Source organism: Pecten maximus, chromosome 18 (genome assembly GCF_902652985.1).
Source record: "Pecten maximus chromosome 18, xPecMax1.1, whole genome shotgun sequence".
Lineage (NCBI taxonomy): Eukaryota > Metazoa > Mollusca > Bivalvia > Pectinida > Pectinidae > Pecten > Pecten maximus.
In genome coordinates this window covers 9,649,813-9,893,605 of record NC_047032.1, presented here as the reverse complement: position 1 = coordinate 9,893,605, position 243,793 = coordinate 9,649,813, and the positions used below count along the sequence as shown (strand labels likewise).

The window sequence follows — 243,793 nt, the reverse complement described above, 5'->3', positions numbered from 1 at the left end:
ATCGAGATAGACCAGTACTCCAGTAGTGTCAATCCACATCCTCATACACATCGATATAGACCTATACTCCCGTACTGTCAATCCACGTCCTCATATACATCGAGATAGACCAGTACTCCCGTACTGTCAATCCACGTCCTCATACACATCGAGATAGACCAGTACTCCCGTACTGTCAATCCACATCCTCATACACATCGAGATAGACCAACACTCCCGTACTGTTAATCCACATCCTCATACACATCGAGATAGACCAGCACTCCCGTACTGTCAATCCACGTCCTCATACACATCGAGATAGACCAGCACTCCCGTACTGTCAATCCACGTCCTCATACACATCGAGATAGACCAACACTCCCGTACTGTCAATCCACGTCCTCATACACATCGAGATAGACCAACACTCCCGTACTGTCAATTCACGTCCTCATACACATCGAGATAGACCAGCACTCCGTACTGTCAATCCACATCCTCATACACATCGAGATAGACCAGCACTCCGTACTGTCAATCCGAGTCCTCATTCGCCTGAGTGTATTTGCGGAAACACACGACTGCAATTGTGTTTTAGTTATATATGTAGGGTGTTTTAGTTCCCAGACTAACACACGGCTAGATAAACTAAAGTAAATAGCAGGGACATAGTGGATTTAACCTGTTCCTTTTTTATATAGAGTGAAAAAAGTGGAGGTACAAATGTACATAAAAAAATGGCAATACTATGAAGGAAAAATGGAGAAAAAATATATAAAAATATAAAAATACATTTTGTTAGTCGTCACTAATTACAGTGAGTGGGGATATAGACTAAGGTTTTGTAAGTCGTCAATAATTACAGTGAGTGAAGATATAGACTAACGTTTTGTTAGTTGTCACTAGTTACAGTGAGTGAGGATATAGACTAACGTTTTATTAGTCGTCACTAGTTACAGTGAGTGAAGATACAGACTAACGTTTTGTAAGTCGTCACTAGTTACAGTGAGTGAAGATATATACTAACATTTTGTTTTTCGTCACTAGTTACAGTGAGTGGGGATATAGACTAACGTTTTATTAGTCGTCACTAGTTACAGTGAGTGAAGATATATACTAACGTTTTGTTAGTCGTCACTAGTTACAGTGAGTGGGGATATAGACTAACGTTTTGTAAGTCGTCACTAGTTACAGTGAGTGAAGATATATACTAACATTTTGTTAGTCGTCACTAGTTACAGTGAGTGGGGATGTAGACCTAACGTTTTGTAAGTCGTCACTAGTTACAGTGAGTGGGGATATAGACTAACATTTTGTATGTCGTCACTAGTTACAGTGAGTGAAGATATAGACTAACGTTTTGTAAGTCGTCACTAGTTACAGTGAGTGAAGATATAGACTAACGTTTTATTAGTCGTCACTAGTTACAGTGAGTGGGGATATAGACTAACGTTTTGTAAGTCGTCACTAGTTACAGTGAGTGAAGATATAGACTAACGTTTTATTAGTCGTCACTAGTTACAGTGAGTGAAGATACAGACTAACGTTTTGTAAGTCGTCACTAGTTACAGTGAGTGAAGATATATACTAACATTTTGTTAGTCGTCACTAGTTACAGTGAGTGGGGATGTAGACCTAACGTTTTGTAAGTCGTCACTAGTTACAGTGAGTGGGGTTTTAGACTAACATTTTGTATGTCGTCACTAGTTACAGTGATGGAAGATATAGACTAACGTTTTGTAAGTCGTCACTAGTTACAGTGAGTGAAGATATAGACTAACGTTTTGTTAGTCGTCACCAGTTACAGTGAGTGGGGATATAGACTAACGTTTTGTAAGTTGTCACTAATTACAGTGAGTGGGGATATAGACTAACGTTTTGTTAGTCGTCACTAGTTACAGTGAGTGAAGATATAGACTAACGTTTGTTAGTCGTCACTAGTTACAGTGAGTGAAGATATATACTAACATTTTGTTTTTCGTCACTAGTTACAGTGAGTGGGGATATAGACTAACGTTTTATTAGTCGTCGCTAGTTACAGTGAGTGAAGATATATACTAACGTTTTGTTAGTCGTCACTAGTTACAGTGAGTGAAGATATATACTAACATTTTGTTTTTCGTCACTAGTTACAGTGAGTGGGGATATAGACTAACGTTTTATTAGTCGTCACTAGTTACAGTGAGTGAAGATATAGACTAACGTTTTATTAGTCGTCACTAGTTACAGTGAGTGGGGATATATACTAACGTTTTATTAGTCGTCACTAGTTACAGTGAGTGAAGATATAGACTAACGTTTTGTTAGTCGTCACTAGTTACAGTGAGTGGGGATATATACTAACGTTTTATTAGTCGTCACTAGTTACAGTGAGTGGGGATGTAGACCTAACGTTTCATTAGTCGTCACTAGTTACAGTGAGTGGGGATGTAGACCTAACGTTTTGTAAGTTGTCGCTAGTTACAGTGAGTGAAGATATAGACTAACGTTTTGTTAGTCGTCACTAGTTACGGTGAGTGAAAATATAGACGAACGTTTTGCATGTCGTCACTAGTTACAGTGAGTGAAGATATATAATAACATTTTGTAAGTTGTCACTACTTACAGAGAGTGGGGATATAGACTAACGTTTTATAAGTTGTCGCTAGTTAAAGTGAGTGAAGATATAGACTAACATTTTGTATGTCGTCACTAGTTACAGTGATTGAAGATATAGACTAACATTTTGTTAGTCGTCACTAGTTACAGTGAGTGAAGATATAGACTAACGTTTTGTAAGTTGTCGCTAATTACAGTGAGTGGGGATATAGACTAACGTTTTATTAGTCGTCACTAGTTACGGTGAGTGGGGATGTTGACCTAACGTTTTGTAAGTCGTCACTAGTTACAGTGAGTGGGGATATAGACTAACGTTTTGTAAGTCGTCACTAGTTACAGTGAGTGTGGATATAGACTAACGTTTTATTAGTCGTCACTAGTTACTGTGAGTGAAGATACAGACTAACGTTTTATTAGTCGTCACTAGTTACAGTGAGTGAAGATATAGACTAACGTTTTGTAAGTTGTCACTACTTACAGTGAGTGGGGATATAGACTAACGTTTTATTAGTCGTCACTAGTTACAGTGAGTGGGGATATAGACTAACGTTTTGTTAGTCGTCACTAGTTACAGTGAGTTGGAGTATAGACTAACGTTTTGTAAGTTGTCACTAGTTACAGTGAGTGAAGATATAGACTAACGTTTTGTAAGTTGTCACTACTTACAGTGAGTGGGGATATAGACTAACGTTTTATTAGTCGTCACTAGTTACAGTGAGTGTGGATATAGACTAACGTTTTGTTAGTCGTCACTAGTTACAGTGAGTTGGAGTATAGACTAACGTTTTGTAAGTCGTCACTAGTTACAGTGAGTGGGGATATAGACTAACGTTTGTTAGTCGTCACTAGTTACAGTGAGTGGGGATATAGACTAACGTTTTGTAAGTTGTCACTACTTACAGTGAGTGAAGATACAGACTAACATTTTGTAAGTTGTCACTACTTACAGTGAGTGAAGATATAGACTAACGTTTTGTAAGTTGTCACTACTTACAGTGAGTGGGGATATAGACTAACGTTTTGTAAGTTGTCACTACTTACAGTGAGTGGGGATATAGACTAACGTTACGTCAACTAGTTACAGTGAGTGGGGATATAGACTAACGTTACGTCAACTAGTTACAGTGAGTGAAGATACAGACTAACATTTTGTAAGTTGTCACTACTTACAGTGAGTGAAGATATAGACTAACGTTTTGTTAGTCGTCACTAGTTACAGTGAGTGGGGATATAGACTAACGTTTTGTAAGTTGTCACTACTTACAGTGAGTGGGGATATAGACTAACGTTTTATAAGTTGTCACTACTTACAGTGAGTGGGGATATAGACTAACGTTTTGTATGTCGTCACTAGTTACAGTGAGTGGGGATATAGACTAACGTTTTGTTAGTCGTCACTAGTTACAGTGAGTGAAGATATAGACTAACGTTTTGTAAGTTGTCGCTAATTACAGTGAGTGGGGATATAGACTAACGTTTTGTATGTCGTCACTAGTTACAGTGAGTGGGGATATAGACTAACGTTACGTCAACTAGTTACATGAACACAATTGATTGAATGTACATACAATGTTTACACTAATAAATCATCTTTCAGTCTAGCTGTACGGCATTAAGAAGATACCCCTTGCTACCATGGTGTTGACCTTCATCATTAACAGCTGGAACGCCAATGTCATTTTGATACACATTAACGTGACGTCATTTTGATAATAGATATGTAGCACAGGGGCATGTTGGCGTTTCTGTGTCATATATTTTCACGCAAACATTCCCGCCCTATAGCCTTCATCATCCTCGTTAATATTCCTGCTCATTTCCTATCCCCACTTCTCTAGAAACTATCGGTAGCCAACCCACTCTTAATCAAATTATGTTTAAACCTTTTGCCATATGTGAGATGCGTGATACTAAAAATAAATTTGATGACGTCAGCAGCGTGCGCTCTGTCATCGCTGAACTCCCGCCAACTTTTAGTCAGCTGGCCGCTCGTCTGTCGGCTATGTTAATAGACAAATCACTGCCAATCATAATGAGCGATAGGGGGTTAAAGGTCAAAGGAGGGTGATGGGAGGGGGCAACGGACAGGGAGGGAGAGTTAGAACACTAGTAGAGCGATCAATGATAAGTCAGGGGAGGGGCGAATCGCAATCAATTCTAAAGATAAAGATTCAGTTTTTAGAGGATAAAAAGTTTGTGGAGAGTGAACAAGGAAGCAGAAGTTATCAATATCAAAGAGGCTATTCCACACTGAAGATAAAAAAATGCTCCTTAAATCAAGGAAAGCAAATTTGGATATTTGTATTTTGATTAGATACGGCTTGTTGTGTACAGTGTAGTAAGTAAAATGTATCATAGATAAGGAGGCCTGCTGAAAGTGTCAGGGATACCTTTCACAATGACGTCATCAATTTGACAGGTTTGACCTATTGTTCTACAGCTGAACTCAATATACTTAAGTAGTTGTAATGCTGAACTTGATATATAACACTAACCCACACATGACCTTGAACTTTCTGTACATAAACAAGACAGTCCAGCTTTCAAGAAATGTAATACATCACGAGTATACTATGTAAGGTAACATATAGCCTTAACTGTAACACATAAAATTGTATATTATGATGTTTTAGGTAGCATGCCTTAACTCTGACACATACGTTGTATATCAGGATTGATGTAAAGTTAGCATATAGCCTTAACTCTAAGATATACATTGCATGTCAGGTATTATGTGTAAGTCAGCACATAGCCTTAACTCTAAGATATACATTGCATGTCAGGTATTATGTGTAAGGTAGCATATAGCCTTAACTCTAAGATATACATTGCATGTCAGGTATTATGTGTAAGGCAGCATATAGCCTTAACTCTAAGATATACATTGCATGTCAGGTATTATGTTTAAGGTAGCATATAGCCTTAACTCTAAGATATATATTGCATGTCAGGAATTATGTGTAAGGTAGCATATAGCCTTAACTATTGCATGTCAGGTATTATGTGTAAGGTAGCATATAGCCTTAACTCTAAAAAAATACATTGTATATCAGAAATTATGTGTAAGGTAGCATATAGCCTTAACTATTGCATATCAGGTATGATGTGTAAGGTAGCATAATGACTTAACTCTAGCGCCGATTTTCAATGAAAATGTTTGAATGAACTGTTTGGTTTTTAAAATGTCGAATTCTAAAATTTGCCTTCAGAAAATATCATGGACTAGGATTTAAATCAACTGTATTCAGACTTCTTGAGCATAAAATAAGTCTGAAACTTCGGGAGTGTACAATAATTCGGAAGCTAACTTTGGGAGTACACAATGATTCAGAATCTAACTTCCCGGGCATAATGATAATTCGCAATCTAACCTTAATTTGGTGAATCTTACTTTGGGAGTATATAAACTTAACATAACGCTTACTTCTGGAGTATTCTTAAGCTGACTTCCGGAGTATTATTTCATTTTGAAACTGACTTCCGGAGTATAACATTACTCTGGAGCTGAATTCTGGAGTATGATTTAATTTTTAATCCAACTCAGGGAGTAGAAAATAATTCAGAAGTTAACTTCCATCTTTGGCAGTATAATTCTCAATCTTACTTCCGGATTATAAAATAATTCCCAAAATAACCTACAAAGTGTCAAATAATTCTGAATCTATCTTAATGAGTTTAAATAATTTTGAATCTAACATTGGGAGTATGAAATAATTCTGATGTTAACTTCCTGAGTATGAAGTAGCTCTGAAGCTAGCTTCCGAAGTATAAAAAATCTCTGAATCTCACTTCCGGAGTATAGAATAGCTCTGAAGCTTACTCCCAGACTAGAAATAATTCTAAAGCTAACTTCCGGGGTATAGAATTGTACATTGTAACTTCCAGAATATAAATAATTCTGAAGCTAACTTATGGAGTTAAGATAATAATGAAGGTAACTTCCGTAGTTTATACTAATAGTTTACATTGTTATACAAGAAAAATGACGCGAGTATATATATACTTCAGTATATATATATACATTATATATATATATATGATATATGTATGTGATGCAGGAAACTACTTTGGTATCTTGAGACATAGACCTTATAAATTTGAGACGTCCGAATGACCGAAGTACTCGAGGGCTATCAAGCCATTAACTTTTGCTTTATCATTATTATATTGTAAAAGCTGACAACCATTCCAAAGGTATACTGCAGTGGGTTTCTTATAACGAGTACTCGTTTGATATAGAACTTATTTCTCGTCTGTGCCCTGCCCACATCATGCGCCCTACACCCCAGTTACAGTGTATGTGTTACTTGTTCCAATTTATCACTGTTTACTGCTTTTCTTCTATTCAATATAGTTCTGTGTTCTCCTGTGACGTCCATCCGTATATTTGGTCTGTCCGTCAGTAAATGGATTCCGCCGTCGGGATTAGCGTTCTTATCCGCCGTAGATCAGTTCCGATAACATTCTCCATGATTCTGTGTTCAGATAACAAGACTGATAGTTTTGTCCGTCCATCCATCATCGTACGTCCGTCACGTACATTACACATGGCCAGGGTTCCACCCGAACCAGTGTGTGCAGCGAGGATGAATCAATTGCTCTCGAACGCGTGTGCTCAAATGTATGTTGAATTGCAGTATATAAACAATAGACTGGTGTCTAAAAACTGTATATGGTGTTAGATAGTACACAAACAAAATCACACACCTTCCACACGCACACTAACACTTCCTCTACCGATCACACGCACACGTTCGGCCCAGCTACAGGCAACGCACATCGAACATATCGATCGCCCTACCGCTTCAACCATCCTCTATCCCGCCGCTGCCACCAAACTCCTTGTCGATGGACCCGTCCGTACCTCTGCCGATCACCCCTATCTCAGCGTCAACGGTAGACCAGCCGAGCTCGGATCGATATGGTGAGACTAGCGTTGTGGGATCGGAGCTCCATATCTTCAGGGTAATGTCGAAAGTAGGCTTTAATGTACAGATGTGTGGAACACAAGTACTCTCTTCACCATGGATTTAATACCAGACACGTCGTCTTGTTCCAAATGCAGGTAAGCTCCATATCTTTTTACATATATTCTTATTTTACCGTTTTTTTCTCGTCTTTGGAAGATCGAATATCTTCAGAGCACCAACCACCTTTCGCTCACTCAAATGTGGATACATGCAAATAGAATGCTTCAAAGACCTACTGGATACCGATGTCGCCTGCGTTTCGTCGATCATTGACCAGTAGCCTTAGTCCCTAGTATTTGGTGCCATGCTATGGCCAGATGTTTTCTCGGGTGTGTCCAAGAGGATGGTTCCGAGAGCCGGGTATGTACCGTAAAGCGGGGAGGCGGTATCTTCTTGTCACCAAACCTCGCTGCATTATCATACCGCCCTATCGATCGCGCCGCCACAGTCCAACGCCACTCACACCAAAGAAATGGCAGGGACGTGTCGACACAAACATATCTTTCCCAATCCCCCACCGATGTTGTCCCCTGTCCCCGGGCTCACAAGCATGTGCTACCCCACCCCGTCCCACACACACCCGCTAAAACCCGTTCATATGCCGCTTTATTATAATGTACATGTCTTTACAGCTAATATTATATGTCGCTAATTCAAAATGGTGTCCTCGAATGTTCATCTCCGGGAGGACATATTTAGGAGTGCGATCTATACGTATCAATTTGGTTTGCAAACCAATGTCGAGGGACAGTTGTTACGTGTCTGTGGTGGTATTCTCTCATATTAACATATTTTATATATTCCCAGAATTGTGTCGCCCCAGTGGAAACGGCACTGTCCCCATATATTATGCTGGAATCACGTTCATATATATAAATGTAGGCTTGATGACAAGGACGGTTCCATTAAATCGGTTAACCGCACGACCTTCGGAACTCGGTATCTATATGTACTTCAAATAGAAAACATACCGGAAGTTATCTATATTTGGTGACGTGTGACGGTATAACAGTGTGTTGTTGTATCGGTAGGTTTGGTGACGTGTGACGGTATAACAGTGTGTTGTATAGGTAGGTTTGGTGACGTGTGACGGTAAACCAGTGTGTTGTATCGGTAGGTTTGGTGACGTGTGACGGTATAACAGTGTGTTGTATCGGTAGGTTTGGTGACGTGTGACGGTATAACAGTGTGTTGTATCGGTAGGTTTGGTGACGTGTGACGGTATAACAGTGTGTTGTATCGGTAGGTTTGGTGACGTGTGACGGTATAACAGTATTGTTGTATCGGTAGGTTTGGTGACGTGTGACGGTATAACAGTGTATTGTTGTATAGGTAGGTTTGGTGACGTGTGACGGTATAACAGTGTGTTGTGTCGGTAGGTTTGGTGACGTGTGACGGTATAACCATGTGTTGTTGTATCGGTAGGTTTGGTGACGTGTGACGGTATAACAGTGTGTTGTATCGGTAGGTTTGGTGACGTGTGACGGTATAACAGTGTATTGTTGTATCGGTAGGTTTGGTGACGTGTGACGGTATAACAGTATTGTTGTATCGGTAGGTTTGGTGACGTGTGACGGTATAACAGTGTGTTGTGTCGGTAGGTTTGGTGACGTGTGACGGTATACCAGTGTGTTGTATCGGTAGGTTTGGTGACGTGTGACGGTAAACCAGTGTGTTGTATCGGTAGGTTTGGTGACGTGTGATGGTATAGCAGTGTATTGTTGTATCGGTAGGTTTGGTGACGTGTGATGGTATAGCAGTTCATGTTGTATCGGTAGGTTTGGTGACGTGTGACGGTATAACAGTGTATTGTGTATCAGTAGGTTTGGTGAAGTGTGACGGTATAACAGTATTGTTGTATTGGTAGGTTTGGTGACGTGTGACGGTATAACAGTGTATTGTGTATCAGTAGGTTTGGTGAAGTGTGACGGTATAACAGTGTTGTTGTATCGGTAGGTGTGTTGACGTGTGACGGTATAACAGTGTGTTGTTGTATCGGTAGGTTTGGTGACATGTTACGGTATAACAGTGTGTTGTATCGGTAGGTCTGGTGACGTGTGACGGTATAACAGTGTGTTGTATCGGTAGGTTTGGTGACGTGTGACGGTATAACAGTGTGTTGTATCGGTAGGTTTGGTGATGTGTGACGGTATAACAGTGTGTTGTATCGGTAGGTTTGTTGACGTGTGACGGTATAACAGTGTATTGTTGTATCGGTAGGTTTGGTGACGTGTGACGGTATAACAGTGTATTGTTGTATCGGTAGGTTTGGTGACGTGTGACGGTATAACAGTGTGTTGTGTCGGTAGGTTTGGTGACGTGTGACGGTATAACAGTGTGTTGTATCGGTAGGTTTGGTGACGTGTGATGGTATCGCAGTTAATGTTGTATCGGTAGGTTTGTTGACGTTTGACGGTATAACAGTGTGTTGTTGTATCGGTTGGTTTGGTGACATGTGACGGTATAACAGTGTGTTGTTGTATCGGTAGGTTTGGTGACGTGTGACGGTATAACAGTATTGTTGTATCGGTAGGTTTGGTGACGTGTGACGGTATAACAGTGTGTTGTTGTATCGGTAGGTTTGGTGATGTGTGACGGTATAACAGTGTGTTGTATCGGTAGGTTTGGTGACGTGTGACGGTATAACAGTGTGTTGTTGTATCGGAAGGTTTGGTGATGTGTGACGGTATAACAGTGTGTTGTTGTATCGGTAGGTTTGGTGACGTGTGACGATATAACAGTGTGTTGTTGTATCGGTAGGTTTGGTGATGTGTGACGGTAAACCAGTGTGTTGTGTCGGTAGGTTTGGTGACGTGTGACGGTATACCAGTGTGTTGTTGTATCGGTAGGTTTGGTGACGTGTGACGGTATAACAGTGTGTTGTTGTATCGGTAGGTTTGGTGATGTGTGACGGTATAACAGTGTGTTGTTGTATCGGTAGGTTTGGTGACGTGTGACGGTATAACAGTGTGTTGTTGTATCGGTAGGTTTGGTGACGTGTGACGGTATAACAGTGTGTTGTTGTATAGGTAGGTATGATAAGGTATAAAACTGTTTCAGATGTACCTGATACGTTTGGTGTTTTTAAAGTTATATTTCTAAGCCGTTAATTATACGTTTAAATGAATGTAACACTATTACTGCAGATAATTTTAGGAAGTCCTGGCTATAAATTGACTTATTAACATACAGCATCTGTCTTTTTCTGAGACATTGACCCCTAAACACACAGATGCAATATTGAACACAAAATGGCGGCGGTTACATGTTACGTAGTGAATGAAGGGTTATCGACACTTCAATACGGGACCATCGCTTGTTATGGCCCATCAACTGAGTGGTGTAAGCAATATAAAAGCATAGCACAGCTATAACTAAGGTTTTTATTATCGATTCCATAACTTGTCAAATGTTGATCAAGCCTAATGGTCTTATAGTAACTTAACACTAGTTCTAATCGGAAGCTATACGCTGGCTTTCTCATAGCCTCGTTTTCGGAATGATCAAGGGAATCAGGCATACATTGATGGTAGTAATAGCAATACTTGTGCTAAAAACAAAACGAAACTGTCTTTCTGCAGCTCGAACATTTACGAAACTGCGGCTATTTTCACTTTCAAAATAGCGTAGTCCCGCACTAACTGATCTCGTGTGCCGGAAATATATTCTTTTAAATGGACAAACAACAGAATGCGTTGTTTAGTCAAATGGGACTGTGGAGATACTCCCTACGATAACATCCACAGATGTTTAAAACGTATCAATGGGATACTATTAGGCATAGTTCGTTTTCATGGGAACTATTTCCACGAAGAGATTTTTGGAGATATTACACTCAACTGGGTTCACTTTTTATCTGATATAGACGTCGGTAAGAACGCCATGTTTGTTTGTCTAATGAAAGCTTAACTTCCGGTATTTATTTTTCTTATAAATTCACTTTCATGATCTTCTCGAGTAGTGTACATGTATCCCGATTTTAAGGCTATGGTTATGACTACAAAGAGTCAGCGGAAGTGAAGCATGCTGCCTTCTTTCGTTCATATTGACCATACAGTACATAGAAACGATGTTTCAAAAATCATTTCAGATGAAACAAATGAATCAAAATTATATCAAGGCGCTCATAGATTTCGCGATTCCATCTACTGTGCAATGTATCTCTTTCGACAAAAATAAAAAAAAAATAGCCAACTAAACAGGAATGAAAACGAGGCAGAACAGATGGCTGTTTCTATCCATTGATTGCATTCGTTTTATTAGTCGTCATCAACAACCGAGGAAAGTATCAAGAATTTCGGTTAAGTTATAACTGTTTGGCTCATGGTGGATTTGAACTTAAAAAGTAAAAGTTAAAATATTGCGTTGGGTGGAGACACTTACACGGATGTACATGTAGGTATTATCATGTTCGTTCGTCAGGTGAACTTCAGAATAAAATGAATTACATTATATTTTTCCAGAGACATATATACAGAATATATATGTCTCTGATTTTTCTCTTGTTTTCAACAGAATATAAAAATAACAAGAAATATCTTTAAAAAAGATAAACGGCATAGTTTTGATGCTGGTGGTTTTAATGCAAAACTGCTGTCGAAATAAAACAACGACCTAATGCGTTTCAGCACGGATAACAAAATTATATCAGTTTGAATTTTTGGTGATAATAAGACTGCGTTTGAATCAGGAATATAATTTTATTAATGTGTCATTTGAAAGGATACTTCCACTTATTCAACTTGCATTCAATCTTAACTTAGTTTCGTTTTAACTGCATATCTGCATTTTGCATTTACCGCTACATTTACCAATCACATTCTTCATCTTGACCAGTAACGCCACCTGTCGCGTCATATCCGGGGCCGAAAGAATATTATACGGCTATGCCGAAAAATGGTAAATAAACATCGAACGTGTCCTGGATGCCTCACTTCGTTAACATGATCACTGACCATACCGTCAGAAACACGTCTTTACCGGCAACGTTTTCGGATTGTCTGTCTGCGTTACCATAGAAACGCCTCGTTCGATGATAAGTGGTGTCCCCAGATTGTAGCGACCAGGGAGCTTGCTTCCGGTCATAGTTTGGCCGTCATTGCTAGCCAAACACCGGATCATTCCCTGGCGAGGTTCGTGCTCATCAATGGCTGGTAAATGTTTTTACAGACTCCAGTTTCAAGGATCATGGTCGCTGAAATGTTTTACAGATCGGTCAAGTCTACTTAACGATGTTCGTGTCGGTCAGGGTCTGTTTAATGTTTGACAGGCTAGTCAGGTTATATTTCAGACGCCAGGGGTATTGTATATCATAGTAGATAAATAACCAGTAGATGTATCCTTCAAGGGACACGGCTATAAAGCTCTTCACTAATATTCCTCTTCCCCTATAGCTGTTCAATCGTTCAAACTTTTCTTCATACATAGCTGTTTAATTGTTCAAACTTTTCTTCATACATAGCTGTTCAATCGTTCAAACTTTTCTTCATACATAGCTGTTCAATCGTTCAAACTTGTCTTCATACATAGCTGTTTAATTGTTCAAACTTTTCTTCATACATAGCTGTTCAATCGTTCAAACCTTTCTTCATACATAGCTGTTCAATCGTTCAAACCTTTCTTCATACATAGCTTTTCAATCGTTCAAACCTTTCTTCATACATAGCTGTTCAATCGTTCAAACTTGTCTTCATACATAGCTGTTCAATCGTTCAAACTTGTCTTCATACATAGCTGTTCAATCGTTCAAACCTTTCTTCATACATAGCTTTTCAATCGTTCAAACCTTTCTTCATACATAGCTTTTCAATCGTTCAAACTTTTCTTCATACATAGCTGTTCAATCGTTCAAACTTTTCTTCATACATAGCTGTTCAATCGTTCAAACTTTTCTTCATACATAGCTGTTCAATCGTTCAAACTTTTCTTCATACATAGCTGTTCAATCGTTCAAACTTTTCTTCATACATACATATAAAATGTAGCTGTTCAATCGTTCAAACCTTTCTTCCTACATAGCTTTTCAGTCGTTCGAACTTTCCTTGCCATATATCGGGTCAGTCGGCAACCTTTTCTTCATACATATCAAGGGACACGGCTATAAAACTCTTCACTAATGATCAAACTTTTCTTCTCTTATAACTGTTCAATCGTTCAAACTTTTCTTCATACATAGCAGTTCAGTCGTTCGAACTTTCCTTTTTGATGAAAATAAGTTTCCTGTCTGTTTAAAGCTAGCCTGGTCCGAATGACCGTGGTGAGCTTATGTGCCATACCGTGGCGTCCGGCGTCCGGCAAACATCCGCCCGTCCGTCAACACTTGACTTCTTCATAACGGCTCATTGGAATTAAACAAAATTTGACTGAAAGCATCTCCGGGTGGTTGACATTTAAAATTATACAAATGGTAGGGTTACTCCACAAGGGCCTAAGAGGCGGGGCCAAAAGGGGTCAATTTGGCTATATTGATATAAACAACTTCTCTGAAGCAAAACAAAGGATATAGCTCATGTTTTCCTGGTAGTATCGCAATGGGGCTGGGATTCAAAATTGTACATTTGGTGGGGTTGGCACCAAGGGGTCTGAGAGGCCGGACCAAACGGGGTTGATTTGCCTAAATCGATGTACAAGACTTCTTCATTGAAACAAAGAAATGGATATTACTCATATTTGACTGGTAGCATCCCTATGGGGTCGGGATTCAAAATTGTACAAATTGTGGGCGGGCCAAAATTGATTGTTCAATTGTTGGATGTGCCCGATATTTGACTTTATGTGTCATTCTTGTTTCATATTCCATGAAACCATGTGAGCGATACAGGCCCTATGGGCCACTTGTTTTGATAGAGTTTGGTTTCCTGTCTACGTATATCCTATATTGATAAAGACTGGTTTCCTGTTTACCCCAATGACAAAGAATCCTTTCTTGTGCCTTGTGTTGATCGCATTTGTTCGCTTTGCCATTCTGTTGATCAGGAATTTTTTCTCTCGGTTATTCTGTCTTTGTGCCTGTTTACTCTCAACGCCACTAGTGTTGATTAATTTGAAGATCTGGATCATGGATGGTGTAGGCAGTATCGACCTTACTAATTTCATCAATATGGCGTTCGTCGCTGGCTTCTGTGTAACAACAGAAAGCTACGGTGGCCCAAAGGGCAAATCACGTTACTGACATCAATCCATGGGGACTAGTTTGTGAGAAACAGACGTAATGCTATTGAATTGGATTAGGATTATGTATAAAAAAAAAATACATTTTACCACTGTATCTTGTCTTTAAAATTTTAGCATTTATTAACGTTTTAAATTACAAAACTCTACATGAAAAGGGTCTATCGGTTATCAGTGAAATATCCAGGAGGCGCTGTTAGGACCACTTCAACAATTCTTTGAAAGGTTTTATTTCATTTTATGATATCAGATCGGATAAACGAGTCATCCCGGATTTTCTGACACTAGTTTACCAGAGTGTCATTATGTGTAAATAATGCATGCACGTGTAGAAGAACGGGGAAAACACATCCCTAGCGAGAGTCCGACAGACTTTTTTTTATTCCATAAAAGTTACGTCCCTTTGTTTCACTCTATCAGTGACAAGCTTAAACAGCCAATGGCGACCAAGAATACCCGACAGGAATCGAATCCGGGTCTCCGGGCGTAATTCCCGGATCTACCAGCCGAGCCAAATGTTCCATCAGCTGAGCGACAGAGATCTGTGCATGCCACATCGGCCCCTTCCTTTTTACGTACATTATGTACGAGTATCTGTGGTAATGTGATGAAGACTAGCGATCGTGTGGAAGCGAACCCGGTGGTTTTTCCTACAATCCTTTTATCAAAGTTACGCCAAAAAAGCCACAACTTAAGGGGGTTGTTTGGTGAGGAAGCAGAACAGTTTATATTATGTCAGGAGTTTAAGGGGGAGATTTTTTTTTACATTAGTTTCGTATCATGCTGTGATTGTAGTAAAGCTAGACTTACTTTCGTATCTTGTTGAGGAGTGTTTGTTAGATATGGCAGGCTAATACAGGTTGCATACTATTATATGATATTAAAACGGTTACAAGATAAATTGTTATTAATACCGTACCACAACGGTTATAGGTTCAGTAGGAAGTGATTTCTAATCTTCAACCCGGGGGCGGGCTTTTGATCCGGATGGTCGCCGCGGTTGGTGTTAAGTAAAGCACGTCTGATGGGTCAAAACGAGGCTGATGAGATGTATGCGACTTAGAGTACATGCGATATTTTCTTGACTGTGCTAATAGGTTAGATATTGTAGGTCAGCAGTGACTATCGATGTTTTCGGAATGCGCACTCCGCAGACTTTACCAATAGGGGGTATCCTATCCGATCTGATTATCTTTTGTGGACAGACATGCTATTTATAGCAGCAAATAAATTTGCGAGGGTATTACCCTGCAAACTCCATTTTCTGTTGCAATGCATGCTGGGACATTGATTTTATGATAATATTTTTTACACAGTTCTGAAACATGTCGGTTTGTCGCGGTTCCTGTCCAGGCTAAACTAACTATGGGTCGGACTGAACATTTCAAATACCATTCCGGACGTTAAATATTAACCTTGGTTCAATTTCAATTGTGTATGGGTTATTTAACAAGTCGGACGAATGTACTTTTCGTGGCTCTGATCAGTTGTTTATTGTCAATATTCCCATTAGTAATGATCCAGTGGTTCTATCACATACTGTTCCTTTAGGATTGACCATAAAATCAAAACGGTCGATAAGTGAAAAGGAAACCAGCAATGGGTACACGAAACTTTTTAAAAACTTATCAGCGCAATACATGCCCGATAGGCCTCTTGTTCACAAAGCGCGATGACTAACTTTGTAATTGAGTGTCATCAAGTCAACGAGAGGTTAGCAGTTGAGCGTAAATTTGCCATATTTTTGAGTATTGTTTTACCTGTAAATCGGTAATTATCAGTTTGTGAGGGTCACCGACATTAAAGGTCATAAACAGAAATATTTAAAGAAACCCTGTTAAAGATGATGTACAAAGCATGTATTTTAAATTTGATGATGGGTTGCCTCCCCTTATGTGTACTATAAACTTGATGATGGGTTGTGTCCCCTTAGTGGTACTATAAATTTGATGATGGGTTGCCTCCCCTTAGGTGTACTATAAACTTGATGATGGGTTGTGTCCCCTTAGTGGTACTATAAATTTGATGATGGGTTGCCTCCCCTTAGGTGTACTATAAACTTGATGATGGGTTGTGTCCCCTTAGGTGTACTATAAATTTGATGATGGGTCCCCTTAGGTGTACTATAAATTTGATGATGGGTTGTGTCCCCTTAGGTGTACTATAAATTTGATGATGGGTTGCCTCCCCTTAGGTGTACAATAAATGTGATGATGGGTTGTGTCCCCTTACATTTGTAGGTGTACTGAATTTTTAAGACGGGTTGTCTCCCCCTAGATGTACTGTAAGTTTGATGACGAATTGTATCCTCTCAATAAAATAGATACAATTTTTCAACTGATGTCACTAGCTTCAACGTATTCAATAATTTTGGTAAACAAATTTTCAGGCGATTCCAGACACCTTATAAATTTTGCTGATAGATAAAGTTGGTACTCAAAATTTGAGCGAGTCCCACAGGCAAAGAACGAATCTATCATTCAAATACCCTTCTCGAAAATCACCGCTGGTTTACAATTCGTTTTCTCGAACACAAAAAACTCGAAGACTCTGCTTACCTCTCAGTTAAGATATAATTCCGACAGTAAAAAATATACATTTATGTTAAATAAACCCGGTACCTCGAATACTAGGAATGCCTCAAAGTTGTTCATGGTCCTATTAATTTCGAGATAACGAGATTCGACTGTACAGAGGTTATTAACAAAGTGGATATCATTGGTGTAGTCAAGGTTATGCGAACTCTTTATATTGTTGACAGAGTTATGTGTTCTACGTCACCCGTATTAGCTGTCATGACATGTTATTGTACCACATAATTTTATCGCCAGATCTAGTTAAAGGTACATAAATCGGCAATATCATGATTATTTATCCTGTTAAACTTTCATAAAATTCCATAAGTTTTCAACGGAAAATTTTATGAATGGTGTGAAAAATGCAATCAAAGTCTGCATACCTGTCGCCACCTGGTACCATAAAATCTGGTCACGTGGATAATATTCGAAACCTGTTGAGGAAATAAAAAAGGGAAACCAGATCAATTTTTATGTCCTATAGCGCGTGGCATATGTAGTAATAGGTCGACTAATGCTTACTGTATAAATTTGTTCGTTTTAAGGGTGTATGCTACCTACTAGGAATTGTATCTTCTTTCTAAAGAGTTCCCACAGAATAGATTTTTGGTACATAAACTAGCATTTCAGTTTATTAGTGTTGAGTGCACAAGATGTTGAAATGCTGAACGTCATGTTTTAGGAAACACGTTGTATGTTTACTTGGTTTCCGATTTGCGAAACTCCGGCCATTAAAAGTGGACAGCCGACTTCGAAAAAGCTGTATGATAAATTTATTTAATCGTCTGTCAGTCTTGAGTTCCCAAAGCACTGGTTCAAATAAAACAATAAATTTGTACTTTTTAGTGTATATTGAACTCATAATAAGCTTAAGTCGTCATTTTATGAAAGGGTCTCTTAATGCTTCTTTGATATTACACAGGTATTTAGTCGATAAGCAAGTTTGTATTGTTTTACACTGCAGAACAATAGAATTTGTCCCCATGTTTACTGGAGGTGGACGCGAGTATCATTATTCATTTTTATGCTAAAATATACATGTAAGTCAAATTCGTAAAAAGTATAAACCTAGTTATTATAAATGTAACCGAGCCATTCATAAAATGAAAGGATTATTATCAATATTAGATATTACAGTATTATCTAATCTATCAATGTTCATCCGATTACTAGAAAGACATTTGAATAATAAAATGTGAATTTCAAATATAAATTTGTAAAACTGTGCAACTGTATATCGTAAAACTACTGAAATAATAATACATACATGTTTGAAGAGCTATACAATATACTAAGCCTGTAGTATGTTCTATTATAAGTACTATTGCATGGTTAAATACATCATCATGTATTTAACAAACTTTTGTGTATATACGGTATATCTAAATGTATGAGAAATACGTTTTTCACTATTCTGTACAACCTTATACCTATTGTTTTATTTTGTTGTAATTTTTGCTGAACTCTTGTTGCACACAATAGTTTGTCTGAAATCTGGAAATCTTGAAATCTTAAAAACGGGACAAATTTTCTCCCGTTGTTTAATGTTAAGACGAGTCTGAACGTTTGAATTTTACGCAATTCAAACACTATATTTTACTCTGCAGTAAATCACCCTATTACAACGGAGGAAGTTCGTTGTGGGGTAACGTAGCGAGGAAAAGTAGAGGAAATTATCGGTAGAGTAAAGTTTGTTATCTTAATTGCTTTTAATGCATTATCATCTTTGAATATCTAACTGCCTCAACACCCATCCAAACCCCCAAAACATCCACTGTTGCAAAATGTATTTAACAAAATACTGAGTTTGGATAATAGTAAATGTCAGATTAGGGAAAAAAATGGTGAAAAACTGAACAGACCTGAAATCCGACATCAAGTGTTTCTGTGTGGTCGTGTAGGACGCAATGTTCGGAATCTCATTCCTGGTAATCTTACACGGCCACACACGAACGTATTCTCCTCAGGTAAAGCTTTACATATCATCTTACACATATCAAATATTTATTTAAAAAAACCCACTCAAAAAAAAAAAAAAAAAAAAATACATGGCTCACGAGTAACATATCATTTGATATTAGGAACTCAAGTTGAAAACTGTTCAAAATCCTACAAGTGTTATTAGCATCAATGATCAGTTGGCTTAGTCCAAATGAAATATGTTGAAGATTGTAAAAAAAAAAAAAAGGAACAAAAGAAAAACAATCAAACAACCAAACACCCCTTCCCCCCTCCCCCCCCCCCCCCCCCCCCCCCCTATTTTTTTTTTTTTTTTTTTTTTAAATATACCAACAACAACAACATTGGTTTTATCATATATTCGTTGAGCGATATATCTACCCTGCCCGAGAAATGTTGCCATTTAACGATGAGGCAACTAAAATGGGCTACCCCCTGAAGACTCGCGTTTTGTGTTTGCTGCTGCCAGTGAACTGTTTAAGTTTTTTTTATGTTTTCTTGCTCTTTGGTGATGGACATTTCCGTCTATGTACTCATCCCTGTGCATAGTATTTACTTCAGATACTGCTAGGAAATCATTCTCCAAAGAAACCAGAAAAAACAACTGATTCATTATTGCCGTTATGATTGTATGAACGCAATCGGATGCAGTCATTCTATACTTAGCGTGCTAGCTTTATAGTGGATTAACCGGGTTCCACTGAGTAGAAAGAGTGACGCGGAAACCATTTTCAGAGTATCGGCATGACTCTTATTTATTTGATCAAACAATCCTAAAATTAAAACTCATCTACAGTGCAATTATCAACATACTTTCTTTATTGGACCGCCTATGATGGCTTAACAAAACGATTGACCGAAATATGATGTAATTAGTAAAATGAAGTGATGATTAATTGTTGGATAATCACAGGTAGAGAAAATAACCGATAATTACTCAAGAAGTTATGTCGGTAGTCGGTCATGGCGACAAAGAGGAGGTAGTACCGTTAGGTAACTATCGACTACATTGTACTTGCAATGCTCCCTACATTTATGGATTAGCTTTGCTTTCCACCTAGTGTGACCCCCGAGCTAATTTCCAATCATGTTATGTCCACTCACATAGAGCAGTTATTGATTACTTGGCGCTCATGCGCGTGAACATATATCCATAGCCCCAGGAATAACTACTCGATAACGCAAATCCAATAATAATCGAAGTTATATCGTCGAGTGTGTATCGGTTAGCTGTCAATGAATGGTGAAGCTGATGGCCGCGAGGCTGCGTGTGTAGTATGAACAGATATAGCAGGCTCTGAAGGCGTGCGACAGACACGTATTTCAAAATAGGCACATACTGCAGCTGAAAACGCCCACCTATCTCCCCCGTAAACCAAAAATCATGGACCTATTTAGAATCGAACTATGCATATAATTATTGTCAGGTATAATCTTGTTTTATGAATGATGTTGTATACACCATGTAACTTCTGAAAGTCTTTCCGCATAATGGTTTTATAGATTATAAACAATAAACCGAAAATTAGAAAAAAAAAAAAAAAAAAACTCCTTCAGATTTGGCCCTCGACCTGGAGCGATACACTCCCCTTTCCGACCCGCCATGTTTTGGTATAATATCTACCTGTTCCTTAACTCTGCAGTATACATTGCGAGAATTCAATATATTCTTCAAAATACAATGATAAGGGTACAGTTTAATGCCGGAAATGCACTCCTAACTCCGGAGCTATACTCCTTTCACCGAAATTATACTCCTTACACCGAAACTATACTCCTTACACCGAAACTATACTCCTTACACCGAATGTATACTCCTTACATCGAATATATACTCCTTACACCGAATATATACTCCTTACACCGAATATATACTCCTTACACCGACTATATACTCCTTACATCGAATATATACTCCTTACACCGGATATATTCTCCCTCAATCGGAAATGTACTTCTAACACCGGAGTTATATGCCTGACACCGGAGCTTTATTCCAAACACCGGAAGTATTCTCATTACACCGAAAATGTTCTCCTAACACCGGAACGATATTTCTTACACCGGACCTACATTCTTTACATCGGAGCTATACTCCCTCGATCGGAAATGTACTCCTAACACCAGACGATACTCTTTACACCGGAATTGTACCCATAACACCGGAGCTATACTCCTAACACCGCAGCTATACTCCTTATACCGGAACGATACTCTTTACACCGAAAATGTTCACGTAACACCGGAGCTATATTCCCTCCATCGGAAATGTACTCCTTACACCGGAAATATACTCCTTACACCGGAAATGTACTCCTTACACCGGAAATGTACTCCTTACACCGGAAATATACTTCTTACACCAGAAACCCACTCAAAACGTCAGACGATACTCCGTACACAGAACTATACTTCTGGAACTACTCCTTACACCAAAAATGTACTACTTACACCTGAACTTTGCTCTCTACACCGGGAATGTATTCAAAATACCGGATCTATACTCCTTACACCGGAAATGTACTCAAAACATTGGGGTTTACTCCTTACACCGGAAATGGGAAATGTACTCAAAACACAGGGACTGTACTCCTTACACCGGAAATGTACTCAAAACACCGGACTATACTCATTACACCGGAAATGTACTCAAAACACCGGACTATACTCCTTACACCGGAAATATACTTAAAACACCGGACTATACTCCTTACACCGGAAATATACTTAAAACATCGGACTATACTCCTTACACCGGAAATATACTCCAAACACAGGGACTGTACTCCTTACACCGGAAATGTACTCAAAACACCGGACTATACTCCTTACACCGGAAATGTACTCAAAACACCGGACTATACTCCTTACACCGGAAATATACTTAAAACATCGGACTATACTCCTTACACCGGAAATATACTCCAAACACAGGGACTATACTCCTTACACCGGAACTACATTGATACTCCGTGATTAACAAGGTTCAAGGTCCTATAGACAGAGACTGGACAATGCTGGGAATGATGTGGATATTTTATATTTATTAAAAACTGTTAAATCGCCATATACATTTCTTGTCTAAACAAACATTTGATATATAACATAGTGTCGTCGATAAATATATTCCGGAATCGGTTGCCTTGGGGGAGAGGACGTTCACTGAAAAGACACTACAAACAATTCAGGCGTTATCTGGACAAGGAATTAACATGAGTACTTATCGGTTATATAATTATGAAGAGCTCGTTATAACGCTTTGATTTAATACCATGGGATCGATTTGACGATGCATTAGTTAATAATAACCCCTAGGGTGTGAACTAATATCGGGTGTATTACTTCAATGTATTGATCAGTGTTAGGTACACAAATATTGATTACGTTGATTGTAAGGGAAAATACTGGAAGTATTGCGTCACATATGGAGACAGTGAGTGTGTGTACGTGTTTACTGGAACTGATTACGTCGCGTGTACGCGTACAGCGATATCGATTTCGTCAGTTGTAGAAGTACACTATAAGTTATTACGTCACGTGGAGATACACAAACTGTGTAAACACTGGAATGGATTTTATGACGTATATAAGTACGCTGGATTAGATTACATCACATGTACATGTAGATTTACACCGGAATTAATTTCGGTACATATATTAATATATTGGATTTGATTTTGTCACATGTTTAAGTACACAGAACGTGCAATATTGCATGATCGGGTAATACGCCAGATATAGTGTACTTGTTCTTGTACACTTGTGTTAAGTACGGGTCATGATCATGTACACTAGCTTTGCTGACGTCATGCATGCGTAGATACTGGATCGCCTGTCCTAGTTTTCTACTCATTTGACCTCGTTTTCAAACTGCAAAGGTCGGCTTTTGATTTGCAATGCTTACATTCCTTTCCAAGATAGCGTGTGGGAGGTTTCCTTGGGGGGAAAATCAAATTTCTGTTTCTTAAGAATTGCCTCTAATTTATACGACATGAATTAGTCAATGCTCGACAAATTACATTTGTGTTCATTAAAAATAATTTTTATGTCCCGTTGGTTGAATATTGACTGTTCAGGGAAAAAATCGTTCAAGTAGACGATACGTTAAATGTGAATATGTATTGAATTTAGAAATAAAACGTTTTCAATTCATTTTCAATACCACGTTGAATACTAGCGAATTATCCCTCACACGTACACTGTAACAGTACATCGCCCATCAAGGACTGACCAATCAGAGCTCGCTTGGTCAAGGTCCTGACAAAGTTGCCGAGTGCACCCTAGCGGAGAGTTCGGGAACTAAGTCAGACAATCCACTTGTATGTACAAATGTACATTATACAAAGGGTTGATATATAGATTTAGCTAAATTAAATTTACTGGTATCGATTGTGTTACTTAGTAATGATTTTAAGCACATATCGGTCCAGCCACAACACCGATTATGAATCCTTTATATGTATGATATGGATACAGGGCCGGTAGCATAATCTAGAAGATACTTCAAGATTACATTTATTGCTAGACACAGTGCAATTGCTCCTAAATTGAACGAACCCGTTAATTTTGATGGTGATGTGTATAAAGGGTATTGGGTACGCAATGTCCTGTATGATGGATGTTAATGAACTTTGAAGCTGCCCTAAGACAACTTTATGGAACATACTGTTGCAATATTCTCATGATTCACCAGAAGATACCAGAATATTCTCCCTGTAACAGTATGCAAGCTAATGCTATAAATCTTGAACACGGTGCGATGTCGTTGTAACACGTAAACCGATGCTCGACGCAGCATTAAATTAGGTTTCAATGTCCATCATGTGCAGCCAGAATCTCACATAGGCGTTTGGCATACTAGTAGATGAGCTGGTTGTAAGGGAGCTCGAGAAGACAAATGGTTTTAAGAAAGATCGAAATCAGATGAGATGAGCGATGATAAAAGAGATGAACACGATTATGTGTTTATCTGACGGCCGATCAGACCACACACAGGTGCGAGACGATATGATACCACACAGGGTATGTGTGGTATGTGTGTTATGTGTATTCACAAATATCGATCCGAAACATTTTATACAGCAGCTGAAACATGTACTTGGTTGTAGCGTTCCTTCTCATACATCCGAAATATTTCTTTAAAAAAACTATAAACATTGTATATATTATAGTCTATAATATATAAACCTTGTATATACAATAGTATATAATATATAAACCTTGTATATACAATATTATAAAATATATAAACCTTGTATATAAAATAGTCTATAATATATAAACCTTCTATATACAATAGTCTATAATATATAAACCTTGTATATACAATAGTCTATAATATATAAACCGTGTATATACAATAGTCTGTAATATATAAACCTTGTTTATACAATAGTCTGTAATATATAAACCTTGTATATACAATAGTCTATAATATATAAACCTTGTATATACAATAGTATATAATATATAAACATTGTATATACAATAGTCTGTAATATATAAACCTTGTATATACAATAGTCTGTAATATATAAACCTTGTATATACAATAGTCTATAATATATAAACCTTGTATATACAATAGTCTGTAATATATAAACCTTGTATATACAATAGTATATAATATATAAACCTTGTATATACAATAGTCTATAATCTATAAACCTTGTATATACAATAGTCTGTAATATATAAACCTTGTATATACAATAGTCTGTAATATATAAACCTTGTATATACAATAGTCTATAATATATAAACCTTGTATATACAATAGTCTATAATATATAAACCTTGTATATACAATAGTCTATAATATATAAACCTTGTATATACAATAGTCTATAATATATAAACCTTGTATATACAATAGTATATAATATATAAACCTTGTATATACAATAGTATATAATATATAAACCGTGTATATACAATAGTATATAATATATAAACCTTGTATATACAATATTATAAAATATATAAACCTTGTATATAAAATAGTCTATAATATATAAACCTTGTATATAAAATAGTCTATAATATATAAACCGTGTATATACAATAGTAATATAAACTTTGTATATACAATAGTATATAATATATAAACCTTGTATATACAATAGTATATAATATATAAACCTTGTATATAAAATAGTCTATAATGTATAAACCTTGTATATACAATAGTATATAATATATAAACTTTGTATATACAATAGTATATAATATATAAACCTTGTATATACAATAGTATATAATATATAAACTTTGTATATACAATAGTATATCATATATAAACCGTATATATACAATAGTCTATAATATATAAACCTTGTATATACAATAGTCTGTAATATATAAACCTTGTATATAAAATAGTCTATAATCTATAAACCTTGTATATACAATAGTCTGTAATATATAAACCTTGTATATACTATAGTCTGTAATATATAAACCGTGTATATACAATAGTCTATAATATATAAACCTTGTATATACAATAGTATATAATATATAAACTTTGTATATACAATAGTCTATAATATATAAACCGTGTATATACAATCGTCTATAATTTATAAACCTTGTGTATACAATAGTCTATAATATATAAACCTTGTATATACAATAGTATATAATATATAAACCTTGTATATACAATATACAATAGTATATAATCTATAAACCTTGTATATACAATAGTCTATATTCTATAAACCTTGTATCAGAGATCTAGAGTTACCGATTGAAACTGACCCTCTACCCCTCCTTACCGATTGAAACTGACCCTCTACCCCTTCTTACCGATTGAAACTGACCCTCTACCCCCTCCTTACCGATTGCAGCGGACCCTCTACCCCTCCTTACCGATTGTAGCGGACCCTCAACCCCTTCCTTACCGATTGAAACTGACCCTCTACCCCCTCCTTACCGATTGTAGCGGACCCTCAACCCCTTCCTTACCGATTGTAGCGGACCCTCAACCCCTTCCTTACCGATTTTAGCGGACCCTCAACCCCTTCCTTTATACCGATTGTAGCGGACCCTCTACCCCCTCCTTGCCGATTGAAGCAGACCCTCTACCCCCTCCTTACCGATTGAAGCAGACCCCCTACCTCCTCCTTACCAATTGAAGCAGACCCCCTACCTCCTCCTTACCAATTGTAGCGGACCCTCTACCTCTCCTTACCAATTGTAGCGGACCCTCTACCTCTCCTTACCAATTGTAGCGGACCCTCTACCTCTCCTTACCAATTGTATCGGACCCCCTACCTCTCCTTACCAATTGTATCGGACCCTCTACCTCTCCTTACCAATTGTAGCGGACCCTCTACCTCTCCTTACCAATTGTAGCGGACCCTCTACCTCTCCTTACCAATTGTAGCGGACCCTCTACCTCTCCTTACCAATTGTAGCGGACCCTCTACCTCTCCTTACCAATTGTATCGGACCCCCTACCTCTCCTTACCAATTGTATCGGACCCTCTACCTCTCCTTACCAATTGTAGCGGACCCTCTACCTCTCCTTACCAATTGTAGCGGACCCTCTACCTCTCCTTACCAATTGTATCGGACCCCCCTACCTCTCCTTACCAATTGTATCGGACCCTCTACCTCTCCTTACCAATTGTAGCGGACCCTCTACCTCTCCTTACCAATTGTAGCGGACCCTCTACCTCTCCTTACCAATTGTAGCGGACCCTCTACCTCTCCTTACCAATTGTAGCGGACCCCCTACCTCCTCCTTACCAATTGTATCGGACCCTCTACCTCTCCTTACCAATTGTAGCGGACCCTCTACCTCTCCTTACCAATTGTAGCGGACCCCCTACCTCCTCCTTACCAATTGTATCGGACCCTCTACCCCTCCTTACCAATTGTAGCGGATCTCCTTCTCCTTAACGATTGTAGCGGACCTCTACGGCCTTCTTACCGATTGCAACGGACCGACCCCGTACCCCTCCTTTCCAATTGTAGAAGACCCCTTCTTAAACGATTGTAGCGAAACCATACCTCCTTCCATTCGAATGTAGCGGCATTCTTCAACCCAAGACTCCCCCCCCCCCCCCCCCCCCCCCCCCCCAAAAAAAAATATTGGCGCGCCTTTCACCCTCTTTACCGACTGGAGCGCTCTCTTTCCACCCGATTGGCGCGCCCCCTCCTATCCAAGATTTCTGCATCAGCAGCTGGGTTATAAACATCACGTCATGAAAATAGATATAAACTTAAGTGGTCATTGTTGTAGAGGCAGCGTGAACGATGACATGTCAATCAATACCTGTCAACACGGGGTCTCCAGGGAACAGGTAAACACGTGGTCCTAATTGAGGTACAGGTAAACACATGGCTTTAATTGATTTATCCAACTATATCGATCCGTTTGCTGACACTGTCGGGTTCGGCTACTGGACTCTCGACTATGTGGGACTCTGGAGGTTCCTCTCGAGGCCTGTCCATTCTTAGTATCATTATGTACGCTGTTGTTATTTCCTGTAATTAGCTAGAGGACTAATTGTAAATTAACATCTATAGATGGATCACTTCAGATCCTATCGCTTTCAAATTGCAATTTTGATTTTTAAAATCTTTTTAAAATGTCCTTGGGAAATCATATGAAACTGACAAGGCTTTAGGTGGCGACCATATGTACTACTCGACAGGTTAGATATGGACGAAAGAGTCTATAATAAATTCTTTATGGAAGTCGGTTTTCTGGGTAACTTGTTGACAGGATTTTAAAATGCCTATTCTGCTATATTTATACTATTTTTGACAATATTTAAAAAAAAAATTTTGTTTACCTGAATTCACTGTATATAAAGGTATGAAACTGACATCGGTCCTAACTGACTCAAATTGTCGATAGGCCGTTAAATAATACAACACAATACCAATACTCCATAAAGCCGACATGTTGACATTCCCCCATCTCAATCGAATTTCTTGTGAAAATAACCAGCTACATCCCTGGCTTGTTTACCAACCTCCGTAATCCTCGTGCCTCACAATAAAATGTCCATTTCATCGGACGGGAGAGAAAGTAATTATTAATAATATGACAGATATGTAAATGTACATACAATGTATGTATTACACGGGATAATTACTATATGATTCTGGTTTTCGGTCAGACATTGGAGTAATTATGGGATGTATATGCATAATGTTATGTGTTTGAGCTTATATTTTTGTCAAAGCTTTGGGAAGTTCAAACAATGGAGGTTTTCTGCGTTGTCAGCGTTTCAATTCGCCGAAAAGCAACAAACAGCAGAAATAAACATCATGTAAATGCGTCTGAAATCAACATCGTCCCTGGGTACATGTTGTTGTATGCAGACGTTTCTGACAACTAAAACCATGGAACATTAGCGTGCACTTGTAAGAGTCCTTTCAAAATAGAATTATTGAACAGATTTCTATAAGGCATGGCCTTTTACCGAACCTTTTCCACGCAGTATGAGAATAAAAACAAGTTTAATATTGTATTTAAGAACATTTTGTTGCAACATTCCACTTGAAACATCTTAAAATATATTAAACATCATATCTGTTTTATTGTTTGAACACATGCTTATCTAGATTATGAGCGTTTCCAGCCCACTGGCGGAAGTTTTTAATTTATCGCTGGTTGTAACTCTAACACTCACCGAAACATTTGAATTCTAACACAACCTAACACATTCCAGAAAATTAAGACACTCCTTAATTGCAAACATATCACTTGGAGCAATGCGAACGCCTAAACAGGAACAGATGCAGGGTAATTTTAATCACAAAATTTGAAAAGAGTTTGTTCTAAATTTAGAATTTATGTACATTGATCGGAGCAGTCTACAATAACAAAGACTTGATCATCACATGGTAACCAACTGTTATCAGAATAACTAACCAAGGTCAAAGTTCATCAATGTTAACGAATAGGGGTTAAAGTTTACTAACTAGAATGAAAGTTTAACTACGGAGTTAAAGGTAAAATAACTTAAGTCAAAGTTAGACTAGCTGAGTCAAACTTCAACTAACCAGAGTCAAAGTTTACTACCCAGAGTCAATTTATATAACTAACCAGAGTAAAACTTCAATTAACCAGAGTCAATGTATATAACTAACCAGAGTCAAAGTTAACTAACCAGAGTCAAAGTTTTTCAATCTATAAGTCAAAGTTTACTTACCAGAGTCAATGTTTACTAACCAGAGTCAAAGTTTACTAACCAGAGTCAAAGTTTACTAACCAGAGTCAATGTTTACTAACCAGAGTCAAAGTTTACTAACCAGAGTCAATGTATATAACTAACCAGAGTCAAAGTTTACTAACCAGAGTCAATGTTTACTAACCAGAGTCAAAGTTTACTACCCAGAGTCAATGTATATAACTAACCAGAGTCAATGTTTACTAACCAGAGTCAAAGTTTACTAACCAGAGTCAAAGTTTACTAACCAGAGTCAAAGTTTACTAACCAGAGTCAATGTTTACTAACCAGAGTCAAAGTTTACTAACCAGAGTCAATGTTTACTAACCAGAGTCAATGTTTACTAACCAGAGTCAAAGTTTACTAACCAGAGTCAAAGTTTACTAACCAGAGTCAAAGTTTACTAACCAGAGTCAAAGTTTACTAACCAGAGTCAATGTTTACTAACCAGAGTCAAAGTTTACTACCCAGAGTCAATGTTTACTAACCAGAGTCAAAGTTTACTAACCAGAGTCAAAGTTTACTACCCAGAGTCAAAGTTTACTACCCAGAGTCAATGTTTACTAACCAGAGTCAAAGTTTACTAACCAGAGTCAAAGTTTACTAACCAGAGTCAAAGTTTACTAACCAGAGTCAAAGTTTACTACCCAGAGTCAAAGTTTACTAACCAGAGTCAAAGTTTACTAACCAGAGTCAATGTTTACTAACCAGAGTCAAAGTTTACTACCCAGAGTCAATGTTTACTAACCAGAGTCAATGTTTACTAACCAGAGTCAAAGTTTACTAACCAGAGTCAAAGTTTACTAACCAGAGTCAATGTTTACTAACCAGAGTCAATGTTTACTAACCAGAGTCAATGTTTACTAACCAGAGTCAAAGTTTACTAACCAGAGTCAAAGTTTACTAACCAGAGTCAAAGTTTACTAACCAGAGTCAAAGTTTACTAACCAGAGTCAAGTTTACTACCCAGAGTCAATGTTTACTAACCAGAGTCAAAGTTTACTAACCAGAGTCAAAGTTTACTAACCAGAGTCAAAGTTTACTAACCAGAGTCAAAGTTTACTAACCAGAGTCAATGTTTACTAACCAGAGTCAAAGTTTACTAACCAGAGTCAATGTTTACTAACCAGAGTCAATGTTTACTAACCAGAGTCAAAGTTTACTAACCAGAGTCAAAGTTTACTAACCAGAGTCAATGTTTACTAACCAGAGTCAAAGTTTACTACCCAGAGTCAATGTATATAACTAACCAGAGTCAAAGTTTACTAACCAGAGTCAATGTTTACTAACCAGAGTCAATGTTTACTAACCAGAGTCAATGTTTACTAACCAGAGTCAAAGTTTACTTACCAGAGTCAAAGTTTACTTACCAGAGTCAAAGTTTGATTAACTAGAGCCAAAGGTTGACAAGTCAAACTAGAAGTTTAACTAACCAGATTCAAAACACAGCTGTATGATACAAGCGGTGTTGGTGTGAAGTTAATTAAGGAACGTGGTCCTTTAACGCGACTTAAATATAACTGGTGCTTGTCTGTATGGAAGCCTCTTCATTCATGACTGCCTGTTACAGCCTTCCACACCTTGGCTATTTATAGCATTACAAATTATTTTCCGCTATCGTCGATACCAAGATACGGTAACTTGTGGCGGGGTTAGAAATAACGTTGGAGCGACGCTGCTTTGGTAAAAACCATCTTTACTTGAGTGAAATACAACATGATAGCCATTCATCTCTGTTAAATACGAGCTTAAACCGCTCACACAGTCGTGTACTGAAAGTAAGAGTAGGGACGCTGTCTGTCTAAGTTCAGGGAAGATTTTATCAGGATTTTCATTGGAAGTGGTTGTAGGAAATTTGTCTAAAACTCGTAAAGATAGTAAGGTTATACGGTTGTCAACACTACATGGAATAGGAGAGTAGGATACTCCCTTAATAGGGAATCATTCGATTTTATATTGTAACCATGTACAATGTTCTCGTTATTTGGGAGACTATTCTTTTGTTTGTCCATTTCGGAGTTTTTATTTTGTCCGGGTGGCATGTGTACTTTGTCGTTGTAAGATGAGGCCGAGATACATGGATATTTTGTCCTTGTGAGATGAGGCAGAGATACATGGATATTTTGTCCTTGTGAGATGAGGCAGAGATACATGGATATTTTGTCCTTGTGAGATGAGGCAGAGATACATGGATATTTTGTCCTTGTGAGATGAGGCAGAGATACATGGATATTTTGTCCTTGTGAGATGAGGCAGAAATATATGGATATTTTGTCCTTGTGAGATGAGGCAGAGATACATGGATATTTTGTCCTTGTGAGATGAGGCAGAGATACATGGATATTTTGTCTTTGTGAGATGAGGCAGAGATACATGGGTATTTTGTCCTTATAAGATGCAAATGAGCTACATTTATATCTTGTCTTGTGAGATGAAGCCGAGATACATGTATATTTTGTCCTTGTGAGATGAAGCCGAGATACATGTATATTTTGTCCTTGTGTGATGAAACCGAGATACATGTATATTTTGTCCTGATGAGACGGGGCCCAGATACAGTATATGTTGTCCTAGTGACACGAGGCCGAGATACAGTATATTTTGTCCTTTTGAGATGAATCTTGGGTATGCAATACATTGTCCCTGCTTCTGTACTAGTGCATTCGTGTGTTAATCGTTTGTCTTTGATATGTATGATTGTCAGTAGCTATATACAAAATGTATGTTCCACGAGTTGAGAAACGATATTTCATTATTGATATATCCCCAAAGCAATAAGATACCCGCTAGTCAAGTAGTTTCGGCAAACAGAATGGTAGAGGTTGAAATGTAGATCGATCTGGAATAAGGCCTACTATTTTATTTGGTGGAAGATTGAATGAAAAACTAGTAGGGTAAGAATTTCACGGCTTTCTAAAGTAGGTCCTATATAGACATGAATCGTTCATTCGGTTCCGAAACTGGAGTGAGTACAGCTATAAGTAAAACAGAAGGCGGACAGGGGTATCTGATGATCAGTTGTATGGATGTTACCTTTCTGTTTTAATGAGTTTACCGGATCTCAATATCTGTTTCGTACCTCCACCATTAGAGAGTTGATTGGGCGATCTTAAAATATAGAGTTACCTCCCTTCACGGGCGACGCCGCTAAATAAAACAGGACGCATGCGGAAGTCATTTGGAGTGACATGCTATACTGTAAGCATGCCATTCTAACGATGGCTCCCTGTCTGTTACAATAATTACCAACACGTGTTTGTTTTGATTTCTATAATTGAAATATTTTCGTCAGAGTGATATAATGTACAAATAATCTTGTTCTTCAAAATGTTTGCTTTCACACGTGTCAGTTGCGTCTAAAAGACACAGATTCGCTTGTTCTTCTTATGGAAACGGCTATCATAACAACTGTATGTTGTATTTTACGAATATTGATGAATGTTCATTTGATACAACATTATTTTCTGCGTATCCGTCGAAGCTATGTACAACACCTATACGACGAAATGTGTTTGAAGACTAACAAATTTTAATGACGTCATTGAAACAAGTTTTAAGCTAAAGTTGAATCCACATTGTACACTGATGTTGTATTAATGGTGAATTCCGTTATCAGAGATCCTTTGTAACGAAACCATCAATGCTATCCTTTTTTGGCACCGGTTTCAAGCCTTTGTCTGCGTCAGAATATAGAAATTGAAATCGGCAACAGCAAGCTTAAGATCACCGAGCTGAAATATTATGTAGGTAAATATTGCACAATGAATAGATAACACAATTTTAAAGACAAACAATGTTAAAATTTTAAGGCATATTTCTAACTATGTATGTCAATATTTTACGGAAGTGATACACCCACTTCCGGTTCTGGCACACCAAAAATATTTAGTAATATTTTGGCATATTATTTTGAGTAATGATGGTCAAAATTCCAGAAAAATCGAGAATAGTTTTCGGCGTGTAAATGTCAAAATGCGGTAAGGTATATTTTTAGAAAAAGAATTAATAATTACAATACCATCTTCGTTGTTAATAATAAAACACAAAAACCAAAGTAATTTATTTTAAAATAAGTTCGTTTAGTCATCATTTAAGGTTGACTGTATAGCTAATTGTTAAATTATGGAGTTATGCAATCTCAGTATTTTTATGCACACTTATAATTTTTTCATGTCATCAAAAATGTGTTTCATATTCATTGTGCGATATTAACCTACATATCTGAGCTCATATATATAATTTGCAGCAAATCATATCCTTAAGAATTCAAGATCATTTGGCAGCATACGGCATTGTTTTGATAGTTTATGGAGAAAAAGTGAACCTTGTCGTACACCACAGAACAGGTGAATGGGACCTTTTGAAATTTTAAACATAGCCTGTAGGTTGTCTCTGAGATTGCTAAATAACACTTGGTTTTGGTGAAATTGGTTCTCGGGTAAAATTCCACTGTTCCTGTAAGGGACCTTTGAGATCCCCCCCAATATTAAAGGATTAATTCGACCATATGTGAACAAATATTCATCGACCTTTTGTTCTCTGAAATATTTCCATTTTTGCCTGTATCCAGGGTTGTTTTGTAACACATCACGTGGTTGTTACCGCACATACGGGGTTATTTGCGTCATTTTCCCATCAATACAGCTTTATCCACATACGATGTACCCTTAATTACTCTTGCGGCCATGTAATTATATTGGAATTGATTTTCCACATTATTTAATTATACTGTATACCAAAAACAAGATCACTGTGTTGTCAATTAAAACAGATGACGTATTTGTGTGAGATTCTCGTTATGATAATTTGTCACTTCCTACTTCCGGTTATGCAACTTGTCTCCCAGAATGCATTGCTGTCGTGTAACATCAGTATAATTGACCTTGTGGGTGATTGTCATTGTATGTTAGCTCTGAAATTCGGAGTAAAATCATTGCAATCCTTTTTATAAATTATATACATGTACAGCTCTGCTGAAAGGGATCATAAACTTAGGATATTTGAACAAACAATCCACTTCAGCAAGCATTTGCTTCATCACCGATCCGTAAAGTTGTTTTTCACGAACTATCCAAATTCTAGCCATGACTGCCATGAGAAGAATCAACCATTTGCATATAACTATACGAAATTCATTGAAACCACCGATATACGGACGGAGTTTATACTAACGATCACCAATGTCTGCAATATGTAATCTGTACACGTCAGAAAACATGACCCATATCTGTGCTAATGCTTTTATTACTATGATATTAACCGCCTTGAAGCTTACGCCTGATCTTACAACAGAGGAAAAACTCGTACAGAAATAATAACGTGGATCCGTGTTACCTGAATGGACTGATCTGGTATAAAGATAAGGCTATGACTAGCCTAGTTTCCTCAGCTAGTTTATACCAATTCTAGCTCTGTACGCGGTAAATATGATCGTTTTATGACCCCCCCCCCCCCCCCCCCCCCCCCCACCCCCACCATGTACGTCATTAGGTGATAAAACTTTTGTAGTCGCTTTAAATCGAATTTATATATATATATATATTCCAATATATCAACATAAACGTATAACAACAAACGTGGCATAAATCCGGCCGAGGTATCGAACGTACAGCCTAGCCAGGTAAAGCTGACAGAGATGTTCCGAATGTACAGATGCGCGAATTCTCAGGCGGATTTGTTGCATTTAGAATTTGGTTTTCAGTTTAAGAATACTTTTTAACTAGGTTCATGTTAAGAATCATTTGGAAAGCTGTTTTTTTGTTTTGAAATTTTCCATCAGCATTAGAAAATCCCTCATATTCAGAATAACGTTGTATATCGAGCACATTCTTTCATTTTACAGCTTGGAAAATACAGCATGGTATTTATGAACGCAGTCTAGCGAAGGAGCGAAGTTCCATCGTTCCTTCGCTATCGTATTTTTGCTCCTTCGCGTCTGCACTTCTTCGCTCCTTCGCCATCGTATTTTCGCTCCTTCGCTCCTTCGCGTTTAGGTCGAAGGAGCGAAGGAGCGATATTGGAAATTTGGCCCTAACGGAACACCATACAAAAATATTCATTAGTGTAGCCTAGCGGAAAGACATTGTACTAAGACGGATATCCCAGTCTTTATGATAGGTTAGAACCGCCATCTTTGTCGGGATCCTTACATTGTATCAAGCTAGGTCTAATTGGTGATGAATCTTTGGTTTGATGTCAGACTCGGAATACTTTTTAACTAGGTTCATGTTAAGAATCATTTGGAAAGCTGTTTTTTTGTTTTGAAATTTTCCATCAGCATTAGAAAATCCCTCATATTCAGAATAACGTTGTATATCGAGCACATTCTTTCATTTTACAGAGATGAAAATTTTTGAAAATGTTGGATAAGGACACGTTTGTTGCTCATATAAGATTGGTTTAACAAACCAGTTTGAGTTTACCAGCAACAAATAAATAAAATATAAAAAAAAAAACCCAGCAAACACAGAAAAACAAAACGAAGTCAACAACAACAACGAAATAACCTTGTTTGAAACCGGTTTATGAAATAATATAATTATATGCAAAAACAAAAAACAAAAAAAAACACCGAAATATTCTAGACTCTAAGTTCACTACTCTCCGCCGGGTAGCGCTCCGCTTGTGTGGCGTACACCAGGGAAGTAACTGAGAATGGTACTAGTCTTTCAGACTGGATTATCTGCCGTAGTTTTCCTATTCTCCGCTTGGAAAATACAGCATGGTATTTATGAACGCAGTCTAGCGAAGGAGCGAAGTTCCATCGTTCCTTCGCTATCGTATTTTTGCTCCTTCGCGTCTGCACTTCTTCGCTCCTTCGCCATCGTATTTTCGCTCCTTCGCTCCTTCGCGTTTAGGTCGAAGGAGCGAAGGAGCGATATTGGAAATTTGGCCCTAACGGAACACCATACAAAAATATTCATTAGTGTAGCCTAGCGGAAAGACATTGTACTAAGACGGATATCCCAGTCTTTATGATAGGTTAGAACCGCCATCTTTGTCGGGATCCTTACATTGTATCAAGCTAGGTCTAATTGGTGATGAATCGTTGGTTTGATGTCAGACTCGGAATTTCCTCTTGTGTAGCTTCCGCCTTAATTGTTTAGAATACAGTGTGGTATTGAAAATAACTCGAAACGAATTCAACGACTACTTGCAAGTCGTGGTTGAATAGAAGGTCTCGGTATTCTACTTGGCCGTGATGTTAAAAGTAACGGAAAACTGTCGTATGTTTATTTGATTTGAACGATCGATACACAACCGATGGTATGCAGAATTATTGGTTTCCTTAGACACACAAGTAATGTTTCGATTATTGGCCAGTTCACGCTAGAGTACAGAGCCGCGATTGCTAGAAATAGAATTTGTATTTTCTAGCGCGAAAGTTCCCAGACTTCTTTTTGAAAATGAATATCCCAATATGAAGTTTTAGCCAATCAACATGTCAGGATACATGACATGGTGTTTCGAGTGTACACAGACAGCTAAACAGCCGAGGGGTATTGAGTGTGCGCACACACAGGGTAAAAGCAGGGGATTTTCGAGTACACAGGCTGTAAGCGAACCTGACCTTATATCCGTGTACGACACGAGATTATCCTGACCATTTTATTGGTTAATCTTTCAGTCAATACTTTCCCACAGTCCTCCGTATTCCTGACCAAATGTTTACGTTTAGATTTAATTAACACTAATGCCGTCTGTCCCTAATGCGACATTACCCGTATAGTTGCCATGGCATTCGGTCACTGTATATTCTTTCCGCGCGTGCTCTCGTGCCCAGTGATTCGATTTGAAATCTCCCGGGTCTTCCAATCGTAATATTTATGACTCGTTTTATGGCGAGTTTGTTTTGGGGGTATATAAACCTTGTGTAGAAGAAAACTGTATTTGATTTGTATCACTTATTCTGGTCTCTCTCTCACTGGCCACAGTGTACAACTCACACTTTGATCAAATTCTCCAATCTCGTCTTGGATAGCAATATATGCATACACGGATGTATTCTTCAGTAAAGAACCAGGCATATCGTTTCGTGAACAGCTGAATCAAAACGTGACATGCTTGCAATTTTTTTACGCCCCCCTCCCCTTGTCATTATATGACATCATTACGTGATTTGCTTTTATCATTATATTATATGACGTCATCATTATATGATTTGGCTGATTTATAAGGGTCTATTTATGACGATAACAGTGTTTAAGTCATTCAAATCTCGAAATTTCGATTTGTTAGTAAGCTGGGACCACCCGCTTATCCATTCTCAGAATCTGTATTTACGTCAAATGGATCGCATATTTTGATGACGTCATGATCACGTTTCAATGGTATTTTACAAGGACACATTGTGGGATTCCAACCTGTCCATTATCAATATAAACATGTACAATACAGCATGTGAGACAGAAGTTTCATTGATAAACGGCAAATTTTTCTCCCTGTTCCCACTTCCCTGATTCTATCTTGAAATGTCGAAATCTTATCTGGTCAAAGCGTAGCCGCTTGCTTGTAAAACGAATTGAGGTTATCGGTTATACTGGCCTTGTTCTTAGGAGTTTATCAGAAAGGAGATCGTTCCTACAAGAAGAGCGTGTATTGCCGGGAGAGTCATGCTGAGCAGGTCTGTGTAGTGTCTGATGAGTAAACATGATCTTCATCAGACATGGAGGCAGGTTACCAACGCACGGTCTTCTTACCCACCTAAAAGCTATAAACTTAATTAGCTAACAATTTAATTGGCAACAATTTAATCATATTGCACCAATGAAAAATACTAGAATTTTTTGTCGGAGAATAGCACGTCATACAACTTGTTTTGGGAAATGCATTATCCCAAATCTAAAGTATAAAAATCAGCTGACCTATCGTAAAATGATACACTCAAACCAGCCGTGTTTTTTCAGCTCAACTGGTAAATTGATGCTATAATTAGACGCCGTTTTACTCCGCGGGTGATAACTGTTCGTTTGAAGCTGGCCTTGGTTGTAAACACGGGTTCGTTTCTACTTGTCAACGATCCACATCTGGGTTCTTATAAGTATAGCGATCATCGAAAGGGGTTTACACTCTGTTATAACCTCATGTCAACGGTAATTATCACACGGACTGGTTTGTACTGGTATGTAGCTTTTCTCTAATTGGTTCAAAATGTAAGGTAATGGAATATATGAAGATTATTGGCTAAGGGAATTATTTGGATGAACGCTGATTGGCTGAAAAAATAAGGAGTGAAGTGAAGGACGCTGATTGACTTGGAATGAAATAGACGGACGCTGATTGGCTGGAAATGTATGAAAATGAAATAGATAGACACTGATTGGATGAATAGGTCGGTAAAGAATGACAGAAAATAGTAAGAATGAAGTCAAAGGAAATGAAAAAAGTTGAAAATAATCATTTTCTTGCATAGCATACTATTTTAAAAGAGACTCGTACATCATATCTGGACCATGGCTACCATGCTACGGCGATTCTTCATATGGCTTGGTAGCTTTTGATACATTGTGCAGTAAATTGGGATTTAAGAAAAACTAGTATTGTATTTGTATTCGCCCCTCAACGACGGGTCGTATTATGGTACACCCTGCGCTGTCCGTACGTCCGTCCGTTAACGTTTCCTTGTTAGCGTTCTCTAGCCTTTATTTATCAACGGATTTTTATGGAACTTGCTACAAACATTTTATGGTATAATAGCTTTAAGCGAGTTTGCGTTACAGAATTTCGCGATTATTTTTAGCAGAGTTATGCCCTTTCTATTGCCAAATATTGGTATTAGGTAGAAAATGCAAAACAGTTTTCTAGTTTAGATTTTGTTCATTACAACTAGAAGCAATAATGTTCAACATATATTAGGTTTTTTATATGCCCGTCAACGACGCTTCATTTTCCTGTGGTAGTTTTCCAGTGACGGGCGTACCATGCTCCCGCTTGCGGAGCTCTTGTTTTCATTGAAACTGAATTTTTATTTGTTTTAATTATTCATTACAATATAAACAAAAACATCTCAAGTAAAAGCTGTCTAATAAAATAATTTTATAAAATATAATTCTATTGAAAAGAAATAAGAAAAAATATTGATTTCAAATTTTAATACAAACATCTATTTAATGATTTTAATACACTTATATGTTTGGTAATTGTAATATACAACAAGAGAAAGGCTAGCGTTAGATGATTTTTTTTAACTCAAATTACCTCGTCATCAGCATCTATTTTACAGTTTTGAACTCAGTTAACTTGAAAGCTTATTACTTTTCTTTCGGAGGTACAAGGAAAAACAGATATGTCGGGTGTATCTATGTGCACGTGCTTTTCTTCTTCTTCCTCCTCCTCTGACCTCTCGTTGACATATTTTCCTTGCGGACTGATATTATCTTCGATTAATTATGATCGTTTGTATAGAAGTGATGTAAAATCGGACAAACAGATAAGATTGAGTTATGGGGTGCATTCTTTTGTCTGAGAACTTGTGGGGTGCAACGCATAAGTTTTAATGAGCTATGGCCATTCCGTCGCTAAAGTAGCACATGCGCAGTGAGATTTAATGATGAATTATGGGGAAAACACAAAATTACATTAAATTTCATCTCCTATAGGCGATGGAGACATTTACACGGAATGAATCGTTAATTTACCCCACAAGTATATCGTAGTGAGTACGGTTAGTAGCATGATGTACTTCCTGTACGGATAGCATACTCTGTCATTGTGTGGCCGATTCTATTCTCAGAGGCGTACTGTTCACGACTGTAAACACAACCGCGTGGTAATAAATATCCCTTATAGAGGAAATTTTAAACCGGCTTTTCTCAACACAAGGACATATTTGCTCATTTTTGTTCTCTTTAGTTGTAAGCTTTAAGATATATAGACGATAGTTATTCTATCTCTCAAGGACAAATGGAGAAAGGAGAGTCCGATTGCCATCCTATGTTCTATTCATTTTCATACTGTGTATTAATTAAGGTTTGGTTGCCAAACCGTCGACATGAATGAAAGCCTGGTACTTAATTAATTAAAGTTTATTTGTCCTGTATACCTGTATACGTAAAAGGCACGTGATCAAATAAGCTAGACAGTTATTATGGAATAGTTTCTTTTTGAAGAATGAGAGTTTGTATATGTTTATGGCAAAGGATACAATGATAAGCGATACCTCGGCTTTAGTTCATTATATTTTTATAGAAGCATATCAAGTCAAACTTTTTACTACAATTATAAAACAAGTTCTAACTTCATCTATAAAGAAGCTCGACTATGGTTGGAGGTCGAACATGGACTGTATACTTCAGTAACGATATTTCATTGTGATAACACTATACCATCTGTCTTTTTATTTTCGCACTTACAGATACAACGTACGATATCCTGATTTTGTATTATTTTCATGACGTCATAATGTGTATGACGTCAAACCACAGTTATCAAATGATATATCTTCTTTTTAACCAATCAAAGGGTACCCCCTAAAAATAAACCATCCTAATTGTTCTCTCTAAACCCGTTTTGTCCCCTTTCCAGTGTATCTTATACGATCTCTGATCTGATAATGGTTTGTCGATTTTAAGACTGCACATTATCGTAAACTCAACAAAATCTAAACATGAGCTTTTGACATAAAAATGGGCATTGTTTGATGGGATCAATCGGCGATGAAGAAAGGAAATGTGGATTTCTTTTACAGGCATAAGAATGTTCAAAGGCCTTTGCGCATTTCCGATCAGGAATGTTCTTTTCGATGTTGCAGTATACTTTGGAGCCGACATGTTTGTCGGGAGTATATGTCCTGACGCACACGCCTTGGCATGGAACTCCTAAAATCTTTACAACACAATACTTGTAGTAGAATTCGCTAAATCCTCAGCTGTTCATAATAGAATTATTTATAGCTTTAACCCAGCGCCTCTGTAGTAGCATTATATGTATTCCAATGTGCTGGTCGTCCCAGTAAATGTTTAATTGGTCCTTAATTTATCAAAAATTAAGTTTAATAATCAAAGAGCTGCTGTTAACATTCTTTTTCCTGTTCCATGTGCAAGTACTTGTATAGACGTAGACTTTATCTCGAGCAATATTTTTTTTTTATTTATTTAAACGTTTCGGTACCTGTTATATAAATAAGCAATAAGACTTATACTGCAGAGCGCTCTTTATTTCGTCCAAAGCTGGACCTGTAGATACAGACGAAACGTACACGGCAACTACGCAAGTATTTTAATCAAGAAGGTTTGTCTTGCATAAATGCTTTGAAAGACTTAATTGTTTTGTTTTTCATTATTACCTTGTTTTCTTTTTATTTTGTACGACTATCTTCTGTTTAATCGAAATAGCACACGTGAAGAGATGTATACAGCAGCAGCGTTGTATTTCTCCATTTTAACAAGAGGAAGTCTGTCATTTCCTGAAACAGATAAGTAAAACAATCAGAGTGATAGAACAGCTCTTGAACAGGAAGACCTGTTTGGTTTGCTGGATGTAATGCCCCGTGAACAGGTAGTGTAATTTTGAAGCGTTTGGTCCTTGTAGTAGTTGGTGAATACCTCACTGAACAACATACGGAAGGCCAGTCGCATGTCATCCAGAACAATTAGAGTAAAGTGTCTTGCTCAAGGACACAACCATGACAGCATCGACGAGTCCTTTTTTCCAGTTCCCCAGGAAATACAAACCGACATGCAAGGGGAGAGTCGAGCCTCTCACCTCGGATCGACTGAGCTATCGCGGTCCCGGAGCAGTTTAGAGTGGGCTTAGGTTTTTGCTGTAATTACGGAAGATAGGTTTATAACGAATGTAGCTGGGTCATTCGATATCTTGGTAAGAGAACTGAGAGGATATAAAGGCAGAGAAGCCTCGCGAGGAGGAGAGGAGGAGGAGAAGGTGGAGGAGAAAGAGGGGAGGAGGGAGAGGAGAAGGGGAGGAGGGGGAGGAGGAGGAGAGGAGGTGGAGAGGAGGAGGGGAGGAAAGGAGGAGGAGAAGGTGGAGGAGAAGGAGGGGAGGAGGGGAGGGGAGAGGAGGGGAGGAGGAGGGGGAGGAGGAGGGGAGGAGAGGAGGAGGGGAGGAGAAGAGGGGGAGGAGGGAGAGGAGGAGAAGGGGAGGAGGAGAGGAGGGGGAGAGGAGGAGGGGAGGAGAGGAGGAGGAGGGGGGAGGAGAGAAGGAGGAGGTGGAGGAGAAAGAGGGGGAGGAGGGAGAGGAGGAGAAGGGGAGGAGGAGAGAAGGAGGAGGAGGAGGAGCAGTTCTATCACTCTGATCGTTTTCCTTATTACACTGTCTCACACAGATAACGCAGATTATATGATGAGGCGACTAGTATTCTGATCGATTGCTGCCATTTCGGTGCTAACAGCTTACACCCTACATTTCTTACACCGCCCTACCACATACTCATTCACAGCTGAGTCGACTGGAACACAACGGAATTAAGTCTCCTGTTCAAGGATAAAACCCATACCGTGACTCGAACTGGTGACCCTTAGGTCACGTAGCCGGATCCCTACCACTAGACCACCGCGACTCCATATCTATATCCATAAAAATGCTAACTTGGAATAGTTTTGTTTAAGTCTTATCATATCAGTTCCCCTAAAGCACAGGGACATGATAATCAAGCCATCACTATTTGTGTTGTTCAGTGGTATTTGTTTGGTTGCATCAAGCTGTACTCGGTTCGCAGGCCCCTGTTTGGTTTTATCAACAATAGGTACACAGGTTCGCAGGCCCCTGTTCTCAGAAGAACATGTTTGAGATAATTTCCTGGTCTATAGTTCCCACTACTTTACATGTATTGTAGCACGCGACATACATGTAGATTTGTTTGCCCAAACATCTTAATACACAAACATATGGTGCTGTCTATTTTCATCTGTTGTTGAAACAAATACCATATTTATATTAACGCGCGCGCGAGTGTTGACATTTGATGGGAAAACATGACGGCCCGTCTACCAACATATGTTTATCAAGCAGTAAACAAGTTTATTGTATAGTTCTTGGGGATAACAGGGGGTCATTTTTAACTCAATAACGATTTTTTTACACTCTTTATACACTATACACTGTTTGTAATCAAACTGAATTATCATGGCAATGGCTCATCGCCGGCAGTAAGCACTTAAACTTCTAAGAAGCATTCATTAAAATCATGAAGTAAAACAAAATATTGAGAATGTGCATCAAGCGTACAAAAATCCCAAGATGGTTTTAATTCATAAGCTGTAGAGAATTGGATTTTTTTTCTTTTTTTAGTGGAAAAGAATCGTAACCCGATAGAAAGCCTTGTATGTCACGTGACTGAAAATCGCGTGTAATTGATGTATAATGATATACCGCTATGCTTGTTTTAGACCATGAAAAACACATGTATGTGACTTTATTACGATTTAACTACCGAGGTATTGTAGAACAGACGGTGTGTGTGTAAGTGATAAGGTTTATTCCACAGAGATCGTAGCTATCTATGCTGGTGGTTTTGAACATCTCAACAGGTGCTTGCTGTTCTGGTAGTTCCAACCGCAAGATTGATGTATATGTATGAACGTGCATGTTTATGCATAGATGGCGTACGCAAGTTGACGCGTACATGTGCCGACAAAAAGAGCCGTCTGTATTCAAGGAACCAACAGAAATCATTGTCTATCTGCACTTATGTTGGAAATGTTGGCTTTGTTATAGACACTCGCGTGTGGTGTTCGCGAAATGACAGTGTACTAATGAAACCAAGGATTCAATGCACTTTGCGGAATGGGGATTACGGAAGTGGAATTGCCAATTTTTTGGGGGGGGGGGGTGGGGGTGGCTTCCTGGGTTCAATGCTGTCTCTAGTCAGGGAAATAAAATCTAAATCGTTTCCGTAGTCAAGGTGAAATCGCTTACCACAAAATTCGTAGATTTAAATGTAATCTTACCAATTCACTCCTTCATCAGTTTTCGGACAATAACCACTGCGATACTACCAGTATCTTGTCAATGATTTGAATGTGTGACAATATTTAATTGTTCGAAATAAGTTCCTCTTTACTTTACTATCCGCTCCACCAGGAATTTGAATTTTATTGGATGACATCGTCGGAAACCCACGTGACTCCGTCAAACAAAATGATTGGTCAATTTGGTATACTAAAAATATCAAGGAAACTCCAAACACAGACCCCCCTCCCCCGTCCCTTTTAAAAGGGGTTTTGAGTATTGCTACAAATACTGTAACTTTTTTTGTTCGTTGTGAATCGCGATTTCAAATTACTTACCTAACAATGCTTACAATTCTGCGTACAAAAGATGCGCCTAACTGACTTAGATAGTTATATGTAGTGTACATGATTGTTGCTCGCTCCCTAACTGTCGGGAGACCCTGACAGAAGAATGTTGCTCGCTCCCTAACTGTCGGAGACCCTGACAGAAGGAAGTGCAGCTAAGGGTGGTAACGAGGTTGTTCGAACGTTTTAGTCAACCGTACAAAACTGGACTTACTAATAAATATTTGAGGGTCAAAAATAATGGTTGCCGTCTTATATACAATACAAAATCACCCGCCGTTTATTGCCTACTATTTGTACGGTGAATACATGTACCTGCTTACCCCTGCAATTCCAAGACGTTAAAGATGTATTATTGTCAGCATGTACATGTATATGCCTATTGTATTATCACTAAAATCCTGTAGTACTGTTGCCTTCTTCATCCTCTTTATCATTCTCCTACCAATGAAACAGCCAGAGCAGTGTTCTGAACTGAATTGATTATAGAATTTCAATGACTCCACGTGCTACCCTACATGTATATGTTAAACCGTAGCGCATGTACATTTGTAAATAGAACGCCCTGAACCTGACGGACGAGGTTTTCCTCTTTAATGTTTCAGCTGCTGTGAATGTAGTTTGTGACGTCACCTTGAGGATTAAGTATGGTTTCATTTAACAGTGATATGTGTGAGGCCTACCTACGTTTTTTGAGGAGTTTTACCTGTTTCTAAGATGTGGATGTTGTATTTCAGGAGTTTACTGTAGTTCTGTTCGTGTACAGGGGAGGTGAGTCTGTGCGCTTTGTTTATGCTAACATTGGGGACTCCGAATTCATCTGTCCCATTACATATAATACATTGTACATATGAATGAAATATCATACCTTTCCGATACGAGAAAAATGGGTGTCAGGGAACGTGTTTTCCGCTTGTAGTTATTCGTTTATGTATTTTTTTCAGTTCTGAAATATCTTTTACTCCTCCTTGTATATTTAGTATATGGTGGTACATTTTTTGTAGAAAACGATTGCAGTTATTATGCTATATAAAGAAAACCGATATTTCGCCAATCAAATAATATGAAATTGTCTGCGAATATGGTTACTATAAATGCAATTGTTTGTCTACATCTGTAAGTTATACACTGCTATTGTGTATAATTATTCCTTGAATTCTAGAGAAAGGCATTTCAATAATACACTTCTTGTTTTCAACCAAGTTGGTTTTGACAGTACGATATGTAAATAGGGGGGGGGGGGGGGGGGGGGGGGGGGGGGGATGTAGATAATATAAGTGTACTGAAATGACGAAGTCTGCCATTATATATATGCGCCATGTTGGAACATCGCTAACTATAGAAAATACACATCTGTTTTAAATTTCCACGCTTTGTACAGATGTCAGCACTGCACCTAAGTATGTAAATAACGTTAACTTCAAATTTTCAATTCGCTGTTATCTATTTATGTAAGACGTGTTCCTTTTATCTCACTATGTGTTCCATATTCCGCACGAACATTTGTACATCGCTATTAACGATCATTACGGAAGTTGAACATCTAACTGTACTGAAAATGTATCGGCATCCCGAGACACTCTTATTGATTCTCGTCACTAATGAGTGTTACATGTAGTTTATATACGTGTGTCTACAGGTGTCTACACCATAAATGGCGAATTGTATGGTGTCGCACGCGTGTTGATGTACATGTGTAAATACAGGAAGTGACATACGGTGCATTGTTACACACGTGTATACACCGGTAGTGGGGTACTGACTGTTGGTATGCACATGTTTATAAAACGGAAGTGACGTACTGTGTGTTGATACACACGTGTTTATACCGGTGGGAAACTGACTGTTCTTACACACGTGTATACAACGTAAGTAACGTACTGTGTATTGATACACACGTGCTTATACCGGCAGTGACGTAATGTGTGTTGTTTCACATGCGTTTATATTGGTGGTGACGTACTGTGTGTTGTTACACACGTATCTATACCGGTAGTGACGTACTGTATGTTGTTAAACATGTGTATATACCGGTAGTGACGTACTGTGTGTTGTTACACATGTGTATATACCGGTAGTGACGTACTGTTTGTTGATGCACATGTGTATATACCGGTAGTGACGTACTGTGTGTTGTTACACACGTATCTATACCGGTAGTGACGTACTGTGTGTTGATGCACATGTGTATATACCGGTAGTGACGTACTGTGTGTTGTTACACATGTGTATAATACCGGTAGTGACGTACTGTCTGTTGATGCACATGTGTATATACCGGTAGTGACGTACTGTGTGTTGTTACACATGTGTATAATACCGGTAGTGACGTACTGTGTGTTGTTACACATGTGTATATACCGGTAGTGACGTATTGTGTGTTGATGCACATGTGTATATACCGGTAGTGACGTACTGTGTGTTGTTACACATGTGTATATACCGGTAGTGACGTACTGTGTGTTGTTACACACGCATTTATACCGGTAGTGACGTACTGTGTGTTGTTACACACGTATTTATACCGGTAGTGACGTACTGTGTGTTGTTACACATGTGTATATACCGGTACAGTTTTGTACTGTGTGTTGTTACACACGCATTTATACCGGTAGTGACGTACCGTGTGTTGTTACACACGTTATGTCGGTAGTGACGTACTGTGTTGTTGCACACATGTATATACCGGTAGTGACGTAATGTGTGTTGTTACACGCGTGTATACCCGGTAAGCGGCGTACTTTTTTTAGAACTATTATCAGGCAGAAAAAACATGAAATAGTATAATAATGTGTTATATAATCAATATTTCTGCAGAATAACACTTATATTTTATATATCTATCAACATACCCATGCCGATTATTATATTGATAGTTTCTGGAAATCAAGTGTTATACGCACGTGCGTTTGCTTCTGGATTATCTATAACTTGATAAATTTATACGAAGCTAATTCATAAATACTTTGTAAACCACAGTGACAATTCTGATGTAGGCAAAATGTTGCTATACATACCACTGAGTTATACATAAAGTATGCATGTGTAGTCACATCTCTGGGCTGAGCATTCGGAGTGAAACTCATTTACAGTGCGTAAACAAACAATGGTTGGCATTCTAAAAACAGAGTCGATACGAGTCCGGAAATATTTGCACGCAGTGTTCGGGTTAGCTGTTACTGATGCGCGAGCTAGTGACTGCTCCAAGGCCTTGACTAAATAGAAACGTCTGATTGATGGTGACCGGGAATGTGTGCTTTTGTTTCTAAGTTTAGGTTTCAAAGAGATGAAGGAGTCAAAGTTCTCTTTTAATCGTCATCGTCGTCAAATAGGTGTATTCTTTTTAAACATTGGTTGCCGAATGTTAGATAAACACCATTTAATCATCCGTAGCATTAGGTCATTGTGTGTATTGCACACAACAAACGTTTCCAAATACACTGGATTGATGAAACTTGTAATAAAAAAAAAGTGAGGATATATGATTCAACTTAACATGGGAATTCAATACAACACATACCTGAATGTTCTAAACTGCGTAAACAGTTCTTTTTTTCTTTTTCTTTTCTCTCTTTCTTTCTCTCTTTTTTAAAAATCATTTTTTCGTTTAACTTTGCCTTTGGCTCTTGAACTTTGATTCAGACTTTGTAATATTTTACATTGCCTTTGACTTTCTCAGTTTCCGTGGACTCTCTTTTCTCTCTTTGACCTTACTTTAACCTTCCTTTGCCCTTTGACCTTTATATTCATCCTTGACCTAACTTCTCATTCATCATCAGGTAGAACTCGTGTACATGCGCATATATACACGATATACAAGGTCTTTTACTAACATACATGTACATGTAACTATTGAAAAATATATTTTTATTTACAACATTCTATAAACAATTACTCGGTGTGCGTAAAATGCTTGTAATGCTATGGTTTATTTAAAGCTTGGTAAATATCCATTGACATTGTTAAGGAAATCAAGAATTTTTAACTATTGGATAAATAATAAACACTGATAATTGTATTTTAAGATAATGTTATAAAGACATATAAGAGAATAACGATAAATGGGTTTTAAATATCAAGAATGAATTATACAATATAGAATAGACCTAGGCTTTGTATAGCAACGAGAAAATATTGGAACATCGTCAAAGGGATTTCTCTTTATATATGCCGTGACAATGAATTTATTATGCAGGTTTATTTGAGAAAACCATTAGGGAAAGGGTACTTAAAAGACAATACTAAAATTCGGCTGTCATCGCAGGATTTAAATACAGAAGAAGGTTGTTATCAAAATATTCGGCAATGCTTTAGAATTTGTACTATATGTGATCCAAATGATGTTGAAGATGTATTACAGAATATTCTTAAATGTCCATGCTATTCGTATATACGTTAGGCATTTTAGAAAAAAGTTACTGTTTTTAAATAGCCAAGCATGTTAAAATTGATACAGTATTTCAACGGACAAAATACAAAAGAATTAGGAACATTGGCCAAATGCTTTAAAACAGCTAATGCCAAAATGCTTTCTCAAACTTCGTTATGCTCTCAGAGTACATTGTCTCTTACACGTATTTATTATTTTTGATGTTTTTGATATTATGTTAATGTGTATGTGTATGATACTGATGAGGAAGACTCAAGGTTGATGAACTTGAAAACGACATGTCTTTATGTCGGGAGAAATAAAACCTATGTACGATGAATACATATCACAAATATCCGTTACTATGGCAGCTATCGGTAAACCGGTTATTGAATTTCGCTAATTGGATTAAACGTGAAGTCACGTGGTATGCACTGTATAGGAACCATGGCCGTCGCCTCTTTTCGCTCAGAGATCGGTAAATTTTGTTTAGTAAACAGATGTACTGGTCTGATTCAGCCGTGAGACTGATCATACACTTAGTGGGGTCTGAGCTAGATCTGTCAAACACTTGTCCGGAACCCAGGCATGAATCGCTGATAGGGTATGAATTTGTATTGATATTCTACATCAGCCCAAATTAAGCCGCACTTTCGTACGCGCCTCTACACGGGAGGTAATTGGAAGAGCATGTTTTATCCATTTTCGTGTCCTGTGAAATGATCCTGGTGTTGGGGAATTGTCAGTATAGGTGTTAGATCAACTGTATACGACTGCACGTGCTCATACATGCAAAAGGCCGTTCTGGACTATTCACATACATTGGGTAGATAAAATATCATTAATTTGTGGGAGATTTATTTTGATTTACATCACACGGCATTATGGCGGATAAGCCTAAGGGAGAAGGGTTTGCACATGTTTAATGAAGTGACAATATTGAACTTTAACAGACAAATTGACGGCATTAAACGTAGGTTTTAAATGCATGTGAATTGCTGTATAGGTCAGTTTCTGAAATCTTTTCACATTTGCCATTTTGGAAAATGGCAGCTGTTTTTCTAATGACTTTGGCGAATGAAACACTGCGGAATTGTCTGAAGCGATTACAGTAATGCTGACCAAAGCAGAAAACGAGATGTTTATTTTTCATTTTCCAAATACATCAAATGGATTTGACCTGAAAGGAAAGTCTAATATTAGTCTTAAAAATCATAAGAATGAATGTAAACAATAAACAAAAGAAAGCCTTTGGATTGGAACAAGTGTACTTCAGACTGGGGAATGGTACCAGGGTACTTAAGACTGGGGAATGGTACAGGTGTACTTAAGACTGGGGAATGGTACAATGGTACTTAAGACTGGGGAATGGTACAATGGTACTTAAGACTGGGGAATGGTACAATGGTACTTAAGACTGGGGAATAGTACCAGGGTACTTAAGACTGGGGAATGGTACAAGTGTACTTAAGACTGGGGAATGGTACCAGGGTACTTAAGACTGGGGAATGGTACAATGGTACTTAAGACTGGGGAATGGTACAATGGTACTTAAGACTGGGGAATGGTACCAGGGTACTTAAGACTGGGGAATGGTACAATGGTACTTAAGACTGGGGAATGGTACAATTGTACTTAAGACTGGGGAATGGTACCAGGGTACTTAAGACTGGGGAATGGTACAATGGTACTTAAGACTGGGGAATGGTACAATGGTACTTAAGACTGGGGAATGGTACCAGGGTACTTAAGACTGGGGAATGGTACCAGGGTACTTAAGACTGGGGAATGGTACCAGGGTACTTAAGACTGGGGAATGGTACCAGGGTACTTAAGACTGGGGAATGGTACCAGGGTACTTAAGACTGGGAAATGGTACCAGGGTACTTAAGACTGGGGAATGGTACCAGGGTACTTAAGACTGGGGAATGGTACCAGGGTACTTAAGACTGGGGAATGGTACAATGGTACTTAAGACTGGGGAATGGTACCAGGGTACTTAAGACTGGGGAATGGTACCAGGGTACTTAAGACTGGGGAATGGTACAAGCGACTTAAGACTGGGGAATGGTACAAGTGTACTTAAGACTGGGGAATGGTACAATGGTACTTAAGACTGGGGAATGGTACAAGGATGCAAAAGACTAGTTGGTGGTTTCTTTTTTAGCTATAACACCAGTCATGTAACTGTAAGTCAAACTGCAAGTTATGTTACGTTCTCAAAGTGCGGACCGGTGTAATAATAAGGATAATGTCCGGTATAATAACGAGTGTCTTCCTCCATATTTCAACAGGAAGTAAAGTTCAACCAAAAAGTCTCGGAATGTTGTAATGTGTCATGAAAAATCAGAACTCTTTAAAATTGAAAATCAGCTTAGGTGTCCATTCCCTGATATGGTTGTTTAAAACCGTTATAATTGTTTTGCATATGCTATTAAATTAACCGACTAATCAGAGACGGCGCCTACATACACATTGGAGTGGGTACAGCGCCCTCTATATACACGTAGGTGTCTGTTAAACACGACATTACATGACGGAAAGCCTGATATTGAACACGGATATTGTCGGTAAAACGGCTTAACAATATAATTCACTTTAAGTACCAATTATCTGCCGGACTTAAAGTTATGTCTGGTTAAAGTCGAGGTAACATATACAATGTGGAAATATTAGACACCAGTTTGCGATAAATAGGCTAATGCCTGTCATATTTTACCACTTTATAACACACTTCTCAAGGATTCGCCTCTCATCCTACATATGTCTTCTTTGCTTATTTACACCTGGAAATAAGGCTGTCAATTTTTAGGCTAATTGACTCCTCTTGGAAAAGAATCATTAAATATTATAGGCATGTATACAGCAATGCGCAATGTTAATTTTAGTGTCACGTGCAATGCTGTTTTCCCCCCAACATACGTTGCACGTGTGAACAAGAAAAGTGTAAGTGATACACGTCTTTCATTTTTAATAAAAACTACAACGTGAAATAGAAAATAACAACTCTTTTTCTTTTTGAGCATTGAACGTTTATGTTACATGTAAAAACGCACAATTCACGGATGCAAATTTTGTGATAAATAGGAAACATCAAAATCTTCAATCGTACTAAGAAATCTTGTAAATCTGAGGGAAATACATAAAAATCTTAAATCTTGGTTGGAAACATTCAAATCGGTTAAATCTTAGTAGGAAACGTTGAAATCTTAAATCTGAGTGGGAAACGTTGAAATATTAAATCTTAGTGGGAAACGTTGACATCTTAAATCTTAATGGGAAACGTTGAATCTTGAATATTAGTGGGAAACATTGAAATCTTAACTCTTAGTGGGAAACGTTGAAATCTCAGTTCTTAGTGGAAACATTGAAATCGGTTAAATATTAGTGGGAAAAAATATAATATCTTAAATCTTAGTGGGAAACACAAAAATCTTAAACCTGGATTGAAAATGGCTATGATTGATACTCTGAAGCTGTTATGGAATCTGCTATACAATGGGTGCTAAACACGGGTAAATGGAGTTGGAAGAGGAAATGTGCAACTAAAACTTGTTTCAAGTTTCATAAATGTTCCTTAACTTAAAGAAATTCTTTAACATTAAAAATCCTTGATATAAAAATGCAGATTCCCTGAATTTAAGATGATTTCCTTGAATGCAAAAACATTTTCATATGAAAAAAATAAGGTAAGGCAATTCATTTCAAGAAGCATTGATTAAACATGGACCAGGTCTCCTATCACCGAGAGGGCTGGTAATTCTACACGTCTTTAAGTCATTCAATAATAGGCCATCAAATATTGATAAAATTCATCCGTGGCAGTTTTTATTATGACGGACCATATGATGACGTCTGAACTGAGTTGGCTGCTCTCTCGCGGGCCACGTGATTTCTCTTAAGTAGCAAATAAAACAATAGTAAGTGTTCGGCTGTTACCACGGAAACAGGTTAAGTAGACGGCACGTGCGACGATAAACCAGACCATAAACAGACCAGGGAAGATCGCGTGCGAGCACGTGGTGGTAAATTGGTCACTTCTGATCCCTACAAAATTGTTTAATTAGCTGTAAACTGGGAGTTTACACATGCTTTACACAGCTCTGTTATTGCGTGTGTCCATATGGGATACTCTAATAGGAATAAAAAGTAGACACATGCTCTTAACCTTGTTTGATTTGCCGGTAACGAAGCAGGCTTAAGATTTGTTTTATTATAAATATTTTCAGTAACAAACATGCAAGATCGCCATAAGTAGTAACGGACACGACTTGTACAAGTTTGCCATTAACATTAACAAATACGACTTACACATGCTCACCATTAAGCCGTAAGATTTCTGATACAAGTCTCTTATTGATCAGAACAAGGAGATCGTAAATGGTCCCTCTATTGCACAACATCCATTTTGATATTTAAAGTTAAAACACTACACACGAGAAATTATATAACTGTATCTATCCTCAAATAAGCCCCCACTAGTGTAACCGTACTACATGGTTGACTGGCCTGACCTCGTGTCATGATCGCTCAGGTAAGGCCGGTTTTCAGAAGTAATTTTTGGTATATTTTAACAGGAACCGGACACAAAATCGGTCCGGTGTTCGGAATTCAGAGGGATCGGTATTTGGAAGTTTTTAATACTATAATAAAGAAGGACCAATTCCGTACAATGACAATTCGTTCGGTATTCAGAGGTGTTCGGTTTTTAGAAGGTTCGGTTTTCGGAAGTTGCACTGTATATTTATCCTCAAATAAGCCCCCTTCCCTAGTGGAACAGTACCGTATATCTTCTCAAATACCCCCCCCCCCCCCCCCCCCCCCTCCCTAAGTGTGAAAATTTAGCACTCTTTTTATCCTCAAATAAGTCCCTTCTCCCAGTGTAAAACGTAATACCATAATCATCCCCAAATAAGCCCCCTCCCCTTGTATAAAATTGACTACCATATTCATCCCCATAGTTTGGAAATAACTTATTGAAGAAGGGATCCTCTTTAATGGACAGGCCTTATTTACTACCGTAAAGAGAAGTTATTGTGAACGTTTCATACGTCTTGTACTAAAAACCCGATCTTCAAAGTCCGTATGTATATATTGAACAATGCCGACCTTTTTGGCCATCACTCATGCTAAGAATAGGTTTCTTCATACGTTTACGTTTTTCGTGTATGAGTCATAGTGTTAAATACTGAACGTTCTAGTGAAGGTGTAATTGGCTATAGGTACCAACAGTCCAGTCGTACAAGTCAGAATTCTGCTGAAAAGTATACAGTGGGGGCTTTACTGTATAGACTGCCCCCCCCCCCCCCCCCCCCCCCCCCCCCGATTCTAGTTTCAAACTAGGGGGAAAAGCTACATGTGTAGTAGTATATATGCATAAGCTTGGCAATTCTCAAAAAAAAAAAAAAAAAAAAACGAGGAAAAAATAAAACAAAAACAAACAAAAGACATAACAAAAAAAAACAAAAAACAAAAATAACTAATAAGGAAAAACCAAGTAGTGCCACAAGTATTTTTTATTCAATGAAAAGTGTTCGAAATATAGACAACAATTAAGACGATGCATGCTCAACCGTTGTATGCAGACCGTCTGTACAATCTGTATTTGATCTGTTTCGAGTGGAACATTCGGATCATGGTGAGAGTCACTTCCTGATGTCCTTTGGTCCGCTCCTAGGTTTTATCCGGGTACTCCGGGTTCCTCCTACAGTATGATCCCTCTCCCACTTCTGTCCGAGCCAACACCGACTTACTTTGCTGGTAGAACATTGAAAACAATCGTGTCCAACTTACATAATCCCTTACTCATGTCCAAATGAATGCAGAATGGCGGAACGTTAGTTTGTAAGGGAAAATATACTTAATGTGACTGCAATCTCAAAATTTCAGACATTCTGAAACTTTGACCGGAAGTGTGTATATTGCGGAATCGTTCGTAATCCGCACCTGAATCGCCATGCATGCGAGAAGTACATGGTTTACCACATGCTGACGTCACAATATATTATGCAACGTATCGAAGAGAAAGATGTTTACACTATTGGCGGTCCAGCTGAACGTCTGTTTAGGTAACGCTGTGTGAATCACTCCATGTTGTCTGAGACCCATAGATGAAGCGGTCTGTAAATATTTGAGAAAGTTTGACACTCATTCTAAGAATTGTGAAATCGACAAATTAAGAATGGTAGTACCACCTGGTCATGTTTGGACGTGCAATGAACGTGCGGGCATTTTATCTGATCGTGTGTCTATCACGAATGATGCGTATAGAAAAACCCAACTTGGCGCAAAAGTGGAGAGGTATGTTCATCGACACGTGTGCCCCTAACAACGAGTGCTTTGTAATCATAACTGACTTAGGAATGCAAAAAGTCGACAACCAATGATTCTGACGTGAATCTGCGCTAGCTTGGGACGTTTTTCTTTATTCCAGTGCACAGCAAAAAGAGTTTCCGTATAATCTTAACATTATACTGAAAACCAAAGAGAAAACGCTTACATTTCCTTGTACATTTTAATGAAAATTGTAATTATATCTGAAATTAAAACTAAATGTTAAATTATGTCTAAAATTACATCTAGATTTAAATTGTTACATTATATTCATGTAAGATTACAGCTTACAATTTGCTGAACAAAATAATACATTGTTGGAGTTATGTTCCAGCAATCAGATATGACGTCATATTTGGTAACGAAGAAAGAAATGACGTGTATTATGACACTAATATCGCGTTTGATGACACTATATATTACATATTATGACACTAATAACACGCGTCAATGACACTTTATATCACGTATTATGACACAATATATCACGTTTTATGACACAATATATCATGTATTATGACACAATGTATCACGTATTATGACACAATATATCACGTGTTATGACATAATTTATCACGTATTATGACACTTATGTATCACGTGTTATGACATAATTGATCACGTATTATGACACTATATATCACGTATTATGACACAATATAACACGTATTATGACACTATATATCACGTATTATGACACTATATATCACGTGTTATGACAACAATATATCACGTATTATGACACAATATAACACGTATTATGACACTATATATCACGTATTATGACACAATATAACAATTATTATGACACTATATATCACGTATTATGACACTATATATCACGTGTTATGACAACAATATATCACGTATTATGACACAATATAACACGTATTATGACACTATATATCACGTGTTATGACAACAATATATCACGTATTATGACACAATATAACACGTATTATGACACTATATATCACGTGTTATGACACTAATATCACGTACTATTATGCTATACTTGCCACTCTGACCTTACCACCAGTAGATGGGCGTTACATATCATCGGCCACGACAAAATGAAGGCTTAGAAAATAACCCTTCTGCTGTGTAAAATTAAATTCAACAAATGTGATATGTGTTATCTTCATGTTTGTTTGCATTGATAATTAGTATTACATTGATTATTATTATATTGTCTTGTATTCTATTTTTACGCACTATTTTTTAAGCGGAAGAATACGGGTAGGCGATTTGCGAACGAAAAAGGCGGGGAAATTTGAATTAGGTACATAAATAGAGAAATTGGATTTAAAATTACAAGTTATCAATTTAAACAAAGGTGAAGTTGACATGAAGCGCGCTTTATAAAATTTGTCTTTGTCCAGTTGGCATTCATAAGTCCATGAATGCCAACTGAAAGCAGTTCAAGGCTTAAATACACGACGTAATATGACACACTATAGCACTCGTTGATGTAAGACAATGATCGTTTCTTGACGCCGAGGAGTGTCATGACGTCATAAAATCTTACTCGTTCATGAAACTGTAACGCCATCGTTGAAAAAATAAGGAAACAAGTAGATGGAGTGTTGAAAATAACTACGAATACTCCGCTGGGATTTTACCTGTCACATCCTAGTCTCCTAGTGCTCATTTTGCCCCCCCCCCCCCCCCCCCCCCCCCCCCTCTTCTATTCATATTCTTAAATGTTCATAAGAATGGATTCGTGTTGTAGGTTAGCATATATCTGTATAAATAATGTCTTTCCAGTCTGTTTTCTCAATACTGACTTAATGTTGCTATCTTCCACAGATTTCCATACATGTGTAGTCCAGTTGTGCCACGAAGACGTCAACGTAACACACTGGATAAGAATGACTCTGAATAAAGCACTTCGTTACCATCCACATATTTCGGTGAGTTTAAAGATTTTAGTTTAAAAAATGACATTTAAAAATAAACAGCAAACAGGCAAACTAAATACACAATTGTATTCACTAGTATATGAATTAAGTAATGTTAAGCTAGTTGGAGACAGCAATTTTAATGCTGACCCTGTTTTACAAACTCTCAACGGTAAATAGTCAATCACACGTAGATCCCTGCCCCGCTAGGCCTCCTTAGTTCGCTGTGTGCAGGACATGTTCTTCTCTGAAGATTCCTGCCCCGCCAGGCCTCCGTAGTTCGTTGTTAACAGGACATGTTCTTCTCTGTAGACCCCTGCCCCGCCAGGCCTCCATAGTTCGTTGTTAACAGGACATGTTCTTCTCTGTAGATCCCCGCCCCGCTAGGCCTCCGTAGTTCGTTAACAGGACATGTTCTTCTCTGTAGCCCCCTGCCCCGCCAGGCCAGGCCTCCGTAGTCTGCTATTTACAGGACAAAGTCTTCTCTGTAGATCCCTGTCCTGCCAGGCCTCCGTAGTTCGTTGTCTACAGGAGGTGTTCTTCTCGGTTGGTACCAGTGCCTCGTCAGGCCTCCGTAGTCCGCTGGTCGCCTGTCCCCGCCTGGCCTCCATAGTCCGTTGTTTACGGCAGACCTCTCGGTCTCCATAGCGTCTTGTTTACAGTGGAAGACGTCCGCGTGTGTACTAGTTGCTGTCTCTGTGGCAGTGAAGATGTCCTTCTCGAGCCTTATCGATCTAGTCGCCTGTGTCTGATTTTCACTAACCGTTTTGAGCTTAGAATATGACGCCATTGAATTCGTGTCCATAGCAACAGCTGAAAATACAATTTGTTTAGTTATAGGTCAACGGTATCGGTTTTAAATACCTTCTCATTTGTACACGATTCTATTTTAACATTGTTTCCTTACGCAAAACAAAAACACACACTTTGATTAAATGATCACGTTTTATTATTGGTTGTTCAGTTTGCATTGCATTGGCCTGTTTAATGTGTAAGCCGGAGAAATCTTTCTTGAATTGTCCCAGTTTCTCTCTTTCAGTCATATTTCTTCTCGTGCTACATAAGTATACCGCGAATATTAGCATATTTGCGTATACACCACTGGTTATAGATTCACTTATCATAGTATAGGACTTATATATAGACTCGCTAAACCTATATATAGACGGGTCAAACCTATATATAGACTCGCTAAACCTATATATAGACTCGCTAAACCTATATATAGACTCGCTAAACCTATATATAGGCTCACTAAACCTATATATAGACTCGCTAAACCTATATATAGACTCGTCAAACCTATATATAGACTCGCTAAACCTATATATAGACTCGCTAAACCTATATATAGGCTCACTAAACCTATTTATAGACTCGATAAACCTATATATAGACTCGCTTAACCTATATATAGGCTCACTAAACCTATATATAGACTCGATAAACCTATATATAGGATCACTAAACCTATATATAGACTCGCTAAACCTATATATAGACTCGCTAAACTTATATATAAACTCCCTAAACCTATATATAGGCTCATTTAACCTATATATAGACTCGATAAACCTATATATAGACTCGCTAAACCTATATATAGGCTCACTAAACCTATATATAGACTCGATAAACCTATATATAGGCTTAATAAACCTATATATAGGCTCACTAAACCTATATATAGACTCGATAAACCTATATATAGACTCGCTAAACCTATATATTGGCTCACTAAACCTATATATAGACTCGATAAACCTATATATAGGCTCACTAAACCTATATATAGACTCACTAAACCTATATATAGACTCGCTAAACCTATATATAAACTCCCTAAACCTATATATAGACTCACTAAACATGTAAATAGACTCATTAAACATTTGTATAGTCTCATTAAACATATATATAGTCTTATTTAACGTATATATAGTCTCATTAAATGTATATATAGTCTTATTAAACCTATATATAGTCTCATTAAACCTATATATAGTCTTATTAAACCTATATATAGTCTCATTAAACATATATATAGTCTCATTAAACATATATATAGTCTTATTAAACCTATATATAGACTCAATTAACCAATATACATTTGTATAGACTCAATTAACCAATATATAGACTCAATAAACCTATATATAGACTCAATAAACATATATATAGACTCAATCAACATATATATAGACTCAATAAACCTATATATAGACTCAATAAACCTATATATAGACTCAATAAACCTATATATACACTCATTAAACATATATATATATAGTCTTATTAAACCTATATATAGTCTTATTAAACCTATATATAGTCTCATTAAACATTTATATAGTCTTATTAAACATATATATAGACTCAATAAACCTATATATAGACTCAATAAACCTATATATAGACTCAATAAACATATAAATAGACTCAATACACCTATATATAGACTCGCTAAACCTATATATAGACTCGCTAAACCTATATATAGACTCAATAAACCTATATATAGACTCAATAAACCTAAATATAGACTCACTAGATAATAATAGTACATTAATGTGGCATAAAGGGAGGCATTTCAGTCAATAAAATTGCTCCTACGTCGTACTTTTAAGACATCTGATCATATTAAGAATGGCCTTTTTAAAACAAATTATTAAAATGGTGAGTTTGGATAATATTTCAGAAATAGGTATATTTTACCCCAAACTCAACGGTCGGACACTTTTTTTCTAAAAGCATTCTTCTTGTCACGTCTAGAGTGCTTTTTAGTGTCTCATGAAAGCATTTTTGGTGTTTGAAATACCTCCTTATATGCCATATTTGAGTGATATTATTTAGACTCTTGTGAGCAAAACTACATTATTTTGTGTTATATGTTTAAACAGCTTAACACATAACATGTCAACAGCATGTCTCGTGGTTTGCCAAGATACATTCTAACAGATGATCATGTTATTTCTGTTAAATTGCACCATAGTAAGAATTTATAGGCTTGTAAAGTATCACTGTTTTGACTGAATTTGCTGTTTATATACCTCTAGATGGCTTTAATTACGATACTAAACACAATGTAAAAACATAAATGATATGATAACAGTTGATTTTTGATCTAAAAAAGTACAACGTTCACATGAAATAGAAAACAATGTTGCCAGCTATTATATAGGATCTGGCCATTCCCTGGACTGGACATCAGGGACGTTAGAAATAACAGCTAGCTTTTCATAACTGACAAACTGGACAACTGGTCAGCATTTAACGAAACTCCTATGTATGCTTTTTGAATTTAACAAGCACACCAATATAAGCGTTATACACAAAGCCTGCCTGAGTCGGTGTCTGGCGATCTGGTTGAGAAGGATAGGCCGAATTAATGGGAGGGATCCTTACTGATTTTGTGATCTGACTTCCGCCCTCGCTAATCATCAATATAAACCTTCGTATTTTAACTCCATACTCTCGCTACTTCCGCACTTTGTTAAACTCGATTAGTAATCTTATATATACCATACTCGAATGGGCGCACGTGTCTGACGGAGAAACCCGCATCTCTCCCCGTTCGTACGCCGTGCGTTAGACTGCGCCACGTTTCTCTATTCCACATGTGTCTATGAAATGTTTGAAAGTAAGGTACGAAATATCTTAAGTACATTAGAACCTGTCCATTCCGGTGGCCAGTTTAGTGTAGTGTATTCCGATGGAACCTGTCTTACCCGGCAGGAACTTGGTTACCCTAGTACGGTGCAACCTGTCTACTCCGGCCGGGACTTGGTTACCCTAGTACGGTGCAACCTGTCTACTCCGGCCGGAACTTGGTTACCCTAGTACGGCGCAACCTGTCTACTCCGGCCGGAACTTGGTTACCCTAGTACGGTGCAACCTGTCTACTCCAGCCGGAACTTGGTTACCCTAGTACGGTGCAACCTGTCTACTCCGGCCGGAACTTATTTAGTACAGTTCAACCTGTCTCCTCCGGCGGGATCAAAGTATGTACAGTTCAACCTGTGTACGCCGACGAAAACTTGATTCAGTAGAACCTGTCTACTCCGGCGGTATCTAAGTTAGTACAGTGAACCTGTCTACTCCGGCGGGAACTTAGTTGGTTAAGTACAATATGTCTACTCCGATGGGAATTAAGTTACAGTGTATTACAGTAGAACCTATCTACTCTGGCGGGAACTGAGTTGGTATAGTAATACCTGTCTTCTCCGGCAGGATCAAAGTAAGTACAGTAGAACCTGCCTACTCCGGCGGGAATTAAGTTCATACGGTACAACCTGTCAACTCCGGTGGGAACCAAGTACAGTAGATCCTGACTACTCCGGCGACATCTAAGTAAGTACAGTAGAATCTGTTTACTCCGGCGGTATCTAAATTAGTAGAGTAGAACCTGTGTACGCCGACGGGAACTTGATACAGAAGAACCTGTCTACTCCGGCGGGAAATAAGTTAGTAGAGTAGAACCTGTCTACTCCGGCGGGAACTAAGTTAGTACAGTAGAATCCGTCGCCTTTGTCGATAACTAAGTTGAAGAACCATACCAAGGGACAAATTAATTCTATAACAATCTGTATCATCATTAAGTGCAAATTAATCCTAATCCGAAGAGCTTTAATAAAACAGAGCGAGCACTGCTTTAGTTTAACATTGCATCGCCATTTTTTAACCCTAGAACTTCAAACGCGTGGTTTTCACGTTCGCCAGTAAACAGTGATTGTAGGAACGTTATTTTTGTATACAGACGAAAGGACAAATTTTATATGAAAGAATTAACGAGGCGATTTTTCTGTAAAGAAAATGCCTCTCTGCTACTGGTAACGAGACTCCACATTTTAATACTGAGCTGAGGCACGCGACCAGCTCAAACGTCTGCAAGATGCGGATAATTAATGACCAACCGAACGTTTGATTGATGAAGCAGACGTCACAATCGTTATCACCGGGGTTTTCACGCGCGCACGCGCATGTCCAGAGTTAATTGACACCGTTTGATAGGTACATTTCTGTAAGACGAGAGAGGAGAGTTCTAACAGACAGGGTCTGATGGATAGTCCCGCGGAAACTGGAGCGCGTGCAAACAAATTAGGCGGGAATTATCGCCAATGGCAGGACCGCAGTAACAGGGACAGGTAGTTGTTTAAACTTCTGGTGACGTAACGGGGAGATAGAATTTGGTAGAGGCACGGGGCACGGGTCGGATTATGATCAGCTTAATAGATTGTTAGATTGGGAGAACGGGGTTGGGGGTGGGGGTGGGTGGGGTTGGGGGTTGGGGGGGGGGGGGGGATGAGGTCCTTATTTTGTACATGGATTAAAATCTACAATATATACAAAAGGCAAGCTATGGAATAACAATCTACAATATGTACCTTAAGACAAGACATGGGGTAACAATCTGAGATAGGTACCAATAGACAGTCGGAACAACAATCTACAATATGGACATATTTTGAGAGAAAACTGTCCCTTATTAGATCCCTACAACAATGATGGGAAGAATTTTAACATCAGTCAGTTTGGAAACATGATACACATAACCAGAACAGCGTTGTTCTTTTTTGCATTTCAACCATCTTTTTCTGTGTCATGTAAATTTTATATGAAGATTGTCTAATACAATACTCCTAACATGTACAACCGATATTTCTGAAACTCGGAACGCATGATCCAAGCTTTAAATCAACGTGTACTGTCGGGGTACGGTCCGTCCTGTACTGTCGGGGAACTGTCCGTCCTGTATTGTTGGGATACGGTCCGTCCTGTACTGTCGGGGTGCGGTCCGTCCTGTACTGTCGGGGTACGGTCCGTCCTGTATTGTCGGGGTACGGTCCGCCCTGTACTGTCGGGACACGGTCCGTCCTGTACTGTCGGGGTACGGTCCGTACTGTACTGTCGGGGTACTGTCCGTCGTGTATTGTCGGGGTACTGTCCGTCCTGTACTGTCGGGGTACTGTCCGTCCTGTACTGTCGGGACACGGTCCGTCGTGTATTGTCGGGGTACGGTCCGTCCTGTACTGTCGGGGTACGGTCCGTCGTGTATTGTCGGGGTACGGTCCGTCCTGTATTGTCGGGGTACGGTCCGTCCTGTATTGTCGGGGTACGGTCCGTCCTGTATTGTCGGGGTACGGTCCGTCCTGTACTGTCGGGGTACGGTCCGTCCTGTACTGTCGGGGTACGGTCCGTACTGTACTGTCGGGGTACTGTCCGTCCTGTACTGTCGGGGTACGGTCCGTCCTGTACTGTCGGGGTACGGTTCGTCCAGTACTGTCGGGGTACGGTCCGTCCTGTACTGTCTTACGTGTCTTCCGATCAGCATTAAAACTTAGATTTCTGTCAATCTTTAAATTGTTTTTACATTTTTTTATCCATTAATAACTGTTCCAATTAGTATCGCGAGAGGAAAAATAGAGGGTACTTGTATCTCCGTTGTTCGTCCTATCATGACAAAAACTACATGTGTACGACCTTAGGAGGGTAACTCTATGCAGCCCGAGTTTCGTATACCACCTTGGGATAATGGCTATTATTTTTAGCTCGCCATGTCTGCCTCCTCGTGCGATGATGGCCTAGGGTCACATGTCATACTTACTTCCGATGTAAACATCAACTCACGAGAGAGTCACGCGCCAAGTCTACGACCCGTGGCGCCATCTGTAGTTAGCGTCGCTCAACCATATGATATCAATTAGAGATTAGACACTATTGCTGTTTCGGAATGGTTAGATCTTACCTATCTTAGGCGAGCGGGAGAGTTCTCTTCCAGTGGTTCCCGGACTTAGTTGCAGTATTTCGGAGAGAATAGCGGTAGGTTTCATGACGTCATAATATGTAAATTTTATGTTTCTGACATGTTTGGTTATAATGTACGAGCTGCTAAACAAGCTCTGATCTGATGTGGCTTGGATAATTTGTTTTATGGCTATCAAGGGGTACGGATGTTATACAACCGCAACACTCGAACGTAGGCCTGAATTATCATTTCAAGTTATAATAAAGCATGTCTTTCGTGTCTCGGGAGAACGTATGCGAGTAATCCCTACACTAACTTATGATTATCATTCGGAACATCTCAATAGATCATCGGGAGCACACGGAATGTCTCGGTCTTTTACTTTTGGACGCGTATGACTACTGTGACAATATTCTCCGTATTACGCGTTCGTACAATCTTTCAAAAGCCATTGCTGGCGAATTGACAGCAGCAAATTTTTTTTCTGTAGAACTTCATAACCACGGTAAATTTTAAACCTAAAAAATCCCAAAAGATCTTTTTACTAAATGACCCCGGTATATTTATATTTTACACTTGTACAAATGACCCGGGTTCATTTTACACTCATACAATCTCCGTAAAACTTTGTACTAAATGACCCGGGTTCATTTTACACTTGAACAATCTCCGTAAAACTTTGTACTAAATGACCCGGGTTCATTTTACACTTGAACAATCTCCGTAAAACTTTGTACTAAATGACCCGGGTTCATTTTATACTTTAACAATCTTCGCAAAACTTTATTCTAAATGAAACGGGTTTATTTCACACTGTACAATCTTCGTAAAACTTTTTACTATATGACCCCGGTATATTTTATACTTGTACAAACTCCATAAAAATTGTTAATGTTGCCAGACTTCCTGTTATCATATCCGAAGCAATGCTGCCATTTGGTCGCTACAGACGGATCAGGTTCTAGACGAACGCTTCAGATATCGTTATGGTGGCCGAACTTTTATAAAAAAACGTTTTGCAAATTGAACTTTCTACACGTGTTGTACACCTTTTTATTTCGAAGATAAACACTTTAGCGATCTCTAATTTCTGATAACGCCCGGTATTCCTCGGAGACATTGTTGGCTAGGAACTCCTAGAATAGGTTATGAATCATTGCAGTGCTAAGTCAATATTTATGGTATTACGATAATAAAGGTACTTGTTGAAATTGATTTTAACCTTCAAGGAATCCATATAAACTAGACCGAAACGAGATAAAAAAAAAAAAAAGCTTTGAAAGAATTTACGGAACTACAATGAACAGAATGCATGAAACAATATATAACTTAAACTCTTGCTTACAGTGTTAGACTAAAAATATTATCTCTAACACACTGGTTTGGGTATTGTTCGAAGTGTTACGTTGATTCAGGCTCATGTCCATTTAACTGCTCATCTTTTGATAGATGATGGACGAGAAGTTCCGAATGTTGCTGTTTAACTTGATTGGTTTTAACCCTTTAACGCTTAACAGAGTATCGAATATGGAAGGGGTGGTACCGTACTGCAAAGGGGCGATGATTACAACAGCGTGTAGCACGCTGAAAACATCCGTATGTACGTACAAACATCTTAAATTGATGGGTAACGATGATGAGCAATTGAATGGGAATGGAGAGGAGTGCACGGAAAAGATTGTACGGGAGTGTCTGTACTGAGAGGGGCTGTAAAGGAAGGGGGTCTAGCGGTTGGGAAAGTAAAGGAGGGTCTCTAGGGAGTGGGGCAGTATAGGGAGGATGTACGACCAGGACAGTAAGGGAGGGTCTGTAGGGAGTGGAGCACTATAGGGAGGACAGTAAGGGAGGGTCTGTAGGGAGTGGGGCAGTATAGGGAGGATGTACAGCCAGGACAGTAAGGAAGGGTCTGTAGGGAGTGGGTCAGTATAGGGAGGATGTACAGCCAGGACAGTAAGGGAGGGTCTGTAGGGAGCGGGGCGCTATAGGGAGGATGTACGGCCAGGACAGTAAGGGAGGGTCTGTAGGGAGTGGGGCAGTATAGGGAGGGTGTACAGCCAGGACAGTAAGGGAGGGTCTGTAGGGAGTGGGGCAGTATAGGGAGGGTGTTCAGCCAGGACAGTAAGGGAGGGTCTGTAGGGAGTGGGGCACTATAGGAAGGGTGTACAGCCAGGACTGTAAGGGAGGGTATGTAGGGAGTGGGACACTATAGGGAGGGTGTACGGTCAGGACAGTAAGGGAGGGTCTGTAGGGAGTGGGACAGTATAGGGAGGATGTACAGCCAGGACAGTAAGGGAGGGTCTGTAGGGAGTGGGTCAGTATAGGGAGGATGTACGGCCAGGACAGTAAGGGAGGGTCTGTAGGGAGTGGGGCGCTATAGGGAGGGTGTACGGCCAGGACAGTAAGGGAGGGTCTGTGGGGAGTGGGGCACTATAGGGAGGGTGTACGGCCAGGACAGTAAGGGAGGGTCTGTAGGGAGTGGGGCAGTATAGGGAGGGTGTACGGCCAGGACAGTAAGGGAGGGTCTGTAGGGAGTGGGGCACTATAGGAAGGGTGTACAACCAGGACAGTAAGGGAGGGTCTGTAGGGAGTGGGGCAATATAGGGAGGGTGTACAGCCAGGACAGTAAGGGAGGGTCTGTAGGGAGTGGGACAGTATAGGGAGGGTGTACGGCAAGGACAGTAAGGGAGGGTCTGTAGGGAGGGGGTCAGTATAGGGAGGGTGTACAGCCAGGACAGTAAGGGAGGGTCTGTAGGGAGTGGGACAGTATAGGGAGGGTGTACGGCAAGGACAGTAAGGGAGGGTCTGTAGGGAGTGGGGCAATATAGGGAGGGTGTACAGCCAGGACAGTAAACGAAAAGGATTGTACGAGAGTATCTTTTTTTTGGGGGGGGGAGTAAGTGTAAGGGGCGTCTGTAAGTAGTAGGGGAGGGGTTAAATTGGATGGTATGAAGGGGAAAGATTATATGGAAGGATTGTAGGGGTGAAATGGAAGGGATATACAATTGATATAGTGGAGGAGGCTTTAGGGAGGTCGTTGCAGGAGTTTTAAATGAGTTGTTGAAGATGATACAATGTATGCTGAAGCGAGAAGGGCTATTATAGGTGAAGCGGTTGATATAAGATCAACCAGGCGTATTTGGAATGTCAAGAGAAAAACTTGGAATTGTCAAGATTTAGTTTTCCAGTCCAAGAAAAAATACCTCTCAGTCGATCGTTACAAATATATACGCATATGTTATGGCATCGAGTTACGTTTTTTTAATGTTTATGTTTGAGAATCACGTCACTTCAAAACCTCATGAAGGTCTGCTTCATTTCCTCCAAGCATGACTCTCTCTACTTAACCCTCTGACTCATTCAAAGATCGCCATTGCCTTAGACGATACATTATTGGTAATCCCGTTTAACAAGTATGCGTATGATTGTGTTTTCTTTCTAACTAGACACTTATAAACCAAACAAACATTAAAGTCCCTTTTGATGATGTAGTTATTTTTCTGTATTTTGTGGGTAAAATTATACTTATGTGGACATTTAATGATTATTTTGATACTTATCTATGACATTTATGTTTGATGTAGCGCACGCCCTACTTCCCTTTTGTGGTATTTCCGGGTTACTGCATGTCACGTGTTACATTGCTCGACTTAATGTTTAAAGTCGTCATAAGTATACAATAAATGATTATTCTCTTTATTTCCTTAATTGATAAACACGGGAACTGTAGCTGTGAACTACATATATAGCACATACCGATCAAATATTTTGATAGAGTTATTGCCCTTTGTTTATTGGTTCATTAAAACATGGCAAGAAAAGCTCGTACCCCGGTATACACGAGACCAAGAGTATCTTACTAATGTTGACAGGTGTCGTAATAGTAAACAAAATACAAGGCCAAGGCATGTTGTTTAGTGGTTATATCATATATTTGACCAAACTTACAGTTTAAAGTTTAACCATAGTGGTATAACGTGTAGGTGGAATTGTGTTTACTGATCAGGTATAATAATGGTATATGTTCAGGTATAATTGTGCCACTGTTCAGGTATAATCGTGTCACTGTTCAGGTATAATCGTGTTCACTGTTCATGTATAATAGTGTTCACTGTTCAGGTATAATCGTGTTCACTGTTCAGGTATAATCGTGTTCACTGTTCAGGTATAATCGTGTCATTGTTCAGGTATAATCGTGTCACTATTCAGGTATAATCGTGTTCACTGTTCAGGTATAATCGTGTTCACTGTTCAGGTATAATCATGTCACTGTTCAGGTATAATCGTGTTCACTGTTCAGGTATAATCGTGTTCACTGTTCAGGTATAATCATGTTCACTGTTCAGGTATAATCGTGTTTACTGTTCAGGTATAATCGTGTCACTGTTCAGGTATAATCATGTTCACTGTTCAGGTATAATCGTGTTTACTGTTCAGGTATAATCGTGTTCACTGTTCAGGTATAATCATGCCACTGTTCAGGTATAATCGTGTTCACTGTTCAGGTATAATCGTGTCACTGTTCAGGTATAATCGTGTTCACTGTTCAGGTATAATCGTGTCACTGTTCAGGTATAATCGTGTCACTGTTCAGGTATAATCGTGTCACTGTTCAGGTATAATCATGTTCACTGTTCAGGTATAATCATGTTCACTGTTCAGGTATAATCGTGTTTACTGTTCAGGTATAATCGTGTTTACTGTTCAGGTATAATCGTGTCACTGTTCAGGTATAATCATGTTCACTGTTCAGGTATAATCGTGTTTACTGTTCAGGTATAATCGTGTTTACTGTTCAGGTATAATCATGTTCACTGTTCAGGTATAATCATGTTCACTGTTCAGGTATAATCGTGTTTACTGTTCAGGTATAATCGTGTTCACTGTTCAGGTATAATCGTGTTCACTGTTCAGGTATAATCATGTTCACTGTTCAGGTATAATCATGTTCACTGTTCAGGTATAATCGTGTTTACTGTTCAGGTATAATCGTGTTTACTGTTCAGGTATAATCATGTTCACTGTTCAGGTATAATCATGTTCACTGTTCAGGTATAATCGTGTTTACTGTTCAGGTATAATCGTGTCATTGTTCAGGTATAATCGTGTTCACTATTCAGGTATAATCGTGTTCACTGTTCAGGTATAATCGTGTTCACTGTTCAGGTATAATTGTGCTACTGTTCAGGTATAATTGTGCTACTGTTCAGGTATAATCATGTCACTGTTCAGGTATAATCGTGTTCACTGTTCAGGTATAATCGTGTTCACTGTTCAGGTATAATCATGTTCACTGTTCAGGTATAATCGTGTTTACTGTTCAGGTATAATCGTGTCACTGTTCAGGTATAATCATGTTCACTGTTCAGGTATAATCGTGTTTACTGTTCAGGTATAATCGTGTTCACTGTTCAGGTATAATCATGCCACTGTTCAGGTATAATCGTGTTCACTGTTCAGGTATAATCGTGTCACTGTTCAGGTATAATCGTGTTCACTGTTCAGGTATAATCGTGTCACTGTTCAGGTATAATCGTGTCACTGTTCAGGTATAATTGTGTCACTGTTCAGGTATAATCATGTTCACTGTTCAGGTATAATCATGTTCACTGTTCAGGTATAATCGTGTTTACTGTTCAGGTATAATCGTGTTTACTGTTCAGGTATAATCGTGTCACTGTTCAGGTATAATCATGTTCACTGTTCAGGTATAATCGTGTTTACTGTTCAGGTATAATCGTGTTTACTGTTCAGGTATAATCGTGTCACTGTTCAGGTATAATCATGTTCACTGTTCAGGTATAATCGTGTTTACTGTTCAGGTATAATCGTGTTCACTGTTCAGGTATAATCGTGTTCACTGTTCAGGTATAATCATGTTCACTGTTCAGGTATAATCATGTTCACTGTTCAGGTATAATCGTGTTTACTGTTCAGGTATAATCGTGTTTACTGTTCAGGTATAATCATGTTCACTGTTCAGGTATAATCATGTTCACTGTTCAGGTATAATCGTGTTTACTGTTCAGGTATAATCGTGTCATTGTTCAGGTATAATCGTGTTCACTATTCAGGTATAATCGTGTTCACTGTTCAGGTATAATCGTGTTCACTGTTCAGGTATAATTGTGCTACTGTTCAGGTATAATCGTGTTTACTGTTCAGGTATAATCCTCTTCATGTCATGATATTATAACTCTGAGTGTAGCGAGGACGTTGTTCAACGTACAAACGAAATTTCTTTTTCTTGTCCCGATTTCATTCTATTCTCGTCTCGAATTTATTTACAAGTCGGTGGTTTTTCTCAGATACTCCGGCTTTCCTCCACCTCAAAAAGCTAGACCCTGGCTGTTAATAGGACGTTAAAGAGGAAATCAAATAAACCGAACTGTTCGTGTCTCGTATTCATTCTATTCTCGTATTCATTCCATTGTCTCGAATTCGTTCTATTCTCGTATTCATTCCATTGTCTCGAATTCATTCTATTCTCGTATTCATTTTATTCTCGTATTCATTCTATTCACGTATTCATTTTATTGACGTATTCATTCTATTCTTGTCTCGAATTCATTCTGGTTTTGTGTTGATCAGAATCGTGCTCATTAGTACGACCGACGCTTTTCTCGGAAACCTCTGAGGATATTGACATCCCGTGTGACGTCACTGCCACTAAGAGATCGGTCGATATTGTTGTAGAGTAAGCGTTCGAAATTTGCGACCTTAATATGTGCATTATATTCTTCAAACAACCAGTTAATGTTTGATACTTATCTCAATTTGAATCCTTCCTAATCCATGCTACTGAGAAACTACTTTCAGATTTCTCAAATCGTAAAGAGTTGAAAGATGGTACAGATATACTGCCTTAAAAATGCTGGAAGAAGCAATCTTGTTGTTATTTTTCATGCTTGTTATTTATAGTTTCATGAAAAAAACGACAAGGTTAAAACAGTAATATAACCAAGGTCGAAGAATGAAATCAAAACATAGAATTCGTCAGAACCAAATTATCTTTTATCAACGCACATAATGTTTTGTACGTAATCAACACCGCTCACTTTGTATTGGTAGATATGGCTGGATCATGCCTTGATCACAAGAACAGGGTGTGGGGGTATTCTGTTTGTTAAGCTGTGAAGGGTATGCTGTTGTCGACTGAACCATTCCGATCGATACTGCCCTCTAACTAAACACAACACCATGTTAGCCAATAGATCTTCTCTGTAACAGTGTAGTTGACGTTATAAGGGTATCATTGACCGAAATGTATTCAGCTACTGGGTAGGTTAAATTAATTTCCTGTTAAATCGGAGCATTTTCTCTTTCCTTGGTATTATCCTGTGGACTCTCCCCTCGGGTTTTATCCCCTTTAAACTCTCCTCGGGTTCCTCCCTTCGGGACTCTCTCCTCGGGTTTTTCCCCTCGGGACTCTCTCCTCGGATTTCTTTGCTCGGGACTCTCTCCTCGGATTTCTTTGCTCGGGACTCTCTCCTCGGATTTCTTTGCTCGGGACTCTCTCCTCGGATTTCTTTTCTCGGGACTCTCTCTTCGGATTTCTTTGCTCGGGACTCTCTCCTCGGATTTCTTTTCTCGGGACTCTCTCTTCGGATTTCTTTGCTCGGGACTTTCTCCTCGGATTTCTTTGCTCGGGACTCTCTCCTCGGATTTCTTTTCTCGGGACTCTCTCTTCGGATTTCTTTCCTCGGGATTCTCTCTTCGGATTTCCTTCCTCGGGACTCTCTCTTCGGATTTCTTTCCTCGGGATTCTCTCTTCGGATTTCTTTCCTCGGGACTCTCTCTTCGGATTTCCTTCCTCGGGACTCTCTCTTCGGATTTCTTTCCTCGGGACTCTCTCCTCGGGTCTCTCTTTCAGGTTTTCTCTCCCCATGAGTCACCACAATGGCCTCTTTCCTCGCAGTTTTCTCTCCTTTTGACTCTCTTCTCTGAATTCTCTCCTTTGGGACTCTTCTCCTCGGGTATCTTAGTGTCCATGGTTCTCTCCCCCCCCCTAGGAATTTCTCCTCGGGTTTTTCTCATGGGTTTTTTCCACTGTAGACTCTTTTTTTTTAAATCCGTTTTCCATTTTGGCAGCCGTTTCAAATCCTTTAGTTAGATGGATAAGAGGTAGAACGAGTATCGTACACCTACCTTCCTCTAATAATGTCTACGTTGAACCATTTTTCGGTTCCGATGTCGGTCATCATCCCTGTTAATTAACCTGAATTATATTTATTGAATTGACATAAATATTACGGAGATCCGTGATGTCATTGTGGGTGTTTAGACGCATTCATCAACTCGCTCCTTACAGTTTTGTTGTCCCACAGACCAGTTTACTATCACTCTAACGATAACATGTGGCACATTATAAAATATTACTAGTCTCCAGTGTACGCGTTGCACTGGGCCGCTTGTACCATTATCTGTCTGTCGCTTATGGCATTGCTCATAATAACATGAAAAGAACGTGAGTTTTCCTCACATAACGTGTTGTGTGTTAGTAGAGATTATCAATAACAATTTATACTTGTGATATTTACATTCGTAAAGTGCCTTGGGGTCCCGGGGGTGAATATTTAGGATCCCCATGGGTAGTCGAGCTGCGGGTTGAAGGCAGATGCCATATTAGAAAGTATGTCCGTACGAAGCGAGCTATTACATTTTACACCCCTGTGGTATGAATAGATCACGATGTTTGATGCATAATAAAACGGCGCGATTAAGTTATATAACGTAAGCATCAATTGACGATGTGTCGCGTTGGTTTGCATTTGACATGTGCATGCTACTCGCCATCCCGACACTTTAACACTAGTCCCTCCGCCACTGGGTTGCGAGTTCGAAACCTACGTGGGGCAGTTGCCAGGTACTGACCGTAGGCCGGTGGTTTTTCTCCGGGTACTCCGAATTTCCTCCACCTCCAAAACCTGGCACGTCCTTAAATGACCCTGGCTGTTAATAGGACGTTAAACAAAAACAAACAAAAACAATCGCCATCTCTGAAGGTCACGTGCTTAAAACAGACAATAGGACTTCCTTTTGTTTGTCTTAAAACTTAATGCCCGGGTGCTTCACCAACTCAATGCTTGCAAGTTTGCAGACCAAACTTTAAGTAGTTAGTACTTGCATATCTGTATCTGTCAAAGTGCACACGATATATTCACTTTTTGCATTGCTACTGTTATAACCGCTAAGTAGGCAAATTACAATGGCCGCTTAGAAATCCGTGTCACTTTGATGCTTATCCCACTATACATAACAATTGATCGATTTAAAAGCACACGTGACTTAAATTTTTGCATACATGTATTTCTTAGATTTATATTAAGATCGTTAATTACGACTGTAACTCTTGGTCTACGTTGCCTGGTAATCAACATTCGGTTCCCTGTATGCTCTGATGTATCTACCACTCCCTATAAACTTGCAGATAATATTGGCCTCCCCGTTGGGATCCGCGGACCATGACTGCGACGAAGATGATACCAGCATGTCATTCTAGTATCTTATCAACATTTATATACTTAGAATATGTTATCCCCCGGTCAGGGATGTGGAGACAAACACCCATATCGATGGTTCTCTCATAATTCTATGAAAATGCACTGCCAACTCGCCTGAAATTACGAGTACCTAGAATCACCGTTGGCCTATATAAATATTATGAAGACATCTAATTGGATGAAACGGGCTTGTAGAATGTATATGCATGGCCGTAAGGCAGTCGAACTTCTTGTCAGTCTGGTGATGCGAGATTGCTGTGAGGCCTTAACAGTAAACAAATACACAGTTCGCGATCGTGTCACCGGTAGAATTTATCGATTACTTTTGCAGAACAACAACAATCAAAACGAGGCGCGGATTATCAGATTTTTTAAGCGACGTATTGGAAAATTGCAAGGCCGCAATTTCCCGATTTTCCTCACGGTCGTTGTTCAGCCCGACATAAATACACATCCCAATATGTTAAACAGCATTGATATGTAAGTGTAGCTTAGTCCATAATGTTCACACGTTTCGATACTCAGACATACTAAGCCGTTGGTGCTAATTCGATACCAATGCACAATTCCACTGAGAATTTCATGTATTTGATAAATTGTATATCTTATGTACAGCAATACACATGAGAATTGATTGAAATATTTATACATGTATTTATATTTTACTTATATTTGTGTCATGCTATTTACATTGATACATATTCGCTATATTACAGCCATTGGGTTTATCATAACATATGTAAAACCACCGCCATTACATAACCAAACAGTGTGGCTTTGATGAACATTTTGTGACCAATCGGCAATAGATACTGTCAGTCTTGGAATAAATTCTCCTTAAAGTAGTCACTTAATCTGGTGATCCTTAGCATGGGGAAGGTCCTCAGTGTCGGGAACATCCTTCTGTAGTACAGAGTGTGGGGGTCCTCAGTATCGGGAACATCCTTCTGTAGTACACAGTGTGGGGGTCCTCAGTATCGGGAACATCCTTCTGTAGTACAGGTGGGGTCCTCAGTATCGGGAACATCCTTCTGTAGTACACAGTGTGGGGGTCCTCAGTATCGGGAACATCCTTCTGTAGTACAGAGTGTGGGGGTCCTCAGTATCGGGAACATCCTTCTATAGTACAATGTGGGGGTCCTCAGTATCGGGAACGTCCTTCTGTAGTACAGACTGTGGGGGTCCTCAGTATCGGGAACATCCTTCTGTAGTACACAGTGTGGGGGTCCTCAGTAACGGGAACATCCTTCTGTAGTACAGAGTGTGGGGGTCCTCAGTATCGGGAACATCCTTCTGTAGTACAGAGTGTGGGGGTCCTCAGTATCGGGAACATCCTTCTTTAGTACAGAGTGTGTGGGTCCTCAGTATCGGGAACATCCTTCTGTAGTACAGAGTGTGGGGGTCCTCAGTATCGGGAACATCCTTCTGTAGTAGAGAGTGTGGGGGTCCTCAGTATCGGGAACATCCTTCTGTAGTACACAGTGTGGGGGTCCTCAGTATCGGGAACATCCTTCTGTAGTACACAGTGTGGGGGTCCTCAGTATCGGGAACATCCTTCTGTAGTACAGAGTGTGGGGGTCCTCAGTATCGGGATCATCCTTCTGTAGTACACAGTGTGGGGGTCCCCAGTATCGGGAACATCCTTCTGTAGTACAAGTGTGGGGGTCCTCAGTATCGGGAACATCCTTCTGTAGTACACAGTGTTGGGGTCCTCAGTATCGGGAACATCCTTCTGTAGTACAGAGTGTGGGGGTCCTCAGTATCGGGAACATCCTTCTGTAGTACAGAGTGTGGAGGTCCTCAGTATCGGGAACATCCTTCTGTAGTACAGAGTGTGGGGGTCCTCAGTATCGGGAACATCCTTCTGTAGTACAGAGTGTGGGGGTCCTCAGTATCGGGAACATCCTTCTGTAGTACAGAGTGTGGGGGTCCTCAGTATCGGGAACATCCTTCTGTAGTACAGAGTGTGGGGGTCCTCAGTATCGGGAACATCCTTCTGTAGTACAGAGTGTGGGGGTCCTCAGTATCGGGAACATCCTTCTGTAGTACAGAGTGTGGGGGTCCTCAGTATCGGGAACATCCTTCTGTAGTACAGAGTGTGGGGGTCCTCAGTATCGGGAACATCCTTCTATAATACAGAGTGTGGGGGTCCTCAGTGTCGGGAACATCCTTCTGTAGTACAGAGTGTGGGGGTCCTCAGTATCGGGAACATCCTTCTGTAGTACAGAGTGTGGGGGTCCTCAGTAACGGGAACATCCTTCTGTAGTACACGGTGTGTGGGTCCTCAGTATCGGGAACATCCTTCTGTAGTACACAGTGTGGGGGTCCTCAGTATCGGGAACATCCTTCTGTAGTACAGAGTATGGGGGTCCTCAGTATCGAGAACATCCTTCTGTAGTACAGAGTGTGGGGGTCCTCAGTATCGAGAACATCCTTCTGTAGTACAGAGTGTGGGGGTCCTCAGTATCGGGAACATCCTTCTGTAGTACAGAATGTGGGGGGTCCTCAGTATCGGGAACACCCTTCTGTAGTACAGAGTGTGGGGGTCCTCAGTATCGGGAACATCCTTCTGTAGTACAGAATGTGGGGGGTCCTCAGTATCGGGTACATCCTTCTGTAGTACACAGTGTGGGGGTCCTCAGTATCGGGAACATCCTTCCTGTAGTACAGAGTGTGGGGGTCCTCAGTATCGGGAACATCCTTCTGTAGTACAGAGTGTGGGGGTCCTCAGTGTCGGGAACATCCTTCTGTAGTACAGAGTGTGGGGGTCCTCAGTATCGGGAACATCCTTCTGTAGTACAGAGTGTGGGGGTCCTCAGTATCGGGAACATCCTTCTGTAGTACACGGTGTGTGGGTCCTCAGTATCGGGAACATCCTTCTGTAGTACACAGTGTGGGGGTCCTCAGTATCGGGAACATCCTTCTGTAGTACACGGTGTGGGGGTCCTCAGTATCGGGAACATCCTTCTGTAGTACAGAGTGTGGGGGTCCTCAGTATCGGGAACATCCTTCTGTAGTACAGAATGTGGGGGGTCCTCAGTATCGGGTACATCCTTCTGTAGTACACAGTGTGGGGGTCCTCAGTATCGGGAACATCCTTCTGTAGTACAGAGTGTGGGGGTCCTCAGTATCGGGAACATCCTTCTGTAGTACAGAGTGTGGGGGTCCTCAGTATCGGGAACATCCTTCTGTAGTACAGAGTGTGGGGGTCCTCAGTATCGGGAACATCCTTCTGTAGTACAGAGTGTGGGGGTCCTCAGTATCGGGAACATCCTTCTGTAGTACAGAGTGTGGGGGTCCTCAGTAACGGGAACATCCTTCTGTAGTACACAGTGTGGGGGTCCTCAGTATCGGGAACATCCTTCTGTAGTACAGAGTATGGGGGTCCTCAGTATCGAGAACATCCTTCTGTAGTACAGAGTGTGGGGGTCCTCAGTATCGAGAACATCCTTCTGTAGTACAGAGTGTGGGGGTCCTCAGTATCGGGAACATCCTTCTGTAGTACAGAATGTGGGGGGTCCTCAGTATCGGGAACACCCTTCTGTAGTACAGAGTGTGGGGGTCCTCAGTATCGGGAACATCCTTCTGTAGTACAGAATGTGGGGGGTCCTCAGTATCGGGTACATCCTTCTGTAGTACACAGTGTGGGGGTCCTCAGTATCGGGAACATCCTTCCGTAGTACAGAGTGTGGGGTCCTCAGTATCGGGAACATCCTTCTGTAGTACAGAGTGTGGGGGTCCTCAGTGTCGGGAACATCCTTCTGTAGTACAGAGTGTGGGGGTCCTCAGTATCGGGAACATCCTTCTGTAGTACAGAGTGTGGGGGTCCTCAGTAACGGGAACATCCTTCTGTAGTACACGGTGTGTGGGTCCTCAGTATCGGGAACATCCTTCTGTAGTACACAGTGTGGGGGTCCTCAGTATCGGGAACATCCTTCTGTAGTACACGGTGTGTGGGTCCTCAGTATCGGGAACATCCTTCTGTAGTACACGGTGTGGGGGTCCTCAGTATCGGGAACATCCTTCTGTAGTACAGAGTGTGGGGGTCCTCAGTATCGGGAACATCCTTCTGTAGTACAGAATGTGGGGGGTCCTCAGTATCGGGTACATCCTTCTGTAGTACACAGTGTGGGGGTCCTCAGTATCGGGAACATCCTTCCGTAGTACAGAGTGTGGGGGTCCTCAGTATCAGGAACATCCTTCTGTAGTACAGAGTGTGGGGGTCCTCAGTGTCGGGAACATCCTTCTGTAGTACAGAGTGTGGGGGTCCTCAGTGTCGGGAACATCCTTCTGTAGTACAGAGTGTGGGGGTCCTCAGTATCGGGAACATCCTTCTGTAGTACAGAGTGTGGGGGTCCTCAGTAACGGGAACATCCTTCTGTAGTACACGGTGTGTGGGGTCCTCAGTATCGGGAACATCCTTCTGTAGTACACGGTGTGGGGGTCCTCAGTATCGGGAACATCCTTCTGTAGTACAGAGTGTGGGGGTCCTCAGTATCTGGAACACCCTTCTGTAGTATACAGTGTGGGGGTCCTCAGTATCGGGACATCCTTCTGTAGTACAGAGTGTGGGGCTCCTCAGTATCTGGAACACCCTTCTGTAGTACACAGTGTGGGGGTCCTCAGTATCGGGAACACCCTTCTGTAGTACGGGGGGGTCCTCAGTATCGGGAACATCCTTCTGTACTACAGAGTGTGGGGGTCCTCAGTATCGGGAACATCCTTCTGTAGTACACAGTGTGGGGGTCCTCAGTATCGGGAACATCCTTCTGTAGTACGGGGGTCCTCAGTATCGGGAACATCCTTCTGTAGTACAGAGTGTGGGGGTCCTCAGTATCGGGAACATCCTTCTGTAGTACACGGTGTGGGGTCCTCAGTATCGGGAACATCCTTCTGTAGTACACGGTGTGGGGGTCCTCAGTATCGGGAACATCCTTCTGTAGTACAGAGTGTGGGGGTCCTCAGTATCGGGAACCTCCTTCTGTAGTACAGAATGTGGGGGGTCCTCAGTATCGGGTACATCCTTCTGTAGTACACAGTGTGGGGGTCCTCAGTATCGGGAACATCCTTCCGTAGTACAGAGTGTGGGGGTCCTCAGTATCAGGAACATCCTTCTGTAGTACAGAGTGTGGGGGTCCTCAGTGTCGGGAATATCCTTCTGTAGTACAGTGTGTGGGGGTCCTCAGTGTCGGGAACATCCTTCTGTAGTACAGAGTGTGGGGGTCCTCAGTATCGGGAACATCCTTCTGTAGTACAGAGTGTGGGGGTCCTCAGTAACGGGAACATCCTTCTGTAGTACACGGTGTGTGGGTCCTCAGTATCGGGAACATCCTTCTGTAGTACACGGTGTGGGGGTCCTCAGTATCGGGAACATCCTTCTGTAGTACAGAGTGTGGGGGTCCTCAGTATCTGGAACACCCTTCTGTAGTATACAGTGTGGGGGTCCTCAGTATCGAGACATCCTTCTGTAGTACAGAGTGTGGGGCTCCTCAGTATCTGGAACACCCTTCTGTAGTACACAGTGTGGGGGTCCTCAGTATCGGGAACACCCTTCTGTAGTACGGGGGGTCCTCAGTATCGGGAACATCCTTCTGTACTACAGAGTGTGGGGGTCCTCAGTATCGGGAACATCCTTCTGTAGTACACAGTGTGGGGGTCCTCAGTATCGGGAACATCCTTCTGTAGTACGGGGGGTCCTCAGTATCGGGAACATCCTTCTGTAGTACAGAGTGTGGGGGTCCTCAGTATCGGGAACATTCTTCTGTAGTACGGTGGGTCCTCAGTATCGGGAACATCCTTCTGTAGTACAGAGTGTGGGGGTCCTCAGTATCGGGAACATCCTTCTGTAGTACAGAGTGGGGGGTCCTCAGTATCAGGAACATCCTTCTGTAATACAGAGTGTGGAGGTCCTCAGTATCGGGAACATCCTTCTGTAGTACGGGGGGTCCTCAGTATCGGGAACACCCTTCTGTAGTACAGAGTGTGGGGGTCCTCAGTATCAGGAACATCCTTCTGTAGTACGGGGGGTCCTCAGTATCGGGAACATCCTTCTGTAGTACACAGTGTGGGGGTCCTCAGTATCGGGAACATCCTTCTGTAGTACGGGGGGTCCTCAGTATCGGGAACACCCTTCTGTAGTACAGAGTGTGGGGGTCCTCAGTATCAGGAACATCCTTCTGTAGTACGGGGGGTCCTCAGTATCGGGAACATCCTTCTGTAGTACACAGTGTGGGGGTCCTCAGTATCGGGAACATCCTTCTGTAGTACGGGGGGGTCCTCAGTATCGGGAACATCCTTCTGTAGTACAGAGTGTGGGGGTCCTCAGTATCGGGAACATCCTTCTGTAGTACAGAGTGTGGGGGTCCTCAGTATCGGGAACATCCTTCTGTAGTACGGGGGGTCCTCAGTATCGGGAACATCCTTCTGTAGTACAGAGTGTGGGGGTCCTCAGTATCGAGAACATCCTTCTGTAGTACGGGGGGTCCTCAGTATCGGGAACATCCTTCTGTAGTACGGGGGGTCCTCAGTATCGGGAACATCCTTCTGTAGTACACAGTGTGGACGTTTGTGCAATCGTCACGCTTTTGGCGTCGAGAACATCCTTCTGGAGTACATTGAGTATTTCCTGTCAACCTTCGCCGAAATTACCCTCCAATGCTGTGAATAATTGATACTCCAGTTCTTTCGATCGATCCATTGGGTCCGGGGGACTATCCTTGCTTTGCCTCGTCAGGTCGGCAATTTGTAAGTCTGAGCTCTTAGTGTTGTACTACAGCAGTGAATTCAGATAGTCCTAAGTGTCAGGAGTTTTCACATAACAAATTATAAACATAGTAAAACAGTTTGTCACCTATACCTGGTTTGGTTTCTATAGAATCTATAAAGAAGCGTTCCAAAAATATGAATGTAACTCGGGAAGTATTTTAGGATGGTCGGATAATATATAGACCAATCTTTTGGTCTTTGAGGCGCTCGAGGGGGGTCTTATTTGATTTGTTGACTGGGGTATTCCGGAGAAAACCAACCAACGTAGCTTGGCATCGTCATACCTGTCAAGTCCGATTTGGGAATCTAACCCCGATCGGCCAGGTGAAAGATAAAAGCTTCCCCACTGAGCCATTCGACCAACTGACCTTTTAATCCGTGAGCTAAGGGATCTGTGAAATCAATCTGTCCTTCATTAAACCATGGATCGAAATTATAATCTTACTTTAAACCACAGATGTATACAATTATTGTCTTCAGAAATGAATACATTCACAAAGAATTTTCCGGCGAATAATCGTGAGTATTTATAATTCGCAGTACAAGGTTTTTTTTAGGACTTGCTGACTTAATTAAGGGTACAATATTCTTTACCGATTTGATTTTGTGTGTATCGCACTGAGAACATAACACAGCTGGTTTCTGTGTTTCCTCGGAAAATTCGGTTTGTTGTTTACGGGTACCTGTAAAGTGCAAAATGAAAGCAAAACGAAACGAAACGAAGTCAAACGAAACGAAATTCCCCTTGTTGTATACTGTATTTGTGCTAGCATGTCCCTTCGCATAACACAAAAGTACGTCTACGTTTTCGTAACACAGATTATTGGATAGCCTATCGTAGAACTTATTTTTGTCTTACCATTTTCGACATTTCGCCATGTTTTGGCAATTTTTGAGTTTGCTCCGTCCCCCGTGAGGTAACAAGACGTCAGGCCCTTTTTAGCATTACGAACGAGTCATACATTTTTGTTCTACTGTATCTAGCTCTCAACTTAATTGAACAGTGCTAAAATAGTTTACGACTTTTGTACGATCCGGTAATGTTTTCCAAAGCTTAGGGCCTGGTTTCGATGTCAAACTTGAAAAGTTGTGTCAATGACCATCTTGTTACCAGTTGTCAAGGTAATTTCCTAAACCGGACGTGGGAATATTAATCTTAGAACCAGTTGTTTGCCAATGTCATTTGTCATAGTTACCTTTTGAACCATGTGTGTCGATACCAGTTTTGTTGATGCCAGTTTTCAAGGTCATTTCTAGACCCAGTTTTGTCTGTGTCAGTTGTCAAGGTCATTTCTAGAACCAGTGGTGTCGATATCAGTCTTAAAACCAGTTTTGTCTGTGTCAGTTGTCAAGGTCATTTCTAGAACCAGTTTTGTCTGTGTCAGTTGTCAAGGTCATTTCTAGAGCCAGTTTTGTCTGTGTCACTTGTCAAGGTCATTTCTAGACACACGTTTTGTCTGTGTCAGTTGTCAAGGTCATTTCGAGAGCCAGTTTTGTCTGTGTCAGTTGTCAAGGTCATTTCTTGAACCAGTTTTGTCTGTGTCAGTTGTCAAGGTCATTTCTAGACACACGTTTTGTCTGTGTCAGTTTTTGAGGCCATTTCTGGGACCAGTTTTTCTGTGTCAATAATAAAACTAGTGTCAATGCCATTTCGAGAACCAGTTGTGTTAATGTTAAGTTTTGAGCCAGTTTCTGGAAGAAGCCAAAGGTTTATGTGTCAGAATCAAATATACAGTTGTATGATGGCATGTATGTCTATTTAGTAGCCGCGGTGGATTGGAACAACACACTCAAAATTATTCCGCTAATTTCTTGGATACGATCTCTTTTGTTTGGCAATGCAATGTAAAAAAATGACTTTGTCTACTGGTAGACGGGTGACTATTTGGGTGAGAGCCACAAGCTGTCTCGGGAGAGGGCTACGTCGGGGACTATTATAGCGTAATACAATATGTACGTAAACGCACATATGACATCTCAAGCTGAAACTAGTCATCATATAATGGGGAATATCCTTAATTGACTCCCAATTGAAGTAAGTATATTTTATATATATATGTCAAGATGAGGTCTGTACAACCACTTCTGTACATGTGTCATAGCTTACATTCTTTGAAAATCGCTCACCACAGCAATATTTATCTGAGCGCTAAGCAGGAGTTGCAACTACCATTTTCAAAGACTCTGGTATGTCTTGGCCAGGGGACAGAAACCAAAGTCTTTCTAACATGGGCGAACGCTGCGCAAAAGTTAGCCGTTGTCAGGGAGAGACAGTAGCAAGGAGGAAGCTGTTCAGAAAGAGATTGTAATGTACAGTATCAGGGTTGGAGATTGTAATGTACAGTATCAGGGTTGGAGATTGTAATGTACAGTATCAGGGTTGGAGATTGTAATGTACAGTATCAGGGTTGGAGATTGTAATGTACAGTATCAGGGTTGAAGATTGTAATGTACAGTATCGGGGTTGGAGATTGTAATGTACAGTATCAGGGTTGGAGATTGTAATGTACAGTATCAGGGTTGGAGATTGTAATGTACAGTATCAGGGTTGGAGATTGTGCTGTACATGATCAGGGTTGGAGATTGTAATGTACATGATCAGGGTTGGAGATTGTAATGTACAGTATCAGGGTTGGAGATTGTAATGTACAGTATCAGGGTTGGAGATTGTAATGTACAGTATCAGGGTTGGAGATTGTAATGTACAGTATCAGGGTCGTAGATTGTAATGTACATGATCAGGGTTGGAGATTGTAATGTACAGTATCAGGGTTGGAGATTGTAATGTACAGTATCAGGATCGGAGATTGTAATGTACAGTATCAGGGTTGGAGATTGTAATGTACAGTATCAGGGTTGGAGATTGTAATGTACATGATCAGGGTTGGAGATTGTAATGTACAGTATCAGGGTTGGAGATTGTAATGTACAGTATCAGGGTTGGAGATTGTAATGTACAGTATCAGGGTTGGAGATTGTAATGTACAGTATCAGGGTCGTAGATTGTAATGTACAGTATCAGGGTTGGAGATTGTAATGTACAGTATCAGGGTTGGAGATTATAATGTACATGATCAGGGTTGGAGATTGTAATGTACAGTATCAGGGTTGGAGATTGTAATGTACAGTATCAGGGTTGGAGATTATAATGTACATGATCAGGGTTGGAGATTGTAATGTACAGTATCAGGGTTGAAGATTGTAATGTACAGTATCAGGGTTGGAGATTGTAATGTACAGTATCAGGGTTGGAGATTATAATGTACATGATCAGGGTTGGAGATTGTAATGTACAGTATCAGGGTTGGAGATTGTAATGTACAGTATCAGGGTTGGAGATTATAATGTACAGTATCAGGGTTGGAGATTGTAATGTACAGTATCAGGGTTGGAGATTGTAATATACAGTATCAGGGTTGGAGATTGTAATGTACATGATCAGGGTTGGAGATTGTAATGTACAGTATCAGGGTTGGAGATTGTAATGTACAGTATCAGGGTTGGAGATTGTAATGTACAGTATCAGGGTTGGAGATTATAATGTACATGATCAGGGTTGGAGATTGTAATGTACAGTATCAGGGTTGGAGATTGTAATGTACAGTATCAGGGTTGGAGATTGTAATATACATGATCAGGGTTGGAGATTGTAATGTACATGATCAGGGTTGGAGATTGTAATATACATGATCAGGGTTGGAGATTGTAATGTACATGATCAGGGTTGGAGATTGTAATGTACAGTATCAGGGTTGAAGATTGTAATGTACAGTATCAGGGTTGGAGATTGTAATGTACAGTATCAGGGTTGGAGATTGTAATGTACAGTATCAGGGTTGGAGATTGTAATATACACGATCAGGGTTGGAGATTGTAATGTACATGATCAGGGTTGGAGATTGTAATGTACAGTATCAGGGTTGAAGATTGTAATGTACAGTATCAGGGTTGAAGATTGTAATGTACAGTATCAGGGTTGAAGATTGTAATGTACATGATCAGGGTTGGAGATTGTAATGTACAGTATCAGGGTTGGAGATTGTAATGTACAGTATCAGGGTTGGAGATTGTAATGTACAGTATCAGGGTTGGAGATTGTAATATACATGATCAGGGTTGGAGATTGTAATGTACATGATCAGGGTTGGAGATTATAATGTACATGATCAGGGTTAGAGATTGTAATGTACAGTATCAGGGTTGGAGATTGTAATGCACAGTATCAGGGTTAGAGATTGTAATGTACAGTATCAGGGTTGGAGATTGTAATGTACAGTATCAGGGTTGGAGATTGTAATGTACATGATCAGGGTTGGAGATTGTAATGTACAGTATCAGGGTTGGAGATTATAATGTACATGATCAGGGTTGGAGATTGTAATGTACAGTATCAGGGTTGGAGATTGTAATGTACAGTATCAGGGTTGGAGATTATAATGTACATGATCAGGGTTGGAGATTGTAATGTACAGTATCAGGGTTGGAGATTGTAATATACAGTATCAGGGTTGGAGATTGTAATGTACATGATCAGGGTTGGAGATTGTAATGTACAGTATCAGGGTTGGAGATTGTAATGTACAGTATCAGGGTTGGAGATTGTAATGTACAGTATCAGGGTTGGAGATTGTAATGTACAGTATCAGGGTTGGAGATTATAATGTACATGATCAGGGTTGGAGATTGTAATGTACAGTATCAGGGTTGGAGATTGTAATGTACAGTATCAGGGTTGGAGATTGTAATGTACATGATCAGGGTTGGAGATTGTAATGTACATGATCAGGGTTGGAGATTGTAATGTACATGATCAGGGTTGGAGATTGTAATGTACATGATCAGGGTTGGAGATTGTAATGTACAGTATCAGGGTTGGAGATTGTAATGTACAGTATCAGGGTTGGAGATTGTAATGTACAGTATCAGGGTTGGAGATTGTAATGTACAGTATCAGGGTTGGAGATTGTAATATACATGATCAGGGTTGGAGATTGTAATGTACATGATCAGGGTTGGAGATTGTAATGTACAGTATCAGGGTTGGAGATTGTAATGTACAGTATCAGGGTTGAAGATTGTAATGTACAGTATCAGGGTTGAAGATTGTAATGTACATGATCAGGGTTGGAGATTGTAATGTACAGTATCAGGGTTGGAGATTGTAATGTACAGTATCAGGGTTGGAGATTGTAATGTACAGTATCAGGGTTGGAGATTGTAATATACATGATCAGGGTTGGAGATCGTAATGTACATGATCAGGGTTGGAGATTATAATGTACATGATCAGGGTTAGAGATTGTAATGTACAGTATCAGGGTTGGAGATTGTAATGCACAGTATCAGGGTTAGAGATTGTAATGTACAGTATCAGGGTTGGAGATTGTAATGTACAGTATCAGGGTTGGAGATTGTAATGTACATGATCAGGGTTGGAGATTGTAATGTACGGTATCAGGGTTAGAGATTGTAATGTACAGTATCAGGGTTGGAGATTGTAATGTACAGTATCAGGGTTGGAGATTGTAATGTACATGATCAGGGTTGGAGATTGTAATGTACAGTATCAGGGTTAGAGATTGTAATGTACAGTATCAGGGTTGGAGATTGTAATGTACATGATCAGGGTTGGAGATTGTAATGTACAGTATCAGGGTTAGAGATTGTAATGTACAGTATCAGGGTTGGAGATTGTAATGTACAGTATCAGGGTTGGAGATTGTAATGTACAGTATCAGGGTTGGAGATTATAATGTACAGTATCAGGGTTGGAGATTGTAATGTACAGTATCAGGGTTGGAGATTGTAATGTACAGTATCAGGGTTGGAGATTGTAATGTACATGATCAGGGTCGTAGATTGTAATGTACATGATCAGGGTCGTAGATTGTAATGTACAGTATCAGGGTTGGAGATTATAATGTACAGTATCAGGGTTGGATAATATAATGTTCAGGAGCGGGGTTGGAGCCCTACGATAGCAGCCATTGAAAATGTTGACATAATTTATCTCGTTCTGGCTATCTTTAATGATTAATCTCCCCAGCTCAGGAACGCCTAACAAACCTACAGTTCACGGTCACCGGTGATAAGTTACCCTGTTGTTCTTTTGGAGAAAAACAGAAAACAAAATTCCATCTTCTTTCATGGAGATGATATTTCGTTGAAACTTATTAAAGGGTTTTTGCTACCCTGTACATATTAACGCCAATCTCCACTGGAGATGGCGATAACACTCCAATGTACATCTAAGCCAGAAACCACTCACTCGATACAGAGATGTTGGAAGGACTCGTTGCATATTTAAATTAAATCGTCACTGTCTTTTTCAGTAGCCTAAAGAAAGGATGGGCATGTGAAAACAATTCGTGATGCGTTGTAAATTGTGGCAGTTGCCCCGGGAATAGAATATTGTCAACACGGAGTATACAAGGTAGCCGAGTGGTTAAGGTGTCCCACTAGCGCGAAAGGCATATTTTTATATTTTCGTTTCGAAATTAAATGTATTTGTTCTGATAAAAAAAAAGTGTCGCGACACTTTATCACCAGCCCTCCACCTCTGGGTTGCGGGTTCGAAACGTGAGCAGTTGCCTGGTACTGACCGTAGGCCGGTGTTTTTTCTCCGGGTACTCCGGCTTTCCTCCACCTCCAAAACCTGACACGTCCTTAAGTGACCCTGGCTGTTAATAGGACGTTAAACAAAAACAAACATGTAGTGTACTACTTCTCTGTGTCGACGAGGCCGTTCCAATGAAGAACGAGCATTCTTTTTTTCCCGACAGAGTATGTACACAACGCTACATTACGGCATTCCGCCGGCATAGGTTTCCATCCTATCGGGTCTTGGCAGTGATGGCTTGACGTCATATAAAATCAAATGCTACGGAAGAATTTTCTAGTTAATATCGAAATAACTATCGTTGATATAGAGACACGATTGACTACCAACACACGCTTATTTATTATGGAGCTAACGCAATTTCCATCTGTATCATAATATTTTGCTCCATGTTGCTGCCCAGCTTGTGTTGTACAGGACAAACCTATGTAGAATACCTTCATGTCAATTTGGTTTCCAAGGTTCGTTATAGTTGATTAGCCGCGGTTTTACACGTGTTTCACGAGCATATATATCATGCACATGCATTTATCGTCTTTAACGTTTGTAGTGATGCCATGTGATTATGAATTATGGGCACGTGCAATCTGTAGAAAACCGTGTATAGTACATGTGTTCCGGGGTACGATGTAACGGGAATGTGGACGTCACCCAGATATCTTTACGAGGACAAAGGTTCGTTTATTAGGGCGTAATGGTTCGCTTATCACTGAACATGTGCCCTACATTAGACGAAGGCGGCAATCGTCCAAACTATCTGGACATCACACTGGTCATCTGAAGATATGTGGTTATCCGATGACCAGTTCTTTGGCAGACGTCGTAGGTTCCTGTTTTTGGATGTGCAGTGGATTCAGTTGTTACAGAAACTGTTTGGTGTCTCCTCTGTGTGGCGGTGTACCGGATACAGACGTTAGGGACCGTTTATTATCTCCCCCGTGTGGCGGTGTACCGGATACAGACGTTAGGGACCGTTTATTATCTCCCCCGTGTGGCGGTGTACCGGATACAGACGTTAGGGACCGTTTATTATCACGCCTGTTTGGCGGTGTACCGGATACAGACGTTAGGGACCGTTTATTATCTCCCCCGTGTGGCGGTGTACCGGATACAGACGTTAGGGACCGTTTATTATCTCCTCTTTGTGGCGGTGTACCGGATACAGACGTTAAGGACCGTATGTTTCCACCCTGTTTGGAGGTGTTCGGGACCTAGATCAAGTACCGTTGCATTATACAGGAAGGTGGGTGATTTCAGATTGACTTTGTAAAATTCAAAGCAGAAGCGAACATGCGCTTTACATCTGTGTGCAAGTTTAAACATTGCTGTATGGTACATGCACGTTCTATTATGTAGCATGCAAACAGTACAATGTACCCTCAGCATCACTTTGCCATTTTTTTCGTTTATCAGAATTTTTGTGTTATTAAATGCCTGTTTGGGCTATATATCGATTTTTATGACGATTGTTGTATTCCGGTCATTAATCGTGAGAGACATGCACAAATAAGTGGACTTCCTGTTTTAACATGAAATTCTCTAAACATAATCAGTATGGAACTATATCTGTGACAAATTACGATGTTATTCAAATTGTGGTTTTGTCAAAATCGTACATATTCAGTAACTCGACCAGTGTTCGTGACGTATGACCTCATTTTCTTCAGATAATTTCCTTCAAATAACTAAAATTCCCCCGCCACATCCAATCATGCTTTGCTATAGACAATCTTAAGTTAAGGAATGTTCTTGTTGACATTGACCCATTGTCTGTTAAGCCGCCATCATGTATTACCAGTGCCGGTATAAGGCGTTTGAGTGTTGCTACATACACAGGCCATACGAGTAGCTTAATTCAATTTCCACGTGATAAAACTATATGTATTATGCAGAAACATCCCCCTAGAACATGCTTACTGTCGTTGATAGCTGTCTATATACAGTTGGTCACGTGTAATCGTACTCAGATAACTGAGTACACGTGTTGTATGATATATACACGTGTATCTGTCTATATACTGGTACTCGCGTGTAATCGTACTCAGATAACTGAGTACACGTGTTGTATGATATATACACGTGTATCTGTCTATATACTGGTACTCGCGTGTAATCGTACTCAGATAACTGAGTACACGTGCTGTATATACTGGTACTCGCGTGTAATCGTACTAAGATAACTGAGTACACGTGTTGTATGATAAATACACGTGTATCTGTCTATATACTGGTACTCGCGTGTAATCGTACTCAGATGACTGAGTACACGTGTTGTATGATATATACACGTGTATCTGTCTATATACTGGTACTCGCGTGTAATCGTACTCAGATAACTGAGTACACGTGCTGTATATACTGGTACTCGCGTGTAATTGTACTCAGATGACTGAGTACACGTGTTGTATGATATATACACGTGTATCTGTCTATATACTGGTACTCGCGTGTAATCGTACTCAGATAACTGAGTACACGTGTTTTACAATATATATACACGTGTATCTTTCTAAACACTGGTACTCGCGTGTAATCATACCCAAGGTAACCGAGTACACGTGCTGTACATTAGATACACGTGTATACTCGGACACAACTGAGTATACAAGCTGTGCGCGTGTCTAGATGTACCTACAAATGTATATATAGTTGGATGCGATACAATTGAAAGTAGACAGATCCATAACTAATTAGCATAGGTAAAAATAGAAACATGTATAATTGTGTTATATATGTTTCTGGTAAAAACAAATGATTTCATAGCTGTTTTGAGGTGTGTTGTAAGACGGGTATAAAAACTATGACAAGTACGAAATATATTCTGTGAGGAACCATGTTTGGTATGGGTTCACGACCCCGAGGCAACGCAGTGCAGTTGAAGTTGATTATCATTTTCTATTAAGATTTTAAATTCTATCCTTTTCGGCAGAACGGTTATCGAGTAGAACTAATAGTTACCGCGGAACCTCTATAAACCGAACATGCATGAGACATGGATATTTGTTCGATTTACAGAGGGTTCGGTTTGGAGAAAATGATCGAAATGACCGGTCGAATTCCGGATATAATTGGTCGGACGATGTTTTGTTAGAATGTACCTGATTACAAACCGGTACGTACGTACATAGACGATTTTGTCCGAAACACGCTTTAACGCGAAAAAATCACGTAATAGCACAAATCGAAACACGTCATAACGTTATCGTATATCGTGCCACATGTGATAAAAACGCCGACACCAGTTCGGCAATTGGTCGTGTGTCGTACCATAGGTACTCAATTGCGTTTTCAGACGTTAACTGCCTTTTCACCTTGAAATACAAGGAAACAAGCACCAAGAAATGGTTTTAAACTTGTTTATGTTTTCTTTATTACCGGTATAGGTTATTGGTCTAGAAGAGAACGTAAATAGTCTCAGACGGTGTAGAGAGGTTAAGTATTCAAGGGATTGTACAAAACACACAATATATTAGAACGGTTTAGTATTCAAGGGGATTGTACAAAACACGCAATATATTAGAACGGTTTAGTATTCAAGGGATTGTACAAAACACACAATATATTAGAACGGTTTAGTATTCAGGGGATTGTACAAAACAAACAATATATTAGAACGGTTTAGTATTCAAGGGATTGTACAAAACAAACAATATATTAGAACGGTTTAGTATTCAAGGGATTGTACAAAACACACAATATATTAGAACGGTTTAGTATTCAAGGGATTGTACAAAACAAACAATATATCAGAACGGTTTAGTATTCAAGGGATTGTACAAAACAAACAATATATTAGAACGGTTTAGTATTCAAGGGATTGTACAAAACAAACAATATATTAGAACGGTTTAGTATTCAAGGGATTGTACAAACACACAATATATTAGAACGGTTTAGTATTCAAGGGATTGTACAAAACACACAATATATTAGAACGGTTTAGTATTCAAGGGATTGTACAAAACACACAATATATTAGAACGGTTTAGTATTCAAGGGATTGTACAAAACAAACAATATACTAGAACGGTTTAGTATTCAAGGGATTGTACAAAACAAACAATATATCAGAACGGTTTAGTATTCAAGGGATTGTACAAAACAAACAATATATCAGAACGGTTTAGTATTCAAGGGATTGTACAAAACAAACAATATATCAGAACGGTTTAGTATTCAAGGGATTGTACAAAACACCGGTTTAGTATTCAAGGGATTGGTACAAACAATATACTAGAACGGTTTAGTATTCAAGGGATTGTACAAAACAAACAATATACTAGAACGGTTTAGTATTCAAGGGATTGTACAAAACAAACAATATATCAGAACGGTTTAGTATTCAAGGGATTGTACAAAACACACAATATATTAGAACGGTTTAGTATTCAAGGGATTGTACAAAACACACCATATATTAGAACGGTTTAGTATTCAAGGGATTGTACAAAACAAACAATATATTAGAACGGTTTAGTATTCAAGGGATTGTACAAAACACACAATATATTAGAACGGTTTAGTATTCAAGGGATTGTACAAAACACACAATATATTAGAACGGTTTAGTATTCAAGGGATTGTACAAAACACACAATATATTAGAACGGTTTAGTATTCAAGGGATTGTACAAAACACACAATATATCAGAACGGTTTAGTATTCAAGGGATTGTACAAAACACACAATATATTAGAACGGTTTAGTATTCAAGGGATTGTACAAAACAAACAATATATTAGAACGGTTTAGTATTCAAGGGATTGTACAAAACACCATATATAGAACGGTTTAGTATTCAAGGGATTGTACAAAACAAACAATATATTAGAACGGTTTAGTATTCAAGGGATTGTACAAAACAAACAATATATCAGAACGGTTTAGTATTCAAGGGATTGTACAAAACAAACAATATACTAGAACGGTTTAGTATTCAAGGGATTGTACAAAACAAACAATATATCAGAACGGTTTAGTATTCAAGGGATTGTACAAAACAAACAATATACTAGAACGGTTTAGTATTCAAGGGATTGTACAAAACAAACAATATACTAGAACGGTTTAGTATTCAAGGGATTGTACAAAACAAACAATATATCAGAACGGTTTAGTATTCAAGGGATTGTACAAAACACACAATATATTAGAACGGTTTAGTATTCAAGGGATTGTACAAAACACACCATATATTAGAACGGTTTAGTATTCAAGGGATTGTACAAAACAAACAATATATCAGAACGGTTTAGTATTCAAGGGATTGTACAAAACACACAATATATTAGAACGGTTTAGTTTTCAAGGGATGGTACACACAATATACTTAATATATTCATCACAAATTGAGTGTTCGTTATAATAGAGCCGAAATGAATTAAATTGTACCATGTAACTGTTTTCTAATTAAAGGACTGGTCAGCGATACTACACGAGGCGACCAAATTCGTTAATTAGGCCAAAAGAAATGTTAAAACCTGGATGGTGAGATGTAGAAAAACAGTAATTGAATCATAAATTACTTTATCGGATTTGGGTAATTCAAAAAGTTCAGCATGTACTTTTGTAAATTGAGATTTGTGTATGTTCAGGATTTAGAATTGAATTGTGCAGGGTCCTACATTATGAAGAATCGATGTGGAAAGGGAGGCATGTATTCCGTCTGTAAAAATTCCTAACCTGACTTGTGTTTAAAAAAAACTTCTGAAGAGCATGCGAAACGCTAACATACATCATTGTACAGAAACATATGACCTGACAGACAAAAGTGACATTCAACACTAAATGTACACGTGCTTATTTGAAATTTAAACATTACAACATGTGGTCGTAAAAACTCCGCCGTCTGCAAGATTGAAACAAACTATTCTTACGTCAAATATCTTAGTCATTGCAGTAACAGTTTGTCCGTGTGATGTTTTCACCCAGACTTACAAACTAAAGAGCTTTTGTTCTAATTTGAATTTTTTTTAATCGTAACTGTGGCTTAAGGACCTTCCCCTCTAAGACGCGCACGGAGAACGGCACGTACCGCGTGCAAAACAAACATTCTGGCTACCGTGATTATTTCCACTGTCGTCTGCTTGTTTGTTGAAGTGTGTATTCTCCGGTGGCCTCTTCATGACGTCATCAGAGAGTCGATGATAGCTGTTGAAGTGAATTAGAATGACGGGTGAAAACTGTGAGATTTCCACGGTACGATCAGATCTAGGAGACCCACAGATCTTGTTAGAAAGAGTAAAATACACTTGAGGATGTTGGTGATTTGTACGAAACTGTACTTATATCAGATGGTTTTGCCAGCTCCTTCCACATGGAATGGCTGATTGAATTAAGCTTACATGGTAGCATTAAAATAGGGTTAGTTCCAAGCATTATCACGACCTTGCTTATATCTCTTCTAATCATGGAAACAAAAGCGTTTCGTTTTCCCTCGAATTTTCCGTTAATAATGAAATGATATTAGATTTGAATTTAAGACCGCGTGTTGAACAGTATAAACCTTGTTTTGCTATAAAGCAGCACATTAATTTGAGAACAAATATCAATCAATTCGTTGTGAAGGGAAAAGACGTAATTCTCGCATCTGTTTTTGTTCATTGATTCGTATCGCCTTTCTCACGGCACCAAATGATTTTGGTAGTAAAATCATATTGGTCGATTGTCTCTTAGGACCCTTGTGCCACGAAGGAAACGTTTTCAGGGAGAATACATTATTTCATTTGAGTGGTTAACTTTCCACTTCACTATTAGTAGCAATTTACCGCAAAACGTGGGTAATCTCATTAGGTTTTTTTGATGACTTGTAGACTCAAGACTCAGTGCCCTTACTCTCGGCTTCAAGATATACGGTCATGATATTTTTTGGAAGTTATGGATATGAATGTACACGGTTTAAAGACCATGCGTTCAAGAAGGTTTAGCGTCTTTTTTTACTTCATCGACGACATCCGCCATGTTATGTCACGCTGTCAAAATTAGAGGCAAGGTGGTGACAAGAAATCATTAGTCACGCCGATTTACACATTCTTCAGCGGAAACAAATATTAATATCAGGGAAAGGATTGACTGGAAAACTGCCAGTGTTCGTCAACTCGTAGCTCTCGAAACCCGGTGTCTATCAACATTCAAATTTTAAAATCGGTACATCAACGAATACCAAACTTCGGCGATGAATAAGTGCATCGATAGCTGACAGTGGTTTTGGTGGCATTTCCCCCCGACCCTGTAACAAAATGTACGCGGAATCTGCCACGTTTCCCTGTGTCTACCGGCGTGGGAACGTCACTGCTTACATTGAAACTATATATAAAGGTCGGACTGTTAATATATGGCGCACGTTGAACACTGTCGATGATTTTCGCTTTGATTGTCTGTCTGTTATCGGGAAATCTGTATATCAAAATTTCACACAATTACGTAATCTATTGGCGTATATGTGCAGATATATTTCAGAGGTTCGAAAGGGGGTATCGCATCATTATTATTAATTCACAAGTTTGTTAATTGAATTTGTAATTATATTAAGATATGAGAATTAAACAAGGTCATACACCTTTAGGTTTTGATTCTATGTATTGGCGTACGATTCAGCAATCTTTTTTTCTGTTCTCTGTTTTTGTTGGCCGAGATCGTAAATTGTCTGAAGGATTGAATACGATATTACACCAATTCATTGCTGTAATAAGTTTTGTATTATATCCATTGAATTGTGACTGTTATATCGGTGGTTTAGAAAAAACCCCGTCGTGGGCCCCTTGATGTGCGTGTCGGAGCGGAACTCGTATTGGTATGATGCGGCATGTGCGAGAGCGTGGAACAAGGAGAATTAAGTAATTGCATTGATTACTCAATACATAATGAAATGAAAGATAAATGAAACTCATGCTAAATTGGCATAGTAATACATACATACACATTTATAGATATTTGTATATATATTTATTTCTGTCGACAGACGAAGTAACACGCACATCGCTATTGATATATGTATATTACTTACTGCCTATGTGCACTAGCGGTATGTGGGAAATGTCACATCATGCAGAGGCACACCGAACGCTTAATTGCAATATGAATTTATATAGATAATAAGTCTGTGTCGTTGGGACGTTTGTACAGTTGGCTATATAGGATTTGTCACAGTGCCCGTTCTGACGGGACCACACTGCACATCAGCGTTGTCTCTCGATACGCTTGTAACGTATGTGTCTTCAGGAGGGCCAAAATATCCTGGTGATCGTTAATCCTGATGTTTATTTACAGTATGGATTTAAAGAAATTAGTGCATGTCTTCAAACTGTAGTAATCTATTATGTATGTTGTTTTTCATTGTGCCGTTTTTACAGTGTATGTAAACAACTTAATTTTTATTTTCATTATCATTTTTCTCTTTTTTTTTCAGACGATGATATAATTGAAGAGGGCATATGGAGCTACAAAACCAAAATGGGAAAGCGAAAGAAAGCAGAATCATGTATTCCATGACCAATCCTTTACTAACACTCAACACGCGTTCATCTCTGTGATTAACATACGACTGTGTCACTATGATATTACGGCTTCCACAGTGCGAACATCACTTCCGGTTTCCAAACACTTAAACGCTTGGACGTTCCAGTTTCGTGCATTACGCTGTGATATGAATATGATTTAAACGCAATTGTAAACCTGATTGTTCCTTTCATTGATACAAAAGGATAAGTGCTGTATATAGTGAGTTCCGTGTTAAGAGGTTGAGGAAAATCTATCGGGAGGGTTGACATATAAAACACACAAATGACGATGAACACCCTTGATGCCGATAACCGTGTCATTCTCAATGTCGGCGGTATACGGCACGAGACTTACAAAGCCACACTTAAGAAAATTCCGGCCACTCGTTTGTCCAGGCTGACCGAAGCATTGGCTAATTACGACCCTGTGTTGAACGAGTACTTCTTTGATAGACACCCGGGAGTATTTGCTCAGATTCTGAACTATTATCGTTCTGGGAAGCTTCACTACCCCACGGACGTGTGTGGTCCTTTATTCGAGGAGGAGTTGGAGTTTTGGGGGCTTGATTCGAACCAGGTCGAGCCCTGTTGCTGGATGACGTATACGTCACATAGAGACACACAGGATGTGTTAGGGATCTTGGACAGACTGGATCTCGATACAGATAAGCCTACAGAGGAAGACATTATGAAGAAATTCGGTTGGGAAGAGGAATACCGAGCAGGAGAACTGAACTGTTGGCAACGGATCCAGCCGAAAATTTGGGCACTCTTCGACGAACCTTACTCTTCATCTTCAGCAAAGGTACTACCATTTTACCAATTTACTTTCAAGTTAATTTAAGCTTCAATATTTAGTTAAATATGTGTTTATCCCAATACAAGTTAGCTTTCCCTGGGCTTCTAATGTCTGCCGACGCCACTCATTGCCCAACACGTAAAAGCACAGTACTGCTATTAAGACTACTCCAGCCTTTGTGATTGCAATTTCTTTTAAAAATGATTCAATAAAGTAGCAAATCTATAGGTTTTCCCCAAAGATTACGTTTAAAATGTGTTCCTCAATACTACGTAGATATTTGAAGGCACTTATTTATATGCTAAGAGTTACCATTTAACGTTCAAACTAATTGACCGAATACAGGTGATAACGGTTACCGTATTTGTTTTGATTTCTGGTAGGTATAGAGATAATATTACTTTTACGTTTTAGACATTAAAAGTTTGAGAAATGTTTCCCTAACGACCTGTAATTCTCGTGGATATCACGAGACTTGTCTGTCACAATAGGATTTTTGGGCTTGTTTTGATGCCCATAATATGTAGATGGATCAAACTTCGGTGTTCTCAAATTTATTAAAGCCTTCTTCGGCATATTATGATTATTTCTGACAATCTGTGAATCGAGATTTTCTTGCTATGGTTCTGACATTATTCGTTAGTAAAATCCAGGGTCTTCTAATTAATTCGTTCATTCTGGTAATTCAAACTCTATGCGTTGTCTTGGCGAAGTTGATTCTGACAATCTTTGTGGACTGAAACTAAGACCCCCTCCTCATGTTAAATATGACGATGTCGTATGTGGATTATTCTTCTTGAAAAGGACTGATTTCTTTCTTACTAAGCAATGGTAACACATCCTTACTAAAGTCTTTGCAAAAAAATATTCATTTTGTAAACTTCCTCATACATATTTATTTCTTACCCAGAGTATATCCAACAAAACGTTAAATGTTCCTTTCAATAATATTCACGAGGCAGAGCTAAGACTCATTGTTTTTGCCCCGACAATCTAGGAAGTGGGATACTGCGTTTCGTTATTTTATAGATCTTTATGAAGCTAAGATTTACTTCTAACAATCTGAAATAAAAACGAAAAATCCTATCGAAATAGGAAAGTTTTGGCGATCTGTGAAATAAAGTCGACTCTTTTATAAGCTTGATGTTGACAATCTTATCAAGCTCGTATTCCCTGGCTAGTAAGAATATTTCATTCGCGGCTAAGATAAGACAAGTTTGTCTTCAATATTAATGCCTTCTTTGCCAGAGTCAAGTTTGTCTTTCCCTTCTTTGTCAGAGTCAAGTTTGTCTTTCCCTTCTTTGTCAGAGTCAAGTTTGTCTTCAATATAAATGTCTTCCTTGCCAGGGACAAGTTTGTTTTCAGTTTAAATTCATTCTTTGTCAGAAACAAATTTGTTTTCAATATAAATCCCTTTTTTGTCAGAGACAATTTTGCCTTCTTTGTTAAAATTCTTCGGCATATCTTAGTGGCAATTTTGAATTATCAATGGGTATACAATTTGTAAATTTACTTCCACCAAAGAATATGCTTATAATGTATATATGGTGATTAGGTATGCATTGCGTATTTGTATACTGATATGTAATATATATAGTTATTATTAACATATATCGCGATATCTCTATTCCAACCGACATTTTTAAACATATTTTGGCGCTTTAGATTCCATTCATAAAGCACATTATAAATGATTGAAGCATGCTTTATTTATACTTAAGGGATATATATTGTTATCGCATTGGATTGTTTGAAGTTTTTAATCATGGCATAAAGTATTCAGAAGGTCTGTTTAATGTTACCTAGAATCGGTGTGGCAGACTTTCTACACAGACATGATTTCATATGTTTCGTTATCAGTGAAAATTTTGATTTATATGTGTTACGTCTAGGTTTGTACGGTCAGGATTGATAAAATGTATTAAATAAGTGTTTAAATAATGTTTACTGAATTTCATTATGATTACATAACTTGATGTGCTTGGGTCTTCTCATAAAATGTGCTAAAATTATAAATATAAATTGAACTAACCAAATCTTAATAAGTTTAAGTTTGTCCTCGGATGTATGTTTAATGAAGAAAGATAAAACAATTTTGCTTTAAAACTTATATAATTTATAATAAATTTTATATAATTGTCTTATTATAATCTTCTTATAAAGTTCATTAAAATAGTCTATTATACAGTATACTAAAATTATCTTGTAAGAAATTATATTAAAATAATCTGATAGGAAAATTTACGAAAATAATAAGAAATTTACAAAATAGTTTTGTAATGAAATGCACTTGTTGTAAGAGGTATTTTGGTTAAAAGGTACTAGAAACAACTTTTAATAGTCAAAATTCACCTTAGTATGTGACACTGTAATGACACGATATCATGGTACTGAACGGTACTGTTTCAGTCATGTAATAACTCATGTTTAAATCTTATAAACTATTATTAAGATTTAAGGTTAAGATTTTTTTTGTATAAAAATACAACACATAATAATAATAACATTTAACAATCTGTGATTGTTTTTTTTAAATTATTTTTTGTTTGTTTGTTTTTGTTTGTTTGTTTGTTTGTTTTTTTTTAAATTATTATTTCTTCATTTTCCCCCTTTTTCATTTATTTTTAAGGAACGTATTGATGGTTAAGTAATTGATGCTATCCCATGATACCTGCATAATTAGAAGAAGTGAATGAAGAACACAATATAGGACAAGCATTTGTTTATAGATCGGGCCGAGACAGGTCTAACACAGCACATTCGGTGATAAAATCCGTCACACAGAAAGACCCCCCCCCCCCCCCCCCCCCCCACCACCACCACCACCACAAAAAAAAAAAAAAAAAAACATAACACAAAATCAGAAAATAATGTGTATACATTGTAGGCAAATTCGCCGTTTTTGTATCCAACATTCAAACACAACGTACTGAGAGTTTTGAAAACTTCAAACTGCGACTAGTGTTGAGAACATTTCCTCTACGGTTCCGCCATATTTGCCCGCTAGTCTAATTCCCGACACAAAAACGGTATCAAACACGTAGAGGATGTTCCGAGTGTCCAAGGGGACCGACTGCCTTGTGGGTAATTTGATTTGAACACGACCTGACTTACAGATTCGTGACAACAGCCACCACTAGGGAATAACAATGCCTATTGTCCTCGTATCTTAATATCCCGATAGTCACTCTCGTTAGTTCAATGTCAAGGTCGGTTCACTATTGATATTGAGATTATTTTTGAAAACAGTCTTGTGTAAATAGCGCATTAATGATTGGCAGCGATGGAGGTGGATCAATGCAAATATATATGTAGGCTTGTTTTTCGTTTCGTTTCTTTCCGTTTTAACGGTTAGGCACAGTAATTGCCACGGAATGATGCATCTATCGGGAAACATGACTAACCTTTGATTAGTTACTGACGTCATCAATTTGTGTTGACTAGTTTCGATGATGTAAACACTTCTGTGTTGACGAGACTGTCTTGGTTGCATGTTCTACCATCAGTTTTCCATTCTCATTTTATATGCAGCTGTCGTTTTCTTTGTGAGTAGAATAAACCCTACTGTCATTGGTCATCATCCCCACCTAACCGTTCGTTGCACCTCATGCCGTTCGGGTACTGCCTGTGTTTGTCGCTTTCCACTGTTCGTTATTCGGATACACATCCCTGAGTTTTCATAGGCATTTCTGCATCCCTGCAGTGACGTCATGTTTACAGAATTAAATTAGAGTGATCTCTGCGATGATTTCATTCGTCCAGGATTGACTCGGTAATCTCTAATGACGTCACTTAATCCATGCGATGACGTCATTTTTCAATCATTAACCCAAAGTGATCTTTTCGTTGGCCCAGTGATGGTTTAAATATTACATAACAGGACTAAATTAGTGTCTTAAATTAAGTGTCTTGTGAACAGCATCTGAATGAGTGTTTTATATATGTATGAACATTGCCTGAATGAATGTATCATATTATGTATTGTCTGGATGAGTATCTCATATAGTGTCTGAATGAGTGTGTCATATTATAAAGTGTCTGAATGAGTGTGTCATATTATATAGTGTCTGAATGAGTGTGTCATATTATATAGTGTCTGAATGAGTGTGTCATATTATATAGTGTCTGAATGAGTGTCATATTATATAGTGTCTGAATGAGTGTGTCATATTATATAGTGTCTGAATGAGTGTGTCATATTATAGAGTGTCGGAATGAATGTGTCATATTATATAGTGTCTGAATGAATGTGTCATATTATATAGTGTCGGAATGAGTGTGTCATATTATATAGTGTCTGAATGAGTGTGTCATTATATAGTGTCTGAATGAGTGTCATATTATATAGTGTCTGAATGAGTGTGTCATTATATAGTGTCTGAATGAGTGTCATATTATATAGTGTCTGAATGAGTTTGTCATATTATATAGTGTCTGAATGAATGTGTCATATTATATAGTGTCTGAATGAGTGTGTCATTATATAGTGTCTGAATGAGTGTCATATTATATAGTGTCTGAATGAGTGTGTCATATTATAGAGTGTCGGAATGAATGTGTCATATTATATAATGTCTGAATGAGTGTCATATTATAAAGTGTCTGAATGAGTGTGTCATTATATAGTGTCTGAATGAGTGTGTCATATTATATAGTGTCTGAATGAGTGTGTCATATTATATAGTGTCTAAATGAGTGTCATATTATATAGTATCTGAATGAGTGTGTCATATTATATAGTGTCTGAATGAGTGTGTCATATTATAAAGTGTCTGAATGAGTTTGTGATATCATATAGTGTCTGAATGAGTGTCAAATTATATAATGTCTGAATGAGTGTCATATTATATAGTGTCTGAATGAGTGTCATATTATATAGTGTCTGAATGAGTGTGTCATATTATATAGTGTCTGAATGAGTGTGTCATATTATAGAGTGTCGGAATGAATGTGTCATATTATATAATGTCTGAATGAGTGTCATATTATAAAGTGTCTGAATGAGTGTGTCATTATATAGTGTCTGAATGAGTGTGTCATATTATATAGTGTCTGAATGAATGTGTCATATTATATAGTGTCTGAATGAGTGTGGCATATTATATAGTGTCTGAATGAGTGTGTCATATTATATAGTGTCTGAATGAGTGTGTCATATTATATAGTGTCTAAATGAGTGTCATATTATATAGTGTCTGAATGAGTGTGTCATATTATATAGTGTCTGAATGAGTGTGTCATATTATAAAGTGTCTGAATGAGTTTGTGATATCATATAGTGTCTGAATGAGTGTCATATTATATAATGTCTGAATGAGTGTCATATTATATAGTGTCTGAATGAGTGTCATATTATATAGTGTCTGAATGAGTGTGTCATATTATATAGTGTCTGAATGAGTGTCATATTATATAGTGTCGGAATGAATGTGTCATATTATATAGTGTCTGAATCAGTGTGTCATATTATATAGTGTCTGAATGAGTGTGTCATATTATATAATGTCTGAATGAGTGTCATATTATATAGTGTCTGAATGAGTGTCATATTATATAGTGTCTGAATGAGTGTCATATTATATAGTGTCTGAATGAGTGTGTCATATTATATAGTGTCTGAATGAGTGTCATATTATATAGTGTCTGAATGAGTGTCATATTATATAGTGTCTGAATGAGTGTCATATTATATAGTGTCTGAATGAGTGTGTCATATTATATAGTGTCTGAATGAGTGTCATATTATATAGTGTCGGAATGAATGTGTCATATTATATAGTGTCTGAATCAGTGTGTCATATTATATAGTGTCTGAATGAGTGTGTCATATTATATAATGTCTGAATGAGTGTCATATTATATAGTGTCTGAATGAGTGTCATATTATATAATGTCTGAATGAGTGTCATATTATATAGTGTCTGAATGAGTGTCATATTATAGAGTGTCGGAATGAGTGTGTCATTATATAGTGTCTGAATGAGTGTGTCATATTATATAGTGTCTGAATGAGTGTCATATTATATAGTGTCGGAATGAATGTGTCATATTATATAGTGTCTGAATCAGTGTGTCATATTATATAGTGTCTGAATGAGTGTGTCATATTATATAATGTCTGAATGAGTGTCATATTATATAGTGTCGGAATGAATGTGTCATATTATATAGTGTCGGAATGAGTGTCATATTATATATAGTATCTGAATGAGTGTGTCATATTATATAGTGTCTGAATGAGTGTCATATTATATAGTGTCTGAATGAGTGTGTCATATTATATAGTGTCTGAATGAGTGTGTCATATTATATAGTGTCGGAATGAGTGTCATATTATATAGTGTCTAAATGAGTGTGTCATATCATATAGTGTCGGAATGAGTGTCATATTATATAGTATCTGAATGAGTGTGTCATATTATATAGTGTCTGAATGAGTGTCATATTATATAGTGTCTAAATGAGTGTGTCATATCATATAGTGTCGGAATGAGTGTCATATTATATAGTATCTGAATGAGTGTGTCATATTATATAGTGTCTGAATGAGTGTCATATTATATAGTGTCTGAATGAGTGTGTCATATTATATAGTGTCTGAATGAGTGTGTCATATTATATAGTGTCTGAATGAGTGTGTCATAATATATATCTTCTTACTCCTTTTCCCTATTAGTCCCTGCTTAAGTTTTGTTTTCATTTTTATTGATCTATTTGTTGATTTATTTGTGTTTATCTCGTTAATTTCAAAGGAATATACAACAATGTTAATGTTTTAATTAGTATTCTATGACGTCATGGTATGTGTTGTCCTGTCCAATATAATTAAACAGTTTTTGGCTGTTGTTACATACGTGCAGGAAACCGTGCAAAGCACGTGCAGAACTGTATAAAAATCGTAACGCTATGCCGCTGTTATCCTTGCATTGTTTAACTCGCTGTACCCTGCCGCCTGTTATCCTGCCAGTGGTGGTTGTTTGTGGTTGCACACACATGTAAACCCGCCATCCATCCAACAAACTTAAAACCAGTCACACACCACTAACCTGTTTACATTTAAAGAGCAATATTGCTCGTGCATGACCATTTTGGACAACAAACGCATACAGCGTGTGTTTGTCTATGATAATTGCCATAACATCGCTCACACGATGAAACAAAATTATTTACTCCATTTCCTATCCTTAAACTCAGTTGCCCTCCTAATATTCATTTCAAAACAGTTCTCTGTTTCTATATTTGATAGAAATCTTAACATATAGAAGAGAAAAAAACCCACTGTGATCATGCATGCACACACACATACAGCACGTGCTTTTTCAAATATATTTTCGAATATCAAACCGTTGTAGAATAATAAAATAGTTTAAACAATTCCAACAAAATCTTTCTTCAAACCGTAATGTTAAATACAATTGTAACTAGTCTCCCTTCAAATTGTTTCATCTTTTTTGTTTTTATACACGTAAATACATAATGATTTCAAGTAAAAGTAGTTTAAACTTAGACGATCATGCATTTTCAAATATATTTATTGTAAAACAATGATATCATAAAATACCGTACAGTTACGAAATAATCGTACATGTAAGATATGTTTATTTTATAAAGAGTTTATGTTGCCGTTGGTTTTATTTAAACATTGATCGTCCGGATAAGTAACACTGTATGGGTTATATTTTGTATTGTGTCATTTATCATATCGATGATAACAGAAAGGAGAATAAATATATTTATTACATTTTTACCAGTGAAATATCAAAAATTATTCATTTTATAAAAGTGATATTTTTCACTAGTGAAAAATATCACTTTTGCTGATTTGACCAATCAAATTAATGATTAGAAAATACCAAAATAATTGACCAATCAGAAAGCCCGACATATATGTCAGCAACTGGACAGGGGGAACTACTTTTTTTGTTTACAAATTATCGCTGTAGGCCTAGTTAGCATACGGGGTAGGTTTTTCGTTGATAAAAAATGTAATAAACAGAATATCTAACAGTGTCTTCAGTAATACCAAATATATTTCACTCGTGAGGCTAATATTTTGATATTTTTCACTCGTGCTGCGCACTCGTGAAAAATATCAAAATATTAGCCCCACTCGTGAAATATATTTGGTATTACTGAAGACACTGTTAGATATCCTCTATATATGCTTTTGTTAATATAATAAATCGTTAGTTTGTCTTAGAATTCTTTCTCTTAGGTTGCATTACAAAAGCTAAACTTATTTAAAGCTAAGATCAGAGCGATTTTTATTGTGTCTTTATTCTGGGTTAAATCTTTCACTGTCCTCAAATCGCCTTAGTAACACTAGCCAATACATCAGTTTTAGCTACACGTGAGTTACAGCCGCCATTTTAATAGCCCGTATGTTAAGTATGATGTCAGAGAGATACATGTGCTTTACACGTGCTTTAGATATGACTGTGGTCCCTGGTTTTGTTGCTTACTGGTAAACTGTGTTAACCACCCACTCATACTCGCGATAGAATAATTGGGTTAAGAATGGTTTATGGTAGTTTAAAATTAGTGAAGGCGGAGTTTAGGATAAGAAGAGGGGTTGTGGGGGGCCATATGACACTCACTTAGCAGAAAAAGTATACCTCGTACCCAAATCATTGTTATGGTTAAATATTATATTACGGGTTTTATCGACCGTGAGCGATGGGCCGAGATTAAAAAGTCTTACAGGAATGGATTTTTGGTACTATGATGCTTACTACAGAGGATGAAAGTAGGGATGAGGTTATTGGTACTGGGGTGTTTATTACAAAAGTACTTATTGGAACTAGGGTGTTTATTGCAAAAGTACTTATTGGAACTGGGGTGTTTATTACAAAGTGAGGAAGGGAAGGAATGGACTTATTGGAACTAGGGTGTTTATTACAAAGGAAAAAATGGTGGGAATGGACTTATTGGAACTAGGGTGTTTATTACAAAGGAATAAATGGTTAGAATAGAGGTATTGGAACTGGGGTGTTTATTACAAAGGAATAAATGGTTAGAATAGAGGTATTGGAACTGGGATGTTTATTACAGTGGACAGGACATAAAACCGTTCAAAGTGTTAACGGATGAGTTACATCTAATTAGGATTATCGTAATTACGGTTGTGCTTGATTGGTTTGTTTCATTATTTAGCATACATCCTTGTCAATGATTGTCCTAGTACGTTGTTCGATATTTAATTACATTTACAGGTTAATACACACAGTACTAGTAAAATCTATCATGAATTTCGGTAAAAATATAAATATTGAACGTGACAGATCGTCAATCAAAGAGAAGCAACGGCACCCTTGTCTCGCGTGCATCGATCACGTGACATTGTTACGTATGTTGTGGCTAGTGTAAAGCTTATAACGTAGCCTAATATATATATACGTGTATTTCAGAGCTTTTAGGGATGATGCTTAAATATGCGCATAAAATACTCACGTTTTTTTTTCTTTATAACTGCATTTTTGAAAATTGTGTTTGCTTATTTTTGTGACTCCAAAAATAATCCATGGGACATTTGTTTGTCTGGCTTTTTTAATTTTCCATTTTGCTAATCATTAATTGTATACATTGGTACAGAGAATACATACTACAATAATATAAGAGTTTTAATTTAGAGTCAGATGACCGTTAAGGCCCCTGGGCCTCTTGTTTAATTTTCCATTTTGCTAATCATTAATTGTATACATTAAACATTTTCACTAAAAATATATTTCTTCCTTAAAATGATAGACTAACGTAATGTATAACCCCGAAACACATCCATGAAGCTGTATATCTTTATATGTTTTCAATCAGTTTGTTTAATTCTTTTTATATCATTTGATTTGTTTCAAGTCGATTTTATTTGGCCATTACACAACCTTACGGTACTTACCAATGCTTAAACACTCTTCATTACTTCATTCCTTAATTACGTTTTAAAATATTAAGTTTACATAATTACGATAAGATATCAAATGATTTTTTCTTAAAAGGTATGCTCAAAATATCTTTATTTAAATTTCGGCATTGTTTTATTTATTTATGTTCAGCGTTCATATATATGTATTGTGGGTGTGATGATTGACGTAATGATATTGCTGTGGGCGTGGCCATTGACATGGTCACGTGATGTAGGCGTGCTTATGGACGTGGTTTAGAGATGTTGACGTGGTTTATAATTAGCGGCCATGTAGATAATGTTCGCTGTCTATCTTGCTCTTACATTCACACCAATAGAAGGTAAGTTAACATTCCTCTTAAATTCAGCGTGTCTCGTCTGTAGTTTTTCGATATTTTTCTCCACAAATGATCATAACTTTTATATATATATATTTAAACCACATCTACAATGTCCAGTGTATATATGTATACTACTCGCAGCCTCACGAACTTGAACAATGGATCTAGTATTTAAGTCTTGTTTATGGCCCATATCAAATACATGTTGACTGCTAGTTGTCTTTGTACTTGCAGCAGCCAATACGTATATGGACACCCGGTGGCATCTTGTCCACAACATCGAGAAAATATGACGACATTGCTTCACTTAGGTACCGCTCTAAGATATATATAGGGCTTAATGTAAGTTGAATAACTTGTGCGCAATTCCATTGTATAAAAAAGATACAAATGCAATATGTTTAAGCCAGAATATCTTATATACATCGGATGCAGACATTACTATCAAGAAAGCAATTTTACATAAAAGATGTGTATAGAGATGTTTGAGTAGCCCAAGAACCTCACTTTCTGACGTCCAACAAAGGTGTACTTATTGATATGGTTTAAAAGGGTATAACAAAAACAACCATGATGCATCGTCAAGCAAAAATTTTTTTTTTTAATGACATATGCGACCTTGTACTTCGAACTGTTTAGCTCATCTCGCTCGAAGGACAGATGTGCGTATGCCATGACGTACCGTCCGTGGTCCGTCCGTCAACTTTTCCTAAATTCGCTACTTATCTGGATAAACATTTTGGCCGTATTAGGTCTGAAGCATATTGGGAAGGGGAAATCAGTTCTGTATAAATGCTGAGTCTGGGCACTAGGGGCCTGTTGGACGGGGCCGATTGCGGAAATATAACAAATTCTTTAATGTCCATATTCTACTGAAGGAATGACAGGATTTGGTGCAATTATTGTTTTAAGCATCCTTGGGGGAAAGGAAGCACACTTTGTAGAACTTTTGAGTCTGGGTCTTCCTTTGCCTGTGTTACGAGGGTAATCATATAGCAAATACTGTAGAATTGAAAGGATTTGGTCCATATGCGATCTGAAGCATTCGTCCGTAAAGAGAGAGGTATTTATATTATAACTTAAATACAAAGAGTGTTTTGCCACAGCACTATTTTTTTTTCAAGTGAGCGATACAGGCCCTCTCGGCCTCTTGTTATCTAGGGTAGAGCATAGATATATATTGAAAAGAATTCTTTTGAAATAGAAAGTAAAGTACCAGTTAAGTATTTTGAAGTAGGGCTGTATACTTTAACAGTCATTTGCACTGAAATAGTCCTAACGCATTGTCGTACAAACGAAGCGGATTTTATTTTTCAGAAGTAGATTAACCTTGTAGATTCATTGAATCTGGGTCTTCAAACAAATATGACGTAATTACGCCACGTTATTCCTACACCGTCGTCCAGAAAGTGAGGCACTTGGTCTTTGATCGCATTTTATACAGTCCAACATCTTAAAATATTAAAATTAGCCGAAACCGGATGTGACGTACAAGTTCGTGAGGATGCGCGCTGTACGCGTATGATACGGATATAGATTGGTAAACACCCTTAGCGCCTGATTAGGATAGGTAGTGTGTTGTTTACATGTTTCCTCCTTTTTGTTTGTGTTTTGTTTGTTTTTGTTAACCGCTTACCCGCGCCTTTAGTTAGAACCCCAAATCACCCTTCATAGTTATTACGCCATTGTTGTCGTAAACTAATTAAAATAATAATGCATATCTACAATTAAATTCCCAAACAAGTAGATTAGTACTGTTAATCAATAGACTAAAATACAATTATATATATGTGTGTGTTTTGATATATTCACGATTCCTTGTAAGTATTGTAGTCTAGATTTCATGTTGTAAAAATACATCTAGTTGATAAGTATGATGCATACAACCGTGAGAAATCGAACCGTAAACTAAACATGACAACATGTTAAGGTGTTAATTTGGGATTTTAACCTGAATTTGTAATGTTGTAATGCTTTCTAATCTGTATGTAGTTTGACATTCTGTACATCTTAACACATAGCAGTTGGCTTTAATCTTGTAAACTACTGAATATTTGTTAGCATTAATACTTATAATGTAATTTCTGAACCTACCAATTGACAAATATCATGCACCATCGTCAAATATTGCATGCACTTTAACCGCTAAACGTACTCACAAACATCTTGGAATCTGAACCCGTTGTCAGGTAAACATTTGACAGCCGCAGACATTGGTATTACACAAATATGGGTTTATTCGGCACATTTGCACAACATATTGTTTCACAAACAGCTGCTGCAGGGTACTTCCGGGTCTACCTGGTATAACGAGAGTTATTACATTCGATGGTAAGTGTTTTTGAACTTTGCATTGAATCAATATCAAAAATGTCAATTGTCAAAGAAAATGAAAATACTTAATAATTCAGCTTGAAATTTAAACCACATTTTGGACAGCTACTTTCTCCTTAAAGTTTCATTTCCGGTAATGAAAAACAATGCTGATACACGTTATCTGTATGGAAGTAGGAGATAACAGGATTTTAGTCTGTGAACATATCGCTTGAGCCCATGTAAAAGCAATTTTATAACGAGAAGCGTTCTCATGTACTGTTGTGTATTATTTTGAGTCACACAGGGTATACTGGTACTCCTTGTTGAAAGTCGCATTGGGCTTGCTTGCTCAAGTGCATAAAGCCTGAGAATTATAAATTAAATAAAAAAAGATACTTACAAAACATGAATCTCCTTTCAAATTTCAACTGTGGATGAAAGACAAGTGTCATAGAAGCGTACCCTATCAGTAGGAAGTGATTTTCGTTACTTCACCGCCTCTTTTATTCAAGTTCCCGCGCCAACTCCGTTTGCATGTAAACATTTGTGGCGTATGAATATCACTGGCGGAGGTAATCCACATCACGCCTAAAATGGTATAACAATATCATTACGCAAGGCAATTTAGATCTAGAATAATTACATTTCTTAGGATCGATAATCTCAGTTCCAGTTAATATCATCTAGATAATGCATTGTAGGTACATGGGTAGTACCAGAATACTGTTTAACCAATAGTCATGAACGTCTTGTTCACCGTAGCAAAGCAGAAAGACTTCAATAGCGAGGACATCGGTAATTTTATCAAAGAAAGGTGTGTTTGATACTCACAACAACTTGGACTTACCTAGACTGCCTTATGCGTTTCTACAACTGTGATCCGTAGTGTCAGTTTATGCTAACGTGTTTGCCATTTACCGTAAATATTGTTATCAATAAAAAACAATAATATATGCATAATCTTATTATTGTCAAGTGGATTCGGCAGAAAAACAAGTACTGATCAATGAATCGAGACGGGATACCAGATATTCAGGCGGGATACCAGGTCACTGTATAATAGTATTCCGTCTGGAGTACCATATACTTTCGCTTAATTTCTACCCCTGATTTCTAAATCCAGTTTTAGAATTGGCATTGACCTATTTCTCCATTGCATAACCTCTGAGGCTACACTGTGATTGGATGACATGATATGCTAGTGGACTGTAAGACATTTGATTTTTTACCTGTTTTAAATTATTACGGACAATGGGATCTGATCGGAATATACCTGTAAGCTGTTTCAAGTTATTCAATCTTCAAATTCAACCAAATTAACCATGTTTGAATGCCCTCTCCGGTATTGGGGTAAGTGCTCCCTACTGTATCTTAATACTTACTGTGGACATTTTATATCTCCCCTCTTTGTCCGTAGCGTCACTGTCGAGTCCTAGAAACTTGAAACAGATTATGATGTTTTGTTTTTAAACACAGACTGTATTTTACCAAATCCTATTGAAATGGTTCACAGTTGGGTCGTTTGTAAATTCATAATTGCTACTGTGGAACATTGGTAGTGGAAATTCTAAAATAGTTCAGGTTGGGACATTTTGCCTGGATGCTTGAGGTTGTGCTCGCAATTTAGGGGGAGGGGGTCGCAAGGGTGGTTAAACTTTGACCACAAGTTTTGCCAAATTTGGTTAAAGTTGATGAAAAATTTTGCCAAGGATTTGGTTTGGTTAGATTTGTTGAACGTCCTATCAACAGCTGAGGTCATTTAATGACGGCCTCCCGTGCGTGCGACATGCATGCGTGTGGTGGTTGCGTATTCGTGTTTTGGGAGGATGCGGTATGTTTGTTTGAAGTCTCCTTGTGATAGGCCGGAAATTTTGCCGATTTATAGTGCTACCTCAATGAAGCATATTGCCGAAGACACCCAGCAGGACACCCAACCCGGTCACATTACACTGACAACGGGCGGACCAGTCGACCCACTCCTAATATGCTGAGCGCTAAGCAGGAGTAGAAACTACCATGTTTAAAGACTGGTATGTCTAGGCAAGGGGGCAGAACCTGGTATGTCTAGGCAAGGGGACAGAACCCAAATCCTTCCTCACAGTGGCGAACGCTCAACTCAAGGCCAAAACTGAGGCATTGTCAAGGTAGACATTAAGAAGAAGAAAATTGTTCAAAAAGAAGAGAACAGAAAAGATCCCAAATTTAGTCGCCTCTTACGATCAAGCAATGGGGGCAGCTGGTACAATTATGGCGGCCTACCTGCAGGGCAACTGCTAAGGAGGTTCAACTTTGACCAAAACATTTTGCTAAGTGGGCTGACCTTTGAGCCATTTATTCTTACTTAAAATACAGGAACGTATATATCAGTATCATTTACTGAACCCATGGCGCAATACAGAAATGACAGTTTGATAGCGCCTTGACCCAATAGACGGAATTGAAGGTTGTTTAGGTTAGTGATTGTTAGATTTTATTTAAGTGCGCGTCAGACATCCTGTATATAATGTATTCTGTATACGTGACTATTAATGTACAATTGTCCGTGTCCCTTTAATTACATATATACATTATTTAGCGTGTCAACATAACGAACAACAAGGTTATTGTTAAAGGCTAGGCCTAACGATCTGGATCGTGTCCCACCTGTGATATTCTGGGTTTTAACAAGTGAATTCATTACTGATTTGTTTGGTATAAACCATATAAAGTTGTAAATGAAAGATACGATCTATATTACACAAATATATAGGCCGTGTGCAGTAGACAATCGGTCGATTACCAGTACCTTGTGTCAAATATTCTGGATCAAAGCACAGACACCCATGATATAACTGTTTTATTAAATAATAACTAAAACATACCTTGAATCACTGAAATCTCGACTATCATGTAGGCCTATAAGTCGGCAAGACTGTCGTCTGGCAGTGATGACATCTGAGTGACTTAGGCGCTTGAAAGGGCAGGACTAAATTCCGAAACGTCACGCGTTGTTCAATAGGTCGCAAGTGGCCGCGCAATATTCATTTTAGCCGTGCAATAGTTCAAAATATAGCTTATGCGTATAGTTAAGGAAAACCAAACACATTATATAATAATTTTATTTAGTTAATAAACTGCCATTGCATACCTGTACCTTTAGAGTAAGATGACAAATATCAGTTCTAGTCCTGCTTTATTCAATATTCCTGAACTCTGATTTTTTCTCATCGAAAAGCATTGCAGAATTAAAGGAACGTTTCCCGTTATTAATTCGAATATGCTTACCTATAGAATTTTTTTTTTTTTACAAAACACACGTAAATGGAATTTGAATAAAACGATAGGAAAATCTGACATAAAATTGTAAATGTGAGTCATAGGCAATAGTTCAGTTATTTCCTTTTCAAATCGAAGTTTTTGAATTACTTGGAAAATGCAAAGTTCAAGAGTACTTACTGTGTCGGACAGTGCCTTTTCTCTCAACTGTGTAGAACAGGAAGATCCTGCGTTATCTATCAAACAAAGGGAGACAATTTACACACCAGTACTGTAATCTATCAAACAAAGGGAGACAATTTACATACCAGTTCTGAGATCTATCAAAGAAAGGGAGACAATTTACATACCAGTATTGTAATATATCAAACAAAGGGAGACAATTTACATACCAGTACTGTAATATATCAAACAAAGGGAGACAATTTACATACCAGTACTGTAATCTATCAAAGAAAGGGAGACAATTTACATACCAGTTAATCTATCAAACAAAGGGAGACAATTTACATACCAGTACTGTAATCTATCAAACAAAGGGAGACAATTTACATACCAGTTAATCTATCAAACAAAGGGAGACAATTTACATACCAGTACTGTAATCTATCAAACAAAGGGAGACAATTTACATACCAGTACTGTAATCTTTAAAACAAAGGGAGAACATTTTCACATTAGCACTGAAAACTATCAAACAAAGGGAGATAATTTTGCATGCACGTCGGTTCAATAAAACAGTTATGTTCATGACGTTGTTAATTTCAGAGTCATCTAGTGTAGACTTTATTAGTTCCCTACATTTTTGGAAATTTCAAATTTGTTTTTCTTAAACATCCTAATACTGGCTGTTGTGTATCAACGTTTTTTGTGGAGTTTACCAACGTTGCCGATGTCATTGATTTAAATGTATATATATATATTGTTTTCTTTTTGAACATTTTATTGGCTGTTAAAAATGCACGATGCCTGAACAAGTCCTATGAACTCGTCAATATCTAATAATATACTGTTGTATTGGCTAGTGATTACATAATATTTAATTATTTTAAACTGTTACATCAGTGATCAATGTGTGCATCTATTATCATGATATAATCTGATAGACTTTTATAGAGGTCGATATTCTACATTTTATGTATAAACTGTACTATGTCCACGACCTGTTTCGTATACCTTTATTTTGTGTCATTGTTACCTGTTTCTCAAGCTTACACACAAGATATGTTCTGCACAACAGTCAACACGCATAGATAAAGGGTCCATAGTATATACACGTGACTCGGGCCTGCTTCACAGTCTATACACACGAGTCGGGCCTGCTCCACAGTGTATACACATGACTCTGGTCTGCTTCACAGTCTACACACACGAGTCGGGCCTGCCTCACAGTCTATACACACGAGTCGGGCCTGCTCCACAGTTTATACACACGAGTCGGGCCACCTGCTCCACAGTCTTTACACACGCGTCGGGCCTGCTTCACTGTCTATACACACGAGTCGGGCCGCCTGCTTCACAGTCTATACACACGATTCGGGCCGCCTCCTCCACAGTCTATACACGTGACTCGGGCCGCCTGCTTCACAGTCTATACACGTGACTTGGGCCGCCTGCTTCACAGTCTATACACGTGACTTGGGCCGCCTGCTTCACAGTCTATACACACTAGTCGGGCCTGCTTCAAAGTCTATACACACGAGTCGGGCATGCTTCACAGTCTATACACATGAGTCAGGCCGGCTTAACAGTCTATAGACACGAGTCGGTCCTGCTTCACAGTCTATACACACGAGTCGGGCCGCCTCCTCCACAGTCTATACACGTGAATCGGGCCTGCTCCACAGTGTATACACGTGACTCGGGCCTGCTCCACAGTGTATGCACGTGACTCGGGCCTGCTTCACAGTCTAAACACACGAGTCGGGCCGCCTGCTCAACATTCTATACACACGAGTCGGGCCTGCTTCACAGTTTATACACACGAGTCGGGCCGCCTCCTCCACAGTCTATACACCTGACTCGGGCCGCCTGCTTCACAGTCTATACACGTGACTTGGGCCGCCTGCTTCACAGTCTATACACACGAGTCGGGCCTACTCCACAGTCTATACACATGACTCTGGCCTGCTTCACAGTTTATACACACGAGTCGGGCCTGCTTCACAGTCTATACACACGAGTCGGTCCACCTGCTCCACAGTCTTTACACACGCGTCGGGCCTGCTTCACTGTCTATACACACGAGTCGGGCCGCCTGCTTCACAGTCTATACACACAAGTCGGGCCGCCTGCTTCACAGTATATACACACGAGTCGGGCCTGCTTCACAGTCTATACTCACGAGTCGGGCCTGTTCCACAGTCTATACACACCAGTCGGGCCGCCTGCTCCACAGTCTATACACGTGAATTGGTCCTGCTCCACAGTGTATACCCGTGACTCGGGCCTGCTTCATAGTCTAAACACACGATTCGGGCCGCCTGCTTCACAGTCTATACCCACGAGTCGGGCCTGCTTCACAATCTATACACGTATTTCGAGCCTGCTTCACAGTCTATACGCGTGACTCGGGCCTGCTTCACAGTCTATACACGTGACTCGGGCCGCCTGCTTCACAGTCTATACACGTGACTTAGGCCGCCTGCTTCACAGTCTATACACACGAGTCGGGCATGCTTCACAGTCTATACACATGAGTCGGGCCGGCTTAACAGTCTATAGACACGAGTCGGTCCTGCTTCACAGTCTATACACACGAGTCGGGCCGCCTGCTCCACAGTGTATACACGTGAATCGGGCCTGCTCCACAGTGTATACACGTGACTCGGGCCTGCTCCACAGTGTATACACGTGACTCGGGCCTGCTTCACAGTCTAAACACACGAGTCGGGCCGCCTGCTCAACATTCTATACACACGAGTCGGGCCTGCTTCAAAGTCTATACACACGAGTCGGGCCGCCTCCTCCACAGTCTATACACGTGACTCGGGCCGCCTGCTTCACAGTCTATAGACGTGACTTGGGCCGCCTGCTTCACTGTCTATACACACGAGTCGGGCCGCCTGCTTCACAGTCTATACACACAAGTCGGGCCGCCTGCTTCACAGTATATACACACGAGTCGGGCCTGCTTCACAGTCTATACTCACGAGTCGGGCCTGTTCCACAGTCTATACACACCAGTCGGGCCGCCTGCTCCACAGTCTATACACGTGAATTGGTCCTGCTCCACAGTGTATACCCGTGACTCGGGCCTGCTTCACAGTCTATACACACGATTCGGGCCGCCTGCTTCACAGTCTATACCCACGAGTCGGGCCTGCTTCACAATCTATACACGTATTTCGAGCCTGCTTCACAGTCTATACGCGTGACTCGGGCCTGCTTCACAGTCTATACACGTGACTCGGGCCGCCTGCTTCACAGTCTATACACGTGACTTAGGCCGCCTGCTTCACAGTCTATACACACGAGTCGGGCATGCTTCACAGTCTATACACATGAGTCGGGCCGGCTTAACAGTCTATAGACACGAGTCGGTCCTGCTTCACAGTCTATACACACGAGTCGGGCCGCCTGCTCCACAGTGTATACACGTGAATCGGGCCTGCTCCACAGTGTATACACGTGACTCGGGCCTGCTCCACAGTGTATACACGTGACTCGGGCCTGCTTCACAGTCTAAACACACGAGTCGGGCCGCCTGCTCAACATTCTATACACACGAGTCGGGCCTGCTTCAAAGTCTATACACACGAGTCGGGCCGCCTCCTCCACAGTCTATACACGTGACTCGGGCCGCCTGCTTCACAGTCTATAGACGTGACTTGGGCCGCCTGCTTCACAGTCTATACACACGAGTCGGGCCTGCTTCACAGTCTCTACACGTGACTCGGGCCGCCTGCTTCACAGTATATACACACGAGTCGGGCCTGCTTCACAGTCTATATATAGACGAGTCGGGCCGCCTGCTCCACTGTCTATACCCACGAGTCGAGCCTGCTTCACAGTCTATACACGTATTTCGCGCCTGCTTCATAGTCTATACGCGTGACTCAGGCCTGCTACACAGTCCATACACACGAGTCGGGCCGCCTGCTTCACAGTCTATACACACGAGTCGGGCCTGCGTCACAGTCTATACTCACGATTGGCTGTTGAAAATGCACGATGCCTTAACAAGTCCTATGAACTCGTCAATATCTAATAATATAATGTTGTATTGGCTAGTGATTACATAATTACAGTCTATACACACGAGTCGGGCCGCCTCATCCACAGTCTATACACGTGACTCGGGCCGCCTGCTTCACAGTCTATACACTTGACTTGGGCCGCCTGCTTCACAGTCTATACACACGAGTCGGGCCTACTCCACAGTCTATACACATGACTCTGGCCTGCTTCACAGTCTATACACACGAGTCGGGCCTGCTTCACAGTTTATACACACGAGTCGGTCCACCTGCTCCACAGTCTTTACACACGCGTCGGGCCTGCTTCACAGTCTATACACACGAGTCGGGCCGCCTGCTTCACTGTCTATACCCACGAGTCGGGCCTACTCCACAGTCTATACACATGACTCTGGCCTGCTTCACAGTCTATACACACGAGTCGGGCCTGCTTCACAATTTATACACACGAGTTTGGCCGCCTGCTTCACAGTCTATACACACGAGTCGGGCCTACTCCACAGTCTATACACATGACTCTGGCCTGCTTCACAGTCTATACACACGAGTCGGGCCGCCTGCTTCGCAGTCTATACACACGAGTCGGGCCTGCTTCACAGTCTATACTCACGAGTCGGGCCTGCTTCACAGTCTATACACGTGACTCGGGCCGCCTGCTTCACAGTATATACACACGAGTCGGGCCTGCTTCACAGTTTATATACACGAGTCGGGCCGTCTGCTCCACTGTCTATACCCACGAGTCGAGCCTGCTTCACAGTCTATACACGTATTTCGCGCCTGCTTCATAGTCTATACGCGTGACTCGGGCCTGCTACACAGTCTATACACACGAGTCGGGCCGCCTGCTTCACAGTCTATACACACGAGTCGGGCCTGCGTCACAGTCTATACTCACGATTGGCTGTTGAAAATGCACGATGCCTGAACAAGTCCTATGAACTCGTCAATATCTAAAAATACAATGTTGTATTGGCTAGTGATTACATAATTACAGTCTATACACACGAGTCGGGCCGCCTCCTCCACAGTCTATACACGTGACTCGGGCCGCCTGCTTCACAGTCTATACACTTGACTTGGGCCGCCTGCTTCACAGTCTATACACACGAGTCGGGCCTACTCCACAGTCTATACACATGACTCTGGCCTGCTTCACAGTCTATACACACGAGTCGGGCCTGCTTCACAGTTTATACACACGAGTCGGTCCACCTGCTCCACAGTCTTTACACACGCGTCGGGCCTGCTTCACTGTCTATACACACGAGTCGGGCCGCCTGCTTCACAGTCTATACACACGAGTCGGGCCTGCTTCACAGTTTATACACACGAGTCGGTCCACCTGCTCCACAGTCTTTACACACGCGTCGGGCCTGCTTCACTGTCTATACACACGAGTCGGGCCGCCTGCTTCACAGTCTATACACACGAGTCGGGCCGCCTGCTTCACAATATATACACACGAGTCGGGCCTGCTTCACAGTCTATACTCACGAGTCGGGCCTGTTCCACAGTCTATACACACCAGTCGGGCCGCCTGCTCCACAGTCTATACACGTGAATCGGTCCTGCTCCACAGTGTATACCCGTGACTCGGGCCTGCTTCACTGTCTATACACACGATTCGGGCCGCCTGCTTCACAGTCTATACCCACGAGTCGGGCCTGCTTCACAATCTATACACGTATTTCGAGCCTGCTTCACAGTCTATACGCGTGACTCGGGCCTGCTTCACAGTCTATACACACGAGTCGGGCCGCCTGCTTCACAGTCTATACACACGAGTCGGGCCTGCTTCACAGTCTTTACTCACGAGTCGGGCCTGCTTCACAGTCTATACACGTGACTCGGGTCGCCTGCTTCACAGTATATAAACACGAGTCGGGCCTGCTTCATAGTCTATATACACGAGTCGGGCCGACTGCTCCACAATCTATACACGTGACTCTGGCCTGGTCCTCAGTCTATACACACGAGTCCGGCCGCATGCTTCACATTATATACACACGAGTCGGGCCTGCTTCAAAGTCTATACACACGAGTCGGGCATGCTTCACAGTCTATACACATGAGTCGGGCCTGCTTCACAATGTATACACACGAGTCGGGCCGCCTGCTCCACAGTGTATACACGTGAATCGGGCCTGCTCCACAGTGTATACACGTGACTCGGGCCTGCTCCACAGTCTATACACGTGACTCGGGCCGCCTGCTTCACAGTCTATACACGTGACTTGGGCCGCCTGCTTCACAGTCTATACACACGAGTCGGGCCTACTCCACAGTGCATGACTCTGGCCTGCTTCACAGTCAATACACACGAGTCGGGCCGCCTGCTTCACAGTCTATACACGTGACTTGGGCCGCCTGCTTCACAGTCTATACACACGAGTCGGGCCTACTCCACAGTGCATGACTCTGGCCTGCTTCACAGTCAATACACACGAGTCGGGCCTGCTTAAAAGTCTATACACAAGAGTCGGGCCGCCTGTTTCACAGTCTATACACGTGACTCGGTCCTGCTCCACAGTCTATACACAGGACTCTGACCTGCTTCACAGTCTATACACACGAGTCGGGCCGCCTGCTTCACAGTATATACACACGAGTCGGGCCTGCTTAAAACTCTATACACAAGAGTCGGGCCGCCTGCTTCACAGTCTATACACGTGACTCGGTCCTGCTCCACAGTCTATACACAGGACTCTGACCTGCTTCACAGTCTATACACACGAGTCGGGCCGCCTGCTTCACTGTCTATACCCACGAGTCGGGCCTGCTTCACAGTCTATACACGTATTTTGCGCCTGCTTCACAGTCTATACGCGTGACTCGGGCCTGCTTCACAGTCTATACACACGAGTCGGGCCGCCTGCTTCACAGTCTATACACACGAGTCGGGCCTGCTTCACAGTCTATACTCACGAGTCGGGCCTGCTTCACAGTCTATACTCACGAGTCGGGCCTGCTTCACAGTCTATACACGTGACTCGGGCCGCCTGCTTCACAGTATATACACACGAGTCGGGCCTGCTTCACAGTCTATATACACGAGTCGGGCCGCCTGCTCCACAATCTGTACACGTGACTCTGGCCTGATCCTCAGTCTATACACACGAGTCGAGCCTGCTTCACAGTCTATACACGTGACTCGGGCCTGCTCCACAGTCTATACACGTGACTCGGGCCTGCTCCTCAGTCTATACACGTGACTCGGGCCTGCTTCACAGTCTATACACGTGACTCGGGCCTGCTCCACAGTCTATACACGTGACTCGGGCCTGCTTCACAGTCTATACACACGAGTCGGGCCGCCTGCTCAACATTATATACACACGAGTCGGCCGCCTCCTCCAGAGACTATACACGTTACTCGGGCCGCCTGTTTCACAGTCCATACACGTGACTTGGGCCGCCTGCTTCACAGTCTATACACACGAGTCGGGTATGCTCCTCAGTCTATACACGTGACTCGGGCCGCCTGCTTCACAGTCAATACAAACGAGTCGGGCCTGCTTCACAGTTTATACACACGAGTCGGGCCTGCTTCACAGTCAATACACACGCGTCGGGCCTGCTTCACAGTCTATACACACGAGTCGGGCCGCCTGCTTCACAGTCTATACACACGCGTCGGGCGTACTCCACAGTTTATACACACGAGTCGGGCCGCCTGCTCCACAGTCTATACACACGCGACGGGCCGCCTGCTTCACAGTATATACACACGAGTCGGGCCTGCTTAACAGTCTATACACACGAGTCGGGCCTGCTTCACACTCTATACACACGAGTCGGGCCGCCTGCTTCAGAGTCTATAGACGTGACTCGGGCCTGCTCTACAGTATATACCCACGAGTCGGGCCGCCTGCTTCACTGTCTATACCCACGAGTCGGGCCTGCTTCACAGTCTATACACGTGACTCAGGCCTGCTTCACAGTCTATACACACGAGTCGGGCATGCTTCACAGTCTATACTCGTGACTCGGGCCTGCTCCACAGTCTATACACGTGACTCAGGCCTGATCCTCAGTCTATACACACGAGTCGGGCCTGCTTCACAGTCTATACACACGAGTCGGGCCTGCTTCACAGTCTATACACACGAGTGAGGCCTGCTTCACAGTCTATACACACGAGTCGGACCGCCTGCTCGTCAGTCTATACACACGAGTCGGGCCACCTGCTTCAGTCTATACACGAGTGAGGCCTGCTTCACAGTCTATACACACGAGTCGGGCCTGCTTCACAGTCTATACACACGAGTCCGGCCTGCTTCACGGTCTATACACACGCGTCGGGCCTGCTTCACAGTCTATACACACGAGTCGGTCCGCCTGCTTCATAGTCTATACACACGAGTCGGTCCGCCTGCTTCACTGTCTATACACACGAGTCAGGCCGCCTGCTTCACAGTCTATACACCTGAGTCGGGCCTGCCCTCCAGTCGTTGCATAGAGGTCGGATCTACTCCAAGGTTGATACACGAGAGTGATACACGGGAGTCGGACCTGCCCCTACTCCAAGGTTGATACACGGGAGTCGGACCTGCTCCTGTTTCACAGTCTGCACACTAGAGTTCCTTATCTTATCTGTCAAATGCATCAAATGTCTTATCAAATAGTTATATGCATTTTTTTTTCTTTTTTGTTGTGGTGTGGATTATTCATAACATATTAGTGATGATATATCATGTGAATCATGTTGGTAAGACAATTTGTTTTGTTAATTGAAAGGTAATGTTTTCCGTTTATATCAATCCTACATCTATTTCGCATGTCCTGCTTCACAGTCTATACACGTGACTCGGGCCTGCTTCACAGTCTATACACACGAGTCGGGCCGCCTGCTCAACATTATATACACACGAGTCGGCCGCCTCCTCCAGAGACTATACACGTTACTCGGGCCGCCTGCTTCTCAGTCCATACACGTGACTTGGGCCGCCTGCTTCACAGTCTATACACACGAGTCGGGTATGCTCCTCAGTCTATACACGTGACTCGGGCCGCCTGCTTCACAGTCAATACACACGAGTCGGGCCTGCTTCACAGTTTATACACACGAGTCGGGCCTGCTTCACAGTCAATACACACGCGTCGGGCCTGCTTCACAGTCTATACACACGAGTCGGGCCGCCTGCTTCACAGTCTATACCCACGCGTCGGGCGTACTCCACAGTTTATACACACGAGTCGGGCCGCCTGCTCCACAGTCTATACACACGCGACGGGCCGCCTGCTTCACAGTATATACACACGAGTCGGGCCTGCTTAACAGTCTATACACACGAGTCGGACCTGCTTCACACTCTATACACACGAGTCGGGCCGCCTGCTTCAGAGTCTATAGACGTGACTCGGGCCTGCTCTACAGTATATACCCACGAGTCGGGCCGCCTGCTTCACTGTCTATACCCACGAGTCGGGCCTGCTTCACAGTCTATACACGTGACTCAGGCCTGCTTCACAGTCTATACACACGAGTCGGGCCTGCTTCACAGTCTATACACGTGACTCGGGCCTGCTCCACAGTCTATACACGTGACTCAGGCCTGATCCTCAGTCTATACACACGAGTCGGGCCTGCTTCACAGTCTATACACACGAGTCGGGCCTGCTTCACAGTCTATACACACGAGTGAGGCCTGCTTCACAGTCTATACACACGAGTCGGACCGCCTGCTCGTCAGTCTATACACACGAGTCGGGCCACCTGCTTCAGTCTATACACGAGTGAGGCCTGGTTCACAGTCTATACACACGAGTCGGGCCTGCTTCACAGTCTATACACACGAGTCCGGCCTGCTTCACAGTCTATACACACGAGTCGGGCCGCCTGCTTCACAGTCTATACACACGAGTCGGTCCGCCTGCTTCATAGTCTATACACACGAGTCGGTCCGCCTGCTTCACAATCTATACACACGAGTCAGGCCGCCTGCTTCACAGTCTATACACCTGAGTCGGGCCTGCCCTCCAGTTGTTGCACAGAGGTCGGATCTACTCCAAGGTTGATACACGAGAGTGATACACGGGAGTCGGACCTGCCCCTACTCCAAGGTTGATACACGGGAGTCGGACCTGCTCCTGTTTCACAGTCTGCACACTAGAGTTCCTTATCTTATCTGTCAAATGCATCAAATGTCTTATCAAATAGTTACATGTAATTTGTTTTTTTTCTTTTTTGTTGTTGTGTGGATTATTCATAACATATTAGTGATGATATATCATGTGAATCATGTTGGTAAGACAATTTGCTTTGTTAATTGAAAGGTAATGTTTTCCGTTTATATCAATCCTACATCTATTTCGCATGTCCAGTGTTTGCCCGTCAAATATCGACTGCAACATCGAGATAAAAATAATTGTGTATTATCAATTCTAATCTTAAACATAAACAAAGTTCATCAAATGCTTTTCCCAAGGTGAATGTACGAAGTCAAATTTCACAGATTTTACGGGAGAAATAGGCGTTGAACTTACGTGTATTTTTTGCATTCTAACAAAATTGTTTCTGTCTTGCCGAGTTATCTGAAAAATATGTACTGATTGTATTTAAATAATGCGCCTACTGTTTACGTATATCAAATGCTCTTCGTTTAGAGAGGTAATAAACCTGTGTTAACTTCAGTTTTTTTTTCATAGATTACGACAAAGTCATATGAACTGTTTCGGCCTTTTTGTATTATATCATAGTTTTAACCTCTATACTTACTATAGGTAGATGTAAACATATATATTGTAATACTAGAAGCCTGGCTTTTTTGGAGCCATGTTTGCACATCGTTGTCGGTATTTGATATATGTTTAAACATTGGGCGTCGTTACACTTGTCTAATCATATTTCATTTTCCAGGATTATTACGGAAAGTGTAACGATTTATAATTATATACCATAGCTTAAGTTTGTGTTGTTACCTACATTTGTACGACCCTATACGGCTACCATAGCTGATGTTTGTGTTGTTACCTACATTTGTATGGTCCTACACGGCTACCATAGCTGACGTTTATGTTGTTACCTACATTTGTACGGTCCTACACGGCTACCATAGCTGATGTTTGTGTTGTTACCTACATCTGTACGACCATACACGGCTACCATAGCTGACGTTTGCGTTGTTATATTTGTACGATCCTATACGGCTACCATAGCTGACGTTTGTGTTAATACCTACATTTGTACGACCCTAAACGGCTACCATAGCTGATGTTTGTGTTGTAACCTACATTTGTACGACCCTAAACGGCTACCATAGCTTATGTTTGTGTTGTTACCTACATTTGTACGACCCTACACGGCTACCATAGCTGATGTTTATGTTGTTATATTTGTACGGTCCTACACGGCTACCATAGCTGATGTTTGTGTTGTTATATTTGTACGATCCTACACGGCTACCATAGCTTATGTTTGTGTTGTTACCTACATTTGTACGATCCTACACGGCTACCATAGCTGATGTTTGTGCCGTTAATGTTACATCTCCCCTGATCGCAAAATCAATAAAATTATTTCTTTGCGGCGACGGGGACCATCTCAAAAGTCGCAAGTAAGGACATTTCATAAAATATACATGATTAAGCCACTCTACATATTAAAGATATCGGATATCGAACTTTTTTATGATGGATATCGAAGAACGTAAGTATTTGTGACAGGATAAGTAGTTTTACGATTTCCATTTCATCAAGCGCATATGTAACAGTAATCAAATTGTCTTGATAAGAGGAAATCTCAAATCTAACTCTTTATTTAAACAAATATATCCGCCATTGTAGTTGAGGTGCGTACATGCATATATTGAACCAAAATTGTAAACAAGTATATGTGTTAAATAGTTTATAGGGTATTCGTATCAGGCTAACTGGGTACAAAATATCGTAAAGGTACATGAATATTACGTTATAGAAGTAAAAATCAGTCTGATAATCCCTAGTACCGACCATTGGGTTGTAGTAATCCATGTTGAACTACCGTCAGCGAGTAGTGTTGGTAGGATACAATCTGATATGGATTCGTGTCGTGTTACTAGCGGCTCTGACATGGGCCCAAGGTAGCTGATCGGCTATATATACAAAGTATGATAATTCTGGTGTTGTTGTTGTTGACAATTATTACCTAATGTAGCACCATCCAAAGACCATTGATGCTGTTAGACTTCTGCGAGAGAGAAAAAACTACTTCATTGGACAGCCTTCCTTAAACATTTGATCCCATACAATGTAGCAATTTTATCAAGTACAATGCTGTATATTATTCAGTCCCATACAATGTAAAATAAATTACAAATTACAATGCTGTACACCATTCCGTCACATACAATGTAGCGAATTTGCAAATTACAATGTAGTACATCATTCAGTCCCATAAAATGAAGCATATTTACAAAGTACAATGTTGAAAATCATTAATTCTCATAAAATGTAGCGAATTTACAAAGTACAATGTAGTACATCATTAATTCCCATAAAATGAAGCAAATTTACAAAGTATAATGTAGTACATCATTCAGTCTCGTACAATGTTGTAAATTTACAAAGTACAATGTTGTACATTATTCAGTTCCATACAGTATAGCAAGTTTGCAAAATGTTGTTCATTATACATGTGGACAATTAACGAAGGTATGCAGTACCGTCATTGAAATCAATATGACGAAGTCAATTAACAGAAAGTTTTCGGTAACCATACCAAAACTGATTAAGGAAGCATCTCAATGGTTTTGCTAGTCTTTTATAGACACAGAAACGGCCTTTGTCTGTTCATATATTTTAAAGGCAGTTATACATGTAGTAGTTGATGACTACCTCTCTTGACAACGTACGGGAGTCAAGCCGTATGTTTTTTCAGGGCGATAACGGTGTCTTGACCAACGACACAACCATAGCAGCATAGGTCAACCGATGGCCCTATCTTCATAAGAAATATAAACCGCACTTAGTGGGGATGGATTTTCGTACATTCACTGTAACAGAAAACCTTGAACCTTATGACTCTAGAAGCTCATTATAGCACTCTCCCTACTAACTGATGAATCCTACGTAAATGTTTTCACTTTGAGTTTGCTAAATACCCGTTGTCTCCTAACAGAAATTATTAGTTTTGTATTGATAACAGAGCTGAACTTGAAGAATAATTGAACTTGTACTTGTACTTCCATTGGGAAGCGTTACAGTGCAGCAATACCACAGCATGAACGTCACACGTCTGTGGGCCTGGCTCGCTGGCTGTGTTTCGTTGTAGAAGCTTATAAGGCACACATTGAGCGTAACACATACGATGTTTTGATCGATTGTCATTTCACTACGGCTCCCCAGTGCACTTGGTGTTAATTTTGCATATGTTTACGACTCCTAGTTTTCTCGCTGTGGAAGTTGGCCACCTGATTTGTGTGAAATAATGACCACCCACAGACATTATGCACTTTCTTTTCTTCTGCGACATTTCTTTTTTTTCTCTGACAGCCAAAAATATCTAACTTTGTCTCGAGGAGATTCTTGGCCGATTTGTGTGTTGAATGTCATAAGCGGTAGTTGATTTCCGCCGGACATTGACATAGCTGATACCCTTTAGTCAAAATGTGGTCTTCATCGAATATTGTCTCTCTTAGAAAGATGTTCTTCTTCAGAATGTTGCCCCTCTAATAGAGGTGTTCTTTACCAGGATGTTGCCCCTCTTAGAGAAGACGTCTTTATCAAGATGATATCCCTCTAATAGAGATGATCTTTACCAGGATGTTGCCCCTCTAATAGAGATGTTCTTTACCAGGATGTTGCCCCTCTTAGAGAAGACGTCTTTATCAAGATGATATCCCTCTTTTAGAGATGATCTTTACCAGGATGTTGCCCCTCTAATAGAGGTGTTCTTTACCAGGATGTTGCCCCTCTTAGAGAAGACGTCTTTATCAAGATGATATCCCTCTAATAGAGATGCTCTTTACCAGGATGTTGCCCCTCTTAGAGAAGACGTCTTTATCAAGATGATATCCCTCTAATAGAGGTGTTCTTTACCAGGATGTTGCCCCTCTTAGAGAAGACGTCTTTATCAAGATGATATCCCTCTTTTAGAGATGATCTTTACCAGGATGTTGCCCCTCTAATAGAGATATTCTTTACCAGGATGTTGCCCCTCTTAGAGAAGACGTCTTTATCAAGATGATATCCCTCTTTTAGAGATGATCTTTACCAGGATGTTGCCCCTCTAATAGAGGTGTTCTTTACCAGGATGTTGCCCCTCTTAGAGAAGACGTCTTTATCAAGATGATATCCCTCTAATAGAGATGCTCTTTACCAGGATGTTGCCCCTCTTAGAGAAGACGTCTTTATCAAGATGATATCCCTCTAATAGAGGTGTTCTTTACCAGGATGTTGCCCCTCTTAGAGAAGACGTCTTTATCAAGATGATATCCCTCTAATAGAGATGCTCTTTACCAGGATGTTGCCCTCTAATAGAGATGTTCTTTACCAGGATGTTGCCCCTCTAATAGAGGTGTTCTTTACCAGGATGTTGCCCCTCTTAGAGAAGACGTCTTTATCAAGATGATATCCCTCTTAGAGAGGTTGTCTTCATCAAGCTGTTGAAACTCCTAGAAAGATGGCCTTCATCAAGATGTCGCCCGTCTTAGAAAAGTGGTCCTAATCAAGATGTTGCCCCTCTGAGAAAGGTGGTCTTCTTCAGGATTTTATTCCTCTTAAATAGATAGTCTTCATCAAGATGTTGCCAATCTTATAAAGGTGGTCTTTATCAAGATGTTGCCCCTCCTAATGATATGGTCTTATCAAAATGTTGCCCCTCCTAATGCTATGGTCTTATCAAGATGATGTCCCTCTTATAAAGGTGGTCTTCATCTGATTGTTAACATTCAGTTTCCTATTATGGCAAAAGTTGATCCGACTAACTGTTGTTTTACGTTTCTCTTATCCATAAACTCCTATAGCCCTTCTAACAATGAATTGAAAATTTTACCTTTTTCACTTGATCCAACACAGGTGATTATCACAGGTTCTAAAGTCAGGAAACCGTAACAGACATCAAGACTAAAGACAGAAGTGTAGCTTGAGGGAATAACACTGAATAATAGCAAACACAAAATACGGAAATTAGAGGGACGCCTAGACAACAGATATCCGACTTGAAAACGAAATGCAAAAATGGAGCTGATAGCAAAGAAAAGGAAATATATGATTAACTTAAACAAATCATGAATAATGAAAGTGAAGGAAAATGTTCCTGAAGTAAGGTGTTCCGAGAGAATAAGGGTCCCCTGTACTATATCATGGGCTCTTCATGATATGCTCAGATCGAAAACGTCTGATGCTAACCGTAAACGACATAAAAGGTTACTGCAGAGAGAAAGAGAGTGAGCAAATGGGGTATCATTTTTGTGTTAACTAAGCGGAATGTTATCAAATATTGCTTAATACTTTTATCAGAAAAGCATACCCATAGGGGTTCTATACATTTGTACAACGACCTTTTTGTCTAATTACATTTTGAAGTTCATCAAAGATGGCCGCAGCGAATCAGCCGAGATGTTCCGAAGGGTCTACGCAGGTTCTATACAGTTGTACAAAGCGACCTCTGTGTCTTATTATATTTGGAAGTCCATCAAAAATGGCCGCAACGAATCGGCCGGTGTGTTCCGAACGGTCCAACCAAGTGTCTACAATGTGTACTGTCAACGCTAGCTGCTAGTTGACTGCCCCAATACACAGAGTGGCATTTTGAACATAAAATATACAGTAAACGGGGAACAAAACGAGCGTTCGTGGTACTGCACGATACCATCAATGGTGTCGATACTGTGAGCCGGCCATGCTTGATCTACCGGGAACAGTCGTCGGAATGTACTATGGAGTGATCACCTCTAGATTAGGCACCGTCTGCGTTTGTCACTGAAAAATAAAAATAAATTAACTCCTCTGCAATATTTTGCAGTTAATTAATAATAAATATGTGTTCCCTCCAAAGCGATGCTGATTTAGAACTACATTTTTTTTCAATGGTTTGATGTAATAGAAGTTAAAGATCAAAATGCTTAATGGCCGTTTTAGGAAAAGTGATTGTCAAGGTAGGATTGGAAATGAGGTTAGAAGCCCATCGATCAGGACCAGGGACAAAACATATCTTGAAAGACTTACGGATGAACAAATGTAACTAATGGACCGAAGAAGGGCTTATCAACTAATCTAGTTCAAAGGGAAGAAAGCGAAATAACGAGACTAAGGCGGCGCAGCAAAGGGGCCTTTCAAGGTCAAGGAGGAGGAACGGAACAAGGCGCCTCTATAGGTCAAGGAGGAGCAAAGGAGCCTATCAATATCAAGGATGAAGAAAGGTGCTCTTAAGGTCAAGGAGGAACAAAGGTCCTCTTAAGGTCAAGGAGGAGCAATTGGGCCCAACAAAATCAATGTGGAGCAAAGGGGCTTATCAGGATCAAGGAGGAACATAGAGCTTCTGAAGGCCAAGGAGGAGCAAAGGGGATTGACCACTTTTCACTCTAATGGATTTCCGTCTTTCTAAACTCTCCAATATAATATGCTGCAGTGATGGAAACCGTTCTTCTTTTGACACATTATGTATCCCTCAAAATGTTGTTCCCCCACTCTCATACCACAATTTCCCAAATATGTTTTCAGTTCGATTCCTTCCATTTCTTTCTTACTCTTTAATACATTACTGTTGGTGGCCGAGTGGTTAAGGTGTCCGGACACTTTATCACTAGCCCTTCACATCTGGGTCGTGAGTTCGAAACCCACGTGGGGCAGTTGCCAGGTGCTGACCGTAGGCCGGTGGTTTTTCTCCGGGTTATTCCAGCTTTCCTCCACCTCACAAACCATGCACGTGCTCTAATGACCCGGGCTTTAACAGGACGTTAAACAAAATAAACAAAACTCTAATACACAAAATAAATAAAACTCTAATACACAAAATAAACTGCAATACACAAAATAAACCAAACTCAAATACATAACTGTCATCATTTTCACGCCTTTTGTTATTCTAGCTCCAAATCTACGTTTTGTCTATTCTAACTTCATACCCAACCACTGTGCATTTCCCCCATTCAAGCAGGAAACTGGTGCTTACTGCCATTTTACTCATCGACAGGATAGTGGTGACTTCGATTCGTGGCCGCATGAAAAGTAAAGAATCAATATGACATGATCACAATACAATGGTAAAACGGCCATACAACAGAGAAACACTTGACGAACGCTCAGAACACACGGCATAAACGACCGCCGGAAATTAGGTAGACTAAATAAAATGTAAATGGTTGTTACATAAAATCAGGGGGAAAATGGAATTCCGGATCAGGAGAATGCTTAAGGGTTGCCATGGAACTTTGTTTACGCTGGATATAAACTTTTATTTAGACTAATTAACACACTCGTTGGTAGTTAATTGAGGTTTGCCATGGACTTTGAGACGTTAGGTGGTTGTTACACAAGCTACAGTTAATATAATCAGATCCATTGTTGGTAAGTCAGTTTAGATGGACTGATGTCAAAAGTAATCTCTTACGTAAAAAAAAATTTGATTAAGGTTTGGCATCACAAACTGGTCTCCTACTTATAGTTTCTTTATCTGGCAAAATCTCAACTAAGACACGAGACTTGAAAGCATTTTGTTTTCTTTTGTGTAACGATTTTTTATATTTCAAATAAATGCGATGAAAATTGTGTTTCTTTGTACAAAAAAGCGCTTCGGTCTAGAAAACAAACATGTTGGGTTAGCAGTTAAAACTGTTAACCATTCTGTGAAGTTTGAATGTATTAAATTTAATATACTGTTAAGGTACTTATGCTTATGATAACTAGAAATGACATCATCTTAAAGAGTACAATTTGGTTGATATATATCTACATCATCAAGCCTTAGAGATAACGAACGCCATCGTCATGATATCTACATCATCATGTCCCTGGCAGTGAGAAAACAATGGCTAATATATGCCATCAGTATGTAGACAACTGAGACAATCAAAAATTCTACGACATATAGGGGCCGCGGTGGCCGAGTGGTTAAGGTGTACCGACACTTTATCACTAGCCCTCCACCTCTGGGTTGCGAGTTCGAAACCTACGTGGGTGGGGCAGTTGCCAGGTACTGACCGTAGGCCGGTGGTTTTTCTCCGGGTACTCCGGCTTTCCTCCACCTCCAAAACCTGGCACGTCCTTAAGTGACGCTGGCTGTTAATAGGGACGTTAAACAAAAGAAAACCAAACAAACCAAACTACAACATATAACAACAATTTGACTTTTAGGTAATTCATGTGCTGATAAACATCCATTTTTTTTTTACATTTATACTGATAACGAAAATATCCTTCACAGCAATGTGTTTTTCTTAAGACATTGCACGGTGAGTGTAATCTAGTGAGAATACCTTGTTTTTAGGAATGTTTGTTAAACAGGTCACATGTGCCAAATGAGTTGGACGTATAATACTTCGAATCATAAACATGCATATTATTCCTAATATGAATATAAAAAGTGATATATATTTATCACGTCAACAAAAGGCATATATAATTAACACGTCAACAAAAGGCATATATAATTAACACGTCAACAAAAGGCATATATAATTAACACGTCAACAAAAGGCATATATGATTAACACGTCAACAAAGGGATGTACGTTGTTTGCTTCATAGTGTTTATATACATTAATTGCCCCGGATGTAGGAAGATATGACGATTTGTTTACTCAAGACATGTCATATTAAATGAGGGCGAAGCAACAACAAAGTCCTCATATTTCCCTACAACAATCGCAATCAGTTATGTATTATACCGAAATGCATTATCAGTTAAGACATTACTTTGACAATGGTAAATTAATCTAAAATCAATATGAAAAACTAAATAACATTTTACAGTGAGAAAGTTTTATCATTTTTGACATATTGATATCAGTTAGGATCAATTATACCATTTGTATTGTGTGTTTTAACTATAACGTCTACCTGAAGCATCACCCTACATTGATACCATTGGGTTCAATCAGATGAAATATGGCTGGTCTGTCATTTTTATTGATGTTCGTGTTGTTCGGAATACCTCGATGAGCTCCGTGTCACGACCGACAACTCTGAAACCCTATGTGAGGGTCAATATGGGGGAGATATGCTGCATGCGAGGGAGACTCGAAGCTTGGTCTCCCTGACATGTGACGACTCTAAACCAGTCATTGTCTGTTTTTTTCATTTTGGAGGTATAATGATTTGTTACATTGCACCTTGTCTAGTTTGATTTTTTATAGATTTGATTTTTAAGACGACATTTTGACTTACATCGAGTAACGTTTGTTTCTTTGTGCATTTCAGGTGATCGCCGTGGTTTCAGTTTTCTTCATCGTCGTTTCTATTCTGTCCTTCTGTCTAAAAACTCATCCAGAGATGCGAGTTCCGGTCTTGCGCAACGTAACCACAAATGTGTCAGAGGGCAACGCATCATGGCGCCTGGAAAAACGGAAAACAGAGCCACACGAAGCATTCTTCTACATAGAGTGTGCGAGTAACGCTTGGTTCACTTTTGAAATTATCATTCGCCTAATAGTTGCTCCAAATAAGCTGGATTTCCTCAAAGCCCCGGTGAATATAATAGATATAATAGCCACGCTTTCATTTTATCTAGACTTTCTATTAACAAGTCTGAAACAGGAGAGTGACATTCTGGAATTTTTTAGTATTATCCGTATAATGCGACTGTGTAAATTGACTAGACACTCGGCAGGCCTGAAGATTCTCATCCACACGTTCAAGGCCAGTGCCAAGGAGCTCATTCTGTTGATTTTCTTCCTTGTGTTAGGTATTGTGATCTTTGCAGCTCTCATCTTCTACGCCGAGAGAATCCAGTACAATCCTGAAAATGAATTCACCAGCATCCCCGTGGGGCTGTGGTGGGCTATTGTTACTATGACTACCGTAGGTTACGGGGACATGGTGCCTAAAACGTACGTCGGCATGTTCGTCGGTGCGCTGTGCGCTCTCATGGGCGTACTGACGATCGCCCTCCCTGTCCCTGTCATCGTCAGCAACTTTGCCCTCTTCTATTCCCACACGCAAGCGCGCTCTAAATTGCCGAAAAAGCGAAGAAGAGTGTTACCTGTGGAAGCGCCGCGCCCGAAAGGTCCTAAGGCGGCGGGGATGCCCGGGGGGCAGGGACCTACCAATAGGCGCATGAATGCTATTAAACAGAACCACCCAGGGGCACTGAATACAAAAATAAGCAGAATAGGTAAGTGTTCGTAGATACAGTGGGCTCGATGAAAGGAGAACATTTTAATCCTCCTTGAAAAGTACGCTTTACATTTTCATGATGTTTAATAGATTGTTTTTTTGAAACCAGGGAAAATATTGATTCTATATATAGAACATATATCCTTGCTCATCGATGAAATTCGTTCAGGTTTTTTTGCATATAATTAGTTTGAATGACGTTATCATTACCATAACGACTTGTGTTGGATGTTAGATAATAAGTCAGTTATTAATAGTTTAGCACTAACATTACACGTGTACGCTCGATGTGAACTGCGACGGTATGCCATAGAAATCATTTTATCTCTTATTGTTTTCTTACTCCGTTATTTGATGCAAATTTCAATTAGTTCATCAATGAAATCGTGGTATGTTTGTTGATGCAATGATAAGTAACCAGGGTAGATTTTATTCCACTGCAAAATATATCCACACGGTAGCGAAATGTATTGAAGCACAAAATAGAGCATTTTAAGCACAGAATATTATATATTTATATATCTATATATAGCCCGGCCGTTGTGGACGCCATATTTGATTACACTTTATTAATGTATATATATGTATATTATATTTATATATATATTATGTAATTATACAGCATTGTCACCGATTGCATGTAGAAATTTACACGAAGTCTCTTTTTTCAGAATTCATAACTACTCACGTGATCATTTTTCATTAGTCTCTAATCCATTCCATCCATCTTGACAGTTATCATTACCAACATAATTGAACTTCTCACTACATTTTATTGATCATTTTGTAAAAATAAACAATGGTATCATTCATGTGATAATTGCATATGTTAAAAAAAAACTGTCGCGCGTCAAAGCTCATCTTTTAAATAAAGATCGAGGAATCACTTCAAACATTCATATGCTTGAGATTTACATTACTTCCGGTATTCAGTGCGCATCCTCAGAACCCTTGATGTTGATGTAGATAGAGAGCAAATTTTTATCTGTATTGCTACATGTTCCTGTTTATTTAGCAGAGTCAGGCGAGTTTTCTGTGTCCGCTCCTGTTGTTATATAGAGACGAGGGTAATCTATTACTCAGAAACTGCACTGGTCTACAATTGAATATTGAACAAAGAAACATTTGAGATATTAAAACAATATATATAAGGTAACTGTTCACGTGCTTTCAAATCTATGCCATATTTGCAATTTATTATCACTCTTCGAGTTTGTAATAGTAGTATTGTTTTGATATGTGTTAATTTAGGATGCGAATCTGATCTAGGTATGAGTCATACTTTAGCAAACTGATTAAACGGGCATAACTCTTCAAAACTATTGTGCAGATTGATTTATGATGAACTTAACTTTTGTGGTAAAACCCCGAGCACAAACTTTTCGCTGACTGAGAAATTCTACCAATTCAACTTAAATAAATGTTAATATAACTTATTGTACTAGTCTATAACATATTGATGAATGTTTGGCATGACTTATCATGATTGCGCCATGCTAGAACATCAGGCACACAATGACTATTCCAAGTTGGTATGTGACGTACTTCCGGTATTTGCATGTAAAATTAAGAAACTGATTTCCGGTTGTCGGTACAGAAAACTCTGCCTGGCGAAGTTTTGTTGCAAATACATGTTGTTGGATAATGTACCACACTCTTATTTTTCCCTTAAGCCCAAGGGGGTGCTATCCAGGAAATGTTTCCTTTCCGTAGTAAGTTATCTTTATGTGTAGCGCATGCGCACTAGAGGTAGTCAAGGCAACATGCTATATATGGGTACATGCATATTTATTAGGTGTGCTGGAGGCAGGTTGCCATGGAAACACGTTTTGTATTTATAACACCACCCTCACCACGGAATCCGTGCACTCCCTAACCCTATACTTATCTCATATAATTATGACGGTATGCATCAGTTATCAGCTTCCGTTGGCGCATGTGCTGTGTTGGTTTTGGTAGTAAACAGAAAAAAGTAGTAGATGAACGTAGTTCATCCTCTAGTTACCGCGCATGCCCCCGTAATCTCGCATTGTGTTTGTCCAATGAAAGGAGCTGGCATGAGATGACGTCATTCAGTCCCTATTGTGTGTAGACCTTTTCTGTAGAATACAAAAGCTGTAGAATTCTTCACTGTATCGCCCACACATAATCATCTAATTATTACACTATATAACCACATCATCCATCTTGTTTTGTCTTTCATTAGTCAAGTGTCTCATCATCACCTTGTCATCGCTTCATGACGTCACAATTACGTCACACATGCTCCTCACAAAGGCAGCTTGTAGAATGCATATATATGTAATATACACAAAGAAGATGTTGGGTTTGTTTATCTGTGTAGCGCATTCAGACAGCAATCATTTTCAAAAGTTAAAATGTTGATCCAAATGAAATTTGGGTGCATATTTTGGTCGAATTATATCACGCCAAATCTCGAGTGTTTACAGATATTTGTTCTCCCTTTGGTGCTTGTTTTCAGTACAGTTGGCGACATAACATATTTGTATAAATAGCTGATTAATGAAGTTTCTATTAACGCGCATTTTCCAAATATGGCAACAGAAAAAAATATCAGTATTAACCTGGACGTGTTAACGAACTGATTATCTTAATGTCCAAATTAATTGAGAGGTAATTACGTGTATTTCAGATTTGAAAACATCATTTATAACACGACACCTTATATGAGAAGTTGTCATCGCCAGGGTATTTTAATGTTTATAAACCAAGATTAAAGGTTAGCATTGAATAATCCGTTTATAGTAATTTTCTAATGTTTCTTTAAATACGTATCGATTGTCAGAGATGGAGGATACAATAGGGACACGTTTACAGTATTGACATCGTATCTTTATAGACTGATGAATACGTCCTGTATTCCCTACCTGTGCTTACACAGCTACACACCTGGATCAATAGTTTTATGTTAATTATTTTGAGCAATCAAACACTGCCTATCGATAGTCTGGGAAAGCTCCATCGATCTTGGGCTTGGCGTCAAGTATGACAGGTTTCAGGTTTGTTACGCGGCCAAAATCGTGATGATCAGGGAAATATCAAAGCAAAAGCGTGGTATATAAGTTCGCGGGTTATTCTGTGGGGCATGCGCAGTGTCGGTGCACCATATATCTTTCTAAACGTGGAGTTGTTTCGAGTATAACAACCGTTTAGCTTATTAGCTGATAAGCTATGCATGATAAAGTCTATGGTAGACATGATATATGATTAGGTAGGTAGGTATAGGATTAGGAAGGTAGGATATAGGATTAGGAAGGTAGGATATAGGATTATGTAGATATAAAGAATTAGGTAGGTATGATATAGGATTAGGTAGATATAATAAAGGATTAGGTAGGTATGATATGGGATTAGGAAGGTAGGATATAGGATTAGGTAGGTATGATATGGGATTAGGAAGGTAGGATATAGGATTAGGTAGGTATGATATATGAGGTAGGTATGATATAGGATTAGGAAGGTATGATATGGGATTAGGAAGGTAGGATATAGGATTAGGTAGGTAGGTAGGATATAGGATTATGTTGTTATGATGTAGGATATGGTAGGTAGGATATAGGATTATGTTGTTATGATGTAGGATATGGTAGGTAGGATATAGGATTAGGTTGTTATGATGTAGGATATGGTAGGTAGGATATAGGATTAGGTTGTTATGATGTAGGATTTGGTAGGTAGGATATAGGATTAGGTTGTCATGATGTAGGATATGGTAGTTAGGATAAAGGATTTGGTAGGTATGATGTAGGATTAGGTAGGTATGATATAGGGCTAACTAGGTATGACAATGATAAGTTCTTTTAAGTAATGAATCAATTGACCTTTGTCAGACTGTAAAAAAGACGTTTTGATCCAGAGTACTCAAATATTGAACTAATCCAATTTTAATTTCCTCAAAACAGATTTTATCCAGTCCTATTTTGAATAGGAGATAGAAAAAATATTTAACACAAAATACATGATGATAAATTATTTTAAACATTTGCTGAAAACGATTCATATTTTTACGTAGGTGACGTTAAACTTTGCGATGTATGTCGTAAATCAAAATATCATTTTTATTCGGACATATTCACATGTTTTTTTCTATATTAAAACAAGGGGGGGGGGGGGGGGGGAGGGGATGTTTAGCATGATGTGTTATAAACTGATATCATGTCTATTGTATTTAATCCGATGATAGTGTTTTCGTTAATACTAAAACAACATTAATGATTAAAATATACATTTGTCAGTGTCTGTAAGCTGACTTACGTACGATATACACAAACAGACACTGGGCGACACAGTAAAATGTCCATCAAAACTGTCCATGAATATTGGACGAGTTTGTTGGAATCGGTTCAAGAAGTCCATTTAGACAATATATATAAAGGTATAACCGCACATCTTCATTAACACGGCCATGGAAGGTCACGTGTTTGTCGCTGTCTCGCGCTCATTTGCATAACATGATATATAACATCTATCAATAATCAGATGCAAGGCAATGCCGCTAAAATGCAACAGATGATAATGAAACTAGCTATACCTCACAGGCACATTAACCTATGGACTGAGGTTCCTGGGTTTTACGTAGGTTACTGTTATACGTATAGTGTTAAAATAAAAACTGTCTCGTGGTTACTAAAGCACAGTAGCTAGGATACTGAATCTTTTATGTACACCTTACTAGGTTCCAGTTGCTAAGCAACAACAAGTATGTATAGTATCTTAGACTTCAAAGTATAAGGAAAATAAATACCATATATCTTATGTACAGGGTTCACATTACTGTGATAATAAAGACTAGATATCTTATATACAGGGTTCACATTACTAAGATAATAAAGACTAGATATCTGATGTACAGGGTTCACATTACTGTGATAATAAATACTAGATATCTGATGTACAGGGTTTCACATTACTAAGATAATAAAGACTAGATATCCTATTTACAGGGTTCACATTACTAAGATAATAAAGACTAGATATCTGATGTATAGGGTTCACATTACTGTGATTATAAAGACTAGATAGCTGATGTACAGGGTTCACATTACTGTGATAATAAAGACTAGATATCTGATGTACAGGGCTCACATTACTGAGATAATAAAGACTAGATATCTGATGTACAGGGTTCACATTACTGAGATAATAAAGACTAGATATCTGATGTACAGGGTTCATATTACCGTGATAATAAAGACTAGATATCTGATGTATAGGGTTCACATTACTGTGATAATAAAGACTAGATATCTGATGTACAGGGTTCACATTACCGTGATAATAAAGACTAGATATCTGATGTACAGGGTTCACATTACCGTGATAATAAAGACTAGATATCGTATGTACAGGGTTCACATTACTGAGATAATAAAGACTAGATATCTGATGTACAGGGTTCACAATACTGTGATAATAAAGACTAGATATCTGATGTACAGGGTTTACATTACTAACATAATAAAGACTAAATATCTGATGTACAGGGTTCACATTACCGTGATAATAAAGACTAGATATCTGATGTACAGGGTTCACATTACTGTGATAATAAAGACTAGATATCTGATGTACAGGGCTCACATTACTGAGATAATAAAGACTAGATATCTGATGTACAGGGTTCACATTACTGTGATAATAAAGACTAGATATCTGATGTACAGGGTTCACAATACTGTGATAATAAAGACTAGATATCTGATGTACAGGGTTTACATTACTAACATAATAAAGACTAAATATCTGATGTACAGGGTTCACATTACCGTGATAATAAAGACTAGATATCTGATGTACAGGGTTCATATTACCGTGATAATAAAGACTAGATATCTGATGTACAGGGTTCACATTACCGTGATAATAAAGACTAGATATCTGATGTACAGGGTTCACATTACTGAGATAATAAAGACTAGATATCTGATGTACAGGGTTCACATTACTGAGATAATAAAGACCAGATATTTTATGTACATGGTTCACATTACTGAGATAATAAAAACCAGATATCTGATGTACAGGGTTCACATTACTGTGATAATAAAGACTAGATATCTGATGTACAGGGCTCACATTACCTTGATAATAAAGACTAGATATCTGATGTACAGGGTTCACATTACCGTGATAATAAAGACTAGATATCTGATGTACAGGGTTCACATTACTGAGATAATAAAGACTAGATATCTGATGTACAGGGTTCACATTACTGAGATAATAAAGACTAGATATCTGATGTACAGGGTTCACATTATTGTGATAATAAAGACTAGATATCTGATGTACAGGGCTCACATTACCGTGATAATAAAGACTAGATATCTGATGTACATGGTTCACATTACCGTGATAATAAAGACTAGATATCTGATGTACAGGGTTCACATTACTGTGGTAATAAAGACTAGATATCTGATGTACAGGGTTCACATTACTGTGATAATAAAGACTAGGTGAAACTTTATGAAAACTCATGGTTATAAGGAAGTGGAGCTTGTCAGCATGTTATATCAAATGGTATCGGGCCTTATTTTAAGATAATAGAATTGTTAGGTTTTGTTGGTGGAGGAGCGCAGCAGTCCAGGTACAGCATCTGTCGTCTATCGGGCTGTTTCCATGATCGGATAACCTTTTTCCTTAGACACTTGCTTTTCGAAGACCCGGATGATCAGGAAATGATAGGAAATCCAACGTTGAGTAAATCAAGGGTGTGGCGGTGTGAATTGGTTTCGGCACAATAATTAAAATCATTTCGACCTCATTTAGCGTCTTAAGGAAGTGACGGAATGTAGTTGTTTTAGATAAGAACATTACTAGGTCATAGGAATATAACATTAAATTACTGATATTGGTCTGGCTGATTCAAAATCCAGGACGGCTGTTTCAAACTTTTTCCAAATTTCCATTAGACCAAACTTTACATAACGCTGTCCTACCCCTGAAACTATTTTATAATTATTGTGGGGTGGATCTAATTCATTGTATACAAGTCAATAGCAAAATGTACTTTCTAATTCGTTTTAAACAGGTGAGCGATACAGGCCCTCTAGGCCTCTTGTTAGAACTGGTGAGGGGGGGAAACAGGCCCCGTGTACCCCTTTTTATTTGATAGTTTCTATTTGATGGTTTGGATACATATTAAGAAACTTGTTCATGTTGTATCTATGTTTAAATTGTTGTATTCAGTATGCTTATATTTAAAATGACTATATAATTTTACTTGAATGGTGATTGTTAATGAATGATAGATTTCTATGTAAAATATATCGGGTCAGTGTCTATAAAGCAAAATATAGTAAGTATAATTCTCATCATTATTTCTGAATATGTATGTACAAATGTAACATTTACGGTCTATTTACGCTTGTTTATTTAATTGTTTTAAGCTTTGATTGAAAAATAATTAATTATAATTGAATTGCCATTATTACATATCAATACCACCTCCTAATGTCTTCCTTATCTACATCACCATGTTCACGTTGAATTACATTAGAGGTGGTCTTCTGTCTGTAAGGTCGGTTTACGATAGTTCTATAACTCAAGCTATCCAGCATCATGTCCAGAGTGATTCGTGTGTTTCACTATTATTACTAGAAATGAAACGTGTGCGTTCCGCTATTATTCATGATTCCGTCTTTTCTACAGGCCCGTATCATTATGGATACTTATTAGGTACAGTATGATGGGTAATATCCTCCATTTTGTAATGCAGGAACATTCATCACGAGGCTGCTCACGCAGGGCAACGATGGCCCGAGATTTGGTGAGGCGGTGCTTGTTGTCGAGGCACGCTACATACATTGCCTCGGAACTTCCCAAATATTGATTAAACCATATGAAATACATTTCTGAATTACGGAAAATCGATAATCATATCAAAAGGGCTTCACCGCCATCTTGTTATTTGAAATGGCCGTATGTTATTCATTTGATAAAGATCAGTATATCTCGTTTAAGGATATCTGTGAAATTTGTATTACCAAATCTCGTTGCCATTGGCCTCACTCGTTCAAATCAACAGAATTAATATTTCTGATTTATATAAACATTCTCTTCCTCAATCTCTCTTTATCTTCCCTACAGCATATGTACTTGGTAATATCAGTCTCGTGAAGCTTGACCTTGGCATGTCTAATGAGGTATTGTTTGCCTGGAAAACTGAAATGATGGATCTTGTTGCCAATGGCCTCGGCACAGGCATCGTGGCATATAGTTCTTTGAATTGTTACTTCCGGTTTACAGATCATTACTATATATGGTCTTCCTGTCATTTTCAAGTCTTTTTTTCACTTGTTAATGGAATAGTCTCGTCTTCGTGTCATCACAAAGCCTGTACTAGCTACATTTAGACAAAGGTGAAGCATTCGGACCATTCACGAAAGTTTACGCCATACTTTAGAATGTATTATGCTATATTTGGTTATTTGTTATACATTGTAATCAGTCCTAACTAACGATAACTGGAATACAAATATTCACACAAAAGACAGATAGGAACAGAAAGTCATAAATGATTCACTTCCATATAGGATGGTTAAGAAAGAAAACCCTTACTTCAAATATAAAGTAGGTCAAGGTAACGTAGTCGATAGTGTTTTACTTCAAATATAAAGTAGGTCAAGGTAACGTAGTCGATAGTGTTTTACTTCAAATATAAAGTAGGTCAAGGTAACGTAGTCGATAGTGTTTTAATTCAAATATAAAGTAGGTCAAGGTAACGTAGTCGAAAGTGTTTTACTTCAAATATTAAGTAGGTCAAGGTAACGTATTCGATAGTGTTTTACTTCAAATATAAAGTAGGTCAAGGTTACGTAGTCGAAAGTGTTTTATTTCAAATATAAAGTAGGTCAAGTTGAAGTAGTTGATTGTTTTACTTCAAATATAAAATAGGTCAATGTAACGTATTCGACAGTGTTTTACTTCAAATATCAAGTAGGTCAAGGTAACGTAGTTGATTGTTGTACTTCAAATATAAAATAGGTCAAGGTAACGTAGTCGATAGTGTTTTACTTCAAATATAAAGTAGGTCAAGTTGAAGTAGTCGACAGTGTTTTACTTCAAATATCAAGTAGGTCAAGGTAACGTAGTCGATAGTGTTTTACTTCAAATATAAAGTAGGTCAAGTTGAAGTAGTCGACAGTGTTTTACTTCAAATAAAAAATAGGTCAAGGTAACGTAGTCGATTGTTCTACTTCAAATATAAAGTAGGTCAAGGTAACGTAGTCGAAAGTGTTTTACTTCAAATATAAAGTAGGTCAAGGTCACGTAGTCGGTTGTTTTACCTCAAATATAAAGTAGGTCAAGGTCACGTAGTCGGTTGTTTTACTTCAAATATAAAGTAGGTCAAGTTGACGTAGTCGAAAGTGTTTTACTTCAAATATAAAGTAGGTCAAGGTAACGTAGTTGATTTACTTCAAATATAAAGTAGGTCAAGGTAACGTAGTTGATTTACTTCAAATATAAAGTAGGTCAAGGTAACGTAGTCGATAGTGTTTTACTTCAAATATAAAGTAGGTCAAGGTAACGTAGTTCATTGTTTTACTTCAAATATAAAATAGGTCAATGTAACGTATTCGATAGTGTTTTACTTCAAATATAAAGTAGGTCAAGGTAACGTAGTTGATTGTTTTACTTCAAATATAAAGTAGGTCAAGGTAACGTAGTTGATTGTTTTACTTCAAATATCAAGTAGGTCAAGGTAACGTAGTCGATAGTGTTTTACTTCAAATATAAAGTAGGTCAAGGTAACGTAGTTGATTGTTTTATTTCAAGTATAAAGTAGGTCAAGGTAACGTAGTCGATAGTGTTTTATTTCAAATATAAAGTAGGTCAAGGTAACGTAGTTCATTGTTTTACTTCAAATATAAAGTAGGTCAAGGTAATGTAGTCGATGGTTTTACTTCAAATATGAAGTAGGTCATGGTTATGCAGTCGATAGTTTTACTTCAAATATGAAGTAGGTCAAGGTTATGCAGTCGATAGTTTACTTCAAGTAAATTTGATCAGATCCTATAAGTATTATGAATAACAAACAAAAAGTATAAGTTACCCAGCATTCACAATCTTATTTGATATTGAGATATCGTGAGTGTTATTTTCGGTGTCGGTTATAATAGAAACACGGGTGCCGTGCTGCCATGTCGAATGGTTTCTAATACAACTGTATACTTTGCATCAAAGAACTTCAACCCTTTTTTCTATTTCACTTTGCCAGAAGACTGCGCATTTTGCCGTTTCACTCTTCGACTTAACGGACTCACTTTATTTAGATTTTTTTTTCCAATTCTTGATTCTTGCAGAGATCTTTTTCAGCCTTTAGATGTACCACTTTGCTTCGTAACAACTCACGATTGTATGGAGTGGTTGTGTCACAAATCACTTCACTCTACACATTGGGTGTTTCCATCTTCTTTTTTTGGGGGGGGGGGGGGGGGGGGGGGGGGGGGGGGGTGGTAACTTAATATTAGATTGGAAATCATTACGTTTTTCATGGAATATTGTCTTCTTGTCGGTGTTATGATTTTAAATCAATGTATTTTACATGTTAAATTGCTTTGAAATATGATAATAATGATATTTAATTTATTGCAGTAAAATAAAGCTAATAGATATTTTTGTAACTATCTACAATACATACATACAGACAGACAGGCAGGAAGTCAAACACACAGACAGACACAGACAGACAGACAGACAGACAGACACAGACAGACACATACAGACAGACAGACAAAGAGACAGGCGGTTCATAGCAACATCGTGTATATAAATGAGGACTTCAAGATCCCTGATCGTCAGATGATGGCATGACTTCATTATTCAAAACAAAAAGTTTCTTAACTATTATTTTCTCAATTTCCCGAACTACTTTTCCTGCGTCCGTCTGATTAGATTTAGTTGGTCATCGGCCAAGGTTAAAGGTCAAAGGTCACTTTTCAAATAATATCCCATGATCCCCTGGGCCAGTTGTCTCTCATATCCGAAACATCAACTTGATTATATTTTGGTGGTCATTAGTCAAGGTGAAGGTCAAATGTCACACACAACGACTTTTTTTTTAAAGTAAGAGCTTGTGTACACACGAGTTGAGTGGTCATCGGTCGAAATTAAAGGTCAAAGGCCGCACTTGACCCCTTTAAGAACGTTGGTGCATATGATATATGATGAACCAGCCATGGACAAATTGATTTTATTAATAGCTGAGCGGATGGGGGTATAGTAACGTGATCATTTGTAAATGTAAGTATTGTAGGGCGTGTCATTTCATTCGACTGAGGTAGGAGTGTTATTATAATTACATGTGTATTTGAGAAAGCGGATTAAATGCTTTGTAAGGGGGAAACGTCATCATCATTCTCATCATCATCCTCTGATTTGTTCTAACAGTGTGTCAACGTTAATGCATTTTGGTGTTTTTTCTAAGACCTATGTACTATATATATCCACACACTGTTTGTACCATGTATATACATGTATATTAACCACTACTAGTCGACTGTTTACGTAATAATAACCGCTGTTTGTTTTATAACGCCCATTGAGCATTCTGACCAGTCCGCCTGTAACATAACGTCCATTGAGCATTTTGACCAGTCAGCTTGTTATATAATGCCCATCGAGCATTTTGACCAGTCCGCCTGTAATAAAACGTCCATTGAGCATTTTGACCAGTCAGCTTGTTATATAACGCCCATCGAGCATTTTGACTTGTCCGCCTGTAATAAAACGTCCATTGAGCATTTTGACCAGTCCGCCTGTAATAAAACGTCCATTGAGCATTTTGACCACTCCGCCTGTAACATAACGTCCATTGAGCATTTTGACCAGTCAGCTTTTTATATAATGCCCATCGAGCATTTTGACCAGTCCGCCTGTAATAAAACGTCCATTGAGCATTTTGACCAGTCCGCCTGTAATATAACGTCCATTGAGCATTTCGACATGTCAGACTTTTATATAACGCCCATTGACATTCCAAACAGTCCACCTGTTAAATAACGCCCATTGAGCATTTTGACCAAGCAGCTTTTTATATAACGCCCATTAAGCATTCCGACCAATCCGCCTGTTATATAATGCCAAATAAGTATTTTGACCAGTCAGCCTTTTATAAAACAACCATTGAGCATTCTGGCTACTCCGCCTGCAATGTAATGTCCATTGAATCTTTTAAGCAGTGCGTATGTTGTGTACAGCCCTCTGAGCCCTTTAATCGTTATGACCTGTTCTCATATTATATAACGCCCATTGAACCTTTTCGACTAGTCCGCCTGTACCCTTTGACTAGTCTGTCTGTTATTACTCTAATTGGGCCTTTTGACTAGTCCGCCTATTATGTAACGCTCACTGTACCCTTTTGACTAGTCCGCCTATTATGTAACGCCCACTGGACCCTTTTGACTAGTCCGCCTATTATGTAACGCCCATTGGACCCTTTTGACTGGCCTGCCTGTTATGTAACGCCCATTGGACCCTTTTGACTGGTCTGCCTGTTATGTAACGCCCATTGAACCCTTTTGACTAGTGCGCCTGTACCCTTTGACTAGTCTGCCTGTTAGTACTCTAATTGGGCCTTTTGACTAGTTCGCCTGTAATGTAACGTCCATTGAACCCTTTTGACTAGTCCGCCTGTTATGCAATGTCCATTGAGCATTCTGACCAGTCCTCCCTTAAGTGTAAATGTTTTCTTGCACATTTCAAAAATAAATGATTGCTTTGAATTGTTTAAAGGCCCATTAAACAAAACGTTTAAAGTGACGTTAAAATGAAATTGATACCAACATTAATTAATGTAAAACACAACGATTGTAGCATAAATAAAACAAATAAATACTTCGATTAGCATCATAATTGTAGATGACAGTAAAGAACAGTTAGCAGTGATTCTGCAAAATGTTTGACAGCAATGGTATAGATTGGTAAAATCTAAAAATAGAAATCGATACATACAGGTCACTATTTCTTTCAAAAACACATTTTATAGACAGATTCAAACTAATACTTTGACTATTTCGTATGTGTTGTAAATAGAGGTTATTATTTTGAAAACAAGGACAGAACACGGACATCACATATATGTTACACACGGACATCACATTATTATGTTACACACGGACGTCACATATGTTACACACGGACGTCACATATGTTACACACGGACATCACATATAGTACACACGGACACCACATATGTTACACACGGACATCACATATGTTACACACGGACATCACATATGTTACACACGGACATCACATATGTTACACACGGACGTCACATATGTTACACACGGACGACACATATGTTACACACGGACATCACAAATGTTACACACGGACATCACATATGTTACACACGGACGTCACATATGTTACACACGGACGTCACATATGTTACACACGGACGTCACATATGTTACACACGGATATCATATATGTTACACACGGACACCACATATGTTACACACGGACACCACATATGTTACACACGGACGACACATATGTTACACACGGACACCACATATGTTACACACGGACACCACATATGTTACACACGGACATCACATATGTTACACACGGACACCACATATGTTACACACGGACGACACATATGTTACACACGGACATTACATATGTTACACACGGACATCATATATGTTACACACGGACATCATATATGTTACACACGGACATCACATATGTTACACACGGACATCACATATGTTACACACGGACGACACATGTTACACACGGACGTCACATATGTTACACACGGACGTCACATATGTTACACACGGATATCATATATGTTACACACGGACACCACATATGTTACACACGGACACCACATATGTTACACACGGACGACACATATGTTACACACGGACACCACATATGTTACACACGGACACCACATATGTTACACACGGACATCACATATGTTACACACGGACACCACATATGTTACACACGGACGACACATATGTTACACACGGACATTACATATGTTACACACGGACATCATATATGTTACACACGGACATCATATATGTTACACACGGACATCACATATGTTACACACGGACATCACATATGTTACACACGGACGACACATGTTACACACGGACATCACATATGTTACACACGGACACCACATATGTTACACACGGACATCACATATGTTACACACGGACGACACATATGTTACACACGGACATCATATATGTTACACACGGACATCACATATGTTACACACGGACATCACATATGTTACACACGGACATCACATATGTTACACACGGACACCACATATGTTACACACGGACGACACATATGTTACACACGGACACCACATATGTTACACACGGACACCACATATGTTACACACGGACGTCACATATGTTACACACGGACGACACATATGTTACACACGGACGTCACATATGTTACACACGGACGTCACATATGTTACACACGGACACCACATATGTTACACACGGACATCACATATGTTACACACGGACGACACATATGTTACACACGGACGTCACATATGTTACACACGGACGTCACATATGTTACACACGGACACCACATATGTTACACACGGACACCACATATGTTACACACGGACATTACATATGTTACACACGGACATCATATATGTTACACACGGACATCATATATAGTACACACGGACGTCAGATATGTTACACACGGACGACACATATGTTACACACGGACATCACATATGTTACACACGGACGTCACATATGTTACACACGGACGTCACATATGTTACACACGGACACCACCTATGTTACACACGGACGTCATATATGTTACACACGGACGTCACATATGTTACACACGGACGTCACATATGTTACACACGGACATCACATATGTTACACACGGACGTCACATATGTTACACACGGACATCACATATGTTACACACGGACATCACATATGTTACACACGGACGTCACATATGTTACACACGGACATCACATATGTTACACACGGACATCACATATGTTACACACGGACATCACATATGTTACACACGGACATCACATATGTTACACACGGACGTCACATATGTTACACACGGACATCACATATGTTACACACGGACGTCACATATGTTACACACGGACATCACATATGTTACACACGGACATCACATAGGATACACACGGACATCACATATGTTACACACGGACATCACATATGTTACACACGGACGTCACATATGTTACACACGGACATCACATATGTTACACACGGACGTCACATATGTTACACACGGACGTCACATATGTTACACACGGACGTCACATATGTTACACACGGACACCACATATGTTACACACGGACGTCACATATGTTACACACGGACGTCACATATGTTACACACGGACGTCATATATGTTACACACGGACATCACATATGTTACACACGGACGTCACATATGTTACACACGGACGTCACATATGTTACACACGGACGTCATATATGTTACTCACGGACATCACATATGTTACACACGGACACCACATATGTTACACACGGACGTCACATATGTTACACACGGACGTCACATATGTTACACACGGACATCACATATGTTACACACGGACATCACATATGTTACACACGGACATCACATATGTTACACACGGACATCACATATGTTACACACGGACATCACATATGTTACACACGGGACATCACATTATGTCTACACACGTACATCCACATATGTTACACACGGACATCACATATGTTACACACGGTACCACGTCACATATGTTACACACGGACGACACTATGTTACAAGTCTACGAACTAATTACACCGGAGTTCAGATAGTACACACTTGAATACATATTTCTTAACTGATCTACTATGTTAAATCTGATAATATGTATAGAGAATAGTTACACGACACTTTGTAAGGTCACATGACAAGGCGTACATTTTTCCGATCAATTGTTACATACACTAATATTGTTACAAGACCATATGTTAAACGACATCAATATTAAAACGGATAATATGTTATCACGGACATCACATATGTTACACACGGACACCACATATGTTACACACGGACACCACATATGTTAAACACGGACGTCACATATGTTACACACGGACGTCACATATGTTACACACGGACGTCACATATACAACAGATACGCGACGCTTTAACCTAGCAAACTTTACCAGAATGACATCTAGATATATTACTAAAATGGACGTATCCTTATGTATGTAATATCTTAAAACCTTAACAAAGACGAAAAGTAATAGTAGACGACCTCTTAGATGTAAAGCACCCGTATAAATCAGGCAGGTATTCCACACTCCAATTGGTTGGGTTAATTTTCTGTACTCGTTGCGATTGGTCAGTTTGCCCGTGCATGGAGACCGTGCTTTGTGCGCTAACACTGTTGTTTTTTTGTTTTGTTGTTCAGGCCGCAATGGCGAAGAGAGTATCCCAATGTTGATGCTTAACCACACATCGGACAGGGAGCTGGACTCTTTGCCCCGTACACGTCCACATAACACTGTGGAAAAGTCTCCGCCCCGACTCGTGGAAATAAGTTCCAATCCGGGCACTCCGCTTAAAGTTACTGAAATTAAGGTTTCTGGTCAGTATAACAAGTATTTTCTTCACAAAACAAACGAAAAACTTTAAAGACCTGCCCGTTGTTTGTTTTACAAATTGCCACTCTGTGGTACTGGGAGATACCTTTACACGGTCTGTGCAATGGGATCACCCAAAGCGAGAGATATTCTCTTCATCACTTTCTTTCTGTTGTACAACATGTGGGCTTCTTGCTTTTGTTTGGACTCCGTTTTTGTGATTCGCGTTCCCTGCCCTCCGTAGTTGAACTAGCTTTACTTGCTAATATATTTATGCTATCTGTGCCTTTTCGGAACAAAACAATTTCTGCGAGTCTTTTAGTATATGTTATCGTTGTGACCCTTTACGTTACATCTAACCCTCTACGTTTTAGCTTTCGTTTCAGCTTCATCCATGGTTTACCAAAGCGAGCAAGCGAACGATCATTCGGAAGACTTCTTTTCTTGCAAGTTCGTTCGGAAACCTTCTTCTATATGAAGAGTTCGATAAATCTTGAATATGTCATATTTTTCACTTGATCTTATCGGTTATATTTGATAATTATATCTATTGGCTTTTGTCTATTAGGTCAATGCATTCTTTGACATCTTTCCATTTTTAGTACCTATAATTATGTGTTAAGTCGCCAGTGTTTCTTTTATCCGAAGAAAACAACTTATTATTTATTTTCAAAAATAAAGTTAATATCAAATTGTAGATTAAAACAAAAAATGCAATTACTACATATAGTACATGATGTACTTGCCACAATAGAATGCACTTGTATGGAATCGATCTCAGCAGTCCTAGACTAACAGCACTGCCCAATAGTATACAGCGCTTCAAAGCTTGGTACTTGGAGTTGTCTATGGAATGATTTTGTATTATTTTATTGCTTAATTTTATTATTTTATTTTGATTACCCCTCCTCTTTTGTATACAACTATAGCGGTTATAATGTTCAACTTAAGTGGGTATTATGTTAGTTATATATAACTATAGTGGGTATTATGTAATATATAACTATAGTGGGTATAATGTTATATATAACTATAGTGGGTATTATGTTATATATAACTATAGTGGGTATTATGTTATATACAACTATAGTGGGTATTATGTTATATATAACTATAGTGGGTATTATGTTATATATAATGGTTATTATGTTATATACAACTATAGTGGGTATTATGTTATATATAACTATAGTGGGTGTTATGTTATATATAACTATAGTGGGTATTATATTATATATAACTATAGTGGGTAGTATGTTATATAACTATAGTGGGTATTATGTTATATATAACTATAGTGGGTATTATGTTATATATAACTATAGTGGGTGTTATGTTATATATAACTATAGTGGGTATTATGTTATATATAGTAGGTATTATGTTATATATAACTATAGGGTATTATGTTATATATAACTATAGTGGATATTATGTTATATATAACTATAGTGGGTATTATATTATATATAATTATAGTGGGTATTATGTTATATATAACTTTAGTAGGTATTATGTTATATATAACTATAGTGGGTATTATGTTATATATAATTATAGTGGGTATTATGTTATATATAACTATAGTGGGTATTATGTTATATATAGTGGGTATTATGTTATATATAACTATAGTAGATATTATGTTATATATAATGGGTATTATGTTATATATAATGGGTGTTATGTTATATATAATTATAGTGGGTATTATGTTATATATAACTATAGTAGATATTATGTTATATATAGTGGGTATTATGTTATATATAATGGGTATTATGTTATATATAATTATAGTGGGTATTATGTTATATATAACTATAGTAGATATTATGTTATATATAACTATAGTGGGTATTATACTATATATAACTATAGCGGGTAATATGTTATATATAACTATAGTGGGTATTATGTTATATATAACTATAGTGAGTAATATGTTATATATAACTATAGTGGGTAATATGTTATATATAACTATAGCGGGTATTATGTTATATATAACTATAGTAGGTATTATGTTATATATAACTATAGTGGGTATTATGTTATATATAACTATAGTGGGTAATATGTTATATATAACTATAGTGGGTATTATGTTATATATAACTATAGTGTGTATTATGTTATACATAACTATAGAGGGTATTATGTTATATATAATTATAGTGGGTATTATGTTATATATAACTATAGTAGATATTATGTTATATATAGTGGGTATTATGTTATATATAATGGGTATTATGTTATATATAACTATAGTAGATATTATGTTATATATAATTATAGTGGGTGTTATGTTATATATAACTACAGTGGGTATTATGTTATATATAAATATAGTAGATATTATGTTATATATAGTAGATATTATGTTATATATAATGGGTATTATGTTATATATAGTGGGTATTATGTTATACATAACTATAGAGGGTATTATGTTATACATAACTATAGAGGGTATTATGTTATACATAACTATAGAGGGTATTATGTTATATATAACTATAGTGGGTATTATGTTATATATAACTATAGTAGATATGTTATATATAACTATAGTGGGTATGATGTTATATATAACTATAGTGGGTATTATGTTATATATAAATATAGTGGGTATTATGTTATATATAACTATAGTGGGTATTATGTTATATATAACTATTGAGGGTATTATGTTATATATAACTATAGTGGGTATTATGTTATATATAACTATAGTAGATATGTTATATATAACTATAGTGGGTATGATGTTATATATAACTATAGTGGGTATTATGTTATATATAACTATAGTGGGTATTATGTTATATATAACTATAGTAGATATGTTATATATAACTATAGTGGGTATTATGTTATATATAACTATAGTGGGTAATATGTTATATATAACTATAGTGGGTATTATGTTATATATAATTGGTATTATGTTATATATAACTATAGTGGGTATTATGTTATATATAACTATAGTGGGTATTATGTTATATATAACTATAGTGGGTATTATGTTATATATAACTATAGTGGGTATTATGTTATATATAACTATAGTGGGTATTATGTTATATATAACTATAGTGGGTATTATGTTATATATAACTATAGTGGGTATTATGTTATTTATAACTATAGTGGGTATTATGTTATATATAACTATAGTGGGTATTATGTTATATATAACTATAGTAGGTATTATGTTATATATAACTATAGTAGGTATTATGTTATATATAATGGGTATTATGTTATATATAACTATAGTGGGTATTATGTTATATATAACTATAGTGGGTATTATGTTATATATAATTATAGTGGGTATTATGTTATATATAACTATAGTGGGTATTATGTTATATATAACTATAGAGGGTATTATGTTATATATAACTATAGTGGGTATTATGTTATATATAACTAGTTGGTATTATGTTATATATAACTATAGTAGGTATTATGTTATATATAACTATAGTGGGTATTATGTTATATATAACTGTAGTGGGTATTATGTTATATATAACTATAGTGGGTATAATGTTATATATAACTATAGTGGGTATTATGTTACACATAACTATAGTGGGTATTATGTTATATATAGTGGGTATTATGTTATATATAACTATAGTAGGTATTATGTTATATATAACTATAGTAGGTATTATGTTATATATAATGGGTATTATGTTATATATAATGGGTATTATGTTATATATAACTATAGTGGGTATTATGTTATATATAACTATAGTGGGTATTATGTTATATATAACTATAGAGGGTATTATGTTATATATAACTATAGAGGGTATTATGTTATATATAACTATAGTGGGTATTATGTTATATATAACTATAGTGGGTATTATGTTATATATAACTATAGCGGGATGCTCTTGATATTAAATTTGATGATACATTTATATAAACCATTTTAACAACAGTATTCTACTCAAGCTTTGTTTTTACGATCCTGATTAGAGGGAATACGCATTGTTCTTTTTGATAGATGGTATCCTCGTCTTCCTTTAGGGTAGCGATCTCACAACTAATTCACTTTTTAACGATACAGAATCGCTGGTCTTGAAAACCTGCCACTGCAAAATCCATAACGATAGATTTTGTTGTTTGAAACCCTACGAATCTCTGTTATATTCTTTTTTACAAGTAATTCATCGTAGGCGTTGTTTGCACAGTAGGGAGATTTTGGTGAATCCTTCCAAGCATGTTGGACTTTCGTTTCTATTTGTCAGACCTTGTGCATTGTGCTTTTTCCTGCATTGAGTTTATCTTTACATGTAAAATATGCTGATATATATATATATAATGTATTAACCTATCATCGTATTGCTTATTAACGGTGTCAGGAAGTGACGTGTTGTTTTTGTTGGATAATGCATTTTGCTGTGATTATTTCAATGGACCGTTTTGTATATGGACGGTATAGATATAAATGATTTCTTGAAAATAGAATATGTATTGGTGTGTTGTATAACTAATTAAAGGAAATTGGATTTGATATTTATCTTTATATTACAGAGCCTATTTCCTGTTTTAAATCAACTTTTGACACTGTTTATGGTTTGTAGTTCAACCACTACATTAATTCTGTATTTCTATATTTACTACAAAATCAGTAACAGACAAATCCAAAATTTAACCTAAACACGAAAAGTTTTATTCAAATCCCAAATTATACGAAACAGTTTGGCTGAACTCCGTGGTTGAATGTCAAGTCGAACGAAATATGTCAAAGTTTCATAGATTGTCGTAGGTGGTGGTTTTCAAAATGTTTTACTGATATGGAAGCCACCCCAGCTTGTAAATCTTCAAACTCACAAACGATAAAGAAAACGTGGAATAATTTGAACCAAACAATGAATCTAACAAAGCTCCAACCAAATGACACGATCTGTTTCCTAATGATAACTGTAATTTCCTTATCTAATTTTTGATTTATAGAGCTCAGATTATTCCAATATTTCTGTAGCTAGTCAATGTGTACTTAACGCCTCTTTCTATATAGTGTATACCCTATAACTACGTATACCCTACTATCAATGCTATGTTTTTGTTGTGTTCTAGGGAATTTTCTTTATGAAGCATAATAAATTCTTTGATTGCACACGCGATTTTTTTGTTAAACACCTGTTTGATTGGAACTATATCACAATATATTTAGTAAGATATAAAGTATAAATATATAATTTGGTATTATGGCTACCAGTTTGTTCAAGTGAATGACCTTGACCTTCTTTAAAGGTCACAGGTCTGAGATGTGTTAAATGTTGGTTTAAAAGCAAAACATCATCTATTTGTGTACACATCAGAACTCAGGTGACTTTACAGGCCTCTGGACCTCTTTTTGAATGTCATAAAATCCTGGTGATTGGTGTTGATATTGCCAAGATGCTTCATTCGGGAAATCCAGTAACTATTGGGTTCTGTGAAGGGTGTTGAAAAACAGAGAAAGAAACCATTGTTCTTCAGTAATTTTCTTTTGATTATAATACCATAACTATGTGTCCAGTCTGTAAGTATGACATGCGCGCTAACAACAGGGCCGACATAGCATATAGTATACTGTAAGACATAAAAGTTAAGTGTGTATATTCATTCGTGGTTAATGCTATTGTGTTATTCCGTGGTGAATACTTCGTGGTTATTGTATAAGCATATATATGGTAGTCCAGTATTTCAACCAACTTTGTTGCATTGAATATATATGAAATTTTATTTATTTTTCATGCAAGATAACCGCAAATATCTATACACGCTTTATGTCATACAGTTCTTCGTTTGCATATGAAAAAAATGAAGAGTTGAAAATAAAACGGTTTGAATTCAATTCTCATTATTTAGCAATCAATATATAAGGGATGCACTTTCTGTGCCGAAACCCTAGAGCAAAACGCACCAATAACCTTGAAGGATTATATATCCGCTTTGCCCCCATTAAGTCACGAGAATGGCTCTTTATAGAGAAATACATATCTGTACTGTAACTTGTATAGACAAATATTTATCTGTACTGTATCTCGTCTTGATTTCACCATATATTATATAAGTCACGTGGTTATATATTTGTTATATAACATAATCTATATAAAATGTACTAATGTGGCACAGTAAATACTAAGTCCTCATTGGCCTATTTTTCGTTGACAGATGCCGGGGGAGCTACGACTGCTTTGTCCAGTCTTATTATGGCACCAAGTGCTAATCTAAATGCAAATTCTAATGCTGTAACCAATAGCAACGCTTTACCAAATTCAGTTCCAACGACAATACCTTCAATATCACCTACTACAGAGAAAAAAAGTGAGTATTTCTCCGGCGTTAGCACCAAAGTTCGGTCTTTAAAACGCTCTATGAATCTATAGAATATCTGCTGCCGTGCTGCAACACGGACACATATATGATAACTTTCTGTGACATGGACACTTATATATACGATACATCGTTGTGACATGGACACTTATATATACGATACCTCACAGTGACATGGACACTTATATATACGATACCTCACTGTGACATGGACACTTATATATACGATACCTCACAGTGACATGGACACTTATATATACGATACCTCACAGTGACATGGACACTTATATATACGATACCTCACAGTGACATGGACACTTATATATACGATACCTCACTGTGACATGGACACTTATATATACGATACATCGTTGTGACATGGACACTTATATATACGATACCTCACTGTGACATGGACACTTATATATACGATACATCGTTGTGACATGGACACTTATATATACGATACCTCGTTGTGACATGGACACTTATATATACGATACCTCACAGTGACATGGACACTTATATATACGATACCTCACTGTGACATGGACACTTATATATACGATACATCGTTGTGACATGGACACTTATATATACGATACCTCACTGTGACATGGACACTTATATATACGATACATCGTTGTGACATGGACACTTATATATACGATACCTCACTGTGACATGGACACATATATACGATACATCGTTGTGACATGGACACTTATATATACGATACCTCACAGTGACATGTACATTTATATTTACGATACCTCGCTCTGACATGGACACTTTTATATACGATACCTCACAGTGACATGGACACTTATATATACGATACCTCACTGTGACATGGACACTTATATATACGATACCTCGTTGTGACATGGACACATATATACGATACCTCACAGTGACATGGACACTTATAACGATACCTCGCTGTGACATGGACACTTATATATACGATACCTCGTTGTGACATGGACACTTATATATACGATACCTCACATTGACATGGACACTTATATATACGATACCTCGCTGTGACATGGACACTTGCTGTGACATGGATATCTAAGGATACGCGATACCTTGGCATGAAGATGTTCGTTGATATGTCTGATGGTTCCGTGGTCACCATATTAGTTCTGATTTTGAGAATTTGACGTAACCAAATTTGACCTACCTTTGCATGACGGTTGTCGTCCATGAAGCAGAAGACGCTTACCCTGCCGAAACACATGGTCCTCATCTTCTTGTACATTTTAAAGGGTTTCCATACACATCTGTTTTATGTTTCTATTATGCCCTCGTTTTATTGATTTTAAGTTAGAATTACGGTTCCCCGTTTGCATGCATATCCTCTGTTGTTTTTATGGCATAGAGACTTAAGGCTGTATGGTACGTTAGTATATATAGTAAGATGCAACATTTTATACCCTTCCTCCTGCTTTGAAAAGTGTTTCCTCCTTGAAAACCTGTTAAATAATGTCATGAATGTAGTATCAGTAAATCTGTACATTCATATATTTTTTTATCGATTTATAATGATTATTATTATTATCATCCAAAAATGACCATACAGGTGTTACAGCGTAAATTGTATTAGAGCAGATTTTTTTTTTAACTGAGATTGAAATACAAGGTAAATTGAAACTGGAAAAGTCCCTGAATTCTGGTTGATCAAATATACGTCCGTTGCATCCGATCATTTAGGAACTCTTCGAGTTATCCGAGTTCGAGTAAAGCAGGGCTTTCGAGTTATCTGAGTTCGAGTAAAGCAGGGTCTTCGAGTTATCCGAGTTCGAGTAAGGCAGGGTCTTCGAGTTATCTGAGTTCGAGTAAAGCAGGGTCTTCGAGGTATCTGAGTTCGAGTTAAGCAGGGTCTTCGAGTTATCTGAGTTCGAGTAAAGCAGGGTCTTCGAGTTATCGGAGTTCGAGTTAAGCAGGGTATTCGAGTTATCGGAGTTCGAGTTAAGCAGGGTATTCGAGTTAACATAGTTTGACTATAAACAGTGTATGTTGGTATACGTATTGGGACAACATGTATGAGTTGTTTTGTTGCCATTTAAGCAATGAACAGTGGTTTTAATATTGTTATAGTCGATATGGCAGCAAGATGTATGGTGGGCAAATGGCATGGGGACCCGTTAGGGTTTCAATGCTACATTTGCCCACCATACATCTTGCTGCCATATCGACTATAACAACATTCAAACCACTGTTCAATACTTATATTCACATTGTCTTACCATTTTCGTCAACTTTGAAAAAAACTAAACCAACACAAAAAAATCCCGCCTTTTCTAATGTCACATGACCCACTGGGTGTTATAGCCTGAGGCACTGGGTGTTATAGGCGTATGGTGGCAACTGCCTCTTAGCATTGTGTCAATGGGGAAATGCGGAGCAAATGTAAACATACCAGGCTGAACTTATCAAAGAGATTATCAGGTTATAAAACAAAGACAATGCCAAGTTCTTTATTGTTATTTTCTGGAAATAATTGAAGCAACATAATAATGACTACGTCGACCGTAGATACCCTCCAGAACAATCAACTCATCCACAGACTTTATAACAGACAAACAATGGTCATTGTTTTTATCATTGTCTCTACAAAGGACATAAAATCAAAGTGCCAAAAAGTGCATATAAAACTGCATTATACAAATATCTCTAGGATTGTACAAAATAAACACTCTTGAGATAAATTGCCATTTTTATATCATTTTTTACTGAAAGGTTGGTAAATAATAAATAATGAAAAAAAATATGCATTATACAAATGCTTCTACCTTCTGGGGCCCGTCAGTCAGTGAAGCTAAGGGCAAAAAATGTTGAAATCCAGAAGGGCCTTTAACAAATCTAAAGTATAAGGAGATACACATTAAGATAGAAAATTGCAATGAATAACTCATTTAAAATTCATCAAAGGAAAAAAAATACTAAGAAGCTACAGTTGTTCTTGATTGCGTATCGAAATTGCATTATAACTGAAATTGTAATAAATATACATCCGTTCCTGTTCGGCCTGACACAGTCTACTGACAAACTATGATAATGGTGTCACCTTTGTCTAAATTTCACCTTCATATTTCGTCACGATAGCAAAAAGATTGTTCATCTCGACGAAGGACTCGTATTGCTTAACTGTGTGTAGTCCTGGTAAATACTAGCCGCACTATACCGCTCGGCTAGAGATCTTCTCTTTAGCTCGATCGGTTGAGCGTTAGACTAGTAAGCTAGAGGTCCCGGGTTCGATCCCTAGCGGAGGCAGTGATTTAAATTTAATTAATACTACGCTATGTTATGTGTGGATAATGTTAATGTATCATTTGTGAACATCACTTATATACACGTACTTACTTTCTGTTCAAATTTATGTTTGCCAGTGAAATCAGGACAACTCAATGTGATGTAAGAAAGAATGCTTTGCAACCTCCTTCTTTTAGTTTCAAATCTTGAAAGTTGAAGCACATGCTGTATCGATGGCTGTGTCATTCTGTAAAAAAACATATCGATAGGCCATGAAACCCCAAACAGAATATAGTAGTTGAACAACAAAAATGACTTCATTTGAAGTAATTTGGTTCGTTAGTATATTTCCATTGTTTTCTGGCACTATACCGAGGGCAAACAATTAACAAAAAAAATAATTAGATAGGGGGAATGCGAGTTAACCTGATTATCAATATGGCCCTTTGGAGTTTTGACATTCGGAGTTCGTTACCACCATTCCTTGAAAACATTTCATTGAAATTATGAATGCTCCTGGTGTAAGGTCAAGGTGTCAATGGGTAGCGATAAGACGTTGCAGGGCATGACAAAAAAAACAACACTTCCACTAATCCTGAATGGAGATCAATAGATTGGTCGATAACATAAATGACACAACACAGAAAATAATGACAACTTATTCATTTTCTTTAACTTATATATCTCTCTTCAGATGAAGGTGTGTTCTGTTCTTCTTGAAAATGAAAAACATTGTTTAAGTAAACGTTCATGTTCTATTTATACATTTTTCAGACATACCAAAATGTATACGAGGAGACGGCGCTGATGTGGGTAAGGCGCCCCCTAGCGGAACGACAGCAAACAATACAAGCATTGAACAACGATCAGCCAATCATTCTCCCTCCTCCTCTCCTCCCACCTCAAACAACCTCGTAGCCGTAAACACGTAACCACTGTGGTCCAGCACGAGTAGCGGCAACTGGGCGGAAGGTAGCAGTGCGCATGCGTAAAGAAAGTGAACATTGTCTTAACCAGAAAAATGATAATATCAACTGTAAACATTTAACGTTGATAATTCCTACAAAACAGACACGCGAGCGTTGAAAGTTAGAGGAATGTATATTTACGCCTGTTTAAACGCCCATGAACCTTAAGAAGTGCGCATGTCCTTCGGCAGTGTGCGCGTGAGACTGACGTGACCCGGCATACCGAGACGAGACATATAATTAACGTACCACTGGAGTGTAGCAAAGTGAAAGATAGGATTTCTATGAAGCGATGATATGTATTGATATATATCCGAAAGCACAGATCGCTTGTGTTAACATATAATGACATGTTTTAGTAATGCACCTCGATTAAGTGATTGATCAGTGACCTTGACTGTGCAGCAAAGTTGACCCGCGAAGGAATATTTGAAAGTTCTTAGATTGGAGTGAAACGAGTTTTAAACGAAATAATTAAAAGTCCGTTATTCATGATGGCAGACGTTTCAATGCAATGAAGTATCACTGAGTGAGCAACGAGGTTAGAAAATATCAGCCACGGAGGGACCAGTGAATATTGCCGACCAAACAATCCGTGGATTACGTAGCCATGAACGCTACTGGACGTTTACTGTATGGTCACGTGGCTAGATGTTTCCTTCTGAGAAATGTAAAGCTCGGTCTAGCACACAAGCAGACTCTGCCGAGTCTTTTTCATCATGATTATTTCCTTTTTTATGACTACGTCATCCATTCACAGCTCAGTATAGCAGTGTTGTACAGGCTTGTCACCCGTTATTACGTCATTATTACGTCATTATTACGTCATTCAAACTGTACCACATACATTGTTTGCCAATATGCATACCGTATATCGTTCACATCTTAAATATATATATCCTATACGTACTGCTCATTTCCGAAAGACAAACCGTATATTTACTGTGTGTAAATCCAAATATCAACCTTCTTAGAACGATAAGCCGTTTATTGTGTGAAATATTTATTGTCAACAAAATTCAAACGACAAAAAGTTCATTATGTTGAAGTGCAACTGTCTACCAACTCCAAACGACAAACCATTTATTGTGTGGAATTTCTACTGTCTCCGAACGACAAACTGTTTACTGTGTGAAACGTCTACTGTAAGCCAACTCCAAACAACAAACCGTTTATGGTGTGAAATGTCTACTGTCAACCAAGTCTGAACGACAACCCGTTCACTATGCGAAACCTCTACTGTAAGTCATCTCCAACAAACGAACCGTTTAGTGTGTGAATTTTTACTGACAACCTATTTCAAACGAAAAATCGTTTATTGTGTGAAACTTTCACTGTCAACCAAGTCTGAACGACAAATCGTTTATTGTGTGAAATTTCTACTGTCAACCAAGTCTGAACGACAACCCATTCATTGTGTGAAACTTCAACTGTCAATAAAGTCTGAACGACAACCCATTCGCTGTGTGAAACTTCAACTGTAAATCAAGTCTGAACGACAACCCGTTTACCGTGTGAAACCTCTACTGTCAACCAAGTCTGAACGACAAACCGTTTACCGTGTGAAACTACTACTGTCAACCAAGTCTGAACGACAAACCGTTTACCGTGTGAAACTTCTACTGTCAACCAAGTCTGAACGACAAACCGTTTACTTCGTTAAACTTCTACTGTCAATCATTCCGTTGCTGTGACAACGCCCCTTATATACATATACTTAATATATATAAACATTATATCATATTAATTACTACGCCATTGGCACTGTTACCATGCCAACGTCTGGGAAATATAATAGTAAAAATGTTTTTGGATTTTCCATATATCTGACATTTTACCCCAAACGGCACAGATCGGCACTCAACGAGAATCCTCACACACATGGTTTTATTGAAACAATGACTGTTACTAACCATAAACAACAACTTACTGTTGGTAAACATGTTTCTTCGTGTAGTGTCAAAATACCCAGGACTAAATTAGAAAACCGTGGAAGGAAATTATCCGGAATCTTAGATCATTTTTATGTGTATCATAGTGCGACCAGCTAGGTTTATTTTCATTCCTTTCAGAAACACTGTCTGTGATTTCATTAATACTAAGTGCGCATGTCTAAGTTTGTACCCAATGCATCTTATTGTTTGTGAATACAGTCGTTCAAAAATTCAATTCAAAAATGACATACGAATATACCCATTTATCTATATTTATTTTTGTAGTTTTTGTTCGATTCTAAACGTCTGAAAAATTAATATGGGTGATATTATGTTCAAACAAATAGATATAAAATAATACTCAAATATCTGTCTCCCTGCTCAGCCCTGAAACATTCAGTTTTATATGGCGTAACTTGTGTGTGGGTTTTTGCTGCATTTTAATATTAGTTAATTATGTTACGTCATGTGTGATCGTGTGTGTGTGTATTTAAGTGTTCCTGGGTGCGCGTGTGTGAGTTTGTTTGTGACCGTCATTATTTACCATCAAATTAAACGGTTTTAACCCAATGTCTCAATACCATCATCTACTTCCACAATTATCTCTGATGTAATTTGATGAAATGAATATTTGACTCATTAGGTACAAATGATTTAATACTTATGTACTCATTACTACATATACCTAAATTGAATCTCTCCTCTAGAAAATTATACAACTACTTCTACTCGTCGATTGATGCAAAAATGGTTATTGAAATAAACATTTTCTAGGGAGAGAGCTGGTTTGGGCTACGCCAGTTGCCATTTATCTTTCTGCTAAGATCTACGCAGTATAGTACTCTGAAATAAAAACAAAAGTTAGTGAAATATTCTTGATGATTAGCGCAGTCTAAAGGTGATGTTAAAAAATGATTTGCTGACTATCACATAAAACATGAAGATTACTTTCGGTTTATATATAAAATACATAGATGAATTATTTTCGTTTTATATATTGTTTCACATTGAATATTAATAATTTAGAACTGTGTTTCTGGGATTGAAAGTGAAAACGATTATTCGGGGTTATATCTCGGATAAATGAATGACATTTTTATATCTGATAAACAACGATTTTTTTATTTACTCATCAAAACCTTTGACGTTGTTTGTTTCATGGCCAGTATTTGAAACGAAAAAACAAATGATTAAATATTGTTCAGACACAATTCAGACATGACTAGAAGTTTTTATTTGAAAAGTTCATTAATCCATACGGTGCAGATATTTTTTTCATTTTCGCCGTACAATTCGGTTGCAGTTATATGATTTTAAATCAATAATGATGATTAATAACTTGATTTATGCTTATAATGTTCAGCAATAAAACGACAATGCCTGATTTGAGTTTACTAAGAAATTTCCGTTATTATCAGTTATAAAGATATTTTCCATAAAACTGCAGTAAAAACATAATACATTTTCATAAAAAAGTGTTATTTTATCAAAATATTCATTTTCATAAAGAAACGAAGTTTGGCGTCATTAAATCGCTACTCCGATGTAAATAATAAATCAGTTAATTTCATTAAAAAATGTAACTTTATTAAAATACCTGATGTAATCATTTTCATAACAGAAACGAATTTTGGCGTCATTGAATCGCTACTTCGATGTAAATGATATATAGTTAATATCATAATTACTATGTCGAACATTTATTTCTAAATTTCTTAATTTGAATTTAATTTAAATCTAACCGAACAATGCCAATATATTTGAAATTTTGAATTTAAAAAGCAAGTTATTGCATATCGATTGATATTTTTATCACCTCCAATGATATTTAAACCACATGTCTATTGTAAAGTTTATTTGAAGCTAAAAATAAAATGACATGTTTAATCGTTTTAAAATTCATAAAAATATTAAAACCAGTACGTTGTAGGCAAAGTGAAAGTTTGAGTGAACGACTGTGTGACAGACAAAACCTGGGTATTCGTCTGAAGAATATTCCTGATGATGAAGACATAAACAGGTGTTTCTAGTACATCTGATTGTCATAGTATGTTGTTAAGAGGCTGATTTTAACACCGGAGATTTGTGGGTGGGAAGGCTGCTTTATATAAGTTTCGTAGTAATTACTGTACAAAAAGATATTTAGTTAATCAGTTACATTATTATGTTGAGCAATACGTGTTTGTTTTATAGAACCTTGTTACAGTCAGTTGATTGGCTGCATATTTTGGTTAAACCTTGTTACAACAAGCTGATTGGCTATATAGTTTAATTAAACCTTGGTACAGCTAGCAGCTGATTGGCTAAATACTTTGATTAAACCTTGTTACATGAAGCTGATTGGCTACATAGTTTAATTAAACCTTGTTACAGCTAGGAGCTGATTGGCTACATATTTTCATTAAACCTTGTTACAACCAGCTGATTGGCTACATAGTTTAATTAAACCTTGTTAGAGTTAGCTGATTGGCTAAATAGTTTGATTAGTCCGTGCTACAGCCAGCTGATTGGCTACATAGTTTAATTGAACCGTGACACAGCAAGTTGATTGGCTTCATAGTTTGATTAAACCTTGTTACAACAAGCTGATTTGCTACATAGTTTAATTAAACCTTGTTAGAGTTAGCTGATTGGCTAAATAGTTTGATTCGACCGTGCTACAGCCAGCTGATTGGCTACATAGTTTAATTGAACCGTGTCACAGCAAGTTGATTGGCTTCATAGTTTGATCAAACCTTGTTACAACAAGCTGATTTGCTACATAGTTTAATTAAACATTGTTAGAGTTAGCTGATTGGCTAAATAGTTTGATTAGACCATGCTACAGCCAGCTGATTGGCTACATAGTTTAATTGGACCGTGACACAGCAAGTTGATTGGCTACATATTTTGATTAAACCTTGTTACAGCCAGCTGATTGGCTACATTGTAAGTTATTGTATGACATCTGTTAAGTTTTCATGTTGATGTCTGACATAGATTTGGTTCCTAGAGAGAATATATATACAATGGAAATCTAGACCTTCAGGCTTTACCCGTTGTTGAACATATTTTATATTTTATCATTGGAGTGTTAAACTCTTTTTTTAATGTAGTCACATTGAAAAATATATTCTAGGCTACATTTTATGAACAGGATAAGAACTAATAGGGAGATTATATGAGCGGTTAAAATAAAGAAATCTTTCTGTGACATTACGCAACACGGTGAACTCGATTTTACACCACGTTGTCACCCATTGTTTCTGAGGAATGCATGTTTTTGTTTATAAAGCTCCTAATAGTAGAAAATATTTTGTGTATATGGGATTCGTGTAATAACAACACGAAACCGGTAATAACTGGTTCTGTATGAAGCGGTCTTCTTATAATTATTACAATATAGTGGAGTATTACTAAGCATTCTTTATAATTTTCGAGGATGTTCCGGTTATACGCTATAACCGTGTAAATATGTTAAAACCACATTTAGAATAATCAGTTTCGTCATTTAAAAAAGAGGGTGAAGAGTGTTAAAAAAACGGAAAGTGATAGAAACGTTGGTATGAATTTAGTTGATGTGAATGACAGTAAGATTCTGTTTGAAACGAACATCCTTCTGTATTTCACACAACTAAATAAACATTTATACCATTCTTAATGATATTCTGCCCATAGTGCAGAAATGTTGGTATCCAACATTCCACCATGGGCGTTGCGGCGTAATTGGATTTCTTTGCATAAATGAACAGAAAATTTTGAATTCTAAGAGGTAGCTTGACGCACGTGAATCAGATTATATTATGGTACGTCTAAACCTTACGTTTTATATATTCATATATTCACGTGCGTGCGTGCGTGCGTGCCGCTTTTCCTTAGTAAATGAATTTTAAACAGAGATGTTGAAATATATAGACAACTTAGTAACACTCCACGTATATGATATAGACTACAATTAGAGTATAAGAGTATTAGAGTACAATTTGGTATTAGTAAAAAAATAACTTGATAATTTAATTGTGGCCTTTAAGTAAACATAGACATATTCTGAAAAATTGGTTCATCCTTGTTTTCTGTGTTACAAACCACTATTATACTGTATTTCTCGGTAAGTGTGAGACATACCGAATACCGAGTTTGTATCCGTTGTATTTTCCTACGACACAGAACCATTGTCGACAAACAAAACAGGTGTGATTTCTCAGGATGTTCTACAGGTGAGGAAGATCCTCTTTTGTGTTCAGTTATTAACAGATATATTTACAAGACATTTTAACATAAAATGTTTCCGAAAATGGCTTTATCGATAGGATGTAGGACAATATCGATAGGATGTAGGACTATATCAATGGGATGTAGGACTATATCGATAGGATGTAGGACTATATCGATGGGATGTAGGACTATATCAATAAGATGTAGGACTATCTCAATAGGATGTAAGACTATATCAATGGGATGTAGGACTATATCGATAGGATGTAGGACTATATCGATGGGATGTAGGACTATATCAATGGGATGTAGGACTATATCGATAGGATGTAGGACTATATCGATAGGATGTAGGACTATATCAATGGGATGTAGGACTATATCGATAGGATGTAGGACTATATCGATGGGATGTAGGACTATATCAATAAGATGTAGGACTATCTCAATAGGATGTAGGACTATATCAATGGGATGTAGGACTATATCGATAGGATGTAGGACTATATCAATGGGATGTAGGACTATATCGATAGGATGTAGGACTATATCGAAGGATGTAGGACTATATATATAGGATGTAGGACTATCTCAATAGGATGTAGGACTATATCGATAGGATGTAGGACTATATCGAAGGATGTAGGACTATATATATAGGATGTAGGACTATCTCAATAGGATGTAGGACTATATCTATAGGATGTAGGACAATATCAATAAGGTGTAGGACTATATATATAGGATGTAGGACTATATATATAGGATGTAGGACTATATATATAGGATGTAGGACTATCTCAATAGGATGTATGACAATATCAATAAGGTGTAGGACTATATCAATAGGATGTAGGACTATATAGGATGTAGGACTATATCTATAGGATTTAGGACTATCTATAGGATGTAGGACTATGTTAATAAGATGTAGGACTATATTAATAGAATGTTGACTATATCGATAGGATGTAGGACTGTATCGATAAGGTGTAGGACTCAATCGGTAAGGTGTGGGACTGAATCGATATGATGTAGGACTATATCGATAGGATGTAGGACTTGATCAATAGAATGTAGGACTGTTATCAATAATATATAGGACTACATCAATAAGAAACCATCAAACGTTCTGCGAAATTACATCACAGTAAACAAGGATGAGCCATCTAACTCAGGCTATAGCGTATTAGTGGTTGATAAACTGTTTTAACTGATATATAAATAAAAAGGGAAACAATTATATGAGATTTTAACGTTTACTTAAAAAACCATTTGCCATGAAAGTGAAAGTATTCGATCGAATGCATTTATTTTTCATCATTGCACAAATGTAAGTCATTTCACCTCCACATGGAAATACATCGATATTTTTAATTTAGATATTATATTACACATACGTTTTTTTATTCTGAATTTCATGTTTGTAAATAGATTAATGGTCATTCTCATATGCGTTGGAGTACGACTTATGTAATATAGAATGGTGGAAGATCCCGCCATATCAATGACGTAATTGTGACGCAAACATGTCATGTGATCGATTATGCTGTTACGTCATCCAGTGTAAGTACTGTACATCCATACGGTAGTAATTCCCTGACAAGTTATGATATTCTTCGCAATAAAATTTCGATATAAATACACTTATATATATATCATTCGTCACACAATGGGAACAGTTATTCGAAACTATGAGTTAAGTTTGACTATATATCTCCCCGACATTCAACCGTCGGACCACTTCTACAGATATGTTTCTGCTATTCTATGATGGAAACGTGCACTTTCTGTCCAATTGATATCACTGAAGTTGTATTTTGCACTTTGTGCATACATAATTATATAGATTACTATTGAAATACAAACTCAAGTATGATTATGATGCTGCATACGAATGAATAAACAAGTAGATACGTAACGCAATGCCATGCACGTGTGTGGATTGCGCGTGCAGTACACTAGCTCACGTGTGGGGACTGCCCGTGCAGTGTACAAGCTCACGTGCATGGATTGCGCGTGCAGTGTACTAGCTCGCGTGTATGGATTGTGCGTGCAGTGTACACTGTTTATTGGCGGAGCATTTCTCTGCCAGAATTACGCTTCTCTCATTCCTGTACATACATATACACATTATATATCAGAATAATACTAAAAAAAACCTGTCATGCCAGGGGCCTGGTATTAAAACATAATGAACAGATACATTTAGCAAAATCAATTGCTTCCTTACTTATATTATGTGTTTAATATTGGCTACAGAAACTCCACGCACCTTGGCATCACAAAAGATTGGATATTTCTGTATGCCGTCTATGAATCAGTTTTTAATATCAGGTCCCAATACTCTGTGTGACTATTTCCTAGGGGAGAATACGTGTGGACTTGTTGGTTATATGTACCATCCAAGGCATCTTTGATTTTTGCTTGTAGCAGATTTTGTAGAATCAGCTGATTATAAAGAAAGTTGTTTGTTTACAAACGAATTGATTTATGTATAAATTGTTTATCACGATACATAATCTGGATTTTTTTTTATTTCCGTCAAATGTCAGATTAAAGAGGTGTAATATGTATACTTTAAATAAGATGTTCTTCTATATTTCAATATACTTATGAATATTTATATTGAAAACTACCTATATGTTACTGTCCAGATCTCTTCGTCCAACATGCTTTGGTTTGTTATTTTAATATATCATTATCCTTAGGGAAGACATTGACCTTTGACCTTAACACGTTTAATCCAGTACAGGTATATCTGTATTCACCGGGTCACAGTGCAACGTAACTATGGTAGACAATCACACACCTTGTTTGTTTTTATTACAATATTAAATTTGTTGAAATTCTATCTAGGTAAAGTTACAAATTAGGATTATTGCAGTGTTTAGTCAATGTCAAAAAATATTTCAGTTTATAGAATGTTTTATTCTAAACTTATTTTATCGACCAATTGATCAAGTCTTTTAACCTAAAAATTATCACAATAATAATGACACGTTACTACAAACATATTTCGCACCTTGTGATTTTCGAACGTTTATGCTGTATTTTATTCGCGATTTCAAATAATAGAGATTAACTTATTGTTTATAAATGCGTCCGTAAAAATATTCACATTTTTTTAAACACACTACCAGGAGGATAGGACCACTGACGGGAACATCATCAGGGGAATGATGTAATCATAAAATTATCATTGTCGCGTAAAATAGCATAAAATGATAATGCCTGTTAACAACATAAAACAACATTGCCGTAAACCATCATGAAAATACCACTAGCGCGATCACATGAAAATGATAAATTACTAAAATACAACAACGACGCGAAAACAACATTAAACAACACTGGCCCCAAAAACAACAAAAACAAAAATTACCTTCAACAACTTACCAACAATTGTGAAACAAAAACAACATTAACAACAAAGACGCAAAAAACAACTAAAATACAACATTTGCGCGAAAACATCATAAAACAACATTGACGCAAAAATGACTTTAAACAACACCGACCGAGTAACTACTTAAAACAACACTTACCCAACAACATAAACAACACTGATGCAAAAACAATGTATGAAAAACAATGACGCAAAGCAACATTAAACAGCACTGACGCAAAAAATACTTAAAACAACACTGACCCAACAACATAAACAACACTGATGCAAAAACTACTAACAAACAACGCTAACAAAATATCAACAATGACGTCAAAAACCATAGAAACAACAATGACACCAAAACAACATACACACAACACTGACCCGAAAAACAACATACAAACAACACTGACCCGAAAAACAACATACACACAACACTGACCCCAAAAACAACATACACACAACACTGACCCCAAAAACAACATACAAACAACACTGACCCGAAAAACAACATACACACAACACTGACCCGAAAAACAACATAGAAACACTGATCCCAAAAACAACATACAAACAACACTGACCCGAAAAACAACATACAAACACTGACCCGAAAAACAACATACAAACAACACTGACCCGGAAAACAACATACACACAACACTGACCCCAAAAACAACATACACACAACACTGACCCCAAAAACAACATACACACAACACTGACCCCAAAAACAACATACAAACAACACTGACCCCAAAAACAACATACACACAACACTGACCCCAAAAACAACATACACACAACACTGATCCCAAAAACAACATACACACAACACTGACCTCAAAAACAACATACAAACAACACTGGCCCGAAAAACAACATACAAACAACACTGACCCGAAAAACAACATACACACAACACTGACCCGGAAAACAACATACACACAACACTGACCCGAAAGAAACATGCAAACAACACTGACCCGAAAAACAACATACACACAACACTGACCCCAAAAGCAACATACACACAACACTGACCCCAAAAACAACATACAAACAACACTACGGCGATGATAACACGGTATGCAGCATTGACAGAGTCCGAATATGTTTTCGTTTGTTTGTCATATTTCATCAGATTCCGATCAGATTTGAGATCAGAGGGAATGATGTTCAATTTGATAAAACTCCAGTAATATATTTGAAGCAAAAATATTTTTAATTTAGGGAGCATCGATACAGATAGAATGGTTACACAAGCTTGAATAATTCCGTTTAACCACTGTTCATAATGATTTACTTGTGATCTGGGGGAAATATGACGTTCTCTCCTTTAAATAATCAATTGTTTTCTATTCAATTGTTCCAAAACCTTGAGAGTCTTTTTGACACCACGATAATATTAATATTTATAATGATACATACTTGTTTTTTCAATGCCGTGTTGTTGAGAGAATTAACCCTTAAACATATATATGTACAATTTAATCAATTACAAATCTGTTCCGTTTGTTAAACAGGCACAAATTAAATACTTTTTCAGCTAATCCAGGTATATTCATATATTGATTGAAGCATTTTACAAAATAAAAATATCTTGATAATGAATACACTTATATAAAAAGCAACAATTTTATAACATTTGCAAACCATCTTGTTCCCTTGAAGAACAGCTTGATGAGTTGGGTTTTTTTTTACATAATTGAAATATCGTCAGATCGATAATCGATCGTAGTAAAATCTTTGGATTAAGTTAGAAAATATGCTAGTATAGAAAAGGTTGCAGAATTGGGCCTAGTTGTTCAAAACTTGATTAGCTTAATCACTTGATTAGTGAAAATCTCATTTCTCCTTTACATCAAAACTTCTATGTGTGTATTCCTTAAAATTAGCAGGTAGGAAGAGAATTATGTAAGCTGTAGTTTTTAGAAATTTTTGCCAAGTTAGTTCTACCAGAAAGTATTTTATCATGGTTTTGAAATCGTTGTTAAATTGTGATAAGCCTAATTACCTTTCGAACAGATCGACCCTGTTCTGTATTACTGACGAAGTAGATAGTGTTAGATAAGTACTACATATTAATGATAAGATAGAGAATAGAACTGAAAGACATTTTACTTTTTAGATGGGACAACTCCAGATAGAGGTAGATTAGGATGGAAAGCGAGGAGTAGAGGTTTCATCGCCAGTTTCTTGTTTTAATCCTTCACAGTAACAGTTAGGATCTCACCAAAACCGACCGCTTACCGAGGCTGACACCTGCCATCTATTAGCAATAAATAAAAGTGGCAGAACAAGATTTATTTTGATTATTCTTTCCTTCATTGATAAGAAAAATCACACGAACATGTTGTTTTTTTTTTTTTTTTTTTTAAATTTCCCTTTTTTTTTTTTTTTTTACTTCCGTCTTGATTCATTTAAGAATCATACATTAATTGTCCTCCACACCAATCCCATGATGATAGTGAACCAATAATTCACCAGACTTATCCGTACATGGAGAGCGGTACCGTGTGTTACATACATGATCCCCAACATGTACCAAATGAATCACTGATTTCTTTGTGTTGTTCTAACCATTCAATGTATCTTTGCTCATCGATTCAAAACTGTTTAAACTTTTGTGTAAAAAATAAATTAGTGAATATTACAACATGTATGCCTTTCGTTGTTGTTGTTGTTGCTGCTGCTGTTGTTGTTGTTGTTGTCCAGGTTTAAGTAGCGATGCTTATGGAATGAAGTGATCGAACAATTTACTTTCAAGATTCAAGATTCAAGAGGCTTTAATTAACGTCGAACTGTAGTACTATTCTTGCGACAAACATAAGTATAAAAACAGGAAATGGTCAACGAATATCACAGAAATTAGCATTACATAGCAATACTAGAAATATTTTATAATTTCCTACATCTACTCTACTTCAATCGTTATAGAAGTTTGCTGGGTTTATCGCCCCGTGAACAGCCAGGGTCATATTAAGACAGGGTCTCCTAGTAGTAGCTGGTGACTAGCTCACTGACCAACATACAGGAAGCCCGTCACCTGCCATCCAGAGCAATTAGGGTAAAGTGTCTTGCCCAAGGACACAACCACAACAGCACGGACCGGTTCGTTTCTCCGCTTCCAGATAAACACAAACCGACACAGGTAGGGAACGATGAACTACACCGGTGTCTTCTAACTTAGCCAACAAGAATGAACCACTACATCGCACTACAATGGTGATCAGATTGATCACAGGTGCAAAAGAACGTCAAGAAATGATTTTTCTTTCGAAAACAGATTTCACCTGTCAACTCTATCATATGTTCCCCGAACATATTGGGGTTTTTTTTCAATAAAAGCTGACATATCACCTACTTCTACCTTGACTGACAGGTCTGATGTGAAATGAAATTAGCTTCGCTTTCAATACCTGCAACGAGATATTTTTGAACTGAACACGTAGTTTGGTTTGGTTTGTTTTTGTTTAACGTCCTATTCACAGCCAGGGTCATTTAAGGACGGGACAGGTTTTTGAGGTGGAGGAAAGCCGGAGTACCCGGAGAAAAACCACCGGCCTACGGTCAGTACCTGGCAACTGCCCCACGTAGGTTTCGAGCTCGCAACCCAGAGGTGGAGGGCTAGTGATAAAGTGTCAAGACACCTTAACCACTCGGACACCGCGGCCCCTCCTGAACACGTGGACAGAGCAAGCGCACGTGCAATTATTCCAACTTTAAAATCTGGATAGAGGTATCAAAATCGAAAGCTACATCAGAAATCCTTGTGTTGTAAGTATTCAGACGTGCACGATGCTCGCTGATCAGTCACGTGGTTCTACCCTAGTTCGCATTTGAGGACGTCACTAAATTGACCTACAATATAGGGTCCCCATGTAAATCAAACTTTTGTCCTATTATAATACTCATTCTAGCTGTTACAAGTTGAGTCTACCGACTCTACGTTATCCAACTAACTCCTTGAGATTCATGATCCAAGAAAGATAACTCTATTTTCCATGTTTTCATTTTACGAGAATTAGAAAAGACTCAAAAGATGATCATCTTCCCGCTTAAATTTGATATGACATTTTCCCTAGAATAAGCTCATTTTGCTTTTGCCACTTTGATAAGGAATTAACGCTATTTAGGTTTTTATAATCAACAGCCACCTCTAGAGTATCCCAATACATATTAAGCATTGATGGCATTTTTTTTTAGTTTCATAGGGGTATGAAAAAAAAATGTTTGCAAACTGTATGAATCCACGTTCATGCCCCAATGAAACTAAAAAATAATTGACATCAACGCTTATAATTAATTTTAGAAATTGATTTTCAAAAATTAAAACATGTTTTATGTACAATTGAACTGATCTTATAAGGGATTATTTTTCACAAATCAACACGCAATGTCAATGGCCATATTGTGACGTCACATATTTCGCACCATTTTCGGATTTTTCTCATACAGATATGAAAAAAAAATCCCAACCAATCAGAAAGCCGCATTCTGCGTACAAACACTTGACAATAGATGATATAGTTATACAACAAATAGATAAGTACTTATAAATCTATTTCATGGTGCATTTAAAACATTTCAGAAGATAACAGATAATCGACATGACATAGTAGTCCATCCTGGCAAGAACAATAAATGTCAACGCAAAGTGTAACTCGCACGGAGTTTAAATTAAAGTCATTATTTGGGACCGATCCGTAACCAAAATACTGTGTACATCATTTTTTGGAACCAGTCCGTAATATTTTCGGCCGAACTTGCTATACAGTTTTGGCAGAACAATCCGTAACGGAAACAAAACCGCTTTCCTTTGTTTTTTGTTTTGTTTTTTGTTTTTGTTTTTGTTTTTTGTTTTTTTTTTTGTTTTTTTTTTGTTTTTTGTTTTTGTTTTTATAAATATTATTAATAGGGCTGTGAGAGTTAACATCATATTGCTGAAAAATGGATGTCATCAGGGCGTCTATCCGATAGTAGAGGTAAACATTAGGCTGGTTTGACCATTTAATATGGGCAAAAACTCACGGCGAATTACGACTCGACGCCGAGTTTTACAGTCCACACTACTTTGCGAAGGACTCACATCCGATATATGTTGTAATATATGAAATTTGACTACTTCTGAGTTAAAGTTCGTTTTTGTCTCAGTCTGATTGTTGTTCTTACAAAAAAGTGATATTGTAGCTTAAATTGCACAACTATCTTCTGTGATCGTGATGGTCCGCCATCTTGAAAACACCATTCCTTACGGAAATCACGACAGTGATGAACATTTAAACAAACAACAGATTAATTATTCTTGATCTATATAATCTAGTACTTTATCCTGACTAGAATAATTTTCATTTAGAAGGCTATAAAAACCAACCAATGGACAAATAGTCAACAGTCATGGGTCGAATAACAAGTGGAGAAATAGTCACCCGTCAGGGGGCGAACAACCATTGGACAAAAAGTCAACCGTCACTGGTCGAACAACCAGTGGACAAATTGTCGCCCGTCAGGGGTCGAACAACAAGTGGACAAACAGTCAACTGTCAGAGTCGAACAATCATTCAATATGTATTACCTGCCTGTTATAACAACTGGTCAAAAAGTAGGACTTTATATTATTCGTCGGCATACCGCAATGTTAAAGGGTAGAATTATTATCTCGATGAATAAACAAACTTGACTATCACCAGGGTTTTTAAGTGTAACGGCAGTAAAGACCCTAGCTTGGTTATATTGATTATAGCGGCGTGCTAGATTGTAACATATTCCATTCTGGTTATCTCGATAAACTTCTCCACAATGTTAGGCACGTGCGGATACTCACAGAATGTCATACTGATATACATATCATAGATAAAGCTCGAGTATAAAAGTTTGAGACGGCCCCCCAAACTTTATCTCGGTATAGTCCATCCAAGATGGCGACCAGAGGGAGAGTGACGGTGAACCCCGACTTAGCAAAAGAGAGAGCAAATGCTACATTCGACGTCGACAACTTGACGAACTTCATAAATGGAGGTGTCGCGGCGACGAAAAGGAAGAGATATCTTCGTGAGTTTTATATCTTAGTTAGGACCTCTGTGTCATGCAATCAATAAACATATGAAACCATCTGGGGGTCAAAATCTATGACACTCGATAATGGATGAATATATTAAGGTTTACAAATACATTTTCTGACTATAATAAGTTTTACAAATACATTTTCTGACTATAATAAGATTTACATACATTTTCTGACTTTATTAATATTTACAAATACATTTTCTGACTATATTGAGGTTTACAAATACATTTTCTGACTATATTGAGGTTTACAAATACATTTTCTGACGTTTCAATTTGTAATGTTAAACTTATTTTAAAATACCATTTTAAAAGAAATGATGAGCATATATCCACTTTGGACATTTCCTAGTGCTTGATTACTTGGTTTTTCGCCCCTTGAACAGCAAGAGTCATTTTCATGCGGGATTTCCTTGTAGTAGTTGGTGACTACCTCACTGAAGAAACATACAGAAGGCCCGTCGCATGCCACTCAGAGCAATTACAGGAAAGTGACTTGCCCATAGAAACAGCCACAAAAACACAGACCAGTATGTGTCTGAGCTTCCCGCGAAACATAAACCGACACGGTTAGGAAGTGTCGAACCACGGACCTCGGATCTTCACTCGAGGTTACGTGGCCGGCGCTCTTACCGACTGAGCCCTATTTTTTTCGCGACGCCATCTTTAAACTCCATTTTTTCGGTGCGACATTTTAAACCAAGTCCACTTTGTATGATCGGCCGATCTATCAATACCCTTCAATGTTCAGGCTGATATGGGAAATGTGTATATACACTTCAATAACTGAAAACACAAGGAATTATCTCTCTTTAACCTTGGGAATAGAGTACAGAATCATGGTACGACAGTTGGTTCAATGATGTAAAGGACACGTACAAAATGTAATTATCTCCCTTTACAGTCAACATGTAGAGTAAAGAGTCGTGGTACCATGTTGTAGAGGACACAAGTAATTATCTCCCTTTACACACTACGTGTAGAGTACAGGCCCATGGTACCATGTTGTAGATGGCACATGTAATTATCTCCCTTTACACACTACGTGTAGAGTACGGAGTCAAGGGCCGTTTTCGTTTTTGGCGGTCCAAACGGTTAGACCACCTGGACCGGTGTTGTTCGTTTATGAAAAAAAGACGGACCTGGTGATTTGATATTGTTTTTAGACGAGCCTTGACAAAGACTTCCACGACCTGTATTAATATTTGCAGGTCTGTCAATGAAATGTTACATTTAAAGACTGACGAACTGGTTTGTCCGCATAAACGAACAGGCCCATGGTTCCATGTTGTAAAGGACACACGTAATTATCTCCCTTTACACACTACGTATAGAGTAGAGTCATGGTTTGTTTGTTTTTGTTTAACGTCCTATTAACAGCCATGGTCATTTAAGGACGTGCCAGGTTTTGGAGGTGGAGGAAAGCTGGAGTACCCGGAGAAAAACCACCGGCCTACGATCAGTACCTGGCAACTGCCCCACGTAGGTTTCGAACTCGCAACCCAGAGGTGGAGGGCTAGTAATAAAGTGTCGGGACACCTTAACCACTCGGCCGCCGCGGCCCCTTGAGTCATAGTGCTATGTTGTAGAGGACACACGTAATTATCTCCCTTTACATCCGACGTGTAGAGTTCAGAGTCGTGGTTCTATTTTGTAGAGAATCTTGCTATCAATGACCCAGAGCTCCAGGACAGAAAACCATGGGCATGTATGACACGAGAGGAACAGTACGAGACAGCCCTGCGTAAACATATCCATATGAACAAGCGTATGGAGGAGATGGATATAACAGAGCAACGGGATAAAATGGAATACTTGGGGTAGGTGTCAAAATTCTGTTTTCTGTTTATCTATTTATACGCGAGAATGTATCAAACCATGCTCGCTTAGGTGGCACATGACGCTTGAATTGTACTCCCCATAGTACATGTACGTCAGCATAATACTGCTGTATCACAATGATATTCAATATCATCAAATATAATAACGTTATAATGGTGAAAGAGTATATCATTATTATATGTATGCCAATTAGTTTAAATTAATAAGTGACTGGTGTTTAGCCTAAAACTTTTGTATGAAAATTTGAGAAATTTATCGCAAAGTTGACTCGCCGACGAGCGTTTAGTCTGAATGACGCTGCCCGTGCACAGGTAACCACGTCGTCTGTGTCAAAGAGTCTACCCGGATTAGTCATTCAACTTACACGCCTTACAGGTGTGTAATGATGAACTAAAGAATTCAGAGAGCTTATCCGAAACTCTTTTTTTTTGTGTGAAAGAATTACAATAATATCATTGTGTTTAACTATGTTGTGCCAGGCTTGTTTTTGTTCAAATGATCAAACGTGTTTAATAACTGTAGTTGGTAATTGCGCGGATTTAATCTTGCAAAAATATACAAAAGAGTTGACTGCAGAATCCTGCTGCTTGCGCAATATTTAATGCCCGTGAACTAGGTCACATGACAACGTTAGAAATCGCTCCAAGGAACTATGATATAATTACTCCATGAAGCTATTGTTTGATATATAAAACAAAATTACTCTTACATGAACAATGCAGTTGAATCCTTTTGTAGTTTTATGATCTACGGAGAGAAGAAATTCATCTAGGGTGACTGATTACGACCATCTCGCGGTAAAATTTGCTTTGGCGCGTTGGCCCGGTAAATTGTCGCGTTGGCGTGTTGGTGCGGTGTCGTGTTGGCATGTTGGCGCGGTGTCGCAGTTTTAAAACGCGACAAGACAACATCATCCCTTGAACATAGCTTTGGCGCGGTGTGAGAACGTGCCAAGGAGGCAACACGCCAACATGAGATGTCCGTAATCAGCCATGTTTATGTCCAGATTACCTAACAATAAAGTTCGATAAAGTGATTTGTATTTCGATCCACTTAACATCTCCTGTTTATTTTGACATTTGCTTAGACCAATTTAAATATATATTCCTGATTCACGACTGAATTTCCACATGTTTTGCCTCTAACATCAGAGAGATTGGTGAATCAGCTGTATGGTGCCCTCTGTGCTCACGATTCGGTATCCAAACGTGTTATTTACTATATACAAATCCTTATAGGACTGGTGCTAACCATGAAAGCAGTCCCATTGGTGTCCATACCAGCATGTTCCTTCCAACCCTTCAGAAACAGGGCACTGAGGACCAGAAAAGGCGCTATCTTCCTCTCGCCGAGAAGCTGTCCATCATCGGAACCTACGCACAGACAGAACTCGGTCACGGTACGTTTCTTATCAATTACACAATTTTTGTTTGTTTTCTTTTGTTTAACGTCATATTAACAGGCAGGGTCATTTAAGGACGTGCCTGTCTTGGAGGTGGAGGAAAACCGGAGTACTCGGAGAAAAACCACCTGCCTACGGTCAGTAGACAGGCAACTGCCCCGCGTGGATTTCGAACTCGGCTAGTGATAAAATGTCGGGACAACTTAACCACTCGGCCATCGCGGCCCCCTTAACCACACAAAGAAACTCCTTTGCGTTAAATCTCTTTTATTAAAAAATGATAAGAAAACAATAGGAAAATCTCTTTAATAAGATCCCCCTTGAATTCGATAATACCTATCTGTCAGAGAACGCCAAAAGATTTTATTTCTCAATACGACGAGTTACTGAGGTCAGAAAATTGAAACATTGTCATAAGAAATCGCTGTAGAGCGAAGGACACGGTAAACGATGGTCCATTGGTGGGAACACGGGCTGTTCCATTAATTTAGCATCTTTTGGTATATAGTTATCTAAATTTAAAAATGACCTTGTTCTTTGTTTTTATTTGTTTTTTGTTGTTGTTGTTCTTCTTCTTCTTGTTTTTTGTTGTTTTTTGTTTTGTTTTTTATTGTTTTTTTTCAAAACAGCCTAATGTAAATACAAGAATTGAATGGATTTTTGTCATTTTCATGGCGGCTATGGATAGCAGTAGTTATCTACATATCTTCCGCGCACCATGGGATATGTATATAGCAACTGCTATTCATTTCCGCCATGAAAATGAGAAAAAAATCCTTTCAATCCCTCTGTGAATAGCTAGTTTAAATGTGGTTTTAGTAAAAGGCGCTGTATTTGCCAACTAATAAACATAAAATGGAGTAAACAGATGTTTAACTTAATGTTACTGGCTATAGTTCATTGAAATCACAGGGAACAAAAACAATATGATATATCAGTCATTGTCCTAAGCCTTCTATTTTTTGATATCTAGGAACTTTCATTCGAGGACTGGAGACGACCGCGACCTATGACCCCAAGTCACGAGAATTTGTTCTCAATTCGCCAACATTAACATCGATGAAGTACTGGCCCGGCCACTGTACGTATTTTCGTTTGGTTTAATATTATTACATATCGGGGGACTATACTGGGCCCTGGGGTTTGGTTTCGAATTGTTTAACGTCCAGTTAACACAGTCATGCCATTTAAGGACAGGCTATAATGAGGTTTGGTATTGTTTAACGTCCTGTTAACACAGTCATGCCATTTAAGGACAGGCTATAATGAGGTTTGGTATTGTTTAACGTCATGTTCACACGGTAAGACCATTTAAGGACAGGCTATAATGATGTTTGGTATTGTTTAACGTCATGTTAACAAATTAGGTCATTTAAGGGCGGGCTATGATGATGTTTGGTTTGGAATTGTTTAACGTCCAGTTAACACAGTCATGCCATTTAAGGACAGGCTATAATGAGGTTTGGTATTGTTTATCGTCCTGTCAACAAATTAGGTCATTTAAGGACGGGCTATAATGAGGTTTGGCTTGGTATTGTTTATCGTCCTGTTAACACAATAAGGCCATTTAAGGACGGACTAAACTGGGGTATTGTTTAACGTCATGTTAACAAATTAGGTCATTTAAGGACAGGCTATAATGAGGTTTGGTATTGTTTAACGTCATGTTAACAAATTAGGTCATTTAAGGACGGACTATGATGATGTTTGGTTTGGAATTGTTTAACGTCCAGTTAACACAGTCATGCCATTTAAGGACAGGCTATAATGAGGTTTGGTATTGTTTATCGTCCTGTCAACAAATTAGGTCATTTAAGGACGGGCTATAATGAGGTTTGGCTTGGTATTGTTTATCGTCCTGTTAACACAATAAGGCCATTTAAGGACGGACTAAACTGGGGTATTGTTTAACGTCATGTTAACAAATTAGGTCATTTAAGGACCGATTGTAATGAGCTGTTAACTCTGAACGGCCATTTAAGAACCGTCCGTAAAGCCATCGACCCGACAGGCTGGACATACTGCTAAATGAGTTATAATACTGTATCGAAAATTACATTATTGGGCAGCAATGGTTTGGTTAAGATGAAGATATCTAGCAATGTGTGCAAGGATTGGAATAAATCAATATCTTAATGATAAAAAAATAATGAATGAAATAAATGACTTCTGTAATTTTCTGGCAGTCTATTTTGTAACTTAGATATAAACTGGATGTGATTAAAAAACACTGCCTGACTCACAGGGGCATGTCTAGTCTTATATTAAAAAATAGCCAGAAATACCTATATGTATTTCTGGCTATTTTTAATATAAGACTAGATATGCCCCTGTGCCTAACTCACCACAATGTCACCGACATACCAATCATCAATATCATTATTGTTGGCATTGATGACAATAACGAAATCAAATCTCCACATGTTATTGTAGTGGGTAAGACCGTCAACTTCTGTATCCTGATGGCCCAGCTTTACACCAACGGCAAAGGTCACGGCATGCATACCTTCCTGGTGCCCCTCAGAGACCTCGACACACATCAGAGTCTGCCAGGTGAGAATTTATAGATCAGACTCTACAAGGTGAGAATCTGTAGATCACAGTCTACAAGGTGAGAATATATAGATCACAGTATACCAGGTGAGAATCTGTAGATCACAGTCTACCAGGTGAGAATCTATAGATCACAGTCTACCAGGTGAGAATCTGTAGATCACAGTCTACCAGGTGAGAATCTGTAGATCACAGTCTACCAGGTGAGAATCTATAGATCACAGTCTACCAGGTGAGAATCTGTAGATCACAGTCTACCAGGTGAGAATCTATAGAACAGTGTCTACCAGGTGAGAATATGTACATCAGAGTCTATAAGGTGAGAATCTATAGATCACAGTCTACCAGGTGAGAATCTGTAGATCACAGTCTACCAGGTGAGAATCTATAGATCACAGTCTACCAGGTGAGAATCTATAGATCACAGTCTACCAGGTGAGAATCTATAGATCACAGTCTATCAGCTGAGAATCTATAGATCACAGTCTATCAGGTGAGAATCTATAGATCACAGTCTATCAGGTGAGAATCTATAGATCACAGTCTATCAGGTGAGAATCTATAGATCACAGTCTATCAGGTGAGAATCTATAGATCACAGTCTACCAGGTGAGAATCTATAGATCACAGTCTACCAGGTGAGAATCGTTATGTATATATCAGAGTCTACCAGGTGAGATATATTTGCTCACAATGCATACGTGTTATTCTTTATATACATTTATATAAACATTGTCTGTCATGCATTTTATGGATTCTTTAAGGTCCCGTATGTACTATTACGTACCTGCGTGGAACTTGGTGATATTGGTCCTATGTTTGGATACGGTTCTAACAATAACGGACTTTTCTTTGTACAGGAGAGGAAATGGGTGATATTGGTCCTAAGTTTGGATGTTTGTACAGGAGTGGAGCTGGGTGATACTGGTCCTAAGTTTGGATGTTTTTACAGGAGATGAAATTGGTGATATTGGTCCTAAGTTTGGATGTTTGTACAGGAGTGGAGCTGGGTGATATTGGTCCTAAGTTTGGATGTTTGTACAGGAGTGGAGCTGGGTGATATTGGTCCTAAGTTTGGATGTTTGTACAGGAGTGGAGCTGGGTGATACTGGTCCTAAGTTTGGATGTTTGTACAGGAGTGGAGTTGGGTGATACTGGTCCTAAGTTTGGATGTTTGTACAGGAGTGGAAATGGGTGATATTGGTCCTAAGTTTGGATGTTTGTACAGGAGTGGAAATTGGTGATATTGGTCCTAAGTTTGGATGTTTGTACAGGAGTGGAGTTTGGTGATATTGGTCCTAAGTTTGGATGTTTGTACAGGAGAGGAAATGGGCGATACTGGTCCTAAGTTTGGATGTTTGTACAGGATTGGAGCTGTGTGATATTGGTCCTGAGTTTGGATGTTTGTACAGGAGTGGAGCTGGGTGATATTGGTCCTAAGTTTGGATGTTTGTACGGGAGTGGAAATGGGTGATACTGGTCCTAAGTGCGGATATGTGTACAGGAGTCGAGTTGGGTGATATTGGTCCTAAGTTTTGATCTTTGTACAGGGGTTGAGCCGGGTGATATTGGTCCTAAGTTTGGATGTTTTTACAGGAGATGAAATTGGTGATATTGGTCCTAAGTTTGGATGTTTGTACAGGAGTGGAGCTGGGTGATATTGGTCCTAAGTTTGGATGTTTGTACAGGAGTGGAGCTGGGTGATATTGGTCCTAAGTTTGGATGTTTGTACAGGAGTGGAGCTGGGTGATACTGGTCCTAAGTTTGGATGTTTGTACAGGAGTGGAGTTGGGTGATACTGGTCCTAAGTTTGGATGTTTGTACAGGAGTGGAAATGGGTGATATTGGTCCTAAGTTTGGATGTTTGTACGGGAGTGGAAATGGGTGATACTGGTCCTAAGTGCGGATATGTGTACAGGAGTCGAGTTGGGTGATATTGGTCCTAAGTTTTGATCTTTGTACAGGAGTGGAGCTGGGTGATACTGGTCCTAAGTTTGGATGTTTTTACAGGAGATGAAATTGGTGATATTGGTCCTAAGTTTGGATGTTTGTACAGGAGTGGAGCTGGGTGATATTGGTCCTAAGTTTGGATGTTTGTACAGGAGTGGAGCTGGGTGATATTGGTCCTAAGTTTGGATGTTTGTACAGGAGTGGAGCTGGGTGATACTGGTCCTAAGTTTGGATGTTTGTACAGGAGTGGAGTTGGGTGATACTGGTCCTAAGTTTGGATGTTTGTACAGGAGTGGAAATGGGTGATATTGGTCCTAAGTTTGGATGTTTGTACAGGAGTGGAAATTGGTGATATTGGTCCTAAGTTTGGATGTTTGTACAGGAGTGGAGTTTGGTGATATTGGTCCTAAGTTTGGATGTTTGTACAGGAGAGGAAATGGGCGATACTGGTCCTAAGTTTGGATGTTTGTACAGGATTGGAGCTGTGTGATATTGGTCCTGAGTTTGGATGTTTGTACAGGAGTGGAGCTGGGTGATATTGGTCCTAAGTTTGGATGTTTGTACGGGAGTGGAAATGGGTGATACTGGTCCTAAGTGCGGATATGTGTACAGGAGTCGAGTTGGGTGATATTGGTCCTAAGTTTTGATCTTTGTACAGGGGTTGAGCCGGGTGATATTGGTCCTAAGTTTGGATCTTTGTACAGGAGAGGAAATGGTTGATATTGGTCCTAAGTTTGAATGTTTGTTAAGGAGAGGAAATGGGTGATATTGGTCCTAAGATTGGATGTTTGTACAGGAGTGGAAATGGGTGATATTGGTCCTAAGTTTGGATGTTTGTAAAGGAGAGGAAATGGGTGATATTGGTCCTAAGTTTGAATGTTTGTAAAGGAGAGGAAATGGGTGATATTGGTCCTAAGTTTGGATCTTTGTACAGGAGAGGAAATGGGTGATATTGGTCCTAAGATTGGATCTTTGTACAGGAGTGGAGCTGGGTGATATTGGTCCTAAGATTGGAAGTTTGTACAGGATTGGAAATGGGTGATATTGGTCCTAAGTTTGGATACGGTTCTAACAATAACGGATGTTTCTTTGTACAGGAGTGGAGCTGGGTGATATTGGTCCTAAGTTTGGATACAATTCTAACGATAATGGGTACCTAATCCTAAAGAACGTGCGGATTCCCAGGGAAAATATGTTGATGAGGTACTCTCAGGTAAGTATTGGAATTTACTCTCCTTTTTTCTAGGATTTCCATGGAATTCCATATTATTCGTTCGATTTCAATTTTGAATTTAACGGTTCTGTTTATAGAATTATATAAGCAGTTATTGTTGTTTGGGGTGGGACTTATGTATTCTCTGTAACGCAATAACAAAACTTTTCATAAAATTTCAAATTCCTTCATAGTTATGCATCTTTTGAAAAAAGGTCGTACAGAGAAGACGTTTATATGGACTGAATTGAACTATGGAATTATTATAGAGTACTGTAAAAGTGAATATTTTCGCGCGTTGAAATTTTCGCGAAATAAGCGTAAATTTCCACGCCGCGAACATATCCACTTTTACAGTAATTGCAGAGAAATATTGTAGATTGTTATTAAAGATTAACCAACAGACATACGCGCATACCTATAAATAAATCTGTTCACATACGTTCGCTGATTGTTATTAGAACATTTGTTTTGTACCTCGATGGCGTCAACGAAACACTTTTGCACTACTTGCGTACAGTACTTGCAAAGTTGTTTCGTGTAACTTTGAGATTTGATCGTGTATGGGTGTAAGCAGGAGGGAACGCAACCGTGTATGATTTATAACGGAGGAGTAGGTAAAATCCAGGCTGATTTTCAATATTTAATTAAGTTCAAAACATAAGTAATAATGAAATCAAGGTTTCCACTTTGTCTAAAACAGTAAATATTTGAAAGTAATTGATAAAAGAACTGAAACAACGTTCGTGTTAAGACTTTCAACAAGTATATAAGCACTTGTATAAGTTGTTCTCTGCCATTGTTATATTTGGACTTGATTGTGCTGTAAATTGGGCGAAGAAATGTTATGAAGAACGCAACAATATGCTGCATGTGCCTAACCTAGCTCTGATATGACAATGTGATAAAATTATGTTTCTGATTCGATGTCTTTGGAACATTTCTACTCTGACCAGGTTCTGGAGGATGGGACGTACGTACGGCCATCAAACGCCAGAATATCGTACGGAACGATGACCCTGATCAGGGTGGGGATAGTGACGACTGTATCACGGTGTCTAGCTCAGGCATGCGTCATAGCAGTCCGGTATAGCGCTGTCCGTAGACAGACGGAAGTATCTCCCGGGTAATATGACCTTTAACCTTTAACTCCGTCCATACAAATCCAAGTACATATGTACGGTGGTATGGTGACCTTGACCTCAATCCATAACATTTCGGTTACAATTTCTATAACCATTAACCGCGACTTATTTTATTTTCGATAATTGCATAACAATTTATATCAAATTAATCAAATTATATCAAATTATATCAAATTATATCAAACTATATCAACCACTATTGTTGACCCAGATCACAGGGGCATGTCTAGTATTATATAAAAAAAAATAACCAGAAATACCTATACAATGTATATAAAGACAAGGGAAACATCCGATCGCCATTGAAATTCTTACCTATTTTTTCAACTTATTTTGTCCATACAAAATCACCACCTACCTACAAATTCTTACTACCGATACTTCAGAAAACTTTAATCTATCGGTTCATATATGTTTTATATGTGCAACACTCATTATAGTTGTTGAAATCAAACTTTAATCAACAACATGCAACAAGATTCCCAGCTTCCTAAAATTGCCTTACGGGCGCTTGACACAAGTCGGCTACCTAATTACCCACAGATAACAGGACCCTCATTTCAGAGTAAAAAGTGTTCAATATAGTTTACTTTTATCCGTGTATCTTTCTTTTTTCAGCGGACCGGAAGCACAGATTATAGACTATCAGACCCAGCAACACAAGTTATTTCCTCTCATTGCCACGTCTTTCGCGTTTTACTTCACCGGGTTAGAAATCTACAAAATATATAATGTAGTCAACACAAGCGTGGAGGAGGGCAACCTGGACCAGATTGGCGATGTAGGTAACAACACGATTACATAATACCCTTATCAGGTTTAAATTGAGACTGACAGAAAAAAGAAAGAAATAAATGGCCAATAATATTGCTCTTTGTAGTAGTATGTGAATCCTTCTCAAAATTCATAGGCCTTTAGCTGTGCGTGTTTTATTTCCAGACTGATCCGTGAAAATGGCGGCCATTTTGGAATTAAATAATTCATGATATTTTATCGCTGCCTTCTTAAAAGATCTTTGTTAGATGCGTGTATTTTCTAACTTCTCACTTCGACACAAATAAGCACAAAATGAAAGTGATTTACATCATAACTGTCTTGTAAAAGGAGGGTGGACATAAGTAGGTGGCAGATATCAGTGACATCTGTATACCCACTCTACCCAGAGTTGTCGTTTCTTACTTTGTAAGGATTGCACAAAAGACGTACAAGATCTAAAGCACGACATAAACTGCATAATACAGCTATTTCGTCCATCTAGGACTCGCTAGTGATATTAGGGACATCATACAGCTGTTTCGTTCATCGATGACTCGTCAGTGATGTTAGGGACATCATACAGCTGGTTCGTCCATCGATGACTCGTCAGTGATATTAGGGACATCATACAGCTGTTTCGTCCATCGATGACCTGTCAGTGATGTTCGAGACATCATAAATCCGACACTATAGCATCACTAACGAGACCTAGAAGGACGAAACATCTGTATGATGTCCCTATCATCACTTACGAGTCCTAGAACGACGAAACATCTGTATGATGTCCCTAGCATCACTGACGAGTCCTAGAACGACGAAACATCTGTATGATGTCCCTAGCATCACTGACGAGTCCTAGAACGACGAAACATCTGTATTATGTCCCTAGCATCACTGACGAGTCCTAGAAGGACGAAACATCTGCGTGATGTCCATAGCATCACTGACGAGTCCTAGAAGGACAAAACAGTTGTATGGTGTCCCTTACATTACTGACGAGTCCTTGAAGGACGAAACAGCTGTATGCTTCATTCGGCATACATGCTTACTGTACATTACATTACTATTTATCAATAAAGAAGTTATTGTATCGTGGCCCTTTCGTAGGGTCCTTATTAGATATCTGCCATGTAACAAGTCATAAATGTTGCTTACTCAGCTACATGGATTGTCGGCCGGCCTGAAGGCGTTCTCTAGCTCCAGCTGCTGTGCAGGTATAGAGGTGTGTCGGCTAGCGTGTGGTGGACACGGGTACTCTCATGCCAGCGGTATACCAAAGATCTACGTCAGCACTATACCTACCTGTACATTCGAGGGGGAGAACACCGTCCTTTACCTACAGACAGCCAGGTATGTTGTACATGTGTGATATGTGTGAACATAAAGACAGGTATGTTGTACAGGTGTGATAGGTATATACCTATAGACAGACAGGTATGTTGTACAGGTGTGATAGGTATATATCTACAGACATCAGGTATGTTGTACAGGTGTGATAGGATATACCTATAGACAGACAGGTATAATGTACAGGTGTGATAGGTATGCACCTACAGACAGGTATGTTTTGTACAGGTGTGCTAGGTATATACCTATAGACAGACAGGTATAATGTACAGGTGTGATAGGTATGCACCTACAGACAGGTATGTTTTGTACAGGTGTGCTAGGTATATACCTATAGACAGACAGGTATGTTGTACAGGTGTGATAGGTATATACCTATAGACAGCCAGGTATGTTGTACAGGTGTGATAGGTATGTACCTGTACAAGTGTGATATGTATGTACCTACAGACAGCCAGGTATAGTGTACAGGTGTGATAGATATATACCTACAGACAGCCAGGTGTGCTGTACAGATGTGATAGGTATGTACCTACAGACAGACAGGTATGCCGTACAGGGTGTGATAGATATACCTACAGACAGACAAGTATATTGTACAGGTGTGATAGGTATATACCTATAGACAGACAGGTATATTGTACAGGTGTGATAGGTATGTACCTATAGACAGACTGGTATATTGTACAGGTGTGATAGATATATACCTACAGACACCCAGGTATGTTGTACAGGTGTGATAGGTATGTACCTACAGACAGGTATGTTGTACAGGTGTGATAGGTATGTACCTACAGACAGGTATGTTGTACAGGTGTGATAGGTATGTACCTACAGACAGGTATATTGTACAGGTATGATAGGTATGCACCTATAGACAGGTATGTTGTACAGGTGTGATAGGTATATACCTACAGACAGACAGGTATGTTGTACAGGTGTAATAGGTATGTACCTATAGACAGACAGGTATATTGTACAGGTGTGATAGGTATATACCTACAGACATCAGGTATGTTGTACAGGTGTGATAGGTATGTACCTACAGACAGACAGACAGGTATATTGTATAAGTGTGATAGGTATATACCTATAGACAGGTATGTTGTACAGGTGTGATAGGTATATACCTACAGACAGACAGGTATGTTGTACAGGTGTGATAGGTATATACCTATAGACAGCCAGGTATGTTGTACAGGTGTGATAGGTATGTACTTGTACAAGTGTGATATGTATGTACCTACAGACAGCCAGGTATAGTGTACAGGTGTGATAGATAGATACCTACAGACAGCCAGGTATGCTGTACAGGTGTGATAGGTATGTACATACAGACAGACAGGTATGCTGTACAGGTGTGATAGATATATACCTACAGACAGACAGGTATATTGTACAGGTGTGATAGGTATATACCTACAGTCAGCCAGGTATGTTGTACAGGTGTGATAGGTATGTGCCTATAGACCGACAGGTATGTTGTACAGGTGTGATAGGTATATACCTATAGACAGACAGGTATGTTGTAAAGGTGTGATAGGTATATACCTATAGACAGACAGGTATGTGTATTTATAAGCGCCACTTGTACAGGAAACAATTACCTTTATTATTGTTTTGTTTCTTGTTTTGCTTTTTTAACATTTAAGTTGTCGCACTGATAATATATGATCAGATATCCCAGAAGAGTAAGCGTCTTCTAGGGCAAGGACAACAGAAGAACACGGATATTAAAGAACAACGTCACGCGACACATGAGATATAGTATACCGTTTTCGTCAATGTCGCTAGAACCTTAATTATTGTTATCTCGCGTAGAATCTGACAGATACATGTAAACACACAGAGATTAAATACATGGACTTATCCTCGTATTTTATTATAGATATCTGATGAAATGTTTCACCAAGGTGCAGAGAGGAGAGAAACTGCCAGGATTTGTTTCCTACCTGGGAACTGACTTGACTGCCAAGTCAACGCTGAAATCGGACGTCGCCATCGACTGTCTTGTACTGGCGTACGAGCACCGCGCGGCAAGGTAGGCAGACTTTATTTAAACATAATTATTTCAATTTATTATTTTGAAAACATCTACATTGATTCTTATTATTAAGGTTTTTTCTATAATATGAACAATTATTAAAACTGTGTCATACAGCTGTGTCCTCTTTCTAAAACTGGTCGGTGAATGACCTAAAGTTTTACAGAGAAAGAATTTCAAAACTATCGAAAGAAATGTCAAAAACTAGACAATAGCTGCAACAACCTAATGATTAAATAAATTTCATAATGTTCAATATTGAACCAAATACATGTCTGTATTTCATGCCTGATCTTGACGTAGCGGAGTTTAGTTTATGGAATTGGAGCGCAGATCAAAATATGATTTTAATGATATTATTTCTGTTATAAATTGCACATGTCAGCACAGGGACCTGCCAATGTATTGCAGTCTACGTGTAATGGACCTGACTTTGTGTTTAGCGCACACTTCAAGATTTTTTTAATTTGTTTTTTACCAGGGGGAGGGGCTAGATTCGATAAAATGACACCCCGCGGTGTTCATTATAGTTAGAATTTCAATCTAGCTCACAAAAACGTCTGAAAATGTAAATGTACCTCTACACACTTGGGAAGGTCCAATTCCACAGAGACTGTAACAAAGGTCCTGTGAATTACATAAGCGGAATATTATATTTCTATTTCATATTATTTAAATAAATCCACAGTTTGAACAGCATACAGATAAGCCTAATAGTTTTGTGTATTATGTAAACCAGTCTACAGCATTTGTTTCTGTCGCTATTTCACCATTTGATCAGAAAGGATTACGAATTAGTATTTACTTACCTGTTCTAGGATGATTAAGGCGGCGGCCATGAATGTCCAAGAACTTGTGCAGCAAGGTCTCACTCAACAGCAGGCTTGGAACAAAACCACACAGCAATTCGTCTGGGCGACTATGGTACATTCTGATTTATCACAGTTACTTCCCTTCGTTTCACTTTGTCGCTGATGTATCCTGCGTCTTTTTATGGAGTGAGCCTAGGTCATGTGACCAATCTAAGCAATTCAGTGCTGTAAAAATGTTAGTTTGTTATAGTACCGTAAAGGTTTTGACCAATCACAGCCCGTCTTGCGAACACTTTTACATTTGTCGAATTTTATGTGTCGCGTACACTGATTGGTCAGAGTGAAGCGGCTGTAAATCAGTCGATGGGGGCCGAGAATGCTATGGACCAGTATGGTCCCGTTTCATAGAAATTATATGAATTTAAAAAAAAAAAAGTAAATGGAGTTTTCACCAAGACGTAAATAATTGATTGTGAAACAATGTACATATTGTTCTGCCAACTTACTTATCTCAGACGCAATATTACTTTAGTAAGATCATTATTGTTGCCTGTGCGTCAATTTGTCAATCTGCTAAAATGCAAAAATATAAACAGCACGTTTCAGGTGATTGGCCCTTTTGAAATATTTTAAAAGTTGTTAATGAAAAAAAAAACGTCTAAAACGTAATACATTTTTTTTTTTGTACGTCCTCTGACCTCAATTAAGGGGCAGTACGACCTGTAGTCATCGTGATTCGCTTGTCGTCGTGCGCCGTCCGCAAACTGTTTACATTTCAAACTTCTTCTCAAGCTCCATCAGTGGAATTAAGTTCAAACTTGTCTGAAATGATCTTGAATGTATCTGACAATGTATTGAAATCCGAGACGGCCGTCATAGTTGTCATCTTTAAAATGACATGTTTCAAACTTCTCCCCAAGTTCGTTCCACCAGTGGGATTCATCTGTAACTTTCCTGGTAAGTCCAGACAAAGTGTTTGAAAGATTTTCGGGTCGGTCTGAAATCCATTTTGGCTGCACTGGCTGCCATTTTGAAAAACACATTTCAAACTTCTTCTGTTCCCCAGTTGGTTTCAACTCACTTGCTAGCCCGAGTTTCCTCTAGCCCTGACACCATGTGCCTACACCAGACATGGTGTCAGAGCCTGAGGAAACTCGGGCTACTCGCTTGCCTGAAATAATGGTTCTTACCAAGTGTTGTCATTGTTCATGTTGCTCAGAAATCAAGATGGCCACCATGGCCAACATACAGTATTGCACAATCCCAATTGTTTTCAGTATCACTGTACTGATATTGAGTATGTACTGATATCAGATGACCGTTAAGGCCCATGGGGCCTGTTGTTAACAATATAATATGGACATTTTTATATTCTTAAACTATCTACTTCATGTATTTATGAACTTTTTCACTGAAAATCTCTTTTGTTCGGTAGTCTAGTTTAGTATTGTCAGACGATCCGTCAGGGTTAGTGTCGGACGAACAGAGCAACAAACACGTCATATTCAATAGCTCGTGAGGAAATAGGGTACATAGTTATACTATAAAAAGAAGTACGACATGTCATTATGCCCAGGACGTTTATATATCTGACTTGCATGGGACAGAGTTTCTGACGAAAATGTCAGATTAACAAAGTCTGGATTAATGAAAATGGAAAAAAAAAAAACGAATTAACGAATTTCGTAATATAAAGAAATTCCATTCAGTACATTAAATATTCATTATTTTTCTTCAATAGGCCCATTGTCATGCCTACGTCGTAAAGACGTTCGCAATGAGGATAAGCAACAGTAACCTTGACGACAAGACGAAGAAAGTGATGGTCGCCGTTTGTAAGTTGTATGCTGTTCACGGCATGCTGGAAAATCTTGGCGATTTTATCCAGGTAAATAATTATACAAGTCATATTTACTTTTCAGATTCCAGGTCATTATCTTTAACATTTTTAGCCCACCATCATCAGATGGTGGGCTATTCAAATCGCCCTGCGTCCGTGGTCCGTGGTCCGTCCGTCCGTCCCTCCGTCCGTAAACAATTCTTGTTATCGCTATTTCTGAGAAAGTGCTAATGGGATCTTTCTCAAATTTCATATGTAGGTTCCCCTTGGTGCCTAGTTGTGCATATTGCATTTTGGGACCGATCGGAAAACAACATGGCCGACAGGCAGCCATCTTGGATTTTGACAATTGAAGTTTGTTATCTCTATTTCTGAGGAAGTACTGAAGGGATCTTTTTCAAATTTCATATGTAGGTTCCCTTTGTTGCCTAGTTATGCATATTGCATTTTGAGACCAATCGGAAAACAACATGGCCAACAGGCAGCCATCTTGGATTTTGACAATTGAAATTTGTTATCGCTTTTTCTGTGAAAGAACTGAAGGGATCTTTCTCAAATTTCATATGTAGGTTCCCCTTGATGCCTACTTATGCATATTGCATTTTGAGACCAATAGGAAAACAACATTGCTGACAGGCAGCCATCTTGGATTTTGACAATTAAAATTTGTTATCGCTATTTCTCAGAAAGTAATGAAGGGATCTTTCTGAAATTTCATATGCAGGTTCCCCTCAGTGCCTAGTTATGCATATTGCATTTTGAGACCAATCAGAAAACAACATGGCTGACAGGCAGCCATCTTCGATTTTGACAATTGAAGTTTGTTATCGCTATTTCTCAGAAAGTAATGAAGGGATCTTTCTAAAATTTCATATGCATGTTCCCGTCGGTGCCTAGTTATGCATATTGCATTTTGAGACTAATCAGAAAACAACATGGCCGACAGGCAGCCATTTCGGATTTTGACAATTGAAGTTTGTTATCGCTATTTCTGTGAAAGTACTGAAGGGATCTTTTCAAATTTCATATGTAGGTTCCCCTCAGTGCCTAGTTTTGCATATTGGGACCAATACGAAAACAACATGGCCGACAGACAGCCATTATAGCTAAATCTTAAATTCTGTATATAGATTCCCCTTGTTTGAAAAGTACTAGAGGGCTGTTTCTGAATTTACACAGATAAGTAAGACTTAGAGGAAGGGAAAAGTAGGGAAAAGATCAATCTGACATGGAACCTATAAAGATCATTCAATGGTGGACGCCAAGATTCCTCTGGGATCTCTTGTCTACACATGTCGGGTAACGATGAAGAGAAAGCTACAGTAATGCACATATGTTGTATATTCAGCAGCTTTCAAGTTTTTTTCTTTTCTAGAAATTTGCTAATATTTGATAAAACTTTTACATTGAATATAGTAAAGAGTCCGTGCATTTTGGATAAGAGTTAGTAAAGTAATAGATTCAGTAATAAACCGCTGTTTCTCTCAAGAATGGAAATATACCATCTTGATTGGAATACATGTATAAGCATTAGGAATGAAGAATAGCAAATAAGAATAAGATAATAAGCAGTTCGAATTTTGACCCTGTCTTAAATTAGAAAATTATTTTCAAAAATTAATTATAAGCGTTGATGTCAATTATTTTTTAGTTTCATCGGGGTATGAAACAAATTTTGTTTGCAAACTTGTGTAATAAATAGGTTTAATTTATTTTACTGATGTTCCACAGGACGGCTTCTTGACCGGAAGTCAGGTTGACGCAGTTACCCGGAAAATGATGTATCTGCTGGAAGAGATCCGACCTAACGCTGTAGCTTTGGTGGACTCGTTCGACTACCCAGATAAGGCCCTTGACTCCTGCCTGGGTCGTTACGATGGTGACGTGTACAAGGCGCTTTATGAATATTCAAAAGCATCACCCCTTAACAAGAAGGACGTGAGTAGACAAATACGTAAAAAAACAATCATGCATTTATTCTTTTATTTCAACTTAAGCTGTGTTTAAAACACATTTTGAAGAAAAAATTACAGGAAAGTTGTATATTCCCATGTGTTATTAATCTTAGGTGGCTACATTTTTGTAAATGTAAGCAACATATTGTCGGTATTGAAATGGAACTTTTAATATTGCAAATGCGATCTTTAACCTGGCGGTTCATTGCATTATAATCGTGTTGTTTCCGTTAATTTCTTCTCAAAGAACACAGTTACGAATAAAGATAAAACTAAAAATGTTCCTCATTGACAGGTGCTCGACTCCTACACTACCTACATACAACCGTTACAAAGAAGTTCTGGTACAAGTTCTATGGCAAAGCTCTAGAGATGCTCACTAATACAATTTGTCAGTAATGACTAGGATCAACACTAAACAGACGATATAGCATACAGTGGATTTTATGTGACGACGGATTTGATTGGTTGTCAAGGAAATCAGTGATTTGTTCATCAGTTTGATAGTTTTTTTTTTGTTTTATTTATTATTTTGTTTGATTTTTTGTTTTGTTTTGTTTTTGTTTTGTTTTTTTTGTTTTTTTTTTAATTTCTTTTAAAATGAATTCGATTCATAAGTATGGAGTGGTTATGTAATAAACACTTCAGTACGTGTTATCACCAGGAAATTGACGTTGACTCATGAGAGCGAGATCATGGTCTGTACATTACGTATGGAAATGGTAAGCGAATCATGTACATATCGGTGCATATTGTTAAAATAATTAGAATAAAGGTGTTCTAGCCAACCAGAAACGACGATTAACAAACTAGACCATTTTGATGTTACGTGATGAAAATAAACAGAGTGATTACCAAATGGAATGTTTGTTTAGTGTTGAATTATTTTTAAAATGTGAGACTGAGGGTTGCCAACCGTATCCAGTGTGAAGCAAATAAATAATACCTCCGGTAAATATATCACTCACAGATACTTTCGTTCGTTTGTATTCCCTTACAATCGACGATTGATATTTATGGCAGATATCCATGCTGACCATCAGTTATTGTAGCAGTATGCTCATGGCCTAGCAATGTCTGTGTATTTTAAGTCACGAAACAGCTTGGAATTGCATAGATTCTTTTCCTATACGTGACGTGAGAAAAAAGATGTAAATTGTTAGCACAGACTTAATTGTGTTACTATGTTACATACAATGTATATATATCAAATAATTAGCACAATGTATCATATACACTATGTGTTGGTGATCCGAAGATAAAGATTTGAATGTCAGGGCCGACTATCACTGCGCCAGCTGCGGGTATTTCTGGCTAGGCGATTGGGTACCGTGGATCGTGAGTTCGAGGCCCGGTCAGGACACGAGTCATAAAGTTGTCTTCCTTCGCCAATTGACAGATGGATGTACGATGCCGTTTATATCCATAATTCGACAAATATTCTTTGTTATTAACTTCATATTCAACGGTGTTTTCACTATGTGTTTCTTTTTCAGTATTTATAGGAATAAAAAGGCCAGATTATGATTTTACCGCCTAAATTATCTCATTTTTTTTAATAATAAAGTCGTCTACACTGTAATGAAGCAATACATTAGCGACTCCTGCGTGGAGTGACAAGGAGAAATGCTCCATGTTGTATAAAACAAGAGAATACCGACATAATAACAAAACCGTGATCACAATAAAGTAACGGAAAATTATGAAAAATAATAAGAGAGCACGGAGATTCATGAAAAAGTACAAGGACAAAAAGACCAGGTGTTCCGAGAGGGTATGCGTCTTCTGCTTCACAGACAACCACAAAAAAAAGAGATCAGGTCATATTCTCAAAATGAAAACTAGGGTGGCGACAAAGGTATCACTAAGCATAAAACAAGTCAGACTTCATAACGCTCACGGAACTAGGGTCTTTCCGAAAGGAAACATTATCAATTATAATTATGTTCTTCATCAACGTGCATCATTACCATAAAATGTGGACATCCATCACACTAATGGAAATAAGATAATCCATGTCAATATTTCATTAGTTCGACCTGTGCTTTCGTTTCCCCTAATTTGAACATCATTTGGAGGGAGTAACATCACTGAAGACCTGATGTTATCCTGTATGCTATATCTTATATATAGTGGTACTTAGTAGTATTCAAAATGATAATTCTGAAAACAGGCAATAGACAATATTATAGAGTTGATCGAAATTACGAAGTTAATTTATCTTACAATTAATACATTTGCGTAAGTTGATTTGAATTTTTAGCCCATCTGATCATGGTGGGCTTTTCAAATCGCCCTTCGTCTGTCCGTAAACAATTTTTGTTATTGCTATTTCTCAGAAAGTGCCGAAGAGATCTTTCTAAAATTTCACATGTAAGTTCCCCTTGGTCCCTAGTTCTACATATTGCATTTTGGGACCGATCGAAAAACAACATGGCCGATAGGCAGCCATCTGGCATTTTGACAATTGAAGTTTGTTATCACCATTTCTCAGCAACTTTCTCAAATTTCATATTTAAGTTCCCCTTAGTCACTAGTTGTACATATTGCATTTTGGGACCGATTGGAAAACATGGCTGATAGGCGGCCATCTTTGATTTTGGCAATTGAAGATTGTTATCACTATTTCTTAGAAAGTACTAAAGAGATCTTTCTCATATTTCATATGCAAATTCACCTTAGTCCCTTGTTGTGCATATTGCAATTTGGGACCGATCAGATAACAACGTAGCTGACAGGCGACCATCTTGGATTTTGACAATAGCAGGTTGCTTCTGCTACATCGTGTTATAAAAGTTATAAAGGTTTTGAAAGAGGCGTGAAAGAAGGAAAAGAAGAGAAAAGATCAGTCTTATATTTGTCGGATATGGACAGAGACATATATACAGAGAGATTAGTAACATCGCTATTTCCCCGTACACATAGTGGCTCCCTTTATTCGTGACCACTCAAGCATATCCCTTATCGAGAGCGTCCTGTCTCCTATCAAACACACGCGAGCGCAGGTAAATCGGGCTATGCGCATGTGTGTATCGTAGTATTGGAACTTATTCGACATGTTCTGGTTAATCCGCCATTACGTCAGACCAAAACATCGTCATTTTAAATACACACAGAAAGCACATCGTTTTATTTTGGCCACTACAAAAGTTACCACATTAACCAAAAACTATCAAACTTATGGGATATAGTCTTATTGATCATGCATATTGTTGTCATTTATCCGTATTTTCGAAAATCCATTGGGTCCTATTCGACATGTCCAAGTTTGTAATTAAGCCGCCATTACGTCCGACCAAAACATCGTCAATTTTAAACGCACAGAAAAAGCACATCGTTTTATTTAGGCCACTACAAAAGTTACCACATTAACCAAAAACTATCATACTTATGGGATATAGTCTTATTGATCATGCACATTGTTGCCATTTATCCGTATTTTCGAAAATCCATTGGGTCCTATTCGACATGTCCAAGTTTGTAATTAAGCCGCCATTACGTCCGACCAAAACATCGTCAATTTTAAACGCACAGAAAAAGCACATCGTTTTATTTAGGCCACTACAAAAGTTACCACATTAACCAAAAACTATCATACTTATGGGATATAGTCTTATTGATCATGCACATTGTTGCCATTTATCCGTATTTTCTAAAATCCATTGGGTCCTATTCGACATGTCCAAGTTTGTAAATAGCCGCCATTACGTCAGACCAAAACATCGTCAATTTTAAACGCACACAAAAAGCACATCGTTTTATTTAGGCCACTACAAAAGTTACCACATTAACCAAAAACTATCAAACTTATGGGATATAGTCTTATTGATCATGCATATTGTTGTCATTTATCCGTATTTTTGAAAATCCATTGGGTCCTATTCGACATGTCCAAGTTTGTAATTAAGCCGCCATTACGTCAGACCAAAACATCGTCAATTTTAAACGCACACAAAAAGCACATCGTTTTATTTAGGCCACTACAAAAGCTACCACACTAACCAAAAACTATCATACTTATGGAATGTGGTCTTGATTATCATGCACATTGTTGTCATTTATCCGTATTCTCGAAAACCCCATAGGGACTTTTCGAAAATTGGAGATTCCCGCCGATCTTTCCTGCGTTGTGCTTGACTTTCATACTCAAAATACAAACACTTGGACAGCAAATTGTGATATATTTCATATTGATGACACTTCTGCACTTTGATATTAATAAAATTAAAGCACATAATTGGATCTTGGTGATGATTTCAAATAGAAATTATCGATAATTATGTGTCTGGTTTTCAAGTTTTCTCCAATATGGCATCTAGTGAAGACTGAACCGAGCGACCGCAAAGGATTGTAGGAAGGTCAGGGGCCACTATGTAAACACAAGGGCAAATAGAGAGCTGCCAATCTCTCTGTATATATGTCTCTGATATGGATAATCCAATGGTCGGCGCCAAGATCCCTCTGGGATCTCGTTTCCCATTCCCTCATGAATTTCCACTTTTTGCTCAAGGTAAAACAGCCATGTAAGGGAAAAGGAATGTTACTATCTAGAAATGGAAAGTTAACTATTGGAAAATTGAAATCATTTGTAAGTTGACTCAGCTGGTTATATTGTAAGTAAAGACCGAGGTGAAGATTCAGTATTGTGGTTGATTTAAAGTTTAACAAAATGGCCTATTACAATATTGCAATTTCACTAATGACAATAAAGGATAAGCTTGAGTAGTCTCTAATCCAAGGATAATTGGATCATTTTTTTCAAACAACATGGAGTCACTTTGGTCCATTAATCTTCAGACTAAATACCATGATGCCTGTGGCCCTTATCAGTCACCAGAGTTCTGATGTTTTATTTTAAAATTAAGATATCCAATATGTAACACATCCCATCCATATCAGCTTGAAAGTAGGTGAAGGTCATTCATTTGAGCAAACTTGGTAGCCGTTCACCCCAGCATGATACTAGCCCAGTATCAAGCGTCTTGGTCTCTTGGTTACTGGTTTTTGAGAAGTCCTTCAAAGATTTTAGCCTAGTTGACACTTGTAACTTTGAATGTAGGTCAAAGTCATTTATCAGGGCCCCGTATCGGATAGCTTACTTTTACCCGCCTGTCCACAAATTTTACTCCTGGATATAACTTTGCTATTTATTAATCGATTCACATGGAGCAAAATGTTAAAGTTCACGAAAATCCACTGGGGTAATTTTAAAGTCAAGGTCTAACGTCAAGGCAATCAGATTCAAAGGTCAGGTCAAATTTTGCATCTTTTCACAGAAAAACAATCATGTAGGTATAGTGACCTTACATTTCTGGACTTTCTAAAAAGTACTTCATATTTTTATGTTTCATATTCATCCTTTCTTTGGTCACCGTGAGATATTCCTTTTATCCATGAAGTCGGCCTGTACATCATCGCTCTAGACTACCTCAATAACGAGTGTACCATTACGGTATAGAAGTCGGCCTGTACATCATCGCTCTAGACTACCTCAATAACGAGTGTACCATTACGGTATAGAAGTCGGCCTGTACATCATCGCTCTAGACCACCTCAATAACGAGTGTACCATTACGGTATAGAAGTCGGCCCGTACATCATCGCTCTAGACTACCTCAATAATGAGTGTACCATTACGGTATAGAAGTCGGCCCGTACATCATCGCTCTAGACTACCTCAATAACGAGTGTACCATTACGGTATAGAAGTCGGCCTGTACATCATCGCTCTAGACTACCTCAATAACGAGTGTACCATTACGGTATAGAAGTCGGCCTGTACATCATCGCTCTAGACTACCTCAATAATGAGTGTACCATTACGGTATAGAAGTCGGCCCGTACATCATCGCTCTAGACTACCTCAATAATGAGTGTACCATTACGGTATAGAAGTTGTCAGTAGAGTCAGAATTTTCACGAAAAAAATTAATGTTCAGTAAATTTCCTTAAGTGAAGGAACATTGATGAAAATGGGGCCAGATTTAGACTCAATTAGTCATTTATATTTATATCAAATCATTGGCTGCAATTGTTTTCACTTGACAATCCAAAGCTACAAATGCAGACAGAAGTGGGGACAGGATTAAGACCCAATGTATTGTAGTATATATATATGGAAACATTTGCTGTAATGCATGTAACACACTATCCGGTAATGATGTGTCAAATAAAGAGGACAGAAATGGAATTGACAAGGACAGTTTTAATACACACATAAATATAACATAAAATGTTCATGTTTCGTCATCACTATCTATCGTATCATCGCCCTCCACTAAAGCATCCATTTCCACTTCATCCTCATCATCCTCGCTCTTTTTCTTTGCTGAAATATACAAAAAAAAAAATTCAAAGATTTGTTGCTACTTGTATCTACTGAAAAGTCTACATATTTATACATTGTTTGATAGACAAAAGAGAAGTATATATATGTATACTGGATAGTCACTATAAATTGTTTGATAAATTATTGAGAATATCTATATTTATACATTGTTTGATAAATTACAGAAAAGCATATATATATGTATACATTGTTTGATAGACTACAGAGAAATATATATATATTTATACATTGATAAATTACAGAGAATATCTATATTTATACATTGTTAAATAGCTAGTGACAAGTATTTTTTCGGCATAGCCGTATAATTTTCTTTTGACCCCGGATATGACGGGAAAGGTGGCATTACTGGTCAAGCTGAAGTATGTGATTGGTCAATGTAGCAGTAAATGCAAAATGCAGATATGCAGTTAAAGACGAAACAAAATTAAGATTGAATGCAAGCTGAATAAGTGGATGTATCTATTTAAATGACACATTAATAAAATCATATTCCTGATTCAAATGCAGTCTTATTATCACCAAAAATGATTCAAACTGATATAATTTTGTTATCCGTGCTGAAACTGCGCATTTATTAATTAGTTCGTTAATTTATTTCACAAGCAGTTTTACATTATAACCACCAGCATTAAAACTATGCCGTTTATCTTTTTTAAAGATATTTCTTGTTTACTATACATTTATCTGGACCTTGCTTGTAGAAAGCCATCAAGACATTACAACTTGGGCAGTCATTATGTGGCAGCTGACATGGCATGCAGATGGTCGCATTGACCACTGCAAAGAGTTGGGGTGCGACATCTTACCACTTTGAACAGAGTGAGGGGGCTCTAACAGAATATAACCATCTACGGATACTTACATCCGACCGTGACTTTGGGAGGGACTATGGGTACAGGCTATGGACACTTATGTCTGATGTTGACTTTGGGAGGTACTATGGGTACAGGCTATGGATACTTACGTCTGACAGTGACTTTGGGAGGTACTATGTGTACAGGCTATGGATACTTACGTCTGACAGTGACTTTGGGAGGTACTATGAGTACAGGCTATGGATACTTACATCTGACAGTGACTTTGGGAGGTACTATGGGTACAGGCTATGGATACTTACATCCGACCTTGACTTTGGGAGGTACTATGGGTACAGACTATGGATACTTACGTCTGACAGTGACTTTGGGAGGTACTATTGGTACAGGCTATGGATACTTACATCCGACCGTGACTTTGGGAGGGACTATGGGTACAGACTATGGATACTTACATCTGACAGTGACTTTGGGAGGTACTATGGGTACAGGCTATGGATACTTACGTCTGACAGTGACTTTGGGAGGTACTATGGGTACAGACTATGGATACTTACGTCTGACAGTGACTTTGGGAGGTACTATGGGTACAGGCTATGGATACTTAGGTCTGACAGTGACTTTGGGAGGTACTATGGGTACAGGCTATGGATACTTACGTCTGACAGTGACTTTGGGAGGTACTATGGGTACATGCTATGGATACTTACGTCTGACAGTGACTTTGGGAGGTACTATGGGTATAGGACGATCAGCTAACACTTTCCATTTATTTTTCTCCCACATGCCTTCTAATGTGATGTGGAACTCTGCCATCATGTGACCAAAAAGTTTCTAAAGATAGAAAAAAAAAGTCAATAGTAGAAAGATATTTGTGGTGACAGTAATATTAATCCCTATGAATTAAAACTAGCCATTGTTTGTAAATGCTTATGTTAAAACCGTAGTTAAAATCTGTGTTGAAAATGTTTAATGTTCTATCTTGTTCTGAATAGAGTTTTGTTATAGAACAGGGGTGTATAATTCAGAAAGTCTGCCACTAGCTTACGGGCTAGCAGTAATTTATTTTTACTAGCCCTGAACATTGCGACATGAAATATTTATCTGTCACCCAAATTGTATTCATATCGACTGTATACTACCATTTGGTAACAGTTCAATGCTTATACAGTGGAACTTCGTTAACTCGAAGTCGACGGGACCACGAAAAAACTTCGAGTTATCCGAGTGTTCGAATTAACTCTTTACCACTCAGACTTTCTTTGCAACAATGTATACATTTACTACTGCAGCGAACATTGTTGCTAGGCAACATACACTCAACACATGTAACAGTTTGATGTTGACATTTCCTCAGGCATTTTAAGATTTTAGTTAAATTTTTCACTTAATGAATTCAAATTATTCTCCTGAACATATTTTTAATGTAAAGGTATTAAATGTATACATTTTTGCAACCATCAAGACTTCATCTTCAAGATGGTATAAATTTCATGCTTGTTTTGTTTCATTTTCAGGCAAATTTCTCAATTGAAATTTGAATTTAGAAATAAAATACCTATTTACACAGTGATCTGTTTTATCATTGTTTGTACTTTTATATTCTACATATTTGTTCGTATTTTCAACAATTTTTGTTATGATATCCGGCTTAAACAAAATATCAAAGTAATCTTTAGCCGTCGCTGTATCTTTGTCAAAATTTTGTGGCAAAACGGGGCCTGTAGATTGTGTAAACGGCCGCACAATAACATCATGCAAATCACTGTACCACTCGTCGTCGTTGAAGATAGTCTGCTCATCACTCTCCGATTCTCCGCCTGATTCCTCGTCTGAACTGTATTGATTCAGAATTTCGACGTCCGATTCCCTATCATCATCTTCATAATCATTATCACCCGAAAATCCTTCGAATTCATCGATGTCCGAGTTAAATACATCGTCCAGAATACTCTGCGTCGCCATTTTCTTTCACATTCGGTTTACTTTCGTTTTCGGTAGAAAATAAGACTAACAGCACGTTTCAGTGACGTGTCAGCGTTCTAATTTTATTGACCAATCAGCATGCAACACGTCTCACACAGTTTTGACAGTGACGCAATTTTGGGGCCCCAGCAACACACTCTTAAAATAGCATGTCGCTCTGAGACGCTTCTGAGGAAATCCCGACATGGCGTTCGCGAGCGCTTCTGAGGAAACGAAGCTATGGAGTCGGACGGCGCTTACGCGGAAATAAAGATAGGGCGTCAGATGGCGCTTACGCGTGGTAAAGAGTTAAGCGAGTTATCGTTTTTGGTGAAAAGTTTGGTCAATATTTGTCAACATTATATAATCATTATAACTTCGCTCTGTCGCTCATCAGTTTAGTGTGAAGACTGGTCAATACATGTAAATATATATGTAATGTTTCGTTATGTCACTTGTAATTTGGTGTAGTTTTGCCAATATACAGTCACGATAAAGTTTCTTTCACTTAGTCACTTCAATAACGATCTGATGTGCAAGTCATGTTTGCAAAAGGTAAACGATAAAACGGAATTCGACAAAATAAGTTATTAATGTCAAAACAAATAACCGTTTAAGTTTAACACAGATTGCATACAAAACGTAACAGAACCATTACCTTTTATTGGACATATAAAATACTGTTTGATCGGCCTACCTACTTTTTATTGATAACCACGCCATTTCCATGTGTATTAGCACCGGAAGTTGGGCTGCGCATGTGCGTATAAAATGTTACTGTAACTGAGTTGGCGTTTTATCCGATTTAATAGACAGCACTGACCGTTACAGTTGTACTCTGAACACCTCGGCAGTAATTACGCTATTGTTTCAGCAGTTTAAAGATTTAATAGGCGCCGGTGACTGTGTCATTTCTACACCTGTAAAAACATCAGCCGGGTAGATCTACTGGTGTGTCAGAGATTAGTTCCGCTTGAGCGAACGGGTAGATGAGTTGTTGACTATCGTGTGTACTGATATCGGCGACCGCCTTGGGAAATTACCTGATGTAAGTAAAGCAGTACTTTTTATCACCAAGACTTGTTGTTATAAGATTCAACCGACAATTTCTTTTATGAATTTATGAAACACTTATAATAGCATGAAGGTTAGTAGTGCCGATATGTTCAGTATTACAAACGGAATTTAGCTCTTAAAAAATGTCAGCGTTTGCCACCGATCGACGAAAATTATACTTTGAGTTGTTCGAACATTTCAAGTAGGATTTTTATTGTTGGGACCAAATTTTTACTTTGTATTATCCGAGTTTTTCGAGTTATCCGAATTCGAATTTTCCGAGTTTTTTTTTTACTAAGATAAAGAGAGAATTCGGCCGGGACCGGCGAGGTACTTCGAGTTAAGCGGGGTATTCGAGTTATCCGAGTTCGAGTTAACGAAGTTCCACTGTATTTACATTCATAAAGATTTTTTATTTACTGTAGGTTATAACGCGTTTAAATTTGCCGCTTACCCTATCACTGATGTCACAGCTGAAATTGCCGGAAGGAATAATTCAGTCCCTCATGACGTTATTAATAGTAAACACATATAATGGTTTCTGCACAAATTTGGCTTTATTTTATATTTCATATACGTTTGTAGACCTGTATCATCAAATTGTTCACAATTGCATAATTTCTGTTTGTTTAAAATCGAAACCGTTTTTAATCACAATTGCATAATTTCTGTTTGTTTAAAATCGAAACCGTTTTTCTGCGCAATGATATATGGTTTACATTTAGAAGTGATGCGGCACTGAACGGGCATTGCCCAGGACAGACTCGGTTCCTCGGAAACACTTGTGTTTCTATCGACTGGATTTAAGTTATTTTCTGAAGAATATCAGCTCTTAAATTCTTAATGAAAGTCGTCTTGACAGAAGGGGAAAACGATTCCAAGGATATTTCGTTCGAAACAGATTCAAGTCTATCCGGGTTACATCAGTGTCGCTAACTTAGCAAATGATTTTCGATGTTGTAAGGTAGGCTTTGACATCAGTGAATAACCACAAAACTAAAATCCAGAATACATACACAACTGGAAACTATGTCGATACTCCCAATTTTTTTACAGGATTTTTTTTTATGAGTAGTTTTAATGTTGTTGTGTCTTCCATTTCTGAAAATTCGGAAACGAGCCCCTGTGAGTATGACGACATTGACAATTTGATAATTTCGCAAAGGTCAAGAATGACGCTTAAAGTAATTTCGTGTTGACTACATTATTTTTAATTATAAAATTATACTCTCATAGCTAGGCCAAAAGTAACTGGCGGCCATTGTTTAACCTACAACACCTGGAGCTGTATTCTTACACTGACCGAATCACTGTAAATTGTAGTATACAGTCTCATGAATACAATTTGGTTTACTAACGACATATAGGCAAATGCAACACAGAATGTAAATATTAGCCCCAGTGCCCTTGAACTTTTTTTGTTCAGTACATTAATCCAGTAAAGATTATGCCTTTCCCATAATTTACCTTTCTTTCAACATACTGTGCTTGTAAATTTTTATTAGACAAATTACCATGTTTTCAGCTTTTAAAACTGTGTATAGAAACAGATTCGCTTTTAATGCAGATTTATAGCAGAAAATTATCACTAGCCCTCAGGCTAGTCAGTGTCACGGAGCAACTAGCCCCGACCTAAAAAACACTAGTCCCGGGCGTCGGGCTAGTGGAATTGTACACCCCTGTAGAAGGAATAATAGATCGTGATTGATTACTGTTATATGTTTACTTAAACCTGTTCTATATCGACACAAGCTACTTACCAATATTCTAGCTTGTTCGGGGGTCAAGACATCATCTATATCACAGACTTTGTGTTCACGTAACAGTGTCACGGTACCTGTCAAAAAAAATACAAAATATGAAGAACAACATACCTGTCAAAAGTAAACACAAAGTATGAAGGAGAACAAGGTCAACTAGACAATTCTTCGGTCTATTTCTGCGAGTCTGTGCTGTCATATAAAATACTTGTTGTGCTGAGGTATGTTTTAAGATCTAACTAATACCGATCATAGTTTTCCCTATATTGTCGAGCGTTAATTTTATATTGAAAACATCTTCACAGGGCGATACAACGGTTACTAGGATGGGATAACTCCATCCATCTACATGGGTAGGCAAGGACAGCTAGCTCATGCTATGACACTACTCACATTAGGGTAACATCATCATTTTATTAAGTGGAAAACTGATAACGTCATCTATTTCAAAGTGCATTTCATAAGAAATTTATGACATGTGTCAAGATTCATAGCTTACAATATATACATAGAAGCTTGTTTTAAGCATGTAAGAAAAATAATCCAACATGGGTCTGTTCTGTGGACATGAATATCTCGACCATCTTGTAAAAGTTTGGCAAGCCATTTCCATTTTCGAACTCATCTGGGATCTTGTCGATGTATGGCTGCACATAAAGTTTCATCAAATTTTGCCGATATTTACACAAGTTATCGTGTTAGGTCCAATAATAATATTATTACAAAGGGCAATAACTCTCTAAGTTCTTGTCGAATAACTTCCATTTTCGAACTCCTCTGAGATCTTGCTGATATATAGCTGCATACAAAGTTTCATCAAATTTGGTAGATATTTACTTGAGTTATAGACTTGACAAAGTCCAATAATAATATGATTACAAACGGCAATAATTCTGTAAGTTTCAGTCGAATAATTTCCATTTTCGAACTCATCTGAGATCTTGTCGATATATTCATTACATTTTATCAATATTTACTCGAAGTTATCATGTTTACAAGGTCCAATAATAATATTAACAAACGGCAATAACGCTGTAAGTTATTGTCAAATAATTTCCATTTTCGAACTCGTCTGATATCTTGTCAATATGTGGCTGCATATACAACAAGAGGCCCATGGGCCTTAACAGTCACCTGAGATTTGAAATATTTCAGTTAATCTAATTGACACTTTTTGGCCCCACCCATCAGTCTGTCAGGGCCAACATATGCTTATCATTAAGCTGTCATCCCATGCTGACAATATTAGGAAAGTTAGAATGAATTCCAATAGAAAACAAACAAATGATAGTCAAAAATGTGATTTCTTTAGTAAGGTTAACCCCCTCCCAACGGACAAATGTGCGACTCCAGGGTCATGAAATTCACAATCTAAGTAATATAAAGCACCTTAAGACCTTTCCATTTATGAAGAGTATTTGATTCTACCTTATTTGGGTCTTGAAAAGAAGATTTTTGAAATTTCAGTCAATTTGACCCTTTTCAGCCGTGCCCATCAACCCCTGGGGGTCAGTCAGGGCCAAAATGTTCATGCAATCAAACTGTCAACCCCTGCTGATAATGTTAACCAGGTTAGAATGAATTCCAATACATATCCAACAAATAATAGTCAAAAACAAGGGCCCAATGGGCCCAAATCGCTCACCTGCAATGCAGTGATCTTTTCATATATGGATCCTGCAGTTATTTGAAAGCATGCTACAGGACCAATATAATGTCTCTCTGCACTTTGGCTTTTCACTAAAAGTCATTTAAAGATTTAAGCATACTTGATCGACGTGACCTTGAATGAAGGTCAAGGTCATTCATTTGAACAAACTTGGTAGCCCTTCACCCCAGCATGCTACAGACCCAATATCAACTCCCTGGGACTCTTGGTTATTGAGAAGAAGTTGTTTAAAGATTTTAGCCTTTTTGACCCCTGTGACCTTGAATGAAGGTCAAGGTCATTCATTTGAACAAACTTGGTAGCCCTTTACCCCAGCATGCTACAGACCCAATATCAACTCTCTGGGACTCTTGGTTATTGAGAAGAAGTCGTTTAAAGATTTTAGCCTTTTTGACTCCTGTGACCTTGAATGAAAGTCAAGGTCATTCATTTGAACAAACTTGGGAGCCCTTCACCCCAGCATGCTACAGGCCAAATATGAGGTCTCTGGGACTCTTGGTTATTGAGAAGAAGTCGTTTAAATATTTTAGCCTTTTTGACTCCTGTGACCTTGAATGAAAGTCAAGGTCATTCATTTGAACAAACTTGGGAGCCCTTCACCCCAGCATGCTACAGGCCAAATATTAGGCCTCTGGGACTCTTGGTTATTGAGAAGAAGTCGTTTAAAGATTTTAGCCTTTTTGACTCCTGTGACCTTGAATGAAGGTCAAGGTCATTCATTTGAACAAACTTGGTAGCCCTTCACCCCAGCATGCTACAGACCCAATATCAACTCCCTAGGACTCTTGGTTATTGAGAAGAAGTTGTTTAAAGATTTTAGCCTTTTTGACCCCTGTGACCTTGAATGAAGGTCAAGGTCATTCATTTGAACAAACTTGGTAGCCCTTTACCCCAGCATGCTACAGACCCAATATCAACTCCCTGAGACTCTTGGTTATTGAGAAGAAGTCGTTTAAAAGATTTTAGCCTTTTTGACTCCTGTGACCTTGAATGAAAGTCAAGGTCATTCATTTGAACAAACTTGGGAGCCCTTCACCCCAGCATGCTACAGGCCAAATATTAGGTCTCTGGGACTCTTGGTTATTGAGAAGAAGTCGTTTAAAGATTTTAGCCTTTTTGACTCCTGTGACCTTGAATGAAAGTCAAGGTCATTCATTTGAACAAACTTGGGAGCCCTTCACCCCAGCATGCTACAGGCCAAATATTAGGCCTCTGGGACTCTTGGTTATTGAGAAGAAGTCGTTTAAAGATTTTAGCCTTTTTGACTCCTGTGACCTTGAATGACGGTCAAGGTCATTCATTTGAACAAACTTGGTAGCCCTTCACCCCAGCATGCTACAGACCCAATATCAACTCCCTGGGACTCTTGGTTATTGAGAAGAAGTCGTTTAAAGATTTTAGCCTTTTTGACCCCTGTGACCTTGAATGAAAGTCAAGGTCATTCATTTGAACAAACTTGGTAGCCCTTCACCCGAGCATGCTACAGACCCAATATCAACTCCCTGGGACTCTTGGTTATTGAGAAGAAGTCGTTTAAAGATTTTAGCCTTTTTGACTCCTGTGACCTTGAATGAAAGTCAAGGTCATTCATTTGAACAAACTTGGTAGCCCTTCACCCCAGCATGCTACAGACCCAATATCAAGTCCCTGGGACTCTTGGTTATTGAGAAGAAGTCGTTTAAAGATTTTAGCCTTTTTGACTCCTGTGACCTTGAATGAAGGTCAAGGTCATTCATTTGAACAAACTTGGTAGCCCTTCACCCCAGCATGCTACAGACCCAATATCAAGTCCCTGGGTCTTTTGGCTATTTAGAAGAAGTCGTCTAATTTTTTTTTAGCCTTTTTGACTCCTGTGACCTTGAATGAAAGTCAAGGTCATTCATTTGAACAAACTTGGTAGCCCTTTACCCCAGCATGCTACAGACCCAATATCAACTCCCTGGGACTGTTGGTTGTTGAGAAGAAGTCGTTTAAAGATTTTAGCCTTTTTGACTCCTGTGACCTTGAATGAAGGTCAAGGTCATTCATTTGAACAAACTTGGTAGCCCTTCACCCCAGCATGCTACAGGCCCAATATTAGGTCTCTAGGCCTTTTGGTTATTGAGAAGAAGTTGCTTGAATGGAAAGTTGACGCCGGACGGACGGCCGGACGGCCGGACGGACGACGGACGGACGACGGACGCCGCGCCACGGCATAAGCTCACTTGCCCTTCGGGCAGGTGAGCTAATGAACTGAACTTTCCTATAGAAACTATAGAAAAGTTTACCCACTCCCCAGGGGCAAACGTGAGACCCCAGGGTCATGAAATTCACAATTTTGGTAAAGCACCATAAGACCCTTCCATCTATGAAAGTATTTGATTCTACCTTATATGGGTATTGAGAAGAAGATTTTTGAAATCTCAGTCAATTTGACCCTTTTTGGACGCGCCCATCAGCCCCTGGGGGTCAGTCAGGACCAACATGTGCATACCATCAAACTGTTATCCCATGCCGATAATTTTACCAAGTTAGAATGAATTCCAATACAATCCAACAAATAATAGTCAAAAATGTTATTTCCCTATATAAACTATATTAAAGTTTACCCCCTCCCCAGGGGCAAGTGTGAGACCCCAGGGTCATGAAATTCACAATTTTGGTAAAGCACCATAAGACCCTTCCATCTATGAAGATTCCACCATATCTCAGAGTAGAGAAGAAGATTGTTTGAAGTTTTAGTCAATTAGGCCCTTTTTGGCCCCATCCCTCAGGCCCCTGGGGGGTGGGGACCATATTATTTATAATTTTGGTTGACCTTCAGCCATAGAAGCTTTCTACCAAATTTCATTGAATTTGGTGTAGCGGTTTAGGAGAAGAAATTGAAAATGTAAATTGTTTACGGATGTACGACGACGGACGAAAGGCGATTATATTAGAATAGGTCACTTGAGGTGACCTAAAAATTCATCAAACTTGGTTGATATTTACTCAAGTTATCGTGTTCACAAGGTTGACGGACGGAAGGACGCCACAGTATGACATAAGCTCACCTTGGTCCTTTCGACCAGGTGAGCTAAAAAATAAATTTACTTATCCTTCACAGTTATTTTAAAATTGCAAATGTTGCATCTATATTGATCACATATATATATATTTTAGTATAGATAATTTGTAAGGTTAACTGGCTATGTTTACATATCTAAAATGTGTGCCTTATTTTTCAGAATCAAGCATTTTTTAATTTATACTGCTATCATATGTCGGGCTAGCAGAATTTTATATTGAGTTAGTATGTGTTTGTCTCTTGGTTATAGCTTTAGTGGCTAGGAAGACAATTTTACATCCCTTATTCTTGTTCTTAGTTATTATGAGAAATTGCCATCTGGTGGAAAATACAAACTGTAGATTTTATGGCAGCAATACTGTAAAATTAGGAGGAAAATTGGGCTCACAGATTGCTGCATTTCACGTCATCACATAAAAATTACCAGATGTAAGGAGTTTTTATGACTTCCTTGCATATCCTTGCATACAGTAATGCAATCGAGAATGTGGCCCGTTTTCAGACCCAAATACCGTATTTATTCTAATAAACGCCTCGGGGCATGATATATTTATTAGAATAAATACGGTATATAAGCAAGAAATCCAATGACCCTGCTCTCAAATTCACACAAAAACTTACCTCTCTGAAGACTTGTCGGCAGACCTAGTTGTCTCAACTGAGGTTCCATAGAGTGGGAAAACTCGGGCATTGGTCCCTGTTCTAGGAACACCGTCTGTGTTGCAATGTTACCTGATCTGGCGTAGTCTGGCTTACGATAGTTATCAAAGTATCTGGATAGAAAATTATGAAAATTTTGTTAAAATTGACAAGGATCGAAACTAGGGCCAATATAAGACAATACAAGGTGTGATATATAATAAAGTGTTTGTGACAAGAAGCTAGGGCCCCTTGATGGGCAATTATTATATAATGGTTTTGTTTGGTTTAGTTTAAATTTATTATTGTTTAACATCCTATCAACAGCTAAAATATAAGGTCATTTAAGGATAGCCTCGAGTCACTGTGTGTGCGACATGCATGTGTGTGGTGATTGCGTATGTGTGTTTTGGGAGGCTGTGGTATATTCGTGTTAAGTCTCCTTGTGATAGTCCGTAACTTCTGCCGATTTATAGTGTTACCACCATGATGCAAATATGTAAATTTGCAATAAAAATCTAGCAAAAAAGTGGAATATTGACACAGGGTTTGAACTTAAATTGTAATACATTATGACAAAGCTCCAGTAACAAGTTACCAATTGATGTGGAAAAAAAGTCCAGAAAACTAACATCGCTACTGACGGCGGACAAAGTAATCCCTCAGTGTCTGCCATGATTCGTGACACAATAAGCAATTAAAAGTGAGAAAGAATGAGAACTTCATGTTCTGAATGATGACACCAGAGAGTGCTATTAAATAATTTAATTAGAAATAAAAGAATAAAATTATTTGAATAAAATTAGAACTTACTCTAGAACTTCTTTTTTGGGTTTGTTGGTAAACAGCAAGCCTGTCTGACCATGGAGTTGACTGCTTAGCCTATGAATATCATCTTTACATTCATCCTCTGGTGTCCTTCCAAGTGCAAGGGACATAACCTTGTTTTTACCAAAGAAAAACCTGCAAAAGTCAAGAATTTGATAAGATGACTGGCATTGTATAACAAACCTGAAATCATACATATTCAACAGAAAATCACTTTTCCTATACACTCGAGCAGTCTCGGTGAACCAAATGCTTGATGTAAAGAATGCATAGATGTTTTATGTATTTATCTTCTCGAAAACAATACAGTCTACTCTACAACTATCGCCACCCGAATCTACCACCACCTCTGGAACGGATTTCCCTCCTAAATAAATCCCTCGTTAAGTTTGGCACCCTCGCATACCGCCATCAGCCCCGTTTGTTACAATACAAATGTCCCGAATCACTATAAATTTCCCTCAACGATTTTGCCATTTTGTCCTGTCCTTAGTGATCGCAGAACTCTTTAGTGTTCTATTGATAGACATAGGGTATTTCCCATTTTTACCAGCAAATTGTACAATTAACTTAGGCTTACGCTTGAATGATTTTCTATCGCTCAGGTAGATCGATATCTACTTATGATTTTTTTTTTGATAAAAGCATGGCTTTGTCAATCGAAATGGAAACTCCAGGACGAAAGTGTGTGCTACTAGATCATAGATGAAAAGTTTTGATAATTAAGTTTGTGAGTGAAAATCCTTAAGTTTCACACCAGCAGGTCGCCAGTCAGGTCAGAATAAAAGCAAAACGTTTCGGTGATGGATTGGGAGTTGTCAATTTTCAATATTCAAATGGTAGCTACTCAGATCTAAAAATCGGCATGACATCTGCTCCAAAATAATTTCTGGGGAAAGTGCTGGTGTGGACCAAACATTAATTGATGATGGGCGGAAAAAGGCCATTGAAGCAATGGGACATTATAATCTGGAGGATGTTTTAAAGGTCCACGAAACCTGGTTGAACTACAAAATGCTTCCAGATCGTTCACTTTGAACATCAGAATCCATATATATATTAGGATAACAGTATCACTGTGCTAGCTGTAATGAAACTGGCAATATTAAACTGAAACTGTTTATAATAGGGAAATCTAAAATCCAACGCTGTTTAAGAAACTTTTCTGTGAAACTTTATGTCGATTATGTATACACTTCAAACCAAAATGCGTGGATGACATCTCTTTTATTTGATGAAAATCATTTAATCAGCGGATATGGAACGAATGAGGAGACAAGCTCTGTTGATAATGGACAATGCCCCATGTCACATCATTCCAAGCCTTTTCAACACTAAAGTTCAATTCCTCCCCCCAACAACGATCAGCCATCTTCAGCAATCTAATTAAAATTAGACTTGTAATTTCCGTTCCTCTACGATACACTGCAATACAAGATCTAACGACGCCCCGTAGGAGGTCATCTCAGCATGACCTTTGAGCTCAGCCAATCAGCGCGTCGCCTATGAAATTTTCGGTGTGATTTCATTCTTCGGAAGTATAAATACTTACGTTCCCGAGGTATTCCGATGGTCGATAGCAACGGTAAACAACATGGCTTCACCCACTCCACCTCATCGAGAACACTTCAACAGATTTATATTTTTACAAACGGGTGCTGCCTGTGAGATTGTTCATCAATCATACGAAAGAGAGTGAGAGAGACAGTGAAGACAGCAGCGTCATATAAAAAGATAGTTTGGTAGGGAATAACGTGTACGGTAACGGTTTTCGAAATCCAGTTGGCAACACAGTCCGTCCTGTCTACTAAGACAATATATAGGTCTTATCGTTTTCTGTTTTTCTTTCAATGTAACGCCCAGATAATTAGCTTAACCATTTAAGTAGTCTAACAAAGTTGGTGAAATTTTGCGTATTTCAAATCAAGCGCTGATTTGAGTCTTCAATACTAAGGAGACGCAACCGAAGACTCGTATAAGGGTGTTTGTCATTGGTTGACTGATGACGTCATTGAACAATTAACATTGGCTTATATTTAAATCTCAAAGGTCATGCTGAGATGACCTCTTACGGGGTGTCGTTAGATCTTGTATTGCAGTGTATCGTAGAGGAACGGAAATTACAAGTCTAATTTTAATTAGATTGCCATCTTCAGTCTCTCGATGCTGGCCATGGTATTATTCAGAGTTTCGACTGAATCACTTGGTGCATCGATAACAACAAGCCAGCGACTGTGCTTCTGAACACTGCTATCCGTTATGTAAAAATGGCATGGGACAGAGGACACGATCACAAACTGTTAGAAATATAGTGGACTTGTTCCAAGTGACATACCATTAACCGCGTCATCCAGTGATCACGACAACGACTCTTGATATTGCGAGACTGCTAACGAGAGTGCAAGATGACCTAGATCTCGACCCAGACCTTAGACTGACTTTGCGACAATTTGTTGACATCGACAGACATTTAGAAACACTGACAGACGACGAAAAATTTGGACACTGTGACAAGTTGAGATGATGACAATCAAACTGATATGAAGGAGACCACAACAAACCACAACCTGTCCCTCCCACTGCGAATAATTTTGGATAAAGTTTGACAGATCATAACGGATGGCATGTGGCAAAAGCAGATCAATGACTATTTCCCGAAATTAAATTTATGGCAATCTTAACTATTATTCAACTTCTAACGAGAGTAGACTGTAGTTATATTATTCGATATTTATACTTCCAAAGCAAAAATTGAAAGCAGTTGATCAAATATTTTCAAAATATCTATAATAAAAAGAAGTTTTATGGAAACAGCATACCGATAACACTGTGTACCACTAGTGTACACTCCTTATATTTAAGGAATGTAATTCAATATTTGAGTTTTTGGCTAAATTCCTTTCAATAAGACCTTTTTTTCCCAAATTTAATGTGTTCAAAGATATTTTTGTCAAAGTGACGAAAAAATTAACTTCAATATGTTAGGAGAATGGATGCCTTGGGGATTCCTGATCAATTAACATTGTACTACATAAAAGTTTGAAATGCTGAAAATGTTTTTAATTTTTGACATAATTTCACAAGTACAGAAAATCACAGAAAAAGACATAAAACTAATAAAGACCGTAAAAATCAGTAACGACCTCAACAGACAAACTCACCTGCTACTTTCCCAATCATTTCGAACTTCCTTTAACTGTACATTTCTCATATTATGTACAGAAAATGTGAAAATTCTGGCATATTTTTCTGCACAATTTCTTATCTGTAGAATAAAACATTGAAATCAATCTTAGACAAGAACTTTCATAAAATGGTCCATCACCTACAACGATCAATTTTTATAGTATTAAAAGAAAACTTTTAGTTAGCTACAGATGTGTGAAACAACATACTTGGACGTAACATTGTAGTGACAGATAAAATTTTTAAGTAAACTGTTTGAAAATGGATAAGAAACACATTGGGAAAATATTTTAATATTTGAAGTTTAGTGTCATTACATGTATGTATACAATATAAAATCATTTTCTATATCATATTACATCATTATTTTGAATCTGATAAACCCTGTATCAGATGCCGCCATTAAAACGAATGTCTTTAAAAAGTTAAGATATGTTGTTTTTGTTGTCGATGCAACAATAAATTTACATGTAAATAATCTTGTGAAGAAAGCAAAATTATTAACGGTACATGTAATCATGACATCTGTGGAGCGGTCTCTTAAACATTAATGATAATTAATGCTCACCTCTTCTATTAGTTTTTGTTTCAGTTCTAATCCTTTCTTCCTTGTCTGGGTTAAAGAAACTGGAAATAAAAAAACAAGTGAGCTTTAATTGAAACTCAAGTAAAAATGGTTAAACTAGGATTTAAATTTGAAATACTTATTTATAGACAGACTTCACCATCAGAGTCATATTTTTGAATTCAGCAGTTGATTACTTTACCAGTCCCTTGAAGCAAAATCGTACAACCCTCTCTATTTTCCAAATTTTTTTCACTGGACTTTTTGTTGGACATGCAACAGGCCTCCCATATATCATGTTCAGCGAGTTAGTCACCAACTACTACAAGGAGACCTTCCTCAAAATAACCCTGACTGTTCACAGGGTTATCAACCCAAAAACAAGTTCAATGATCCGTGATTTCAAAGTACTCAATTAAATCATAATTATCCTCTAGTTGTAGGTGTTGTGTACCAATAGATCACTACTCACATATGTATGTCCCAAGACAAATTAAAGCTATGACATCTTCACAGGTGTTGATTTTTTCGCAAAAGTTCATAACAAAGGCATACAGCTATTCAGATCCCCTTCAAAGGAGCCCTCTAAACCTCCTGTTAAAAGCGTCTTTATGTATTTGTAACACAATGTAGCCGTGAAAGTACTAGGGAGACAGCAGATCTGTGTTTGACTTTTTATTCTATTATTATTTACCGTCACATGGACACCTTAACTTTATTCTATATCTGTAACGACAAAATTAAAAAAAATATGTTGAACAATAGAATATATGAACTCTAATGATGTTATAATGTGAGAATCAATACTGTACAGCCTTTGACACTAACTTTCCAGGTCTTGGAGACCAACGGTCTCCTGATACTTAAATTCTTGGTGCCCTCCACAGAATCTTGGAGCCCACATTTTCAACAAAAAAAAAATTATAAAAAGAAACTTATTTCATTTGTTCAAATATTTTATTATATTATTTCCATGAGGAGTTTAAAAGACTTCCGTTGAAGTTCAATAAGATCCTGGTTATTGGCCAGTTTATCCTCCTCCTGTAGTAAACGACCCGGTTTCTCCATGTTTACGACACAGTGTACAGTACATGTGTACATCGTCGTAGCGCAACCAATTAAACTGTGTTTGCAAGGAGTTCTGGAACTTTCTTTTCTTTCTCGTATTGATGCTGTTGAACCCGTCGTTCCTTCGATGTCTTGGCTTTTTTCGGAGGAGGCGACAGCCCCAACCACCGATGCATCTCTGTATGTACGTGTGTTGTTTACCCTAGGTCAATGCAAGTGAAGGTCACTTTCGCTTCGCGCCGACTTACCTTAGTCATATAGACGCTTGAAATAGTACTAGTTTATTGTCTAAAATTACAAGCGTTCCAAATACTCTGGCGACCGGAAAGACGGGAGTACACAAGTGCAGTTTTACATGCGTGCAACACATGGGTATAAACGACTGACGGATATTGAAATTAAATCGACAACTTTTTGGGTACATTTTACTAAAAATTCCTACATTTTAAGAACACCTCAATGTAAAAATCTCAGTGCCCGACGGTCTCCAGGTAAGCGCAGTTTTTGGAGACCTCCAAATATTTTGGTGGACTCGGGCACCAGGTCTACCGTTAGTGTCGAAGGCTGCTGTATGTAGCTCTTCATAATTGCAATTCAAATCAGAAAACTACCAATGATAATGTGGAATCCCTAATGCGTTGCTCCATTCTCTACATGTTTACAAATGAGCTACGGCAAATATGTCATGGACGCAGCATCATCTACGACATACAGAGTCAATGCAAGTCTGTTCGTCAAAATCAAAGATAGGTTAAAGTTGCAAAGCCACAATGCATTGCAATTGGCAGTTTAAAACTTTGATAAACAAATCCATGCTTTTCTGTTTTATATACATGTTAATTACAAACTTATGAATTAATATTGAAGTAGCTGAGCAGATTTAAGGAATTTAAATGAAAATAAACCCATAGGGGACTATAAAGTTAGGATTGGTAGAATTTTAGGTGTCATCCTGTTTCTCCCAAAACGGAAAAATATATATCCTGGTTCTCCTAAAAACTTATGTAAACAATTTAGGAGGAGTGTTGTTTTAACATGTAAGTTAACTGCTACCTGTACGATTAATAATCGTAGGTTACCTTTTGCAAACATTCCTTTCATATATACCAGAGACGTAAATATCACGTCACGGGAAAACAGAATTTGTCTGCTTTGTTTTACTGGAGTTGGATGCGAGTATCATTATTTATTTTTATGCCCAGATATATATGTAAGTCAAATTCGTGTAAAAAGTATATACACCTAGTTACTATACACGTAACCCACCTATTCATAAAATGAAAGGTTATTATCATTATGCAGTATTAGAGTATTATCAAATCTATCTATGTTCATCTAATATAATTACTAGAAAGACATTTGAAAAATAATATGTGAATTTCAAACATCAGTTTGTAAAATACAGTATGTATATTGAAAAAATATGGAAATGATACATTCTAAAACTTACATGTTATCATAAGTACTACAGTATAGTTATTGTATTGAACGAACTTGTATGTAGTGTATACTACAAACTTTATCTAAATGTATGAGAAATATGACAGTGAAAACTATACCTGATTCATATACCTGAGTTGACCCTATTTTTTACCTGTGTTAGTATTCCGTATTGAAACAGACTATAACTAAACTTCAAAGAACTTCCTACATAAACACCTTCCTTTGTCTTTACCAGAGTTGGTGTTCGGGGAATGAGCCACTGAATGTATCGGTTGACCAATAAATAAAAAATGATAGATTGATCCATATATTCACAGATGGTTTGAATTTAAAAAATAAAACATGCACTTTAATAAAATGATAAATTGTTTTAAGTTATTAATATTTCAACATTTTTGATATAATTGACTTATTTTTATATGTATCCCCCATATTACAAATCATCAACTTCAGGAGAGGTGTCACTAATTAGGCTATGTTCATCTTCAGGAGAGATGTTGTAACTAATTTAAGCTAATGAAGAAAATTGAACACCCAAGCTACATGCCATGCACTGAACACCCAAGTTTAAAAATAAGTATATATAACAGTCTATCACCAGAAAATGCATCATTCTCAGTATGGCTAGCTATCAAGTACACATCCAGTTTACTGCAAACAAACATGGTGGTAAGACTCTACTCCAGGCTGAATACCGGTACATGGCGAAGAACAACTACAGAGACACTACCTACTGGAGATGATGTGATGAAGACTGCCCTGCAACCATCAACACTACCAACAATATTCCTGTACAATTCAGTCACCCAACCATTTCCAGGGGGAAGTTCAGAAGATAATGAACAGCATCAAGAAGAGGTGTAGGAAGAAACTCAAACCCATACCCGACATCTACGACGAAGAAGTATCCAAACTACAGACGCAGGACTGGGCAGCTGACAGACCACTACTTGAGCAGATTCCCACCTACGCAACCTGTAAGACATCCCTTTACCACTCCAGAAGCAAACTACTACCAAAGCTACTGACACCCTTGGCAGACATCATTTTGGAAGATGAATAAACTCAAACCAATAACGGTGACGACTTACTCCTCTTTGATGACATGACAACACAGACAACCAACGCATGCTAACTTTTGCCACTACCAGCAACCAAGAGGATCCCACATGCACAACCCAACATTTACATCTTCATCCGTGTACTCAAAGAAATCCAGGCTACAAACGACATCACCCGACTTCAGCTTGCTCCCTGAGGACTGCCAATGCCCAAGAGACGCAGATACCGACAATTAAACAACCATCTGACCAAACTGAAAACCCTTCTACACAATGGCAACATTGACTACATCTACTATGGCGACTGAGCAACATATTTATTACATATGGATCCGGAGTGAAATAAAACATACTACATATATGTAGTTACATATAGTTCTGTTAACAATGTATCATCCTAAATATAAATTCATCTTTTGTAATACAGTACAAATAGTGTACAGAGAAAGTTATAATTAACTATTGGTTTATTTATGATATAAATAGTGCTAATTTTTTATGTATGTATGAATGAATATGTGGCGCTTATTATTGTATTTTGATGATAATAGTGCATATTAGTTAACCATTGTACAAGTATTTTATCATCAGTAAAAGTTACGCTATGTTTGCATGCAACGAAACGTGCAGTCCTGTGCTGTACGTAAACCATTTCTAAATTGTCTATCCATTTTTAAGTGGGGGTCCCACACTGAACTAGTTATTCAACCTGAGGACGGATACAGGACATGCATGTAGGCATTGTCTTTGCTGAAACATTAATATCTAGTTCATAGTTCATAGTTCATAGTATTCGACGTCCTTGTAAGCTTGTGGCTTCTGTCGACGCATCTTCATGGTTGTACACTCATTTGCAGGTTGCGCAGAGGACACGTATACAACTTTTATATATATACATTAGTAGCAAGAAGGTAAAAACTTTACTGGATGATTGACCCAATGCTTATTGAGCCTAGATTTAAAAGTATTAAGGGACGGGGAATCTACTACTGATGTGGGAAGTCGATTCCATGTATTTACAATCCTATTTTTAAAAGCTTGTCCCCTAATATTAGTGTTGTACCTAATCTTTTTAAGTTTTTTGGAATTCCCTCTAGTATTAAGGTTATCAAGTGTAGGTATTACTTGTTGGTTAGATATGTCTAAATTGCTAATCAATTTATAGGTTTGAACCATGTCTGCTCTTAATCTCCTATATTCAAGTGATGGAAGTCCCAGATGACGCAGGCGTTCTGGATATGATAGATCTTTTAGTGATGGAACTAATTTAGTGGCCCTTCTCTGGATATTTTCTAGTGACATTTTGTCTTTCTTTAACATGGGAGACCATGTAGTGATATTTGTTTCTAAATAGGGGCGTACTAGTGACTTGTAAAGGTTTAGAAACATTTCTATATTCATACAACTAAAGGTCTTGAATATTAGGCACAAATTTCTGTTTGCCTTTTTGATTACTGTGTTAACTTGCTCACTGAATTTTAGATTTTTGTCTACAAGTACACAGAGATCTCTTTCACATGTTACTAAATCTATTTCATGTCTAACACCTAGTTGTGTTGTTTCATATTTGAATTCGCATCAGGAAACCGAGTTGAATTGGCTTTTTGATGTTATTTATATGGGTATCCCATATTAAGTTGGAGCTGATAGTAACCCAAAGATAGTTGGCGTTAAGAAAGTTTTTCGCAGTAATTATGGTTAGATGTCAGCTGGGCCTGTGGCCTGTCCAACCTGACAAACTAGACTGTCAAGAAAATCGGCATGACTGCACATTAAAAAATACATCGATTAACTGAACTAGGACAGTAGAAAATACCTAATTGCAAAATTGTTCAAAACAAATTAGGCTCATCGTCATTTAACAAGCTTTTAGAACAAAATTCAATTATTTGTAAAATCGAACGTACTCTTTTTATCTCTCTTTGATTTCGGCATTCTGTCATAAACGTCTGTAAATCTTGATCCACGTGTTTCTCTTAACGGAAGTTGTGGAAAAAATAGGAATGCTGGGTATTATAATATTTATTTTAATAACAAAGTTGTTTTTTCTTTAATTCGATTTCCTCTATATTTTTTTCAAATATCAATCTAGAGAAAACAAATAAGTGCGATTTTTGTACTGTTCTTGATAATTGAGCGCGTAAGTGCAGTTGCTAGGTAACAGTGACGTCAAACGCCTTCCTTGGTTTCGAAGAATGAATCCCCGAAATTCTGGAAAGCAGGGGCAAATAACTCGCTTCCAGTATGCGATCATATTAGAGAAAATATAGTCCTCGTACAAAAAGCTTAATTTGTCCATCTTAACTTATCAAATGATTAAAATTAACCAATTTCTTTTAAACATAAGGCATTAAGTGCTTAAATATTAATTTGCAACTCCAATTACGAAGAAATCTATTTTTACGCTGCGGATGAAGAAAATGATGTCACCGAAGAACTGAATTACAGTCTTCCGCTTGTGAACAGAAGGAAGGGTCAGTCAAATAACTGCAAAAATGTCTGTGTCTGAAGGAGAAAGTGTCGAGAAGGCAAAAATAGATGAAATCATTGCAAAGGCGAAGCTCGCGGAGCAGTCTGAACGGTATGATGATATGGCGACGATGATGAAGAGTCGGGTAGTTTTAAAGGAGCTGCTTACGAACGAGGAAAGGAATCTACTTTCTGTCGCCTACAAAAATGTCGTGGGTGCTCGACGGTCCTCTTGGAGGGTTATCTCTAGTATCGAACAGAAAAAGGCATCTGATACCGGAGACAAGAAGAAGCCAATTGTTGCAGAGTATAAAAAAAAAATCACCATTGAACTTCAAAATATTTGCGAGGAAGTACTGGTAAGTATTTCGGTGATCACGGACATGTTGTACACGCGGATGTATACCGGTGACGACACGCCGTGTAGGAATATTTGTATGATTTATCTTCGGCGACTAAGCTGAAATGATGCTATTTACAAATAAATGCGAAATTTATGCAGTTAAACACTTATACCATCTTCCTTAGTATATTGATGAATAATTCTTAACATAAAGACTTTGGTTTGGATCAATAATGTTGCATTTCTCGAACTGACACCATTCAGCTGATTATGCATTCTTCATAAAAAAAATGGGTGTGTTCATATATTCACCCTGGAGATATTTACAGAATTTTTATCGAATATACGAAATTGTTTGCATTGCACGTTTTCTGGCATACATTTGATAGTAAAATACATGCTTTTGATGTATGTTTTGTATTTGGAAGACTGGATATCCCAATATGCTAATCATAATATTGGTTGTGGGATTCTAATTTATACTGTATCTGAAGTTAATATAACGTTAAATAGTCTAGATATTACTATTTTCATTGTTGAATGTTCTGTCTCGTTGTGGCTGTAATGATAACAGAAGCCTTCTTATCTTGTGTATACAATGATGTGACATGATTGTTCATCTGATGTCAAAATTCAGTCTTGGTAAGTTTTAATGCAGACAGATGGTAAATGACAGGAAGTTGTATGTCATCTAGCCCCAGTTTCCTTTAGTGTATGGCCCAAGCGCACTACTATATGAAAACGTGGAAATCTCCAACACTGTTTGCTTTCAGATGAACTAGAATTGGGTGCGACATAACACGTACCTTACATTTTTGGAAAATGAGTTATTTAAATTTACCCCCAAAAATGATGCACCCATTTATAATTATAGTCTCATACGGATGTTCTGTTCCATCTATGTAGACCCTCGCATTATGCTGATCAAAATTTCATGCTGTTGACCCGCCTTTTTTTCGAACTGACCTTGCAACTAATCACCCAAAAGCCTAAGGGAATGCAATATTAATGGACCTATTAGACTATATATTGTGTTTACTTCTTAGATATTTTAAGTCAAGAAAACTAGTCACATTTTTTTTCAAAACTTGTTGTATATAACCCCCCCAAAAAAAATTTGTTTTGCATATTATAACTAGGTTATAAATTTAAAATGCAAATTTGTTTTGCATATTATAACTGGAAGACTATAATGAAAATATTAGGCATGACGTCAATTCCAGAAAAAGTGCCCTACTATCACATAGACACTTCTCTGATAACAATCTAAACATCATACCTGTGAACTTTCAGAAATTGAAATGTGGGAGAAAGTATGTGAACAACTTTTCAACTCTTCAGCCGACTCGTATTGTGTCGTGTCGCTCATTATTAAAATAGTATTGGATAGTATTTTAACATAAAACAAGGACACAACAGTCTCTATAATTATATAGTTTATTTAAAGATAAATAATGAGACAACACATCGAAAAAAAACCTTAGCTTATCAATATGTCATACCAATTCTAGATGAATGTAATTAAATTGCTGCGCATAATCCAGGAAGGTTCAACAGTATGAAACATGCTTTGTAAAATTGCTGCAGTTTGTACTTCTGAGTTTCAATATATTGTGATTTCATTAAATCAGGGGTGTACAATTCTGAAAAATGTCCATTAGCCCATGGGGACACTTGTCGTTCACCCATGATTGCAGCAGACCCATGATTGCATCTGGGTCACTCGTACGCTTGAATTCTTCATTCCCATCAATGGCATAAACAAACGTTTGATACCCTATAGGCCTAGATGAAGATATTATTTAGCTTTTCACGCAGATTTATGACAAAAAAAAACCCATATTGCAAATTTTATTAATGCGTTAGATTTGCAATTTGGTTAATATCCTTTCAAAAGTTGCATGCAGTCAATGCTTGAATGACATTAACAATCCAAAAAGTTACAGATGCCATTGTATACTGATCTAAAAAATTGATAAGAAAGTTATGTTCCAGTGATCACTTTAATTAGGTGAAGAAAATTGAATACATTAACTTCAAAGTTGCTGTGGAAGTAGGTGAGCGATACAGGCCCATTAGGGCCACTTGTTATCTTGGAAAAGTTAAATCACAAGCAAGAAGGTAACTTAACAGAATTTCAAAAGTTAAACCTGTATGACATAAAATCTCACAACATCCTCAACTGAAGCGTGGATGTCCGCACAAGATGGCTTTCATTGGGAAAATGCCTATAAAGATTGATTGAACAATGGCATCCTCTTCAGAAGCAACCATGGAGAAGACAAAAAGTCAGAAATGAAAGCAGAAGAGGAAAATCACAAAAAACGAAGTATTAAACGTCAACCGAGTGTGATCAATTTTGCATCTAGTTCTTCAAAGACTCGTGATCAGTGTCGGTAAAATGGCAGAAAGAAATCAGAACAGTCAAAGAGGGACACAACATGCATGTACAGGTTCCTATCAAATTCATCTTAAAGAGGAGCAACTCTACAAACTCCTCACATCCTGGAGATGTATGGTGTATTTGTTATTTCTGAACAATTGCATCAAAATATTCGAGATCTACAATACAAGTCCACTACAGGAAGAGCAGCCATGTATTGATACACAAATTACATAGAATTCTAATGGCACTGTAAAGAACTATTGAACAGATCTATAATGCTATCAGCAATTATTTTCCAGTCTAACATTCTAGACATGAGTACATTGAACAGAACTTTATTAAAAATTGAATTTATTGTTATTGGATATGAAGACAAGTTGAACCATTTCTGAAGAAGTTGAGAGAAGACTAAAAGTGAATTTTTCAGCAATTTGATCACGAAGATATTATCAAATAGCACTAGTACTAGACTTCACAGACAAAATTAATTCTGAAGGATGAAATTCTTATGCATGCAGAAGTTGCAATCAAGAAAATACTGTGTATGACCTAATAAGGGTGCCGGTAATTGACAGTGGGGGTGCCCTTAAGCTTATTAAGAGTTGTTTTTCTGAACTTTTATGAAACAGACTATACGTTATAGCAGAATACCCAAGGCTGTGGAAACAGTAAAATATTCAGTCATAAAGATATTCAAGATGAAGATATCTATTCACTATCATATAAGCTTAAACATCACTTGAATATTCCTTTAAACTTTTAAACCAATATACTAGCTGTTCTTTAGAGCAGAGAATGCCGTGTGTTCCACCATTGGTGTTCAAATGGAACTCTTTAGTGTTATATTAATAGACACAGGCGATTTCCCAGATCATATCAGACATCGTTTTCTTAGACCTAATAATTGATTTACAGTCTTTCACTAGCTTTCTGTTCTTAACAACATTAAGTTAATAACATGAATTAAGTCTTTTACTTGATCTTCAAATAAATATAGTAGTTATTCTTAAGTAATTTGTGTGTTTAGCATTAGTTTTGGGCACACTTTGTACTGACATCTGCATCACCGAATAGACAAATATGTGGTGATAATTTATGTTCCAGTGATCACTTTAATTAGGTGAAGAAAATTGAATACATAAAGTAGCAAAACATTTCACATGGGTTATTACTTTTGAACACTGTTTTGACACTCGGTCAACAATTTTTTCTTGTGGGGGAAAAGGTAGGGACGCCCTTGGTCATATACAGTATGTCTCTTTTCAGTCTGTAGATATGTTCTGTGAAAATTCAACTTGACCAGAGGTCAAAAACTCCTTCAAAGACCATTCTTAGCTTTCCAAATTGCCCCATTATATATTAACTGCTATTGGTGTCTCAGCCAACCACTACTATAGTGCAGTGTTCTGTAAGCGGAGTCTAGGATAAATGTGGACGGTTACAGTTCATTTCGTCGGACGCGTCAAAAGTATCACATAGTCATGCAAGGAGTGAAAGGATTTTTCTTTTGGCCATGGTAGAAAGAACAGAACCGACTTTTCAGGGACAATGAGCAATACCACTCAGAGGCCTTATTGATTAACAAGCAACACATGTATATATATATGCCTCAGCATCTGTGTTACTTGAAACAATATGTGAAAAACGTTCCGAGGGAAGCCGAAAGTAATTGGTGCTTATAATTATAAGTCTTCGAATAATTAAGATAATTCAGGTATGTGTCTACTGTCAAATTACATAATATTATCGAATTAAAATCATGAATATTAACATATGTATTTATGAATCTAAGTAGTGGAAGGTGTTGAAAACTTGCTAAGAGTCTTATTTGAGCACTTGAGCATTTAGGTCCCTTGTCAAAGCTTGGGCCTGAATATTGAATTTTGGACCAACCTGAAATTGAAAATAACAAAACTTCATCCTGACCATCTCATTATAATTATGTTGTAAAAGATTGTCCTGAATCCCACTGGTGGAACTTGAGAAGAAAATTAAAATGTGAATGGTTAATTAGCATACCCAAAATATCAAAGGAAATATTCAAAATGGCATACTGCATTAACGGCACACATTACCGAAAAAACTAGACATCAACATTATTGAAAAATGAAGATTTTCGAAAAATATACGAACTCAACCCTTAAGCAAACTTTTTAATTCGACAAAAAGTTAGCCCCAAAGCTAATCTACAAATAATATAATTGCGTGAACCCTGTCGATTCAACAGTTTTCTAGTTATGGCCATTTCAAACTTTTCAAGTATGAAGTCATGGTGGCCATATTGGATTCTTGGCCTACTTGTTGATCATTATTTGACTCCTTTGACATGTGCATATGTCATTACTCATATAATGCAAGGAAAGTGTTATTGACATAGCCTTTACCATTTTGGAGCAGTTTCCGCAAAATAAAGTTCAGAAGAAGAAAAATTATAATAATAATAGACAGAACAAAAACAATAGGTCTTTTCACAAAAACAGATTAATAATAAACAGAACAAAAACATTAGGTCTTCAGGTAAAAAGCCCTAGCTAATTATGATATAAAGTTGTGACTGATGCATCGCAAGAAGTTTTAAATTGATGTATTTTTACACCCAATAGCTATTTATATTTCACTTTGTTTACTTTTATCTGCTTCAGACATTGCTTACAAAACAGCTTATACCTCCAGTTGAATATCCCAGAGATACATCTGGACCAAACGATGAAAAGGAGAGCTATGTTTTCTACCTGAAGATGAAGGGAGACTATTACCGATACTTAGCAGAGGTTTACGAGCCAGAGAGTTCACCAGCAAATTCAACAGAAAAAAATTCAACAGGGAATAAGGGTAAGTTTCTAGAATAACCTTAGAAATACAAGAAACGGGGAAACAGGTATGCATTTGTGGCACCCACTTCACAACTACAATTGGTTATATTGGGATCACCCTTTCTAAAGACATTAACAAATTGGGTGTTCACCTAAATTTGGCTGAGGAATTTAATGTGCATGTATGTTAGGTAGGAAAACAATAAGATTGCACAAATATCTGATTTAAATCAAATATTAAAATTATCCACTGTTTGTATATATGATATCAGTCTTGTCTAGAGATCTACTAAAGATCATTCATTTTTTTCAGCAATTTTAAAATTAAACTGTATCACGGTATGGGGGAAAGTAACAATTTGATGTATCACAATATTTCAGAATCATTATGTTACAGCTCCATTGGTTTCAGATCAAATCTGACATGGGTTTATGACTTGCAATATAATTTTCACATTTAATTTCGGTATTTTTTTTATTTCTTTTTTCAGAAAAGATCATCTGTGAGTCGAAGGAAGCATATGAAAAGGCTTATGAAAAAGCATGTGAATATATGCAGCCAACACATCCAATCCGGCTAGGGCTCTCGCTGAATTACTCGGTGTTCTTTTATGAAATTGATAATAGCCCAGAGCAGGCATGCAAAACAGCTAAGAAGGTAAGAATCACATGTCAATCAGTAACACAATGGCATTGCATGAGCAAGAAGTGGTTTACTGAAAAAAGTAGAAAAGTCGCTCCTGGTACAAGGATGATGATCAACATATCATTTTATGTAATGGATTTTTAAGAAATGTAAATGTTATCTGATAATTGTTGTACTTGATGATATATTCTAAGGAATATGTTTTTTTTTTAAATTCAGTAATAAACAAAACTTATAAAAAGGTCTACATACACTGTATACAGTGGGGAAATGCGCGACCTGTAACAGATATGGGAACACTAAAAGACTGATAATTGCGGATGAAGGTGCCAGCATATAGTGATGTCTTTTGTGTATATCCATTGAGTATTGAGCATTACAGGTCCCATGCACTTATCAAATTGATGATATCAATACAGTAAATGAGTTTAAAAGCATCAAACTTACCGCGAGCTGACACCTTCGTCCGCGGTTATCAGACTTTTAGTTTTTCCATATCTGTTACAGGTCACATGTTTCTCCCCACTGGTATTATATATAGTAATACGCAAAAAGTATGGCTACTAATGTACCTCATCATGTATGTTGAGATAGTTTATGATCATGAAGCTATGGTGCTTTATGATATTGAGGATAGCAAGACACGAATTAGAATAAGTATTTGAACTGATAGCAAAAACGCTTCAAAAGCAACAACCAAATTATTTGTCTGAAATAACTATGTGACATACTTAAAAGTTATCTAAATACATACCTAAGGCATTGTAAGGTATGTCAGATTATATATCCACATTAAATATTTATCATTAAATTTCAAATATAATTTGATATTCTGATTATAATTGATAATCGTTCTTTAACTCTTTACGTACTCATTCAAATTTCGCGGTCGCTACCGGAAGTGAATGCTGGGTAGGTCCTTTGTGTATTGGAGCATATGGCTATCACATCAGACGTCGATAAAACGATCTTTTACTGTTGTATGATGCTTTATATTAAATGAAGTTTATCATATGGAAAGAGTACTGAGTATGGAAACTCTTTTACCCAATTTTTCCTTTAAAATACGGCGAAATCACCAGGCAGAATCGCGGTAAATGACATGTTGATCGGCACATGTATCACACGTGTACAAGTAATCACACAGCCAAAACATCGTTTTTTCGGTGTGTAAAAATATTTTACGTATTTCTTACTTATTTTGATGATAAACGTAACTCAATTATATATATTTTATTGTTTTTGATAGCTTTATTGTGTTTAACACCTCAACAATCTCGCAGAAAACGAAAGTAAATTTGAGGCCGCCATTTTGTAGCTATGTAAACAACTCGGCATGAACCGGCAGAATTCTTTGAAAAAACAATCTTAACGAATGAATATGCTTCTGGTACGTAAAATATTTCATCAATACGATATCTACATTGCTTTTTATTTCTTAAAAATATCATTTCTATGTCAATTCCTTCGTATGACTATGCTAAACCAGCAAGTAATATCAACATCTTTCGCGATGTTTTACGACGATTTGAGTCGTCACAAAGGATGAAAGGCATGTTAGTTGCGACGTGTGTAGTCGTCATGAAGGATACAAGAGCATGTTTTTGTGACGCCTGTAGTCGTCTTGAGTACGGAAAGAGTTAAACATCTTCTGACAATTGATAATTTCTCTTCCGATTCCAATGCTATATTTCAATCTCTAACAAGTCTGTGTTTCTCAATAAGCTGATGAGATCAGGAAGCCTTTCTATGATGTTGTGGTTATGAATAAGACTATACCTAAATTACTGTGAATAGTATGCAACAATCCTCTCGTATATTGTTTGTTTAGGTTGACAATAAAGAAGAAAAGATCCCACTTAAAATGACTGGTTGATAGACCCAGCAAGCAAACACTCAGTGTCTCCTTAGTCTGTATATATATGAATGTATGTTGGGCTGTATTTATCTATGTATGTGTTCTTTCTTTTTTTCAGGCATTCGATGAAGCTATTGCAGAATTAGACACATTAAGCGAGGATTCCTATAAAGACAGTACATTGATAATGCAGTTACTACGAGATAATCTCACAGTAAGTACATCTGTTGCCCAAGTTTCCTCTGGTCCAGCCACCATGTCTGGTGTAGGGCCAGAGCACACTAACATGCAATTCTCTGACGTTGTTGGTGTCGTTAAGATTTTGGTGCAGATGAAATGAAATCGGGAGTGACATAACACCTACCTTGCATATATGGATAAATGTGATCGTTATAAATCATTTATGCCACAACACCAATTAAGTACCATATCAGTGGTCTATTCTGTCTGTATAGACCCACGCTAGCAATGATCACATGTACTTCACATGTACTGAAGAGTGCTGTAACAATAATCCATGGTACGATATATAGCAGTATAAATGGCACGATTCAGATTTTATATAAATGAGGCTGGTGTGACTCCGTAGGTCACAAAAAGGGGAACTTGGCTGTATTTTGTTTTCTATATAGATATAATGGTTCATTGTCGGATGACCGTTAAGGGCCATGTCCCTCTGGTATATGAATCAAGTTAGTTTGATCCCCTGGGACAGAGATGTAGGGTCTCAAAGGGAACTTAAGCTGTTTCAACCAAATTTAGAATGACATTGAAGGATGGGCAATCACTTCTAAAATAATTAAGATTCGTTTGGCAACTAGGAATATAAGGAAAATTTGCTCAAATTTGGTTTTAAATTATTGCAATGGCTAAATTGACACAGAGTTAACCTCTGTTAGCCAAAACTACCACAATTAGAATTTCACTGAAAATGGTGTGAGCATAAAAGTGATCTTTCTTCCTGCTATATAAGTCTTTAGTTTGAAGTCAGATGGTCATGACCATTAGGTCCCATAGGCCCCTTGTTTAATTGAAACTGGTTAAAATTTGGGAGTTCCCCCATGGATGAAGATTTCCAATAAAATATGTTGAAATGACAAATGGATGAAGATATTTTATTTGAATACCATATAAAGTTTTGTGGAAAGTGAATGTCCTGTAGTCATCTTTACCTTGGTAGTTTCATTTTGAAAATATATTTGAAAATATATTACTTGCAGTTGTGGACATCTGACACTCAGCCAGATAACCAGGAGGAATCACTCAACTGATGGAATGGCTGTGGCCAAAGACTTGAGTGATTGGTCATCCCTGTGTGAACTGACAGTCGTTCATTAGTACGAATGAAAGACTAGATATATGTTATCTGGAGGAAAGGCTGTGCCAGGATTTCACATGCGGTCATCTTAGTAGGAGGGAAAGATGGCCACTATTTACATCAAATTCATCAACTTTTTTGATTTGCATGTGACTTGTGGAAGATTTCTTGAAACAAAACAAAGAATAACTGCCTCGTTTTAATACCATGTTATTATTATTATGAAATACTGCTATTTCTATGTTAGTTGATTAATACTATATAATAGAGCAGACACGAGATCAGTGTTGCTAATACATAACCAGTGGACGGCTCTCGACATGAAAGTGCATGTGCAGCCATATCATTCTTGGACCGTGTACCATGTACCTGTGCAAGTGGATGTAGTATATATGTGATCTGTATGTGTGGCGCTTTTTTTGTTTTCATTGTTGCCATGCCTATCACATGGATTGTCGTGACATCCCCTTTCACAATGTTATATTTGTATATGTATTATTCCTTACATAAAACAATATAGGAGGTAAACTTGTTGATTAATGTTTTATTTTTGTTTAAATCTCCAATGGTATTTTAGTTTATATCTTGGTGATCTAATATAACGGGCATCAATAATTTTGAATTAATTTTTGGAACAGATAGTGCTTTTGGATTTTTGAATGTCTAAAGAACAATTGTTAGGATTTTAGAATGTCTACAGAAGATAGCATATATATGATTGGAAACTTTTAGGAAACTCTTCATGAAATGGTTTATAGGCAGTTTCCTGTATAAAAAAAACAACCCACATTTGATGACTAAAACAATGCCTGTGATCAGTTATTGGATTACAACGCACCTGTCCCTGGATTGTAGAATTGATTTTGTTTGTAGCCCTAACCAACCTCACCAGTTTAGAATTCATTACGTTATTGTATCAGGAGTAACAAATAGACTTTATATGTCTACTGTTGCCGTAGCATTGTATAACCACATAGGAGTGCATACAGTTTTGATGTCCTTCAATGTAATTTTCTGGTGAATGTTTCAATTTAATTTCACTACGACAAAGCTTAATGTTTAAGAAATTCATTTACCCATGTCATTCTCAGCGCAGATCAAAACTTTCTCCTGCATTTTCAATATACCAGTGTTTCTCAGGTTTAGTGGATACCTTGTGTGAAAAAAAATAAATGTACCAATAAATCTCAACCGTGTTTTGTTCCTCGGGAAGAATTAAAACGTCCGTGGTGGCATTGATGGTTTGGTGTCAAAGCTGTAAGCACCTTTAATCACACTTACAAATTTATACAGGTTTTGTAAGCCACAGGGCACATCCAACCATTCCCCAACACAGAATTGTAATGGACATCTTGCCAACTGTTCAATCAAACCACCGTATAATAAAATGAAAAAGCTTTGCAAAATTTAAATGGGTTCATTTGTATGTTGAATTGTATGCGACATTTATGCCTCAAAGCTTCAAACAGTTGAAAAGATTGAAATGTTTTGTATTCTGTAAGTGTATGCGATGTGTGGTGTAGTCCTTTCTAGTGCACAGATTTGGTCTTGTAACTCTTTCTACACTTTGAGAACAACTTTTCCCTAAAAAAAGGTATTTATTTTCTGTCCCACAAAAACATTAGCATTAACTGCAGTCTGCACTTTATATGCATTTAAGTGTATGATGCAGGTTGTCTCTGCTTGCTTTCATCCAGCCTTTGTAAACCTGGAATGAACAGTTATAATCATGGTACTTCAAAAAAAAGTACAAGTTAACTCTTGATGTATATGTGTTATATTGTTACTGTGTGGTGAATAGTACATGTATTACCAAAATTCTTCCACAATACACGTTTTCATGGGCAAGAATAAGTCCTTTCTTTGTAGTAGAAGGATAATGTACTCCTAATATTATTTTGAGTTCATAAGCAAGGACAGTTGATGTTGACGAGCAGCAATCTTCGTGACACAGGGGTACCTATCACCAGCCAACATTCATAGGATGCTCTTCATCTCTGGGGTGTTCACTAACAGGATGGCAGAAATAGTGAATTGGATCATTTTCATGTAGTGTTTATGATCTAGGAGAAGTCCTTCATTGAAAGGGTACTATCTTGCGCTTCTAAACATCTCGAGTTGCCATGTTAAAATGTTCCTCCATCAAATCTGGATATATGTGGCCTTACATATTAATGTTCTTCTGTTGTGCTTCTTCACTGTTCCTTCTTCTTTTAGATGGGTCAAGCAACAAGATTAAACAGCTTTTAACAAAGGTTTCATTGCTGATTTTTTTTTTCAGAACATGTGGCCTATTTAGGATCTTTTAGCCAGTCCTAGTGCTGTGACGTAATGTGAAAGTGTTATGATTTTAATTCTTTGTTTTAACATGTGCTTTTGAAAAATCATCCCCATGTTTTGATGTTTCGTATATAACTTGTGTATGTATACATATATGTATTTGTGATATATATGTATATGTACATATCAATATATATGGCCGTTCATATATATATATATACCTGTGCGTGTGTACCTATTCAGACCCATCTGTCTGGGTTTGTGCATGCTCCTGTATCAAGAAGATTTACACCTTGTTTTCACTATCCATTTCCCACTCCTCTTTAGAAAAAGCTTTAAAGAAAAAAAAATTAAAAAAAATTGAAACGGAATTAAAATCAAACACTACTGCTGTAAAAGAATACCAAGTACAACACGGAGAACGGAATCTTGTTTCTTTTCGAAATTGTTAAAATTGTGGTAAAGGCCATACACATTGTATGAACGTTGATTTGAATGTATATGAGGTTTAAATACGACTTGTCGTATCCATCACACATTAGTCCTTTAACTGTTTATGTTCTTGGCTTTACACTCCCTTTTTTTCTTCTCTTATCAACACTGATGACAACCCAGTGCATTGAAAATAAATGTTTTGTCGGAACATCTGCTAGTCTTAGTTGTCTTTAATGATGTTGAAACCTAAGGTTACAAAGTTTGTGATTAAATTAGTAATATATATGTTATCGTTATTGTGAAATTTCAATAATTTTGGAACAATTCACCAAAGAGATAAGTTTTTGGAACTTACAAGGGACAAATTGTACAATGTTTTCATCTGAACAAAAAGTGCACAATACTGCCGGTGGTTGTCTGTATAAGTTTAAGTGTGCAGCATTGAAAAAAGGGTCACTGTTATATTTTGGCTTCTCTCTTCAATAGTACTGAAATTTACCGGAATGCAATTTTCCCAACCATACCTCATACCATTTTTTTGCATTGGACTTTATGCATGTTCATGCATGTACATCATGTTTAATTGGGTCACTATGACCTAAAACTGACAAATATTTGACCTTTTTGGGCACTGAAAAAAAATTGACTTGTTAATAGTTACACATATACATCTCTTAAACGATACAATGTGTATTTAGAGTATAGATTCACAAACATCTCTAAACAGTATAATATGTGTTTTGAGTACAGATTGACAAACACTACAAACATCTCTAAACAGTATACATGTAATATGTATTTAGAATACAGATTCACAAACTATTGCTGTCTGTACAGATCTAAAAATGCCATCCCCATATAACCTTGTTAAACCCACATCAGGAACTACAATGAAAGTGCAATCAAGGGATGATAATTCTCCACGAGCTGCACAGGTGTACCGTACTTAAAAATACTGAGAATGATTCAAGTATCCCACGATGGCGTGAGGTTATAGGATATGCTCCTACATACTTGCCCAAAATCTAATTATCCTTAAACATCATACATTCATTCATAACCATTGTCTTTTGTAGAGTTTTCTTTTTGACAACCACCTTGGGTGCTTTCCTGAGTGGTAATGTGATTTGACAGTTTGTAGCATATTAGCACAGGGCTGTGCTTGGTAATTAACACCCAGAGATAAAATCAATATCCTCAATATGTTCCATACATTTTAGTGTCAATTGAGATGCCTTGTTAATGAAATCAGCAACACTTAACAGATTCGATGATTAACACATTCCAGTTTATCAACAGATAATATGGTGCTAAAATATGATAGAGGAACATTGGAAGGAGATGCATATACTATATTTGTTAACTGTTTGCACTTGCCTGCCTATTGGAAAAATCTGAGTTAATAATATTTATTCAGAGTTTTATATACCACTACATGTACAATGTATACACTGCAAGAAGGCAGTCTAAAAGCAGTTCGTAATTTTTTTTTTAACAGTGATTGGTCCTTTACAACCAGTCTGTCTTTCTCATCTCCCTAGCGAACATACAGACGGAGCTGCCATTTTGGCACTAACAGCTAACATACAACATTTCTTGCTCTATCCTTCCGCGTACTCATTTACAGCTGAGTCAACTGGAATACAGCGAAGTAAAGTTTTTTTGTTCAAGAATACAACACTGTGCCGGGACCCGAACTATGGACCCTTCAGTCATGAAGCCCTGCGTCCTACCACTAAACCACTGTGCCTCCTGGTAATGCTGGCATGGTGTCCGGTTTCTGCCATCACATGTGAGCCATCAGATTTTCACAATGATAGGTTAAAGCATGGAAACAATTGACAAAGGGACCAATATTCGGTGGCATATGTTACATGACATTTTTCATACATGGGCCGCACGATTCCAGGAACTGTTACAATTATTTAGCTCAATATCAACAAGTTTGGCTCTTCAAATGGCCGCAAGTCCATGGTCTGTCCATAAAAAATCTTTGGTATTCCTATTTCTTGAGGGATATTTCTCAAACTTCCGATTCCCCTTGGTCCCTATTTGTCTCATTCAATTTTGAGTCTGAACAGGAAAACAAAATGACCGATCGGCAGCCATCTTGGATTTTGACAGTTTGTTATCGCTAATACTTGAAAAGTACTGAAAGGGTATTTCTGAATTGACATAGTTGTGCCCAGTCAATTTTTTGTCATTTTAGTTTTGACGAGGGAAGAGCTAGAAGGATTTCTTCTCTGGCTGGATATATTAGGTCCGTTTGATATTGAGACTGACAAGAGGGGAACATGTGGCTGACAGGTGGCATTTACAAGACATATGATTACCCTTTTTATTAGCCTACCATCATCAGATGGTGGGCTATTCAAATCGCCCTGCGTCTGGTCCGTCTTCCGTCCGTCTGTCCCTCTGTCCCCTAAATAATTCTTGTTATTGCTCTTTTTCAGAAAGTACTGAAGGGATCTTTCTCAAATTTCAAATGCATGTTTCCATTGGTGCATAGTTATGCATTTTGCATTTTGGAACCAAACGGAAAACAACATGGCCAATAGGCAGCCATCTTGGATTTTGACAATTGAAGTTTGTTATCACTATTTCTAAGAAAGTACTGAAGGGATCGTTCTCAAATTTCATATGTAGGTTGCCCTTGGTCCCTAGTTATGCATACTGAATTTTGGGACCAGTCGAAAAACAACATGGCCGACAGACAGCCATCTTTGATTTTGACAATTGAAGTTTGTTATCAATATTTCTGAGAAATTAAGTACTGAAGGGATCTTTCTCAAATTTAATATGTAGGTTCCCCTTGGTCCTTAGTTAGGCATATTACATTCTGGAACCATTCTGAAAATAACATGGCCGACAGGCAGCCATCTTTGATTTTGACAATTGATGTTTGTTATCGCTATTTTACAGAAGGTACTGAAGGAATCTTCCTCAAATTTCATATGTAGGTTCCCCTTGGTCCCTCGTATTGCATTTTGGGACCAATCTGAAAACAACATGGCCGACAGACGGTCATTATCGCTAAATCTCAAATTTCATTTATATAGGTTCCCCTTGTTTGAAAAGTACTGGAGGGATGTTTCTCAATTCACACAGATTAGTAAGAGAAAAGGGAAAAATAGAGAGAAGATCAATCTGAAATGGAACCTATAAAGATCATTCAATGGTGGGCGCCAAGATCCCAGAGGGTCTGGGATCTCTTGTTAATTGTAGGCTGCAGGTTACAAATTGCAAATATTCCTTTTGTTAAGTTAACAATTGAGTGTGTGTAATGATATTTTGGTACATCTTTTTTATTAGCTCACCTGGTCCACCTTCTGTCAACAATTGACTTATTTGACTTCTTCTTCATATCCGCTGATCGGAATTTGAACAAATTTGGTCAGAAGCATCCCTATGGGTAGGGACTCAAAATTGTTCAAATGATGGGGCTGAATCCCTGGGGGCCTCTGGGGCGTGGCCAAAAGGGGCCAATTTGGCTATATTGATATAAACGACTTCTCTGAAACCGAGCAATGGATATCGCTCATATTTGGCTGGGAGCATCACTTGGGTGGGGATTCAAAATTGTACAAATGATGGGGCTGACACGTTGGGGGTCTTAGGGGCGGGGCCAAAAGGGGTCAATTTGGATAAGTTGATATAAACGACTTCTCTGAAACTAAGCAATGGATATTGCTCATATTTGACTGTGATCATCCCTTTGGGTTCGGGATCCAAAATTGTACCATTGTTTGGGCTGACCCCTCAGGGGACTGAGGGGCGGGGGCCAAAACGGGTCAATTTGGTTAAATTGATAAAAACAACTTCTTCTCTGAAACTAAGAAATGGATATCGCTCATATTTGACTGGTAGCACCCCCTTGGGGTAGGGATTCAAAATTGTACAAATGACAGGGCTGACCCCCTGGGGGCTATGGGTGGGGCCAAAAGGGGTCAATTTGGCTAAATTGACATTTTTAAAAGAACAAGAAACCAATGTATATGTACCCATATAAAATGCTTATGATATATATCGACATAGCAATACCAGCGACAAATAAACTTAAGCATCATTCTTGTTTCATATCTCATAAAATCAGGTGAGCGATACAGGCCCTCTGGGCCTCGTTCTAATCCCCCTTTGTCCATTGTCATCTGTCTTCCAGTAAACAATTTACATTTTCGACTTTTTCTCCAAAACCACTTAACCAAATTCAATGAAATTTGGCAGGAAGCTTCTATGGCTAAAGTGCAACCAAAATTGTGAATTATATATGGTCCCCACCCCAAGGGGCCTGAGGGGCAGTGCCAAAAAAGGTCAAATTAGCTAAAACTTCCAAAATCTTCTTCTCTACTTTAAGATATTGTGGAATCAAACACTCATCATAGATGGAAAGGTCTTAAGGTGTTTTACCAAAATTGTGAATTTCATGACCCTGGGGTCTCACGTTTGTCCATGGGGAGGGGGTAAACTTCACTATAGTTTAATAGAGAAATCACATTTTTGACAATTATTTGTTGGAATTCATTCTAACTTCGTTAATATTATTTGCATGGGAAGACAATTTGATGGTATGCACATGTTGGCCCTGACTGACCCCCAGGGGCTGATGGGCGGGGCTAAAACGGTCAAATTGACTGAAATTTCAAAAATTTTCTCCACTCTGGGATATGGTGGAGTCAAACACTCTTTACAAAAAAGGGTCAATTAAATTAACTTAAATTCTTCATAATTCAGGTGACCGTTAATGCCCATGGGCCTCTTGTTCTGAAAAATAAATTAAAAAAAATAATTATATTCATTTCATACTTCATATTAAATGTTTCCAAAGGCAAATGGAAGCTAGACGTACGGAACTTACAAAACACTATGTGGCCCCTTTGATTTAGTATAGTCAAGTTGTTCTTAAAACAAAAGTGAAATTTTAATAATAGATAATTTTTCCCTCTACTATTTTTTCTCGATAGCCGCTAACCACTTTTGAATAAACTGATCGTTGAACTTCAGTTTTACTATATGTTTCAGTTTTTGTCAATCCAAACTAGTATTTTTTTAGCCCACCATCATCAGATGGTGGGCTATTCAAATCGCCCTGCGTCCGTGGTCCGTCGTCCGTCCGTCCGTCCCTCCGTCCGTCCGTCCGTCCGTCCGTCCGTCCCTCCGTCCGTCCGTAAACAATTCTTGTTATCGCTAATCCTCAGAAAGTGCTGAAGGGATCTTTCTCAAATTCCATATATAGGTTCCCCTTGGTGCCTAGTTATGCATATTGCATTTTGACACCAATCGGAAAACAACATGGCCGACAGGCAGCCATCTTGGATTTTGACAATTGAAGTTTGTTATCGCTATTTCTCAGAAATTACTGAAGGGATCTTTCTCAAATTTCATATGTAGGTTCCCCTTGGTGCCTAGTTATGCATATTGCATTTGGAGACCAATCGGAAAACAACATGGCCGACAGGCAGCCATCTTGGATTTTGACAATTGAAGTTTGTTATCGCTATTTCTCAGAAACTAATGAAGGGATCTTTCTGAAATTTCATATGTAGGTTCCCCTTGGTGCTTAGTTATGCATATTGCATTTGGAGACCAATCGGAAAACAACATGGCCGACCGGCAGCCATCTTGGATTTTGACCATTGAAGTTTGTTATCGCTATTTCTCAGAAACTAATGAAGGGATCTTTCTCAAATTTCATATGTAGGTTCCCCTCGGTGCCTAGTTATGCATATTGTATGTTGAGACCAATCGGAAAACAACATGGCCGACAGGCAGCCATCTTGGATTTTGACCATTGAAGTTTGTTATCGCTATTTCTCAGAAAGTACTGAAGGGATCTTTCTCAAATTTCATATGTAGGTTCCCCTTGGTGCCTAGTTATGCATATTGCATTGTGAGACCAATCGAAAAACATCATGGCCGACAGGCAGCCATCTTGGATTTTGACAATTGAAATTTGTTATTGCTATTTCTCAGAAAGCACTGAAGGGATCTTTTTCAAATTTCATATGTAGCTTCCCCTCAGGGCCTAGTTTTGCATATTGGGACCAACCCGAAAACAACATGGCCGACAGACAGCCATTATCGCTAAATCTTAAATTTTATATATAGGTTCCCCTTGTTTGAAAAGGACTAGAGGGCTGTTTCTGAATTTACACTGATTAGTAAGACTTAGAGGAAGGGAAAAGTAGAGAAAAGATCAATCTGACATGGAACCTATAAAGATCAATCAATGGTGGGCGCCAAGATCCCTCTGGGATCTCTTGTTTAATAACCAAATACATGTACATTACAGACTCACTATTGCTTCATTTTAAACACCTTAATATTCATAAAAAATATGTGGGTAGAATATCCCAGGGAGGTCAGAATCGCTCTTTATGCAAATAAGTTGTTCCTCTTCCCCCAAGGATGTTTCTGATCATTTTTTGTCAAAATCCATTCATTCATTCATGACAAGTATTAATTTAAAGGACTTTCTTCCATTTCCCGTAATATGTTAAGTCCCAACCCCCAATATAATATAATATTATATAAAGGTCCCACTTCATGCAGGGATATTTTTGGCCTTTGGTCAAAATCTATTGTCCTTTATGACTAGCAGCTATTCAAGGAATATAATATATATATATATAGTTTCAAGGAATATAATTTCATAGATAGTTGACGAAAGACGGACGGACCATCCAATGTGGCATAAGTTCAACGGCCCTTCGGTCAGAAAAACTGAAAAATATAATTCGTATGCGAGACTTTTATTAAATTTTGCCAATTACTTCAGATCAATCGCAGAATCCATGGATGATGTGATTGACACTAGTGTTGATTTCATGTTACTTACAGGGGGATCTGGGACTTGGATACAGTCTAGGACTATTTGAACTACATCTATTTCTACCTAAACACTAGGGAAGGATCAAATACTCAAAGACTGCAATAAATTAATTGATTTCTGTGGTTCCATACTTTACCAGCAATTCAGTTGTAGTTGTTCAATAAGATAATTAACAGACCGGCAATTCAGTTGTTCAGTAAGATAATTAACAGACCGGCAATTCAGTTGTAGTTGTTCAGTAAGATAATTAACAGACCGGCAATTCAGTTGTAGTTGTTCAGTAAGATAATTAACAGACCGGCAATTCAGTTGTAGTTGTTCACTAAGATAATTAACAGACCGGCAATTCAGTTGTAGTTGTTCAGTAAGATAATTAACAGACCGGCAATTCAGTTGTAGTTGTTCAGTAAGATAATTAACAGACCGGCAATTCAGTTGTAGTTGTTCAGTAAGATAAATAACAGACCGGCAATTCAGTTGTAGTTGTTCAGTAAGATAATTAACAGACCGGCAATTCAGTTTTAGTTGTTCAGTAAGATAATTAACAGACCGGCAATTCAGTTGTAGTTGTTCAGTAAGATAATTAACAGACCGGCAATTCAGTTGTAGTTGTTCAGTAAGATAATTAACAGACCAGCAATTCAGTTTTAGTTGTTCAATAAGATAATTAACAGACCGGCAATTCAGTTGTAGTTGTTCAATCAGATAATTAACAGACCGGCAATTCAGTTTTAGTTGTTCAGTAAGATAATTAACAGACCGGCAATTCAGTTGTAGTTGTTCAGTAAGATAATTAACAGACCGGCAATTCAGTTGTAGTTGTTCACTAAGATAATTAACAGACCGGCAATTCAGTTGTAGTTGTTCAGTAAGATAATTAACAGACCGGCAATTCAGTTGTAGTTGTTCAGTAAGATAAATAACAGACCGGCAATTCAGTTGTAGTTGTTCAGTAAGATAATTAACAGACCGGCAATTCAGTTGTAGTTGTTCAGTAAGATAATTAACAGACCGGCAATTCAGTTGTAGTTGTTCACTAAGATAATTAACAGACCGGCAATTCAGTTGTAGTTGTTCAGTAAGATTATTAACAGACCGGCAATTCAGTTGTAGTTGTTCACTAAGATAATTAACAGACCGACAATTCAGTTGTAGTTGTTCACTAAGATAATTAACAGACCGGCAATTCAGTTGTTCAGTAAGATAATTAACAGACCGGCAATTCAGTTGTAGTTGTTCACTAAGATAATTAACAGACCGGCAATTCAGTTGTAGTTGTTTACTAAGATAATTAACAGACCGGCAATTCAGTTGTTCAGTAAGATAATTAACAGACCGGCAATTCAGTTGTAGTTGTTCAGTAAGATAATTAACAGACCGGCAATTCAGTTGTAGTTGTTCAGTAAGATAATTAACAGACCGGCAATTCAGTTGTAGTTGTTCACTAAGATAATTAACAGACCGGCAATTCAGTTGTTCAGTAAGATAATTAACAGACCGGCAATTCAGTTGTTCAGTAAGATAATTAACAGACCGGCAATTCAGTTGTAGTTGTTCAGTAAGATAATTAACAGACCGGCAATTCAGTTGTAGTTGTTCACTAAGATAATTAACAGACCGGCAATTCAGTTGTAGTTGTTTACTAAGATAATTAACAGACCGGCAATTCAGTTGTTCAGTAAGATAATTAACAGACCGGCAATTCAGTTGTTCAGTAAGATAATTAACAGACCGGCAATTCAGTTGTAGTTGTTCAGTAAGATAATTAACAGACCGGCAATTCAGTTGTAGTTGTTCACTAAGATAATTAACAGACCGGCAATTCAGTTGTAGTTGTTCAATAGAATAATTGCATGTTACCAATACCGTAGATTTGCGAATGTATCGTGTTGACCCTCCGGCTGTGTTATGTAATTACATTGGTATGACAAAGTAAGTCTATCTCACGCGAGAGATTCCATATAGAGCTAAAAGAAATCGGTGCAATATATGTTCTTTGAAGATAGTTTAAAAGAAAAAAAATAAAGAGACAATAAAATCACTGTCGAAAAATGTTGTCAGGCGCAATATTTTTTTAAACGTATATTTTGAGTTTAAAACTTTCTCTTAATTACGAAATTTAAAAGTGTTCCTAAGCAGAACGCCGTGCAGACTCCTCACCCTCACCCACGTGACTTCATTCGGGGGGAAAAACTATATTGATATAAAATGGAGGAAAAAAATAACCAAATATCTATATCAATGGAAGTTAATAAAACCCACGTTGATATCAATGCAGAAAAAATATTATAACCGGAAGAAAAAACACCAAAACATTGATATGAATAAACGGAAGAAAAACATTATATGAACGGGGGGAAATATTGATAAGGATTATTGGAGAAGGCAAAAAAAAAGAAAAAAAGAAAGAAAATTATATCTTATAAACGAAAATCAAGATAAAAACCCGGCAAAAAATTGAAATAAACTGGAAAAAAAACAAATGTTGATATAACCAGAAAAAATCCAAAACATAATAATATTTGATGGAAGAAAACAAATTAATATTATAAAGGGAAGAAAAATATTGACTTAAAGGGATATAATCGTGTTAATTACTTGTATTCCTCTTTTAATTGGTAAATTCACTTTATTATACATTGGATAAATGCAGAGACATATGTCTCTGATAAGTGTAATCAAATGAACGTACTTCAATATTCAATTCAAATGTGTATTTCACTATTCTAAGTAATTTAATGACAATACATCT

The 243,793-nt window shown here is 38.1% G+C and overlaps 5 protein-coding genes across 8 annotated transcripts; 4 read left to right on the top strand and 1 right to left on the bottom strand.

The window, feature by feature from the left end:
- The first annotated feature begins 7,524 nt into the window (after nt 1-7,524).
- Nucleotides 7,525-168,414, top strand: LOC117316117 (potassium voltage-gated channel protein Shaw-like). 4 transcript variants are annotated; one of them, XM_033870616.1, is made up of 9 exons: nt 7,525-7,645; nt 57,211-57,314; nt 95,340-96,235; nt 131,578-132,490; nt 134,166-134,204; nt 140,167-140,193; nt 149,004-149,180; nt 155,374-155,526; nt 159,571-168,414. In XM_033870616.1, the coding sequence occupies exons 3-9, from the start codon at nt 95,714-95,716 to the stop codon at nt 159,726-159,728; spliced, it is 1,989 nt and encodes a 662-aa protein (XP_033726507.1). In that variant the 5' UTR covers nt 7,525-7,645; nt 57,211-57,314; nt 95,340-95,713; the 3' UTR covers nt 159,729-168,414. The 4 variants fall into 4 exon arrangements, with proteins under 4 accessions (XP_033726507.1, XP_033726504.1, XP_033726505.1 ...); XM_033870613.1 differs by lacking the exons at nt 134,166-134,204; nt 140,167-140,193 and adding an exon at nt 98,013-98,015; XM_033870614.1 differs by lacking the exons at nt 134,166-134,204; nt 140,167-140,193.
- LOC117317017 (rRNA 2'-O-methyltransferase fibrillarin-like) lies at nt 28,991-42,765 on the top strand. Its single transcript, XM_033871795.1, has 2 exons — nt 28,991-29,021; nt 42,245-42,765. The coding sequence occupies exons 1-2, from the start codon at nt 28,991-28,993 to the stop codon at nt 42,763-42,765; spliced, it is 552 nt and encodes a 183-aa protein (XP_033727686.1).
- Nucleotides 168,415-175,178: 6,764 nt separating the features above from the next.
- On the top strand, nt 175,179-195,075 carry LOC117316924 (peroxisomal acyl-coenzyme A oxidase 1-like). Its single transcript, XM_033871700.1, has 14 exons — nt 175,179-175,337; nt 177,010-177,172; nt 178,433-178,593; nt 179,570-179,677; nt 181,030-181,149; nt 184,197-184,312; nt 185,269-185,438; nt 186,076-186,238; nt 187,373-187,563; nt 189,449-189,601; nt 190,423-190,528; nt 192,158-192,304; nt 193,988-194,194; nt 194,507-195,075. Exons 1-14 carry the CDS (start codon nt 175,205-175,207, stop codon nt 194,579-194,581), a joined length of 2,013 nt encoding a protein of 670 aa, XP_033727591.1. The 5' UTR covers nt 175,179-175,204; the 3' UTR covers nt 194,582-195,075.
- Nucleotides 195,076-200,401: 5,326 nt separating this feature from the next.
- LOC117316809 (mRNA turnover protein 4 homolog) lies at nt 200,402-221,766 on the bottom strand. The gene is made up of 8 exons (XM_033871585.1): nt 221,572-221,766; nt 216,096-216,154; nt 215,503-215,606; nt 212,327-212,476; nt 211,496-211,647; nt 206,160-206,236; nt 202,089-202,212; nt 200,402-200,539 (listed from the first exon to the last, which is right to left on the bottom strand). Exons 1-8 carry the CDS (start codon nt 221,597-221,599, stop codon nt 200,448-200,450), a joined length of 786 nt encoding a protein of 261 aa, XP_033727476.1. The 5' UTR covers nt 221,600-221,766; the 3' UTR covers nt 200,402-200,447.
- A 328-nt stretch (nt 221,767-222,094) lies between these two features.
- LOC117316808 (14-3-3 protein gamma-like) lies at nt 222,095-234,424 on the top strand. Its single transcript, XM_033871584.1, has 5 exons — nt 222,095-222,492; nt 227,505-227,694; nt 228,167-228,333; nt 230,298-230,393; nt 231,400-234,424. Exons 1-5 carry the CDS (start codon nt 222,160-222,162, stop codon nt 231,448-231,450), a joined length of 837 nt encoding a protein of 278 aa, XP_033727475.1. The 5' UTR covers nt 222,095-222,159; the 3' UTR covers nt 231,451-234,424.
- Nucleotides 234,425-243,793: the final 9,369 nt, after the last annotated feature.

What these genes read in the sequence shown, in the direction of transcription:
- LOC117316924 (XM_033871700.1), top strand. Translation starts at nt 175,205, where the DNA reads ATGGCGACCAGAGGGAGAGTGACGGTGAACCCCGACTTAGCAAAAGAG. An exon ending in CAGACGGAAGTATCTCCCGG is followed by an intron (nt 185,439 to 186,075) that starts GTAATATGACCT and finishes TTCTTTTTTCAG; the next exon opens with CGGACCGGAAGCACAGATTA. An exon ending in CTTTACCTACAGACAGCCAG is followed by an intron (nt 187,564 to 189,448) that starts GTATGTTGTACA and finishes ATTTTATTATAG; the next exon opens with ATATCTGATGAAATGTTTCA.
- LOC117316117 (XM_033870616.1), top strand. Translation starts at nt 95,714, where the DNA reads ATGACGATGAACACCCTTGATGCCGATAACCGTGTCATTCTCAATGTC. An exon ending in TACAAAAATAAGCAGAATAG is followed by an intron (nt 132,491 to 134,165) that starts GTAAGTGTTCGT and finishes TTTTCCCTTAAG; the next exon opens with CCCAAGGGGGTGCTATCCAG. An exon ending in ACCTACTACAGAGAAAAAAA is followed by an intron (nt 155,527 to 159,570) that starts GTGAGTATTTCT and finishes TACATTTTTCAG; the next exon opens with ACATACCAAAATGTATACGA.
- LOC117316809 (XM_033871585.1), bottom strand. Translation starts at nt 221,599, where the DNA reads ATGCCGAAATCAAAGAGAGATAAAAAGA. An exon ending in ATCAAAGAGAGATAAAAAGA is followed by an intron (nt 216,155 to 221,571) that starts GTACGTTCGATT and finishes TTTTATTTCCAG; the next exon opens with TTTCTTTAACCCAGACAAGG. An exon ending in GCCGACAAGTCTTCAGAGAG is followed by an intron (nt 206,237 to 211,495) that starts GTAAGTTTTTGT and finishes TTTTTTTGACAG; the next exon opens with GTACCGTGACACTGTTACGT.
- LOC117316808 (XM_033871584.1), top strand. Translation starts at nt 222,160, where the DNA reads ATGTCTGTGTCTGAAGGAGAAAGTGTCGAGAAGGCAAAAATAGATGAA. An exon ending in CATGCAAAACAGCTAAGAAG is followed by an intron (nt 228,334 to 230,297) that starts GTAAGAATCACA and finishes TCTTTTTTTCAG; the next exon opens with GCATTCGATGAAGCTATTGC. An exon ending in TACTACGAGATAATCTCACA is followed by an intron (nt 230,394 to 231,399) that starts GTAAGTACATCT and finishes TATTACTTGCAG; the next exon opens with TTGTGGACATCTGACACTCA.
- LOC117317017 (XM_033871795.1), top strand. Translation starts at nt 28,991, where the DNA reads ATGCGAACGCCTAAACAGGAACAGATGCAGG. An exon ending in TAAACAGGAACAGATGCAGG is followed by an intron (nt 29,022 to 42,244) that starts GTAATTTTAATC and finishes TAACGAATGTAG; the next exon opens with CTGGGTCATTCGATATCTTG.